The sequence below is a fragment of the Macaca nemestrina genome, chromosome 5 (assembly GCF_043159975.1).
Source record: "Macaca nemestrina isolate mMacNem1 chromosome 5, mMacNem.hap1, whole genome shotgun sequence".
Lineage (NCBI taxonomy): Eukaryota > Metazoa > Chordata > Mammalia > Primates > Cercopithecidae > Macaca > Macaca nemestrina.
Genome location: NC_092129.1, coordinates 153,253,379 through 153,525,330, shown reverse-complemented (window position 1 = coordinate 153,525,330; position 271,952 = coordinate 153,253,379). Strand labels below are relative to the sequence as shown.

General features: G+C 43.8%; 8 protein-coding genes, 1 long non-coding RNA gene and 2 pseudogenes across 29 annotated transcripts; 5 read left to right on the top strand and 6 right to left on the bottom strand.

Moving 5' to 3' along the window:
* Positions 1 to 3,976: 3,976 nt before the first annotated feature.
* Positions 3,977 to 14,045, bottom strand: LOC105498637 (tripartite motif containing 31; the record flags this gene model as incomplete). Its single annotated transcript, XM_071096126.1, is given in 11 exon segments — positions 3,977 to 4,806; positions 4,808 to 4,858; positions 4,860 to 4,902; positions 5,215 to 5,280; positions 6,281 to 6,355; positions 9,223 to 9,338; positions 10,172 to 10,194; positions 11,561 to 11,654; positions 11,656 to 11,787; positions 12,824 to 12,903; positions 13,542 to 14,045. Coding segments are annotated over 11 exon segments (1,401 nt in total), but the record flags the coding sequence as incomplete, so codon positions are not given.
* A 6,742-nt stretch (positions 14,046 to 20,787) lies between these two features.
* On the bottom strand, positions 20,788 to 24,652 carry LOC139363460 (uncharacterized). Its single transcript, XR_011623881.1, has 4 exons — positions 24,562 to 24,652; positions 21,911 to 22,030; positions 21,318 to 21,474; positions 20,788 to 20,917 (listed from the first exon to the last, which is right to left on the bottom strand). It is a non-coding gene; the product is annotated as an uncharacterized lncRNA (long non-coding RNA).
* Positions 24,653 to 32,851: 8,199 nt separating this feature from the next.
* Positions 32,852 to 33,009, bottom strand: LOC112422976 (small nucleolar RNA SNORA48; annotated as a pseudogene).
* A 2,107-nt stretch (positions 33,010 to 35,116) lies between these two features.
* LOC105498589 (tripartite motif containing 40) lies at positions 35,117 to 49,341 on the top strand. 3 transcript variants are annotated; one of them, XM_011770751.2, is made up of 6 exons: positions 35,117 to 36,308; positions 36,848 to 37,497; positions 46,032 to 46,127; positions 46,785 to 46,922; positions 47,232 to 47,254; positions 47,448 to 49,341. In XM_011770751.2, exons 2-6 carry the CDS (start codon positions 37,153 to 37,155, stop codon positions 47,701 to 47,703), a joined length of 858 nt encoding a protein of 285 aa, XP_011769053.2. In that variant the 5' UTR covers positions 35,117 to 36,308; positions 36,848 to 37,152; the 3' UTR covers positions 47,704 to 49,341. The 3 variants fall into 3 exon arrangements, with proteins under 3 accessions (XP_011769053.2, XP_011769054.2, XP_011769052.2); XM_011770752.2 differs by having other exon boundaries at positions 35,128 to 36,308; positions 46,698 to 46,922; positions 47,610 to 49,341; XM_011770750.2 differs by having other exon boundaries at positions 35,143 to 36,308; positions 46,698 to 46,922.
* A 3,992-nt stretch (positions 49,342 to 53,333) lies between these two features.
* On the bottom strand, positions 53,334 to 61,378 carry LOC105498591 (tripartite motif containing 10). 2 transcript variants are annotated; one of them, XM_011770756.3, is made up of 8 exons: positions 60,134 to 61,378; positions 58,856 to 58,951; positions 58,096 to 58,326; positions 57,084 to 57,106; positions 56,655 to 56,770; positions 55,445 to 55,477; positions 54,048 to 54,223; positions 53,334 to 53,508 (listed from the first exon to the last, which is right to left on the bottom strand). In XM_011770756.3, the coding sequence occupies exons 1-8, from the start codon at positions 60,560 to 60,562 to the stop codon at positions 53,425 to 53,427; spliced, it is 1,188 nt and encodes a 395-aa protein (XP_011769058.2). In that variant the 5' UTR covers positions 60,563 to 61,378; the 3' UTR covers positions 53,334 to 53,424. The 2 variants fall into 2 exon arrangements, with proteins under 2 accessions (XP_011769058.2, XP_011769057.2); XM_011770755.3 differs by having other exon boundaries at positions 53,334 to 54,223.
* Positions 61,379 to 62,567: 1,189 nt separating this feature from the next.
* On the top strand, positions 62,568 to 72,766 carry LOC105498590 (tripartite motif containing 15). The gene is made up of 8 exons (XM_011770754.3): positions 62,568 to 63,036; positions 63,177 to 63,662; positions 66,790 to 66,885; positions 67,901 to 68,131; positions 68,857 to 68,879; positions 70,112 to 70,227; positions 70,588 to 70,620; positions 71,406 to 72,766. The coding sequence occupies exons 2-8, from the start codon at positions 63,282 to 63,284 to the stop codon at positions 71,921 to 71,923; spliced, it is 1,398 nt and encodes a 465-aa protein (XP_011769056.2). The 5' UTR covers positions 62,568 to 63,036; positions 63,177 to 63,281; the 3' UTR covers positions 71,924 to 72,766.
* A 21,671-nt stretch (positions 72,767 to 94,437) lies between these two features.
* LOC105498593 (tripartite motif containing 26) lies at positions 94,438 to 245,614 on the bottom strand. 3 transcript variants are annotated; one of them, XM_071097388.1, is made up of 8 exons: positions 245,527 to 245,614; positions 108,229 to 108,716; positions 107,992 to 108,087; positions 106,076 to 106,306; positions 99,660 to 99,682; positions 99,066 to 99,181; positions 98,815 to 98,847; positions 94,438 to 96,541 (listed from the first exon to the last, which is right to left on the bottom strand). In XM_071097388.1, exons 2-8 carry the CDS (start codon positions 108,664 to 108,666, stop codon positions 95,859 to 95,861), a joined length of 1,620 nt encoding a protein of 539 aa, XP_070953489.1. In that variant the 5' UTR covers positions 108,667 to 108,716; positions 245,527 to 245,614; the 3' UTR covers positions 94,438 to 95,858. The 3 variants fall into 3 exon arrangements, with proteins under 3 accessions (XP_070953489.1, XP_011769059.2, XP_011769060.2); XM_011770757.2 differs by lacking the exon at positions 245,527 to 245,614 and adding an exon at positions 123,705 to 123,836; XM_011770758.2 differs by lacking the exons at positions 106,076 to 106,306; positions 245,527 to 245,614 and adding an exon at positions 123,705 to 123,836.
* Positions 96,550 to 97,647, bottom strand: LOC105498592 (polyadenylate-binding protein-interacting protein 1 pseudogene; annotated as a pseudogene).
* LOC105498600 (popy Class I histocompatibility antigen, A-1 alpha chain-like) lies at positions 163,188 to 210,599 on the top strand. Of its 5 annotated transcripts, none has more exons than XM_071097391.1 (5): positions 163,188 to 169,227; positions 170,435 to 170,638; positions 170,747 to 171,913; positions 206,149 to 206,215; positions 210,450 to 210,599. In XM_071097391.1, the coding sequence occupies exons 1-3, from the start codon at positions 168,765 to 168,767 to the stop codon at positions 170,872 to 170,874; spliced, it is 795 nt and encodes a 264-aa protein (XP_070953492.1). In that variant the 5' UTR covers positions 163,188 to 168,764; the 3' UTR covers positions 170,875 to 171,913; positions 206,149 to 206,215; positions 210,450 to 210,599. The 5 variants fall into 5 exon arrangements, 1 of the variants encoding a protein (XP_070953492.1); XR_011623880.1 differs by having other exon boundaries at positions 169,103 to 169,227; positions 170,363 to 170,877; positions 171,806 to 171,913; XR_011623879.1 differs by having other exon boundaries at positions 169,117 to 169,227; positions 169,816 to 170,877; positions 171,806 to 171,913.
* LOC105498596 (tripartite motif containing 39) lies at positions 245,371 to 263,211 on the top strand. Of its 11 annotated transcripts, none has more exons than XM_011770768.3 (8): positions 245,371 to 245,394; positions 248,075 to 248,228; positions 248,499 to 248,958; positions 250,000 to 250,095; positions 254,917 to 255,147; positions 259,399 to 259,421; positions 259,999 to 260,114; positions 261,192 to 263,211. In XM_011770768.3, exons 3-8 carry the CDS (start codon positions 248,506 to 248,508, stop codon positions 261,737 to 261,739), a joined length of 1,467 nt encoding a protein of 488 aa, XP_011769070.2. In that variant the 5' UTR covers positions 245,371 to 245,394; positions 248,075 to 248,228; positions 248,499 to 248,505; the 3' UTR covers positions 261,740 to 263,211. The 11 variants fall into 11 exon arrangements, with proteins under 11 accessions (XP_011769070.2, XP_011769071.2, XP_011769067.2 ...); XM_011770769.2 differs by lacking the exon at positions 245,371 to 245,394 and adding an exon at positions 245,562 to 246,062 and having other exon boundaries at positions 248,095 to 248,228; XM_011770765.3 differs by lacking the exon at positions 245,371 to 245,394 and adding an exon at positions 245,562 to 246,062.
* A 1,303-nt stretch (positions 263,212 to 264,514) lies between these two features.
* Positions 264,515 to 266,278, top strand: LOC105498602 (ribonuclease P/MRP subunit p21). Of its 2 annotated transcripts, none has more exons than XM_011770773.2 (5): positions 264,515 to 264,673; positions 264,744 to 264,844; positions 264,937 to 265,019; positions 265,853 to 265,978; positions 266,134 to 266,278. In XM_011770773.2, the coding sequence occupies exons 1-5, from the start codon at positions 264,617 to 264,619 to the stop codon at positions 266,229 to 266,231; spliced, it is 465 nt and encodes a 154-aa protein (XP_011769075.1). In that variant the 5' UTR covers positions 264,515 to 264,616; the 3' UTR covers positions 266,232 to 266,278. The 2 variants fall into 2 exon arrangements, with proteins under 2 accessions (XP_011769075.1, XP_070953493.1); XM_071097392.1 differs by having other exon boundaries at positions 265,853 to 265,983; positions 266,132 to 266,278.
* The last annotated feature ends 5,674 nt before the right edge of the window (positions 266,279 to 271,952 follow it).

Sequence of the window (271,952 nt, the reverse complement as noted above, 5' to 3'; positions counted from 1 at the left end):
AATAGCATTGTTTCTTTTTTATGTCCTCACTTTCCTGTGGGTGACAGATTATGGAGTTGTAGGTTGAATTGTGTCTGCCAAAGACATATTGAAGTCCTAGCCCCAGGTACCTATGTATGTGACTTGATTCAAAAATAGGGTCTTGGCCAGATGAGGTGGCTCACCCCTGTAATCCCAGCACTTTGGGAGACCAAGGTGGGCAGATCGCTTGCGCTCAAGAGTTTGAGACCAGCCTGACCAACATGGCAAAACCCCGTCTCTACAAAAAAATACAAAAATTAGCCAGGCTTGGTGCTGTGTGCCTGTAGTCCCAGTTACTTGGGAGGCTGACGCAGGAAGATCACTTGAGCCAGTGAGGCGGAGGTTGCAGTAAGCCGAGATCATGCCACTGCATTCCAGCCTGGGTGATAGAGCCAGACCTTGTCTCATATTGGATTATGGTGGGCCATTATAAGAAGAGGGAAATTTTGACACAGACACATGGGAGACGGCCATGTGAAAATGCGGTCAGAGATTGGAGTGAGGCATCTACAAGCCAAAGAATGCCACAGATTGCCAGCAAACACCAGGAACTAGAAGAGGCAATGAAGCATTCTTTCCTAGACTCTTTGGAGAGAGCATGGCTCTGCTGACACCTTGATTTCAGAATTCTTGCTTCCAGAACTGTAAGAGAATGTGTCCATTGTTTCAAGCCACACAGTCTATGGTGATGTGTTATGGAAGCCCTAGGAAACTAATATAGCAGATAACTGTGTGTGTGTGTGTGCATGCATGTATGTGTGTGTGTGTGTGTCCATCTGTCTTGCAGGGAAATACCATGGAAAGTTATTATTTGTTATAATCATTTTATCATCTATTTTATGAAATTTTATCTTTTCAAGACAACTTTGCATATGCTTTGGGTTAAAAGACGTGAGTTTGAACATTCATACCATATTTGAAATATGGGAATGTAATGATACCTAATTCAAGCAGTGGTGAGAAGCAAATGGAATAATGTATCTGAATCCATTTAGTTAACTGTTCAACATTGTAAACATGGTGTTAGTAGTATCATAACTGTGTGAAGAGGCAGAAAACACTTTGGACTGAGGAATGGAAATCTAGGCCCTTGGCCAGGGTTCAGTATTCACTTACTTCCCAGTCATAACATTGAATGAATGGCCAGAACACTCTTTCAGTAAATGAGCTTCTGAGAGGCTCCTAAAGAGGCGACCCCTATCCCTCATGGCTGAGAAGACTGTGGTCATAGTTCAAGGTTAAGATCCAGGTTGGAAGACCTCCCCAAATTTAAACCTTGCTACAAAGTATTCTTTCATTTATGTTGAACCCTTCCTTCATTTACATCCCTTTAGGAACCAGGCCCTGTACTGCTCAAGGAGGGTGGGGGAGTGGAATGAAAGTGAGTGAGATGCTACTTCTGTTCTCCAGGACCTCACGGTCAACTTGCAGGAAGTGCTGCAGGGAGATGGCTGTAGTGGCTTTGGGAATGTGCACATTTTTCCAACAGAAAGAACCAGGAACGCTGCATGTGGAAGGCTTCCTGGAGGAGGTGAGGTGGAGCTGGTTCACGAAAATTGAGTGGGATTTCCAAGACATCAGTCTTTTGCGGGAAAAGAGAAATTAGGGCATGGTTTTAATTTAGTAAATATTTATTAATCAAGTACCCCGTTCTAGGGTCTGTGCTAAGTGTCAGGGGTTGGTAGAGCTAGGAAGCATAAAATCAACTTAAGACACTTGGGAAAGATCTCCCTTTGTAGTAAGGAAGTTAAATCTGTACACAATGAAAAGAAACAAGGCAAAAGGCGCCAAGTCCATGACCATGACGAGGGCTGTGAGAATTGTAAATAGGGAATTTGGGCGGTCCTGGCTGATTCTGAATCAAAGTCCGGAGGGGCGTTGCTTTCGGGTCTCGACCTGCGTGTCCCCAGCCCTTGGTTGTCCCCTCCGCAGGGAGGTGAAGGCTGTTTATGTAATCGGCGGCGCCTCGCGGGCGACTGGGGGAACTGGCTGGGGGAGCCTGGCCAGGGCTGACTGCGCGCCCCTGGAATCCGCGCTCCGGGCGTTGGCTCGTTCCCGCCCCGACACCTGGGCCCGCCCTCCCGCTGCGCAGCCGCCCGCCGGGCAGCAGGGTGGTCGGGCGGGCGACTCCCCACGCCTCCTGCAACACCGCCTTCTCCCTACTGGAGCGAGGCGGCTGGAAAAGCCTAGAGACTCCTTGTCCCATCCGCCTCCCCAGTCCCCAGCCGGGCTAAAGGGAGGAAGAGGAAGGAATCCACAATCATCCCAAACAACGGCGCAAATCGTGGGTTTTACTGTCCAGAGGTAATTTCTTCTCTGTGTTTCCAACCTCCTCGCCCTTTTACTTTTTTGGGCTCACTCAGGAAACCGGAGCAGTCCTTCTCTGGGTTTAACTTCAGTCCCTCACATGGCGACACTAGGAATGATCAAGACTTTTGTTGCGGGTGGTGATGTGGGTTTGAGAGGAGGATACATCTGGCCCTGATTCATTTTGGTTTCTGAGTACTATGGAGAACCAGAAAAGTTTTGCGTATGTCGGTTTTCAGGATGAGGTTCAGATGGGTCAAAGCCCTGTGCAGGGCCACAGGGGCTGCAGGAGGTAAGATGGAGGAGGAGCCAGGGGGACAAGCCGGGGTCAGTGGTCCAGTCCCCTACGTCTGTCCTAACCAGGATGCAGCTGGATGCTTGCACGTGGCAGCATTTTTAACGTTTCCAGTCTTATCCTGTTACCAACTGTGCTGCAATGAACAGCCTAGTGTATAGCGTTTTAGTGTATTTGAGCCTTTCTTTTCGACCCAGGCATCTTGTAAGGAGAGAGGAACTGAAAAATGAAGTATTTAAAGCAGGGTCAGAGAAATCAGCACTGGATCAGGAGGAAGCCCGAAGGGTGTAACCTTCCCATAGGGCTGCTGGAAGCGTAGCTTCAACCCTTCCAGCTGCAGCACATCCCAAAGTGGGCTGGTGGCGGCGAGAAGCAAGTGAGGAGGAGATGCAGAGGAAGGCAAAGAACAACTCTAGGGACCCAGGGTGCCGGAAAACAAGCTGGAAAAAGGAGATCTGCCCCGGGAAGGAGGCATGGAAAGTGTAGATGTGGGGGCTAGAGGTGGCTAGAAGACTACCTCTCCACCCTCGTAATCCACGTGGACACCCACTTTGTTCGGACAGACCGGGAGATCCTCCCGGGAACCGCTCTCGGTGAGCGCCGGGCACTCGGAGCCGGTGACGTGCAGCGCCCGGAAGCCGGTCAAGGGCTCGACTTCCAGGAAGCCCCGCCTAGGAACCAGCTTCAAGGCCGCGTCCAGCACGCAGGCCCCGCCCCCGGGCCCTTGGAGCCCCGCCCCCCAGGCGCCGCGACCGTAGTAAAGGCCCAGCGAGCCCAGCACGCAGGGGAACCGGTAGAAGCGTCGGTGGTCTCCCGGCTTCTTCGAACTGCCCTGGGATGCGAGATCCAGAGTCACTATCTTTAGATCCTGGGAAAGGATGAGGTCCGGGTGGGCCGAGGCTGCGTCCAGTGTCACAGGGGCTGTGTGAAGATGAGGAGAAAGAGGTGGCCAACCCCGGGTCAAGATGTCTGAACCCTCTACCTTCCTCTGACACCCGCGCCCCGCTCCATGAAGTCAGAGACGCTTTCTCTTCCCAGTCACTGCCTTTGTGGTCCCCAGAGAAGTCTTAGGCCCGGCCCCGCTTCCTCCTCCTCAAAGTTAATCCCTGAATTTCACAGTGTGTTGTTCTGTGGGCGCAGAGAGAAGTTCCCCATTGGTGGTGGTGGTGAGATCGTTTCAACACCCAAAGATGAGACCATCTCTTCCTTCCCCATTTCCCGTGGCCCCTAATTCCCATGTCTAAGACAAGAATTGAGTCTAATATAAGAGATGTCGAGGCTCAGACTCTCTGAGCGCCAGTAATTTTCTAAAGTGGAGTTCCTCAAACACAGGGATATGTGAAGTGTTGGAATACAAAAGGAGGAATAGTCATCCCCCGCCACACACACACAGTTTTACCAGGATTCTACGTTCAGTCACAGTTTATTTAAAGCTAGAAGTGTCTCCATCCACCCATTACAGAGGCTTGCGTGGTGGTTCCAGTCTGCTAAATATTTCAGAATGGGGACTCTCTACTGATTTATCAAATCGCATTAATTAATTTCCCTTGCTGATATGAGGGGTTGGGAGAGAAGGGGGATGTGGGAATGTAAGGAAGAGCGAGAGTGGGCGGGCTCATGGGGTTTGACGGACTGTGACCCATTGGCGTTGCTCATCTCTGGACTTGACTGCTGGCTGAACTGGTGCCCTAGGTAAACAGCTGCTTAAAGAGTGCGGGGACTGCTGCAGGGACTTCCTTTTTCCACTAGGCGGCACCACAACCAAAGTGATAAGAAGTCAAGCGTGGGGCGGGATGGCTGGAGATTGTGTTTTCCCCTCCTTTTGCTCAAGAACTCGTCCATTCCTTCTCCAACTCTTCACCACCACCCCCGCCCCCATCTCCATTCTCAGTAGCCCGAGCCCTCCCCTTCTCCACTCCTTCGACCCAATTCCACTAAGTCAAGAACCCTGGTCGCTCTCAGTCACTCACTCGGCGCTACTCTTATGCTCCGAAGTCCGTGTAGCACCACCACTCCCCGTGTTCTCTGAGCTGGTTTGACTTGAAGGAAAACAAGCCCGGATCGCTGTCAGTCACTCACTCAGCGCCGCATGGAGCTCCTCGGACAGCGCAGCGCCAACTGTCTTTGTGTTCTGAGAGCTGGCTCCTTGACCAGAAATCTCAGCATAAGAGGCCAGGAGACACTGGGAGAGTGATTTTTCCAGCAGAGGAGGCCCGAAACAGGGAGTCGGATGGCTGAGGAGTGGCGATTTGGTGGCCCCGATGTAGTTGTTATGCCGCCTTTGCGGGAGAAGGAAAGGAGAAAAGAAGTCAGTGGGAGCATCTCAGCAGCAATCCTCCATTCCCAGACAGCACAGCTGAGCTCTACATACAGCAGGAGAGATGGAGGTGAAACTCAAGAAAGTACACCCGAACAAGTCGGGGCACCCACTATTTCCTGGCAGAGGTGTAATTTAGGGAGGAACTGAGGAAATGGAATAAATGAATTCATTCATTTATTTATTTATTCCATTTGGTGGAATTGGGTGGATACAGCATTTTGACCACCTGTAGACTTGGAGGTCCCTTAGTATTCAGAGACAGGACTCTTACCTGGAGAAGATGACCTGGGCTCTGAGGTTTTGTTCATTTTATGATTATTTTTCTGTAATAAGCCCCCTAGGAATTGGGGAGAGAAAACCAATTTGGTCTTGATAACCAGAAGCTGCAAATTAAAAACAAAAACAAGCACCCTGCCATCATCCATCCGAACAGTCAATGGTTCTCAGTGGGGCCTATTCCCCACCCAGGGGGAAGTGTGGAAACCTTTCAGGTTGTCTCAGTGACAACAAGAAGCGGGTTCTCTACTGGCTTATAGGGCTTTCTGGGGCCTGGGATGCTAAGCATTTAACAGAGCAAAAGTCATGGAGCATCACAAAGACGGCCTTTCTAAACACCGGTAGCTCCTTTCATGGAGAAATGCTGGTGAAATAGGATCCCTAAATCCTGCTCTCTGGCTTTGGCATACGTTGTGTAGTTTCTGGCTTTGGAGAAAGGAGTTCTAATTCTCTCTCTTTCACTTAATAATCATATGACCTGGATAACTTACCTCCCCTCCCGGAAGCTGCATGGACCTCACTGTAAGTTGCAGATAGTAACACCTACCTTGGAGGATAGTTGTGGGGTTTTGAAATATTAGATGTGCATATAGTGGTCCTTTAAGAAACAGTACTTCTACTGTTATTATCTTAGGTGGCAGAACCATCTCTAATGACTTTAGCACAGGCTGTTATTACAGTGGGTCTCCATCCCCTGAGCTGTCCTGACCTCACACCCAGAGGAGTTTGCCCAGAAACCTGGTGCCCTGTAAGGGCAGCGAATACTACAGAGGTGGAGCTGCCTCCTTCTTGTCCCACTTTTTCCTCCCTGTCTCTATGAGTGAAGAAATACATTTGTAATTTTCTATTACTTCTGAATACTTCAAAGTTTGGGATTAGTCACTGTTTTGTGAGTTACCTTAGTTTAAAATAACAAAACAACCATATGCCTGTTCTCTCAATTGGCTGAGGAATGGGCATTCACTTCTATCTGGCCTTCATCTAATCATAGAGACACAATTCTTCCCCTTTTCTCACTTTCCCCAAATGGCAGGAGCAACCAACCGTCGTTTCTCACTTACAGCCCTTCATGTCATTATTATTAACGCTTTTGAAGAATCTGCTTTCATCTTTTTTCCTATCAGCCTGGAGGTGGTCTGGGGAATAAAGAATGGGATGAAATGGTGAGAGTCCAGAGGGGTTGAGCAAAGAGCTCAGTATCACACAGCAAGGCACTGATTTGAAATGCCTGGGAGAAGTGGAAGCTGCATTTGTCTCTCATATTCTTATTGGACCAGGAAGGTATGAAACCCTTAAGAGATGCCCTTTCTGCTTTCCTATGGTGGTTGCCTAGCCCAGCACTGTCCAGTATGAATGTAATCTGAGTCACAAATGTGAGTCACTTATATATTTTTAAATTTTCTAGTAGTCACATTTAAAAAGTACAAAGAAACTAGTAAAATTAACTTTAATTATATATTTTATTTAACTCAATATTCTCAAAATAATGTTATTTCAACATGTATTATAAAAATTATTGCTGTCTTTTACAGTCTCTTTTTACAATCAATCTTGTGAAATTAATGATTCTTCACATATAGCATGTTTGAATTTGGACTACCTACATTTCAAGTGCCTGTCGGCACATGTGGCTAGCAGCTACCAAATTGGACAGTGCAGAGCTGGCCCCTTTCTCACTGCCTGACAAAGGTAGGTGCTCAGGACAAAGAGAGCCTTGAGGCTTCACCCTTCAGCTTCAGAAGGCCTACTGTGGGGCTAACCACCCAGGAGCCAGGTGGCGTAAGAGGGAGGCCCCACTATCCTAAAGCCTGGATGGCAGTCCTGCGCTCTTCCCTATGAACGAGGGCTTGAGAGGGGGAATGAAGACAGAGCTCCTGCAAAGAGAGGCCGAGTGCCTTCATCTCCCGGTTCACCCTTGCCGGAAATAGGAGCAGGGCATAAGAGACTCCTTTCGCAGGTAGAGGATGAGCCCAGAAGTTGGGGACAATGGCCCATTCCTGGCCTAGATTTCCTGTAGGGATGTTGGACTGAGTGAAGAGCTGTAGGGTAGAACCTCTAGATGGGGAGCTGCGTCTGGCCCAGCACCCTTCCCCCAGTGTCCTGCAGCCCCAAGACAGCACAAGACAGCCTGGGGCTAGGTAGTGGGACAAGCATGGGCAGCTTCCCTGAGAGCCACCAGCCTAGTCATGGGGACTGCTCAGGGGAGACTCTGGGGCCCTCTTAGGAGGGGTCTGCAAACCTAGAGCACAGGAAACACTGCCTGGGAGCACTTCACCTACAAAGGCCGTTAGCCGCTTCAGGGCCCAGCCACACCCTTCTCCATGTATGCGTTCCAGACCCAGTCACCCCGAGCAGGGAGAACCAACCCTCACAATAAGAACTGTGGAGATTGGACCTGTGTGTGGACCCCAGCACCTCCTGTATTTCCTGGGCTTTAATGGGGTCAAGTGGCCATTGTGCCTTCTTCTTTGGGGTAAAAATAAAGAGAAAAAAAAAAGAAGGAAATAGGGCCAGGTGGGAGTTGGAGGACTGTGTGTGTGAGAGTTTATGTATGTGAAAGAGGAAGAGAAAAAGGAAATACAGAGCAGACCACACCAGTCTTGCCAACTCCAAACCTGATGAAGTGGAAAGGGCTGGGCTCCTTTATTGAAATTCCAAACTAGAACCAAACTATTCTTGACCTGAAGAGCCTATAAAGGTGCTGGATCAGGCCGGGCATGGTGGCTCACGCCTGTAATCCCAGCACTTTGGGAGGCTGAGGTGGGTGGATCACAAGGTCAGCAGTTCGAGACCAGCCTGACCAACATGGTGAAACCCCATCTCTACTAAAAATACAAAAAAAAAAACTAGCTAGATGTGGTGGCAGGAGCCTGTAATCCTAGCAACTTGGAAGGCTGAGGCAGGAGAATCGCTTGAAACCAGAAGGCGGAGGTTGCAGTGTGCCGAGATTGCGCCACTGCACTCTAGCCTGGGCAATAAGAGCAAAACTCCATCTCTAAATAAATAAATAAGTAAATAAATAAATAAAGGTGCTGGATCGACTGAGATCATGCCCAGTGGGATGGGAGGAGATGGATAAAACAGAGCAGTTACTGGACAAAAGAAAAACTCAGACAACAAAACTAAGAGCAAAACAAAACATGCTTTCCTGTTTATGTCTTCTGAGTGGAGATTCCTGACTGAATGGGTGGGGATCTTGGGGCATTGCCCTGGTCCTCCTTTTCCATAGTCCCAAGGGGAAGTGTTTGTGTATGGGGGCTGGGGTGTGGAAGTGTTTGTGTATTGGGGGCTGGGGTGTATGGGGGGCTGGGGTGGGGGAAGAGGGTGGGGGAAGAGGGTGTGGAACTCCAGGTGATAATTTCAGAAGATTCCATCTAGCTGTCTTTATGCCCACCTTAGACCGAAACAGTCTTCACAGTAAAGGGAGTCCTTACAAATACCAACCCTTCTTCCTAGTTGCAAACACAGACAGGTCTATGAAAAATACCTGTCCGAACATTTAAAACCCAAGTCATCGACTACTGTTCTGCTGATTTGTTTCCCTGTAAGGCTGGAAGAGGGATCTCCCCAAAATGTCACTGATTTTGAATTAATTTTCTCTTCTTCTATAGTCATGAGGAGACATCAGCGTGTACCAGAGAAGGAGAAGCCAGAGATGACAGTCCCTGCCTGAGGCCATCTCTGGTCCACCAGAAAACTTAGCACCGACTTCCCAACAGCCACTGCTCCGGGCCAGGTGTCCACCTGGGGAATAGGTCCAGGCCCTTTTTATGGCTCTCGCAGGAGTCAGGGAAGCAGATAAGTAACATATCACAAAGACAGAATGTAAGAAATGCCTGGGAGGAGGTATACTGATGCATGGAAAGTGCTCAGCCAGGAGCCTGGCGCTAGAAGGGCCCAGGAATTGTTGGCATGTACGAGTCATAGTTCCATTTCAGTGGAATGAGCAGGGAGAGAATCTCCTAGAAGTAGGTGACTAGAGAAAATGCAGCCTTTTCCTTACCTTTGAATTTTTTCATTCTCCCTGTGATGGAGTCATGTCTTGATTTTGCTTCACTGAGTTTTCTCTCCAGCTCCAGAGGAACAGGGGTTGGGTTGAGAAACTGAAACTCTTCACTCCTAGGAAGATGTGGCTGAGCGGGGTGGTGAGATCAGGGGCTGAGGTGTGGGAGAAGGAGGATCTGAGACATGGGGTTGAGAAATGAGGGGATGAAAACTTGGGGGTAGGACCGAGAGCGGTGGCTCACGCCTGTAATCCCAGCACTTTGGGAGGCCAAGGGGGTGGATCACCTGAGGTCAGGAGTTTGAGACTAGCCTGACCAACATGGTGAAACCCGGTCTCTACTAAAAATATGAAAATTAGCCAGGCTTGGTGGCAAGCACCTGTAGTCTCAGCTACTTGGGAGGCTGAGGCAGGAGAATCACTTGAACCTGGGAGACGAAGGTTGTAGTGAGCTGAGATTGTGCCACTGCACTCCAGCCTGAGCAACAAGAGCAAAGCTCCATCTAAAAAACAAAACAAACAAACAAACAAAAACCTGAGGGTTAAGGGATAGTGAGCTGGGAGTCAGAAGGCCAGGGCCAGGGATATGGGGCAGGAATATGGAAATGAAGATGGGAGATGGAGACAGAGAGGAGAGAAAAAAACAGGGTCAGGGAGACAGAGTAGGGGACCCCGGAGCTATTCATTTGAGCAAGGGGGCATTCAGGAAATAATAGAATCTGTACTGAAGAAGCAGGAAGCCTGAGAAAACAGTTGATTTCTTTAACAACCAACCATGTGCTAATATGGTTGGCATAGGCCTTCCCCAGCTGCAGCCTAAATGTGTGAATGCAAAGTTAGAGGTGGGTGGGTATTTCTGAGAGAGGAATGTTGACTGCATTTGGATACGTGTTGAGAATTGTACGGGATGAATCAGTAGGCAAAATATATTTGGGGTGGCCCATCATACCTGCACAAGACGACTTTGATATCCTAGAAGAGAAAGAGAAACAGCACAGCCTCAGCACTTGGCCGATTCCCGGGAGCCAAGCAGGAGGTTCAGAGCCTGCCGGATGTGGGGCAGAGCAGGAAGAGTGAGAACCCCTCCAAGTCTCTCTTACCCCATCCTCCTCCCCTCTCCTCACCACGGAGGGCTTCTCCAAGAAGCACCTGCTCTGCCAGTAAGCAGAGTATTTCAACCTCAAGAAGAACTGAGTGAAGAAGAGAAGAGTGAGATTTAGAAGATGAATTTGGCTCTGAGACTGAACAGGGGAGCACTGCTAGCCAGGGCAGGAGAAAGGCTAGAATGGCTTTGCATGATCTTTCTTAAAATAAATAAATAGGTTTTTGAACCTGTGGGAGAATAGGAGATGACTTGAGGAGGGATCACCTCAGCTTGTTTTAAGCACCAGCTGGACCTGCACTGTCCAATACGGTAGCCACCAACCACACATGGCTGTGGAACATTGGGAATTCTGGCTAATTCAAATTTAAATTAAAAATAGAATCCGGGCACGGTGGTTCACGCCTGTAATCCCAGCACTTTGGGAGGCCGAGGTGGGCAAATCACCTGAGGTCAGGAGTTCGAGACCAGCCTGGCCAACATGGTGAAACCCCGTGTCTGGTAAGAATACAAAAATTAGCCAGGACCTGTAATCCCAGCTACTCGGGAGACTGAGGCAGGAGACCAGCTTGAGCCTAGGAGACAGAGGTTGCAGTGAGCCAAAATCATGACACTGTACTCCAGCCTGGGCAAGAGGACGAGATTCCATCTCAAAAAAGAAAAAATAAATAGAAGAAGTGTAAAATACTTTTTCCATTAAACACAACTTTATTGGTTTGGTAGGACTATATTTTACTTTAACAATCGACAATTTAGCATCCGAATTGAGATGTGCCAAAGTGAAAAACATACACACAATTTCAAAGACTCAGTGTAAAAAAAAAAAAAAAAAAAAACACCACCAAAAACCCGGAATGTGAATGTCTCATTAATACTTTTAAAATATTCATTACAGGCTGAAAGGATAATATTTCAGATATATTGAGTTAAAATATTTTATTAAAATTAATTTCACTTTTATCGTTTTAATGTGGCTAACTAGAAAAATTTGTAATTCCATATGTGGCTGAAATTACATTTCTAAATCACACATGTGGCCAGAATTATATTTATGAATTACATATGTGGCTCACATTTTCATTCTAATACATGCGGCTCACATATTGCTATTGGACAGCACTGGGCTGGAGGTAGGATGGTGGGGCAATCTCAGGTATTCTGCCAGTGGTCCATGCTCTGACCTGAGACTAGGGATGGGTTGCTACCTCTCTGCAATTCTGCCCCCAAGGGACTCACCTCCAGCAGCTGCCCGGGTGGCATGTTCTGCTTGGTCTTTAGGGAATCAATGAGCTTCTTGAGATAGTTCGACTGTGGCTCAGTGGAGGCTACAGTGTTTCCCCGCTTCGGCTCCCTCAGAACTCAGCCAGTAAATCCGTGACAGCAGGGAATTCTCCTCCTCTAGGACTTGATGCAGGCGTTCAAATTCTGTAAGGATCCTTTGCTTCTCATGTTCTACCTGGTCCTAAGAAACAGGGACAGGCAGAGGATGAAAGGATGGCCTCAAAGGTCCTTCTAGCCCACTTTATTCAGCCATTAATTTTATTAAGTTTATATGGAATTCCCAACCAGAGCAATGTGCCAGGGCAGACCTGGAAGAAAGGAAAGGAGAGGAGAAGAAACATTTAAAAGCACCTACTAAGTGCTCAGCTTTAAGCGAAATTATTAATTTATGGTTTATTACTTGCCTTCAACGAAGTGTCTAATACATTTCCAGAAGGCTTTTCAGTTTATAATCTTTCATATAGATTTTATTTCTCTCACACACACAGGAAAATAGGTAAGTGGGGTCACAATGTCTTCATTTTCCCTCTCTCTCTCTCTCTCTCTCTTTTTTTTTGAGAAAGGCTCTCACTCTGTCACTCAGGCTGGACTGCAGTGCACGATCACGGCTCACTGCAGCCTCAACCTACCAGGCTCAAACAATACTTTCATCTCCCAGTCTCTCTAGTAGCTGGGACGACAGGCCTGTGCTACCACGCCCTGCTAGTTTTTTTTGTTTGTTTGTTTGTTTTTAGACGGGAGTCTCGCTATGTTGCCCAGACTGGTCTCAAATTACTGGGCTTAAGCGATCTTCAGCCTCCCAGAGTGCTGTGATTACTGGCGTGAGCCACCGCGCCCGGCCAATGTCTTCGTTTTCTAATTGGGGAATCCGCTGAGGGCGCAACTGGGCCTTAAAAACCTGTACTTGGGATTCTAAGGGTTTTCCGTGTCCCACCTCTTCTGCAGATGGAGACTGAGCAGTCAGCCCGCTGTGATAATGAGGCCGAGGCGGGAGGTGATGCCGCCTGGCGGGTCATGTGCTGAGGCGCAGAGGAGAGGACAAGGCCCAACTCGCCGCCCAGGCCCTCTGTCCCAGTCTGTTCCTCTGGCGCTCTGTTCCGCTCTGCGCCACTCTTTATCACTGGATCTTTTTCTGAGGGGTCAGTGTAATCGGGGATTCCAGGAGCTTTGGCAGAGATGTTTCTGCTTCCAGAGATGGTGGGATGGAATTTTTCTTATGTGAAGACCCGGACGCTGTGTACACCTTGTGCCTTCACTTGTACTGTCTCCTCCTTTTGCTGCAAGACTTGGATCTGCCCCTGCGGAGAGAGGGCCGTTTGGGCAGGCTGTGCCTGGAGATTTCTGGGCCTCATTAAATCCTCCTGGTCTCTTAGGAGAGCGGGTAACACTCTCCAGGTGAGTCCTTGTGTAATTATTAAGGACTCGCCGTTCTCAAGCTGGTGGGGAAAGGGGTTGCTGGGAAGGGAGAAATCTGGAGCCTGAGTGACCTAAGTGACCAGAACATGGTTATTTATGACTAACTAGGACTATGGATGGTGCTTTGGAATTATCAAAGAACTCCTACAAACTTGCCTTCATCTGTCTTACCTACAACTTTAAGAGAGATGCTTTGTTTTTGCCATTTGAAAGGTGAGATACCTGAGGTTCAGAGAGGTAAAGTGATTCCTTGCAGGTTGTACAGTAAACTCACAAGACGGGACTTGAGCCCAAACCTTCTGAGTCAAATTTTCACATCCTTTCCATTCTCCATTGTGCCTTGATTTAGAGTCAGCAGTTCCCCAGACTCAGCTCTTTGAACCCACTGTGCCTGACTGCGAGCTGCCCACTCAAGCCCAAAGGGGGGGGGGGCAATGAGGTGCAAACCCTCAGTGGGAAGGTAGCGGTTTCCGGGGCCTCACTGAACTCCTGGGCTGATGGGGGAACCTCAAATGCCTACCTGATAATTCTGCGCAGCTTCTTCGATCAAGCTGACATTATGGGATTTGTGGTCCTTGGATTCACGACACACAAAACAGAGGAACTTCCCATCATCCTTGCAGAAATAATAGAACATCTCCTGGTGCTTTGGGCATGTAGGCTCTTTCCTTTTGGACTGCACCTCAGAGGCTTGTAGAGCTTGGATTTTCTCCACCAGATTCGCCAACAGCCGGTTGAGCCTGATTGTGTTCTTCCTTACGGAAGTTTTGCAGAGGGGACATTTGAAAAATCCATATGATGTTTCCCCACTCTGAGTGATGCATTTGAGGCAGAAATTGTGCCCACAGTCGATGGTGACAGGTTTCTGCAGAATGTCCAGGCAGATGGGGCAGATCACTTCCTCTTGCAGTTTGTTCACAAACTACCCACTGGCCGTGACAGAACAGCAGGGCTGTTTCAAGACTGTAGGAAGCTGTGCCAAGTCTGTAGGAGTCCCGGAGTCCAATGTGGATACTGTCTCTAGGAAGGGAGAAGGGAGTCAGAGAAGATGGAGGTCAGAGATTCTGCCAATTAGTTAGAAGAGCAGAGAGAGAGGAAAAGAAGAGGGAGAAAAAAAAAAAAAGAAATGATAGAATATGGTAACATTTAGGATCTAGAAAATATTATAAAAAGAGGAAAACAGATGGGCAGTCCTACCTTGCTACCTCTTAAGAACAAATGGATATTTTGAATGTATAATAGGCTGCTTATAAAGTGAGATAAGTTGTCCTGAACTTTGGACTAAAGGTATGTTTGTATGGTGGTTGACTAAGATCAGAATGACCGGGGCACCTAACACCACTCACAGGGGATTTCCCAATCAGCTCTGAGTAGGGAGTGGAGGGGTGGGTGGTGATGCCTACTGAAAGGTCACAGCCAGTTCACTGCAATGCTTTGAGTATCTTGTATGCAAAGTTCAAGCATTGGTGGAGCATCTGGAAAGTAAGGGAAGGGCAATTCTCTACCTCAGGTACTTTGGTTCCTCACAGAATTTTGTGAAAACATGGAGGTTATCATCACCTACCTTGGGGAATTTCCAGTCACAGCGCCAACCAACCACTCCCTAGTTCAGTAGGAGAGGCAAGGAACTTCCTTTCTGAAAAGTTGTTCTTTGTTTTTGTACTTTGCTCTTGCCCCGGTGATCTTCTGCCTCCCCACAGCATCTGCAGTAGTCTGTCCTCTGTTGATTTTTTCTCTGTACGTCTCCAGGATGCTGGTGTCTCCATGCCCATTCTTTGCTTTGCCAATTCTGTCTATATGTGCTTCTTCTTCCTTCTTGGTGCTTCTCTGATCCCTGACTTGCCTTCTCCTATGGCTTTTGTTCTGACTAGGAATATATCAACCAGTGTCACATACATTCCCTTCTGTATATTCATGCCCTAACCTTCCCTCCTTGCCTCTTGTCTTAAAAAAAAAAAGGGTACTTCCTCCCTACCCCTTCCCTTAGTATAGCTTCCACCCTCACCTCCCCACTCTCCATTATCAGCTGTCTGTCCCCAACAAGAAGTACACCATTAATTTTTATCTGATCTTAATCTTAGTCAAACAGGGCTTGTGGATGATTTTGTAATAATAACCAGAGTGATCATACACTCTGCTTTGCCTGGAACCATCCTGGGTTTCACTTTGTCCTGGTGTAATTATTAATAGCACCTCCTTTCACTTTCAGAAATGTCCAGTTCAGACTATAAATTACGTGGCTCCCCTTATAGCAACTGCCATAAACCAAAGACTTTCAGAAATGTTATATCTCCAGACCTTTCTGTTTGTTTGCTTTCGGGTTAAATTAAAACAGCCTAACATCTGTAAATTGTTTTACTTACACTCCTAAACTGCTGGCCCCTAGAAGCATAATTTAACTTTTGACAGGTTTCGTTTGACTGGCATGATGATTTAGAAAATAATAATAATGTAGATGCCTTTAGAGAGAGGGAGGCTATGTTCCCCACCACTCTTCTGCTATCTCACATCTCCTGGGCACTTGAAGGCATTTGACATTATGACCCTGATTTATAGATTTATTTTGCTTATATTACCTCATTTAAGTCTCACCTGTGAGAAATTATCTTTATCCTTTCTCAAACAAAGCAACTCGGTGTTCTTCAGAATCACTTGGAAAAGTTGTTAAAATTCAGAGTTGCTGAACTCCAGCAGAGACTTTCTGTTTCAACAGGTCCTTGGTGGAGCCTGATGATTGACATCTTAAGCAAATTCTCTGGAGATGCTGATGCTCCTGATGGGGGCTCACACATTGATAACCCCTGGTTTAGAGACACTACTAATTGTTCCAGCTCATCCAGCTAATAATTGACAGATCTCAGACTTAATTCCAGGTTTCCTATTCCATATTAAGTCTTCTTTATTCTTTCTTGTTTCAGCATTAATGAAAACAAATAGCAATCTTTAAAAATAATAAACAAATATTTTAATAGAACATTGGTATTTCAATGAAGCTGGGCAAGCCAGCAGAGAGAATGAAAATACTCATATGAACACCACTGGAGAGTTTCAAACAACTATCACCAAACAGGTACTGATGGCTTCATGAGGAAAGAAATTTAGACATAAAAAGGGAGAATCTATAGTGTTTCAAAGGTGCTTTACTGTCTCAGAATTATTATTGTTATCCCGGGTTATCCATCCACTGGACTGAATGGATATATATATATATATATAAAATATATATATATAATATATATATACATAAAATATATATATATAATATATATACACACACACACACACACACACACACATATATACATATATATACACACACATATATTTTTTTTCTTTCTTCTTTTTTTTTTTTTTGAGACAGAGTTTCACTCTTATTGCCCACACTGGAGTGCAATGGCATGATCTCGGTTCACTACAACCTCTGACATCCAGATTCAAGAGATTCTCCTGCCTCAGCCTCCCAAGTAGCTGGGATTATAGGCACCCACCACCACACCCAGCTAATTTTTTGTATTTTTAATAGAGACGGGGTTTCACCACGTTGGCCGGGCCAGTCTTGAACTCCTGACCTCAGATGACCCACCTGCCTCAGCCTCCCAAAGTGCTGAGATTACAGGCTTGAGCCACTGTGCCCAGCCCTTGAATGGAAATCTTAAACTCTTAGTAGGCTCAGTAGTCTGAAACCAAAGTCTCCAATTTGCAAGGGCTAGGGTCTTGAGAGAGTGGGTACTGTGTTAGTTCCAAAGGACTTCCAAGCCAATTCTGAGGCATAGAGTTTATAAAAATTAGCCATAGAAGAGGAAATGATGCAGAGCTCTAATGCACTTGAGACAGCTATCACACACAAGAAAGTAGACACAGAGCCATGCAGCAGCAGGTGCACAGATCTGGAGGGGACCAGCCAAAACTAATGGGATGAGACACCTTTTCAGAGGCCAGTGAAGGCCAGAGGCAGCTCAGTTGTCAGACTAAACAGCCCCACCATGTTACACAAGCCTCCCTGCCTCAGGATTCCAGCGACAGAAGCTTCCCCGGCCTCAGGGTTCACATTTCTGGCCCAATGTGAATTGGTAGCATGTCTATGGAGGAAAATAATGTGGTATGTTTCAAAACTACAAATGCTCGTTCCCTTTATCCCAGAAATTCCACCTCTGGGAAACTAGTCTACAGATATACTCACACATATAAATTTATTTTGGACTTTGTGGTAATGTTTGCATTAGCAAAATATTAGAAAACAACCTAAATGTACATCAGTATGGAAATGTTTAAATAAATTATAGCCCAGCTTTATAATTGAATAGAAATAAAAAAGAATCAGGGAGTTCTTCATTTACAAATGGAAAATACGACCAAGATACGTGGTTACGTGAAGAAAGAAAAAAACAAATAATGCAGAAAAATGCATGTACTATGCTACCATTTGGGTAGAAAAAATATACTTATTTTCTTGAATATCCATAAAAGTTCTTTCTGGAAGGATAAGAATCTAATAACTAACAATGATTGTCTGTAAGGAGAGGGACTGACTAGCCAGGGAACAGGGGTGGAAGAGAGGCTTTTCTTTGAACGATATATTACATTTTGTGAATTTTTAATTGTATAAATACATTGTTTTTTTCTTTTTTTAATGCTTTTTACATTATGTTTTTATTAAATAGTAAATCAAAAAAATGAACAGAGAATGAAATGGAAATTTGCAAAGCAATAAAACCAATTAACCAATAAGTATATGAAAACAGCAATCTTGAAAATGCACGCTGAGCTCATTGGCTCGTGCCTATAATCCCAGCACTTTGTGAGGCCAAGGCAGGCAGATTTCTTGAGGGCAGGAGTTCAAGAGCAACCTGGACAACATGGTGAAACCCTGTCTCTACAAAAAATACAAAAGTTAGCCAGGCATGGTGGCACGCACCCACAGTCCCAGCTACTTGGAAGGCTGATGCAGGAGGATTGGGTGAGCCATGATCATGCCGGGTCTGCAGTGAGCCGTGATCATGCCACTGCACTTTAGCCGCCCTACTGCACTCCAGCTTGGGTAACAGAGGAAGACCTTTTCTAAAAAAAAAAAAAAGAAAAGAAAAGAAAAGGCCAATTAAAGTAAAATAAGATACCATTTTATATCTTAAGTCTGGAATATCAAATATAGCCAAGGACATAGAGAAATAGGTACTCCTATACCCTACTGGTGATAGTATAAATTACAGTAATTTAAAAATATTTAGTAGAATTTAAACGGTGTACTTTCATTTCAAGGTTATGTAATGATAATGATGATGATGAAAATACGACTACCAGCAAATAAAAGTTAAAATTTCTTGAATGCTTACTATGTGCCAGGCACAGTCCCAAGCATTTTGCATATTAACTCATGTATATAAGGAAGTATTATTATTCCCATTTTGAGGACAAGTCAATGGAGGTCAAGAGAAATTAAGTAATTTGCCCCAAAGGTCATTCAGCAAGTAAATAGTGGAATGGGGACTTGAACCCAGGTAGCCTCTAGAGCCTTCTTACGCCCTGTGTGATTCGGCCCCTCTAGAGAAAACTTTGCACATGTGCACTCAGAGATGCATGTAACAGTGTTAAGTGTAGTATTGTTTATAAAAGCAAAATACTGAATAAATGCTATATCAGGGTTTTTCAATTACAGCACTTGTTGACATTTTAGGCTGGATAATTCTTTGGTGTGGGGTGCTCCTGTGCACTGTAGGATGTTTACCAGCATCCCTGGCCTCTACCACTAGATTCCAGTAGCACTCCCATCCCCCAGTTGGGGCAAACAAAAATGTCTCCAAGCATGACCAAATGTCCCTGGGGGACAAAACCTCTGGGGGAAAACCAGTGATCTGTATGTAGTTCTATGGCTAGGTCTCAAAACAGTAATGAGTATGCAATGATTTACATACACTTAGAAACACACAATACTTCATATAGTCTACAGTTTCCATATGTGTGATAGAAGTTTAAACACAAGGTCTGAAAGGATACATACTAAATTTATGGCAGTATTTACTTCTGGGAGGAAAGAGAGAGAGAGAGAGAGCAATGGAACTAAGAAGAAAACTAAATGGACAGAGGGAACCTCAAATTTATCTGTAAAATTTAATTTTCTAAAATCTGAGGCAAACATAGCAAAATGTTAATTCTAGGTTGTGGTTGTAAGGTGCTTGTTATATGATTTTCTATTATTTTCTATATTAAGTTTTTCCAAAATAAAATATTTTAGTTAAAACAGGAAAACTGTAGAAAATGAACAATGGATAGAAATAGAAATAGAAATTCAAAGGCATTTTAAAATAAATTCTAAAATTAAGAAAAAGTTCAACTCCTTCCCTACTACTCAGGAAAATACAAATAATGAGATACAAATACAAAAATGAGATAAACTTTGTACTCATCAGATTGGCAAAATTTTTCAAAAATGTCCCGAGCTGACGAGGATGTGGAAAAATGGGACACTTCATACGTTGCTGGTTGGAGTGTGAATGGGCACTATCTTTTTCGAAAGCCTCAAGGCAAATGACTTAAAGTGCATTCGAAGTGTGACTAGAAAGAATATTATAAGAAAATTAAAATGCACATGGGATTTCAAAAGGATTTTTAGGCTTCAAGATAAGTCAGGGACGGTGGGGTCGGAATGAAGTCAAGGGACAGCTTACACAGAGATAGATACCCTATAACCAGTCTCCCGACAAGAGAGCTAGATTTTATTTAGTTAAAAATAGAAATTCGAAACTGGAGGTAGGAAAAACAGGGCGTTTCTTTCTTTCTTTCTTTCTTTCTTTCTTTCTTTCTTTCTTTCTTTCTTTCTTTCTTTCCTTCTTTCTTTTTTTTTTTTTTTTTCGAGACAGAGTTTTGCTTTGGTTGCCCAGGCTGGAGTGCAATGATGCGATCTTGGCTCACTGCAAACTCCGCCTCCCAGGTTCAAGCGATTCTCCTGCCTCAGCCTCCCAAGTAGCTGGGATTACAGGGGTGTGCCACCATGCCTGGCTAATTTTTGTATTTTTTAGTAGAGACAGGGTTTCACCATATTGGCCAGCCTGGTCTTGAACTCCTGACCTTGTGATCCATCCACCTCAACCTCCCAAAGAGACCAAAGTTATTTTTCTTTTTCTTTCTTTTTTTTTTTTTTTTTGAGACGGAGTCTCACTCTTGTTGCCCATGTTGGAGAGCAATGGCCCGATCTCAGTTCACCACAACCTCTGCCTCCCGGGTTCAAGCGATTCTCCTGCCTCAGCCTCCCGTGTAGCTGGGATTACAGTCATGCACCACCTCGCCCGGGTAATTTTTTTGTATTTTTAGTAGAGATGGAATTTCTCCATGTTGGTCAAGCTGGTCTCCAACTCCTAGCCTCAAGTAATCCGTCTGCCTCGGCCTCCCAAAGTGCTGGAATTACAGACATGAGCCACTGCACCCAGCCGAGACCAAAGTTGTTTTATTACTTTTATTTATTTATTTATTTATTTATTTATTTATTTATTTATTTATTTTTGAGGCAGAGTCTTGCTTTGTTGCCCAGGCTGGAGTGCAGTGGCACAATCTCGGCTCACTGCACGCTCAGCCTCCCTGGTTCACACCATTCTCCTGCCTCAGCCTCCCGAGTAGCTGGGACTACAGGCGCCCGCCACAGAGCTCTGCTAACTTTTTTGTATTTTTAGTAGAGACGGGGTTTCACCGCGTTAGCCAAGATGGTCTCTATCTCCTGACCTCGTGATCCGCCCACCTTGGCCTCCCAAAGTGCTGGGATTACAGGCGTGAGCCACCGCGCCTGGCCCAAAGTTCTTAATGTGCAGAGGAAGCCTTCAGGTAGCAGGCTTCAGAGAGAATAGATTGTAAATGGTTTTTATTAGACTCAAAAAGGGTGCCAGACTCTTAGTTGATTATCTCCTGGACCTGAAAAAAGAGAAAAGGGGATTCTCTATAGAATGTAGATTTTTCGCCCACGAGAGACGACTTTGCAGGGCAATTTCAAGATATGGCAAGGAAACATATTTGGGGTTAAAATGTTTTGATTTCTTTCCTTATTTGTTATGTTATGCCAGAGCCAGTTTGGAAAGTAGGCCACATTATATAGGGTTAAATAAAACCCCTCTGATGAGACTCTACTGTTTGTAGGGCATCACTCCCCAGGCCACTTAGGTAGAAATTTGGGCAAGAGAAGGAAAAAAGTCGAAGTCCTTAGGGTTAAAATAAGCCCATCACAGTGGGCCTTTGTCTAATCTGACTGGTGTCTTCATAAGAAGAGATTTGGACACACAGAGAGGCGCCAGGGATGCTCCACGTGAGGACAGACCTTGTGAGGACGCAGTGAGTAGACGGCCGTCTGCAAGCCAAGGAGAGAGGCCTCACAAGCAACAACCTTGATCTTGGACTCTCAGCCTCCAGAACTTTGAGAAAATAAATTGCTGCTGCTAGAGCCACTGAGCCTGTGGTACTTTCTTATGGAGGTCCTGGCAAAAGAACACACAGATGAACTCCCATATCACTGCAGAGCCCACCTTCCATCCCCCCAACCCCAGATCAGAGTTTCCAGCTCTTCACGAGGGGTCTCCCGACCCTTCCACCTCCTACTGGATGGAGCATGCTCATCTCCTCTTCCCTCTATTCCAAACTTCAGTGCAGGCACTCCACAATCCTGCAGCTGCAATGTGAGCCAGTTTAGCCCCTCTGGACTGTATGTGGGCAATATATACCAAAATCATTTTTAAATGCACCTAAGACCTTTTGGCCCAGCAATTTCATGTCTAAAAATTTTCCCTAAGTGAAGCCATCCTCACAGGGTTAACAATCATTCTGGACAGAAATATAGTTATAATTAAGCCTTAATCAGGCTGCACTTTGACTCACTGCCTTGAAACCAAAAGTTATGTAACACTAGATACTGACCAGTCATATCCCCGTTGTTGCTATACGTAGGATTTCTGACATAAGAATCAGCCAAATCAGGAGAATTGCTTGAAGCCAGGAGTTCGCGACCAGCCTGGGCAACAAAGCAAGATCCCAACTCTACAAAACAAAATTATTAAATTAAAAACAATTTTTTTAAAGAATTGCTTAAGCAGATCCTGAATTTCAGCAGAACAGATGATGACAACTAGTTTAAGACCTCCACAAAGGAACTGTTTTCTCAGCATGGTAATACAGCTTCTTCATCTCCCTGTCCCATGACTTCACCCTGCACTCTTCAGCCAATCACTTTGGTCCACTCCAAAATCTTTAAAATCTCTAGCTCCAAATTCTTTGGGGAGATGGATTTGAAGTTCCCTTCCATGTCCTCATTTGGTGGCCCTACGATTAAACCTCTTTCTCTGCTGCAACCAGGTTTCAGCTGACTGACTTGCTGTGCCTGTTGGGCAACAAATCTATTATGGTTACATAAGGAAATAATCAAAAGCATATATAATCGAGAAAAGAAACCAGAAGGATAATTTATTTGTTCATTACAATGGATACTTATTACTATGTGTCAGACATAATTCTAGGCACTCGTATTACAGTGAATAAAGTAGACAGAAGCCCCACCCACTGAGAGCCAGGCAGTAAATCAGTTAACCAAATGAATCATACATTAGGAGGAAATATATTTTTTTTCACATGAAGGTTCTAAGGAGGAAATAAATATTATGGAGGAAAAAATAAAGCAGAAAGGGGACATGAAGAGCAGGCGATATGGTTCCAGTTTTCAATAGAGCTGTCAAAATGGGCCTGAGAATGTGAAAACTGGCATCAGTTTTCAGGCAGTTAACAGCAAGGTGTCGACAGTTGTTACTGCTGGTTGGTGAAATTAAGGGTAATTATATTCTTTTATACTTTTCTGTACTTTCCAAATATAGTACAATTAGCATACTTGCTTTTACAATTTAAAAAAATCCCACAATAAATGTTACTTAAAAAAAACACTGACACCTTCAATTGGTCCCCATTTGCTACAGAATACAGTCCAACTCCTCCTCCATGGGCCTCTTCCCTTTCATCTAAACTTATCCTTCATTCCTTGACTGTCTTTTCCAGTCGGCCTGATACCCTGTGACCCAGATTTGCCAAATAGGGTTGTCAGATTTAGCAAATAAAAGTACAGGACACCCAGTTAAATGTGAACTTCAGATAAACAATGAATAATGCAATAGTTGAGACATACTAAAAAATTATTTGTTGTACATCTGAAATTCAAGTTTAACTGAGCATTGTATGCTTTTCCTAGCAATCTGACAAGTGATCTTCCTTCCCCTGTGCTGGAATAATCTCTTTTCCATCTTTCCAAATTTTTCCAGCTGATCAGAGGGTGGGGAAGAGGGATGGATGTGGGTGGGAATGAAAGATAAGCCTGCCTATCAACTCCTGTATTTAATGTAAGATATTCCTGGGGGCCGGGCACGGTGGTTCATGCCTGTAATCCCAGCACTTTGGGAGGCCAAGGCGGGCAGATCACCTGAGGTCAGGGGTTCGAGACCAGCCTGGCCAGCATGGTGAAACCTTGTGTCTACTAAAAATACAAGAATTAGCTGGGCATGGTGGCGCATGCCTGTAGTTCCAGTTACTCGGGAAGCTGAGGCAGGAGAATCGCTTGAACATGGGAGGCAGAGGTTGCAGTGAGCCGAGATCATGCCACTGTACTGCAGCCTGGTAACAGAGTGAGACTCTTCTCAAAAAAAAAAAAAAAAAGAAGATATTCCTGGAGATTGGTTGGGTGGTAGAGGGTGGGGGCACAAGGGTGGGGTATTGTAAAAACGTTGTAAAAGGGCTCCTTTTTTGATCTTGAATTATGACTTTCCTATAGATAAAAATGTCACCTTTAATCAGAGAACAATGGCTCAGGTGTCAGGTATAGGCGAAAGTCCAAAGTTCTCTTCAGAAAAGAAACTCTATGTTAGTTATACAGAACATCCATTCAAATCTTCCCCTATTTAATTTATGTAAAATATCCTTAGTCAATGTTTTTAACCCAAGAGTGTTTTTAAAAATTGGTTTTTAAAAAAAAAAAATTTTTTTTTAAATATTGAACCATTTACGGGGTCTTTAAAAACAGACAGCTTTTGTTCCAAACGAGGATGCCTCTCCTTCCATTTGTCTGACTACCCTTTGCCCCCATGGTCCCCTGCTCCATTCGTTAGCTCCACAGAGACCTGACAGCACCTTAAAGTGGATTCCTGAGTCAGACTGGTCCTGCCTCAAGGTCAGCTCACATCTGAAGTCAAGCCTCTGCTGAGTCTGTGGAGTAGAGGCTGATACTCCCTTCTCTCCTGCAAGACAGCGGTGTGCTCTGGCCCAGCGTGGGCACAGAACTGCTGGGCCCAGCCTTCCAGAAACTCCTGGGCTGGCGTCCAGCTGCTCCAATGCACAAAGCCAGCTAACGCGGGCCAACCATGCCAGTGAGTCCACATTGCAGATGGACGGGAAGCAGTGGGATGCAGTACCCAGGGGCAGCAATCTAATCCCTCCCAAAGCCAAATTCTAGAAAATTTTTCCACTTAAGATTGTGAAAATAAAAGCTCTTACCCATGATCATGGTTTTTCATCTTGACATCCTCAGCACTTACCATGGTACCTGGCACAAAACAGCTAATTTTTCAGTTGCCATACTAAACTGAGCCATTTTATACAGGCGCTCTATATTCCAATGACAACAATCTTTAGGCAACATTGTTAAGTGACAGAACAGTGTTTAGAATGCAAAACCTTGCTTAATAAAAGCGAGAAATACCAATATATAGTTGTATTTAACTTCTACTTACATAAAGAAACATTGAAAGGATACACAGAAAGCTAACAAAAGTTTGTACCGGTGGGCCCGGGATGGGGGTAGTGGTAGATGGAATGAATGAAGGACAAGGTGGTCACAATCCTACTTAATGTGTACCTTTTAATATATTATTTTTTGAGCCAAGTGAATGTATAACCCTTTAAGTTACATAGTTAAAATCATCTATTTTTGGTTATATAATTTTGTAGTAGCAAAAAACTGAACTGAAAAATAGGAAGCTATTCTCTCCATTTCTCTCTGTGGTCACATAACCTCTCAAGTTTCTCTCTAGGCTCACAGATTGACCAACACAGCCACCATACTTGAGTTTCCATGACTTTATAACTCTAGTGCCCATCATTGTCTCAATCTAGATTTCCTTTTCCCCCAAAAAGTCTGCTATGTCACTTGCTATAATTTCTAGCTCTCTGCCAAATGTTTCATGCATGGCTTTTATCCTTTTGAAGATAGCATATACGTTGTTATACAGTCTATGCCCAATAACCCCAGAGGCTGGAAGCCCCGTGGGTCTGATTCTGTTGTTTGTTGTTGTTTTTTCTTTTCTTTTCTTTTCTTTTTGAGACAAGGTCTGGCTCTATAGCCCGGGCTGGCGTGATCTCAGCTCATTGCAACCTCTGCCTCCCAGGCGCAAGCTGTCCACCCACTTTAGCCACCCGAGTTACTGGGACTACAGGTGTGCACCACCATGCCCAGCTAACTTTTGCATTTTTTGTAGAGATGGAGTTTCATCATGTTGCCCAGGCTGGTCTCGAACTCATGAGCTCAAGTAATCCCCCAGCCTCAGCCTCCCAAAGTGCTGGGATGACAGGCATGAGCCACCGCGCCCCGCCTGTTTCTGCTTTTCTTATGGCAATCTCACCTCTCTGGGGCTTGGTTATTTTTGCTTGTTTGCTAGATGCATTTGAGGCCTAAGATGCTGTTATCTTCTTCCCAGAATGATTGTTTTTGACACTAGCAGTTTAGAGTCACTTTGAACAAGTTCAGTGGTTACTTGAGATTTTCTGGGCTTGGGACACAATTTCTACTCCCTTTAAGCCTTTCAAGGCTGCCAAAAATGCAGCTTGGATTCTTAAACTCTCTTCAACAAATGCTCTCAGAACAGAAGCAACCCCAGTTGCAGGCTCACCTCCACGTTCCTTTTCTTTCCCAAATTTTGGCCCAGCAATTCCTCACTACCCTTTGAATATTTTAAGCAAGATACTTAAAAATATTTTACCCAGCATTTTTAGTTGTCTGCATTTGGAGGCTTGGTCTGAATTACTCAGTCCATTAATGGAAGCAGAAGCCCTTCCGATGCAGGCCTTAGTTTTTCAGTAGTTTGCTCTTCTCTGGGCCTTAGCTTTCAGAAGGATTCTCTTTTCTGTAGTAGTAAAGTCTGTATAAAATTTGCATGGACTTTTCTTGCATACACACATTGCTGCATCACCTCCAGTCAGGGCTAGAAGAGAACCTTGCATTTTACACATCCAATATTTCAGAAGAACTGGAGTCAGAGCAGTCCTCTTCACTGGGCTCAGAAACAAGAAGCCTGTTTGTGCACATATTCAGGCTGGGACCTCTGAAATGCAGACACCTCAGTGCTCCAGCTTTGAGAATTCTAGCTTCAGTGTGACAACGGCATAAGGAGTTGCCCTATGGCGTAATGGCCCCTGAGAGGTCTCAGTTTGCAGACCAGGATGTGACAAAGAGATTGGAGCCGCAGTCAGCTCTAGAGGCCAAAAGAGGAGCCAAACAGAAAACAGAGGTGCCAAATGCTGCCTTAGAAATCTGTAAGCCAGCTAAGAGTTCTGCAGGCTCAACTAAACTTTTTTATTCCATTGGTTTGGGGTGTACTGTTCTTAGAGCTTTTGCCAACTGAATTGATCTGTGGTGACTTGAAGGATTGGGGGTCTGCACGGAAAAGGCTTGGAGGCCAGTTCTCTGAGGCTGCCTTTTTTGCAGGAAATAAAATGTAAATCTTTCCATAGCCACAGTACTAGCATTTGGAGACCACTCTCAGGGGTGGGGCTCTGGACCTCTGTTTCCCTATCCGTAGAATGGAGACGGCTACTCTGTGAGAAGCCCCAGGTGTGCAGGACCCAAGTGAGGAGCCGGCGACCTGACTTCCGCGGGCTGAGGAGGGATCCGAAGGAGGCGGTGTGGAGACTCGAGAGGACTGCCTTGGGGTGGGAAGAGGACAGGCCGGCACTGGCTGCAGGCCCAGGTGCTGTGATGGGCTTCGTACGCAGAGAGAGGCCTGACAGCCTCTGCATCAGCGACCGGGCGAAGAGTAGGGCAGCTCGGACCGCAGTTGGGGAAGGTTAGGTAGGTTGCGGCGCGGACCACGCGGTGAGCTCCCAGGAACGCCGGAAGCGCGCCCCCACGCCCAGGTGACTGGCGGCGTTTTAGAAAAGCTGTATTTGGGCCGGGCGCGGTGGCTCAAGCCTGTAATCCCAGCACTTTGGGAGGCCGAGACGGGCGGATCACGAGGTCAGGAGATCGAGACCAGCCTGGCTAACACGGTGAAACCCCGTCTCTACCAAAAAAAATACAAAAAACTAGCCGGGCGAGGTGGCGGGCGCCTGTAGTCCCAGCTACTCGGGAGGCTGAGGCAGGAGAATGGCGTAAACCCGGGAGGCGGAGCTTGCAGTGAGCTGAGATCCGGCCACTGCACTCCAGCCTGGGCGACACAGCGAGACTCCGACTCAAAAAAAAAAAAAAAAAAGAAAAGCTGTATTTGAAGAGCAACCGATTGGGATGAAGGTGGGGGGAGCGGGAATCCTCATTATACTGTCCCAATTTCAGTTGAGGTGGGCTTTTAAAAGAAATCCCAACTCACACATTCGATCAGGTTAGTTACAAGAAAGGCTGGGAGGAGGTGGGGCTGGAAACACCCGAGGGCCCAGATGCCGGTTGGCAACGGTTTTCTGCAAACGACAGAGCGCAAGCCTTGCCCCCTGTAATTCTGGAGCCGCCGCAAAGATAGGAACTCAAAACGGCCTGAGTCCCGGAGCCGCAGCCCCCTTGGGACGGTTACGAACTTTCAGCAGAGCTTCCAAGGGAATTGACCGCTGGGCACTGGGCAGGGGCTCTGCTGCTCACCTGTTCCTCCTCTATCCACTGAGCCCTGACACATAGGACCAGCGCTACTAAGAGACTTGTTTTCCAGTTCAGCTCTCCTTAGGGCTTCTGTTGGAAACCGGCCCTATCTGGGGAGCCTGTCTGGGCCACTCCCACTGCCGGGGAACTCTCCTGGGACGGGGAGATGGCCCAGGTTTGTGGGGCTTGAAAGCTTACACGGTGTTGGACCTTTTCAAGAAAAAGGATACAGCCGGGCGCGGTGGCTCACGCCTGTAATCCCAGTACTTTGGGTGGCCGAGATGGGTGGATCACGAGGTCAGGAGATCGAGACCGTCCTTGCCAACATGGTGAAACCCCGCCTCTACTAAAAATACAAAAAATTAGCTGGGCAGTGGCGCGTGGCTGTAATCCTAGCTACTAGGGCGGCTGAGCCGGGAGAATCCTTTGAACCAGGGAGGCGGAGGTTGCAGTGAGGCAGTGAGCCAAGATCGTGCCGCTGTACTCAGGCCTGGGACAGAGCAAGACTCCGTCTCAAAAAAAAAAAAAAAAAGAAAAGAAAACAAAAAGGATACAAAATTTGACAAAATTAAGAATAAATGCAAATATGACTTAGAATGAGGAAAAGCAGTGACAGCAAATGATGAATGTTTAAAAACTGACATATCACAAACATCAAAAAATCCAAAAAAAGTTCTGATAACTGCTTGAACCACCCCTATATTTTCCCCTTTATGTTTTTTGATTCCCTCTTCACTTGACAACACTTTTCTAATATATTTTCCTGGGTGAGAATGAATAAGTTGGTATTTCGTCCGGCATAGTTAAGCAAAAAAAGTTTTTATTGAAAGTTTAGAAAAGTTAATATCCGTTTCACAATCGTTATTGTTAATAATATGCAAATTTTTAGTGCTATTAATTTTGGAGAAGCCTCTGTGAAGAGTTTCCTATGTAAGCCTGAAATTTCAGGGCATTTCAAGTTTTCTTGGGCAGTGATTAATCTTAAATACTCTTTTAAGTTGCCAGAAGTCACTGGCCTGTTTTTTGTTAAGTCCTTGTTGTAAAGTTGTAGTATGAAATTGTTTGTCTATGCCAAAACAACAATTTTTAAAAGTTTTAATGTGTTTATGCGGTTCATTCTTCATCAAGTGATTGTCAAACAATCTAGGCATCTATTCTATTTAAAATGTATCCCTTCCCTTTGATAAGTTGCTGGTTTTGGCTGGAACCAAACTTTTTTTTCTTCTTCCAATTCCCTTTTTGATGTCAGAACAACTTCTATTAATTTCATGTGCAAATATATAAGAGATCATTTTATTTCATGACGTATGTATAATTGTATATGTATAATTGTTAAGTATATTCCTAAAGAAGAGAACTTCCATTTTGACTAGACTTTGATGAGACTGAGTACTACACTTATAATTTTTTACATCTAGGGGTTAAAAGGATTTATTGGCTTCACTGTCCACAGACTTCTGGTGCCTCATGTCACAGCATACATTCTTATTGTGACAGATCTCTGACCTTTCACTTTAGTCTCTGATGTCAGGTGAGTTATTTCAGTGGGTGGTGCTTCCTATAAGCCACTTCTACACTGAGACAGGTAGCAATAACTTGACTATATATGGAAATGCTTATGAACCACATGTCCTAGTAAGCTCAAACAATGTAATCCCAACATAATTTCCCCTTAGCTAAATCCCCCAAATGCTACCTGATACAAGAGAAACTGTGACAGAAGAAAGTTGGCATGGAAGGAGACAGTAATCCTAACCGTGATTAAAATATGTTACTTCCGCAAAAAAAAATTTTTTTTTTTTGAGGCAGAGTCTCGCTCTGTTGCTCAGGCAGGAGTGCAGTGGCGAGATCTCCACTCACTGCAAGCTCCGCCTCCCGGGTTCACGCCATTCTCCTGTCTCAGCCTCCCAAGTAGCTGGAACTACAGGAGCCCGCCACCACGCCTGGCTAATTTTTTTTGTATTTTTAGTAGAGACGGGCTTTCACCATGTTCACCAGGATGATCTCGATGTCCTGACCTGGTGATCTGCTTGCCTCGGCCTCCCAAAGTGTTGGGATTACGGGCGTGAGCCACTGCGCCCGGCCTACTTTTGCAAAGTTTACAAAACACTTAGCATGACCATATTGAACACACTGCTTGGAATTCCAGGGTCTGGAATTCTAGGGTCTTGGAAAGGGCCAGTGCAAGGGATGGACTTAATGGTAGAGCTTCCTCTGCACACTTCACGACTGCAACAGGATTGTCCCTGAAGTCTCTCCACTGGGGTCCCACTTCAGGCTGAGTCTTACTGTCTGTCTCACCAAACATCACTCTCTGCATTTGCTTACCCCTTTTTGATTCTTCCCTGTGCCTCAGTTTGGAGTTGGAAGCTCATAAATTCCCCTATTACAGGGAAGTGGCTGATTGTGTAACCCTATCCTTTTGTTGAAATAGGTGTGTCCAGTTAAGTGTTTACCATAAGCCAACCCCTCATACGCATTCCACTTTGGGATAGATTCATTGCTTTCTACAACCTCGCCATCTAAAATGTCCACACGGGTCCGTCTGGCTGTGCTTCTCAGAAGCAGCTGTTTTGTAGGACTTGAAATAAGGATTCCTTAACAACCAGACTTTGGTAACCACCATGGTATTAATGCTGTCTGCTTCTACGAGTTAACTTTTTTACACTCCAAGTATAAGTGAGGTCATGCTGTATTGGAGGTTGTTTCCTCCACGCCATTGGGTGGAATTCAGAGGTTTCCACCAATAACTTGTTGCTTTCACCAGCAGCTCCCAAGGGCTCTGCTGAGTCCCCCATGCCTCCTAAATCTCAGATCTTGAACCCCTGCTCCTCCCCAACCCTGTTTTTCTGAGAACTGCATCATCAAACATTAGAGCATAGCACCTTCCCTGTGATTTCTCTAAATTTCCTTTCACTCAAGTCACTGTGCGTGACAGATTGACTGCTTGTTTCCTGGAAGTCTAGGGATAAAAGGTATTGAGTGCTGGGTTACAGAACAGGTTTCATCAGAGGACACAATCTCAGAGCAGACAACTTAAGGTCCAATATTAGTCATTTCCTTTCTTAAACATTCCTTTGCTATTTCTGCCCAAGACATTTCTCACTGGTAAACTTTCCTCCTTGGTCGCCTGCCTTCTGCAGCCCCGCAGGCTCTGTCTCTCTCCTGGGCCACCCCTCTTCCTCTTACACAGTTTTATGTTCCCCTTCCCTTCTCTCTCCTTCCATCTCCAATCTACATATTTCATGACTAGCTTTTCACAGTCAGATGTTTGTTGCCCTGAGGAATTACGCTACCAGTTTTTAGTCCACCATTTAAAAAAAGAAATATCCCAGTGCCCTGGAGTCTTGGCAACAATGCTCCAACTTCCGGAGGTGAAGAGAAGCGGTGTCCTGTCTTGAAAGACAGCGCCACCTACTGCCCACCAAGAGACAGCTGCCGAAAACAACTGAATGACCCTGTCCATTGTCGGTTCTGGGGAGGGTGGCAGATAATCCAGGCAAGAATAATTAGAAGGTACATTGAACTTGAGGTAGTGATGGAACATTTAAGAATACACAGAAGTTTAAACTCAATAGGGATATCAATACTAGGATGGCATCGGGCCTCAGGGAGGTTACAGGATACGCATAGTGCTAACAACTGTGCATCGGTACAAGGGGAATCTGAATCCAGCCACTCTGCCTGTGAAGTCCACGTAGCTCCACCTCGCTGCACTAGATCTCCTTTTATGGATGATCAAATAAGTGAGAGGGAGCCCAGGAGCCAGTGGAAAGGAGAATTTTAAGGAGGGGACTGCCGATGATCTAACGTTTGAGTCATCAGTTTGGATGTGAACTGAGAAAATATCGCTGGGATTTGAGTTTAGGACTTAGTTGGAGACCCTTAGAGAGTGGTTTAAGGTGCCCAGCCGTGGGCTAGGTACAGGAGAGTATGGAAAGACAGAAAGACATAGTCCTATCCCTCATGGAGCTAAATATGAGCCAAAGCCAGGGAAGTTGGCAAAAATCAAATGGTAATAAATGAGACAGTGATTTAGGAAAGAGAGATCCATGTAGAACCTGCAGGCCCCTCTGACACCTTTGTGCAAATTAGGATGGATCCGTTCACTTCCTTGGGGCCATTGCTGCTCTGAGCCAGAGCCCACAGCTTGGCAAGCAACCTGTGGGTTAGGTCTCAGCCCCCATTAATCAGAATGAAGACTGACTTGTTACGAAAGTTTCATTCAGGAAACTGGGACTTGAGCTGGGCGTCCACTGATGTGAAGGGTTTGGAGCAGCTGTGAGGAAGAGGTAGGAGGGAGGTCTTTTCTGCTGGGAAATGTCAAAACAGAGGCAATTAAGAGTCATAAAGGAGAGGGAGAAGACAAAAATCACCTGACTCTTGGCTCCGGTATTTTTAAAGCAGGAGAAATTCGATAAGATCACTCCTTTAAAACAGTTACTGAGCACCTAATATATTCAAGGAGCTATGCTGAATAGGCTGACTCAGGGAAATAAGGACACTGACACTTGCACATTAGTTTGTAGTTTATGAAGCACATCCATTTCCGGCTATGACATTTCGTCCACTTTCCTGTAAAGGAGGCGGAAGTTGTGGCTGTCCCTGAACATGAAGCTACAAATCTCCACAATTAGGACCATAATCCAGATTCTTTGTCTAGTCCAGAATTCCTTTCATTCTCACCATCCTCTTCTTAAACATTTTTAAATGTAGGTAATTGTTTAGATAGATGGCACACTTACTGGCTCAAAATTTTTAAAACACAGGGAAAAGTCTCCCTCTTGCCCTGGGTTTCCAGACATCTAGTTTCTCTCTCCAGAAACAACCTTTACTAGCTTATTGATGTATTCTTCCAGAGATGTTCTTTGCATAAAAAGCATATAAGAATGTATTTATTCTTCCCCAATCTGTGCAAATAATGGCATATTGTACACACTGTTCTGTACCTTATTTTAAATTTATTTTTGTTTTTTAAAATCAGTAATCTATGTGTCCAAAGCATAAACCAGGCATGGGCATAGACCAGAAGCCAAGCTGGGATAAACAAGGGGTTGCTTTGTTCCTGGCTGACATGAGATGGGCACCATCAAGCTTTTTTTTTTTTTTTTTTTTTTTTTTTTTTTTTTTTAGACAGAGTCTGGCTCTGTCGCCCAGGCTGGAGTTCAGTGGCATGATCTCTGCTCACTGCAAGCTCCGCCTCCCGGGTTCATGCCATTCTCTTGCTTTAGCTTCCTGAGTAGCTGGGACTACAGGCGCCCGCCACCACACCCAGCTAATTTCTGTATTTTTCGTGCAGACGGGGTTTCACCGTGTTAGCCAGGATGGTCTCAATCTCCTGACCTCATGATCCACCCGCCTCAGCCTCCCAAAGTATTGGGATTACAGGCGTGAGCCACCATGCTTGGCCAAGCTTTTTTTTTTTTAATGTATCAATTTATGTTGGAGATTATTCCAATAGCAAAAGTTCCCTTCCGCACCCCATCCCCTACTAATGGCTGCACAGTGTTCTATTGTATGAATGTAGCCAGTTTATTTAACTTAACTTCCATTGATGAACATTTGGTTTCTAAAATTTGAAGCAAATGTTTCTAAAACATTGATGCAATGTGTATATGCATACATCATTTCACATATGCATGAGTATATATGTAAAATTTCTAACATCAGAATTGCTGGCTCAAAGAGAATGTACACTTGTAATCTTGGAGGAAATTCTCAAATCCCTACTCCTCTAAAGGAGGAGTACTAATTGGCATTCCCATCAGCAGTATATGGGAGTGCCTATTTCCTCACACACTTACCAACACTGTGTTACCAAACGTTTGGATTTCTGTCAATCTGATAGGGAAAAATAGTATGCCAGTGTTATTTTAATTTGTATTTTCTCCATGAGAGTGAGACTGAGTATCTTTTAATATACTTTAGAGACATTTGGTATTTTTTTTTCTATGAAATGTCTGCTGAGATACCTCTGCCCAATTTTCTTATTGGTGGTTGATAAATTCTTATTTGTAAGAGCTCTATGTAAAAGGTAATTAGCCCTCTGATTTTGATGGTAGTTATAAATATTTTTCTTCTTTCATTTGTATTTGGTCATTTGTCTCTTGACATTGCACTTAAGGTTTTTTTCCCCCGTGCAAGTCTTTTTTAATGTGGCTGAATTTATCTTTCTTTCCTTTTATGGTTTCTACATTTGAAACATTCTCAAGCTACTACTGCTAGTTAAACACAGTGGATTTCTGCGTTCAAGTTTCTCAATAAGCCAGTAGGAAAATCAAGAAAAGTACCTAAGTAACTAGTAGAAGTTACTATATGATCAATACTGTAAGTTGGTACAAAGTGCTATTTCTTCATCTGTCTATCCATATATCTAATTATCAATCTATCTGTCCATCTGTCCACTAACCTATCCATTTATCAAACTTTTACTGAATTCTTTCTAAGAACAAGAAAAGGTAGATATAGAGAGATGACATTTTATGGTAATGAAGCCCATGGGCTGGGATGAGAGACACCCAGATCTGAATCCTAGCTCTGTGTTTACACCACTGTGGCCTTGGGCAGGTTACTTAATCTGTCCATATTTTTGTTTCTTGTATTATTTCATGAGAAATGACAGGAACGTAGATTGTGGAGGGGTCAAGGATTGAAGGTTAAAAAACAGATGTTGCCGGAAATGGCTTAGGAAGATAACTATAAGTGAGTACAATGCCTAGATTTGTCATTTCAGGTGATGAAATCTGAATCCTGACAAGGTCAAGAGAGTGGCACTAGGGTGGGTGGCAAAAGCAAAGGTCACTGGATGTGAGTAGGACAACGAACTGAAAGGCCTTGGTGTTAAATGATCATGTACATAGTCTTTGAAATCACCAGGATCATGGTGATTTCACAGCCAGATGAAGGGCAAAGTCTGGGAGGATCCTGAGCACAGGAGCTTCTGTCCTGGGTGGAGTGTGGGATGTGCCACCCTCCCAGCGTGTGGATGCGCTCACCAACCTGGAATCTCTCCAAACCTCTTTGTTTAGGGTCTTACAGAGGTTCCATTATGTAGGTATGATTGATCAAATCACTGGCTGTTGGTGATTAACTCAGCCCCTGGGCTCCTCTCCCCTCCCCACAGGTCAGAGGTGAGACTGAAAGTTCCAACCAGCCAGGTGTGGTGGCTCACGCCTGTAATCCCAGCATTTTGGGAGGGCGAGGCAGGCAGATCACCTGAGGTCAGGAGTTCGAGACCAGCCTGGCCAACATGGTGAAACTCCGTCTCTACTAAAAATATAAAATATTAGTTGGGCATAGTGGTATGCACCTGTAATCCCAGCTACTCAGGAGGCTGAGGCAGGAGAATTGCTTGAACCTGGAAGGCAGAGGTTTCGGTGAGCTGAGATAGTGCCATTGCACTCTAGCTTGGGCAACAAGAGTGAAACTCTGTCTCAAAAAAAAAAAAGAAAGAAAGTTCCCACCCTCTAATCACATGGTTCTTCTGCCAGCCAGCTCCCATTCTTCCTCCAAGAGTCCTCACTAGCATAAACTCTGGTATGGTTGAAAAGGACTTATTATGAATAATAAAAGATACATTCATTGGAACATAACTGTGTGGTAAGTTGAGGTGCATCTAATTCTAATGGAATTAGGATAATTCAACTTAAAATTTTTGACTTTACAATGGGTTTACTGGGGTATTGAATACACTTTCACCTTGCAATATTTCTGACTTCAGTGAATTCATTGGGACGTAACCCCATCATAAGTTAAGGGTCACCTGTTCAATGGTTTTAGGAGCTCTGTGCCAAGACTAATTTTATATATATATACACACACACACATATATATACACACACACACACGCACACACATATATATATAATCACACAACCCACAGCAAACAGTGGCAAAGTGGGATTGAGGGAGGAGGCTCTGAAATGAGGTTTTCCACAAGCATCTTGAACCCTTAAAAGTTTCAAGTGACAGCCCTTGTTACTGGCACCCCTTGGGGACTCCCTCAAACTCAATGCCAAGACTAGCCTGACTGGAGGGAACTTAGACAATGGGGTGGGCAGTTGATGTTCCAGCATCTTGAGTGGGTGCCATTGTTCTGTGACACCTGGATCCTGGGGTTCCATAAGCTGGGGTTCTAGGATGTCCATTCTTAGTTGAGTCTCAGTTCCTGTCACATCGACGTCAAAGGCCCAAGACCTTCCTCCTCCCTGTAAGCAAACAAGCCACGCCCTGCACCAAAGTCCATCTCACCTTCCAGCTACCCTAGGTAATTTTCCTGGTAATTCAGTGTTTCTAGGAAAGCGTGTCTTTCCACCCCCCGCCCTGAGATTTACTGACATGTGAACACGTATGACTGGCACGATTTAAGAACCACTCACCTGCTGGCCATCTCTCCAGGTCTGCAGCCAGAGAAAATGATCTGAAATTGTAGCAGGAGAAATTGAGGTAGGATACTAAGAAAGCTTTTCAGGAGTGGGGCTAGGCAAGAGGTGCAGCATGAGGGAATGAGAGTGAATCCCCAGTATCTAAGGGAAGTGGCAAGTGGTGGGGGACTTCCTTCTTTGGGTCATCTTTGGTGGTGATTTGACAGGAAGGAACAAAGTGGCTTCAAACATATAAGTTTCTGGTCTGTTCTGTGTCCTGTTTTCTTTCTCATTCTTTCAGTGTGGAATCTATATGACCCTGGGAGGGATGCTGGTTGGGAGAATGACCAGCTGATGGAGATGCTGCTGTAATGATTGGTGTTAATAATGGGCAGCAGTGAGCCACCTGGTGTGACAGTGTAGGAGAAAACAGTCCAAACTCCCGCCGAACTCTCTCTACTGATGGCAAATCAGCGGAGACTCACATTGTAAATTTATCATGGTCTGGCTTTTGGCTATGATAGTGACACCTTGCCCTTTTAATTTGGGCCCGTAAAAATATTCATTGAAAGCTCTCAAGAGGAAAACAGAATTGGTTATTGAATCACTTGCTTCCTCTAGGTGTATGAAAAATAATTTCAAGTTTAATAAATACAAGGAAACCACAGGGTCCATGTCAAAGCTGATGAGCTATTTCTGAAACTCGTGCAGAATTGTGGTTTGTGTGGTCCATGTCACGGCACCCTTGATGGAGAGCGGGCAGTTGCCTGAACTTGGAGGCTGTGTCCTGTCCTCCAGGCTGCTACAGGGCTGCCTCCTTCCGGCTGGGCCTTCTTATCTGGGACTGTTGAGGGCGACAGGCCTTCCGAAGACCAGTGAAGAAGGAGGCCCTGTAGACAGGAGGCTGACAGGGTAGGAATAAGGCCATGATACCTTTGCATAAGGACAACCAGGAGGAGGGTGTCTGCCCCATCTGCCAGGAGAGCCTGAAGGAGGCCGTGAGCACCAACTGCGGACATCTCTTCTGTCGAGTGTGCCTGACACAGCACGTGGAGAAGGCCTCAGCCTCTGGGGTCTTCTGCTGCCCCCTCTGCCGGAAGCCCTGTTCTGAGGAGGTGCTGGGGACAGGCTACATCTGCCCCAACCACCAGAAGAGGGTGTGCAGATTCTGTGAGGAGAGCAGACTTCTTCTATGTGTGGAATGCCTGGTGTCCCCTGAACACGTGTCTCATCATGAACTGACCATAGAAAATGCCCTCAGCCACTACAAGGTAAGCCTGGGTCACTGCAGCCAGGCCCTGCCCCCACCTCCCTGAAGTACTGCATCCTACATGTTCATCATGCCTGGCACCTCAGAGTAGCTCAACAATGGACACCTCTCTTTGTTTCTTCTGCTTCATCCTGTTTTGGACCCTTGTCTTTGCTTCTGTGTATATTTTGAGGCTGATGTTTCAGTGCGTTAACGTGAGTCTGTCTAAAAGAGGATACTGTCACCGTGATGTCAGAGTCTCAGTCTGCTCATCTATAGAATGGAGTAATTGCACTAACTAATGCATAACCCTTTCAGGACTAAGACTGTGTGAATTCCTGGTTGATAGTACTAGAAACTTGGCTAGAAATGTAATCAGGTTTTATACAAACTAGTAATTATCCTGCAAATACATTAAAACTTGAAAGTTAGTACATAATTTGTTTCTCCCTTTCTCTTCCTTCTGCATTTGTCTTTCTTCCCTTTTCCTTTCTTTGCTATGGCAATTATTTTATCTTATTCTGTTAAATTTTCTATCATAAAAGTTACCTGCTGTAGGTAATACATTCAGAAAGCACTGAAAGGTATAAAGTCAAGACTAAAAACTTGTCTTCCTTTCTCCCTCCGTTCATAGTCCTCAGAGGTATATTGTTCGATTTTTGTACATCCTTCCAAAAAATGTGTTTGTGAATGCACTCTTACACACACGCGCGCGCGCGCGCTCTCTCTCTCTTTCAAAGGATTCTCTCTGTATTTTTTTTCTGTAACCCATTTTTATTATCTAAAAGTATGGCTTGAACATTTTCTCATCAGCATGTATAAATCTTCTGAATTATTTTCAACAACTGTGTGGTATTGAATTCTATGAATGTACCATAAATTGGTAGACATTGGATTATTTTCAAGCTATTGTTTTGTTTTAGGATTACACAGAATGTTCTAATGAATATCCTTCAACAGATATATAGGAGGACCTAGAATATCCAAGATATATTTTGGTGAAAGCATAAGGTAGAAATCTAACTTTAGTTTTTCCAAGTTATAATCAATTTGTCCGATCACCATTTATTGAATGATTCATATAGTTTCCCCATTGATTTGAATGCCAATGTCATAATATACATATATGCATATTTTCTTGCGTATTTCCTTGATTCTCTGTTCTGTTCTATTCTGTTTATGCTTGCCTATAAACCAAGGTATTTTAGAGATTTTATCTTTACCATATATTTCAATGTCAGGTATTTTGATAGAATCCTCACAATACTCTTATTTTTCAGAATTTGTGCAGATGTTTGTATATCTTTATTTTGTCAATTAGCTTTAGAATTATTTTTATCAACATTTCCCCTGACCCCAATCCAGTTAGTATTTGACTGGACAACTGACAATATTTTCACATGGCATCCTTCTATCCAATAGTGAAGGCTGAGTTTCCAAAGCTGAGGTAGCTTTGAAATACTTGACTTTCGGAGAACATATTATGATGCAGAATGAGAAAGTGGGGAGTCCAGATTTAAAGTAACTATGGAAAGGTAGAGAAATAATTCAAAAAGCCAGAGGCAAAGTTCTACTTGGTTGTAATATCATTCCCTGTAGGTGCAGTGTCCACAGGAGAGTGGGGAGGGATTTCTCACCTGCCGATGAAGCAGCATAAGATGGAGAAATTTATTTCCTCAATAAGTGATTTATTCAGTTCTGTACTTTGTGTTAGATGTCATGCTAGGCATTGTAGGAAGTAAAAAGATGATTCACAATTCTTGCTTCAAATCTGTCTTTAAATAATGACAAGAAACCTAAAACAAATAAATAACAATGGCACTTGTTCACTAAGTAAAAACTTAATAAGTTCCTGCTGTGTGTGAGAAACTGCAGTATATGTTAGAAATCAATGAAGACAGATGCCATTCCTTCTGCCAGGAGTTTGCAGTTTAGTAAGGGAGACACAAACAAGTAATCAAAGAACTGTAAACTTTTTTTTTTTTTTTTTTTTTTGAGACAGAATCTCACTCTGTCACCCAGGTTGGAGTGCAGTGGCGTGATCTTGGCTCACTGCAACCTCCACCTTCCGGGTTCAAGCAATTCTCCGCCTCAGCCTCCTGAGTAACTGGGATTACAGGCGCCCGCCACCATGCCCAACTAATTTTTGTATTTGTAGAAATGGGGTTTCCCCATCTTGGCCAGGGTGGTCTTGAACTACTGACCTTGTCATCCATCTGCCTCAGCTTCCCAAAAGAACTGTAACTTTTTATTAGTTAGGAAGAAAATAAACAAGGGTCTGGGATGAACAGTAATTGGTGGCCCATGTCCATTTGGTCAGTGAGGGCCTCATAGAGGAAGTGACCTTGAAGCTAAGGGCTGGCAGAAGAGAAATCAACCTGTGCAAAGACAGGGGGTAGGGAGTGCATGCAGATGCCCACACCTGATAAGTCTTGTTATACGTGAAGAATTTATCATTAGAGTTTGAATCAACAGGACTTACTGATAGATTAGAAGTGGTTCTTTGTAAGAAAAAAACAACCCCATCAAAAAGTGGGTGAAGGATATAAACAGATACTTCTCAAAAGAAGACATTTATGTGGCCAACAAAAATATGAAAGAAAGCTCATCACCACTGGTCATTACAGAAATGTACATCAAAACCACAATGAGATACAATTTCATGCCAGTTAGAATGGCGATCATTAAAAAGTCAGGAAACAAATTCTGGAGACGAAGTGGAGAAATAGGAACGCTTTTACACTGTTGGTGGGAGTGTAAATTAGTTCAACCATTGTGGAAGACAGCGTGGCAATTCTTCAAGGACCTAGAACCAGAAATACCATTTGACCCAGCAGCAATCCCATTACTGGGTATATACCCAAAGGATTATAAAATATTCTACTATAAAAACACATGCACATGTATGTTTATTGCGGCACAGTTCACAATAGCAAAGACTTGGAACCAACCCAAATACCCATCAACGATAGACTGGATAATGAAAATATGGCACATATACACCATGGAATACTATGCAGCCATAAAAACAGATGAGTTCATGTCCTTTCCAGGGACATGGATGAAGCTGGAAACCATCATTCTCAGTAAACTAACACAAGAACAGAAAACCAAACCCCACATGTTCTCACTCGTATGTGGGAGCTGAACAATGAGAACACATGGACACAGGGAGGGGAACATCACACACCAGGGCCTGTCAGGCTGTCAGGGCATGGGGGGTAGGGGAAGAATAGCATACACACACACACACACACACACACACACACACACACACACACATATGGGTTGAAGGAAAGAGAAGGTCAAAAATGACTTCATGAGTTTCTGGCTTGAGAAACTGAATGGATGATGTGAAAGATAAGAACTTGGTAGAACAGGTTTGAATGCAACACCAAGAGTTTCATTCAAGACAAGTTGAGTCAAAGTTGAGATACATCAAAATAGGATCTTACATATGCAGCTGGATCACAAATTTAGATCTCCAGAGTCATATTCCTAGAACCTAGAACAAAGATCCATCAGGACAAAGACAATATTTAAATCCAAGGAAAGTGCGCACGGTGGCTCACACCTGTAATCCCAGCACTTTGGGAAGCCAAAGTGGGAGGATTGCTTGAGCCCAGGAGTTCAAGACCAGCACGCTTAGGCAACACAGTGAGACACTATCTCTAGAACAACAACAACAAAGTGAAATTAACAGGATTTAAAAAGAAGAATGTGACAATTTGGGGCTGGGTGCAGTGGCTCACGCCTGTAGTCCCAGCTACTTGGAAGGTTGAAGTGGGAGGATTGTTTGAGCCGAAGAGAGTGAGGCTGCAGTGAGCTGTGATTGTACCACTGCACTGCAGCCAGGACGACAGAGCAAGACCCTGTCTCAAGCAAAGAAACAAACAACCAAGGAAATTGATGTAATAGCCTCAAAAGAGGCTAGACAGAAAAGAAGTTTTGGGGCAAGTTTCTGGGAAAGGCTGTCATTTAGATGTCGGCAGAGGAGGACCCAGCAAAGGAGACAGAATGAGTTGTCAGAAAGGCAGGAGAAAAACAAGGGGAATGGTGTCCCAGTTGCTAAGAGAGAAGGGTATTTTAAGAGATGACAATAGATTGCATTGAACGATGGTAACACTTCAGTAAGATGGTGGCAGAGGCATGAGAGCTGGGTTGTGAGGAGGCACACTTCTTCCATAGTAATAACAGCAAACAAGAGAAGGTGTCTGCAAGCATACGTAGTTTTGCAGTTTTGGAAATGCAGGTTTTGTTCTGGTTTTTATTTTCTCAATAATATGTGAGGAAGGAACATCAGCAGTATGGGTGGGATCAGGATGGATGCGAAAGGTTTGAAAAGAAAGAAGATGATATGATGCAGTGTGGGATAGTGCTTACAAGAGAAACTATGTAGGGTTGGCAGACAGTATGTGGCACCAATTTGAGGTCTGAAATGTTTAACATGTTTCAGGAGGCTGCTTGAGGACAGACAGCAAACAAGAAGGTGAGGGCACATTTTACCATGGATAAGGAGTTGTCTGAAAAGCAATACAGAGAGAGAGGGTAAGGGAGTTGAGTGTATTTCTGAAGAAGTGATTATAATGGTGGACCGTATGTGTACTCATTGATATTGATAGCATACTTTTAAAATTAAGGAGGATTTTTTTACTGATTTTTTTCACCATATCTCTATTTATTTGAATTAAACTTTGTAGATTAAGTACTGTAAATTATGTTCTTTTAAAAGAATCATATAATCCCTGACTGTCTCTAAAAAGACTGAAACATTTATGAAATCTACAAATTCTTATTTGTGTACCTATTTCCTCACTGACCAACCAATGCCAGTGTCAATCACTGTAATGTATGTTGCTGGTTTAGTGAGTGTGTGACAGTGATGTACGTTGTTTGACTTTGCTTGATTATGACTGCTAGTAGTGGTGAGGCTTTTATCCATGAAGACTCACAGTCTGCATTTTCCCCTAGAATCAGGGCATACATTCTACGTGACTGCATCAAAGTAGTTTATCTTTTGGATCATGAGCTCCATTAATTATGTTTAACCTACATTTTTTATTCTGTTATTTCTTCTTAATTATATTTTTGGGCAAAATTTTAGAATTTTGTATTTAAATTGGCTCTATTCTTTTTCATAATATAATCTCCATGTCTTAAATACACAGAAATTTGTTTGATAAGAGTGTGCTGCTCTGTTTTATTTTTAAAGATTTATTAATTCCTGGCTTACTTGGAATTTCATGTAGTATGTTGTATGAAGAATGACTTCAGGTTAATTTTTCTTTATTCTGGTATCCAGTCGTTCCCAAAATATTTATATGATAGTGAATCTTTTCCACATTTATGTGTTGTTTCTCGCTTGACATCAATTATGTTCTTCTGATGGGCTGCTTTTTTTACTCTAGTCCATTGATTATTCTTCCTGTTATTATTATGGTTTTGATACATGTTACTTTATGGTTTACTTTTAAATCTAACAGCATTTTTGCCATTTAATAATTTTTATTATCTGATATTTTTGCTAACTGTCATTTAAGATGAGTGCTTTTTTACAATGTTTCTAAATTTTATAGAGCATTCCATAAGATTTTAATGATTATTGCATTAAATTTGTTGATGACTTTAAGAATCATGACTTTTGGGGGTTTAGTTAGTCTTCTCAACTAGTACCCAGATGTATCACTAACAGTTTTCCACTATGTATCTGAATCAGATATTAAATTGTCTTTACTTAAACCTCATGTGCCCTGACTCTATTGAGGATAGCTATGTATTTTATAATGTTATTTTTTTTTTGACAATTTTTACTTGTAGATTCAAATGAGGTTCTTTGCTGAGCTCATGTATTTACTCATACTTTTTTTTTTAATTTTCTGACATTTTCTAGATCATAATCATGTGAGTGATGTTATTTTTAATCCATATTTTTGGACACAGTTCTGTAAGGAGCACGCATTTTGAAAGCTGTTAATTTTTCTTTTTTTTCTTTTTTTTTTTTTAAGCGTCTGGGATAGGTACTTCTTGTCTGTTAACCACTTTTCTTTTGTACCAACGTTGTGTTAGCAAGTTGTTTTAGAACAAATTTAATGCCCTTTTTTGTCAGATTTTAAAAATTTAATATGATTTAATCTGAAAGTCTGACATAATTTTAAAATACTCATTTAGACAAAACATGTCTTTGACTATTTTCTAGATTTCAACTTGTCTTTTTTTCTCTAAGGAATATTTTGGTAGGTGGAAGTGTACAGAATTTGGCGTTTCAATTCTAATGAGTGTCTCATTTATATGATATGCACCCATTAAATATTTTAATGCAAAAATTGGTGAAAAAGTATTTTTTAGAAACAGAGGACTTTACCTTACTCGTTTTGAATATTATAAACAATATGTCTGTATTATCTTCAGTTGTTCTATGCCTTTATCTTTATTGCTGTTATCTTTGCCATTTACACAGTGTCTGTAGTCGGATTTATTAAATTTTAAACTGCCAGATGATAGGACTGTGGCTTTTTGAACTGGACCTTGATAGGCCTGACTTTGGCAGGCAGAAAAAGAAAGCATTCCTGACAGAGGGAAGTAAAAGATAGGCCATGAGGAGGTGTGGCTGAACGGGTGTGTTCAGGAAGCAGAAAGCAATGTTGTGGGCTGGTGAAGAGAGTTGAGAGCAAGCAGAGAGAGAATCCCGGACAATGTCAACTGGGGCTGGGTCCTAGGGCACCTTGGATGCTGGGTAAAGGAGTTTGGGCTTATCTTTGTTGCTGAGAAGCCATTTTGAAGGAGGAGTAACATCAACAAAGGTGAAATATGACAGATTTCAAGCTGAATGGCAGGCAGAATGGCAGTCCCAGTGTCAGAAACACTAAGGTCAAGAGGAGTGGACTGCAGAAGAGGGTGGGGAACTGGGCAGCATGTTTGAGTCTACCATATTGATTCTGAGCTGCCAACAGGGCAGTAGGCAGTACTTAGCTCTCACTTGGAAGCCTGAGATGGACTGCTAGGAAGAAATATTTGGTTTTGGAATTCTAAGATCTGAAGCCTTCAGAAAGGAAAGCTAAGGACGTAGTTTGAGATAGAAAAGGGTTAAAAAGATAAAAAGAGCCAACTTCAAGGCTCCTTTTTACAGGAAAAATGAAGAGGCAAAGAAGCAGTGGCAAAAGGCACAGATCTAGGAAGGATGGGGTGGAGAGGAGGTGCAGAAAGGCACCTGCGGATTTCATGGCTGGAAATCGCAGGTGACCCTGGAGAGAGATGCTTCAAAGGAGTGATGAGAAACAAGGCGGCTGGCTGAGGAATGACGACAGTGAGGAGGTGAAGATAGCAACACCAAACAACTTGACTGTGAGGGCAGAAAGTGAGTAGATGCAAGGGGTGGAGGCTATTCGTGCTTTTCAGGACCTGAACTCTTGTGCTCACACAAACAATTCCACACCAACCCAGCCTGTCACCTTCTTCAGCGAGACTCATGAGCGACATCCATGGTGTCCATTTATTACCTCCCACTCCTATGACTTTTTTATTTCCTCTCTGCTGGGAAATGCCTTCAGGTAACACCCAGTGACATGACACATTTTTAGTATCTTCGTGGTGACATCACTGTCTTCTCTGCTTACTGCAGCTTTCTGTTTGCCAAATGCCCTTGCTGACCCCTCACACACACAGTCCTTTGACCTTGATTTCACCAGCAAAGTCTCAGGCCTGAAAGAAGTTTCAGTTGTCTTCACCATTCCCTGACTTCTACCTGTACATCTCCAAAGTGTCCTCAAAAAAGATTTTTGAAAAAAATCTGAAGTGGGAAATATTTAGTGAAACACACACTTTTCAGCTAATAGCGCATCCTGATCTTTAGTTCACAAATCTCTTCTCGTTTTGTTTTCCATTTTATCATCCACCCACCAACCGCCCCCCTGGACCATGGGCAGCCATTTAAAGCATTTGTTGTTATTTTTGCTTCTCTTTTAGGTCATCAAAAACCTGAAAGCAAAACTTTTTTAGAAACTCAAATCATTCATTATCTCCATAGCTTCAAGGACACAGTGACCCATCCAGATACTGATTTAAGATTGAGAGAGAAGGCACTGCCTGCCTGGGCTATGGGTTTGCACCTAGTAAGGGGCTCTATCTTGTCACTCATCCTAGTGAGGACCAGGGAGCAGTGGTAGCAGAGGCTTGCCATCTCCTTTTTAAGGCAATTCTCTCCAGACTGGCTTCACTTGTTACTGTAAAATAGTAGAGTGCTAGAAGACCATCATATAACTTTTATATGTTGAGAGAAAGCACCCTGAAGTCAAGTAGGAATTGTTCTGTTGCTATGTGTTATTTTTCTGTAGTTCTAAGACTGTAAAAAAATTACCCATTACTATTTCCCCCCATCATTACCCAATAAATAACTTCTCAAGTTCCCTACTCCAACCATGATGCTCTAAAAACATTTCTTTGTAGGCAGAATTTTACATTACTTTCATCCTGAGATCAGGACCCCTACTGTGTTCCACTGACTCCTCCCAGTGTCCCCCTTACTCCCAGTCTGACAAGCGGGTGTGTCTATCTCTTTAGGAACGACTCAACCGCCGCAGCAGGAAGCTCAGAAAGGACATTGCGGAACTTCAGCGACTCAAGGCTCAGGAGGGAAAGAAACTGCAGGCTCTGCAGGTGGGTCTTTCAGGTTCCCGGGAAGAACTCCCCAGAGTGTTCTCAGGGGCCCTTACTTAACTGTTCTGGACATCTGTCTGTCCCTGGAAAAGCCTGGTGTGGGCAGATAGTCGTGGAGGCTGAAAACCTGGGTTTTGGCCTTGGTGTCAAAGTTTGCTGGCTGAGTGACCTACGAAAGTCAAGCCCTCTGATCTTTATGCGACTTATATGTTAAATGAGAACCAGTCCTACTCTGCCTGGCTCACAGTAAGGATCAAAGGAGACCAGTGTCTCGTCAATTGAAAATTACTACACAAGCAATAGGCCTCCGTTTCTGTCTCTGACAGTCTACCTTTCTATTCCTCTTGGTCACGTGGCATCTGTAGATATTCAGAGAGTGAGGTGGAAAGGGGAGGTGTCCCTGCCTTTATGAGAATCACAGCTGCTTCTGCAATACCTGTGACACACAGAGGCAGCATCATGAGGGGAAGAGGACTGAGGAATCCCCTTTCCTGCTCAGACATTCAGAGACTGTGAATGGCCAGGAGGGAGCCACCTGACACTGAGTCTTAGGGAGCCCCTTTCCTGTAGTTTCAGGTAGACCATGGGAACCACAGGCTGGAGGCTGGGCTGGAGAGCCAGCACCAAACCAGGGAACAGCTGGATGCCCTCCCTCAGCAGTGGCTGGGCCAGCTGGAGCACATGCCAGCAGAAGTGGCCAGAATCCTTGACATCTCCAGGGCAGTAACACAGCTCAGCAGCCTGGTCATTGATCTGGAGAGGACGGCCAAGGAATTAGACACCAACACACTGAAGGTGCATACCCTGAGGCTTCCCCCAAGGGCTGGGTTTCTCCCCATAGTAGGCAGCCCATCTGCATCACCCTTCTGGGAGGTGTAAGAGGGAGGGGCCAGTGTGATATGTGGTGAGTTGTGGTAGACGTGGCTTGTTCCAGGCTACAGAGTGCTGCTGCAGCAGAATGGGCACAGAAGAAGGGTGTTGCTATGTTCCCCCAGTTCTCAAGGTGGCACCCCAGAGTGGCCTCCAAGAGTGAATTGGGAAAGGAATTTGGAGGTGATAGGAACCTGAGAACCGATTATGATTCTCGCTTTTTCTCTCTTCTAGAATGCTGGTGACTTACTGAACAGGTATGAGCTGTCCCTTCTTCTTTCCCACATGTGCATATAAACCCACACATCACAGACATGCACAGGGTCTTCGTCACGGTCAAGGAGACCCACTGCTCCATTAGCTTTTGTGTCTGCATGCTACATGGCCAATGGAAGAGTCAATGGAATACATGAATACATATTAATCTATGAAGGATTTCTTTGTTTCTAGGAGCGCTCCACAGAAATTAGAGATTATTTATCCCCAGTTGGAGAAAAGAGTCAGTGAATTGCTTCTTCAGCCATCCTCAGAAGCTCTGACCTGTTCATCCCTGGGACGCCTTACTTCAGGCTCACCTCAGCCTCCTCTCTCTCCTTCCTCCAACCTGTCCAGGCCCCCATTAGATCTACCCAGTGCATCTTCGGGCTTGCCAGCTCCTGAACATGTCCCCATTTCTTCATGCCCACCGTCATCACCTGATGCCTGACCCTCTGACTCTTGGACAATGGTCAGCCCCCTTCTAGGACAGGCTCATGCTTGGGGCTGCCACTGTGGAGGTCGGGGCCCATGGTATCCAGGACCATTTGTGAAATCTCCATTTTGCCTGTGAACTGACGGTAGTGCCCATCTCTCATAGTCTCATTAAAATAGGATCCTCCAGGCCTCTGAATGGCCCGAGCTCATCAGCAGTGACGCCACCTCACATATGGAGCCCAACTGAGCTCCTGCAATACTTGTTGTCTGCACCAATCACCTGGCACTTATTTATTATTGTTGTGGAAGACAGACTCAAAGACAGCCTTCCTTCGTGATCCTCACCTCTTAGAATTAATGCCCTTGTTCGGTCCCCTTCCCTTGAGTGTAAGTGGGATCTGTGACTTACTTCAAATCAATAGAATAAGGCAAAAGTGATAGGGTGTCACTCCGGCAACTGTGTTGCATTGTATAGAACTCCTCCTTGCTGGCCTACCCATTTAGAGCCCCTCCTAGGAGCCGAGAGCAGTCTCCAGCCTCCAGCCAACAACAAGCAGAGGCCCTCCGTCTTGTGGCTGCAAGAACCTGAATTCTGCCAACAACCTGAGTAAGCTTGGAAGCAGATTCTTCCCCAGCTGAGCCGGTTGAGAACCCAGTCCAGCCAACACCTTGATTATAGTCTTGTGAGTACCTAAGCTGAGGACCCAGTGAAGCTGTGCCAAAATTTGTCACCCACAGAAACGGTGAGACAAAATGTGTGTGTGTGTGTTTGTTTTTTTGTTTTTGTTTTTTGAGATGGAGTCTCACTCTGTTGCCCAGGCTGAAGTGCAGTGGCACGATGTTGGCTCACTGCAACCTCTGTCTCCCAGGTTCAAGCAATTCTTCTATCTCAGCCTCCCTAGCAGCTGGGATTGTAGGCGCCTGCCACCACACCCAGCTAATCTTTTGTGTTTTGGGTAGAGACGGGGTTTCACCATGTTGGCCAGGCTGGCCTTGAATTTCTGACCTCAGGTGATCCGCCCACCTTGGCCTCCCAAAATGCTGGGATTACAGGCGTGAGCCACTGCCCCTTGCCGTGTGTTGTTTTAAGGCAGTAAATTTGTGGTAATTTTTATGGAGTAATGGATAATGAATACAATTGTATATTAGTCATTTTTGTATAAGCCTCACTTCTTTGGGTGAGCAGGCGTCATACTCTGTCTGTGTCCTCATGTCTAGAACAGAGTCTGGCTCATAATTGGTGTCCAATAACATTTTAAATGTATGTATAAATGAATTAATAAGAAAGCATAAAGGCTCTTCTCAATCCTCTGATTAAAAGGAGCCATCAATTACCTTTTGCTCAGTATTTATTGAGCCCTTGCCAAAGTAGTCAATACCATACTGAGAGGTATAAGGAATAAAACATGGCCACAAGAATAAAACAAGCCACGTGGTGGTGCAAAGAGTGAAAGCTACAGAGTCAGACTTGAGTTTAGGTCTGGGTCCTGACATCTAATGCCTCTGTAACCTTGGGCAAATTACTTAGCCTCTCTGAACCTCTGTACTCCCCCCTCTAAAATAAGGGTAATGGTATCTGTGACCTGGGATTGCTGTCAGAATTAAATACAGGTTGGGTGTCTGCTAAAGTGTCTAAAACGTAAACATTCAGGTATGTTCATTTCATCTTTTTTTTTTTTTTTGGTGTATTCTGGCTTTCTTTTTATTTTTTTTAAATTATACTTTAAGTTCTAGGGTACACGTGCACAACATGCAGGTTTGTTACATATGTGTACATGTGTCATGTTGGTGTGCTGCACCCATTAACTCGTCATTTACATTAGGTATTTCTCCTAATGCTATCCCTCCCCCCTCCCCCCACCCCACGACAGGCCCCAGTGCGTGATGTTCCCCACCCTGTGTGTGTCCAAGTGTTCTCATTGTTCATTTCTCGTCAGTGAGTGAGAACATGCGGTGTTTGGTTTTCTGTCCTTGCGATAGCTGGCTGAGAATGATGGTTTCCAGCTTCATCGATGTCCCTACAAAGGACATGAACGCATCCTTTTTCATTTCATCTTTTTTTTAAAAAGCCACTTCCCCTTTTGAAATGAAATATGGAATGATTTAAAAAATTCAAATAAATTCCACTTCACCATCCAGAAGTTTATAATTTAGCTGTGGAACTACGACTAAACACATACAGAATAAGAAGAGAGTGTGTAACTGCACTGAATTAGGTATCACAGGGGCTAAGTGCTCTGGGAATTCAGAGGAAAGACACAGAGAGGCTGGGAAAGTCAGGGTAGGTTTTGTGGGGGAGGTGGGGATTGGACAAGTGGGAGAGGAAGGTGAGAACATTCTCGGTCATGGTAACCACATGAATGAAAGCATAGAGGTAGGAAAAAGTCACGGCACCTTTGTAGGAGTGTGAGGAAACTGACCTGGTTAGGCTGGAATGTTCAGGAATGGGGAAGACCAGAAGTCAACAGACTAAATGGATGACACCAAGATATAGTGAAGTTTCTGAGTCAGGAATGAAAGGAGAAGTGGTGTTTAAGGAAAGCCAATCTGGATCATTTGCACAAGAAGTACTGGGGCAGAGAGTTGGGGGTTGGAAGGAGAGAGGAGGAGAAAGAGCCTGCTGTAGATGTTCAGAAAAAAGATATAGTTATTTGGCACAAAGCTGCAGATCTCAGAGAAACATAAGATCCCAAATCTAAGAGCAAGACATTAGCCAAGGAAAGAACACCCCTGAAGGTGACAGCTAGCAATTCCTGCATCCCAGATGGAGTTAATGTCACCAAGAGAACTTGTACCAGGAGTGGGAGGAGACTGACAGTCCCCAGGGTCTCTCCACAGGAGAGAAGTCAGTTATACTGAAGATGCCTTCCAGGCCCCCCTTGGTCCCTTCTGACGTGACCGCAGATGATCGGGCTGGGGTGGGAGTCTGAACAGCAGATAATTGGCCAAACAAGTCTGTGAGGTCACCTGTCAAGGAAGACCTTATCAAAGAGGGACAATAGTAATTAACTGAAACCATTAGGTCCTCTTGGAGATTCAGAAGGGATCCTTGATGAATGTGTCATTAGTTGGCAAGAAGAGCAGACACAGAGAGAATCAGAGCTGCATGTGCAGCCACGATGTATTGGAACAGGTGTCCACAACCCATGCTACTGAGAGCCGCAGGAAGATCCAGTCTTCACGTTTCTTTGGACTTCGAGCCCACTTCTTACCGGTAGGTCCTGGGCATACAACATACCAACGGTCATAAGCAGAGACTCAGGAGCCGAACCACAAGAATTCAAATGCTGGCTCTGCTACTCACTATCGGCTGATTTGAGACCAGCTGCTCAGCCTCCACATGTCTCAGTTCTGTTATGTACAAGATGGGTATATTAATAACAGCACCTACCTCCTAGGGTTGTTGTGAGGATTAAATGAGTTGATATATACAAATATTTATTATGGTGTTTGGCCAAAATGAGTTTTATGTGTGTTATTGTTATCAACATTTTTGGAATCTCTAGTTCTTCCTACACGAACAAGTGGTGACCCCACCAACTCACTCACCCCTGACATAGCTTCTCACGAGGACTGGCTCATGGTGGAAAATCTCATTTTCCTTATTTCTGCCCTTATAATAAACTTACCTATTATTTGAACTAACTTGAGTGGGTCTCACTTCTTTGCAATAGAAAGGGTTGCTACCATGTAAGCTGTGAAAAATGAGATGTAAACTGTGGACGTTACAAGTGTGCAACAGTCCTTCAGAATCGGAAAGAGCAGCTGGGACTCTGGGGCCTCTAGACTTGAGCACTTCCTGGGGAGTGAACCCAGAGTCCCACTTCCGGCCAGCAGAGCGAGGAGGTTCATTAAGCTGCCTTATCTTGAAGTTACCAGGTTTTAGGATCTGTCAACTTCCCTTGTGCTGACTCCGTACTCTGAAAACAAGTAAACTTCAAGTAAAATTACCCTAGGGGAGAAGCAGGAACTGACAGACCAACATGAGTGTTTTCACTTATGAGCAGTTTTATTTCTCAGTGTAAGACATATAAATTGTTTTCACTGACATATGACTATTAAAAGAAATAAAATAATTTAAAAAGAAGAAATATAAATTGTATTTCTGAATCCAAGTCACTTGTGGGGGTGTAGCCAGCATTAAAATAATCACCAGGACCCATGCAGGCATCTCTCTCTGAATGAGGCAGCGCAGCACAGCAGTTAAGAGTTCCTGGGTCAGACACGGATGAACTGGTTGCGTAATCTTGGCTAGTTACCAAGATAAAGTGACACAAGGTGTGTAAAGCTCCCCAACAGCAAGCCAGGATCTTCATACACATACATTTTAGAGGATAATAGTCCTTTCAAAAGACATGGCTAAAGCCAATAAAAATAAACAGAAAAATAGGATCTACTTTTGAGTGGAATCACAGGTTTGGGTGTTTTGGATATGTTTTATCATTATATAGGCACTTGTGTGTGTCTATATTTTTTTGAATATACAACATTTTAATGAGATACTGCACACTTTCAGGGAAAGCAATTCAATCTCTAATCCCTGGCTTCTGATCTCCCCCTCTTTTCTACCTGCTGAGCTAAGGATGAACAACAGAACTTCTCAATTGAATTCTAAGCTTGGGCCTAAGCACGCTGTGCCTTCTGCCTTAGAGACTGCACCCTGGATGGCTCCCCTCCTCCCAGGAGACCCAGTAGGGAGATGACAGAGCATTGTAGTTTACATCTGAGCAGAGTAAACAGAGATGATGTTAAAGAGTCTGTCAGTGAAGGGCATGCTTATGCAAAATGAAATACAATATTGATAAGAACTAGAAAATAAAACATGGTCACTCTTCCATCCCATTTCTCAGATGTCACTACTGTAGTCACAACTACGGTAGTCTCAAGTCTTTAGGCTAAAGGTCATAGGTCATCCAACTTATGCCCTGGCCTTCTTCTGGAATTCTTTTACCTAGCAATTTCTGAGCCCACAGCTGAGCTATTTGTGACCCATTTGCTTCCACTATCTCATTTCTTGACCTCAGATGGTAATCAACTGATCAGGAAGACAATTTCCCCAGGGGCTGAGTGTGGTTCTTGGGTTACGATTTATGGCTATGCCTTATGCCCGCCTGCCCCCAGGCCCTGCACCTTCATCTCAGCCAGAAGTGGCACCACCAGGAGGAAGGAGGCAGTGAGTGGTGCCGGCTGGGGATGGCACACATCTGCCCATGAGGACAATGGAGATGACCCAGTGCTCCATGGGTCACAGGTCATCCAGCCAGTTCTCTGCTGTTTCCTCTTCTTAAGATACTTCTTCCCCTCTTTCCCTATTGACCACAGACATCCTTTAGACCACCCTTTTCAGAAAGCCATCCCCCACTCACCCTCTCCCTCCAGGTTGGGCTACACCCCTTCCCCTGAGCTCCCATAATGCTGTGGTTGGACCTCCCATAGCACCCACCATACTGTGCTGTAATTTCCTCTTTATGTTTCTCTGTCTTCCCAAGAGCTCTTTCAGATACATAACAGGTTTTAAAAATATATATATTTTCAAATCACCAGTAGCTACCACATTGCTTGGTTCATAGTTAACACAAAATAAATGGTTCTAGAGAATGTGATTACATGAACTCTAACATTATTGGAAGAAAACAAGATGAAAAGAGGTGAGATATCTTGTTTAAAGTCATACAACTGGTTATAAGGCTTCTTCAAGAACCCAGGTCTTCTGACTTCAAATCCAGTGCTCTGTCTATGCAGCTACTTCTGTGCCTAGCAAGGATGGTGGTGAGGAGAGCTGGAAGCAGCCTGAGTACCCAGGTACCCTGGCCATCCACTGGGCATTGAAGAAAGGGCTTGATCAGTAGATTGAGTGTCCTCTCCTCTATCCCTTACCAACCGGCCCCATCCCATCTTCTAAAGCAGTCATTTCTATTCCAAGTCGTCCAGGTAACTCAGCCAGGGATCAAGTCCACGTGGTTCTTGGGTTGATTTGAGTCCTGTACTTAGAGGAGGGTAGGTAACTGCTCCTTCTCAGGAGCTCAGGGAGAAACTGGACCCTCGGCCCCAGAGCCCAAAGAAGGGAATGACCTTCCTAGTGAAGGAGGCAGTGAAGGTGTAGATGGGCTCTCGGGTGGCAGCATTGGTGAAGGTCACCCAGCCCACCTCATAGTCAAGAGACACCCGCACCTGCTGGGGCTGCTCCTTCAGGGTCAGCCGTGTGGGAAAGGAGCCCAGAGCCGAGACGAAGCCCCAGGCCAGCCTCACAGCCCACACGCCCTCCTCTGGCCGCAGTCGAAGCTCTCCCTTCCGCTGCACATCCTCGCTCACCACGCCCACGGTGCAACTGCCCCCGTGTGCCAGGTCTATACTGACCACCCACGTGTGTCTCCCCCCTGTGATGCCAGTGTGGGCCAGAACACAGGTGGCCCGGTCAAAACGCTGGGGATTGTCTGGAGAGTTCTGCCATTTGTAGGAGAACTGAGCCCGCTGGCGGTCCTCGGACAAGAGGAGCTTGGGGTGGGAAGTCTGAGGGTCTAGAGAAATGTGAGCTGTGGGGATAACCAAAAGGGACAGATGTCAGCAGACATGCTATCACCTCCAAGGAAGGCCTAGAAACTCCCCCTGGGCTCCACCTGTTAGTGTTATTATTACCAAAAACAGGTCTAGTGCCTACATGGACCAACAGTGTGGCATCACCTGGGAACTTGTTTGATATACACTCTCAGAATCTGCATCCTAACAAGATGCCCAGGTGATTCGTGCACGTGTAAAGCCTGAAAAGCCTGCCTCAGAGGATGTGAAAGCTCTCGTTTAGTTCCATGTGGTCCTTGGGAAAGCTCTTCTGCTCATCGTAAATTGGTTAGTTTCCACAGCTGTGTGTGCCAGCTCGGCTCTCCTGGGGCCAATACACCACATTCTCCCCTCCTCCTGTCTCTATCCCGGAGTGCAGAGACATTTCTCCCTTCAGTCCAAACTTCATGATTCCTCCCTGCTTTCCTCCCAGGGCACTGGTGACTCATTTATAGTCTTCCCTCTTGGCAGGATCTCTGGCTCACGCCTGGGTTATTCACTCTGCCTCAGTAATTCTGAAACTGTCAGAGTCTGAGGACCACTTTCTAACACCAAAAGCTGCTGCAGAGCTTTGCATTTTGTTACTTTTAGTATTCATAAATTGAGAAGCTTCCATAAATTTAGGCCCATCCATGGGTTAGAGAACCCCCTCCAACAACTCTGTGACTCCCAGGTTCTTAGGCTGGTTGATTGAGAAACGACAGCCTTGAAGGGGTCCCTTCTGTTCATTTCTTTCCCACCCACAGGCCACCCTCCTTCTGTCATCTGTGAAATGACATCTGAGAGGAAGCAGGGGTTCTTCACAGTTCTAAAGATGTGATTATAAACCCAGATCAAAGCCCCCTTTATGCAGAAAGCATTCCCAAACGGACCTTATCCCATTCTGTGTTAATCTTTCTATCTACTCAGCATGTGCAGCTCAGGATGTGAGCTTTGTACCACGAATGTAGTATGTGTATGTGCTTGTCCTTTCTTCATGGTTCTCCTGAGAGCCTTACAAAGAATGTGACACACATCCACACATATATACACACACGTATTCTATACAAGCACATATGTGCATATATAATATATATGATGTGCATATGTATGCATGGGTGTATATTATGACTATTGTAGTGCCCAGATAGAATCCTGCAAAATTGTCTCTCCTTTTCAAGGACTTCTCATTCTCTCCCATCCTGACATAGGCTGCTTACCTGGCTCATAGTCCAACTCAAAGTGTAGTTTTTCTGTAAAGAAAATAAACCAGGATGAGATTTTATTAGTTTTACAAAACTATCAGACACTTAATGACGAGGAAACTGAGGCCCAGAAGAGGGAAGCGACAACAAGAAGAATGGAAGCTGGAATCCTCTAGGCCAGTGGTTCCAAGCTTGCATCAGAATCATCTGGAGCACTTCTGCTAAAACACGCCTGTTTCAGATTCAGGTGCTCTGGGGTGAAGCTGAACATCTGTATTTGTAACAAGTTCCTGGGCAATGCTGCTGCTGCTGGGAGCCCCACTGCCCTAGCACTGAGCAAACAGGGACCATGTCTGCCTTGCTCACCTCTGTACCGCAGAGCCCAGGACATAGTAAATGTTGAAGAAATATCAGCTTAATGAATAGAGAAATGGGTTCGTTTATTTATTATTCCACTTGGAAATAATTTTGGGGAGAGTCAAAGGTCAGTCTTTGATTAGAGTAAACTTTCTTTCACTGTCAGGCCACTGGAAGTATTTGCAGGAAATGGACTTATGGGAAAAGTCCTTCTAGGGTGACATCACTGTGGGTGAGTCATTTAAAAATTGGTGTCATCATTCATTCTGTCACGGTTAGTGAGGAGGTGGTTGGCAGAGAGCCATATCCCATTCCTGACTCTCGTTCCAAACCCTCTCCCGCCCCTTACCACCACTCCCTGCTCCGGAAAAGGAAATGGAGCACAGTCCCCGCAGGACCGTCCAACTCTGAGAGCCAGACTTACAGAAGGAAAGTGAGAAGGAGGGAGGGACGGGCCAGCTACCACAGGGTCAAGATAAATACTGTGGCTGGCTATTAATTAACAATGCTCATCATCAAAAACTTATCACGTATTACAAATGTTGCTGTGGGATTTTTTAATTTATTAAGAATGATATACTGTTAATCATTATCTTTCATATTGCTTAATGACCACTGATCAGATTTGTTGAATTATTTTAAGATCAGTTTAACTTTTTCACCAGAAATATTCACCTTTATTCTCTTTCTTCATCGTCACAGTATCCTAATAGGCAGATTTTATAAAAATCTGCAAATAAGAAAATCAAGGCACAGGAACGAATAAACCTTGCCAAAGTCACACCTTGCAGCAGTGGAGCATGGAGTCCACTCCTAAACCCGGGCTTCATGGCCACCTGTGCTCTGTGGAGGCCTGGGATTCTCTTACCCAGAAACATCTTCATCTCCCTCTGTAGCGGGAGGGCCTGCTGGGGAAAGTCCCGAATCCTCTGGCCCAGCTCTGGGGACACAGCCACTGGTTTCCGGCACTTTCTGGTTTCACATCTAGGGGCACAGAAATGATTGGGTCTGGGAATTATCATCCTTAATAATGTCTCCAGACTCAGCCGGTCATCTTCTAAAACGGCATGAAGGTGCTAGTTCCCGCAGGCAGACATACTTCCTATGGATGAATCCCACTGCCCATTTTTGGGCATCTATGGGTATACCTGAGAAGGCATTTGGGTATATAGAGGTTTATACATAAATTTACATTCTTAAGTGAGAATGTTATATACTTGTGTGGCAATAACTAGGCATGCGGTACATGCATGTATATTTATATGGAAAAAGAAAAGAGAGAAATTATATTGCTTACCTTATTAGAGTGCTTCTGATATCCTAGGAGAAAGAGAAACCAGGGATTCAGTTTCCAGCTTCTCCTTTCCATTTTTTCTTTTTTAAATTTTTATTTTATTTATTTATTTTTTGTTTGTTTGTTTGAGAAAGGGTCTCACTCCGGTGCCCAGGCTGGAATACAGTGGCGTGATCACAGCTCACTGCAGCCTCAACCTCCTGGGCTCAAGGGATCCTCCCACCTCAGCATCCTGAGTAGCTGGGACTACAAGGGTGTGCCACCATGCCTGGCTAATTTTTTTTTTTTTTTTTTTTTGTAGAGATGGGATTTTGTTATGTTGCCCAGGTACCTCCCAATTTTCTTATGACTGGAAAATACAAAATACATTTCTAGCCCTGAACAGGAAAAGGATACCAGATGTGTAGAGTCACAGAGCATTAGGACTCACCCACCTCTGGGGATCAGAGCCCAAAGCCTTTATTTTTTAGATAAAGATGATGAGGTGACCTTCCCCTGCTCATTAGAGGCAAAGTAAGTCTCATACCAAGGTCTCCTGTTTCTCAGTCCTGAGGGCATCCTTCTAAGTCATGCTGCCTTTCCAATACCTTGTGGGGACCCCAATATCTCTCCTCCAGTGTGAGGAAGTGAAATAGACCAGCACAAACTTCCTGACTGGTGGATGGTGACATGTAGGCTATAGAGAATGGTTTGCAATGTACTTAATACTTTTCAAAGTGCTACTTTCACTTCCATCTCACTGTTGGATCTTCACAAAAGCCCTGTGAAATATTTAAGGGAAGTATCCTCCTTTTTTTGGCAGATGGTGGGATGGAGAGGTGGAGACCAAAGAGCAAAAAGTGACCAGGGAACACTTGGAAAAGCATGAGCCAGAATTGAGACCTTCTGGTCCTCTGACCCACCTCCCATCTGGGATACAGAGATGCGTGAGTCAGGGAGACATGACTTAGGCAAGGCAAAGATACAAGAGTCACAGGACAGCACAGGTGGGGCAGGGTTCAGGTTCAGGCCTCACCGTCAGGAGCTCCCTTGCTGGCCTCTCATTCTTCTCCTCCAGTTCTTCAATAAGAGTACTAAACCGGCAGATCTCTCCAGCAACCAGGAAATCAAATTCATCCTGTTGCTTCAAGATGTCTCCATCCAGGCTCTCCAGTTGTGCTAAGAGGATGCTCTGCTGTTCCTCTAGAAACTTCCTCAGGTGTGCGAACTCAGAAATCACCTGTTGTCTCTTGGTGGACACCTGAGTCTGAGGGGGCAGGAGGAAAGCCCAAGAGAAAGTTTGCTTCCTCCTTCTCCCTCTGCTCCTCTTCCTCCTACCCTGTCCCCAGGTAGATCTGGAACTGCATCATGGTTTCCTCTTCACCTGTCATCCCATTTCAGGGAGCAAGACTCACAGTGCTGTCTCAGCACCATCTGCTGCAGCTTCTAAAAGAGGGTAGGGCTTAGAGGAGGTGTAGGAGGAGGTGGTAGGGACACCCTACCTCCTGTCTTGTATGAAAAGCACATTATGTGCACAGCCCTGAGCTACTTTACAATCACAGTCTCATTTAATACTTACAGTAATTCAATGAGATCATGATGATTTTTACTCTCCATTTTACAGATAAGTAAACTGAAGTTAGAGAGTTGCTTGAGGTCATAGAGTTAGTGTCAGAGTCAGGATTTAAACTCATTATGAAATAACTTCAAAGCCCTATAATCTATGTTGCCTCAGTTTCAGGAAGACATTGGACCATGAGGAAGGGGAGGAACGTGGGGAAGGGGTGATGACTTACCAGGAGGACTTGCATCCTTTTATTTTCTCTTGACTGGATTTCTTGAATCTCCTCTCTCTCTTTTCTTAGACATTTAAGACACTTATGTATTTGTTCCTGGGGAGAAGGAACATAAAATACTCAAGATGGATATTTATTTGTTCAGGGTTGTCTTGTCATCTGACCCTCTGCCTCCAGGAATGAAGTGGCCCCAGGAGAGGAGTCTCTTCCTTAGCTGACAATCCCCGAGCCTCCACCACCCTGACAGCTTAGTCCCTTTAGGTCTGTTCCTCTTGATTTGTCTCCAAGACTTTGGGTCAGGACTTTCCCCTTTCTCCTGTGCCACTAGAAGCTGTGACTTGGTTTTCCCACTTGAGTCTTTCTTCAGGTTAAACATTCTATTGTGTTTTGCTTCGGTAAGTGGTATCTGGGGTCTGTCCTGAGTTTGATATGCCCTGCACTGAAATCATTCCAGTTTCCAACACATCCCAAAGGAACATGTGTAAATAATAACCCTCCCTTGTTACTGGAATCAATTATCTGTGTATGACTACAAAGGGGAGAAGAAACTTGGGTAATGTAAAAATAATTGATAAATTGTTTTCAAAATTATTTGCTCCAGAATAGAGTTAGGAACAGGTACACATACATTATAAATATGTGCGTTCAAAGATATATTAGAAATCTCACTATCAGTTGCTAATAAACTAATTAAGACATCCACACACAGACTTGTACTAAAACACAATTCATAAACACAATGCATAAATAACTAAAACTAGCACACACTCATTTAATGACAGATAAAATGGCATGCCACATATATTTACCCAACCTGAATATATGTAAACATGAATTTTTCACAAACAGGAGCTCTCAGTTACACTCACACACTCAAATACATACATACTCAGACTCCCACACAAACACACCAGACACACTTCTAAACATGCAAACGTTAACACATATACACACTGTTTGTACAATCATTCCCTCAGATATAAACTTCAGATACACCTGATCCATGGCACAGACATACACACTCATGTTTTGGTCACTCATTCATTCAACAAGTATTTGTTGAACTCCCATTATCTGTTGGCCACAAGTGAATACAGAACACACTCAAAAAAACATAAAACATAAACATAATTTTCCATGCCTGGGTCTATTGCCTGGGTGATCATGTAAGTAAGGAGAAAGAATTTGGCCTCTGGGCGGCCTAAATAATCCACAACTCTGCTGTTTCTGTTAGTGCTGTCCAGTCCACCCTGGGATCCCCCAGTTCCCCTTTCCTACCCTATAGGGAGCCGCCGCATCCTCTAGGAAGCGCATGGTGTGGGCAGCGTGCTCTCCAGCCTCCCGGCACACCACGCACAACTGCATCTCATCATCCTCACAGAAGAAGTAGATCTTCTCTCCGTGCTCCTGGCAGGCATCCTCCTCTCCCAAACCCAGTGTGGACACCAGTTGGAGGCGCTCGATGTTCTCCACCACGTTAGCCAGCTGCCAGTTGGGCCGGAAGCTCCCAGGACGGAAGGGTTCTTTGCAGAGTGGGCAAGTAGGGGACTCCTCCAGGTCTGGGCCTGGGATCTCACAGTAGCGAGTAAGGCAGCCCCGGCAGAAGTTGTGGCCGCAGTCGATGGTGACCGGCTCCCTCAGGGTACCCTGGCAGATGGGGCAGTTGACTTCATCTGCCAGGCTGGTCACAGAGGCAGCAGAGGCCATGCTGCTATGGCTTCCTCAAGGCCACCCTCTCTGCTTGGCCACGGGGGAAGGGCTGGGCCACACACTCACACACCCACATGTGCACATGGCTGGACACAGGTACATATTAAATATGCACCAGCACCCATATCGTCACACACTTGCATATCTGGCAGCCAGGATTCTATTCTCCTGCCAACAGCAGAGATGGGAAATAACAGAGGAGAGGAAGGAAGAGGGGCTCACAGCATTTCAGAGGTGATCTTAGATGACCATAACCAGGGGCTGGCCATTCCTTTCTGTCCATCTAGATACACTCACAGTAGAAGGAAAGTGGTGATATGTCAGCTGTCCACTGTCAAAAGAAATATTCTTTTGGGGGCAGGTGGGAGACTGGGTCACAGAGTGGAGATGCCACTCCAGCCTTCCTGCAATATGGCCAGCTGTCTCCAAAGAGATTAGAGGTATCAGCCAGTCCAGGGCTTGCCCATCAGCAAGCAGGAGAGTGTGAGGCTCAGATAAGGTCCTTGTGCCAGGGTGTACACTGCACCAGCAACTGAAATGGAGATGCCTCAACTGGCCTGCCGCAAGCCTCAAAAGAGGCTGGAATATTCCCTATGCTGGGGAGGAGAAAGAAAACTAGCAATGGCCAGAATTTATTTACGATGACGGTACATCCTACATTGATATAAGCAATTTAAAAGTATGATCTTATTTTTGTGTCTGCTCTGCAACATCAGTGCTATTAGGATCTCCATTTCATAAATGAGAAAGCTGAGGCCCAGCCAGGTTATTCAGCTTGCCCAAGGCACACAAGTAAGAAGGTGAGTGACCATAAATAATGTGCTGTCAGATCTATGTCTTCCAAGCAATGCCATTCAACATAAATACAATGTGAGCCACATATGCAATTTAAAATTTCCTAGGAGCCATATAAAAATAGTCTAAACAGGAGAAAGTAATTTTAATGATTTTTTTATTTGGTCCTATATTTCCAAAATATTATCATTTCAGTATGTGATCCTTATAAAAAGTTATTAATAAGATATTTTACTTTTTTTAATTTGTGCAAAGCCTTTGAAATCCAGTGTGTTGGCCAGGCGCGGTGACTCATGCCTGTAATCCCAGCACTTTGGGAGGCCAAGGTGGGTGGATCACAAGGTCAGGAGATCGAGGCCATCCTGGCTAACATGGTGAAACCCCGTCTCTATTAAAAATACCAAAAACAATTAGCCGGGTGTGGCGGCGGGCACCTGTAGTCCCAGCTACTCGGGAAGCTGAGGCAGGAGAATGGTGTGAACCCGGGAGGCAGAGCTTACAGTGAGTCGAGATCGCACCAATGCACTCCAGCCTAGACAACAGAGCGAGACTACATCTCAAAAAAAAGAAAAAGAAAAAAAAAAAGAAATCCGGTGTGTATTTTATATATACAGCACGCTGCCATTCAGACCGGCCACATTTCAGTGCTCAGTAGACACATGTGACTGGTGGCTTCGGTATTGGACAAATTGGCTCCTGGGCTGCACTGGTGGCAGGAAGAGCAGAGATCGGGTGGGAAGGGGAGGAGATGAAGTGATTAGAGTAAAAAGGGAGCAACCACAAGGGGCTAGGCTGATCACCCAGTGGGAGAATGGGGGAAGGCCTGGTTTTATCCACAGATGTGAGCGCGTGGATGAAAGACCGTGGCAGCTGATCTTGGTCCTGGCGTGGGGTGTGGGAGGAGCATAGGGCTTTACTCCAGGAGACTGGGATCTTCCCTGACATGATACTTTCTAGCCCGGTGACCTCTGGAAAGTCACTTTACATTTGGAAAGTCAGTTTACATTTCTTTCTCTGTAAAAATGAAGGTAATAATGTTTGTCTAGAGGGTTATTAAAATTGAATGTAGTAATATAAAAATACTAAACCCTAGATAAATGTGGCTGAAACTGTTTATCTTTTTGACTAATCATTTTCTAACGTGTATCAACATAAATCATTTGCATTACGGTTTCTTGCCTTCTCCCTGCTACAGTGAAAAATAAATAAATAAATAAATAAATAAGATCGTCCAGTGTTACCCGAACCCCTGCGGGGACTGTTGTGCCAGGTGGTGGGGGATTTGGGACCGTAGGAGGGGCCACCATGGGCAGATGTGGCGAGGGAGGAAAGGGGAGAAGAGGGGTCCCGATGAGCAATCCTTACACCCGACCCGCAGTGTCAAAACAGCGTCCCGCCCACACACTTCCCACAGAATCTCCCGACGTCCACACCTCTCACTCCAGCTTGGACTTTGATGCTGTGGGCACGCCTCAAAGCTAGAAGTTTATGGCACCCACCTGCTCAATCTGACAGGAAGCGTCTGCTCCCCACTTCTCCCCAGCCACTGTGGTCTAGAGATTCCAGGAAACCCCGGTTCCCTGTGACCTCATGGTGTGCTCTGTTCTCCACCCTAGGGACCAGAAGGAGCCAGGAGTAAAGAACTGGTTTACTTGGCCGCCACTGGGAAATTCTGGGTAATTCAAGACGCCCTGGAATTTGGACCCACTCCGCTGATAGGTGGTGGCCAGGATTCTAGGGAGCACAGGAGGCGGAGCCGGGTGGCTTCCCTGTGCTGGCATTCCTGTCTCTCTCTCTCTCTCTCTCTGCCTTGCAGCCCTTTCACTCTGCGATTCGTGTAAGTGTGACTCGATTTCAGGGAAAGGGAATTCGCGTGGTCTGAGAAGGAGGCCGGAGTGGACGGGCTGGGGAAGGCACCGTGATGCCCTCAACCCCGTCCCTGAAGGTGGTCCACGAGCTGCCCGCCTGTACCCTCTGTGTGGGGCCGCTGGAGGATGCGGTGACCGCTCCCTGTGGGCACACCTTCTGCCGGCTCTGCCTCCCCACGCTCTCCCAGATGGGGGCCCAGTCCTCGGGCAAGATCCTGCTCTGCCCGCTCTGCCAAGAGGAGGAGCAGGCAGAGACTCCCATGGCCCCTGTGCCCCTGGGCCCGCTGGGAGAGACTTACTGCGAGGAGCACGGGGAGAAGATCTACTTCTTCTGCGAGAACGACGCCGAGTTCCTCTGTGTGTTCTGCAGAGAAGGTCCCACCCACCAGGCGCACACCGTGGGATTCCTGGACGAAGCCATTCAGCCCTACCGGGTAAGAAGTGTGACTTTACCTAGGGCCTGTTTGGGGCAGGTTGATGTCCTGTTATGATGGGAGGAAATCGGGTGGGGATCTGGATGAAAGACCTGGCTTCCACATCAGGGAACTCTAAGGTTATAGGGACTTTCGAGGCATTCCCAGACTGAAGGCAGATAGGCTCCACCTTGGATGTGTGCTAGTTCCTGGTCTGGGGGGAAATTCAGCTCCAGCTCTCAGAGGACCCCTCAGAGATGGAGTGCAAAGAACTGTAGCCTTGGCTTCACTCACTATGGAAAGAAAGCTGCAGTGCAAGTGGAATCTTCTGCAGATTATGGGCAGGGTGAATTTGTTCTCCCAGGATCCAGACTGGAAATGGGATTTCTAGGGCCCTGACTGCCAGGGCGCAGAGGGGAGGGAGGAGCTGGGGAACCTGCTAGCACTACTCTCCTTCTTGAGAAAGGGAGGGCGGCAGTCGTCCAGAATTGTGAGAATTTTCCATCTGATCTTGGGGCACTTTTCCGTCAGCCTCTCAGATCTCTCTCTTGTCAACCAGTCACCAGGTCTGGAAGTGGTTTCCTTAGAAACATCTCCCAAATCTTTAATTCTGCCTTATCCTGTCAGCCAGGTTCTCCCTATCTCTTGCCCAGACTTTGCAGTCTCAACTGCATTCCCTGTCTCCATTCCCACCCTTTCCAGTCACCTTTCAATCTGCTGGGAGACAGATCCTCCTAAAACATAAAGTCACTCCTCTGCTCAAAATCCTCCCATGTATCCCTAGTGCCCAAAGAAAGTCCAATGTCTTTAGCAAGACATTCAAGGCCCTTTGTAGTCGGGATCCTTCCTCCCCATCCAGCCTCATCGCTCAGCCACCCTCCTCAAGGCACCATATGTCTAGCCAGACTGAGCTGCGTTTACTGTTATTTTCCCGAACTGTCTTATTCATTCCTGCTTCCAGTACTTTTTGAACATAGTCTCTTCCTCCTAGAATACTCTTCTCACCTTCTTCCACCTCTCTCTTTTTAAGTATACAATTCAGGGGCACTGAGTCTTCTTCTTTTATTAAAAAAAAAAAATTTTATTATGTTTTAAGTTCTGGGATACATGTACAGAACATGCAGGTTTGTTACACAGGTATACACGGGCCATGGTGGTTTGCCGTACCCATCAACCCATCATCTACATTAGATATTTCTCCTAATGCTATCCTTCCCCTAGCCCCACATGACCTGACAGGCCCTGATGTGTGATGTTCCCCTCCCTGTGTCCATGTGCTCTCATTGTTCAACTCCCACTTACAAGTGAGAACATGTGATGTTTGGTTTTCTATTCTTGTGTTAGTTTGTTGAGAATGATGGTTTCCAGCTTCATTCATGTCCCTGCAAAGGACATGAACTCATCCTTTTTTATGGCTGCATAGTATTCCATGGTGTATATGTGCCACGTTTTCTTTATCCAGTCTATCATTGATGGGCATTTGGGTTGGTTCCAAGTCTTTGCTATTGTGAACAGTGCTGCAATAAACATACATATGCATGTGTCTTTATAGCAGCATGATTTATAATCCTTTGGGTATATACCCAGTAATGGGATTGCTGGGTCAAATGGCATTTCTGGTTCTAGATCCTTGAGGAGTCGCTACACTGTCTTCCACAACGGTTGAACTAATTTACACTCCCACCAACAGTGTAAAAGCATTCCTATTTCTCCACTTCGTCTCCAGAATTTGTTGTTTCCTGACTTTTTAATGATCGCCATTCTAACTGACATGAGATGGTATTTGATTGTTGTTTTGATTTACATTTCTCTAATGACCAGTGATGATGAGCTTTTTTTGTGTGTTTGTTGGCCGCATAAATGTCTTCTTTTGAGAAGTATCTGTTCATATCCTTCACCCACTTTTTGATGGGGTTGTTTGTTTTTTTCTTGCAAATTTGTTTAAGTTCTTTGTAGATTCTAGATATTAGCCATTTGTCAGATGGATAGATTGCAATTTTTTTTTCTCCCATTCTGTAGGCTGCCTGTTCACTCTGATGATAGTTTTTTTGCTGTGCAGAAGCTCTTTAGTTTAGATCCCATTTGTCAATTTTGGCTTTTGTTGCCATTGCTTTTGGTGTTTTAGTCATGAATTCTTTGCCCATGCCTATGTCCTGAATGGTATTGCCTAGGTTTTCTTCTAGGGTTTTTATGGTTTTAGGTCTTACATTTAAGTCTTTAATCCATCTTGAGTTAATTTTTATATCAGGTGTAAGGAAGGAGTCCAGTTTCAGTTTTCTGCATATAGCTAGCCAGTTTTCACAACACAATTTATTAAACAGGGAATCCTTTCCCCATTGCTTGTTTTTGTCAGGTTTGTCAAAGATTAGATGGTTGTAGATGTGTGGAGTTATTTCTGAGGCCCCTATTCTGTTCCATTGGTCTATATGTCTATTTTGGTACCAGTACCATGCTGTTTTGGTTATTGTAGCCTTGTAGTATAGTTTGAAGTCAGGTAGCATGATGCCTCCAGCTTTGTTCTTTTTGCTTAGGATTGTCTTGGCTATGTGGGCTCTTTTTTCGATCCATATGAAATATAAAGTAGTTTTTTCTAATTCTGTGAAGAAAGTCAATGGTAGCTTAATGGGGATAGCATTGAATCTATAAATTACTTTGGGCAGTATGGCCATTTTCACAATATTGATTCTTCCTATCCATGAACATGGAATGTTTTTTCCATTTGTTTGTGTCCTCTCTGATTTCCTTGAGCAGTGGTTTGTAGTTCTCCTTGAAGAGGTCCTTCACATCTGTGGGCACTAAGTCCTTTTCTCTCCCTGTCTATTCAACTGGAAATTTATCTTATCTTTCAAGGTGCACTGTAAATGTTTTCTGCTTTCCAAACCTTCCCTTAGGACTACAGGCAGAGCTGTCCTCTGTGTTCCCATCTTACTGTGTGTACCTCTGGACTACTGCATTTGTCTGTCTGTATTTTAGCCACTCGACACTGACTTCTTCCTGAGATGGTGATCTCTCTTTAGGTACAAGGACTGGGCCTTCTCCACCTTTGAATCCCTCAGCACTTAACAGTGTGCCCAGGATGTGATAGTTAATAATTGTGAGTTGAATTATTAATTCAGTCACCTCTATCCACCCATTCTTCTCTCCATAGGATCGTCTCAGGAGTCGACTGGAAGCTCTGAGCATGGAGAGAGATGAGATTGAGGATGTAAAGTGTCGAGAAGACCAGAAGCTTCAAGTGCTGCTGGTACAGGCCACTTCACTGGCTACCTTTTCCTTTGAAGGTTTTCTTAAGAGACTCTGGGGAAACCTGTTGGCTGGTATCTGTTTCCTGGCAAACTGTTCTCATTCACCTTCCTGTGGCTGCACAAAGGCATTTGGGATCTCAGACCATGGGCACTAGAAGTGGTTCTGATGTCTTGCAATCCAAGATCCATCTTATATATCACATTTTACAGAGCAGAAAACTGAGGTCCAGAAAAGCAATGTTCCCAAGGCCACATAGCAAAGTGCAATTTCATAATGAACCTGGATTTCTTGACCCTTAATTCATTGTTCTTTCCATCTTTGTCTGTCTGCCTGAACACACCACCTTCAGATGGGAAGCTTGGGGTCAGAAGGTGTATATTAGTGTCTGGATTCTAGTCCTGACTACAGGCTGACCTTGAGGACAGTAGGCTGATGGTGTGGCTACATCTGGGTCCCTCATGCCTCTTTTTTCATGCTATAAAGTTATGGAGGAATCACAGTGTGGGGATTTCTAGTACCTTGACCAAGGAGAGAGTGTGGGGACAAAACAACTTCTCCACTATCCCTCAGCTCTCATCAAAGTATGCCCTGTAGTTGGTGATTTCCATGGCTAAAACCAAAATTACACACTCTCCCACTAAGTTGTGTTGACTCGTATCACAACTTCCTTTTGCCTCTAAGAAATGACTACAGTCTTCCCCCCTAACTTTAAGAAGGTATAGTAGGGTTAAGATGGTATTGTAGTTGTGGAAATATTTTTGAAAATTTCAACATAATTCTGAGAGCATAATGTAGTATTATTATTAGAATCTCTAGCTAAGACAGTAGCACAGTCCTCATCACTTGTAAGTTCATCCTGAGACCTATCTACTTCTAGGTGTATTAGTAAATAGAATAAGTTTTGGAACTAGTTACTCTCTATCCCTGTTAATCAAGAACAAATATATAGATGATCATCCTAGAAGCTATCTCTGAGCCCCTTCCTAACCATGTCTACTTTTTATCCCTTGCAGACTCAGATTGAAAACAAGAAGCATCAGGTGGAAGCAGCTTTTGAGAGGCTGCAGCAGGAGCTGGAGCAACAGCGGTGTCTCCTGCTGGCCAGGCTGCGGGAACTGGAACAGCAGATTTGGAAGGAGAGGGATGAATATATCACAAAGGTCTCTGAGGAAGTCACCCGGCTTGGAGCCCAGGTCAAGGAGCTGGAGGAGAAGTGTCAGCAGCCAGCAAGTGAGCTTCTACAAGTGAGAGACACCTTATTACTTCATGTGATAGGAGAGGGACTCCATGGGGAAGGGGGTGGGCACCATGCTGTGGGCTGGAGAGAGGCAGGAAAGGGAAGTAGAGAGAGGTTAAGGGAGTGCAGACCCAGAGGGGCTGGAGAATTGCCCAAGTCATACACTGTGGTCATGTTAAGGGCTTTAGGGTCAGACAGTCTTGGATTTGAATGTTGGCTCTTCCAATCGTGTGACTTGACTGAGTCTCTTAACCTCTCTAAGCATGGGGACAACAATAGCACCTCCCTCATAAAGTTGTTGCAGAATTATAAGAAACAATCCATATAAAATGTTTGGCATGGTTACTGGTACACAGAAAGAACTCAATAACTGGTGTCTGCTGTGGTTATGAATATGTGATCTGCTGTGGTTATGAATATGTGAATATCAGGTCCAGCTAATAACTGAAGACAGGCCCCTGCTCTCCACCACCTCCTAATCATTGCAGACACAACCCACCCCCACAATAAGGCTGAAACAGGGAAACCAGCACAAATGAACTGACTACAGAGACCCAAATTTGTAAGAAAACATGGTATTAAAGAACAATCTAATGAGTAGGTAATTAAACAGGACAACTCTCTGCAGAAGGAGAGTTTTGAGCTCATATTTTAAGGAAAAAAGGATGTACAGAATCCCTGACAGGAAGGACTTATGGAAACTAAAGGTATGTTCTTGTCTTTCTTTTGTAGGACGTCAGAGTCAACCAGAGCAGGTAGGGCCCACTCCCCAGTCCTGTCTCCTTTTACTCAACATCAAGATTGAAGGCGAAGGGGCAGGGTCACTTACTGCCACCCACTTACTTCCCCTCTTCCAGGAAAGAAAAAGCACTCTGGCAGACACACTGTCTCATTCAACTATCCACAAACAGTCCAAACTCACTAAAGATTTGCGTTCTAAAGGTTCATTTTTAAATTGGTTGGTATTGGGGACACATTTTTCCCCTAGAAGTGAAGTTATAAATAATAATCATGTTTTTAGGTTGATCCAGAAATATTTATTTAACCTATGAAATTATTAGTACTTAAGTCAGTATCTAACACCATTTAAAATGTAATTCAAAGGAGGAATACTTTCTGTAGACTGTGAGAAGCATGGAAACCGGGAATACCAGCCTGTTCTTTCATTCATTCATTTTTTACACACATCTCTGGTTTCCTTCAGGATTTTCTAACGCTACTGTAAAAGGACAACCACCAGGAGCCAGAGGCATTGTAAACGCATGGCCTTTTCCTTCCCTGTCTGCTGTAAGCATTAGCAGTCTGCACTGAGATGAGGAGAGGTGTAGTGACTAGGGAACACTTGTCACGTGCTTTGTGCCTATTTACATGCAGGGAAGATAAACCCAGGGTCCATGAATCAGGAAGTGTCTCCAAACATGCTTTTCAAAGAGCATTAGAGGTTTAGATCTAGAAGGGCTTGGGGATCTTCCAGGCTGATGAAGAAACTCAGACCCCGGGGGGTGAAGAGGTAACACAGCAAGTGTCTAATGAGGACTGAGCTGGGACCAGAATCAGGAGTTTTTTTCATTGCAATATGTATTTTCGTTTATCCTTTTTTTTCTTCCCTTCTAGCCTCTTTTCCTTTACAAATAGCAGCATACACAAGGGTAGTTTAAGGCTGTTTCCAAATGGTACCCTGTTGCCCTCTAGAGGTCAAAAGGGGTAATGATCTCTGTCCCTCGGCCCCGACAGACCCAAACATTCTCCTAAAGGGGCCTACCTCCAATTCTTGAGAAGTAATTATCATTGGTTCCTCAGGTTTAACTGAAATGCCTACTACTTTAGTAACTACACATTTCCAGCAAAAGTAAAGAAACGATACTCAATCTGATTATTCACCACAGACGCCAAGATCATTCTTTAGTCTGATTTTAGCCTCACTTGGTCTCACCCAAACATTTGTTTTTGGAATGTGGACCTAACTGGTTACCAAACCTGTCTGCAGGTGTGAGATGAAGACTTTTGTGAGTCCTGAGGCCATCTCTCCTGACCTTGTCAAGAAGATCCGCGATTTCCACAGGAAAATACTCACCCTCCCAGAGATGATGAGGATGTTCTCAGGTAAAGGGGAAGGGGCCGCAGTTTTCCCCAGTCCCTTTAGCTGCCCTCCTGCCTTCCACCCATCTCCATCCTTCTCTGCCCTCGAAACCCGGCTCAAGACATCTTCCCTCCCCAGAGCCTTCCCTTAGTGATCTCAGTTAATTCAGGGGCACCATTCCCAGAGCATCTCCTCCACTCCCTAAGGACAGGTGCGGGACTGAGATTCCAGGAGGGTGAGGACCACTTCTCCTCCACTAGACCACAGCAGAAGCCAAGGCTTCTGTCCTCATCTTCACATTGTACTCAAGACACCTTGCCCCTGGGGGTGCCTATAAGAAGTAATAAGTCACAGATCTCTTTTTCTATTTCTGCTTCCCACAGAAAACTTGGCGCATCACCTGGAAATAGATTCAGGTAAACAGCTTGGGACTTGGGGAGTCATTCTTCCATTCACCCATTCAATCCATGGCAGCAAACAGAGCAATAAAATGCATTAATTCTGGAGCCTCATTGCTTGAGTTCTCTGAGACACTGGGCAAGTTATTAAGCCTCTGTCCCGCAATATTTTCTTCATCAGTAAAATGAAAAAAAAAAAAGGTACTATACCTGTCCCATAAGTAGCTGTGAGGACTAAATGAATTCATACATGCAGAGAGCTTAGTGTATTACCTAAGTGCTCAATTAATGTCATCTACTTGTATAGATGTTACTCGTTGAAAAATACTTATCAAGTCTTAGTTTTTTGAGCAGCATTGTGCTGGACTTATTGATTTGAACAAATGTGCAATTTTAAAAAAAATCACATTTATTTTTAAATTGGTGCTTAATTTCGAAATTGTTTCCATAAGCATCACCTCACTCACTCTGGTATAGATCAGTGCTTTTCAAACTTAACATGCAGAAAGTTCTCCTAGGGATCCTGTTAAAATACAGATTCTGATTTAGTAGGGTGGGATCGGGCCCAATATTCTGCATTTCTAACAAGCTCCCAGGCGATGGGGATGCTGCTGGTCCCTCCCTGTGCACTTTGAGAAGCAAATCCTTACAGCACCACTGGCTGATTAGGTAGAAGGGCGGTTCAGAGCCCAATGGCAGGCTGCCCAAGTCCAGTATTCCTTCTGCCTCCCACGCGCCTGGCCTGCTCTAGGAACATCTGTGGTTGCTGCCCGCTGTTGATGTCTGCGCTCTCCTCCCTCTAGGGGTCATCACTCTGGACCCTCAGACCGCCAGCCGGAGCCTGGTTCTCTCAGAAGACAGGAAGTCAGTGAGGTACACCCGGCAGAAGAAGAACCTGCCAGACAGCCCCCTGCGCTTCGACGGCCTCCCGGCGGTGCTGGGCTTCCCGGGTTTCTCCTCGGGGCGCCACCGCTGGCAGGTTGACCTGCAGCTCGGCGACGGCGGCGGCTGCACGGTGGGGGTGGCCGGGGAGGGGGTGAGGAGGAAGGGGGAGATGGGCCTTAGCGCCGAGGACGGCGTCTGGGCCGTGATCATCTCGCACCAGCAGTGCTGGGCCAGCACCTCCCCGGGCACCGACCTGCCGCTGAGCGAGATCCCGCGCTATGTGGGCGTCGCCCTGGACTACGAGGCCGGACAGGTGACCCTCCTCAACGCCCAGACCCAGGAGCCCATCTTCACCTTCGCTGCCTCTTTCTCCGGCAAAGTCTTTCCTTTCTTTGCCGTCTGGAAAAAGGGTTCCTGCCTTACCCTGAAAGGCTGAAGTGGGGCGCGCGAAGGGCGGCGAAGCGGAGACAGCGGCTCCCTGGGATCCAGCTCCGCCCCTGGCCAGCGCGCGGCCCGCGTGAGGCGAAAGGACAGGGGACTTGAGTCTCGAACAGCGGTTGTTTATACTTTATTTATCTTAGGCCCTCAGCTCCCTGACGTCCTGAGCCTCTCTGTGACGCTCCGGCCTTCTCTGCACCTCCGAGTGCAGAACCACAGGCGGGCTCAGCTGTGCCTAGGGCAACAGCCAACCTAGGAGCCAGCGGGCTTTCGGGGAAAAAACAGAAAAAGAGATCTAAAATAAAATGTTTAAACTGTTTCAAAATAATCATCGTGGAAAATCCAGGGTGTTGCTGGACTTGCACTAATTTATACAGTTCACTTCGTACTTTGACACACATCTGAAGATGCCTCCACCTTTGTAGGGCTTAGGGCCTCTTCATCAGCTCTGGGTGGACCCCAGGGCCCCTTCCTTTCCTTCCCCTTCTGGTCATTTCTCTGGACTGGTAGAGTGCCCTAAGAAAGTGTGACTCACAGACCTCTGGATTCCATGTGTCCAATAAATGCTGATGGGACTGAAGGAAAGGCTTAAATCCAATGGAAGCTGCCTGTGTTGGCAATTTAGGGCGGAGACGGCTGGAGGGAGTAGAAGCAGAGAGGAAGGGTGATGATCCCTCTGTGACCAAGACACAATCCTGTCCCTTCTTTTAGTCAGGACACCCCTGATGACAGACTGTGGGACAATCACCAGGCCCCACTGTTTAATAAAATGAGGCTTTTGCTCAGTAGGTCTAACCTCTCAAATATTTGTTATTATTGCAGTTATTATGTGGACACAGAAACAGACCACAGGTGAAAATAACTTTGCAAAGCGAAGTATGAATCCCTATACAAGTGACGGTTTCCCCAACCCCTACCCTTTCTCCTCTCAAGTTGAACACTCACATTCTCATCCTTCCACCCCAACCTCTGAAAAAAATCTGCCTTCGACTCCAATCCAGGTTCCCTGTACTGTAAGACAATACTCTGTGTACAAGAACACTTTAGTGTCAGCACGGTGGCTAACGCCAGTAATCCCAGCACTTTGGGAGGCTGAGGCGGGTGGATCACTTAAGGTCAGGAGTTCGATACCAGCCTGGACAACATGGTGAAACCCTGTCTCTACTAAAAATATAAAAATTGGCTGGGCATGATGGCAGGTGCCTGTAATCCCAGCTACTCAGGAGGCTGAGGCAGGAGAATCACTTAAACCAGGGAGACAGAGGTTGCAGTGAGCTAATATCAAGCCACTGCATTCCAGCCCAAGTGACAGAGTGAGACTCCATCTCAAAAACAAACAAACAAACAAACAAACAAACAAACAGGTTGGGTGTTGTGGCTCATGCCAGTATGCTGAGACAGGTGGATCACCTGAGATCAGGAGTTTGAGACCAGCCTGGCCAACATGGTGAAGCCCCATCTCTACTAAATATACAAAAATTAGCTGGGTGTGGTGGCGGACACCTGTGATCCCAGCTACTTGGAAGGCTGAGGCAGGGGAATCACTTGAACCCGGAGGCAGAGGTTGCAGTGAGCTGAGATTGCGCCACTGCACCCCAGCCTGGGTGACAGAGTGAGACTCCATCTCCAAGAAACAAACAAACAAACAAACAAAACAAAGAACATCTTCATTATTGCCTGAGCCCTGCTCCTAAAGCATGGGTCAGATGTTTCAAAGGCACTCAAAGAGTTTGGACCATATGTGAATTTTATTTAAAAATTGTAACATGGCCGGGCACAGTGGTTCACTCCTGTAATCCCAGCACTTTGGGAGGCCAAGGTGGGTGGATCACGGGGTCAGGAGATCAAGACCATCCTGGCTAACACAGTGAAACCCCGTCTATACTAAAAAATACAAAAAAATTAGCCAGGTACGGTGGCAGGCGCCTGCAGGAGAAAGGTGGGAACCCGGGAGGCGGAGCTTGCAGTGAGCAGAGATCGCACCACTGCACTCCAGCCTGGGAGACAGAGCGTGACTCCATCTCAAAAATAAATAAATAAATAATAAAAGTAAAATAAAAATAAAAATAAAAATTGTAACATGAATCATCGTGATGTGAATAATTAACCCTAACTTGACTGTTGGACAAATAGAGGTTCTTGATATGAAAGAAACCAGACAATGTGGGGTTTCTTCTGCCCCCTCAGTGTGGTGAGCAGAGCCATCCTTGTCTGACCTAAGTGGCTTGGTAGTCCAACCTAGTAGTAGTAGTAGTAGTAGTAGTAGTAGTAGTAGTAGTAGTATTGCCCAGTGCTTATTATAAAAGTTGTATATGCTCATGGGTAAGAAAATTCAAACATTTTCAAAGTGTACAGATAAAAACCTCTTTCCCCACCCACTCAACACTTCCCCTTGCCACTCCCCATAGTTAATCATTGATATCAATTTTTTGTATATCCTGCAAGCTTTGAATACACATATACATTGTTTTCTTTTTTTTCTTTTTTACATAAATTAGATTATGCCATAAATACTCTTTGCAACCCCTCCAAAAAAAAACTATGTGCGACACATGCTAATTGTAACATTGGTCAAACATTACACAAGGCTATAAAGTTAAAACAAATTTGTTTTAATTATATCTTCATTTGAACCTTACAACAAGCCTGTGAAATACATAAGACCTATTTTGTTTTTCTCATTTGGTGGTTGAGAAAACTGGCACACAGTAAATGAACTTGTCTAACAAGTTTCACAGCTGGTCCTTGTGACCTGCTGAAATAGAATCTACCCGTCCTGGAGCTCAGTGCAGTCACCTTTCCACCACACTCAGACATCTAAAACAGACACATCCCAAAGGGGCTTTGTTTCATTTGCTACCCACTGCATTCATGTTTTAGACAGACAGGGCATTTTTGGTTCCGTATGAAACAGAAAAAAAAAAAAAGAAGAAGAACCGATGAACCATAAGCACACTGTATTTCCAAGTCTCTGGTACTTCTAATTTTAGAGTGGTCCAGATAATTTAAAAGTGTGGATATGCACATTTGGAGGCTCTGTGCCTATATTAATAAATTGTTCTGCATAAGAAAGGAAAGAGAAATTCAGAAGCCAAAAGAAATTTAGGAGTGGCTAAGACCTCAGGGTGAGGACTGGGAGCTGCCTGAAGGAAAAGCAGAGGAAATGGATTCATTTGGTGGTCCAGCTGGAGCCGCAGGAGGGCTGTGTTCCTGTGTTTGTGATGTAAAACTGTCCTCTATCTCCCCTACAGGATCCTCCGCACAACCTATCTTGCCCCTAATGCTTTTTGTAAGTGTTCCTGTTCCAGGTGCTGAGTTCAGTCCACTACTGGGCAGGAGGAAAAGAGACCCCACGAAAGAACTGCTGGGCTGCTGGACTATGTGAGGAGCAGCCACACTGAGGTGCCTCAGAGAACCAGAGGGGTTATTGTAAGGACCAAGGTGGGACCTATAAGGGAATCTCTCTGGAGCCCAGGGACCGTGATGACAGTGAGCTGGTTGTAATGGGAACTAGAGCCAACACAGATGCATTGTCTCTCTGGTCAGCTTACTTCACTCTGGATGTGGGGTCCGTTCTCCTGTCTATAAGGAAGCTTCCTGACTCTACTCATGGCCTTTATTTTCTCTTTCATTTTCAGTTCTTTCCTTCTTTCAGACTTCCAGTGTAGAGCATTGACTCAATCATACCTCTCGGTTCTTGGAACATGATCATCATCAGTTCATGCAAGGTCTTATTGTTTTATTTGTATTTTCTCCTCTCTCTCCAATTTTTATTCCCATTCTCCTCACTCCCGTAGGCAGTTACTCGCTAATGTTTTTCTTTTTTAAAAAAAATTTTCGGCCGGGCACGGTGGCTCAAGCCTGTAATCCCAGCACTTTGGGAGGCCGAGACGGGCGGATCACGAGGTCACGAGATCGAGACCATCCTGGCTAACACTGTGAAACCCCGTCTCTACTAAAAAATACAAAAAAAACTAGCGGGGCGTGGTGCCGGGCGCCTGTAGTCCCAGCTACTCCGGAGGCTGAGGCAGGAGAATGGCGTAAACCCGGGAGGCGGAGCTTGCAGTGAGCCGAGATCTGGCCACTGCACTCCAGCCTGGGCGACAGAGCGAGACTCCGTCTCAAAAAAAAAAAAAAATTTTTTTCAACTTTTAAGTTTGGGGATACATGTGCAAGATGTGCAGGTTTGTTACACAGGTAAATGTGTGCCATTGTAGTCAGCTACACAGATCATCCTATCACCCTGGAATTAAGCCCAGCACCCATTAGCTATTCTTCCTGATCCTCTCCCTCCTCCCACCCCTGCCTTCCAACAGGGCCCAGTGTGTGTTGCTCCCCACCACCTCCCGTCATGTGTTCATGTGTTCTCATTATTTAGATCCTACTTATAAGTGAAAACATGCTGTACTTGGTTTTCTGTTCCTACTTTAGTTTGCTAAGGATAATGGCCTTCAGTTCCATTCATGTCCCTGCAAAGGACATGATCTCATTCCTTTTTATGGCTGTATAGTATTCCATGGTATATGTATACCACATTTCTTTATCCAGTCTATCATTGACGGGCATTTAGTTTGACTTCATGTCTTTGCTATTGTGAATACTACCGCAATGAACATACACATGCATGTGTCTTTATAGAGAACGATTTCTATTCCTTTGGGTATATACCCAGTAATGAGATTGCTGGGCTGAATGGTATATCTGCCTCTAGGTCTTTGAGGAATCGCCACACAGTCTTCCACAATGGTTGAACTAATTTACACTCACACCAACAGTGTCAAAGCATTCCTTTTTCTTCACAACCTTGCCAGCATCTGTTGCTTTTTGACTTTTTAATAATAGCCATTTTGACTGGTGCGAGATAGTATCTCATTGTGGTTTTGATTTGATTTTCACCTATAACCATCTGATACTTGACAAACCTGACGAAAACAAGCAATGGAGAAAGAATTCCCCAAGCACTAAATAAAACCTAGTTGGGAGCAGAACAATTCTCTCTTACCTATTCTTTTTCTTATGTGTGATCAAGAAGTCTGTGGTCAAAGTCTGAAATTTGGCACAAGTATAGCCCAGCAGTCTGAGACAAAGACAACCAAGGTAGCAGAGCTCATACTCAGAATAACAGACGAAGGAAGGAGTGGGGCCAAGGATGGACTCTTGGTCAAGGCCAACTTTCCCTGCATCTCTAGGGCTAGGTGTCCCTAGAATGCAAAGAGAAGTGCAGCTTCATTGTCTGGGTACCAGAGTAGGGAATTAAAAAAAAGAAAGGTGTATTCAAATTCACAGAGAAACAAAAAACACTAATGAAAATTGCAGGGCAGATTGCCTTTAATTAAGGATTGTGGGGCTATCACCAGTGAATATTATTTGTAAATGTCCTGCTCCCCACTACACTCTTGTGTCTAGAAGACAGGAGCTAATTATTCTTATATGACAATAAAGCCATTGCCACCAGAATCATCTCCTCACAGAGGCCTCTTTGTGGAGGAGTTCTGAGACTGGGGGAGTGCCCCTAAGAACCATTAACAGTAAATGCAAACAAGTTAAGATGCCCAGCTGTGTGAATGTGAAGGCCTCTTGTAGTCTTGACTCTGCCAATGACTTTGACCTTGAGAAAATTATCTCACTTCCTCAGGGCCTAAACAGCACTGAGGATCCCTTCTAACTCTGAGATTTGTGACTTAAACCCTAACCTCAAGGAGCTATTCATCTAAGGGAGGGAGGGTGCTGCTTATACCCTCTAGGTATCACCTTGTTACTCATATGACTGGGGGTCAATTTTATATACTTTCTTACAGTTCTCATGGGAAAGAAACGACCTCCCACCTCTGTGCCCAGCAGTGAAAGCATGGGCTCTAGAAACAGGAAGTCCCTGGTTCAAATCCCAACATGTTTTAGTTGTGTGACCTTAGGGAGGTTTACTTAACTCTCTGAGCTTCCAGACTCTTGGTCTGAAAAGTGGGAACAAGTGCCTACCTGAGGACTGTTATAAGGACTAAAAGAGATAATGTATGTAAAAGCGCTTGGTGCATTGCCTGGCACAGCATAAGCAGTTAGTGAAGAGGATGTGCTGGAAAGAACCTCAAAGTTGATAAGATCCAGACTTTTGCCTTTAGGCAAATATCTAATGGTGTCCATTTTACAGAGAGAGCAATTAAAACATAGAAAGTTTAAATAATGAGGAAAATGAATTATTTCCTCCAATAAATGAGAGCTAGGAGAAAAGGCAATCTCTCTCTTTTTTTTAAGATTATTGCAAAACTAGCAATTAAGAGTTCCCAGGTGCTAGGTGTTCCTCCAAGGCCTCCTTCTCTCATACTAGGGCATGTCTCAGGATCACGTGATCTTCCTTGTTATGAAATCCTCTGGGGCAGGTTCACAGAGCCACTGCAGAGTTGCTGCAGGGGTTTTGAGGGTTTGTATATTGTATATTGAATTAAATTTACAGTTGAGCATAACTCATCACAAGCTTCACCACATTGTAAGCTCACCACCATGTTAACACCTTGTTTCTGCCAGTGGTACTATGAGTTAAGTGGTAGGTTAAAATTTGTTTGCAGTTTTGCAAAAAAATATAGGTAAGTACTGGTGACATGCTCAAGGAATTTTTTAATTTTTTAAAGAAAAAAAAGAACCTTTTTTTTTTTTTTTAAACTATACAAAAATTCTGAGTGGCTGTGAGAGTTAAGGCTGCAGTGAGCAAGTGTGATTTTCTCTTACTCCAGACTCCATGCCTCAGGAATTAGGCTGACCGTCCTTGAACGGTCAGTGCATGAAGCCTTGGACCAATAATAGGCATGGAGTTACAACTGAGGTTGGCATAAATTCAGGACCTTGTGAGGACTGCATAGTCAGAGAAAGGGTAGGTTAGGGGAGATCACACAGTCACAGGGAGACAGGAAGGAAGCTTTCCCTGAGAATCCTTCTGAGAAACAGGATCCCTCGCCTAGGGCATGCACAGAATTTTGGTATGTGGTGTAGAAACTCCCCATCCCCTGCCCAAGCCAAACAATAAACATAAAATTGTATTGAACTGGTAGTATTGCACCTGGGTTTGCTGGCAGGAACACTGCATGGAATGTCCTCAGAAAGCCCTGCTGAAGGTGAGCTCAAAATAAATTATTAAAAACACATGAAGAAATGACCCCCTCTCCATCAGAAGACATAAATTTGGAGGAGTACAAACCCTAAAACCCCAACTATAGAATACTGTAAAAGAGACTAACATTTTTGAATGATTAAATAACTGAGATGTTAAAAAAAATAATAATAATAACATGAAAATCTAGTGTAAAGAATCAACAAGAACTTCTACACATAAAAATATGGCGAATGAAACAAAATCTTAATGACTTGGCTAAAGAGCAAAGTAAAGCAGCTGCAGAGAGAGTTTTTGAACTCTGAAGAAATGAACCAAAATGCAGCACAGAGAAACAGGGAGAAGGAAAATAGAAGAAAAGTTAGGAGATTTGGACAAATGGAATGTGAAGCTCCAAAATATGACTTATATGAGTTATGGGAGAAAAAAAGAAAGGAAATTGGGTGGAATAATAATTTAAGTGATTCTGCTATGGTCTGAATGTTTGTGTCCCCCAAAAATTTATATGTTGAACTAATCCTCAATGTGATGGTATTGTCAGAGGCATTTGTACCAAAGCGACTCCATCTTGAGTACGGGCTAGGAAAATGAGGCTGGGACTTGCTGGACTGCATTTCCAGAAAGTTAGGTGTTCCTACCTCTAGATGTTTATGGTTAAGGGAACAGATTGATAATGTTTACTAAACAGACCCAGACTTGGGAGTGTCCTAATATCCCAATATCTTGAAAAGAAAGGCCTTCCTAATTTTGCTTTAGAGATAATATTGATTATTGTAAAACTAGCAATTAAGAAAATTAATCCTTTATCATAAACCCTTGTAGCAGAGCACATCTCCCCATTCTCTTTTTTATCCTGTATATACAAGCACTGTACCTAGGGTGGATGCTTTCTCATTTTACTTTCGGGAACACCCTACTCTGTCTGTGGAGTAGCTATTCTTTCTCCACTTTATTTTCTAAATCAGCTTGCTTATACTTTGCACTATGGACTCACCCTGAATTCTTTCTTGTGCAAGATCCAAGCACCCTCTCTTGGGATCTGGATTGAGACCCCTTTCCTGTAACAATATTAGGAGATGAGGCCTTTGGGAGGTGACAAGGTCCTGAGAGCAGAGCCTTCATGAATAGCATTGCTGCCCTTATAAAACAGACTGGAGGGAGCTTGTTTGCCCTTTCCACCATGTGAGGACACAGCAAGAAGGTATCATCTATGAAGAACTGGCCCTTATCAGATATGGAATATGCTGGTGTCTGGATCTTGGACTTCCCAGACTCCAGAACTGTGAGAAATAAAGTTCTGTTGTTTATAAGCTATCCAGCTTGTATTGTGCTGTAGTAGCCTGAATGAACTAAGACAGTGATACTGACTGAATTTTCCAGAACTGATAAGAGATACCATCTATAGATTCAAGAAACACAAGTCCTGAATAGGATAAATAATGACAAATCTACATGCCTCCCTGACATCCCCTCACACACACAGAACTGAAGAAAACAAAGACTAAGATAAAAATCTGAAAAGCAGTCTGAGGGAGGAAATGGATTACTCCCAAGGAGCAATTAAACTTTCTTAGGCAGACTTTTGGACAGCAACAAAAGAGGTCAGGAAATAGTCTCTTCAAACTTATAAAAAACAGTAATAATAATAACCATTTAACTAAACATCCATTCTTGGCAAAACTATAGCTCCAGACAGAATGGGAATGAAATGAAATTACAGAGACAAAAAGGTAGCTGACTACAAACACTTGCTGAGAGACGTGCTAACATTTACCACTCAAGAAGAGGGAAGTAAAATCCAGAAGGACAGGAGGGGATGCAAGAAGCAGTAATAAGCAAATAAATTGGTAAATGCGTGAGTAAAAATAAAGAAGCTTTTTTTTTTTACAGTAAAAAACGTAGTGACAATTAGAGGTATATTAAAACAAGGTTAGGCCTTAAGGACCTTTTCTCCCCACCCTCCCCAACGTGTATGTATAACAATTCAGTCTCCTAGGTCCAACAGCTTCGTCCCAGCAGCATCCCATTTCCTCCTTTCTTCCTCCTTCCCCCATCACCCACAACCAATAGTTGGCTTGCTGTCACTGCCACTGCCCAAAAGGAGAGCTTAATGGACGGACTGGCTACAAAGATGTGTGTAGGATGAAGGCAAACCAACAAGAAATGGTGAAGCATTCTTGGGCTAACAAGAGCAACTACCACCCCAGCCCTGAAAGGGGAAGTGAGGAATCAATATTGAACCCAGAGAGAGCTGTAGCTTCCACAGAAGCTGCAGTGTAAGGCAGGAGAGAGTGGCATCAGCCAACCCACGGCCCCGGAGGGAAGGGGAACAACCAGTCTCTCTCTACTCCAGCCCTATTATCTTCTGCAGATGCCATCTTTTGGCTAAACGGAATCAGAAGCCAGAGGGCAAGAGAGCCTCTACATTCCGTAGAGCTCATCTTTATAGGCACAGAGGGGGAGAGAATCTTGTGTGGCAAACAATATCCAACACATCCCACAGCCCTCCCCATGACCTGCCACCTATTATCCCAATTAATTAGCACTCCTTTTCATCTAAACTCTTTGAATGAGTTGTAATTGCTCTCTCTCCACTTCACCTTTCATCCTTTCCATATTGCCAGATCCATCAGTCACTTCTGCTCTTATGCCCATGATCTCTCCGCAGTATTTGGCACAGTCGACCCGACCACTTCCTCCTTTAAACATCTCCTCTGGGGATCATCCCCTACTTTACTGGGCTTCTTCTATCTAACTGGTTGCTGCTTTTTGTCTTTTTTGGCTCCTCCTCTGCCTGGCCTGTAGATGGAGTGTCCAGGGATCAGTACGGGCCCCAGTCTGATCTTCACACTCACCCCATGGCCCTAAGTGGTACCTATACATTTTGTTACACCTACTTATTTTTTACTTCCGCCCTCTTACAGCCAATTATCTGCCTAACTTCTCCACTTAGATGTCCAGTAGATATGTCAAGTTTAACGTGAGCAAAATGAAACTTTACTTTTACCACCTCTACTTTCAAACCTATTCTTCAGTCATTCTAAATTTTCATATTTTTCTCCCTGATCAAACCCCAAATCTAGTAGGTATCCATTTTTTTCTTCTGACCATCTCCAATCTATTCATTCTAACTAGCAAGCTCTGTTGATTCTACCCTCAAAACCTATTCCAAATATGTTCACCTCTCTCCATCTCTCCTCCTATCACTGTAGTCAAAACCAGCATCATCTCACTTGGTTGACCACAAAAGCCTTGCCACTAAACACCTCCGAGTCCTCTCTCCCTCTGCAATAATTTCTCCAAATACATCTTTTTAAGATTTGGATTATACACTTTTATGGGGTATATGTGAAATTTTGTTACATGTATATAATACATAGTGATCAATTTAGGGTATGTACACATTCCACATGCATTTTTGTTTTATAGTAACTCTAATCTGCAATCGCTGAATTTATGCCTCCTATCTAACTGTGTGCTCGCATCCTTTAACCCGTTTCTCTTCATCCACCCGCTCCCTCTGCCCTGCTCACCCTTCTCAGTTTCTGATTCTCTATCTTTTCACTCTGCCTCCATGTGATCAAATTTTTAAATTCCCACATATAAGTGAGAACATGCGATGTTTGCCTTTTTGTGCCTGGCTTGTTTAATTTAAGATAATGACCTTCAGTTCCATCCATGTTGCTGCAAATGACATTCTTTTCATTTTCATTTTCATTTTCAATTTTTCAAAAAAAAGAAAAATTTCATTCTTTTTATTTTGAGACAGAGTCTCACTCTGTCACCCAGGCTGGAGTACAATGGTGCGATCTTGGCTCACTGTAACCTCCGCCTCCCGGGTTCAAGTGATTCTCATGCCTCAGCCTCCCGAGTAGCTGGGATTACAGGCACATGCACCACACCCAGCTAATTTTTGTATTTTTAGTAGAAATAGGGTTTCACCATGTTGGCTAGGATGGTCTCCATCTCCTGACCTCGTGATCCACCCGCCTTGCCCTCCCAAAGCGCTGGGATTACAGGCGTGAGCCACTGTACCTGGCCAATTTTATTCTTTTCAATGGCCAAATATTATTCTACTGTGTATATATAGCATATTTTCTTTATCCATTCATCCACTGATGAACACTTAGGTTAATTCCTTATCTTTGCTATTGTGAGTAGTACTGCAATAAACATGTGAGTGTAGGTATTTCTTTGATATTTTGATTTCATTTCCTTTGCATAGATACCCAGTAGTGGGGTTGCTGGATTGAACGGTAGTTCTATTTTCAGTTTTTTGAGAAATCCCTATACTATTTTTCATAGAGGCTTTACTAGTTTACATTACCACCAACAGTGTATATGAGTTCTCTTTTCTCTGTCTCCTTGCCAACATCTGCGATTTTTTGTCTTTTTTAAATAATAGCCATTCTGACTGGAGTAAGCTATTATCTTGTTGTGGCTTTGATTTGTATTTATCTGGTGACTAGTCATGGTGAACATTTCTTCATATACTTCTTGGCTGTTTGTATGTCCTCTTTTGAGAAATGTCTATTCATGTCTTTTGCACACTTTTTAATGGGATTATGTGTTGTTCACCTGTTGAATTGTTTGATTATCTTGTATATTCTAGATATTAGTCCTCTGTCACATGAATAGTTTGCAAATGCTTTCTCCAGTTTTGCAGGTTGTCTGTTCACTCTGTTGATAGTTTCTTTTGCTGTGCAGAAGGTTTTAGTTTAATTAAGTACCATGTGTCTATTTTTGTTGCCTGTGCTTTTTAGGTCTTAGTCATAAATTCTTTGCCTACCCCAACGTCCAGGAGAGTTTTCTCTAGGTTTTCTTCTAGGATTTTTGTAGTTTCAGATCTTACAGTTAAGTCTTTAATCCATTTTAAGTTAATTTTGTACAAAATGTTTCTCATCATTTTGTATCTTGAGAGATAAGGGTTCATATTCATTCTTCTGCATGTGGCTATCCAAATTTCCTAGCACCATTTATTAAAGAGGCCATCGTTTCCCCAATTTAAGTCCTTGTCAACTTTGTCAGAGATCAGTTGGCTGTAAATATGTGGCTTTATTGCTGGGATCTGTATTCTGTTCCATTGGGCTATGTGTTTATTTTTACACCAATATCATGATGTTTGGGTTACTATAGCCTTGTATTTTTTTTTTTTTTTTTTTTTTTTTGAGACAGGGTCTTGTTCTGTCACCCAGGCTGGAGTGCAGTGGCATGATCGCAGCTCACTGCAGCCTCCACCTCCTAGCCTCAGACTGATCTGATCCTCTGCCCTCAGCCTCCCAAGTAGCTGGGACCACAGGTGTATGCCACCATGCCTGGCTAATTTTTTGATTTGTTGTAGAAATGAAGTCTTACTATGTAGCCCAGGCTGGTCTCAACTCCTGGGCTCCAGTGATCCTCCCACCTCAACCTACCAAAATACTTACAGGCATGAGCCATGGCACCGGCTGTAATATATTTTGAAGTCATTTAACGTAACGCTTTGTTCTTGGTGCTCAGGATTTCTTTGGCTATTTGGGCTTTTTTGGGGAACGGGGGTTGGTCCATATGAATTTTAGGATTATTTTTTTCAAATTCTGTGAAGAATGATGTTGGTATTTTGTTAGGGATTGCATTGAATCTGCAGATTGCTTTGAACAATATGGTCATTTTAGTGACGTTGATATTCCTTACAATCCATGAGCATAGGGTGTTTTTCCATTTGTGTCGTTTTGAATTTCTCTCAACAGTATTTTGTAATTTTCTTTGTAAAGATCTTTCACCTCCTTGGTTAAATTCAATCCTAAATTGTTTTTGGTAACAAAAATCTCTAAATGAGATTGCCTTCTTGATTTATTTGTTGACTAGATCATTATTGATGTAAAGAAATGCTACTGATTTTTGCATATTAATTTTGTAGCCTGAAACTGTACTGAATTCATTTACAAGATCTAAGAGTTTTTTGGTGAAATCATACCTTGTGTTTCTTTCTTTTGCCTGGTTCTTATAGCTAGGATTTTTAGTACTACGTTGAATAAGAGTGTTGAGAGTAGACATCCTTGCCTTGTTCCGGTGCTGAGAGGAAAAGCTTTCCGCTTTTCCTCATTCAGCATGTTAGCTATGGGTTTGTCGTATATGGCTCATATGATTTTTTGAAGTATGTTCCATCTATGCCTAGTGTGTTGTATGTTTTTATCTTAAAAGGATGTTAAATTTTATCAAATGCTTTTTCTGCATCTATTAAGATGATCATATGGTTTCTGCTCTACATTCTATTGATAATATATATCATGCTTATTTATTTATATTGAACCATCTTTGCATCTCTACTATAAATCCCACTTGATTGTGATGTAGTATTTTTCTATGTGCTGTTGGATTTGGTTTGCTAGTATTTTGTTGAGGATTTTTGTATCTATGTTCATTAGGGATATTGACCTATAATTTTCTTTGTGTTGGTGTTGTGGTGTATCTGTCTGGCTTTGGTATCAGGGTGATGCCGACCTCATATAATTAGTTAGGGAAAATTCCTTCCTCTTTGACTTGTTTGAACAGTTTCAGGAGGATCGGTATTAGGTCTTCTTTGTATGTTTAGTAGAATTCAGCTGTTAATCCCTCCAGTCCTGGGTTTTTCTTCTTTGAGAGACTTTTAATTACTGATTCAATCTTGCTATTAATTTTTGGTCTGCTCAGGTTTTCTATTTCTTTCTGATTCAGTCTTGGTAGGTTGTATGCTTCCAGGAATTTATCCACTTCCTCTAGGTTTTCCAATTTTATCTAGTTGTTTATAACAGTCTCTGATGATCTTTAATATTTCTGTGATGTCAGTTGTAATGTCTCCTTTTTCAATTCTGATTTTGTTCATATGGATCTTCTGTCTTCTTGGTTAGTCTAGCTAGTAGCTTATCGATTCTGTATATCTTTTCAAAGAACCAATTTTTCATCTCATTGATCCTTTGTATTTCTTTAAGTCCCTTATTTTCTGCTCTGATCTTTATTATTTCTTTTCTTCTGCTAATTTGGGGTTTGGTTTGTTCTTGCTTTTCTAGCTCCTTCAGGTCCATTGTTGGATTGTTAATTTGTAAACTTTCTACTTTTTTAAAATAGGCATTTATTGCTGTAAACTTTCCTCTTAGCACTGCCTTTGCTGAATCCCACAGGTTTTTTTTGTGTTTCCATTTTCATTTGTTTTTAGATTTTTTTTAATTTCCATCTTAATTTTTTTTTCTTTTTTTTAAATGGAGTTTTGCTTTTGTTGCCCAGGCTGGAGTGCAATGGTGTAAACTCAGCTCACTGCAACCTCCGCCTCCTGGGTTCAAGCGGTTCTCCTGCCTCAGCCTCCCACGTAGCTGGGATTACAGGCTCTCGCCAGCACGCCCAGCTAATTTTTTTGTGTTTGTTTTGTTTTGACGGAGTCTGGCTCTGTCGCCCAGGCTGGAGTGCAGGGGCTTGATCTCGGCTCACTGCAAGCTCCGCCTCTTGGGTTCACGCCATTCTCCTGCCTCAGACTCCCGAGTAGCTGGGACTACGGGCGCCCGCCAACACGCCCGGCTAATTTTTTTTTTTTTTTTTTTTTTTGTATTTTTAGTAGAGACAGGTTTTCACAATATTAGCCAGGATGGTCTCTATCTCCTGACCTCGTGATCCGCCCGCCTCGGCCAGTCAAAGTGCTGGAATTACAGGCGTGAGCCACTGTGCCCGGCCTATTTTTTTGTATTTTTCATAGAGACGGGGTTTCACCATGCTGTCCAGGCTGTTCTCAAATTTCTGAACTCAGGTGATCCACCCTCCTCGGCCACCCAAAGTGCTGGGATTACAGGTGTGAGCTACGATGCCTGGCCTTCCATCTTAATTTCTTCATTGACGCAGTGGTCATTCAGGACCATGTGATTTAACGTCTGTGTATTTGTATAGTTTGCAAAGTTTTTCTTGGTATTGACTTCTCATTTTATTCTATTGCGGTCTGAGAAAATACTTGATATGATTTCAATTTTTAAAAATTTGTTGAGACTTGTTTTGTCATCTAATATATGGTCTATGTTGGAGAAGGTTCCATGTTCTGATGAAAAGAATGTATATTCTGCAATCATTGAATAGAATGTTCCGTAAACATTAGGTTCATTTGGTCTAAAGTCCAGTTAAAATCCAATGTTTCTCTGTTGATTTTCTGTCTAGATAATCTGTCTAACGCTGAGAATGAGGTGTTAAAGTCCCCCACTATTATTGTATTCCAATCTGTCTCTCTCTTTAGAGCTAGTAATATTTGCTTTATGAATCTTGGTGCTCTGGTGTTTGGTGTATATATATTTAGAACTGTTGTATCTTCTTGCTGGATTGATCTCTTTATCATTATATAATGACATTTTTGGCCCTTTTTTTTTTTTCACAATTCTTGACTTAAAGTCTGTTGTATCTAATATAAGTATAGCTACTCCTTCCTTCTCACTTTTTGTCTCCATTTGTATGGCATATCTTTTTCCAACCCTTTACTTTGTCTGTATTTGTCTTTACTGGTAAGAAACTTTACTGAGTTTCTTGAAGCAGCTTACAGGTGGATTATCTCTTTAAATAAATCCAGCCATTCTACATCTTTCAAGTGAAGAATTTAGTCCATTTACATTGAAGATTATTATTGATATATGATATTTTGTTCCTGTCATATTGTTGTTTTCTGATTGTTTTATATATTCTTTGTTCCTTTCTTCTTGATGTTATTGTGGTTTGGTGGATTTCTGTAGAGGCACTATTTCAGTCCTTTCTCTTCTTCCCTTGTGCAATTGCTTTACTAGAGAGTTTTATACTTTTGTGTGTTTTTATGATGGTAAATGTCATCCTATCACTTCCAGGTTTAGGACTCCCTTGAGCATTTCTTGTAGGACTGATCTAGTGATAACAAATTCCCTCAGTATTTGCCTGTCTGGGAAATACTTTATTTCTCTTTCCTTTATAGTTTAATTTGACTGGATCTAATATTCTTGGCTGGCAGTTATTTTCTTTCATCATTTTGAATATACCAACCCATTATCTTTTGTCCTGTAGGGTTTCTGCAGAGAAATTCACTGTTAATCTGATGAGTTTTCCTTTTAGGTGACTAGGCACTATTCTGTTGCTGTTTTTAGAATTTGCTCTTTGTTTTTGACTTTAGACAGTCTAATTATAATGTGCTATGGAGAAGACCCTTTGCATTGCATCTGCCTGGGAAACATTGAGCCTCCTATACCTGCATGTCCAAATCCCTTGCTAGGCTTCGAAAGTTTTCATCTATTATTTCATTAAACAGATTTTCTAATCCTTTCATTTCTTCTTCATCCTCAGGGATACTAACAATTCATATATTCAGTTGCTTTATGCTGTCCCAAATATTGTGAAGTCTTTGCTAATTTTTTTTATCTAGGCAAAGTAAATGGAATTTTTTTAAAATTATTTTTTATTTTTGTCTGACTAGGTTATTTCAAAAGAGCTGCCTTCAAGCTCTGAGATTCTTTCTTTTCCCCAATCTAGTTCTATTGTTGAAGCTTTCAAACGTATTTTGTATTTCCTTTAATAAATTCTTCATATCCAGAATTTTTATTTGGTTCTTTTAAAAAACAATCTATTGCTTCAGTAAATTCCTCATTCATATCCTACATTATTATTTTTGTTTCTATTGTTTTTCAGAATTCTCTTAAATATCACTGAGTTTCTTTAAAATCAGTATTTTGAATTCTTTATCTAGAATTTCATGAATTTCTTTCTGATTGATAACTGTAGCTAGAGAGATATTGTGTTCCTTTGTTGGTGTCATATTTCTTTGTTCTTTTGTTTCCTGTGTCCTTACGTTGATATCTGCACTTCTTAGTGCAACAGTCACTTCTTCCATTTTTGAAATTGCTTTCATAGGGGAGGATATTTTTCCTGAAGATTTTACATGTTATTTGTTGAGTAGGATGCTTTGGCTTTGATTCCGAGTGCCTATAGTAGTGTGATCTCTGTATGATTTATTTGGCAGTATACAACATCAGTGGTATCTGTGACTTCCTCATTGACTTAAGGTGCACTTACTAGTGAAGGCTGTGGTGAAGTTTGGCTGGGAACTAAGATGCTAGGTGGGCCAGTCTTCAGGCCCTAGTGATGGCAGCAGTGGGTTGAATGAGCCTGTGCTTGGGCCACAGAGTGGCTTAAACTGACACCAGTGTTAGTGGGTCTTGGACAGCCAATTCTTGGGCCTTCAGGTGACTTGCTTAGATGTTAGCAGTGGCAGCAGTGGGCGAGGCTTGTCGGCAACTTCTCAGGCTCCTGGGCAGCTGGTGTGAAATGGGTAATGGCAGTAGCAGTGGTGGAACAACCCACTAGGACCTAAGCAGTCTGTGCTGGTGGCTGTGACAAGTTGGGCAGGCTAGTACCCTGACCCACTGGTAGCATGTGTGGGTGGGTGTCAGCTGTGGTGGTATTGGTAGGTTGAGTTGGGCTGACCTCAGACCCTGGCAGGAATGATTCAGATGCCAGTGGTAGATTGGGCTGGGCAATTTCCAGGCCCCTGGCTGATGTGCTCGTGTACTGGAGGGATGGGATCAGGTCAGCAGACCTGTCCTCAGGCCCCCCTGCAATGAATTCAGGTGCTAGCTGTGATAGGCAGAGATGGGGAGGTCCTCAGACCACTGGCAGAATGCTCACGTGTGGGCTGGCTGTAGTGGTTGCACTGTAGTCCTGCAACCAGGGAAGGCCACTCTCAGCGGGAGCATCATGAGCAAGTAGCTGTGGGGAGTGTAGTCTGCTCACACCTTTGTCCACAGCAGCCCATAGCAGCAGTGGTGGGATTTGTCCTAGGAATGTGTGGAAGTCCCGGTCTCTACTCTCCCTCCTCAACTTCGACTTGGCTTGGCGACAGTAGCCCCAGCCAGGCCCAAGGGCAGAATGCAGACCCAGGTGGTTGAGCTCTCAGAATAATGACTATGGGTTTGCCACCAGGAGGGCAGGACCCCTCTCAGGTGGAACAGCATGGATAAGTAGCCACAGGGAGTGCTGTCTTCTCATGCCCTGGTCTCACTGCAGCCTGTAGCAGTGGCGATGGGATTTTTCCAGGGGATGTGTGGGAGTGCTCAGTCTCCCCTCTCTTTTTTGCCTGGTGGCAGCAGTAGCAGCAGAAACAGCAGTGCCACATCAGTCTGGCCTCAGGGCAAGACATAGACCCCAGGCAGCGAGGTTCTCAGAATGGCACCAAACTGAAGCTGCTGTGGGCTCAGATGCCTGTGGGACTCTGCGTGACTTCCTTCTCTGGAGCAATGTTTCTGTTGATTTCTAGGGAGCTCCCTGTGTTAGGCTCGAAGCCCACAAGGATTGAGAAATTCTCTCATTGCTAAGACTGTAAAAGCCTGTGGTGGGAGTATGGATCCTGGAGGTTTCTCTGTTACCCTTTCTCCATATCCAGGAGCTTCCCCCAGCTCCCCGGCAATCCTGGCTGAGCAAACTGCCTTGACTTGCTCTCCTTGCTTTCAGTGTTTCCTGTAAGTTCTCTATTGAATCCTAGTGTTCTCTTAGATGATTGATGCTGTGCAAATATCTACTTGTTATTTTGGTTCCTCTCCATGGAAGAGGCACATACTAGTGTCATCTATTCAGCCATCTTGACTACTTCCTCCAAATAGATTTTTTTTAAGTAATTATATTTTTTGTCTGTTGCACTTATTTTCTAACACTTATTACTTATTTTATTAAGTGTTATTTATTGTTATTGTTATTTCTAACACTTCTGTACTTATTTTTGTCTATCTCTCCCTTCTAGAATGTAAACTCCTTGAAGAAAGGAACTTTTTAAAAACTGATGCATGCCAAGTACCCAGAACAGTGCCTAGCACATGTGTTCAATATTTGCTTACTAAATTGAATCATTACTCCTCTGTTTATAACACTTCAGTAGCTTCCCATTGCACTTAGAAAAAAAAATCCAAACTCTTTAGCATGGTCCACAAGGCCCCCACATGATTCATCCCTGCTTACTTCTCCACTTTAATATCTATGGCTGGCCAGACGCGGTGGCTCATGCCTGTAATCCCAGCACTTTGGGAGGCCAAGGCAGGTGGATCACCTGAGGTCAGGAGTTCGAGAACAGCCTGGTCAACATAGCAAAACCCCGTCTCTTCTAAAAATATTTTAAAAATTAGCCAGATGTGGTGGCGTGCGCCTGTAGTCCCAGCTACTCAGGAGGCTGAGGCAAGAGAATCACTTGAACCCAGGTGGTGGAGGTTACCAGTAAGCCAAGATTGCGCCACTGCACTCCAGCCTGGGCAACAGAGCAAGACTCCGTCTCTACTTAAAAAAAAAACAAAAACAACAACAACAAAAAAAACCTATGGCTCTTTCTGTTCTCCCATACCCATACTCTAAATGCAGTCTTTTTGTACCGTTTGTCCCTGCTGTAGGACTTTGCTGTTCCCTCTAGCTGATGTGATCTTAGACCTTCCCTCTCACTATTCAGATTTCAGCTCTCATGCCGTCTTCTCAGGGAACTCCTCTCTGATCACACATTATAAAATAGATAATAGGTCACCATCTATCACAGACTTCTTTCAGTTTCCTGCATAGTACTAATTACTTTTTTTTTCTTTCAATTTTAACGTATTGCCTGTCACCATCTGCTGGAATATAAACTCCATGAGTGCAGAAACATTGTTAAACTTAGCACTGTTGTAACCTAGAAACATCCTGGCACATCACGGGCACTTAATAAATGAATTCAGGAGACATACGAAGCCTGGAGATAACAGATTTGAAAGAACAGAGAAAACGGGGGAAAAGTCAACAAGAAATAATTCAGGCTGGGTGCAGTGGCTCACGCCTGTAATCCCAGCACTTTGGGAGGCCGAGGTGGGAGGATCACTTGAGCCCGGGAGTTCAAGGCCACAGTAAGCTACGAGTGCACCACAACTAGAGCCTAGGTGACAGAGCAAGACCGTATCTCTAAAATAATAAAAATTCAGCCAGTTGTGGTGGCTCACACCTGTAATCCCAGCTAGTCAGGAGGCTGAGGCAGGAGGATCACTTGAGCCCAGGAGTTTCTAGGCGGCAGTGAGCTCTGACCCCAACACTGCACTCCAGCCTGGACAAAAGAGCAAGACTACATCTCTAAAAATAACAATGATAATTCAATAAAATTTCCCAGAAATTTTATTCTGAAAAGCTAAACGTTTCTAGAATGAAACTGAAAAGCTATACGTTTCCAGAATGAAAGAGCCCACTGATTTAACCAGCACAGTGGAGGGAAAAGCTCATATAAAGTAACATCAAGAAATCTAAGAGTAAGGGCATGGAGTCGCATGCGTCCAATCCCAATGCACTGGGAGGCTGAGCATCACTTGAGACCAGCCTGGACAATATAGGAAGACCCGTCTCTACAAAAAATAAACAAATGAGCCGGGTGTGGTGGCATGCTCCTGTAGCTACTCAGGAGGTTCAAGTGGGAGGAATACTGGAGCCCAGGACTTTGAGGCCACAGTGAGCTATGACTGCACCACTGTCCTCAAGCCTGGATGACAGAGTGAAACCCTGTCTCTAAAAGACGAAAGGAGGGGGACCACAGAGAGAGGAGAAGGGAGGAAAGGGAGGAGGCGGAGAAGAGTAAGAACACAGACAAGGCCCGAAGATTCCGGTAAAAAACAAAAACAAAAGAACAGACCATACACAAAGGATCAGAACTCAGGGTGTCACAAGAATTCTCAACAACAAAGGATGCCAGAGGGCAGTGGAGCAATGCTTTTGAAATTCTGAAGGAAAATTATTTTCAACCATGAATCCTAAACTTAAGGAACCTAATTAAGTATAAAAGTGGGATAAAGATATTTCCAGATATTCAAGATTTTAAAAATTCAACTTCCATGCACCATTTCTCAGAAAGCTCCTAGAAAATGTTCCTCCAAAATGAAGTAAATTAAGAGAGAAAACATAGGATAAAGAAACAGAAGCAATCTAGGACCCCCAGTATGATGGTGAAGGAATATCCAGGAAGCCAGGTACAGGTGAGGAAGCAGCTATTCCAGATTCAAGGCCAGGAGGCTTAAGAGATGCATCAAAACAAAACTGGTAAGAGCACCTGGTGAATGAGGACCTGGAGATTTTGACAACCGTGAAGGAGTTTGGAGTACAATAAGTAATAAAGACATAGGAAATGATGCAAAAAGGGAAAAGGAACTCCAGGAAGACAAAAGATTCTGCAGGAAGGAAAAATGATCGTGGCCACATGCACAGCCCAGGTGTGAATAGCTTTTACACAGATGTAATAACAAGCACACCGAATACTTGTTTAACCACATTGAAGGGATGGTGATGGATGGAAGAGAATGTCTGTGTGTGTGATAAATGATAGAGAGAGCAGAGGGCTACATCTTCCTGCTCCACAGTGGGAAATGAGAGGATAAGGCCCCAAACACGAGTTATTTAGAAAAAATCAAGGCAAACACAAAACAGTTTGCTAAAAGGTATGAACTGGGTCTTTGGAGGGAGGAATGGGGCAGGGAAATGTGCCTATTTGTAAGAAGCACTGTAGAAATAGTTTACCATATATGCAAGTATAGTTATAAAAAACTAAAAACTATGAATATAAAAAATAAAAAGGGGAAACTTATGAGTCCACAAATGAGAGAAGAAATATGCTCTTTGCCACTAGTGTAATTTTACAGGTAGTTTTGTATAATCCTCCCTTTTCCATCTTTAAGATGGCAATTTAAAAAATCAGAAAGGACTGTCGGGCACGGTGGCTCACGCCTGTAATTCCAGCACTTTGGGAGGCTGAGGTGGGGGGATCACGAGGTCAGGAGATCGAGACCATCCTGGCTAACAGGGTGAAACCCTGTCTCTACTAAAAATACAAAAAAAATTAGCTGGGCATGATGGCAGGCGCCTGTAGTTTCAGCTACTCGGGAGGCTGAGGCAGAATTCCATGAACCCAGGAGGCGGAGCTTGCAGTGAGCCGAGATCGCGCCACTGTACTCCAGCCTGAGTGAGCGAGACTCCGTCTCAAAAAAAAAAAAAAATCAGAAAGGACAAGAAAAACAGTTGACTGTGTTAGGAGGCAAGGCTGCACATTCTATTTCCTCTGGGGCAGTGCTTATTTTCCAAGGAAGAATTTTGGGGGTGCTATACTGGATGTCTCCCTTCTCAGGGAGAGTCATCACTTGCTCCAAAATGCTGGACCTCAGCTCAAGGGCACCACCGCAGGAGGAATAACAAGGTGGAGACACACAACAAATGGTCTGTGTCCCGCAGTAGGCTCTTTTTGAGGGACTTCCAGAAATGACAGCACGTGTGCAAACAGAGAACAGAAAGCAAAGTTACACAGTTACAGGAGGTACAAGAGGAAAACCTTCGGCTACTGCTATCAATGGAATTTCTCTGTAGCCAGACTGAGGTCTGGTGGCATTTGAGATACAATATAGATCCTACAGATATACATTTCCAGACCGTTCATTCAACAAGTCTTTATTGAGCACCTACTCTGTGCCCAGCACTGCACTAGGTGCCATCAGAATACAAGAGTAGTATAAGATGTTATCCGCCCTCCAGGAGCTTACAAAACTAGAGGCAGAAATAAGATGTACATGTGACTCAGGCAGCATGTGGCACACACAAAGTGGGCAGCTCTGAGACAATGGTGGTCAAGAGACCACTGAGACCCGGAACAGTCTCTTACAACAGGGTGGAGGACTTAAAACTTGGATGAACAGGGACTGGCAGAGCACTTGGAATGGGTAAGGTCAAGACTGGGAGATCAATTTGGCTGGAGCAGGGGAGCTTGTGTTAAACTGTGGCCATGAGGGGCGCCTTGGACAAAGGCTGGGTCCGTGGGCAATGAGGAGACACGTTACTCCCTCTCTTGACATGAAGACCCGGTGGACTTGTGGCCTCCTGCTGCCTTCCTTTCCCTGTCTTCCCATCTCCACTCTCTCCTAGGAAAGTGGAACCTGGAGGCTGAGTAGGGCCAGGGACAGTGGATTAACACTCTGCTGGGGAACGTGGTCAGAACTCCCCAGGCAGGGGAGGTTCTGTTCCACTGGATATTTGTCTTGGTGTTTTTGGATGTGCTAATCAAAAGCAAGATGTTCTGGATTCTTAAAACTCCCCCCACAAGGACCAATCCAGAGATAATTTATTGATCAGTGATCACAGCTGGTACCCCAAAGCCGTGTATGTCTGGATCCTTCTCTAAGACCACAGATAGCTCCAGGGAGTCCCACATCCTTGGCTATGGAAATATGCTCAGCCCTGGTTTCAGAGAAGCCTGGACTCCACTCTGGACCCCATGAGATGATACGCGCTGGTACTCCAGGCCTTAAATGGCTTGGGAAGCCTCAGTGGATTTTCATTGTTTATTTTCAGCATTGCCGTCTATGCTTAACTCTGAGATGGGGTGGGGTCGGTCTGTTTAAAACGCCAGGGAAGGCGGGCAGCAGAGTGGATTTGTGCAAGAAGGAACCTGTAGGGTTTAAGGACAGCAAAATGATCTTAGGCATAATCAACTGGTTTTTCCAAGGTCTTGCCACGGTGGGCAAGAAAATGCTGTGTCAGGCCCTTACTCCACAGAGAGTGCAGAGCCGGGGCCAAGGTAGTGGTCAAAAAGGAAAGGAGCCCTCATGGACTCCAGGGCCAGAAGTTCCCTTGGGAAACTAGCAGGAGGTGGGAGAAGAGCCCCATTAGGGCAGTAGATGGAGCAACAGCACTGAGTGAGACCTCAGGGGGCCAGAGTGACGGGGAGGTGGCTGCCAGTGGATATGGGGTCCCCTGCTCCAGGTGCTCAGGCCAGGCATCCCTTCCCCCCATTGAGAGTCCTGGAATTCCAAAGAAGTGAAGCATCTGACGGTGTGGGGCCAGGGGCAGATGTCAGGGTTCAGGGTCTCAGCAGGAGGCGCGTTCCTGGCCACTTGAGCCACAGGAAGGGGACCAGGCGCCGGGTGAAGGTGGCAGTGAAGGTGTAGATGAGTTCCTGTGACTCTGCGTTGGTGAAAGTCACAGTGCCCCCTTCATAATCCAGGGCGATGCCCACTCTCCGGGGCCGCAGTGCTGGGAAAAGCTCGGCCTCGGGGCTGGTGTTGGCCCAGATGCCGGAAGAGGAGAGGCGCAGTGCCCACACGCCATCCTCTGGCCGCAGGGAGAGGTCTCCCTTCCTCTTCATAGAGTCTCTGGCCACCCCCACCATGCAGCTTTCCAGAACTTCCTCCTCTTCCTCCTCCTCTTCTTCCTCTTCATCGCCCAACGATTCCTCATCTTCGTCTGTTTCCCAGTCATCGTATCCATCCCCATAGCCGGCCTCCTCTTCCTCTTCCTCCTCTTCTCCTTCTTCCTCCTCATCCCCATCTTCTTCATCCTCAGACCAGCCCTCCCTCTCCACTTCCACTTCCCAGTAGACCTTGCCCCAGGTGAAGCCCTTGCTGCCCAGCACCCCAGGCTCACAGTCAAACTGCTGGGGGTGCAGGTAGGCACTCTTGTACAAGCTAGTGTAGGTCACGCACTTCCAGTCCTCTGACAGCTGCAGGTACCCACTGGCCGACTGTGGGTCCAGGGTGACACTCACTGTGGGGACAAGGGGGAAAAAAAACAAACAACATCACTGTTTTGTTTTTTTAAGTTAGAGGGAATAAAATTTATTTTGGCAGACAGTGTTAAACAAAATTAAAGTTGCATATATTAGGAACGTAACATCCTTAATTTGGTATAAGTGTGACACATTTTCTGGCTTTGTATTCTGCTAAATCACCATAACTAAACTGCTTTATAAACATGATATACTGAAATTTAACTTTACTGTTTTCGCTTACGCTCTGATTCCAAACAAAACTTCATAAGCTTCCTCTATCTCTGGATCTCTGGGTCCAACTCATCATCAATATCATCCAAGTGTGGATCACCAGCCCCTGATAAATCTGTTTCACTTTCTTCATAATCTAGAAAAAAAGTCCTCTTTTTCAAGTAACTCCTGATATGCCTCTTGGGAATCTGGACTGGCTGCAGTGAAACGAACACTATGAGATGTATAAAATGCTGGTTCATTCACATAGCAGTTGGGATCTTTTTCGGGTGTTGCATTTCTGCATGATGAAGTTGCATGGACTCTACCCCAGTTACTGCACTGGAGCTCTACAAGCTTCAAGAGCATCTGCTTCATGTCTCTGCCACAGTTTGCATCTATAACAACATTTTCAATTTCATAAATAATTTCTTCCATATCAGTCCCTCCTTTTTCCTTCCAAGCATCTTCCAAAACTGACCCTGTCAACTTCAGCAATTTTATTGCACAAATTAAGCTGTCATCCATGGGATTAGAAAAGAGGGCATTCAGGCATTCGGCAACTCCCAAAGACCAACCTGAAGAATATCTGCCCTTGTAACCTGTCCATTTGTTCCTCTGATCTCCAGGTTACGATAAAGCTCTCCCAGAAAGGGTACAAATGCATGAAATTGTTTTGGAGTAACTTCATCCCCTTTTGCAGCTTGATCTTTAATGTCATATTCAGTCCAACATCTTTGAAGTAGAAATTTGCGGAAGGTGCTACTCTGTGTGCTGTCAGATGATGGGCCAGGTAATTACACAGGCAAGCTCCCATGTAAGAGAAATTTGGGGCCAGGCACAGTGGCTCACGCTTGTAATCCCAGCACTTTGGGAGGCCGAGGCGGGTGGATCACAAGGTCAGGAGATCGAGACCATCCTGGCTAACACGGCGAAACCCAATCTCTACTAAAAATACAAAAATTAGCCAAGCATGGTGGCGGGCGCCTGTAGTCCCAGCTACTTGGGAGGCTGAGGCAGGAGAATGGTGTGAACCTGGGAGGCAGAGCTTGCAGCGAGTCGAGATCGCATCACTGCACTCTAGCCTGGGTGACAGAGCAAGATTCCATCTCAAAAGAAAAAAGAAAAAAAAGAAATTTGGGACAGATGTGTCCTCTGAGTTCCACAAGTTCTTGCAAAGCATCATCTATTGTAATACAGGCATTCAGGGTCTCTGCAAACTGTTCAGTTTCAGTTTCAAAACCACCAGGCTGCTCTGTAAGATGGTTCAAGAAACCCTGAACATGTACTGAGAGTGGGATAATCCTCACCGTCATCCTCATAGGATTCTCTATAATTCTATAATTAGAATCACCTGATGGGTAGAATTTGATGGTATTCACAGACAGCTCAGACATTAATAAAGAAGCTACAACCACCTAAGGTTTAACCACTGCTAACTCAGTTCTGCTGTGGGATTTTATCCTGTGAACTAGATGGAGCTCTCAGGGCCTCGTTTGCTCCCAGACAGTTCGACCTCCTCAGTGGTTCTCAGGAAAGCAAGTGTGAAAGTGGGCCAGGAGGAGACCACCAGTCCTCACAATCCAAGGGGCACCACTCCCATCTTGGTCTATGTGGATGGTGCTCTTTGGTGGTTGGTATGCAGTGTACAACCTAACTGCAGGGCTGAGAGGAAGCACAGTAGTGGGGCCTCTGGTGGATATGGCCTCTGGCCTTAGGTTGCCCCTGCTGTTTGCTCTGAATATAGGAGCCATGCAGACAGGAAGATGAGAGAAAGCTCAACCACAGGAAAAGGACTGGTGGTAGGACCTGTGAGAATAGGAAAAGGAAAAGCAAACACAGGGTAGAGAAGGGTCAGACTAGCAAGCAGAGGCCTCAGTAGACTAAAGAGTAGGCCGATTAGAAAGTGCAAGGAGGGAGGGGGGCTTCTACTGTGCAGCTGGGAAATTCTTCCTGTTGCAAAAGGGGCTACCTGGGGAAAAAGTGGGCAGTCAGAATCTCTGCAGGCAGAGTTTTCTATATTTGATGTACATCTGGGAACCACCCGCTCGACACTCACCTGTCTTATATTCCAAGTCTCTCAGCAGCTTCCCTGGGGAGAAAAAAGGACAGCAATGACTCAAGTCCCGCAAATGCACGAGCCCATTTCTTCCTTGGGCGGTATCAATTTCCTGACAGGGATCCATTTCTAAGGCAGGAGGCCCTCAGAAGAGTGAGACTCGACAAGGTGATGGAAAGGAGCCAGCTGCCCTCTTTCTACGAGGCAGCCCTGCTCTGACTCCCACCCTTTGTGCGCTCCCCAACCCTTACCCTGGAATTCCCTCAGGCCTCGCTGCAGAGACAGGAGTTTGTCTGAGAATTCTCCGGTCTTCTTTTTAACCACTCGAGCGATGGGTTTCCCAACCCAGAACTTCTTCCGTGGATACCTGAGAAGATGACAGACGTAACAACCTGTTACTCAGCTCTTGTTACTTTCCTTCATACTTATCTCTCAATCCTCATGGCAATTATGAAGGGGAGAGGAAAGGTATGATTGTCCCTGGATGAGTGACAGAAAAACAGTGGCCCAAAGACACCAGCTGAGCCAGGGCTTCAGACCATCAGTAGACTCCACATCCAGGGCGCTCTGTCTCCTAAGCCATGTTTCTAAACTCTCTGCTCTGTCCCACCTCAAATAAGGCCAGTGGGCCAAGGAGCTGGGGTTACACAGAGAACTCACAAAGAAGAGAGCAAGTCTCCAGTTCTCAAGGATGTGTCCTGCTCCTCAGAAGAGTATCAGGATGAACCATGGGATGTGAGTACCTCTGGCACCACACCACTCCCCATGATTCCAATGGACCTGGTCAGAAGGGGAGGGAACATAAACAAGGGGGATGAGGTGCGCCGTGGAGAGAAGACTCTTACCTGTTTAGGAAGTCTCTCGTGTCCTAGAAGGGAAAAAAAAAAGCACAAGTATCAATATGAATCAAATAAGACTTCAATGCATTTGCACCCAACAGTGTGGCAGAGGTGGGACATATCAGTGAACAAAACAAATGTGGTCCGTTTTTTATGGAGATGACATTCTAGTGGGGGTCACTGGATAAAACAACAAGAAAACAAACAAAATCAGCACAATGACAGAAGCCACCATGGCTGGGGGATGACAGGGGCAACCTCTCTGGGAGATACCTGCGCAGAGAACTCAGGGATGAGAAGTACTGGCCAGATGAAGAGAGATAAGGTAAAACAGGAAAGGGCTTGGTGAAAGCGGCAGAGGCCAGATCGCACAGGGCTGGATATGCATGGTAAGGAGTTTGAATTTTTCTCCACATACAGTGGAAAGCCACCAAGGGTATCAAGTAGGGGCATGTTATGTGTGATCCGCTCTACATGTGGCTGAGACTGCTGTGTAACCTCCAGAGTCCACTCTCCCCTTCCTCCTTTTAATAATAGAACCCCTAGAGTTATTGTTGGTCAGATGGTCACCTGGGAAGACTACATTTTCCAGATCCCCTATGACAAGGTCTGGTCACGAGACTAAGTTTCAGCCAATGGCATGTGATAGAAAGCAATGACCATAATTCCGGGCATTGTCCTTTAAAAAAGAAAATTGCTTTCTACTTCCTCTTTCCCCCAACTGAATTTTGGACATGGTGGTGGTGAGCCCAACTTTGACCACACAGCAGAGGACGACATCCCTAGAAGCTGGTAGAAGAACCACATGGAAGTAACCCAGTCCCCTGGATGAACTTATGTACAGCTACTGTGATAGCTCTAGACCCTGCACCTCTGACCTGTTACTGAGACAGAAATAAACTTCTATTCTGTTTGCGTCACTGTACAGCAGCGAGCCAAAACCCTAAGTGATCACTCACTTGGCTGTCCCACAGAGAAGGGACTAAGAAGGCAACAGGAACATGGGCAGGTTGGTCCGGACGTTTTTGCTGTGGACCAGGGGAGAGCTAAAGATGGCCTGAACTAAAGTGGTGGCAGTAGGGAGAAAAAGAGAGAAGCAATATATTCCAGGTATTTTAGACAGATTCAACTGGACATACTGGTAAAGGATAATCAACAACAGAGCATGGTTTGTACAGGAGGGAGAACGGTGGTGCTATCTCTGTGACAGACAGGTGGTAGGACAGGGTGAGTGGGAAGAGGGTTATTCTGAGATACTCAGATTCCCTTTTGTGAGTCAAAAGCCTCCATAATACTCTGTATTGATTTTTGCCTTCCTTTCACTCATTCCACAAATATTTATTAAGTGCTTCCTAGGTACCAGGCACTGATCTAGAAGCCTCAGAACAGTTTAAAAAAAAAAAAAAAAAGAGAGAGAGAGAGAGAGACAAATCCCCACTTCTGTAGAGCTGACATTCTAGCAGGGGGAAGTAGACAATAATCAATGTAGCAAATACATCACACTACGTGAGTGATACGAACCATGGGAAAAGAGAGCAGAGTGAAGGGGGATGGGAGCAGGGGCCGGTGGGGTGCAGGCTGGCTTCCTGGAGAGGGTGAGATTCAGGAAACAAATGGAATTAACAAATTGTGGCTGCTGATGACTGCTTCAGAAAGTTTGGGAAGAGCTGTGTTTTACTCCAGAGGAGCAAGACAAGAAGTCAGAGGCACATCCCGACCCCGCACTATGAAGCAACTAAATGCCCAGAGACTGGTAGCAAATTTCTGGCCAAGTCCTCTAACACGCCCCTCAACACATGTAAGTCCAAGGCAGCTTCAGAGGACAGGCAACAAAACAGACAGCGTGTCCTGACAGCTCTGCTGACAAAGGTGGCATAAAAGAGGAAATGAATGGAGCAGTAGGTAGAGTGGGGGCCAGGGGCACAACTGGGCATATTTCCTGACATGAAAGTTCCTACAGCAGTAGAAAGGGAGAGAATCACACAGGAGAAAGAAGAGTCCTCTAAAGGTTAAAGGTTGTGAGCAGTCCAGAGAGGGTGGGGTCCTAAGAGCCAGGGCAGGGCTGGCCCTGTCGAGGAGAGGCTGAAAGACTGAGAGGCCCCCATCCACAGCCACATATGGGGCCTCTGGAGGGAAGTGATCAGCCCACGTCTCCTGGAGGACTCTTCTCACCCAAGACATCTGAGGCTGTCATGAAACAGGCAGAGTCGAGCAGTGGGGCCACAGCAATGAGTCATGGCAAGCTCCCGGAGGGGATGTGCCTGGTTACTAACAGAGAGTATCAAGAAAGTTCTTCACGAGGGTGTACAGCAGGAGAAGCAGGGTGCAAGCATGCCACCTGATCCTGCAGGGCCCGCCCGGGTTAACCAGGGCGGGATGCAGTGTCTCTCTGGGCCTCTCCTATCACCCTAATCCCTTTAATGTCTTCTTGATGCTCCCAGCCCATAGGTTTGTCTTTCCTTTTCTATCACTTCTATCAAAAGGTCTCTTCTATTTTACACATTTTGTCCTGCTGCTTCTCCCTCTTACCTGTATTTCTATTCCTTTTTAAATTTTTTTGAGACAGGATCTCACTATATTGCCCAGGCTGGTCTCAAACTCCTGGGTTCAAGCAATCTGTCTGCCTCAGCCTCCCAAAGTGCTGGAATTCTAGGTGTGAGCCACCACACCAGCCTCACCTGTATTTCTCTATCAGACTTCTGGACCCTATTTTAGGTCTTTTTCTTACTATACTTTGACAGCCAAATAATCTCTGGGAAAATATTAATGCTAATTAGGGAGTTAGCTGTCCAGTTCCCACGCATTACAATCAACTCAAATAAGCACACAGACAAATTCTACCAATACCATTTTTCTGCATATGGTTGGTTACCCAGTTTTCCCAGCACCATTTATTAAAGAGACTGTCCCTTCCCCTACTGTATGTTCTTGGTGCTTTTGTTGAAAATCGTGGGCTGTAAATATGTGAATTTATTTCTGAGTTCTCTATTCTGTTCCATTGGTCTATGTGTCTGCTTTTATAACAATACATGCTGTTTTGGTTACTACAGCTTTGTAGTGTAGTACACACTACACACACACACACACACACACACACACACACATATATATATATATATTTTTTTAAATGGAGTCTCTATTGCCCAGGCTGGAGTGCAGTGGCACAATCTCGGCTCACTGCAACCTCTGCCTCCCAGATTCAAGCAATTCTCCTGCCTCAGCCTCCCGAGTAGCTGGGATTACAGGTGCGCACCACCACGCCTGGCTAATTTTTGTATTTTTAGTAGGGATGGGGGTTTCACCATGTTGGTCAGGCTGGTCTCTAACTCCTGACCTTGTGATCCGCCTGCCTCGGCCTCACAAAGTGCTGGGATTACAGGTGTGAGCCACCACACCTGGCTGTAGTATATTTTGAAGTAAGATAGTGTGAGGCCTCCAGTTTTGTTCTTTTTGCTTAGGACTGCTTTGGCCATTTGGGGTCTTTTGTGACTCCATATGAATTTTAGGTTTTTTTCTATTTTTGTGAAGAATGTCATTGGTATTTTGATAACAGGGATTGTATTAAATCTGTAGATTGCTTTGGATAGGATACTCATTTTAACAATATTAATTCTAATCCACAAGCATGGAATACTTTTCCATTTGTTTGTGTCCTCTTCAATTTCTTTCATCAGTGTTTTGCAGTTTTCATTATAGCGGTCTCTCACCTCCTTGGTTAACTTCACTCCCAGGTATTTTATTTTACTTTTGTAGCTATTGTAAATGGGGTTGCTTTATTGATGCCTTTTTTAGCTAGTTTGTTATTGGTGTATTAAAAATGCAGTAGAGTTTTTATGTTGATTTTGTATCCTGCAACTTTACTGAATTTGTTTATTAGTTCTAAGAGTTTCTTGGTGGGGCCTTTAGGTTTTTCTACATATAAGTATAGCCGTTATGGAAAACAGTATAAGAGTTTCTCAAAAAACTAAAAATAGAACTACCATATGATCCAGCAATCTCATTACTAGGTATTTATCCAAAGAAAAGAAAATCAGTATATCAAAGTGATACCTGCACACTCATGTTTATCGTGGCACTGTTCACAATAGCTGAGATGTGGACTCAATCTAAGCATCCATCAGCATATAAATAAAGAAAATGTAGTATATATATACAATGGAGTACTATTCATCCATAATAAATTTGAGTTCATGGAAGTAGAGAGTAGAATAATAAGGATTAGAGGCTGGGAAGGGGGCTGGGGAGAGAAGGGTAGGGAGAAATTGGTTAACGGATACAAAGTTATAGCTACACGGGAAGAATAAATTCTAGTGTTGTGCAGCATTGTAGGGAGAATACCATTAACAATAATTTACTACATATTTTCAAAAAGCTAGAAGAGAGGATTTTGAATGTTCCAACACAAAGAAATGATAAGTGTTTGAGGTGATAGATATACTAATTACTCTGAGTTGATTATTATGTATTACATACATATATCAAAATAACACTCTAGGCCAGGCACAGTGGCTCATGCCTGTAATCCCAGCACTTTGGGAGGCAGAGGTCAGGAGTTCAAGACCAGCCTGGCCAACATGATGAAACCCTGACTCTACCAAAAATACAAAAATTAGCCAGGTGTGGTGACGCGCACCTGTAATCCGAGTTACTTGGGAGGCTGAGGCAGGAGAATCGCTTGAACCCAGGAGGCACAGGTTGCAGAGGCAGGAGAACTGCTTCAACCCAGGAGGCGGAAGTTGCAGTGAGCTAAGATTACACCATTGCACTCCAGCCTGGGAGACAGAGCGAGACTCTGTCTCAAAAACAAACAAAAAACAAAAACCTCTATATCCCAAAAATATATACATTACATAGCACTAAAAATAAAAGAGAAAACACAAAACAAAAAAAGAAACCAGTACCAATAACATTTCCTATACTAGTTTCAAGCAGACACCATTTTCTCTCTCTTCCCTTAACCTTACCCCACCCCAGCGAGAGCTGCAATCGGAGTGCTCTGAGTCACTGAGGGCCAGGCCTCTGCTCAGAGGGCCACTTCTCTGGGTGCATTAGGAAAAGGCACCCCTTTGGGCAGACGCAATGGATTTCAGCCCCACCACATCCTCAGCTGTGTGCCTCTGTTCCACACACAGTAGGCATCCACACATAGCAGGGGTGTGGGGAGAGGAAAAACAGGGGCAAAAGGAGACGCAGAAAATGACCCGGTCAGAGTATGACGAGAGAAATCTGAGGGGACAGAATGACATCTGGAGGAAAAGAGGGGGCCAGAGAGACATTCTGGACAAAATAAGAACAAGAGCTCAGAGCCCAGGAGTCAGGTCATCTGGGCTCGAGCTGTGACCTGCCACCTGCCACATGGCCTGGGACAAACTCCTTCCACTCTCTGGACCTCAGTGACTTCATCAGTAGGGGCTGGACTGGAAGGTCTAACCTCCCTGCCAGTCCTCATTCTGTGCATCTGAATTCACAACAATGAGGAGCAGGTGGCCGCTTCCTTCTGCAGTCTGTCCTGGTGCACACACTGGGGAGTCTGCCTTGCCGCCTCTCCCTCCTGGCTATTGGTTTGCCCTGCCATTGGCCTGGGACCACCTTCCTAGAAATCCTGGGTGGCTCTGCTGCTGACAGACAGACCCAGCCACCCTAAACAGTGCAAGTGGGTGAATACCATCAGAGAGCCCCTCTCCTCCCAGCCTGTGAGGACAGGAAGGTTGAGCCCTCTACCCCTCCAAAGGCTGCTGGGCCCTCTTCAGGGTAGTGTGATCCCCAGAGGCTCCCAGGGGAGGAGATGTGGTGCCATTTCAGCTTCACAGCCAGTTCTTCAGCCCCAAAGCCTCCCTTTCTCACTATCAAAGGCCCCTCCTCTAGGAGGCGCCCCGAGGCCCCCTTGCCTGCTTTCCATCTTGTTCTCTGTGTGGTAATCCCATGGGCCCAGAGAAAACCTGGCCATCTCTGTTTCCCTTCCCCAGTTTCCCTATCTCTTCCAGATCCTCCGGGCCTTTGAGAGGAGCTGCTGGTCAGCCCTCCCTCAGCCACCCCCAACCACAACACCATAAAAAGTTTCCACCAGCTAAGTGTCTGCCAGTGACTTGTTAGAAGGGCTCGTGATGGCAGTGGTGAGGACGGAGGAAGGTAAATGATAATAATTAATGATATTAATAACCTTCCCTTCCATTTTATACTGTATCATTTAGTTTTTTGAACAGTTTTGTATAGAAAGTTTATTTTTTGAAGTGACACCATGCCAGTTATTTCATTTTATGCTCATGCAATCTACAGAATAATTGGCAGGGGGAAGGATTATCATCCCCATGTTTCAGATGACAAAACTGAGCCCCCAAGTCTCCTAAGGTCCTGCAAGTGAATGGCAGGGCTGGGACTCACCGTCCTGGTCCCTGGCTCCCTGTCCAGGGATGGCCTCTCACCTGCATGAGCTCTGCAGCTGGCTGCTGTGCCTTGCCCTCCAGTTCGGAGATGACCAGGGCCAGCCGGGCGAGCTCCCCGACGCCCCGGCTCTTGAACTTCTCCCTGCCCTCTGTGAGCTCCTGCTCCAGCTTCGCCAGCTGTTCCAGCAGGTGTTCCTCCCGCTCCCTCAGGAACTGATGACCCTGCTCAAACTCAGCCACAATGTACTGCCTCTGGTCCTGGAGCTTCTTCTGCAACGGGCAGGAAGGGGAGAAGGGCTGACACCTCCGCTCAGGGTGGAGGGCCCAGCACTGGAGGTGTGCAAGGCTGGTTCGTTCACCTCGGTACCCCCGTTCAGGAATTCTACAGGATCTGGAGTGGGAGGAGCTATAGAGGGCTCCTGGTCCACACTCCTCTTCTCAAAGAAGACACCAGGAATGAATTAGTTCAGTTCACCCCACCGCTATATGATCAAAACCCTGTCTCTACCTGACTGGTCAGCCACAGTCTGTTCTAGCTAAGCCAGTACAATCTGGGGCCCCTGCAGAAACTCTGTGGGGCTCACTCATGAACTGGCACACTTTTCCCTCCTGGACAAAATCTCTGTCACCTCTTCCAGTAAGTTTTGCTTGATTAATGTCATCTAAGCCTGACCAGTCCTCTCTTCAGCACCCCACTGTTCAGTCTAAAATACCTATGTGTCCCCCACCCCGCCACATAAGACTGTATCCTGTTTCCTCAGCAAAACTGTGTGACATCTGCGCTTAGGGACCATGTCCTCTCCTGCCTCCAAATCTCCTCCCCAGTTGGGGTGAGGGGAGTCCTCAGTGGCCCTGTTGACTGGTGCTGGGCTGGGGGCAGCCATGCACACTGAGGGCCCGGAGGGGTCCCTTGGACTTAGCCATCTCTAGCTTACTGTCTCCCTCTCCCCAGGCCTAATGACGCACCACTGGCCCTGACCCCACTACTCCTCTACTGCCCACTTCCTCAACATACACAGTTCCCCAGAAAATTAGAACCATTTGATCAGTTCCCCGCCAACCCCATCTCTAATCAAGAACATAACGTGCTGCCTGTTTCCCAACTACAGTTGTCCCTCGGTATCAGTGCGTTATGGATTCCAGAATCCCCTCCCCAAGGATACCAAAATCCAAGGATGCTCAAGTTTCTTACGTAAAATGGAATAATATTTACATATAATCTACTATATACTTTAAATTATCTCTAGATTACTTACAATGCCTAATATAATGTAAATGCTATATAAATAGCTGTTACACTGCATTGTTTAGAGAATAATGACAAGAAAAAAAATCTGTGTATGTTCAGTAGAGATGCTTTTCCTTTTTTCTGAGTATTTCTGATCCATGGTTGGGTAAATCCACCGGTGTGGAGCCCACAGATATGGAGGGGGTCCCACTATACTGGCAACCATTATCCTGGGCCTGGGCCTCACTACATACAGCGCCATCAGAACTGGCAGGCCTGCCTTAGCTGTTCTCTAGCCCTTCCCTCCCAGTTCTTACCCTGGAGCCAGCTCCCTCCTTCTAGACCCTCTCCACTCTCAGGCAACCTTGTCTCTCTCTCTCTCTTTGAAAGGAAGAATGAAGTCACACCTTCAGTCCCCTGGCAGAAGAGAACCAGCAGCTGGACATGGGTCCTGCCATCAAGGTGAGAGCCACAGAAAATAGAAGGGACTCTAGCTGACATCCAGACGACCCACCTGTCTCTCAGACAAGAAAGAAACAGGCCCAAGACCACATAGCTCAGAAAGACAGCACCTGGGCTAAAACCCAGGTCTGCCACTGCCAGGCTGACGCCCGTCCTCCCTACAAACAGTGCTAGAGACACCTCCCAGCTGCCGCCTGCTTGCCCAGGCTCACCCTGCCCTACACGGGTGCACTGCCTCAGGGCTTCCTGAAACAGCATCACTTACCAGCGCCGCCAGGATATCAGCTTCTCCCTTTGCCTGGAAGCCCTGAATTTTGTCTCTGTCTCTCCTTAGGGTACTCAGGTGGTTCAGGATTTTTTCCTGTGGAAAAACAAGCAGTGGGAACAGGTGGATGCTCTGGGCTGGGGCAGGAGGGGAGAATCAGGCTGAGTCCTCTGAGGACTGCAGGGTGGAGCGTCCAGAGAAGGTGGCAAGCCACCCTCGGGGATGAGGAGGGCTTACCCTGTGGGGCTGGGCAGCCTTCTCCATGAGGACGGCCGTGTGGGGCCTGTGCTCCCGGGACTCCCGGCACATCACGCACAGCAGCTTCCCGTCGTCCTCGCAGTAGTAGTGCAGCTTCTCTCGGTGTCGCTCACACAACTTCGCGTCCTGCTGCTCCCGGGTCACCTCTCCCGGCTGCCTGCCCTTGTCCACCTTCAGCCGCTCAATGTTCTCCACCAGGCTGGCCAGCTGCCACACAGGTCGGATGTTCTCCTTCTTAAAAGGCTTCTTGCAGAGTGGGCAGACAGGGCGGCTCCCTGAGATGGGGCGGACGTCTGTGGTGCAGCTGCGGCAGAAGACGTGGCCACAGTCAATGGTCACAGGGTCCCGCAGGTAATCGAGACAGATGGAGCAGGTCACCTCCTCTTCCAGGCTCCGTAGTGGGGCTGACGTGGCCATGGTATCCTCAGTTCAGAGAGGTCTCCGTTCACTGGTGAGGACTTCTTCTCCTTGGAGACGAGACATAGAGTCAGGCGCGAACACAGTAAAGGGGCAGAGGTGGCAGCCTTGCACAGGGCTGCCAGCTCCAGCACTCAGTCAATCTACAGACACCACCAGCTCCTACAAGGCTCACACAATGTCAAAGGGAAGGGGACCTTACAGATCTAGTCCAACTCCCGCATTGTACAGATAAGGATATGGAAACCCAGAAAGATTAGCTTGGTAGAGTGAAGAGCAGGACTGCCAATAGCCTATACCTTCCTGTTGGGAGAGCCTCAACACCCTTCCTTCTATCTGTTGGAAAATCGCTGTAATGCACCACTGTAGCAGAAAAATCACTCACTACCTACTGGGAAACTCATAATGACACACATATAAATCTACAATGTCTACTGTGGATACAGTGCTCCTTCACTCAGCTGTGCAAAGCACAAGACACACAACTGGTCATGGGGGTCCTGATACAGTCAAGAGACCCCCAATTTTTTTTTTTTTTTTTGAGATGGAGTCTTGCTCTCTCACTCAGGCTGGAGTGCAGTGGCAGGATCTTGGCTCACTGCAACCTCCGCCTCCCAGGTTCACGCCATTCTCCTGCCTCAGCCTCCCAAGTAGCTGGAACTACAGGCACCTGCCACCACGCCCGGCTAATTTTTTGTGTTTTTAGTAGAGACGGGGTTTCACCGTGTTAGCCAGGATGGTCTTGATCGCCTGATCTCGTGATCCGCCCACCTCGGCCTCCCAAAGTGCTGAGGCCAAGAGACCCCTTTTGTTTGCTCCTCAAGGTTTCAGGTTTCAAGAACTAAGAGAGGGCAGCGTGACATGGCTCACCCTGTAAACCTAACACTTTGGGTGGCTGAGGCAGGACGATCACTTGAACCCAGGAGTCTGAAACCAGCCTCAGCAACATAGTGAGATCCTGTCTCTACTAAAAAAATTTAAAAATTTTTAAATATACCTCAGTGTAGTAGCATACATCTGTAGTTTCAGCTACTGAGGAGGCTGTGGCAGGAGGATTACTTGAATCTGGGAGGTGGAGGCTACAGTGAGACATGATTGTGCCACTACACTCCAGATTGAGCAACAGAATAAGAGACTGTCTCAAAACAAACAAAAAACCAGAAAACATTAAAAAAAAAAAAAAAAAAAAACTAAGGTTCTTTACCAAAACTCGAGAAGCATCAGGAAGCTTCAGGAGTCTGACTGTCAGCATTTCCCTTTATAAGTGTTTCCCTGGGCTATTCTATAGCTTGGGCTTAATTTGCTTCCCCTAGAAGGCTGGACCTTAGACTCAGCCCTCCAGAGGGGCACAGCTTAGCCTCAATGGACTTGTTCTTGGCTGTAACTGCCTCGTCTAGCTGGGAGGAATCCTCAGGTGGCTGTGGCTGCTATGTGCTGTGAGGCCTTGGCTTGTACCGGGAGCGGGGACACACAGAAAGGACTCTGCTTCTGTTTACCTTTGTAGTCCTGGCCCAGTTCCAGTCTGAGGTTATGAGCCTCAGTACATCTAACCCAAAAGCAGCCTCCTGCCCCTGACTCTGTGTGACAATACAGAAGTCACTTAAGTACTGAGCCTCAGTGTATCCATCTGTAAAATGGGAAGAGTGATACTTACCTTCAAGGGTTTCTAAGCAGGTCATGTGAAAGAATTATGGTAAAAGTACTAAGTACAAGCCTGGTACACAGACGGAAATCTAGGAGAGAACCCAGAACCCCTGGTTTCCAAATCTAGTGAGTGTCCAAACCACAAAGAGTTAAATTCAAAAGTGGCAGCAAGAGAGGAAGTGAGCAGAACCAGCCACAGTGACACATGTGCTACAGAGTTCAACAACATCATCACAGGGCAGTACCTGGAGGACTTGCTCTCCTATAGATCCATGGAAGGCAACTAGGGCAGTGCTGGGAAGACAACCAGCAGGGCACAGAGGTGACTGCGAGGCTGGAATGAAGCAACCTGAATTACAGGCAAATCAATACTATTAATGATTATGTATGGTGAAAGTCCATCGCAACAGTTCAGTGGCCTTGGTCAGTAGTGACATTAATGGGACAGAAATAAAACCCCCAGTCTATAAGACCCAAGAGTAAACAAAACAGGGATATAATGTTTACTCATTGAGGGTCTAGTACAATAACACATAAAAAGCGTTTTATAACTTAAAAGGACTACATAAACATAAGAAACTATTATAGTGCTGATAATAATTGCAACTGGAAGCACTAATGGATCTAGGTATGTGTGACTTTAAGAGACATAATGAGGGGAAAATCAAGCACCTTCAAAGCTCAAATGAATGCATCAAGGAAATTTAACTGTCAAGTGAAAGTAATATCAAGTTCCTAGATGTTAGTAATGCTGGTAGAAATACTAGGAATTGGCCAGGCACGGTGGCTCACGCCTGTAATCCCAACACTTTGGGAGGGTGAGGCGGGTGAATTACAACATCAGGAGATCGAGACCATCCTAGCTAACATGGTGGAATCCCACCTCTACTAAAAATACAAAAATTATCCAGGCGTAGTAGCATGCACCTGTAGTCCCAGCTACTCAGGAGGCTGAGGCAGGAGAATCAATCACCTCAACCCAGGAGGCAGAGGTTGCAGTGAGCCTAGATTGTGCCACTGCGCTCCAGCCTGGGTGACAGAGTGAGACTCCATCTCAAAAAAGAAAAAAAAAAAAATGCTAGGAATTGCCTGGTCCAAATCCTTGGCTTTACTGTTGAGGAAATCAGCCTAGGTCAGCACTTTTTCAGTTGTAACATACTGCAAGTGTTTGGAAAGAGGAAAAAGGAATGGTACTGGGTGTGTCTGTGGGCTTTCAAGCCCTTTATCATGCATGCCTCTTTGCCGAATGGCCTAGAAGTTTAAAAGCTGAGGTGGTTCTTTTGTCGAAGGATAGCCTGTGTTATCTTTGGGTTGGGAACTTATTTTGCAATTTACTTGCAAAACAAGAAGAATCAAAGGACTATCAAGAGCTCAGCTACAGCTCTTCTTCCGTGCAGAATAAGACACCTCATCACCCAGGCTCCATGCTGGGCTTCGATGGTCTCTAAACTGAAACTGTCTAAAAATTATTGTACATGTACTAGATACTTAAAATTGTCTGGGAATTACAGAAGAATAATATTCTGTAAGACTAATCAGCGAATAAGTAGAAGAGAGATAACAGAATTAGAAAATCATTTTGCGACTGCCATTATAATAGCACAAGGATCATCAATAGATGCTAAAACTATTAGGTGAAAGGTTCTGGGGGATGAGATAGTCCCCATAGTGCCAAAGCACCAACGAATGGATTACTTTCTGACATACCTTCATAAGGAAGAGATCCAGTGGTTACCTTAACTAAGTGACCAAATCCAGCGTCATCAGCAGATGGGGCAAAGTGGCATGTGCTTCCCGGCATGGCACTATATGAATCACACAACATTACCTATGAAGTTTTTGTGCCAAAAATGTTTGCCTTGAATGAATCTAGTCAAGTCTTTAGCTCTAACTTCCAGTTTATAAAAAATATAAAGGAAAGGAGTACTCTGAAGTATGTTACAACTGAAAAAGTACCGATGGAGGAGTTAAACCACACCATGAGGAAAGAATCAGATGAATCCAGAATGCTGGACAGCTCACATGGCAACTGGTCTAGTCTTTTAAAAAGTCAATGTCATAAAAAAACTTCAAAGGAACTGCTCTTGATTTTTACAGACTAAAGAGAAATAGTAAACAAATGTAATACATGAACCTTGATTGGATCCTGCAAAAAAAAAAAAAAAAGTTATAAAAATAGTCTTGGAACTATTGTGGGAAATTTGAAAATAGATTGGCTGTTGGATCATGTTAAACAATTATTTCCTTTCTTTTATTTATTTATTTATTTTTTTTTTTTTTGAGACAGGGTCTTACTCTGTCCCCCAGAGTGCAGCAGAACTATCTTGGCTCACTGCAACCTCTCTGCCTCCCTGGCTCAAGCAATCCTCATATCTTAGCCTCCCGAGCTGCTGCAACAACAGGTGCACGCTACCACACTTGGCTAATTTTTAAAGGTTTTTGTAGAGAAAAGTTCCCACTACATTGCCCAGGCTGGTCTCGAACTCCTAGGCTCAAGCCATCCTCCCACCTCAACCTCCCAAAGTGCTGGGATTATAGGCATGCGTGACTGCACCCTGTCTAAAATTATTTTCTTAATGGCATTTATTGAGGTTATGTATGAGAATGCCTATACTTATTTATTTATTTACATATTTATTTATTTTTGAGATGGAGTTTTTCTCTTGTTGCCCAGGCTGGAGTGCAATGGCGCAATCTGGCTCACTACAACCTTTTCTTCCCAGGTTCAAGCGATTCTCCTGCCTCAACCTCCCTAGTAGCTGGGATTACAGGCGCCCACCATCATGTCCGGCTAATTTTTGTATTTTTAGTAGAGATGGGGTTTCATCAGGTTGGCCAGGCTGGTCTCAAACTCCTGACCTCAGGTGATCCACCTGCCTTGGCCTCCCAAAGTGCTGGGATTACAGGTGTAAGCCACTGCGCCCGGCTGAGAATACTTGTATTTCAAGGCAGTGGATGCTGTAGTATTTAGAGCCTCACGTCTCCCACCCAATTTGAAATGGTTCGGCAAAGCAAAATAAAAAGCTAGAAAAGTTTTCTGTGGAGAGGGAGCTATAGTTTTCTATCACATTCTTAAAGGGGTCTGTAGTAACCATCAAAAATGGTTAAATCACTGATACAGCGATCATGGTGCTTGACACCTTGTAGAAGCTCAATACACATTTACTGAACAAATGAATGGATTCAGGGGAACTGCAGACAACGTTAATTGTATACAACCATTTGTTTTTGAGAGTCTGCCGTAACTAGATAAACGAAACACAGTACCACTTCTATGACCAATCCCTTCCCTTGCTTATACAGACTCCTTCTGAGGAAACTGAGGCTCAGCAGGGTTAAGCAACTTGCCCAAGAGCACATGGCTAGGAAGCAGTGTCTGGTGCCAAAGCCTCCGCTCAATCCACTACACTCTCTTCCCTACCCAAGCACACTGTAAAATGGGGTCTAATACCAGCTCCTTTGTTAGGAAGCTCAGATGAGGTCATCTACATGGAAGGGCTTTGTAAGCTGAGTAATGCTGACAAAATAAAAGGGGCATATATTCTGCTGATACTGACCAAAGCACCCTAGCCTTAGCTATGACTAACTTTCACATATGGGGTGAGCAATAAAGGGTCCCTGTTGGACAGTAGTTTTCTTTCTTAGTGATGGAGGATCTCAAGATTTCCGAATTAGGAGAAATGAGGTTGAGTATGAGAGATGTGAGCAGACCCGAATAACCGCTCCCCTTCCCCATACACAATTCTGTCAGGTCCGATGCAAAATTCACCCTCTCCAAAAACTCTTCCCCAACTTGCCACATGCTGCTATGGTTCTGCCCTATTTTTCATGCCTTCAGTATATTCTCTGTGATTATCTCAACAGGTTTCCACAATAAGAAATAAAACCATTACCCTTCTCTCCATTCCTGGCTCCTGGACAGACAGAAACCAAAATTAGAGCCAAAAAAAAAAACCTCAGAGATGACCCACTCCACCCCCACTCCCTTTACCCAGATGAGAATTCTGAACCTGAGGAAGTCTCTTCATGAACTGCCTTGCACCAGAGGTCACACATCCCTGCTAGGGGTGAGGGGGCATTCTTCTGTCTCTTCAATAAAACAGAAGCGGTCAGGCACAGTGGCTTCCGCCTGTAATCCCAGCACTCTGAGAGGCAGAGGCAGGTGGATCACCTGAGATGGGAAGTTTGAGACCAGCCTGACCAACATGGAGAAACCCCTTGTCTACTATAAAATACCAAATTAGCTGGGTATGGTGGCACATACCTGTAATCCCAGCTACTCGGCAGGCTGAGGCAGGAGAATCACTTGAACCCAGGAGGCGGAGGTTGCAGTGACCTGAGATCGTGCCAACTGCACTGCAAAAGTTGGCACGATCTCAAGAGCAAAACTCCATCTCAAAAAATCTCAAAAAATAAAAAATAAACCAGAAGCTAGCTGCAATTCTTTTTTTTTTTTTTTTTTTTTTTTTTTGAGACGGGGTCTCGCTCTGTCACCCAGGCTGGAGTGCAGTGGCTGGATCTCAGCTCACTGCAAGCTCCTCCTCCCGGGTTTACGCCATTCTCCTGCCTCAGCCTCCCGAGTAGCTGGGACTACAGGCGCCCGCCACCTCACCCGGCTAGTTTTTTTGTATTTTTTAGTAGAGACGGGGTTTCATCGGGTTCGCCAGGATGGTCTCGATCTCCTGACCTTGTGATCCGCCCGTCTCAGCCTCCCAAAGTGCTGGGATTACAGGCGTGAGCCACCGCGCCCGGCCGCTAGCTGCAATTCTATAGAACTAGGAAGATGATGGCAGGGCGCGGTGGCTCACGCCTGTAATCCCAGCACTTTGGGAGGCCGAGGTGGGTGGATCACGAGGTCAGGAGATCAAGACCTTCCTGGCTAACATGGTGAAACCCCGTCTCTACTAAAAATACAAAAAAAAATTAGCCGGGGGTCGTGGCGGGAGCCTGTAGTCCCAGCTACTTGGGAGGCTGAGGCAGGAGAATGGCCTAACCCGGGAGGCGGAGCTTGCAGTGAGCCGAGATCTCGCCACTGCACTCCAGCCTGGATGACAGAGCGAGACTCCGTCTCAAAAAAAAAAAAAAAAAAAAGAACCAGGAAGATGCAACAAACAAGCCCTGCAATGTCCTGGTACCCTCCCCATAGGCAGAACTAGAGACACTCCGTACCTTTCTCTAAGAGGTTCCCCTTTCCCTGAAATCCACCCCTCCCCGATAAGTCTCTGGATCTCATAAATACCTAATCTGCATATGTCAACAGACTGGCCAAGGTGACGCCACATAATTTCAAGATGCGGATGCATGCACGATTATTGGCTCCAAGAATAATCATTATGAGCCGCAAAAACTAGCTGAGAGCCGAGCACGGGGACTTGCGCCTGTAATTCCAGCACTGTGGGAGGCTAAGGCGGGAGGATTGCCTCAGCCCAGGAGTTTGAGACCAGCCTGGGTAACACAGTGCGATGCTGTCTCTAAAAAAAGAAATTAGCTGAATTAACTGGGCATGATGGCACATGACTATAGTTCCAGCTACTTAGGAAATTGAGGCAGGAGGATCTCCTGAGCCTGGGAAGTTGAGGCTGCAGACAGCCATGATTGCGCCACTGTACTCCAGCCGGGGTGAAACTCCGGCCTGCCTCTGGCTCCTAGATGCCACCCAGAGAGGTGCCCTGGTAGACACTGAATCCCAGATGTGGACTCTGGGGTCCAAGAAAGTGAATAGAGAGGCCTGGGTTTGTACCCTGGCCTCCAGGGTACCAGTTCAGGACTCTCTTGAGTATCCCAAGCCACTTCTCAAGCATATGTCCGGACCTCCAAACAAGAGCAAAGCACCTGTAATCCCACAGCACTTAGCCTACAGCTCCACTCCTTGTGGGTACTCCATTTAAGGGCTCTTGGGGTCCCAGATTCATGCCCGTATTTTAATCTGAGATAAGCAAACTCTCCATGAGGTAAACTTCCGTGAGACACCTCTAACAAACCCGGAGAAGCCAGAATTCAGGGCAAAAAGCAACTGATCTGGATGTGCATACTAGGAGTGACTGCACCCCTACTGGCCATGTCAAAGGCCTGGATCCCAGGCTGTCCCAGGAGATCCCAGTGACTGGATGACACGTTCCTGTGGTCACACTTGGCTGACTTTCCCCACGGAGCTGAGCATCAGTGGTGCTCTGAAGCACAGTGCAGGCCACAAAAACCACCAGGGCTCTGAACGCTAGAAATCCCCACAGGGCTCAAAGAGGGGCAGGAGGTAGCAGCCAGCTGGGAGGTGGATGAGACAAGGCTTTAAAGTGCCCTGGTCTTGCAGCTGACCCACAGGGGAAAACTGGGAGTTCCTCATATTTGTGCCTGAATATTTGTCTAACGTTGAATCAAGAACTAAGCTCTCTCTTGTCTAAAATATTCCTAAGTGTCACTTGGTGCTTTGCACCAAATATAGGAAGGAATCCTTTATCATCTTGTGGGATGGTTCAAACCCTAACTACACATCAGATTTGTAGTCTTCAAACTGGTGAGTCTTCAAAACATACCCAGACCAACTGAATTAGAATCTCCAGAGGTGGCCCAGGTTCTGGTGTTAAAAAACAAACTTCCCAGGAGATTCTAAAGTCTATCAGGACTGTGAATCACTAGAACCCCCTTATTTACAGAGGAGGAAAGTGAGTGCCAGAGCCTCGGACCAATTTGTCCAGCAGCAGAGCTGGCTGGCAGCAAGGACAGCGCTAACACGAGGTGCAGTGAGGTGCACCTCCCAGCTCTGGGCTCCTTCCACTCCACCATACACTGCACTTTGGTGCCTGGAAAATGAACTCTCCCCTGCCCATATGGAGTGCTGTGGAGGGTAGCCTCACAGGCAGAGGAAATCAACTGCCAGAGAAAGGGTAGTGGTGAGTTTGAGGAGTTGACAATTGGCCACAGGTGGAGTGCAGTGAGGAGAGCAGAGGGAGGGTGGAGAAACAGGAGGGAACAGATTATGCAAGACTCTGTGACCCAGGTTAAGAATTTTGGACTTTATCCTAACAGCCCTGGGAAGCCTTTGAGGGTTTAAGCAGCAGGATGTTAAAATTTATTCAACAGCTAGCAGATGTTTGTTTATTAGGTGCCTACTATGTGTCAGGCACTGAGGTTACAGCAGAGAACAAAAATGGCAAACTCCCTGTCCTACCAGAACCTACATCCAGTGACCTAACTGAGGAATCCTTTAGAAGCTGAAATCAATCAGATCCAACTGTGGGATCATCAAATCCTCAAGGGTTTCCAGATTTACATAAACCTCTTCTCTCCTTTGCTGCCCCAGTGCTGCAGCCACTCTGGCCTTTTGTTCCGCAAACACACTCGGTCACATGTTAAACTGCCAATCTGCCCGGATGACCAACCTGGTTAAACCCCTCAATGGCTTTCTGGTGCTCCAGGAATAAAGTCAAAACTCCTGCCCTTCCTTTCTTCTGTGAGGAGGCTGTCTCAGGAGATCCTAGCTGGATCCCAGATAATCATGGCCCAGGCTCATTTCCTGCCACTTCCCACCTCACAGCCAAACCAAACCGCTCTCCATGCCTCAAAGTGCCATGCTCTTTCCTGGCTAAGCCCTTTGACAATGTAATTCCTTCTGCCTAGAACACCATCCCTTTCCCACTTAGCAAATGCCTTTTCTAGCTTGAAGTCTCAGCTGAAAGCCACCTCCTCTGGCAATTTTTTCCTGACCTGTCAGATTGGGTCCACATGTAGTCCAGTTAGATAGCCCCAAAACACCCCATGCTGCACCCTGTACTTCTCTGCAATTTTAAGTCCTGACTTATTAGTGTAATTACTCGCTTAACACCAGCTTTTCCCACCAAACAAGGAGAGAGATTGTGTCTGTCTCATCCCCAGAATCTACATAGTACTCGGCACAAAGTAGACAACAAAAACTGAGAAAACAAAGCACAAGCACAGAGTACCTGACACAAAGAAGATGCTTCCTACATGTCTGCTGAAGGAATGCGAACAATCTTAGTCACCTGCCTGTTCGCTCCAGCAAGATGGTAGTAAATTGGTAGAGAGAGAAGCAATTTCTTTGTATTCCCTGTAGCAGCAAGAACAGTGGGCTGCACGTCACCATCAAATCATCGTATTCAAGGTTTCGCTCCAGGAACTTACAAAAACCAGGAGAAGAAAAAACTGTGTCTGAGAAAATGGTTGTGGTGGAGTAAGTTGTAACAGTGAGAATCACTCCTTCCCTTTTCTTTAGTTTCAGACCTAGGTATATACCCCATAAACGACAGAGTTTATTTTCTCAGGTTTTGAGCCTCTAGTGAATGGAATTTTTCCTTTTTTTTTTGCATGTATTTTTTGGGGGGGGGGGGCTGTCAACATGTTTGTGAGGCTCATTCATGTGATCATGAGCTGATTTTATTTAATTGCTGCTCTGTAGCTATATAATTTTTAATGCAGTCTGATAGCCATATGAGTTGTTTCCAGTTTGGGACAATGACAAACACTGCTTCTGTGAATATTTCTGCATACATGTCCTAGCACACACAGGTAAGATGTATCCTCAGTTTGACTAATCAGGTCAAACTGTTTCCAAAGTTGACTGTAGTGCTGTGTAGTCTGCCCAGCAGGCTACGAGCACTCATGCTGCCCCACAGCCTCACCAACACCTGATATTATCAGCTTTAATTTTTGCCACTCTGGAGGATGGGATATAGAATATGGGTGGGTGTGTGTGTGTGTGTGTGTGTGTGTGTGTATTTAACTCCCCAAAAGGAAACAGCATGAGAGAGGCCCAGTAACAGGCCAAGGAACCCTATAGCAGTAGACCAGATATTATGCTCCTCGACCCAACCAGTAAATGTTGTAAATGTTTATCTTTGGGGAGAGAAGGGGAAGGGCCCACCCAGCTTCTGTTCTTCTTTCCCTTGGTAACTTACCATCTATAAGTCAGTGAGATGGAGATATTCTAACCATTAATCCAGGGAAAGGGAGGAATCCAAGCCATCAGCTAGGGAGTTACTGCTTTTCATCAAATTTGAGACACCTGTGACATCACATTTTAGCATCTCTGAAATGTGATCAATGGCATGTCATAATTTAACTGGCAAAATTTTTTTTATGTGGAGCATAAAATAAGGGCACACAAAAGATTTGGTGGTGCTGTGGTTTGAACATGTCCCCCAAAAGTTCACGTGTTGGAAACTTAATTGCCAGTGTAACAGTATTAAGAGGTGGGGTTTTTAAAACCTGACTGGGTCATGAGGGTTGAACTCTCATGAATGGATTAATGCAATTCTTGCTAGAGACTATTGGCCTCCAGAACCGTGAGCTGAATAAACACGTTATTTTTTTTTTTTTTTTTTTTTTTTGAGGCGGAGTCTCGCTCTGTCCCCCAGGCTGGAGTGCAGTGGCTGGATCTCAGCTCACTGCAAGCTCCGCCTCCCGGGTTCACGCCATTCTCCTGCCTCAGCCTCCCGAGTAGCTGAGACTACAGGCGCCCGCCACCTCGCCCGGCTAACTTTTTGTATTTTTTAGTAGAGACGGGGTTTCACCCTGTTAGCCAGGATGGTCTCGATCTCCTGACCTCTTGATCCGCCCATCTCGGCCTCCCAAAGTGCTGGGATTACAGGCTTGAGCCACCGCGCCCGGCCATAAACACGTTATTTACAATTTATCCAGTCTATGGTATTCTGTTATAGCAAGAGAAAATGGATTAAGACAAGTAACATCTTAGATTTGGTGAGATGTGGCATATTTCCTAAAAAGTGCTGCCAGGATCATCCTTCTAGCACACAGGATCTCATCCTGTTATTCTCCTGTTTCAAATCTCCTAGCTGAGGCTGGGTTTGGTGCCTTATGCCTGTAATCCTAGCACTTTGGGAGGCTGAGGCAGAAGGATCCCTTAACCCAGGCGTTCAAGACCAGCCTGGGCAACATAAGGAGACCCTGTCTCTAAAAAAAAATAAGTAAATAAAAATAAAAATAAATTAAAAACAAAACAAAAAAACTCCTACTAGCTGAGGTCAAAACTGCACAGGTGGCCCAGGAGTGGTGGCTCATGCCTGTAATCCCAGCACTTTGGGAGGCTGAGGCAGGCGGATCATGAGGTCAAGAGATCGAGATCATCCTGGCCAACATGGTGAAACCCAGCCTCTACTAAAAATACAAAAATTAGCTGGGCGTGGTAGCATTCACCTGCAGTCTCAGGTACTCGGGAGGCTGAGGCAGGAGAATTGCTTGAACCTGGGAGGCGGAGGTTGCAGTGAGCAGAGATCGTGCCACTGCACTCCAGCCTGGTGACAGAGCGAGACTCTGTCTCAAAACAAAAACAAAACTGCACAGGCATCCTCCCCTGCCCTGCATCCGGCTGGCCCCAACTTACCCATCCAGCCCCAAATCCCTCCTCGTCCTACCTAATTCTCTGGCCATTAGATACACTGAACCAGGAAGACAGCCCCTTCTTCACTCCCCACTCTCCGCCCATTCCCTTGTACGTGCTCTTCTCTCCAGTCCAGCTCGTCCTTGAAAGCTTGAATACAATTTGTCCCCTTATCTGTGAGGAGTTTCCTGCGCCCATCCCATCTCTGAGTTGAATGTATCCCTCCTCTGGAGAGCTCCTGCAGCTTTGCATATACTGAATTTCTACAATAGCACTATCACCCTGCTTCATACAGTAGTACCCCCCGTTCGCTAAAGACCCATTCGTACAGGAGTCCCCTCAATCCTCAGGAGATGCATTCCAAAAACCCCAGTGGATGTCTGAAACCTATGTTTCTCCTACACATACACACTTGTAATAAAGTTTATAAAGCAGGCACAGAAATAGATTAACAATAATAACACAACAAAATAACTATAACTATATACTGTAATAAAAGTTATATGCATGTGGTCTCTCTCTCTCAAAATACCTTGTACTGTACTCATCCTTCTTGTGATGAAGGAACAGTGGGAGGGCAAGAGATTTCATCACGCTACTCAGAACAATGCACATGTAAAACTTACGAATTGTTTACTTCTGGAATTTTCTGTTCACTGTCTTTGGGCTGAGGTTGACCACGTGTAACGGAAACCACGGAAAACTAAGCCATGGATAAGTGGCTGTAATTGATAATTTTATCTCTCTCCCACCAGAATGTGAACCCAAAGGTCATGCCTCACTGGCCTTTTTATCTCCAATATCTGGCACAAAGTAGGGGGTCTGCAAATGTTTGTGAAATTAATGACCTCCTCTAATTCCAGAGCCCTGCCATCTCCATTCTTTCCCCTTTCACCACGCACCCTCCCTTTCCCACATTAAAATTCTGCTTCAGCAGCAGGCTTCCAGGGCTCTCCTTAGATTAGACATTCTTGGCCACACACATTACCTAGATCTCTGCTGGCCTCCCTCCACACACACACAATTTTGGGGGGAAGAACAAAATTCCATTTCTATCAAGCTGGCAAAATCTAATTCATCCTGATGCCAGCCAAATTATGTTTTTGTTTTCTAAAACCAACTTCCCATTCTCCGTGTCTTTTCTATTCTGATCCTGGGGGGTCCAAGTCTGAAGTCCTCCCGAGAAGCCTCAATTCAGACCATGGACTCTCTTCGGGGGTTTGCAGTGTCTTCTGTGGTGGTTACACACAATCTGAGTCCAACCTGTTACTCCCCTGCAGGAAGTGATATCTAAGAAGTCACCCACTGCCTTGGGCCTTCAGTCTCCTTACCTCTTAACAAGGGGAAAATATTTTGCCAAGTTTACCAGGCTATTTGAGGTTCAGGCAAGGTCACATAAGTACAAGCGTCTCATTAGCAAAAAGCTCTATAAAAATACTATGAAGGAGCACAGGAGCCAAAGTGAAAAGAGCTCCCAACAGCCAAAGCCGCAGTAATTTGAGCAACAAAATAAAGTAGTATTGGATTATAAACCAAAGTATAAAATAAATGTCCAAGTCTACAATGAAATTAATCACTGAATAAATTAATAAATGGTGGAGAAGAGAGAAACAAATATTCCATGCAGAATAACTGCAAATAATAATATGTAGGTCCTTGCCCTCAAGAAGGGGGAATATAACTCTCGGCTCCCTAGGTATGGGCTGCACTTAGTGACTTCCTTCTAAAGAGGGCAATACATGCAAACAGTAGAAAAGAGAGTAACTACAGTGGAGAAACCTGAAAAACACTCTCTCAGCCAAATCAACATTAAGTTATAAATCATGTTAGTACAAGCCCTTGACACGATGGGATTAAAATCGCAATCCACCTCTGTGGTCTTCCTCCCAGTTACGCATAAGCCCAGTCTCAGGAGAAAAACGTCAAATTCCAACACAGGGGCATCCTACAACATATACCATCAGTATTCTTCAGTATTGCCAAGGTCATCAAAACAAGTCTGAGAAACTCCCACAGCGAAGAGGAGCATCAGGAGACATGACAACTAAATGTAATGTGGTAACCTGCATGGGATCATGAAATAGAAAAAGTACTGAAGTAAAAACTAAGGAAATCTGAATACACTATGGACTTTGGTCAATAATAATGTATTGATATTGGTTCATTAATTGCAACAAACGTACCACACTGAGGTAAGATGTTAATAACAGGGGACCCAGCTTGGAGCATGTGGGAACTTTGTACTATCTTCTCAATTTTTCTGTAAATCTAAGTGTTGTAAAAAATAAAGTCCACTTAAACAATAAAATTGCAATTTTTGAAACATAAAAAGCCTATTTTTTAAGGTAATTTTTCTGAACTTGGGGAAAAACATGTTAGGGATTGTGATTTCAGCCAACAGTTAAAAACAGGAGGGTAAGGCATGCATAAATGAATGTCATTCTCCCCTCTTTTGAAGTACACACAAATCGTGGTGTCAAAATTTGAAATCTACTGGAGATTTGGAAGTGTGTCCTACCATGTACTCCACAAAGTTAAATTTACACTTTTTTTCTAAGGCCAAATAGGGAGAAAATCAGTAAGAAAAATGCTAATGGGCTGGAAGGAGTGAAAGCACAGCTCCAAGTATTTGTGGCTAAACCGGTTTACTCCGAACCAAAAAAAAAGAAAAAGAAAAAGAAAGCAAGCATGACACTTTGGTCAGGGAGCTGGATTAGTCGCCCATCTACCAGGCTCCAAGCAACCGGACGGTCATCCAGGCCCTGCTTACTTCTGGTTCCGCAGACTAGAATGGATGGGAGTCTGAGCAGGATACCAGAAAGCGAGAAAGACCCAAAAGGAGTGGGAGAATGGAAGGACAAGCAAACAGGAGGGATCCGGCTGGCAGAGAGGACGCAGCGAACTTGACCCCCTCCTGAGCCCGGCCGGGGGCCTGGCCCCGTTTTGAACCCGGGCCCGGCGGCCGCGCTGGGGTCGCCCCAAACCCGGGGCGCGTGCGAGACTGTTGCTTCGCTGTATCTCTCATTTGACACCCCCTACTCACCGGTCCCGAGCTCCGGGCCCCGAATCCCGGCCCGGGCCCCTCCTCTCTCGCGGCGGTCTGTTCCGGGTCCCGGTCCTCCACGAACAACCAGCGCGACAGCTCGTCCCCGCCCCGTAATCTCCCGGCTATTCGGGGCCCTTCGCCGAGATTTCTCCCGGACCAGCCCCAGGATTGGCTCCTGCCGAACTCCGCCTTCCAATAGGAACCTTAGTTTCTTTTACGTCACTGATCACCGGGCAAATCCCCAGCCAGCCGCGGGCGGTGGGGCACCAAGGGCAGCGAAATGGAAACTGAAATCAGGCGGGACAGAGGCTGCGCCAAGAGCCGCAGCCTGAGTTTGGCGCGTAATCGGGGTGGCCTGTTACACGGTATAAGGGATCAAATCCTAAGGCTTAGGAGGCCCGTACGTAGGACTCTTGAGAGTGCAATAATCCCCTTTGCACCTCTCGAGACCCCTCACTGCCCAACTCTGGCCTTGTGCTGGATCAGGGTCCGAGGGCAATTTGAGGCGAAGGTGGCGCTTGCCAGGTGCTCAACATTAAATACGAAGTCCCTTCCCCTAACGTGGCCTAAATTTGCATCCAGGACAAAGCAGGATTTTAGCAAGCTAATACTCTGAGACTTATTTACTAAAATTATCACTTCCTAGGTAAAATAACGTTCAATCAGACAGCCATTGTCACCATTCGACGGAAGGAAAAACTGAGGTTCCAGGAGCTTAAGGGTCTGGGCCCAGTTCAGGGGGGTTGTTTCCGCTCCTTGACGCTGAATTTAGAAACCAGAGGCTGCAAAGCGGGCCGAGACACGGGTTCCCAGGGTCCTTGGTGGGGAGGTTTCCACGAGGCTCGGGCGCGCCCCCGCCCACGGCCCCGGAAGCTGACGCCGCCAAAGCGTACGCCGCTGCCCAGCCTGCGCTCGCTTCCTGCTCTGCCTGCAGCCGCCGCGTCCAGTCCAGCTGCAGGGCCATGCCCTGTGCTGCTGTTGCCGTATCCCAGGCACCGCTGCGTCAAGATCCCCGTCTTCCCCGGCCAGCCAGGCGGCAGCGGCGTTCAACTCGTGCATTGGGCTGGCAGCAGGCTGGGAAGAGGCGGCGCAGGTTCTCCGGGTCAGCCAGTGCCCTGCTCCTAAGGGTGGAGATCTAGCTGAGGACACTGTTCGCCCGCCTAGGCAGTGGTGAGAGGGTGGGCTACAGTTGTTTGGGTATTCATGAATGGAGGAGCTCAGGGTCCTAGACCCTAAAACCTGCCGAATCTTCACCCCTCTTCCGCTGGGGGTAGGGAAATTTGCACTGTATTTAAGCAAAGTGTGGTGGAGTGGGCGGGACATTCAGAAGAAACCACGCCCACATTTAACATCCCTTGTCCTTCCCTTCTCCCTCAGCCCTGCATTTTGTCTTTTTCCCCTTGGTCCAGCAGTATAACTCACGCTGCCTCTCCAGGTTGGGAGTAGTGTAGACTTCACCTGCTGAGTACAACTCTGGCGGGCCTGTGCTCTGGAGGTGGTCTCAGCACATCCTACCTAGACCCTCTTGATACCTGCTTTTTTAGTTGATGCTGTGGGAAGAAAGTGTGTTTAAGATGCTCCTTAAATAATGCTGTGCCGCCGGGCGCGGTGGCTCACGCCTGTAATCCCAGCACTTTGGGAGGCCGCGGTCGGCGGATCACGAGGTCAGGAGATCGAGACCATCCTGGCCAACATGGTGAAACCCCGTCTCTACTAAAAATACAAAAATTAGCCGGTTGTGGTGGCACGCGCCTGTAATCCCAGCTACTCAGGAGAGGCTGAGGCAGGAGAATCGCTTGAACCCGGGAGGTAGAGGTTGCAGTGAGCCGAGATCTCCCCACTGCACTCTAGCCTGGGGACGGAGCAAGATTCCGTCTCAAAAAAAAGTAATAATAAACTTTAAAAAATTGCTGTGCCACTAAGCATTGTCTCCCTGTTCCGAGGTCTTTGGCCCATTCACAGGCCATTCTGGGCAGATTCCAGCCACAAATCCACCACCCCCCTTAAAATTCTCTATCCTCTCAGCACACTTAGAGGGGCATGGAAGACCCTTGGAGGGGCTGGAGCTCCTGACATAACAGCCCCGCTTAACTCTCTCTGACCTCCCTCAGGCCACTTCTCCCTTGGTACCTGTGCTTTCATCTTTCACCTGGTCTTGAAACTCCCTGCCCCAGCCCCTTTCATGGCTGCCTGCTTCTTGTCAGTCATGTCTCTGTTTAATTGGCATCTCAGAAAGGTCTTCCTCCCTCACCCAGTTGAAACCAGTTCCCCATCATGCATTATTCTGTTTCCCTTTCTTCATGCATTTGTTACCACTTGAAAGCACCTTGTTCATTTCTTTGTAAATGTGTTTATTTTCCATCTTCCTCCCCCTCAAGGTAACCCCCAAGAGAGTTGAGACATCACCTGTCTTCCACTCACATGGCTTCCATGTAAATAAATGTATGTTAAATGAAATGTGGGCATTTCTAAAGCTGCCTGGCCCAGCTTGGCTGGGTATCAGTCATGCACTGAGTCCCTCTCCCACCACACTACATCATGATTGGTGCAGCTTCTCAAGTCCAAGTAAGGGTAACAGCAGTGGACGCTGGGAACACAATTTCTGCTTTGTGGTGGAGGAGACAGCTTTGTAGCAGCTTCGTAGCTTTGTGCCCCTCTACAGCTTCCTGCTTCATTTAAGGTTCTGAAGCAGAGTTGAAATTCCTTCCTCTAGCTCTCCAGTTCTGTGGTCATGCCAGATGGAGGCCAGGGCAGCATATGGGGCTGGGTAAGAGCGAGCTAAACTACATGGGGTTGAATTCTCCAGTCTGCCACGTTCTGTGAGGCTTGGGGGCAGTTGCTCAACCTCTGTGTGCCACAAGTTCTTCTTCTGTAACATGGAAGTAACTAGATCTGCTTCGTACGGTTGTTATGAGGCTTAAATGTAAAGCTTTGAAATAGTGAATCAGTGCTGACTAGGCCAAAGGGTATGGTATAATTATTTGCATTTGAAATAAATATCTTAAATGGAGCAAGATGATTTAGTAGTTACATTCCTTGAGCAGCTCTGGTTTAATCTAAGGAGGAACTAAAGGCTGCTGTCTGAAAATGGGTTTGTATATGACAGGGTACAGGAAGTGCTACCCCAAAATATGGCACCTTGGAAACTGAGAAAACAGCAGAAACAGGAAGGTTTCTCTGACCTTCTCTTGCTCGTTTCTCCCCTGAAGCAGGCCATAGAAACTAGAGTTCCCCTTGCCCCTTCTTCCCTGAAGCAGGCCACAAAATCTAGGAAGGTCACTGTCTGACCTGCTCCCTCCTTCTTCCTCCTTAATCTGAAGGCCCTCATGTGACAGGCATCCTCTCCTATGCCCTGAGGGAGGGACTGTCACACAGGTATGCCAAGAAGAAACTGAATAGACAGGCCTTGCTAACTTTTCAGTTTATCACCGTTAGCTCATACACTTTTGTCCATGCAATCATACATCTGCCTGACTGTCCATACCACTACACAAATGTCCCCATTTCTTTGGGTTTTCGTTTCTGAAAGTTCCCATGTCATGTAAAACTTGAATAAAATAAATGCGCATGCTTCTCTCTTGTTAGTCTCTTCTTTTTTATTGGAGTCTCCACATAGACCTTGTGATGGGTAAGGAAAACATATTAGTTTTTTCCCCTACGTTTAGCATAAATATATTGAGCTAAAATATAGCATTCAGAATCTCAGGATTTTAAGAATACTAGAGTGCTTGGAAAGAGGCCTCCAAACAAAAAACAAGCAAACAAACAAAAAATTTGAAAACATGAAACTTCCATTGGTAAAGATGCAAAGAATCTGTTTGAATCTTTTGTGTGAAGGATGCCTTGGTATTAGGGCCAGAATGAATAAATGAATATCTGTAAAGGAAAAAGTAAAAGTTACATCAATGAAACAATTTTAAGCCAACATTTCTGTTTTCTGGTAGAGGCATAAGCTAATAAATAACTTTTGTGCTGCTAAAATCTGCCTGCTTTGTGCTAAGAATTGGCTGCAGGGTAAAAAATAACAGGTTTAACTGTCCTTTTTAAAAGGAAAAAAAAGGCATTTTGAATGCTAATAGCATTAACTACTGGGTTTTGAACAGAAAGCGTAGGCTGAACCAATCTCTTATATGACTTGGAATGTCATTTAAAATACTTTGTATTCCAAATTTGGTGACTTTTAAATGTCTATTAGCTCAAAAGTTAGTGAAAATATATTGTATAATATATAATGACAAATTCAACTTTTAAAAAAAAATTTTTTTTGTTTTTGAAACAGGGTCTCACTCTGTCACGCAGGTTAGAGTGCAGTGGTGCAATCATGGCTCACTGCAGCCTCTACCTCCTGAGCTAATGTAATTCTCCCACCTCAGCCTCCTGAGTATTTGGGACAGGTGTGTGCCACCATGCCTGGCTAATTTTTGTATTTTTTGTAGAGACAAGTTCTGGCCATGTTGCCCAGGCTGGTCTCAAACTCCTGGACCCAAGCAATCCTCCTGCCTTGGCCTCCCAAAGTGCTGGGATTACAGGCTTGATCCACCGCACCCAAACCACACTGTAGCATTTTCTAATAGGCCTATGTAAAAATTATCTAATTCTCTAGGGTAGTTTAACTTTGATTTAGTATTTTAGGGTATTTAGAGTACTCTTTAGGGGTAGACATGAACTTGTAGAAAAGTGATATCAATGCAAATGATTCTTGATCAATAGCAATGTCAATGAATTTTGTTCAGTGGAGGTATAGAAGATGTATGTCCAGTGTATGTATATTCAATCTTCTAAATTCTCTTTGAACTAGTTCTTTTTTACTAGTCTCTTGTTAGTACATCTTTGATACATGCTCACTTTTTCTTTGTATAGGATACTGTCATTGACTCTTAAAGATTATACTTTGGCAATATATTGCATTCTATTATTATGTCTCTTAATCTTATTATAACAATCTACCCTTCCCTTATTTTCATTCCATTAATTTGCTGGAGAAGCCAGTTAATTTATCCTGTAGAATGTTCCCCATACTAGATTTAGTTGATTGCTTCCTCATGGTATCAATTAACTTGTTCCTCTATTTCCTGTGTATCTTAGATTAAGTTTCATAAGATAATAAAGGATGCTATGTAGTCATCTCTCATTCTAAGCAATCAAACATTTTCAATATCTTTCACTGTGTGTCCCTAACCCAGATACTACTAGTCTCTCTCTCTGCTGTAGAGGTAAGCGTCAATCTGCATTTTTGTGATAATCATTCGTTAGCTTTTATTTTTTATTTACTTAAGAGGCTTTATCAGATTTGAGCTTTTGTGTGTGTATGTTTTTTTTTAGATGGAGTCTCGCTCTGTCACCCAGGCTGGAGTCCAGTGGCGCGATCTTGGCTCACTGCAATCTCCATCTCCTGGGTTCAAGTCATTCTCCCATTTTAGCCTCCTGAGTAGCTAAGATTACAGGCGCCCGCCACTACGCCAGGCTAATTTTTGTATTTTTAATAGAAACGGGGTTTCACAATGTTGGACCAGGCTGGTCTCAAACTCCTGACCTCAGGTGACTTGCCCGTTTCAGCACCCCAAAGTGCTGGGATTACAGGTGTAAGCCACCGCTCCTGGCTGGGTTCAATTTTTTAAGGAGAATACTTCAAAAGCAGTGCTGTGTACATATTGTATCACATTTAGAGGTATATGATCTCATCCCACTTTTAGTTATGGTAGATTTGATGGAAGATTCAGATATTGTCAGCCTGATCCTTCCATTCCCCAGTTTGTCAGTTATAGATTTACTGCCTCTCAGCTCCAAAAATGATCCTGAATATTTTAAATATGTTTTCTTTGCAAACTGGCCCTGAAGCTTTGTCAGTAGAGGGCACTGAAGAGTCATTGCAGGGAAAAACGATTTTGCTTCCTGGTTCTGGTGTGCTGTTTGCCAGGTTCCTGCAGTGAGTACATGGTTTCCCAGCACCTGCTCCTGCAGCACCCAAAACTTACCTAGTGTCCAGTTACTTCAGTCACAGTCAGCAACACCCAGCAGCGAGCAGCTTCGTTAGGCACCCCTCCTGAAGGGGTTTTATACTGGAGTGTGTCTGGTATGAACAGCTTTTGCCTGTACCCTAGAGAGTGGGTTTCCAGCAAGTTCTGCCATAGTAGAACCACCTTGATGTCTCTACTCTCGCTGACGAGGTTAGACCCCATCCTCTCTTGTTTTCTCAAAAAACTAACCATCTATAAATATCTACTCTCCTGCTTCAGCAATTTTATTTTTTACCGTTTCACTGAATTATTCTCATGAGCATACAAACATATTACAATATATCGCATTAAAAAACAAAACGAAACAAACTCCTTGATATCATACTTCTTTTTTTTTTAATGGAGTTTTGCTCTTGTTACCCAGGCTGGAAAGCAACGGCACAATCTCAGCTCATTGCAACCTCCGCCTCTGGATTTCAAGTGATTCTCCTGCCTCAGCCTTCCCAGTAGCTGGGATTGCAGGCGCCGCACCCGCCCCTGCGTCCACCACTCCCGGCTAATTTTGTATTTTTGGTAGAGACGGAGTTTCACCATGTTGGCCAGGCTGGTCTTGAACTCCTGACCGCAGGTGATCCGCCCCCCCCCCCCCGCCCCATCCCCCCCCACCCGGCCTCCCAAAGTGTTCGGATTACAGGCGTGAGCCACTGCGCCTGGCCAGTAACATCAGTTTTTAAAAGGATTTTGCTTCAGGTACTCTCCTAATTTCCTGCTCTACATTTACAGCAAAATTAGAAAATACTGTCTGTACTTGTTCTCTGTTTCCTTTTCTGCCCTTCTCTACTCAAAAACTGTGAAATATGTGTTCAAAAGTGTACATATAATCCATATACACATTTTAAAATATTGAGATAATAAAGTATATTATGTAATCATCTCTCACTCTAAGCAATCAAATATTTTCCAATATCTTTTATTATGTGCCCCTAACCAATAGATCACTCTCCCTCTCTCTTTGCTAGAGCTGCATTTTTTCGTAATAATCATTCCCTAGCTTTTATTTTTATTTTTATTTTTTGAGAAAGAGTCTCACTCTGTCACCCAGGCTGGAGTGCAGTGGCGCGATCTTGGCTCACGGCAACCTCCGCCTCCTGGGTTCAAGCAATTCTCTTGCCTCAGCCTCCTGAGTAGCTGGGACTACAGGCAAGTGCCACCACACCCAGCTAATTTTTTGTATTTTTAGTAGAGACGGGGTTTCACCGTGATAGCCAGGATGGTCTCAATCTCCTGACTTCGTGATCTGCCCCATCAGCCTCCCAAAGTGCTGGGATTACAGGCATGAGCCACTGCGCCAAGCTTTTATTTTTATTTTTAAGAGATTGGGTCTCACTTAGTCATCCAGGCTGGAGTGCAGTGTCACAATTATAGCTCACTGCAGCATGTGAACTCCAGAGCCCAAGGGATCTTCCCACCTCAGCCTCCAGAGTAGCTGGGACTACAGGCTCATACCACCATGCCTAGTGAGCTTTTCTTTTCCTTTCATTTCCTTTCTTCTTTTCTTTCTTTTTTTTTTTTTTTTTTTTTTTTGAGACAGAATTTCGCTTGTCACCCAGGCTGGAGTGCAATGGCGCAATCTCTGTTCACTGTAACCTCCACCTCCCAGGTTCAAGCAATTCTCCTGCCTCAGCCTACCAAAGTAGCTGGGATTACAGGTGCTCACCACCACGCCCAGCTATTTTTTTTGTATTTTTAGTTGAGACGGAGTTTCACCATGTTGGCTAGGCTGGTCTCAAACTCCTGACCACAGGTGATCCACCTGCCTCAGCTTCCCAAAGTGCTGGGATTACAGGCGTGAGCCACCACACCTGGCCCCAGTGAGCTTTTCTTATTGTTGTTATTATTGTAGAGATGATGTCTAGCTATGTCACCCAGGCTTGTCTCAAACTCCTGGCCTCAAGCAATCCTACTGCCTCACCCTCCCATAGTGCTAGTATTAAAGACATGAGCCACCATACTGGCCATCCTAGCTTTTCTTTATACTTCCTTGATACATGTATGTATCCCTAAACAGGATATTGCCTAGTTTTGCCTATTTTTAAACTTTGTATACATGGAATTGTAATGTACGTGTTCTTCTGTGACTTGTCTTTATTTTTGAGATTCACCATCTTGATGTATATAGCTTTGGCTTGTCATTTTCACTGCTGTGTAGTATTCCAAATTTGAAAGTCCCATGTTTTTTTCTTCTCCATTTTACTACTCTTAGAACTTGGTTTGTCTTCATAGTTTTGCTGTTATAATCAATGATGCTACGAACATTCTCCTATGTGTACCCTGGCACATACCTGCAAGACTTTTTAGAATATGTAACTAGTAGTGAAATTTCTGAATCTTAGAATGTGGTTGCAATATATATAGTGTTATTTTGTGAGGGGAGACTATTTCCCAGTGGTTGTATAATCTACATTTCCTTTACTGGCAGATGAAATTCCCATTAAACCACATCTGCAACTTCACTTGAAATTGTCAGACTTTTGACTTTTGCCATTTTGATGTGTGTGAAATGTTATTGCATTTAGTTTTAATGTGCATTTTCCTAATTACTAATGAAGCTGAGCATTTTTCTTTTCTTTTTTCCCTTTTTTTTTTTTTTTTTTTTTTTGGCCAGTTGTATTTCTCTTTCTGTATAATGTCTTTTATGTTTTTTATACTTTCTTCTATTGGCTATTTTTAGTTTTCTTTTGGATTTGTTACCAAAATGCCAAGGATTTGGTCTAGGTTGCTCACTGCACAGTAAGCCAATCACTGAGACAACAAGTATTGCGAGGGAAGAAGGCTTTATTTGGGTGTTGCAACTGAGAAGCTCAGAGATCGCTCTTAACTCTGTCTCCTCTTATCAACTGATTAAAATTAAGGGTTTATATAGCCGGGAAGAAATGTAACTACATATGGGAAAACAGAAATTAGGGAGGGATAAAGAAGGGGAGTTGGTCAACAGGCAGCCTGGGGTCAGTTAGGTAATTATGAAGGGTGAGGGGTCTGGTGTCTTACCAGATGCAGTGATCTGGTAAGTTTCAGTTTCCTGATACTACCAGGGAGCCCTGATGGTCAATTTCCTGAGAAAGGAACTCAGATAAGACAAATGTGAGTTTCTCAAGTTTTAAGACTTGTAGGGTAAATTTCTATGTTTATTTGAAAAAAAAATCAGTCATATGGAACAAATGAGTTAGTTTCAGATTTATGGGAAGTATTTGTTTTTTGTATATTTTGGACACTAATTCCTTGTTGGTTTTATGTGTAACAAACATCTTCTTGGAGTTTCTGGCTTGTCTTTTCTTTCTCTTTATGTCATCTTTTGAGAAGAGAGAAGCATTTTTTTTTTCACTCTGAAGTAACTAAATGTATCAATCTTTATGTTTTGGACTCTTAGTCTAGTTTAATAAATCCTACCTTATCTTGAGATTACAAAGATAATCTATATTATTGACTAAACATTTTTCAGTTTAGCTGCTATAGACTGAATGCTTGTATCCCTCCCAAAATTCATATGTTAAAACCTAATCCTCAGTGTGATGGTATTTGGAGGTGGGGCCTTTTGGAGGTGATTAGATCATGAGATCAGAGCACTACTGAATGGGATTTGTGCCCTTATGAAAGAGACCCCAGAAAGCTCCCTTGTCTCTTCTACCATGTGAAGACACAATGAGAAGTTAGCAGTCTGCGACCCAGAAGAGAACCTTCATCTGAAACTGACTGTGCTGGCACCCTGAGCTCAGACTTCCCCTACCTCTAGCACTATAAGAACTAAGCGGTTGTTATTTAAGCCACCCAGTCTATGGTATTTTTGTTATAGAGGCCTGAACAACTAAGACATTTGCCTTTCATATGTAAATCTTTATAGATCTGGAATTAATTTTTGTGTTTAGAGCAAAATATATATTTGGTTCCCCCCTTTTCCACATGGTTAACTTATTATCTCAGTGTCATCTAATGCACAGTCTCTAATTTTCTCCACTGTTTTGCACTGCCAGCTCTGTCATATGTTATGTATTCATCCATGCCCTCACCAATACTCATTGAGCATCTACTTTATGCTAAGTGCTCTTCTGGGTGCTGGGAATAAAGCAGTGACAAAACAGACACAATCCCAGTGGAGCTTGTGTTCTGTTGGAGGAAGGCAAACCATGAACAAAGTAATAAAAAATTTGTAATATGCCAGACACAGTGACTCATGCCTGTAATCCCAGCACTTTGGGAGGCCGAGGCGGGTGGATCATGAGGTCAGGAGATCAAGACCATCCTGGCTAACATGGTGAAACCCTGTCTCTACTTAAAAAACAAAAAATTGGCAGGGCATGGTGGCACACACCTATAATCCCAGCTACTTGGGAGGCTGAGGCAGGAGAATTGCTTGAACCTGGGAGGCAGAAGTTGCAGTGAGCCAGGATTCTGCCACTGCACTCCAGCCTAAGCAACAGAGCAAGACTCGGTCTCAAAAAGAAAAAAAAAATTGTAATATTAGATGGTGACAGGTACTATGAATTAACACAAACCAAGAAGGGGAATAAGGAGTGGGGAGAAAATGTCACAATTTTATTTTATTTTATTTATTTATTTATTTATTTATTTTTTTTTTTTTTGAGACGGAGTCTCGCTCTGTCGCCCAGGCTGGAGTGCAGTGGCGCGATCTCGGCTCACTGCAAGCTCCGCCTCCCGGGTTCACGCCATTCTCCTGCCTCAGCCTCCCGAGTAGCTGGGACTACAGGCGCCCACAACCGCGCCCGGCTAATTTTTTGTATTTTTAGTAGAGACGGGGTTTCACCGTGGTCTCGATCTCCTGACCTTGTGATCCGCCCGCCTCGGCCTCCCAAAGTGCTGGGATTACAGGCGTGAGCCACTGCGCCCGGCCAAATATCACAATTTTAAATAGAAAGGTTAGAGAAGTCCTTACAGAGAAAGTTATATTTCAGCAAACACCTGAAAGAGGTAAGAGAGCCAGCTTTGAGAATATCTGAGAGAAATGTGTTCTAGGCAATGGGAAGAGTCTGCACAAAGGCCTTGAGGCAGAAGCATGCCTAGCAAGTATAAGGAGCAGTAGGGATGCCAGTGTCTCCACCAGAGTGAAGGAGGGGTGAAGTGCAGGACATGAGGTCATCAGCTTAACAGAAGTGAGTGGGTCCAGACTAGATAGGACCATGTGGACCATTCTAAGGACTTTGATTCTACTTTGAGTGAGATGGATGGCACTAAAACGACAAAGGACTGATAGGCTGTGACTATAGGCTTTAACTCATGTTTTAATTCTCTGGCTCCTCTGTTGAAAATGGAACCAAAGAAACAAGAATGGAGGCAGCAACACCTCTCAGAAGGCCACTGAAATAAACTAGGCAAGTGACGATGGGGGTTGTGGGAAATAGTCAAGTTCAGAATACATTTGAAGATAGAATCAACACGATTAGGTATGGTGTGACAGGAACAATAAAGACAAGGATGATGCCCAGGTGTTTGGCTTGAGCAACTGGAAGGATGCTGAGATGGGAAAGACTTGACAGAGGGTAGGGGCATGGGCAGGGACAGACCAGGGGAGAGGATTTGGATCTGATTTTGGATATGCTAATTTTGAGATGTCTATTAGACATGCAAAACGTAGACGAGACTCTCAACTCATTTAAGCTATTATTAGTGTCTACCCTTTTATCTTACCTTCCAGATTTCTGGGCAACACTCCACTGTTCCTGATGCACACTCTAGCGTTGCAACCTGGGACTCTACATTTCAAGCAAGATATTCTTACACATAACAAAACTTGAAAAACATTGCTTTAGGCTTTCCTTTTTCTCTCCAAGTACCTCCAAATGTGCATTTAATGCTTTTATAATCAGAAAAGAGTTACAAAATCAAATACCCAATACAAATTCCCTATTTTCACAGCATACTATACAAGTACTTTATACAGAGTTTCCAACATTTTGCAATAAAATCATTGTTCACAATTTTTTTGGGACAGTTTTTGACAAATGAAGCATGGTATAGGATGCCTGGGACTGCGGAGTTTCCCAGGACACGGGACTTTCCATGCAAAACCCAGGAAGGTTCCAGACAAACCAAGAAGAGTTCTTCACCCCAGATGTGTGAAACCAGTGGCAAAGTGCCTGGTTTAGGCACTTTAGGGAGGGCAGAATGGGACAGTGAATCAGAGTGGACACTGATCCTGGGTCCATTTGTGGAAGGTGGTCCTGTTACAGGAAAGAGGTCCCAATCCAGACTCCGAGAGCGGGTTCCTGGATCTCGTGCAAGAAATAATTCAGGGCAAGTCCGCTGGAGTGCACAGCAAAAGCAAGTTCATTAAGAAAGTAACGTGGTGAAAGAATAGCTACTCCATAGATAGAGTAGGGCATTCCAGAAAGTAAGAGGAGGAACGTGTTCACCCTAGGTACAACACTTAAATATATATATAGGATAAAAGAAGATCATGGGAAGATGTGCTTTGCTACAAGAGTTTGCGATAAAGGATTGATTTCCTTAATTACTATATTTTGCAAGAATCAATATTATTATCTTTAAAGCAAAATTAGGAATGCCTTTGTTCTCCAGATACCAGGATTATCTGGACATTGCTAAGTCTTGGTCAGTGTAGTAAACTTTTTTTTTTTTTGAGACAGAGGCGCCCTCTATTGCCCAGACCAGAGTGCAATAATGGCACGATCTCAGCTCACTGCAACCTCTGCCTCCTGGGTTCAGGTGATTCTTCTGCCTCAGTTTCCCCAGTAGCTGGGACAGGCATGTGCCACCACACCCAGCTAATTTTTGTATTTTTAGTAGAGACGGGTTTCACGATATTGGCCAGGCTGGTCTCGAACTCCTGACCTTGTGATCCATCCACCTCAGCCTCCTGAAGTTCTGGGATTACAGGTGTGAGCCACTTTGCCTGGCCTAGTAAACATTATTAATCTATTCCCTTAACAATAAACGTTTAGAGGCTAGGAATACCTATGTTTCTGGAAATGCAGCCCAGCAAGTTGTAGCCTCATTTTCCTAGCCCTCACTCAAGATGGAGTCGCTCTGGTTCCAATGCCACTGACAGTCTTTATATGAATGATAAAAGAGTGTAGTCAATCATAAAGCTCTGACTCCCTCCCAGTTTGCCCTTTCCTTCCTAGAGAATGTCTTTCAGGCCCCTCCTCCCCTCAGAAGCTTTCAACATCCACCCCATTCCCCTAAACTGGGGACCCAGTACATTGCAGCTTCTTTGGTGCTTCTAGGGACCGGAACAGGGCTTCTTTTAGTTGTGGATTAGGTTTTTATTGCTGCTGTAACAAATTACCACAAATTTAGCTGTTTAAACAACACGAATTTATTCTCTTACACTTCGGCAGTGTTGTGGGTGGGCCAGATTCAAATTCTGGGCCACACAAAAGAATTTGAGACTGAGTGCAAAATAAGACTAGGCAAAGGAGTTTATTGCAAAGTGAAAATACACTCTGAGAGGCAGAATGGGCTGCTCAAAGCTAGATCAAAGCTAGAGGCAGCAGTTAGGGCCTTAAGGGGAATTTCCTTTGTGGAAACTGTACATACATATTAATAAAGTACTGGTGAGGTCAAAGTAAGCAAAGGCAGACCTGTGGTTGGCACATGAGCTACATGCTCCAACACGCATCCCATGTATCATTAGCGTATAAAATCTCCACCTGGTGGTGTGTTTTTTCCTATTACAATGAGGAAAAGGTCACCATAAGCTAAACCTTGAGCCTAGCTGTGTATGCAAGACCCTGGAGAAGTACCCAGTCACACCTCCACCCCCACAACCAAGGCAGGAATTTGTAGCTAATAGCTTCTTGGGCTTTTGGTGCTGATTGGCTGGAGATGGGGTAGCTACCTCACGAATAAAGGGCTTTTGTTCTCTTTCCCAGGCTGTATAGGGTATCAACAACTTGTAACCACCTGCCAGAATCCTGTAGGGCTGCCTATCTTGTAAAACACTTAAGTGCTGATGCGGGAGGGTGCAAGTGAAAATAATTCACTGTAAAAGGAGCCCTGGGGCTTCACACGTGGGACAAGTTAGTACGGCCTCCTAACATTACTTATCTTGCCTCAGTAGGTCAGAAGTCTGAAACAAGTCTCAATGGGCTCTAAACAAGTTGTTAGTGTGGTTGCATCTTTTTTTTTTTTGAGACGGAGTGTCGCTCTGTCGCCCAGGCTGGAATGCAGTGGCGCGATCTCGGCTCACTGCAAGCTCCGCCTCCCGGGTTCACGCCATTCTCCTGCCTCAGCCTGAGTAGCTGGGACTACAGGCGCCCGCCACCACGCCCGGCTAATTTTTTTTTTTTTTTTTTTTTTTTTTGAGACGGAGTCTCGCTCTGTCGCCCAGGCTGGAGTGCAGTGGCGCGATCTCGGCTCACTGCAAGCTCCGCCTCCCGGGTTCACGCCATTCTCCTGCCTCAGCCTCCTGAGTAGCTGGGACTACAGGCACCCGCCACCGCGCCCGGCTAATTTTTTGTATTTTTAGTAGAGACGGGGTTTCACCATGTTCTCGATCTCCTGACCTCGTGATCCGCCCACCTCGGTGTCCCAAAGTGCTAGGATTACAAGCGAAAGCCTCCGCGCCCGGCCGGTTGCATCTCTTTTTGAAGGCTTTAGGGGAAAATCTGTTTTCTGTTCATTCTGGTTGTTTGCAGAACTCAATTCCTTGTAGTTGGAGGACTGAGGTTCATGGCTTTTTATTGACTTTAAACAGCTCTGTTAACAACTCAAAGGGCTGTAGAATTCCTTGGCTCATAGCCTCTTTTCTCTGTATTCAAATCCAGCAACAGCTTGTTATGTCCATTTCATGTCCTATCTCTCTGACCTACTTTCTGCTGCTTCTTCCTTCCATGTTTATTAAAGACTGGTGTGATTAGGTTGGACCTCATAGGGCCTAATGATCTCCCTTTTTAAAAAGTCAACTGATTAGCAACCTTAATTCTCTTTTGCCATATGACATAACATAGTCAGGTTCTAGGGATTAGGACATGGACTTCTTGGGGAGAGGGACATTCTTCTGCCTTCTACAAGTTATATGGGATATATTGAACCTCTAATATGTGCCAGGTGCTATCACAGGTTCTGGGGATACCTGCTATCACAGGTTCTTGGTTCTGAGGCCCCAAACTTCATGAGCTTATGTCTCAGTGAAATTCCATATGCAAAACTATGAGTATATCTCTTTATTTTTTAGTACACCTTTAAAAATAGCTTTATTGAGTCCAACTGATATTCAATAAACTGTACATATTTATGTTTTTCATGCTGTCTCAAGATGGGGAACAAAAAAATAAGCACACATATTTTTGTACCTGCCTGGCAAAAATTCCCAAAGCTTTGCTTAATTCTGTTCAGGTTGTTGAACAAAATTTACATTAGCAACAAATACCAGGGAATGAAAATAATGCACTTTTGTTGATAAAGTAACAGATTTTGCCTGGTTGTCTTTGGAGCCGTCACTCTTTGTGTGTGTTTCTGCTTCCAGAATTCTTTTTTTTTTTCTGTCCAACTTTTATTGTAGGTTCAGGGGGTACATATGCAGGTTTGTTACATGAGTACGTTGTGTGTCACAGGGGTTTGTTGTACAGATTATTTCGATCACCCAGGTAATAAGCACAGTACCTGATGGGTAGTTTTTTGATCCTCATCCTCCTTCCACCCTCCATCCCCAAATAGACCTCAATGTCTATTGTTCCCTTCACTGAGTCCTTGTGTACTCAATGTTTAGCTGCCACTAGTAAGTGAGAACATGTGATGTTTGGTTTTCTGTTCCTACATTAATTTACTCAGGATAATGACCCTCCAGGTCCATATTGCTGCAAAGGACATGATCTTATTCTTTTTTATGGCTGCATAGTATTCCATGGTGTGTATGTACCACATTTTCTTTATTCAGTCTACAGTTGATGGGCAGTTAGGTTGGTTCCATGTCTTTGCTATTGTGACTACTAAACTGCATGTTTTTAAAGTATATAATTTGATGAGTTTTGACATAGGAATCCACCTGTGAAACCATCACCACAATTAAAATAATGAATATATCTGTCACCCCCCATAACTTTTCCTTGCTCCTTTGAATTCAACCCATCCTGCAACCTATCCCCAGGCAAACAGTGGTCTGCTTTCTGTTACTAGAGGTTGGCTTCCTTTTTTAGAATTTTACATAAATGAACTCATAGTATGTACTCTATTTTTGTCTAGATTCTTTCATCCAGCATAATTATTATTTTTTTTTTTTTAACCATCACAAATAGCACTTTTTATTTGACACTAATTGAAGTCTGAACTTTAAACAGATTCTTGGACTGGTGGTTCATATCCATCAGCTCGTTCAACTTTAGCACCTGTCTCGTCCCCAGTGGCTTTTCCAGAACTACTGCCTTCACCATGAAGCTCCATGAGCTTTCCCAATTCAAACTTGGGCTTCTTCAGCATTTTTACTTTTCTAACGAAGACATCATGGAGAGGATAAATAGATTGGCAAGCCTTTTCTATGTCTTTTCCAATGCTGTCTGGAATCCTCATTTAACCTGCATAAATCCTCCTGTAAGCTAAGCTATTATTTTCCTTTCACATGTAAAGGATAGATGATCTATCTGAATTACACTTAGTAGAGTCTTCTGAGTCCAAGTCTTACATCCAGCATAATTATTTTGTGATTAATCCATGTTGTTGAGTGTATAAATAGTCCATTCCTTTTTATTGCCATATAGTAGTAGTTTATTGTATGGATGTATGACAACCTGTCTGTTCATTCAAATGTTGATGGAAATTTAGATTGTTTCCAGTGTTGCCTGCTTCTTGTTGCATTTAGCAAAATATTATAAGAAAGTGCAAACTCAGGCAAGAAATGACCAGATTGTAAGCAGAGATTGAAGGAAATAAAGTCCAGAGATATGAGTCCTTACAAGATTGATAAATGCTTTTATATGTCAGATAACAGGAAATATGGCTTTAGTTGCTTGTGGTAGGCCAAATTATGACTGTCCCCCCACCAAAATGTCCACATTCTAGTCCCCAGAATCTGTGAATATATCACCGTACATGGCAAAAGGGACTTTGCAAACGCGATTAAGGACCTTGAGATGAGGAGATCATCCTGCATTATTCCAGTGGGCCCAATTTAATCACATGAGACCTTAAAAGCAGAAGATCTTTCCCAGCTGCAGTAAGAGAGAGACATATGATGATGGGACAAAGGGTCAGAGGAATGTGTGATATTGCCGATTTTGAAGGTGGAAGAACAGGACCATAAGCCAAAGAATGCTGACAGCCTCTAGAAGCTGAAAAAGGCAAGAATACAGATTATCCCTGTGAGCCTCTAGAAGTAATGCAGTCCTACTGATACCTTGATTTTAGCTTAGTGAGACTAGTGTTGGATTTCTCACTTACAGAACTGTAAGATCATAAATTTATATTGTTTTAAGCAACTAAGTTTGTGGTAATTTGTTAAGTCAGTGATAAAAAACTAATACCTTCCTCTAAGCTTTTCCCAAAGGCCTTGTATTAAGGCAAACAGCAGGATGGAGGCCTAAGGAAACAATTAGATTAAAGGAGTTTTCTTCCCACTCAAAGTTGTTACCATTAAATTAAGAGTGGCATGAATCATTCAAGAGAGCTTAGAACAAAAGATTTAAGAATCAGTCCTAGAAAAGAACTTTGGTTGTGGTCATTCATGCATGAAACAAATAAACAAGAAGCCCTTTTAGTTTTTGAAGAAATTGTATTCCCAAGGAAGCCATAAAGCCTAAAATAAAAAAGTCTGTGGTTAAGCTTAAAATAACTCATAGGCCCCCAAATTGCAACCAGAGAAGTCAGGCTGCAAAATCTGTACAGGGCAATCCTAAGAAATGGATACTCCTCATTTCTTCTTATATTGGCTATGGTAGATAATGGAGAATAAAGAATCTTCCAGAAAGCAAAGCCAGTGGTCAGACAGGATGATAAACAAAGGAGTTCCTCCCACAGAGAGGACCAGTGATAGCCAGATGGACTAACCTTGGAACTTACTCCATTGAGAGGGCAAGGATTATTTAGCATTCCCACTCAGTAACATTTAATCATTGCTATGGGCCAATGATTGTGTGTTTCTGTTTTTTAAATAAGAGTTTCTGTTATCCTGTTCTCACTTCACCATTGTATATTATCTGTGTTTACATGGTAGGGGGTAATAATTTGGATTTTATTACTTTACAGGTCTCTGGGCCATGAGGACTCACGTGTGTATCCAATAGAGAACTGCATGTCACCTAAAGATCCCGCATTTTGAGCTGGATGTCATAACTGGAAGAGATATTTCCCTAGCGGGTGAGATGAGTTTTTTTTAAATGTGCAAATTAGAGTATATGTGGATTGTTGGTGACCATTGGTGGTCTGTGTAATGACTTCTAACTGACCACAAAATCCATTTTCCTTCTTTCAAACAAATGGAGTATAGCTGAGACCTGGCTGGACGACATTTCCTAGCCCTCTTTGCAGTTAGATGTAGCTATGTGACTAGGGTCTTAACAAAAGAATATAAGTTGTGGTAAATGAAACAGTCATCTCACAAATTAAAGAGACCTTGAACTTCAGCCCTTCTTGATACCCTTCATCATTGATTGAAAGCAATTTATCTTGTAATCACATGTTGAAGATGGAAGAACTTCTAATAGCATGCGTCCCTAAGTGACTTCATAGAGTATAACCACTCACCATCTTGATAAACCTACCCCAGACTGTGAAGATGGAAATAAACTATTTTGTTTGAGTCATCTCATTTTTACTTTTCTCCATTATTATAGTTTTGTTTTCTACCTAACATACAGGATAAAATATCTATAAGAAGAAGTAAATAGTTTTCATGTATCTAAATCAACATATAGGTAGAAGATATAACAGAAGAAAAGATACTATTTACAATATCAACAAAAAGATAAAATACTCAGGAATGAACTTACTTTGAAATGTGTGATATCTATATGTAACAAACATTTAAATAGTTTAAAAACCTAAAATAGTTATTGAATACATAAATTGATCATCATAAAGTTATCTATCATCCCTCCAGGCTAATCTTAATTTAACTTGTAAAAAATAAGATACCAGAGGTGTTTTTTTTTTTTTTTTTTTTGAGACAGAGTTTCACTCTTGTTGCCCAGGCTGGAGTGCAATGGCACAATTTCAGCTCACTGCAACCTCTGTCTCCTGGGCTCAAGTGATTCTCCTGCCTTAGCCTCCTGAGTAGCTGGGATTATAGGCACGCACCACCACCACAGCTGTTTGTTTGTATTTTTAGTAGAGACGGGGTTTCACCGTGTTGACCAAGCTGGTCTTGAACTCATGACCTCAGGTGATCCTCCCGCCTCAGCCTCCCAAAGTGCTGGGATTACAGGCATGAGCCACCGCGCCCGGTCAGATGTTCTTTTTAACTAGATAAACTGATTCAAAGATTCATGTGAAAAATAAAGAAAGAATACCAACTAAACCTCAGGCAAGAGGAGCTTGAGAAAAACTGGCTTTGCCAGATATGAAAACATTCTAAAGCCTCAATAATGAAAAGAATGTGATGTTGGTACATAAACAGACAGATCAATGAAAAAGAAAAGAAAGTCTAGAAGTAGACCCAAGCATACAGTAATTTGGTGGACGATAAAATGGGATCTCAGATCAGTGGAAAAGATAGATGACGATTCAATAAATGCTTTTGGGATAACTGGATAACTACATGGGAAATAATATTTAAAGTTGGGCACAACTCCAACTGTATAGAATGATAAACTCCAAATGAGTCAAAGTTTTCAATGAAAAAAAAAAAGGAAATATTCCTTTATAACTTTGGAGGAAGGCTATCTAACTGTAACTCCAAATCCTAAAAGCTATAGGACAGAAAATTAATAAATTGAACTACATAAAATAAAAAGCAGTTCTGAGTAGCAGAAAATATCATAAAAAAATCAAGACAAATGAAAAGCTTATACAGATATTTTCATGCATATCACATCCAAAGACATGATCTCTATAGCAATTAAAATGCACCTTAAAACTGAGGAGAAAGAGACTAGCAATCTGAAAGAAAAAGTAAAAAGAATTTCAACAGACAATTGTTGAAATTCTGTCTGCTGAAATCTTTTTTTGTTTGTCTAGGGAACTGTGAAGAAACTCAGAAAAGGAAACAAAAATAGTTATTAAACACATGAAAAAACACTTAACCTTCCTCTTACTAAAAGAAGAAGAAAAACTACAGGAGATACCATGTCTTTCCTGTCAGACTGGCAAAAAGCTAAAACTTTGGCAACACTCTCTGTTGACAAGGCTTTGGAGAAACAAGCACTTTGATTTATTGGTTATAGGAGTCCAGTTGGGGACAAACCTTTTGGAGAACAATTAGGCAATCAAAACCTTTCAAAATTGTTTGTGAATACAGCCTTAAACCCTTCAATTTCATTTTTTGAAATTCATCCTACAGGTATAATTATACACATGCAAAAATATTATGTATAAGTTTATTCAATACAGCTTGCCTTAACAAAAGATTGGAAAAATTCATGCACCTATCAATTTGGCACTAACTAAACACACACACACACACACATGAACAATAGAATATTTTGCAATGAAAAGCTAATCACAACGCAGGAGGTCTCTGTGTGCTTTTGGTAAGATCTCCAAGATATATTGTGAAGTGAGAGAATAAGGTGAAGAACATTGTATAACAGGCTACCACTGTGTAAAAAAAGAGGAGGGAATGAAGAGTCATTATTCATATTATCATGAAAAAACTGGAAGATACCCAACCAATTCATAAAAGGGATTACCTCTTTGGGGATAAGGTGTAAACTGGACAGATGGTGGACAGGACCGGGAGTGAGATCCTTCACTGTTTCGTCTCCCTTGCATCAATAAGTGTCTCTTAAAGTAAATGGACAAGTGGAGGAATGGTGTCAGCATAATGTGGAAGCTGCATTGTGTAATATACAATTTCCCCCGTATGTTAATGTTCTGCACTGAGTAATAGCAGCTGTACGAAAATAGCAGCGAAGTCCCAAACATGATTTAAGGGAGTAAGCTATGAATACAATGCTGTGCACAATGCCATTGACTCCTTCTCCACTTTACTCATTTTGGCTACACTCTCTATCTTGAAGTGCTTACTAAGTAGTTCCCCCAATTTTCATGCACTTTTTCTGAACTATTTTGAGCATGGGAATATTAAGATGCTGCCACAGTTCCATAACAACTTGTTGCTGAGATACCCCTTGAGAGTGGGGAAGAAAAATTCCATTAGGCTTTAGAATAATTCCACAAGAGCTTTCTTTTTCTACTTTAGGTGTGATTGACATGCATTTGTAGATGCGTTAGTGCAGATTGCACTTCATGGCACAAGGTCCTATTTGGAGCCATAACAGCAGCTTCTTAATGAAAGAAGGAAGGTGGCAATACAGAAAAAAAAAAAAAAAAAAAATCAGGTGTTTTTTTAAGCAGATGCAAAACAAACAAGCAGAAAATAACCATCCAGAGCTACACATCTTTGTCATCTACATTTTGTGCAAAGCTTTAACTGCTTATCCTCCTACAGCTTCTCATGGTGATGTCCCTCCACCTTTTCTCCATAAAGCAGCAGCTTCCATCTTTCCTTATCCCCTTGTATCTTTAGTTCCCCCTTTATTTATTTTATTTTATTTTTTCATTTTTTTCATTTTTTTTTTTTTTTGAGATGGAGATTCGCTCTGTCGCCCAGGTTGGAGTGCAGTGTGGTGCAATCTCGGCTCACTGCAACCTCCACCTCCTGGGTTCAAGCCATCCTCCTGCCTCAGCCTCCTGGGTAGCTGGGACTACAGGCATGTGCCACCATGCCTGGCTAATTTTTTGTATTTTTAGTAGAGACGGGGTTTTACCATGTTAGCCAGGATGGTCTTGATCTCCGGACCTTGTGATCCACCCACCTCAGCCTCCCAGTGTGCTGGGACTATAGGCACGTGCCACCATGCCCAGCTAATTTTTGTATTTTTAGTAGAGATGGGGGTTTCACCATCTTGGCCAGTATGGTCACTATCTCTGGACCTCGTGATCTGTCCACCTCGGCCTCCCAAAGTGTTGGGATTACAGGTGTGAGCCACCACCCAGCCTAGTTCCCCCTTTAAAAAGTCTTTCATCTATTTAGAGTTTAACAAGTCTTTCTTTTTTCTTTTTAAAAACTATGCTAGTATTTTTATTCGGATTGTTACTGTTTTGTTAGTGTTAGGGGTATGAAGATGAATAGATTTTGAGTAGCCTATCAAAACCCTGTTTTTCCTACAAACACTGTTGTTTTTTGTGAACATTTCCTTATGAATCCAAGGACCTGCTTTTCCATATCTATTTAAAAGGTTGTTGAAATTTTTTTAGAGATTGAGTCTGTAGATCACTTTGGATATTATTGACAACAGTTTTAAGTTTTTCTACCCATCAACACAAGAAGTCTTTCCATTTATTTAGATCTTCAATTTCAGCAATGTTTTTTAGTTTTCAGCGTACATTCTCACTTCAGTGTAGATCCTCGCTTCTCCCTCTCCTTCTCAGTCTCTGGTAACCACTATTCTCCTCTTTCCTTCTATGAGATCAGCTTTTACAGTTCCACATATGAGTGAAATAATGTGCCATTTGTCTTTCAGTGCTTGGCTTATTTAATATAATGTCCTCTAGGTTCATCCATGTTGTTACAAATGACAGGATTTCATTCTTTTTATGGCTGAAAAGTATTCCATTGTGTATATAAGCCACATTTTAAAAAATCTATTCATCCTTTGATGGCCACTTAGGTTAATTTCATACCTTGGCTGTTGTGAATAGCGCTGCAGTGAGCATGGGAGTGCGTGTATCTCTTTGATGTACCAATTTCATTTCCTTTGGATATATAACCATTAGTGAGATTGATGGATCATATAGTAGTTCTACTTTTAATTTTTCTTTTTTTTTTTTTTTTTTTGAGACGGAGTCTCGCTCTGTCGCCCAGGCTGGAGTGCAGTGGCGCGATCTCGGCTCACTGCAAGCTCCGCCTCCCGGGTTCATGCCATTCTCCTGCCTCAGCCTCCCGAGTAGCTGGGACTACAGGCGCCCACAACCGCGCCCCGCTAATTTTTTGTATTTTTAGTAGAGACGGGGTTTCACCGTGGTCTCGATCTCCTGACCTTGTGATCCGCCCGCCTCGGCCTCCCAAAGTGCTGGGATTACAGGCGTGAGCCACCGCGCCCGGCTCTACTTTTAATTTTTCGAGAAACCTCCTTACTGTTGTCTATAATGGCTTGGATAATGGGGTGGCTGTTGGTACCTGTTCTTAAGGAATAGGAAGAATGAGAGGGACAGTGGATTTGGATGTGTGAGTTTAAGATGCAAGTAGTACATTCAAGTGATGGTTCATTAGGCCTTGGTAGTTCCCCAGAGTTTGCATCTGTAGGTAGAGGTCAGTGTCAGTGATAAAGTTGTGGTTTGATTTGTTTTTCAAAGTGTAGGTGATACTATCATGAAACCAATTTTGCAGGTTATAACCTGCATTTTTAAAACAGACTGCAATTTAAAAATCAGAACATATTACAAATAATAAAGAAAAAATGGTACCCAACAAAATTTGTATGTGTGTGTGCGTGCGTGTGTGTGTCTGTGTGTGCATATGCATGTATATTATACCGGGACATGAGTGCCTTTTTTACTGTGATGTTTCAAAACATGTTTGAAAAAATTAGTTTATGGCCGGGCGCGGTGGCTCAAGCCTGTAATCCCAGCACTTTGGGAGGCTGAGACGGGCGGATCACGAGGTCAGGAGATCGAGACCATCCTGGCTAACACGGTGAAACCCCGTCTCTATTAAAAAAATACAAAAAAACTAGCCGGGCGAGGTGGCGGCGCCTGTAGTCCCAGCTACTCGGGAGGCTGAGGCAGGAGAATGGCGGGAACCCGGGAGGCGGAGCTCGCAGTGAGCTGAGATCCGGCCACTGCACTCCAGCACGGGCGGCAGAGCGAGACTCCGTCTCAAAAAAAAAAAAAAAAAGAAAAAATTAGTTTAAACCATGATGATGAGATTTCTCAGGCAGAGTATGAATAACAGACCTGTAGATGAACCTAGTGGTTTCTAATATTTAGGTCTCAGGTTTTCAGATGAGTTTTAAGATATAGACCCAAAATTTGTTAATTCTTATTCTTTACTTTTGAATTATTTACAGCAAATATATTTTACTGAGTTGATCTACTGAGAGGTGGGCACAAATCCTTTAGACTTTATTGAGAAATTACTTGTCCAAAATCTTCTAGGATACTCTGACTTAATTACATATATGAGGTCAGGCGCTGCGGCTCACCAAGGAGGGTGGATCATGAGGTCAGATCGAAACCATCCTGGCTAACACAGTGAAACCCCATCTCTACTAAAAACACAAAAAGTTAGCCGGACATGGTGGCGGGTGCCTGTAGTCCCAGCTACTCGGTAGGCTGAGGCAGAAGAATGGCATGAACCCAGGAGGCAGAGCTTGCAGTGAGCTGAGATCGCACCACTGCACTCCAGCCTGGGTGACAGAACGAGACAGAGTATGTCTTTTATTACATTTATGTAATAAAAAATTACATATATGATCACGCTTTGAAATGCTTACAGCAGAGCTGGCTGCCTAAAATGAACATTCATCTAACACTGCAAGCCAGAACCTGCTCTGAGTAGTGCTCTGGAAGGGACTTCGGATTTTGAGAAAAAAGGTTGGGAGCAGTTTGAACTTAGAAACTATTTTATCATGGGTTCCATTTTGATGTTTATTAAACTCACAACTTCTTTGTTTTCTTCATGTCTTCTTAGAAAGTGATTTCTCACTTTGAGAGTGAACTCTTTGCAGGACTTGAGCATAGTGATCACAACTGCTGCCTCCCCTCTGAGAAATCTGGAGGATGAGATAATGTGCTCCATCTGTCTTGACAACTTGAGAGACCCAGTGACCATTGACTGTGGTCATGTCTTTTGCTACCACTGCATCATTAAGGTCTGTGAATCTACTAGGCAGCCATTATATTGTTCTCTGTGCAAGACAGCTTTTAAGAAAAAATATGTGCCATGTGTGGCAGATGGCCAGCCTGGTTGAGAACATTTGGAGGATGAAGGTAGATGAGGAGAGACAACCCAGAGAGGAAAGACCACCTGAGCAAAAAGCAGAGAAGCTGTGTAGGCGACATCTGGAGAAGCTCCATTACTACTTCAAAGGATGACCAAGGGAGATGTTGTGTGTGATGTGTTGGGAGTCCTGAGAACACAAGCACCATTCTGCTGTTCTCCTATAAAAGGCTGCACAGCCTTGTCAGGTAAGAATCATGTTGGACCCCAGCTCTGTTCTTTTAGCCAGAAAGTTCCATGGTACCTTCAGGATAAGGTGCAGTTTTTTTGCATTACTTTATTGAGGTGTAATTGACATGTAAAAGCTATAAATATTTAATGTATACCAATTAATGAGTTTGTAGATAAGTATACACCTCTGAAACCATTATCACAGCAGAAACACATATCTATCACTTTCCAAACTTTCCACACACCCTCTTTATTGTTATTATCATTATTTATTTGTGTGTGTGGTAAGAACACTTAGCCAAAGATCTACTCTTTTAGTAAATATGAAGTATATAATACAGTGTTTTTAGCTATAGGCATTATGCTATATAGTAGGTCTCTAGAACTTCTTTATCTTGTATAACTGAAACTTTGTAACTTTGACCATCAACCCTCCATTCCCTGCCCCCACCAGCCCTTGGCAACCACCATTCTACTTTCTGTTTATATAAGTTTGACTGTTTTAGATTCCACATATAAGTGAGGTCGCACAGTATGTGTCTGGCATATTCACTTAGCATAATGTTTTCAAGGTCCATCCATGTTGTCACAAATGGCAGAATTTCCTTCTTTTTAAGGCTGAATAATTTTCCATTGTATGTATATACCACATTTTCTTTATTCATCCATCAGTGAACATTTCGGTTTTTATATCTTGGTTATTGTGAAGAGTGCTGCAAAGAACATGGGGAATATATGGACTATAAATACCTAGAAGTGAGATTGCTGGATCATATGGTAGTTCTGTTTTTAATTCTTTGAGGAACTTCTTACTGTTTTTATAATGGCTGTACCAGTTTACATTTACACCAACAGTCATCAGGGTTCCCCTTTCTCCATATCCCCACCAACACTTTCTATCTTTTAAAAAATATAATAGCATTTCTAAGAGGTGTCAGTGACACTTCAAGTTATTTAGCATGGAAGATTCTTGGTAAAGTACTACCCTTTGCATTTGGATAATAAATCTGGTTTGGTTTTGTATTTTTTATGGAAGAAGGTCTATCACATTGCCTTAATGGTTTCATCTCTGAGGTTCAGATCAAGTCTTATCAGCGATACAGAACACCAGCGCTCCTGATAGCTCTCGTAGTATATAGATTCAAGTAGTATGTACATAGTTGTTATAAAAATATTTTTGAGAATATTTCACCCTGTATAAAATCTATATAATTTTTCTTTCAGAATTTAGTAACAAGGAAAATATTATTTCCTCTGGGGTCCTATTATGTTTCTTCTTATCTGCTAAAGAAACATCAGGCTGGGCGTGGTGGTTCATACCTGTAATCCTAGCACTTTGGGAGGCTAAGGCAGGTGAATCACTTGAGGTCAGGGACTCAAGACCAGCCTGGTCAACATTAAACCTCATCTCAACTAAAAATTCAAAAATTAGTCAGGCATGGTGGCATGCACCTATAATCCTAGCTACTTGGGAGGCTGAGGCGGGAGAATCTCTTGAACCCAGGAGGCAGAGGTTGCAGTGAGACAAGATTGTGCCATTGCACTCCAGCCTGGGCAACAGTGTGAGACTCTGTCTCAAAAAAAAAAAAAAAAAAAAGGAGGAAAAGAAAAGAAAAGAAACAAGAAACATCAGGCAGTTCATTGTTTCCCTTTTCTCTTTGCCTGCCAACTTAGTCATCCTCTTAATAATTTGGAGTTGCTGCCAGGTGTGGTGGCTCATGCCTGTAATCCCAACACTTTGGGAAGCCAAGGCGGGAGGATAGCTTGAGAACAGAACAGCCTGGGCTATAGCAAGACCCCATCTCTACAATAATAATAATAATAGTTATTATTATTATTATTTGGAGTTGGCATATATGCTTTCCTTGACTTTTTGTGTAAATTTTTTGTTTCTTTTTTTTTCTTTTTATGAGACAGGGTCTCACTATATTACCAAAGTATGCCCTCAAAGTCTTGGGCTCGAGAGATACTTCACCCTCAGTTTCCCAAATAGCTGGGACTATAGGCACATACTACTGCACCCATCTTCTATTTCTGTTTTATTAATTAATTTCAATTTTAATTGTCTGATTTTTGGTAGAAAAGGACAGTGTAAATATAAATTAGAAACTATACCATAAGTCTTGTTAGTTGTAATCATAATACAATATTATTTTATCTTACTTCTAAGAAATTGCTCTAGGCCAATGTATCACTCAATGTATCTTCCTTATTTACTAGAACGGAAATTGTTCCACACAACCATTATTAAACTACATAGGGTCAAATGCAGTCTGATTTCACTCTGGAATCACTTTGCCTCTCCCTTTTTTCATTGAGGCCATTTTTATCTTGATCTTGAGACTATTCGTGTTTATTTTCTTTTTCTTTTTCTTTTTTTTTTCTTGAGACAGAGTTTTGCTCTTGTCGCCCAGGCAGGAGTGCAGTGGCGCGATCTTGACTCACTGCAACCTCTGCCTCCTGGGTTCAAGTGATTCTCCTGCCTCAGCCTCCCAAATAGCTGGAATTACAGGCGCTCACCACCACGCCCGGCTAATTTTTGTATTTTTTAGTAGAGACAGGGTTTCACCACGCTGGCCAGGCTAGTCTTTAACTCCTGACCTCAGGTGATCCACCTGCCTCGACCTCCCAATGTACTGGGATTATAGGCATGAACGACCATGCCCAGCCTGAGACTATGTTTATTTTCATAGGGCAAAATTCTAAACCATCTGAAGATTCTGAAGAGAAACAAGGATAGGATTCAGAATTCTCAATCTGTGGGAGAAGATGAGATTCAGGCCTTGCTGGTAAGAGAGGTCTCTAGTAAATGTTCTGTATAAATGTGTGTGTATAGGGGCAGGGGTGTATGTGTAGGCAGTAGTGGGGCATAGGTTAGGGAGAGTGTGGGGGGAGTGTTGAGGAATGGGGAGGGGGAGAGTGATCAAAGAGATTTCTGTTCTGAACTCATCCTCAGAAGATCTCACACGTGTTCTGGTGTTTCCTAGCCTCTCAAAGAAGTCACTTTTCTCTTTCTGCATTTACTGTAGACATTTCAGAACCACAGGCAAGATATTGTATCAGTGTTTGAACAGGGCCATCAGTTTTTGAGAGAAAGGGAACAGTAGCTGTTGGAGCAGCTGGTAGTGCTAGAGCAGGAACTCACCAAAAGGAGGAATAGCCATGTCATCAAGGGTTCTGAGGAGGTGGTCCAGCTTGGGACCCTGATCTCTGAGTTGGAGAAGAAGTCTTGGCAGCCAGCACTTGAACTTTTGAAGGTAAGGGACCAACCAAACTGTACCTGAGTCCTCTTGCTCCAGACTATGGTGTGGCCTATTTGCAAGAGATTTGGACCAGGAGTCAAGAGAGACAAGGTGTTATTCTCATTTACTGAGTTCTTTAATAAGTGAATTAGCCAACCAATAGGTTTTAAGACCCAAAGTGCAGTGGGCAGGGGTCTATAATATGCACAGACCATATAATGGAATATTAAGATCTGTACATTTATAATTACAATAAATAATCTGATGTTAAATCTTTTGGTCAGATTGGAGGCCACAAGAATTCTGGAAACAGCTAGTGTTTAGTCAGAGAAGGCTTCAAAGAAGAGGCTTTTGATGTTGGCCTTGAAGGAAATGTAAAGATTTATTTTTATTTATTTATTTATTTATTTGAGATGGAGTCTCCCTCTGTCACCCAGGCTGGAGTGCAGTGGTGCGATCTCAGCTCACTGCAACCTTCACCTCCTGGGTTCAAGTGATTCTCCTGCCTCAGTCTCCTGAGTAGCTGGGACTACAGGCACCCACCACCACACCCGGCTAATTAAGATTTAGATTGTCAGAAAGGAGCTAAGCATTCCACTTGGTAGGGGATGGGGACACTCTAGTTACAATTAGATAAGTAAATATGATAATAAACTTGGTATATGTGTGGGCAGGTGGGCGTAAGCGCTGGGGAAGATAGCAATAGGAAGATAGATAAGATGATAGGAAGGGGACATAGAATGAAGGTAGCTGCCTTTCTCGAAGAGTCAGATTAAGTGAGGGAGAAATAAAAAGTATGATGGGGCCAACTGAGTTGAGGCCTTCCAAAGCCTCACAGAAGAGCTGGTTGTTCAAAAGAGCATGGCATTTCTCTTGCTCTTGCTCTCACTGTGTTAACAGGCCGGCTCCCCCTTTGCCTTCTGCTATAAGTTTAAGCTTCCTGAGATCTCACCAGAAACTGAGCAGACGCTGATGTTATTCTTCTTGTACAGCCTGCAGAAATATAAGTCAGATAGACCTCTTTTCTTTACAAATGACCCAGCCTCGGGTATTCCTTTATAGTAATGGAAACAGACTAATATACTAGCTTATCCCAGGTCACAAGCCCCACACTCAGCAAGTCTTGCAGGGTCCCCTGGCACTCTGGATTTGGCAACCAGCCCCATGTTGAAGAGACAAAATCTGACCACCAGCTGCCACCATGGCCTCTTAGACCCTAGAAGGGGAGTCCTGGCCAGGTCACAGGATGCCGAGATGGTAAAAAATCTTCCTCATCCCAGTTTTAGCTCCAGAATTTGATGATGCTCCCCATTTCTCCCTGGCTCAGCTTGTGGAGTCCCTGGGGCCTCTCCTGGCCCACAACCCCCAAACTCTGTAGCCAGGTGGCAGGGCCCAAAATTAGATTTGAGTTCAGGACCACAGGACCATGAATCTCAGGGATTTGAGGTGGCAGAGGGGCAAGGTCTGAGGAATCTGAACAACAGGCCTTTATCTGGTTAGGTCCCCAGAAGGGAAGAAAAGAGCAAGACACTAGGGTCCTGGAATCTCAGAGTAGGAGGGGCGCCTTCCAGGCTCTCTGAGGGTGGGTGATCTGACGCCCTGGAGAAGGGGTCATCCTTGGTGTCCAGGGTGATGGTGGTTGGACACCTGGGTCCTTGAGGTCTGGGGAGGTGGAGAGAAACCTCCCTTGGGATATTGAGAAGATGCCTGGGCTTGAACTCATCATTGATCTCACTGTAAACTGATACAGTCTTCAACTCCTATGGCACACCCACCCTTGACCCTACAGGAACTGTGTCTCCATCACTGCCAGCAGCCCTGTGGTCACTGCAGCAGTTCCTACTGTCTCAAAAGATGTGCGTAGTCAACAGTTGTGACTGCAGGTTGCTGGGGCTGGACTTGGAAAGGATCATTAGGTTGTGGCATGGAGAAGTGCCTGGAAACACTGGAATCAGGAACCAAGGCTGGCCACTTTGTGGTGGCACAGGCCTCACTCTCCTCTCCTCTCCTGATTATCCGTGACACACAGCATTTGGGGGTTCTGGCTCTGGAAAAGGGGGAATGCCTTTCATCACCTCCTCTCTCTCATCTTCTCCTCTTTTCCCATTTCTTCCATGTGTGTTTCTGACTTACAGTATTCCTGTCAGTACAGAAAACTTCCTAAAACTTAAGTGTAGCCTACCGATGAGTTATAGAGCTAACACCCATGCAATTACCATCCAGCTGAAAAAACAGAGACCTCTGCCAAATCCCCCAGCCGGAAGCCCGTGTGCCTCCCTGGAAACAGAACCCATCCCTCTTGCACAGGTGTCCACTAAACTGACCCCTTCCCATCTGACTCCTCTCCCTCCACTACACTGGCCTCTGTTCCCTTCATGTCATGATTTCCTCACTATTTTGGCTTCTCCAGGAGCCTCCCTCATCTTCCTCGGCCAAAGCTCCAGGACCTCTCCTCCTCTCCTCTCCCCCATCCTAGGATTAGAGAATCCAGAGTTAATTCCTGGGATAAGGCCATTTCATCCTGAGAGCAGTAGGATCCCATCTAGGATACATTACATTTAATCCCATTATGTCTCTTAAGGTTCCTCTGGCTGTGAGGATTTCTCAGATTTTCCTTGTTTTTGATGACCTTGACATTTTTTGAGGAGTATTGGTCAGGCATATTGTGGAATGTCCTTTGACTTGAATGTGGTTGGGGTTATGGGTGTTGAGGAGGAACAGCACAGAGGTGAAATGCCACTCTCAGCACATCAGGGGTACACACCACCCACTTGATTTATCACTGATGATGTCAACCTTCATCACCTGCCTAAGGTAGTGTTTCCCAGTTTCTCCCCTGTCAAGTTCCTTTTCTAACTTTCCTTTTTCCATAATGGAGTCTTTGGAAGGAAGTCGTTATGTGCAGCCCACGGATAAGGGGTGTTCTTCTACAAACATTCACATGCAGGTTTTTATGCAAAGTAAGTTTTCAAATTCATTGTCAGGAGTGTGATCATGGTGTTGTATGGCAAGTCTTATGTTTAGCGTTATAAGAAACTGCTCATATTGGCCAGGTGTGGTGGCTCACGCCTGTAATCCCAGCACTTTGGGAGGCCGAGGTGGGTGGATCATGAGGTCAGGAGATCGAGACCATCCTGGCTAACACGGTGAAACCCCATCTCTACTAAAAATACAAAAAAATTAGCCGAGAATGGTGGTGGGCGCCTGTAGTCCCAGCTACTCGGGAGGCTGAGGCAGGAGAATGGCATGAAACCGAGAGGCAGAACTTGCAGTAAGCCGAGATCCTGCCACTGCATTCCAGTCTGGGCGACAGAGCCAGACTCTGTCTCAAAAAAAAAAAAAAAAGAAAATGCTCATACCTTCTAGAGTGGCTGTGTCATTTCCATTTCTGCCAGCAGTGGATGAGGGTTCCTGTCATTTGGCATCCTCGTAGCACTTGGTACTACTAGATTTTTGGGTTTTAGTTATTCTAGTAGATGTCAAATGCTATATCATTGTTGTTTTCATTTGCATTTCCCTAATGACAAATGACATTGAGCATCTCCTCACTTGCCATCTGTAGATCTTTGGAGAGGCATCTGTTTGGACGTTTGCCCATTTTTAAATTGGGTAAATGTTTTCTTATTGTTCAGTTTTGAGGGTTCTTTCTATATTCCAAATACAAGTCTTTTATCAGATATGTGGTTTGAAAATATTTTCTCCTAGTCTGTGTCCTTTATTGACATAGTAACACACATTAATGCATAGGTATATTTTTCTAGGAGAAGAAATGAGAAGTTTCTAACTGCGAAGGTTTCTGGGTAGATAACCTGAGGGACAAGCAAAGGTGGTGGGGGTGCAATGGGAATAACTTATCTTTGTATATTTTTGAATATCTTTTGAATTTTCTTGTGTGTGCATTAATGTTTTCAAAAATAAATTACGTAAAAATCCCTTACACTTGTCCCACCTTTGACAGATCATGTCCCGAGCATGTGTTAAGACTCAGATATTGATCTTCTATTCTAGGACCAAAATGGTTCTCACTGAACTATTTTGCCTTAAAATTTCCATTTCTGGAAAAGGTGGTTAGAGTATATGAATAAATCCTTTCACCAAAAAAGCTAAAAATGTCATGTATAACAAAATTCAAAAAGCATCTTCTTAAAAGCATCAAATTGCTGACAAGATGGTAATAAATGACCACACCCCACAAGGAAAGGAAAGATACTGCTTGGCCTCATAGACAGCAGTGGCCTGAGGAATGGAGAAAAAGCTCAAGTTCATTGCCCAGAGCCGAGACATAGGGGCCCCGCACTTCCAGCTCTTTTCTCTGAACACCTCACTTTGTACCCATGTGCCTTCCCTTTAAAAACTTTATAGTTTTTTTCTGATATAGTATAATGTAAGTGTATAATATATGACATAACGTATATTCACTGTAGAAGCATTATAAAATTCTGGGAAGAACAAATGACAAACTAAAAATAACCCCTAACCCTTACACCTATATTTGGTTGCATTTCCTCCGAGTCTGTTTATATTCTCCGACTGCTGCATGAGTGCTAGATCTCTCTCCCCACCACTCTCTGTTCCCCTGTCCCTCTGCCCCTCCCCCCCAGTTGATGAGCACAGACCTCAGTGTCCACCCCCCAAAGCCCTGCACTCTCCAGATGCCATTTCCTGGATCACTTTACTCTGACATCTCCTGAGAAGGGTATTTCCTACTTTCTCCTCCACTCTTTCTGCACTCCCACCTTGAGGTGATGAATTTATTTCTCTTTGACTTAGGAAAAAAGAACTCAGGTGAGAACTGCATTATCATCCCACTACTATCCTCACATTGCACCTGTCTCCTCAGCCTTCCCACCAGCACCAGTGATGATGGATGGCCAGGCCCTCCCTCTTCTGTATCAATTTCTACTTTATTGATTCATTCATTCCTGCATACAAACATGCTGTAATATTTCCCATTAAAACAACAAAACTAAAACAAAACAAAATCTTACCATAAAAATCCACTGCCTGATCCCCTATCTCCCTCTAACTACTACCCCATCTTCCTGACACTCTTTATAGAAAAATTAGTGAGTCAGTCCTCTCCTGTCTTTGTAAACATCAGATGGATATACAGTATTTAAAATTTTAAATATCTACAAGTCTTGTTATGAAGAAACACATCTCCAGTGTTCATGCATGCCATTTCCTGAACCCCAAAGGCAACCTGCTTGACTTTTTTTTTGCCTAATTCTTTTATTGTGACTTCTGTTCCTCTAAATAGTGTGCTTCTAGTGCGCCTTTGTTTTTGTTTTGGTGTTTTGTTTTGTTTTTTGAGACGGAGTCTGGCTCTGTCACCCAGGCTGGAGTGCAGTGGCTGGATCTCAGCTCACTGCAAGCTCCGCCTCCCGGGTTTACGCCATTCTCCTGCCTCAGCCTCCCGAGTAGCTGGGACTACAGGCGCCCGCCACCTCGCCCCGCTAGTTTTTTTTTTTTTTTTTTTTGTATTTTTTTTTTAGTAGAGACGGGGTTTCACCATGTTAGCCAGGATGGTTTCGATCTCCTGACCTCGTGATCCGCCCGTCTCAGCCTCCCAAAGTGCTGGGATTACAGGCTTGAGGCACCGTGCCCGGTGGCGCCTTTTTTTTTTGTTTTCAATTTTTTTTGAGACAGAGTCTCACTTGTTGCTAGGCTGGAGTGCAGTGGCGTGATGTTGGCTCACTACAACCTCCACCTCCCGGTATCAAGAAATTCTCCTGCCTAAGGCTCTCTAGTAGCTGGGACTATGGGCGTGCACCACCACACCCAGCAAATTTTTGTATTTTCTTTAGTACAGATGGGGTTTCACCATGTTGGCCAGGATGGTCTCGATCTCTTGACCTCATGATCCACCCACCTCGGCCTCCCAAAGTGCTGGGATTACGAGTGTGAGCCACAATGCCCGGCCTGTTGTTTATTTCTGCGATGGAGTCTTGCTCTGTTGCCCAGGCTGGAGTGCAGTGGTGCAACCTCGGCTTACTGCAAGCTCCGCCTCCCAGGTTCACGCCATTTTCTTGTCTCAGCCTCCTGAGTAGCTGGGACTACAGGCACCCACCGCCATGCCCAGCTAATTATTTTTGTATTTTTAGTAGAGACGCGTTTTCACCTTGTTAGCCAGGCTGGTCTCGATCTCCTGACCTCGTGATCTGCTGGCCTTGGCCTCCCAAAGTGCTGGGATTACAGACATGAGCCACCACAGCCAGCCCGTTGTTTATTTTTATCTATCATCCATAGTGGATAGCTCCGTTCCACATACCCTTGTCCTCCCAATGTAGTTTTCTTATTTTGGTTAGCTCTGTGTTCAGTGTTTACATTATTATGACCATGTAAATGGTATTCACAACTAGGCTAGCAACTGATTACTCTCCCTCTGTCAAATTTACTTCTTAGGTTTGCCTGAGGTTAATAAATGTCTTGTTCCTTCATGTGCTTAGTTTCTGCCTTACTCATTACAAGATCTCTCCCAAACTTTCCCCAGCAGCCTCTGCTATGGTTTGAATGTGTCCTGCAAAAGCTCATGTGTTGTAAATTGGATCCCTGTATCAGTCCATTCCCGTATTGCTGTAAGGAAGTCACTGAGACTGGGTAATTTATAAAGAACAGTGGTTTACTTGGTTCATGATTTTGCAGGCTGTACAAGCATGGTACTGGTAGCTGCTTGGCTTCTGGGGAGGCCTCAGGAAGCTTTCACTTATTATGGAAGGAGAAGCAGAAGCAGGCATGTCACTTGGTGAAAGCAGGAGGAAGTGGGGAGGGAGGTGCCACATATTTTTAAACAACCAGCTCTCAGGAGAATGCACTATGACAAGGACATCACCAATCTATGAGGGATCCTGCTCCATGACCCAAACACCACCTACCATGACCCACCTTCAACATTGGGGATTAAAATTCAACATGAGATTTAGAGAGGGGGCAACACCCAAACTATATCAGTCTCCAATGCAGTGGTGTTGGGAGGTGGGATCCAATGGAAGGTGTTTGTGTCACCAGGGTTTTGCCCTCATGAATTAATACCATTACTGTGGGAGCAGGTTCACCCCTTTTGGCTTCTCTTGTCCTCTCTCTTGCCCTTCCATCTTCTGCCATGTGAAGACACAGCAAGAGTGCTTCAACAGACGCTGGTGCCTTGATCCTGGACTTCCCAGTCTCCAGAACTGTGAGAAAACAAATTTATGTTCTTAATTGACTCAGTCTGTGGCATTTTGTTATAGCAGCATAAACAGACCATATAGTTCGTTCTTGCATTGCTACAAAGAAATACCTGAGTCTGGGTAATTTTTAAAGAAAAGTTTATTTGGCTCACGGTTGTTCAGATTCTATGGGAAGCATGATTCTGGCACTTGCTAGGCTTACTGGAGAGGCCTCAAGGCCTCAGGAAACTTAGTCATGAGAAGGCAAGGCAAAGCAAAGAGCAAGGGGGCAGGGGAGGTGCTACACACTCTAAAACAACCAAATCTTGTGAGAAAATCCGAGAACAGCACCAATGGAATGGTGCTAAACCATGAGAAACGGCCCCCAAATCACCTCCCATCAGGCCCCACCTCCAACAATGATACAAGTTGACATGAGGTTTGGGCAGGGACACAGATCCAAACCATAACACAGACTTAAACAGTCTCCCTGACTATATTCAAGCACATCTGGGATTCCATCAACCTCACTGTTGTGAAGACATCTGGCCCACAGGCCTCAGTCCTGCTACCTGTGGACTGGTGCCCACACACCTGGGGCAGTTCTGGCTTCCTGGATCTTTCACCTTATCTTGGTCATTCCTTTGCCGATGTTATAAAAATAAAAAATAAATAAAAAATAAAAAAAACCCTACAACAACTTTGGGTAAGGCTGGATTTTTTTCATAAACTTCTATCAAAGTAACAGATTACATGCAGAAACAGCTATGAAAATCCACTAGTCTAACGAGAGACCGGAAGAAAACTTCTAAGCATGTAAAATGTAAAAAAAATACTCTTCTCGCTGTATTATTTTAGTAAATAGTTATTTCTCATGAAAATATTTCTAACATGTAATGGGTTATTAACACTCTAGATCAATTAACTAAAGTTTTAAATTCTAATATGGTAAATATTAACAGATGAAAACAATTACTTTTGGCATCTTCACTAATTCCTAAGAGCATATAGGGATCATAAAACCAAAGCTTTTGAGAACTAACGACATAGCTCCTGGGCCAGGACTACAGGGAGACAGTGTGACAAAGACCGCTCGGCGCAGAAAGATCAGGGCGAAATCCCAGGTCCTCCGGCAGGACCACCAATCTCAGGGTCTCAGGTCCTGCCTGAGAGCCGTGTCTAGATCAAGGAAGCCCAGCCTTGCAGATTCCCCATGCCCGGAAGTTTCTTCCCCCTGTCGCAACCTACGGGACTGAGACTTTCTGCAGATACCGAGAAGCGGCTTGTGAAGCCCCGCACCCTCCTCCTGCTGCTGCTCCCAGGGACTCTGGCCCTGAGACCAAGACCTACCTGGGTAAGTACAGGGTCAGGAAAGAAACCGCCTTTGTAGCTAGAAGCGAGACCCGCCCAACCCGCGGAGCCGCGCCAGGGGGTTGGGCAGGCCTCAGTCCCCCATTCGTAGGCTCCCACTTCGTTTGGAATTGGTGTTCTGTGGTCTCACTGATGTCACGAATGAATCCGTACACGCTCGCGGTGTTAACAATCCCTAAAGATTGGTGTATCTGGTCAGACGGATCTGAAACTTTTTCCATTCTGATTGGTTCGTGCTCTATGCTGTCAAGAGTGAAGCTGCACATTTTAGCTAACACAGTGAAAACCCCTTCTCTACTAAAAATACAAAAAAATCAGCGGGTCCTGGCGGTGGGCGCCTGTGGTCCCACTTACTCAAAAATAAAGCAGAGGTTGCATCGAGCCGGCATCTACGCCACTGCACTCCAGCGTGAGAGACAAAATAAGACTCCATCTCAAAAGGAATGAAGCTGCAAACCTTCCACCGTGAGTGCTACAACTCTGTAAAAGCAACCCATCTGGAATATGTTCATTCGTCTCGCTACGTTCGTGGTCTAAATTCCTTTCAGTAGTAAGGCTGCAGACCTCCACATTGTTACAGCTCATGAAGAAAACAGACATACCACAGCAAACCACCCACTGATACTACACCATGCACGCAAACCCAAAGAAACTACAGTTAGCCAGCGCCGGCAGCCTGCTTTTATTCCCTTATCTGACCCCACCCACATCCTGTTGATTGGTCTATTTTACAGAGAGCTGATTGGTCCTTTTTACAGAGAGCTGATTGGTCCTTTTTACAGAGAGCTGATTGGTCCATTTTGACAGAGTGCTGATTGGTGCATTTACAATCCTTGAGCTAGAGTCACGCAGTGTTAGTCAGCTAGATACAGAGTTAGCTAGATACAGAGTACCAATTGGTGTATTTACAAACCCTGAGCTAGACACAGAGTGCTGATTGGTGCATTTACAATTCTTGCGATAGACACAGAGTCGCAGAGTGCTAGTCCTCCAAGTCTCCACTAGGTTAGCTAGATACAGAGTACCAATTGGTGTATTCACAAACCCTGAGCTAGACACAGAATGCTGATTGGTGTATTTACAAACCCTGAGCTAGGAACAGAGTGCTGATTGGTGCACATACAATCCTCCGGCTAGATATAAAAGTTCTCCAAGTCCCCTTGCGGCTCAGGAGCCCGACTGGGTTCACCAAGTGGATCCTGCACCGCGGCTGCAGGCCTAGTTGCCAGCCAGTCCGGAGCCGCGCCTGCACTTCTCAGCTCTGGGGCTGTCGATGGGACTGGCCGCCACTGAGCAGGGGGCAGCGCCCGTCGGGGAGGCTCAGACCGCGCGGGAGCCCACCGCTGTGGGGAGCTCACACACGGGGGTTGCAGGTCCCGAGCTCTGCCCCGCGGGGAGGCAGCTAAACCTGGCGAGAATTTGAGTGCAGCGCCGGCGGGCCAGCACTGCTGGGAGACCCGGCGGAACCTCCACAGCTGCTGGCCCGGGTGCTAAGCCCCTCACTACCCTGGGCGGGCGGCGCCGGCCGCTCAGTGTGCGGGGGCCCGCCGAGCCCGCGCCTGCGCCTCCCGGAACTTACAGTGGCCCGCGAGCGCTGCTCGCAGCCCCGGCTCCCGCCCGCGCCTCTCCCTGCCCACCTCCCGGCAAGCAGAGGGAGGCGGCTCTGGCCTCAGGCAGATGAGAGGGGCTCCCACGGTGCCGTGGCGGGCTGAAGGGCTCCTCAAGCGCCACTAAAGTGGACGCTGAGGCCAAGGAGGCGCTGGGAGTGAGGACTGCTAGCACGTTGTCACCTCTCAGTATTTTAGCACCACCGTGTCCCGGCCCGGCCGCGGGGAGCCCTGCTTCATCGCCGTGGGCTACATAGAGGACACGCAGTTCGTGCGGTTCGACAGTGACGCCGCGAGCGCCGTGGGTGGAGCAGGAGGGGCCACAGTATTGGGACCGGGAGATACGAAGCGCCAAGATCCACGCAGAGACTTTCCAAGGGAACTTGCAGACCCTGCTTCGCTACTGCGAGAGCGAAGCCGGTGAGTGACCCCAGCCCAGGACGCAGGTCACGACTCCTCTCCGTCCCCTACGGACGGCCCGGGTCGCCCCGGGTCCAGGTCTGAGATCCACCCCGAGGCTGCGGGACCTGTCTGGAGCCTCGACTTGGGAGAGCCCCAGGCGCGTTTACCGGGTTTCATTTTCAGTGTAAGCGAAAATCGCCGCGAGTGCGTCGGGGCGGGGCGGGGCGGGGCTGAGGGTGGGGGAGGGGCCAGGTGAGTTTGAGACCAGCCTGACCAAGATGGTGAAACCGTGTCTCTACTAAAAATACAAAAGAATTAGCTGGACTTGGTGGAGGGCACCTGTAATCCCAGCTACTCATAAGGCTGAGGAAGAAGAATCACTTGAACCCGGGAGGTGGATGTTGCAGTGAGCTGAGACCACGCCATTGTACTCCAGCCTGGGGGAAAGAGCAAAACAAACCATCAGATCTTGTGAACCTTATTCAATACCACAAGAACAGTATAGGGGAAACAGCCCCCATGATTCAAATTATCTCCCACTGGGTCCCTCCTACAACAAGTAAGAATTATGGGAGTACAATTCAAGATGAGATTTGGGTGGGGACACAGAACCCAATCATATCATTCTGCCCCTGGCCCCTCCAAATCTCATATCCTTACATTTCAAAACTAATCATGTCTTCCCAACAATCCCCCAAAGTGTTTCCTCATTTTAGCATTAACCCAAAAGTCCACCATCCAAAGTCTCATCTGAGACAAGGCAAGTCTCTTCTGCTTATGAGCCTGTAAAATCAAAAGCAAGCCAGTTACTTCCTAGATACAGTGGGGGTATAGGTATTGGGTAAATACAGGTATGCCAAATGAAGGAAGTGGCCAAAACAAAGGAGTTACAGGGCCGATACAAGTCCTAAATCCAGTGGGGCAGTCAAATTCTAAAGCTCCAAGATGATCTCCTTTGACTCCATGTCTCACATCCAGGTCATGCTGATACAAAAGGTAGGTCCCCATATCTTGAGCAGCTCTGCCCCTGTGGCTTTGCAGGGTACATACTCCCTCCCAGCTGCTTTTACAGTCTGGCGTTGAGTGTGACTTTTCCAGGTGCACAGTGCAAGCTGTTGGTGGATCTACCATTTTGGGGTTTGGAGCATCGTGGCCCTCTTCTCACAGCTCCACTAGGCAGTAAAACTCTGTGTGGGGGCTCCAGCCCCACATTTCCCCTCCACACTGCCCTAGCAGAGGTTCTCCATGAAGGCCCTGCCCTGCAGCAAAGTTTTGCCTAGGCATCCTAGCATTTCCATACATCTTCTGAAATCTAGGTGGAAGTTCCCAAACCTCCATTCTTGACTGCTGTGGACCTGCAGGCTCAAAACCAAGTGGAAGCTGTCAAGGCTTAAAGCTTGCACCCTCTGGAGCCATAGGCCAAGCTGTACCTTGGCCGCTTTTAGCAACAGTGGGAGCATCTGGGACGCAGGGCACCGAGTCCCTAAGCAGCACACAGCATGAGGACCCTGGGCCTGGACCATGAAACCATTTTTTCCTCCTATGCTTCTGAATCTGTGATGGGAGGGGCTACCATGAAGACCTATGGCATGCCCTGGAGACATTTTCCCCATTATCTTGGGGAATCAACGTTTGGCTTGTTGTTACTTAACGCAAATTTCTGCAGCCAGCTTGAGTTTCTTCTCAAAAAATGAGTTTTTCTTTCTACTGCATCGTCAGGCTGCAAATTTTCTGAACTTTTATGCTGTTTCCCTTTTAAAATGGAATGCTTTTAACAGCACCCAAGTCACCTTTTAAATGCTTTGCTGCTTAGAAATTTTATCCACCAGATACCCTAAATCATCTTTCTCAAGCTCAAAGTTCCACAAATCTCTAGGGCAAGGGCAAAATGCCGCCAGTCTCTTTGCTAAAACGTAACAAGAGTCACCTTTGCTCCAGCTCCCAACAAGTTCCTGATCTCCATCTGAGACCACCTCAGCCTGGACCTTATTGTTCATATCACTGTCAGCATTTTTGTCAAAGCCATTCAACAAGTCTCTAGGAGGTTTCAAACTTTCCCACATTTTCCTGTCTTGTTCTGAGCCCTCCAAACTGTTCCAACCTCTGCCTAATACCCAGTTCCAAACTCGATTCCACATTTTTGGGTATCTTTTCAGTAGCGCCCCACTCTACTGGTACTACTTTACTCTATTAGTCCGTTTTCACGCTGCTGATAAAGAAATACCCAAGACTGAGAAGAAAAAGAGGTTTAATTGTACTTAGAATTCCACATGGTTGGGGAGGCCTCCCGAATCATGGCGGGAGGTGAAAGGCACTTCTTACATGGTGGTAACAAGAGAAAATTAGGAAGATGCAAAAGCAGAAACCCCTGATAAAACCATCAGATCTCATGAGATTTATTCACCACGAGAACAGTATGGGGGAAACCGACCCCATGATTCAGATTATCTCCCACTGGGTCCCTCCCACAACACATGGGAATTATGGGAGTACAACTCAAGATAAGATTTGTGTGGGGACATAGAGCCAAACCATATTACCAGCATTATCCATATAAAAATCCCAGACAAGAACATCACGAGAAAAAGAATCAAGAACAAATATTCCTCTTGAATACAGACTCACAATTCTATACAAAATGTTATCCAATTAAGATATACATAAAATGAATAATATGCCATGCCACATTGGTTTTTTTCATGGGAAAGTAAGGTTAGTTTAACATCTGAAAATTAAACAATACAATTCACCTAATAGAACAAATGTTGCATAATTATAGTTGATGCAGAAAAAGCACTTACAAAATCAAGACTTTCATGACAAAATATCTCAGCAAACTAAAAATCGAAAGCAATATCTTCAGTGTGGTTAAGAACATCCATGAAAAGTTTACAGCTACCCTCATATTCAATTATGAAAGGCCAGATGCTTCCTAAGATCAGCAACAAAGCAAAGATGTGGCTCTCCTCGTTTTTGTTTAAAACACCTTATGAGCATCCTAACCAGTGCAATATGGCAAGAAAATGAAATAAAAGACCAATAAAAGGGCCAGGTGTGGTGCCTCATGCCTGGAATCCCAGCACTTTGGGAGGCCAAGGTGGGAGGATCATTTTAGTTCAGGAGTTAGAGACTAGCTTGAGCAACATAGTGGACCCCTGTCTTTACTAACTACAAAGAATTTTTAAAAGAAAAAAAATAGGAAAGGAAGGAATCTTTCTCAGCTTAATTACATATGTAGAAAACAAGGAATTCTGAAAAACTCTCTGGAATTAATAATTAAATTTGCAAAATTGTTCACAAAAGCTACGTAATAAATCTCTTAGACAAACATGACAAGTTAGCAAAGATACTAATCATCAAAGAAGTGCAAGTTAAAACCACTGTGAGAAACCATCACACATCACCTAGAATAAGTAAAGTTAAAAAGACATAATTCTAAATACTGGTAAGAATATGGAAAAAAAAAAAATCTCTTATATTGTTGGTAGGAATGCAAAAATAAAGTTGCAGTCAATTTGTAAAATAATATGGCAATTTCTTAAAACAGCTACCCATCCATTTATTGTATCACCCAACAATTCCACAAATATTTATTTATCCAAAGGAAATGAAAGTGTAAGGCCATGCAAAGACTTGTAGTCAGTTATTGATAGTGGCTTCATTAATAACAGACCCTAACCGGAAATAACCCACATGTTTATCAGCTGGAGAATAGACAAACCAATGAATAAACTGGAATTCCAACAATACTCAGCAGCTACTCAGCAACAAAAATGAATGAAATATTATTACTCTTAACTACATGGAAAGATCTCAAATACTGTTATGCCAAGGGAGAGACTAAACAAAGGACTACATAACATATGATTGCACGTCCATGAAATTGTAGAAATTTCATTATTACAGTAACAGAAAGCAGAGCAGTGGTTGACTGAAGGGAAGCGGGTGAGGGTAGGAGGCAAGGATTAACTAGAAAGGGGCATGAGCAAAGTTTTTAGGGAAAAGAAACTGTTCTCTATCTGGGCAACGTGGTAGTTACATGACTATAAATAATTACCAATATTCATAAAACATTGCAGCTAAAACTGGTGAGTTTTATTACACATAAATGCCCCAATAAGGGGGAAAAAAAAGTGGGGAAGAAGGCAAAAATGAAGACACTTTTACATCATCAAAAATCAAAAAATTCATTTCCTAGGGGTCTTGTACTACATATAATTTTGAAGGAAGTTCTTCAGGCTGAAGGGAAATGATACTAGATGGTGACCTAGGTATATAGAAAGGAACAATTAACAGAAATTATGCACATACACAGATCACATACACACTCATTTTCTTAATGACTTAATGTGAATGCTTAAAGTATTACTGTATTATTGAGTTTATAAAGTATATTGGTAATATATACAACAATAGTAACATAATGGTAGGTTAAATGAAACTACACTGTTACAAGTGTCCTTTATTTTGCTGGATGCAGCTGCTTAATATTACGTGAACTTCACTGTGAAACGTCAAGGAATTGGGTTTCAATTCTTACAACAATAAAAAGTTAGTGTAAAGAAATATAGCTAAAAGCCACTAGGAGAATTAAAACCATAAACTAACAAACGTTTACTTAACACATAAGAAAGTAGGAAAGGAGGAATAGAAACCAAAAAAAATGAGACAAATTGAAAACATATAGCAAAGTGGTAGACCAAAACGCAGCCATTTTAAGTGAAGAAATGACATGACCTGAGTCACATTAGCAGGACCGCTGAGCACTGTGGGGAGAACAGACATGGGCAGGAAGTGAGGGACAGTGTTAGTGCCACAATTCAGGAGTGACAGGGTGGCAGGGACTAAGGGGAGAGGAGGGTGTGAGGGATGAGAGGGGCAGAGAGAAGGGTTGGAGAAGCAGGAGGTGAGGAAAAGAAGCAAAGGGAAAGAATTCTAAAGCAGTGGAAGATCCTAGCAGGGGGTTCTTTGCATTCGGTATTTAATACATTTTTTGGGACTGCCAAAAACTAATGACCTCCTCATGATTAAAAACAGAGTAAAAATATACCAAGTATGCAAATAAAATATGCACACTGCTTAGATGTGCATAATTCATAAAAACAAGCAGTGCTTAAGCATTGATGACAGGCATTTTGACTTCAGTGCAATTTTGAGGCTCCTTGTTATAATATGCAGTAACAAATCCTGCTTCTTTGTATTGAGATGTCCTGGACTCACACAGAGAAACTCGGGCTATGGAATGAAGATAATTTTAAATGCAACAACCCAGAGTCATGGATCCACAGTCTGGGAAAGTAAACTTAGAAGCTTTGTGACTCGAATTGCAGTGCTGTTTGGATACACTTACATATGAAGCAAGCAAAATTAGGTCTTTTACAGATTAGAATCCTGATCATTCAGGGGTTAGATTGTGCTAACCACTGTATTAATAAACAAACAAACCTGGTCACTATGAGAATCTCTATCTTGTGCCTTCAGCCACAACTTCACCAGGTTTAAAGAGAAAACCCTTTTCTCTACACCGCCATTCCCAGGGCGAGCGCACTCTCTGGCATCAAAGTTCCCTGGGGTGAGTTTTCTTCTAGGGTAACCCAACGGAAGAGGTAAGGAGTGGGAAGTCCAGTTCAGGGATGAGGATTTCAGGATGAGTGAATGGGAACGGGCTGGGCCCAGCCTGGAGGTTCTCTTCCCAGTTTCCACAGACAGATCCTTGACCAGGACTCAGGCAGACAGTATGACAAAGAGGCTGGTGTAGGAAAAGAGGGATCAGGACAAAGTCCCAGGTCTCAGGCGTGGCTCTCTGGGTCTCAGACCCCGAGGGCGATGACTGCACTGGGGAGGCACAGGGTTGGGGATTGTCCACTCCCCTGAGTTTCTGTTCTCCCAACCTTTTTCCTGGATACTTGTGATGTGATCCCACTTCTCCCATTGGGTTCCGGGTTTTTAGAGAAGCCAATCAGTGTCGCCGCGATCCCGGCACTAGTGTACCCGCGCACCCACCGGGACTCAGATACTCCCCAGGCGCGGAGGATGCGGGTCATGGCGCCCCGAACCACTCTCCTGCTGCTCTCGGGGGCCCTGGCCTTGACCGAGACTTGGGCCGGTGAGTGCGGGGGCTGGAGGGAAAGGGCCTCTGCAGGGAGGAGCAAGGGGCCCTCCCGGCGGGGGCTCAGGACCGGGAAGCCGCGCCGAGAGAAGGGTTGGGTGGGTCTCAGCCCCTCCTCGCGCCCAGGCTCCCACTTCATGAGGTATTTCAGCACCGCCGTGTCCCGGCCCGGCCGTGGGGAGCCCCGCTTCATCTCCGTGGGCTACGTGGAAGACACGCAGTTCGTGCGGTTCGACAGCGACGCGGTGAGTCCGAGGATGGAGCCGTGGGTGGAGCAGGAGGGGCTGGAGTATTGGGACCGGGAGACACGGAACGCCAAGGGCCACGCACAGATTTCCCGAGAGAACCTGCGGACCCTGCTCGGCTACTACTACCAGAGCGAGGCCGGTGAGTGGCCCCAGCCCGGGGCGCAGGTCACGATCCCTCCCCATCCCCCACGGACGGCCCAGATCCCCCAGAGTCTCTGGGTCTGAGATCCACCCAGAGATGGGTGGATCTGGACCTGGCCAGACCCTCGACCAGGGAAGAAACTCGGGCGCCTTTACTCGGTTTAATTTCCAGTTTAGGCCAAAATCCTTGCGGGTTGGTCGGGGCGGGAGCGGGGCTCGGTGTTCAGGGCTGACCGCGGGGGCGGGGCCATGGTTCTCACACCATTCAGAGGATGCATGGCTGCTACGTGGGGCCCGACGGGCGCCTCCTCCGCGGGTATGAACAGTTCGCTTGCGATGGCAAGGATTACATCGCCCTGAACGAGGACCTGCGCTCCTGGACCGCCGCGAACACAGCACAGCGGCTCACATCTCCCCATGCAAGTGGGAGGCGGACAAATACTCAGAGCAGGCTGGGGCCTACCCGAGGGCGAGGGCGAGTGCATAGAGTGGCTCCGCAGACACCTGGAGAGCAGGAAGGAGACGCTGCAGCACGCGGGTACCAGGGGCCACGGGGCGCCTCCCTCATCTCCTGTATATCTCCCAGGCTGGCGTGCCATCAGGAGGGTCGGAAAATGGGACCAACGCTAGAAAATCGCCCTCCCTCTGGTCCTGAATGGGAAGAATCATGGGTTTCCAGATCCTGTACCAGAGAGTGACTCTGAGAGCCCACCCTGCTCTCCGGGACAATTAAGTGATGAAGTTCCTGAGGAAATGGAGGGGAAGACAGTCCCTGGAATACGGATCCGTGGTCGCCTTTGACCCCTACAGCAACCTTGGGCACCAGGACTTTTCCTCTCAGGCCTTGTTCTCTCTCACACACTCAGTGTGTCTGTGGCTCCGATTCCAGCTCTTCTGAGTCCCTTGGCCTCTACTCAGGTCAGGACCAGAAGTCCCTACTTCCCCGTCAGAGACTCGAACTTTCCAAGGAATAGGAGATTATCCCAGATTCCTGTGTTCAGGCTGGTATCTGGGTTCTGTGCTCCCTTCCCCACCCCAGGTGTCCTGTCCATTCTCAGGATGGTCACATGTGTGCTGCTGGAGTGTCCCATGAGGAATGCAAAGTGCCTGAATTTTCTGACTCTTCCCCTCAGATCCCCCAAAGGCACACGTGACCCAGCACCCCGTCTCTGACCACAAGGCCACCCTGAGGTGTTGATCCCTAGGCTTCTACCTTGCGGAGATCACACTGACCTGGCAGCAGGATGGGGAGGACCAGACCCAGGACATGGAGTTTGTGGAGACCAGGCCTGCAGGATATGGAACCTTCCAGAAGTGGGTGGCTGTAGTGGTGCCTTCTGGAAAGGAGCAGAGATACACGTGCTATGTGCAACATGAGGGGCTGCCAGAGCCCCTCACTCTGAGGTATGGTAAGGAGGGGTATAAGTTATCTCTTCTCAGGGAAAGCAGGAGACCTTCAGCAGGGTCAGGGCTGAGGCCTGGGGGTCAGAACCCCTCACCTTCCTCTCCTTTCCCAGAGCTGTCTTCCCAGCCCACCATCCCCATCGTGGGCATCGTTGCTGGCCTGGTTCTCCTTGGAGCTGTGGTCACCGGAGCTGTGGTCGCTGCTGTAATGCGGAGGAAGAAAAGCTCAGGGAAGGAGTGAGGGGTGGGGTCTCAGTTTTCTTGTTCCACTGTGGGTTTCAAGCCACAGGTAGAATTATGACTTGCTTCATCACTTGGAAACACCATCCACACACAGGCCAACCCAGCCTGGAGCCCTGCCTGCCAACACTTGCTCTTTTGTGAAGCACATGTGAAAATGAAGGACAAATTTATCACCTTGATGATTGTGGTGATGGGGACCTCCCAGCAGTCACAGGTCACAGGGGACGATCCCTACTGAGGACAGACCTCAGGAGGACAGTTGGTCTAGTCCCCACACCTGCTTTCCTCATGTTTTCTGATCCTGCCCTGGGTCTGCAGTCACAGTTCTGGAAATTTTCCTGGGGTCCAAGATTTGCTGTTTCCTTAAGGACCTTGTGCCCTGTGTCCTCCCTGACCTCTCACAGGTTGTGTTTTTCTCACAGATGCAACAAGAGGGAGCTATGCTCAGGCTGCCTGTTAGTATAGGAGATTAGAGGGCTGCTCCCTGAGATCACTGGGACAGTGTAGACAAGATTCCTTCTTTAGCCACATCTCCTGTGGGCTCTGACCAGTTCCTATTTTTGTTCTACTCCAGGCAGCAACTGTGCCCAGGACTCTGATGCGTCTCATGAGACTTGTAAAGATGAGACGCTGGGGGGCCTGAAGTGGGTCGGGGTGAGGCAGAGGGGACATGACTCTGTTGAGGGGTTCTCTGAATTTGGACATCTCAAGCATGTGGTAGGCTGTTCAGAGTGTCACCAGGTACAGTGACTGCCCTGGATTTGTTTATGATTATTTTCTTCTGTAGCTTGAGACAACTGCCTTCAGTGGGACTGAGATACAAAATTTCTTCAAGTCCTTCCTTTGACACACACCATTGTAATTTCAAGAGCTCCTGACTTCTATATCTGCACCTGACATGTGAATATATCTACGTTTCTGTGTTCCAGTTATCATCATGTGAGGAAATGGGCGACTGGTCCACCACTGCCACCAGAACCACCACCCCACACTGACCTGTGCTCTCTTCCTCAGTCAAGTTTCTTGTTTCAGCAGAGGTGAGGCTGGGACATTTCTATTCAAGTCTTAACTTTAAGTTTCATTGAGCTGCAACTTATTTCTCTATTCAAAATAAGAACCTAGATATGAATTTTTCAAATTCTTGCCATGAGGTTGGGTTGATGGTTTAATGAAAGGAGAACAAGGCTCTTAAAACCTGACAGCCTTCCAGAATCCATTTTTGCTATGATGGGCCTGTTGTAGATGGAGACAGGAGAGAGGGTTGTGAGGAGCTGAGTGTGGACAGCCTATGCTCAGTTGGTGCTCAGTACATCATGGAATTTGATGTGGTCATTCGTTGGGTTGGTCATCTTTACTGCTCCTTTGTTTGTGTGACTCCAGTAGAACCTTATTTCACCAGAACCTGTGATCACAGGGACACAGATGTTGCCTGGGCCTTGTCCTGTCTCCAGGACTGTGGGCAGCGAGGGCTTCGTGTGGCTGGGTCAGGCTATGGTATGGCCCTAATATTTTGTATCATTATTTTTGGTTTCTTTGTTTCCGTAGAGGACTATGCCTATTCCTGTTCTGGTGTCTGAGTTCTGATCTCTTTCTCCCCTGGGTGTCCCTCATCTCTGACAGCAGCAGGAGTCATTTTTCCTGTCATTGTCCCCACAAGGTGGAAGGCAGCCACTGCATACAGAAGTCTGTGGTATTAAGAGATGAATTTTCAAGCCCATGCAGCTTTTACCCTATTTCCAGGGCTCTTTCTTGGATTGTATTTTCTATCTTTTCCCCCAACCTTTTTAAAAGAACTAGATTCTGAAATTAGCAGACGGGAGTAATGCCACAAGTGCTCATCTTCGGTAACTTTCTAGAGGAACTCCTCTTCTGCTCAGCTCTCCTACCCACTCTCCCTTTCCTGAGTGTAGTAATCCTAGCACTGGCACTAATGCAAACTCGTGGATTTATAAAGCAGCCTAACTTAGATTTATATTTCTTTGGAAATTGGGATTCATAGTCTTAAGATTGTTCTTTCCTAAGAGGGAAATATAATTGCATGCTGCAGTGTGCAGAGGGGTTGGTGTGGGAGGAGGGATGCAGGGAGGGAGGGAGGACACACAAGCAGCACCTCTGAGAAAAGCATAGGCGACCTCGATGTCAGCGTGAGAGGGCCTTGTGCTGTAGCTGCCGTGAAACAGCATTTGGCCTGAGGCTATTTAATAAAGATATTGCCTTTAGAATAGCGAGGTGCTCTACAGCAGTCATTCATTCAGCCAGCCTTTGTTGTCTGCCAGACATGTGACAGAATGTTTTTGCATCTGGCGAAAGTCATTGAAGTAAAATCGGAAAAATCTCTAGCCTTGTGGAGCATGTGTTGCAGTGGGAAGAGGCAGACAGTACATACACTCTAATACATGCAGAGTAAATGAGGAAAGTAGAAGGTGGTAAGTGATGTGGAACAGGTGATCAAAGTGTGGGTTGTGGGACAGAGAAGGTAGCTATTGTGCCGGGGTGGTCAGCGTGGGCCTCGTTGGGAAGGTGACCTTTGATGAAATATTTGAAGGACATAAAGGAATTCGTCATGAGGGTATCTGGAGGAAGTTTTTTCTAGGGAGTAGGAACCTTCGGTGCCAGTGTACCAGGGCAGGATCATGTCTGTGTGTTCTGGGAAGAACAAGGGACTGGGTATGGCTGAGATAAGGTCACTGAGATAAGGTCAGGGGTTTGGTCAGATCATGTGGGTTTAGGGCTGGAGTATGTGGGAAGGATTTTGACTTTGAATGAGATAGTTTTAAGCAGAATAAAGACATGCCACAACTTCTTTTTTAAAAGGATCCCTCTAGCTGCTGTGCTGAGAACAGAATCCAAAGGCCAGAGATGAGCAAGGCAGGTGGGGAGACTGGAGGAAATGAGTGCAGTATTTCAGGCTGGAGATTTGGTTACTTAACTGGGTGTGAGCAGTGGAAATATTGGGAAGTGATTGGATTCTCACTATTTCCAATCACTTTATACAGCATTTTCTAATGGACTAAACCTGGGGTATGAGAAAGAAGAGCAAAGGATACCAAAAATGTCAGCCTGTGTGACTAAAAAGAGTTGCCATCAGCCGAGAATGAGAAGACTAGCAGGAGCATATGAGAGGAGGGGACATCGCAGGCAGTCACTGTGGGAGATGTGGGATCTGAGATGCCTCTGAGAAATACCAGTGAGGTAGTCGAGTTGGCAGTTGGAAAGATGAATCTAGAGACATTTAGGAGAAACAGACTTGGGAGATGATGTCATACAAAAGTTATTTAAAGCCTTGAGTCTGGATGACATCTCCAAAGGAGTGATTGGCTATAGAAGAGAACAGGAACAAGGACTGAACACTAAGCCTCCGTTGCTAAAGGATCTGATCAGACAACACACCTAGATCAGACTGCACAGTCCTGACCCCACGTCTAGAAGGTACATAGACCAGGGAGTTCCAGACTTTCCTGTACAGAGGAATCACCTGGACATCACCTTAAGTCTCAGCTGATCTGGAATCGAGTATGAGATTTCCTACTTATAAAATGTTGCTGTTGGCGCTGATGCTGCTGGTCTTCAGATCCCACTTTTGGTGGCAAGAACACAGACCAGGATTCCTAGGCTGTGCATCAGCCTCACCTGTGGGGCTTGTTAAAAAGCAATTCCTGGACTCCATGCCCAACATTCTGACACAGGGGATCTGTGGAGAGGCCTGAGTGTTCTGTAACAAGCCCACAGCAAACCTGGTGCTCAGCCACATTTGATATCACTGAGATCAGTAGTTGGAGAATGCCCAGGATGGGGAGGGGTCTCAGATCCACATTTAAGTATTGCTTTCTTCTGTTTTTTATTTTTTATTTTTTATTTTTAAGGAGGATGTGTTTCTTTAATTATAAGACAGGATGCTGAGAAATAAATGTCATTTTCCCTACCATGGGGTATGGCCAGATAGAAGATTTAGGAAGTGGCTCACAGCTCAGCATGATAAAAAAAATAGCTGAATGCTGCTCTCTGAAACTACTCCCCAGAATGGTTTCACATTCATTCCTTAGAGCAAACAATTGCTTGCAAATTTCTCTAATTTAAACATAAAGGAGTGTACACATTGGTATTAGTATTCATTTTATTTGGGGGAAGGGCACTGAATTAGTCCGTTTTCACACTGCTGATAAAGACATACCCGAGATTGGGAAAAAAAAAGAGGTTTAATTGGACTTATAGTTACATATGGCTGAGGAGGCCTCAAAATCATGGCAGTAGGTGAAAGGCACTTCCTTTTTTTCTTTTTTCTTTTTTTTTTTTTTTTTACATGGAGTCTCACTCTGTTGGCCCAGGCTGGAGTGCAGTGGCATGATCTCGGCTCACTGCGAGCTCCACCTCTCAGGTTCACGCCATTCCCCTGCCTCAGCCTCCTAGTAGCTGGGACTACAGGCACCTGCCACTACGCCCGGCTAATTTTTTGTATTTTTAGTAGAGACGGGGTTTCACCGTGTTAGCCAGGATGGTCTCGATCTCCTGACCTCGTGATCCGCCCACCTCGGCCTCCCAAAGCGCTGGGATTAAAGGCATGAGCCACTGTGCCCAGCCAAAAGGCACTTCTTACATGGTAGTGGCAAGAGAAAATGAGGAAGAAGCAAAAGTGGAAGCCCCTGATGAACCCATTGGATCTCATGAGACTTACTCACTATCATGAGAATAGCATGGGAAAGACCGCCCCCAATGATTCAATTACCTCCCACAACACATGGGAATTCTGGGAGATACAATTCAAATTGAGATTTGGGTGGGGACACAGCCAAACCACATTAGGCACAAAACCAGGTTTGAGGCTACACAGCCAGGAACATAATCCACAGCCACCCTAATTCAGATCTCTCGTAGAAACCACTGCCCCTGCTCCTGGGCACAGATGCTACTACTTATACCTCTGATACCCTGATGGTGGACACCGGGCCCTGTGGCGAGGACTGCTCTCACCGCTGCTCCTGAGAACTGCTTTACCATCTTTACCAAAATTAGTCTTCACTGTCCCAGCCTCCCTGTGCCATCTCGTCCCGGTTAGAAGCCCACGTGTGGTCATCTAAATTATGCAGCCATAGCCTCTTGCAGTGTTTAGGTGCAATAATGTTGGAGAAAGTGAATTTTTCTCTTTTGTAGAAGGAGGTAGTCCCTGCTTTCTAATAAGACTCTTCAACTTAGAGAGTTCGGGTGCTAGAGGTAGAGGGGTGAGGGATGGAAAAACAATGACAAATTTCAATTCCTAGAATCATGATCTGAGCCTAGAACTTTATCTAGTACATTGCAGGAACCTGGGTTTGGTTAAGTGTGTAATAAATGACATAGTTCAACTTATTCCCTTGATAGTATTTTGTTCTATTGTTCTATCTGCACATGCTCCTAGGAAGAGTATCTATACATTTACCAGTTTTAATGTGCCTGTCCCACAAAACCCTAAAAAACTATCCTAATTTAGATGCCGTGCTACTGAAACTTGTATGAACAGCTGATAACCATACTGTTTGTAGCAGACCCAGTGACATGGTATAAATGCTCATCTTTTGCTTGACTGTTACTAGTCTGGGATGAGATAAAATAGAGGTTTACTTGCATAGTTCACTCACAATTTTTATATGTATATTACTGTGGGTTGCTAACTAACAGTCCACAGACCAGTGCTAGCCCACAGACTATACTTTGAGAGTAGCATTGGTATAGATGTACTTGTATTCCAGCATCTACCTTTGTATCAAATTAATAGCAGGAATTAATCAGTAGTGAATGGGGATTCCATTTCCAGTAATAGAGTGAACTAGGTGTTAAGGCTGCCTCTTCCACCAAAAACAACTAAAAAAGAGATGAAATGTGAAAATCACCCAAGAGTATAGAAATATAAAAAAGGGAATAATCTTTTTGGTCAAAATATAAATGTGGGCAGGATTTAGAAAAAGAGAAGTTGCTTTTATCTTGAGGGCACTTACCAAATCTTGAAAAATCTTAGCTTTGGTTTTCTCAGCTTCATATGGTATAATGCAAAGGAAATAATTCTCAGAACTTGTTTGTGTAGGGAGTATACGAGGAGACACTTTCATGTACCCCATAAAATCTGGGAAACAAAAGATGTGTTTCCTCCGAGTAAGAAACGAAAATCTGTTTCATCCCCCAACACAAGAGTTTTCTAAAGAAATTTGTCTTTGAGCCGGCAAAAACTGTTTTTGAGAATTTATAACCACCAGCCAGCACTCCTGCAGATTTTTTGCCCAAACTAGCTTTACCATTTTGGGCCAAAATAACCTCAAAGCATGATTTTGATTAATAATTGTCCTGGATTAGCAGTGATTCATAAATTGGAAGAAGGAAACAAAAATCTCTATAGGAATGCATATTTAACCCATATGTCAAAGAATTTGCCCAAATAATTCTGCAAGGAAAAAGCCGCTCAGAGCATGAACTGTATAAAGTACAATTGGAGAAAAGTCAGTCTGATTGAGAACTAGTGGAAACAATAGATAAGAGGTTCATAAAGCTTCGATATTTGAATTATGAAACAACGTAACCAGTATTACATTTAAAATAATTATGAGTTGGGCATGGTGGCTCACATCTGTAATCCCAGCACTTTGGGAGGCCGAGGCAGGTGGATCACCTGAGGTCGGGAGTTCGAGACCACCCTGACCAACATGGGGAAACCCCGTCTCTACTAAAAATACAAAATTAGCCGGGTGTGGTGGCTCACGTCCGTAATCCCAGCTACTTGGGAGGCTGAGGCAGGAGAATCACTTGGGAAGCAGAGGTTGCGGTGAGCTGAGATTGTACCACTGCACTTCAGCCTGGGCAACAAGAGCTAAACTCTGTCTCAAAATAATAATAATTATTATTATTATTATGACAAGTTTGAAAATGCCTACAGAATGTATTAACCTAAAAATGACCTGTTTTTCAAAAGAACTGAATTTAGTTTTTAGGAAGTAAAATTAACCTTGATTTTAAAATTTTAATTTAGTTGAATTGAAAATTTTAAAAATCATAGTCTATTGACTTTTGCTTTGGACCATGATGGAATAACAAGGACCAGATTTACTCTAATGCCTTAAGCACAACAAACTCAAAATAATATATGAGTGGCTATTTAGCTATGTACTCAGATACAAGACAGCAGGTATCCCAGAGACTGTGATCTCTGGGAGAAGGGGAATGGAAGAGGTAAGGTTTACAGTTGTCCACCTACCTTCCTGGACAGAGTTTCCGAGGCACAGTGCACAGAGGCAGAGCCCTAACCAGGAGGTTCACTGAGGTGAGGAGACAGAGTTGTGAATCTGGAGACTCTAGGACATCCGGAATATGCAAGATGAAGGCACATGGAAAAGACAGCTGATGACAAAAAGCACTATAAGTCTGCAGGAGGTACCCCTCAAGTCTTCAGTTAATCAGCACATTATATAAGGGAACTACCCAAGGACAGGGAATTATCCAAAATGACTTAAGAGAATAGTACCCAGTGATATACAGGGTTGGAAATAATGCCCTTTCCCACTAACCAGACTGAAAAACCTCATAATTAGTTGAGCATTGGATAGAGTATTCTGAAGGGTCTAATGTCAGCAGTGGTAAATAATTAGCCCTGGACTAAACACTTCTTGTTTTTTTGCTAACAAATATTAAAAGTAAGACCTAAAATGGGCCGGGCGCGGTGGCTCAAGCCTGTAATCCCAGCACTTTGGGAGGCCGAGACGGGTGGATCACTAGGTCAGGAGATCGAGACCATCCTGGCTAACACGGTGAAACCCCGTCTCTACTAAAAAAATACAAAAAACTAGCCGGGCGAGGTGGCGGGCGCCTGTAGTCCCAGCTACTCAGGAGGCTGAGACAGGAGAATGGCGTGAACCCGGGAGGCGGAGCTTGCAGTGAGCTGAGATCCGGCCACTACACTCCAGCCTGGGCGACAGAGCGAGACTCCGTCTCAAAAAAAAAAAAAAAAAAAGACCTAAAATGATCAAACAGCTCCTGAATAACTTAATTTGTCCCAGTAAAAATAAAAAGCTTGGCTGGGTGCGGTGGTTCATGCCTGTAATCCCAGCACTTTGGGAGGCCAAGGTGGGCAGATCACCTGAGGTCGGGAGTTCAAGACCAGCCTGACCAACATGGAGAAACCCCATCTCTACTAAAAATACAAAATTAACTGGGTATGATGGCGCATGCCTATAATCCCAGCTACTCGGGAGGCTGAGGCAGGATAATTGCTTGAACCCAGGAGGCAGAGGTTGCAGTGAGCTGAGATCATGCCATTGTGCTCCAGTGTTGGCAACAAGAGCAAAACTCCATCTCAAAAAAAATAGATAAATAAAAGTAAAAATAAAAATAAAATAAAAAGTTCAAGAATACTTATAGAATGCAAAAATATCTGGCACCTAACCTGGTAAAGTCATAATGTCTGGCATTAAATAAAAACAATCACCAGGCATATAATAAAAACAAGAAAATACAACTCATAAGGCAGAGAAAACAATCAATCTAAAGTTACCTAGAACTGACATAGATGTTAGAATTAGCAGGCAATAACATAAAACAGTTATTGTAAATGTATTCTGTATGTTCAAAACATTACACAGAGACATGAAAGATATATAAAAGGTCAAAATCAAACTTCCAAAGATGAAAATGTCAGACATAAAATACACTGGATGTGAGATGAGATTAATGGTAAACTTTATGTTGTAGATTAAACAATGACTTTGAAGACATATAAATAGAAACTTCCTAGGCTGGGCGCGGTGGCTAAAGCCTGAAGTCCTAGCACTTTGGGAGGCTGAGGTGGGTGGATCACTTGAGGTTAGGAGTTCAAGACCAGCCTGGCCAACATGGTGAAACCCCATCTCTACTAAAAAAAAATACAAAAATTAGCCGGGCGTGGTGGTGGGTGCTTATAATCCCAGCTACTTGGGAGGCTGAGGCAGGAGAATTACTTGAACCCGGGGGGCGGACGTTGCAGTGAGCTGAGATCATACCACTTCATTCCAGCCTGGACAAAAGAGTGAAACTCCATCAAAAAAAAAAAAAAAAAAAAAAAGAAAGAAAAAGAAAAGAAAAGAAATAGAAACTTCCCAAAATTACAAAAAAAGCAAGACAGTGGAGGAAATAGAAGTATAAAGTAAAACATTTCTGTATCTTTCTGAAATTAAATTAGTAGAAATCTTAGTTTCTGATAAGACAAAATGTATATGGTAAGTCCTACAGCAACTACTAAAAAACTGATAATGAAAAATCAATAAAGAAATTAATGTATTACAGTAGGAAGTATCCACTTAACACATGCATAATCAGTAAAGATGTAAAAGAGGAACAAATAAGCATGAGATGCATAGAAAAGAAAAAGTAAAATTGCAGACAAAATCAACCATATCAATGTTAAACCATATCAATCAACATTAAATGGAAATGGAATGTACAATCCAATCAAAAGGCAAAGATTGTTACACCAGTTAAAAAGAATGAGGTTAAACTATATGCTGTCTACAGCAGACGTACTTGAGATTCAAGTTACAAATAGGTTAAAATTTTAAAGGTGAAAAAAAGATATGTCAACAGAAACCATGAAAAAGCTAAAGAGCCACAGTAATATCAGAAAAGATAGTCTTTATAAAATGCAAGTAGAGATACACAGGGACTTGTAATGATAAATGTGTCAATCCATCAGAAAAAAATAACAATTATAAATGCACCTAATAACAGAGCACCAAAATAGATGAGCCCCCAACTGACAAATGAAGAGAAAAATACACAATACAACAATAGTTGGGGACTTCAATACTACATTTTTTTTTTTGTTTGTTTGTTTAATGAGAGAGGGTCTCACTCTGTCACCCAGGCTGGAGTGCAGTGGTATGGTCATAGTTCATTGCAGCCTCGATCTCCTGGGCTCAAGTAATCCTACCTCAGTCTCCTGAGTAGCTGGGGCTACAGGCATGTGGCACCATGCCTGGAAAATTTTTTAAATGTTTAGTAGGGACAAGGTCTGGCTGTGTTGTCCAGGTTGGATTACTACACTTTAAATAAGGGATACAACAACTAAATTGTAAGAGGGCTCAAGTTTCAAATTAAGAACCTGCTGCAACAAAGTAGAACAACAACAACAACAAAAAGAATAACCAAACCACATTGGTGGGGATAACTGGGGGGGTCAACATACCTGGGACATCCGGATATGGCTAGGAACAAAGAAGAAGGGTGGGTACTACCAGTATCAGCCATTTGGTGCATGCCACCATGGTCGTCAGTGGAGCAGCTTTCGATATTGATGCACCCAATAGCCATCACTGCTTTGGACCTTCCGGAGATGAAGACGCTGTTGTGCTACCTTGGGATTAGGGACACTACCTATCCCAACTATGTGAACATCCCACACCTGGGAGCCACAGCTGCTCCATGCATGCTTACACCTCAGACACTCTAAACATAGCAAGCTAAGCTGCATCTAGAACCTCAGTGTCACTGTCCCTCTACACATGCCTGTCCTCCAGACCACAGCTCCTGGGCCACTGCAGGCACCCAATCATTAAACACCAGAACTACTGTTGCTATGGGCTAGCATGTGTCCTGAGATTGGCTGCTCTGTGAGAGCCTACACTGTGGACACCAGAGCCACCACTGAAGCAGGCAGGTCTATGCCCTCTTCCTCGAATAGTGGCAGCTTTGCAGAGCCTGAGCTCTGTACCCTGCCTGTGTGTACTCCACAAGCACCCAGACCAATGACACTTGGAGCCACTGCCTCAATGGGAGTATTTGCACCCTGGACCCTGGCTCCCTGGCTGCTCTACAAATACATGTGCCTTGCACACAGTTACTAATACAGCAGTGGAGGCACCAGAACTCCAGACACCAGTGCTGTCACCACCCCCAAAACTGGAGACATAGTCATTGTATGCATGATAGCACTCTAGACTGTGGCTCCATGGCTGCTCCACAGGTGCTGTACATCAGACACTGATGGCACCCCCACTGCAAGTATGCTCATGAGCCAGACCCAGTCAGTGCCAAGAGGGATTCCCTTGGTCATGACTTGCATTAAGAAGAAAAAGAGTTCAGGAGAATCATAGTAGCCTCAGCCACAGAAGACCCCAACAGCCCTCACTACAGATGTGGGCACCCGTAGCTTGGCCACTGAAAAACCCTGCAATTCTTGTCAACACAGACCTCAGCTGACAAAGCTGCATGGATGCTATGTTGCTTTGCCCTCACTGGAGCCATGGCTGCTGCACCCTGCCCAACCCATGCCCTCACAACTCACCTGTAGGTAAAGGTCTTTCCCCACTGAAACTAGCCCATAAATTCTGGAAGGGGTGGCTACCCCCCTAAATGTGCGTACATCAATGCAAGGTAACAAGGAACATGAAAAATCAAGGAAACATGACATTTCCAAAGGAACACAATAATGTTCCAGTAACTGACTGCCTAGAAATGGAGATCTAAAAATTACCTGAAAAATAATTCAAAATATTTACATTAAGAAACTTAGTAAGTTATCAGGGAACACAAATAGACAGCTTGATGATGTATCCATGAACAAAACAAGAAGATCAAAAGTTAGCTATGAATCACTTAAAAACAAACTGAAATTCTAGGGCTTGAGAATACAATGAATGAAATGAAAGACTGCAATAGATACCTTCAGTAGCAGACTGGATGAAGAAGAAGAAAGAATCTGTAAACTCAAAGACAGGTCATTTGAAAATACTTAGAGGACACAAAAGAAAAAATAATTAAAATAAGTGAAGAAAGCTTATGATACTTAGTTCTGTCACCATTGAGAGAGCTAACTTTTGCATTACAAGATTTTCAGGAGGAAAGGGGAGAGAGAAAGGGACAGAGAACTTATTTTAAAAGGCTGAAAACTCTCCAAGTTGGGAGAAAGATATGAACATCTAGGTACATGTAACTGAAGTCTTCAATCAGGCTTAACCCAAAGACTTCCTCAAGACATAATATGATCAATGTATAACAATTAAAGTTCAAAAGAGGAGTTTAAAAGTAGCAAGAGGAAAGAGATTTCTCAACAGCCCATAAGGCCATCACTAGACTTTTCAGGAGAAGCCATCTTCCAGGAGAGATTGAGGTAATACATTTGAAGTACTGAAAGAGAGAGAGAGAGAGAAAGCCACCTGTTAACCAAAAATACTTTAACTAGCAAAGCTGCTTTTCAGAAATGTGAGAGAGATAAACAGTTTCTCAGAAAAAAGCTGAGAGAGTTTATAATCACTAGACCAGCCTTACAAGAAATGCTACGTGGAGTTTTTTAAGCTGTAATGGAAGGATACTGATAAGCAACATGAAAACATATAAAAGTATAAAACTCACTGGTAAAAGTATGTATACAGTCAAATTCAGAAAACTGTAATAGTGTGTAAGTCACTTACATCTTTAGTATAAAGGTTAAAAGACAATATTGTTAAAAATAAGTATAGCTAAAATAATTTTTAATGGATACAGAATATTAAAAGATATAAATTGTGGCATAAAAACCATAAATTGTGGTGAGGGAGAATAAAAGTGTAGGTTTTTATGCAGTCAAAGTGAAGTTGTTACCAGCTAAAAATAGACTGTTAAAACTATAAGATGCTAGTTTAAGTTTTATTGTAACCACAAAGGAAAAACTCTATATTAGATGCACAAAAAAGAAAGGAATGAAAGCACATCACTGGAAACAATTACTTAATCAAAAAGAAAAAATAATAGTAGAAGAAAAGAAAATGTTCTACAAAACAGCTAAAAAACAAATCCACAAAATGACAATAGGAAGATCTTACTATAAATAATTACTTTGAATGTAAATGGTTAAATTTCACAATTAAAAGACATGAACTGACTGAATAAATTTTTTTAGAAAGAAGCCCCAAACACTCTACCAAAATACTATTAAAACTGAAAAAACAATCAGTGAAGTTGCAGGATACAAAATCAGCATACAAAAATTAATGGTTACTTTTATATGCTTACCAAAAACTGTCTGAAAAAGAAATCAAGAAAACAATCTCAGTTATAACAGTGTCAAAAAGAATAAATTACTTAGGAATAAATTTGATCAAGGAGCTGAAAAATCTGTACACTGAAAACCATAACATAATTGGAAAAAAAGAACCATAATTTGGGGAAAAAAAAAGTCGTCAAATTGCCTCTGTTTGCAAATCACAATATCTTACATGTAGAAACCCAAACACTGCACCAAAATACTGTCGGAACTGTTTAAAAAAAAAAAAAATCAGTGAAGTTGCAGGATACAAATTTGGCTTACAAAAATTAGTAGTACTTTTATATGCTTATAAAAAACTATCTGAAAAAGAAATCAAGAAGACAATCTCAGTTATAACAGTAACAAAAAGAATAAATTATTTAGGAATAAATTTAATCAAGGAGTGAAAAATCTGCACACTGAAAGCCATAACGGTGATGACAAAAATTGAAGATGCCACAAATAAATGGAAAGATATCCTTGTTCTTAGATCAGAAGAATCAATATTTCAAAAATGTCCATACTACCCAAAGCAATCAACAGATTTAATGTAACCCCTATCAAAATTCCAATGGGATTTTTAACTGAATTAGACAATCTCAAAATTTGTATGGAACCACAAAAGAACTGCAATAGCTAAAGCAATCTTCAACAAGAACAAAGCTGGAAGCATCACACTTCCTGATTTAACATGATATTACACAGCTATAGTAATGAAAAGAGTATGGTACTGGCATAAAAACAGTGCGTAGAATAATGGAATAGAACAGAAATCTCAGAAAGAAATCCATGTATATACAATTAACTAGTCTTTGAAAAGTTGTCAAGAATATATAATAGGGAAAGGATACTCTCTTACATATGTAGTGATGGAAAAACTGGATATCCACATGGAAAAAAATAAAACTGCATTCTGATCTTAATTAGACAAATCAACTGATCTTAATCAGCAAAATCAACTCCAAATAGATTAAAGATTTAAATGTAAGACCTAAAACGACAAAACTTGTGGAAGAAAGCAGGTGAAAAGCTCCGAGACATTGGCCTTGGCAATGATTTTTGGGGGGGTATAACCCCAAAGACATATGCCAAAAAAGCAAAATTAAACAAGTGAGACTACATTAAACTATAAAGTTTTTGCACAGCAACACAACAATCAACAAAATGAAAAGGCAAACCACAGAATGAGAGAAAATATTTGCAAACCTTATATTCAATAATGGGTTAATGCGTAAAGTCTATAGAACTCATAGAATTTAATAGCAAAAAACAGATAACCCAGTTCAAAAATGGGCAAAAGACCTGAATACACATTTTTTCAAAAAAGACATACAAATGGCCAAGAAGTATATGAAAAGGTGCTCAACATCATTAATCATCAGAGAACTGCACATCAAAACTGCATTGACATATCACCTCACATCAGTAAGAATAACCATTATCAAAAAGACAAGAGATAATCAGTGTTGGTAAACTGTGGAGAAAGGGAACCCTTATACATGGTTGGTGGGAATGTGATTTGGTAAAGACATAATGGAATACAATATAGATGTTCTTCAAAAAAATTAAAACATAACTACCATATGATCCAGTAATCCTACTTCTGGGCATATATAAAAAAATGAAATCAGTTAATAAATTTCTGTACCCCCATAATAATTGCAGCACTATTCACAATGGCCAAGATACAGAAACAAAGTAAGTGTTTATTGATTGATGGATGGATAAAGACATTGTGATACACACACACACACACACGCGCGCGCGCGCGCGCGAATATTATTCAGACATAAAAAGGAAGGAAAGACTGCCATTTGTAATAACATAGATAAACCTGAAGGACATTATGCTAAGTGAAATAAGTCAAACACAGAAAGAAACATACTGTACGATCTCATTTGTATGTGTAATCTATGAAGTGGAATTCAGAGAAACAGAGGTAGAAACAGTCAATTGAATTAACTTTGACCTGAGGCTGCCTGTGTACCTAAGTTAGTAGATAAACAAATCAAAACCTAAGTTAGGAGTATAACTGTTAGCTGGGGTTCACCCAATCACAAGCAGCCAACTCATCACACCATGCCCAAAAAGGCAAATGCCTAGCTGTAGCCAATCAGATGATTTTTCTTCTTCTGTGTCTGGCATATAAAAGCTTACTGCGCACACTCCTGGGTGGAGCTTTCTGACCCTTTCCTGGTTCTGAGTGCTGCCAAATTTGTAAATCATTTTTTGCTCAAATAAAGTCTTCTAAATTTAGTTTGTTTAAAGTTAGTTTTTGTTTTTTGTTTGTTTGTTTTTTAGTGATTACTAGGAGTCATGGGTAGGGGAAATGGGGAGATGTTGGTAAAAGGTTACTAACTTGCAATTATAAGGTGAATAAGTTCTGGAAACCTAATGTACAGTGTGAAAGAAAAATAAATCTCAGGTCCCCAAAATCACTAAGCCACAGTGATTTGGGCTTACAACAGGATGGCGACTGTTGGTATACTTGAAATTTACTAAGAGAATAGATCTTAAGTATTCTCACCACATACAAAAACATTAACTATGTGTCATAGATATGTTAATTAGTTTGATTGTGGTAATCATTTCACTATATGTATTTTAAAAATCATGTTGTACAACTTGAATATATATAATTCCTGTTTGTCAATTATACTTCAATAAAGCTAGGGAAAAATAAAATACTTAAAAATAAATGTAATAGAAGTACAAAATTTATACTACAAGAAAACCGTCAATATATTTACAGAAATCAAAGAACTAAATAAATGAAAAGATGTTCTATTTTTATGGATCAGAAGACAATATTATTAAGATGGCAATATATCAAAATTGGTCTACAGATTCAATGCAGTTCTATCAAAATCCCAGCTGACTGCTTTGCAGGAACTGACAAGATGATATTAAAATTATATGGAAATTCAGGGAACTACAAAAGTTACAACACTTTTGACAAAGAACAGAGTTTGAGGAACTACATTTCCTCAAAGCAAAACGTACTACAAAGCTGCAATAATCAATACAGAGTGATACTGACATAAAGATAGACATACAGATCAGTAGAATAGAGAGGCTAGAAATAAAAGTTTATAATTATGGTCAATTAAATTTCAAAAATACTGCCAAGGCAATTCAATGAGGGAAAGAAAAATCTTTTCAAGAAATTGTACACAACTCAACAGCAATAAAACAAACAACCTAATTCAAAACTGGACAAAGGACCTGAATAGACATCTTTCCAAAGAAGACATACAAATGACCAACATGTATATGAGATGGTGCTAAATGTAATCAGAAAAATGCAAATCAAAATCGCAATGACATGTTGCGTAGCACCTGTCAGAATGGTTATTATCAAAAAGGTAAGAGGTAGTAAGTGTTAATGAGGGTGTGAGGAAAGGGAATCCTTATACATGGTTGGTGGGAGTGTAAATTGGTACCAGCGTTATAGAAAAAAGTATGGTCTTTCCTCAAAAAATTAAAATGGCCTTTCCTTAAAAAATTAAAAACAGAACTGCCAGTATATGATCCAGCAGTTTTACTTCTGGGCATGTATCCAAAGAAAATGAAATCAATATCTCAAAGAAATATTTGCACCCCTATGTTTATCACAGTATTATTTCCTGAAAGTAATTAAAGGGTCTGTCAATTGATGAATGGGTAAAAAAAAAGTGTTTTACTCTGTTTTATGGTGCTGTAACACAATATCACAGACTGGGTAATTTATAATGAACAGAAATGTATTTTCTCTGAGTTCAGGAGGCTATGGATCCAAGATCAAGGCATTGGCTACTGGTGAGAACCTTCTTGCTGCATCATCACATGACTGAAGGTAGAAGGGCAAGTACAGAGAACACACTCCTGGAAGCCCTTTTATAAAGGCATTAAACCCACCCCCAAGGGTGGAACCCTCATGATCTAATCACCTCTTAAAGGTCTCACCTCCTAATAATATTACAATGGCAATTAAATTTCAACATGCAGCTGGGTGTGGTGCCTTACTCCTGTAATCCCAGCATTTTGGGAGGCTGAGGTGGGAGGATTGCTTGAGTCTAGGAGTTCAAGACCAGCCTGGGCGACATAGTGAGACCCCATCTCTGAAGTATATATATATATATATACTTCAACCCATGTTGAAATATAAATGGTTTGAAACAACATGGGTTTTGCAGGGGACAAAAATTCAAACCATAGCAATGTGGTATGTATGTATACACACACACACACACAAACACACACACAAAATGGAATAATAGTCACAGAAAAAGGAAATACTGACATTTGCAACAACATGGGTGAAGCTGGGGGATATTATACTAAGTGAAATAAGCCAGACAGAGAAAGACAAATATTATATAATCTCATATTTGCAATCTAAAACAAGTGAAACTCATAGAAGCAGAGGCAGAATGGCAGTTAGCAGGGGTTTGAGTAGGAAAAATGGGGAGATGTTGGTCAAAGGGTGCAAACTCTCAGTTATATGATAAGCAAGTTCTAGAAATCTAATGTTCACTATGGGCAGTAATGGATTTGTTAAATTGATTGCAATCATAATCACACAACGTATATGTGTATTAAATCATCACAATGTATGCCAAGAATAACTTTGTTAATTAAAAGTTTTTAAAAATGAAATGGCCAATGCTTTTTTAAAAAAGAAATTGTGTTGATGTAACTGTATATCCACAGGCAAAAGAATGAAGTTTGACCCTACCTCATATGATATACATAAATTATTTAACATAGACCAAAGACCTAAATATAAATGCTAAAACTATACAACTTACAAACAAAAATGTATGCAAAAACCTTCATGACCTCGGATTAAGCAATGTGTTTTTAAATATGACACCAAAACACAAGTAACAATAAATCAAACAGACAAATTGGATATCAACAAAGTTTAAAACTCTGTGTTCCAAAGAACACAATCAAAAAAGTAAAAATACTACCCTTAGGCTAGGAGAAAGTATATATAAATCTTATATGTGAGAAAGAATTAGTATATAGTACACATAAAAATCTCAAGTCAAAAATTAAAAGACAAATAATACAAGTAAAACATGAACAAAGGGCTGAATAGATACTTCTCCACAAGAGATATAAAGATGGCTAATAAGAATATGAAAAGATGATTGGCACTATTAATACAGAGAAATGCAAATTAAACCACAATGATATACCACTGCACAGTCACTGGAATAGCTAGAATAAATAAGACAGATATCAATAAGCAGTGGTGAGGATGTGGAGAAATTGGAACTCTTGGACACTGCTGGTAAGAATTTAAAATGCTGCAGCCTCTTAAAGTTCTGGAAGTTCCTCAAAGTTTGAATATAGAGTTACTATTTGACCTAGCAATTCCATTCCTAGATGTATACCCAAAAGAAATGAAAACAGATGTCCATGCAAAAATTTGTACATAATGTTCAAGCAGCGTTATTCTCAGTGGCTGAAAAGTGGAAACAATACAAATGCCCATGAACAAATGAATGAATAAAATGTGGTCAATCTATGGAATGGAATATTTGACCATAAAAAGACATGCAGTACTAATCAATGCGGCAACATTATGCCATGTGAAAGATGCCAATCACAAAAGACTATCCGTTATATTATTCCATTTATATGAAATGTGTATAAGAAATAAATTTGTAGCCGGGCACGGTGGCTCACGTCTGTAATCCCAGCACTTTGGGAGGCCGAGGTGAGCAGATCACGAGGTCAGGAGATCGAGACCATCCTGGCTAACACGGTGAAACCCTGTCTCTACTAAAAACACACAGAAAAATTAGCCGGACATGGTGGTGGGCACCTGTAGTCCCAGCTACTCGGGAGACTGAGGCAGGATAATGGTGTGAACCCGGGAGGCAGAGCTTGCAGTGAGGCGAGATCACACCACTGCACTCTAGCCTGGGTGACAGAGCGAGACTCTGTTGCAAAAAAAAAATTAAAAATAAATAAAAATAGACAAATAAATGAATAAATTTGTAAGGACAGAAAGTAGATTAGTGGTTGCCTAGGACTGAGGAAATGTTGGAGGGAAATGGGGATGACTGGGAATAAATGTACATGGGTGATGAAAATGTTCTAAAAATAATTTTGGAGTGATGAACATGTTCTACAATTGATCGTGGTGATAGCTGCACTATGAATATGCTAAAAACCATTGAGTGTAACTGGTTGAATAATATATGAATTCTATCTTAATGAAACTGTTCTAATGAAAAGTGATGGCTCACTTGAAATAAAGTCAACATGCCAGAGCTGCCATGGCAGATTGTGGAGAAAGAGACCAAAAGGCTCAGAGCAGTGAGCATGCTGGCATAGATAGACACACTCTATAAAACTGGATCATGCACTGTGTGACTGTTTATTTGGAAGGGCCCAAAGGAAACGCTGTTTATCAGGCAACAAGTAATGAGCAGGTGAATGGGGTATTAACCTAATTTTGTCCTTTATGGGCTGGAGCTGACTCTATGAGATGATATTGGAGAACTTGGTGCCCTAGCAACAATGGACAGTAGGATCCCAGAAAGCCAGAGGCCAGCTGGCAGCAAGGCAGAATCAAAATGGACAAAATTTCCTAAATAGTGAGTAATGTTAGAATGAAAGCCAGGAAATGCTGACTGCAAGGGATTTAGGGAAATTACTAAGACTATGGTGTTTCTAGTTGGGCAGCTTATAAGACTGTTGTTTAATATTAGAATCAATAGATGAAAAATAGATAAGCTGAAGTCTGAGATTAATTGCTTCAATAGAAGTTTCAAATCCCTTGCCCAGTTTCCAGACATGAACCAGTTCTTAGATCCAGAATCCATTCATTGAAGGAGAGTCACGTCCCTGATGAAGTATCTGCAACACCATGACAAGTGTGTACAGTAGACATTCCCTACACCCTTCCCTAAAGGGATCAATGGCCACTTACTCAGGTATCAATACACTGATAAAGGGAAATGCCCAGATATTTTTAGGTCTATTGGATACAGGGTCCAATTTGACACTGATACTTGGGGAACCAAAGCACCTTCATGAACTTCCATTAGAGGAGAGGCACATGGGGAATGGAAAATAATTTCCCGTCTCAGGTCCACCCCTATCTCAGTAGATTCTCTGTGTCCACACATCCGCTTGGTGGTTATTTTTCTGGTTTCCAAATATGTAATTGATGGATTTATTTTGTACATTAGTTATTTCACTCACACATTCGTCATTTCACCTGTGGGGTAAAGGATTTGTTGTAAGAAAGGCCAAGTGGATGCACCTGAGAGAACTTCTAATATCAACCAAAATAGAAATTTTAAAATAATGTAGTATTAGAGGGGCAATGAAATAAACTAACGTCACTCAAAGACATAAAAGATGCAGGGGTTGTGGTTTCATCATCAACTATTGAATTCACCACTCCAGTTCTAGCAAAACTTGGATGGATGATAACAGATGACAGTGGATTAATGAAAATGTAACCTATAATTAGCCCCAACTTCAGTAGCTGTGCTGAATGTGGTATGTTTAAAAAAAAAAAAAAAGCAGATTTGTAGTTTTGGTATATTATATAAGGCTATTGATCTGCCTAAATGCATTCTTTTAAATACCTATAAAAAGGAGGGCCAGAAGTGAGTTATATTCACAGAGGACAAATAATAATACATTTAAAAATATATTTTATTTTTTATTTTCAGTTTTTGTGGGTACATAATAGCTGCATATATTTATGGAGTACATGAGATGTTTTGATACAGGCATGCAATGTGAAATCAGCACATCATGGAGAATGGGGTATCAAGCATTTATCCTTTGAGTTACAGACAATTCAATTACACTATTTTAAAACGTGCAATTATATTGACTATATTCCCCCTGTTGTGCTATCAAATAGTAGGTCTTATTCTTCTAATTTTTTTTTCCATCCATTAACCATCCCCTCCTTCCCTTCAGCCCCCCACTACCATTCCCAGCCCCTCTGGTAACTATTCTTCTACTCTTTATGTCCATTAGTTCAATTTTTTTTTGTTTGTTTGAGACAGAGTTTCGCTCTTGTTGCCAAGGCTGGAGTGCAGTGGCGCAATCTCACAATAACTCACCACTGTCATGAGAACAGCACCCAGGGGGATGGTGTTAAATCAAGAGAAGCCATCCCCATGATCCAATCATCTTCCACCAGGCCCCACCTCCAACATTTAGGATTACAATTGAACATGGGATTTTGGTGGAGATGCAGATCCAAACCATATTATTCCACCTCTGGCGTCTCCCAAATCTCATGTCTTTCTCATACTGCAAAATACAGTCATGCCTTCCCAACAGTCCCTCAAAGTCTTAACTCATTTCAGCATTAATTCAAAAGTCCAAAGTCTCACCTGAGACAAGGCAAGTCTCTCCCACCTGTGAGCTTATAAAATAAAAATGTAGTTAGTTACTTCCAACATACATTGGGGGTACAGGAGTTGGGTAAATACTCCCCTTCCAAAAGTGAGAAATTGGCCAAAAGAAAGGGGCTACAGGACCCATGCAAGTCTGAAACCCAGAAGGGTAGTCATTAGATCTTAAAGCTTCAGAATAGTCTCCTTTGACTCCATATCTCACATCCAGGGCACATTGGTGCAAGGGGTGGACTCCCAAGGCCTTGGGCAGCTCGGCCTCTGGGACTTTGCAGGGTAGAGCCACTGTTGCTGTTTTCACGGACTGGCATTGAGTGCCAGTGGCTTTTCCAGGTGTATAGCGCAAGCTGTCATTGGCAGATCTACCATCCTGGGATCCGGAGGACAATGGTCCTCTTCTCACAGCTCCACTAGGCAGTACACTAGAGGGGATTTCTATGTGAGAACTTCAACCCCAAATTTCCCCTCCACACTGCCCTAGTAGAAGTTCTCCAAGAGGGCTCTGCCCCTGCAGCTGGCTTCTGCCTGGACATCCAGGCTTTCCCACACATACTCTGAAATCTAGGTGGAAGCTCCCAAGCCTCAATTCTTTGCATCCTGCGCACCTACAGGCTTAATTTAACACCACATAGAGCCACCAAGGCTTACAGCTTGCACCCTTTGGAGCAGCAGCCTGAGCTGTATGTGGGGCCCTTTGAGCTGAAGCTGGAGCTGAGCAGCTGGGATTTGGAGAGCAGTTTCCTGAGGCTGTGCAGGGCAGCAGGACCCTGAGCCTAGCCCAGGAAACCATTCTTCCCTCCTAGGCCTTTGGGTCTGTGATGGGAGAGGCTGCCCCCGAGGTATTTGAAATTCCTTCAGGTTGTTTTTCCCTTTTTCTTGGCTATCAATATTTTGCTCCTTGTTACTTGCAGTTTTCTGCAGCTAGCTTGAATTCCTCTCTAGAAAATGGGTTTTTCTTTCTATAACATGGCCAGGCTGCAAATTCTCCAAACTTACATTCTGCTTCCCTTTTAAATATAACTTCCAGTTTCTGGTCATATCTTTACTCACAAATATTAGCATAGGCTACCAGAAGCAGCCAGGCCACTTCTTGAATGCTTTGCTGCTTAGAAATTTCTTCTGCCAGATACCCTAAATCGTCACTCTCAAGTTCAGAGTTCCACAGATTCCTAGGGCAGGGGCACAATGTATCCAACCTCTTTGCTAACACATAACAAAAGTGACCTTCACTCCAGGTCCCAATAAGTCCCTCATCTCCATCTGAGACCTCCTTAGCCTGGACTTCATTGTCCATATCACTATCAGTATTTTGGTTACAACAATTTAACAAATCTCTAAGAAATTCCAAACTTTCCCTCATCTTCCTGTCTTCTGACACCTCTGCACTCTTCCAACCTCTGTCTGTTACCCAGTTCCACTGCTGCTTCAATATTTTCAGGTATCTTTCTAGCAATGCCTCACTCCTTTGTACCAATTTTCTGTATTATTCTGTTCTTCCACTGCTATAAAGAAATACCCAAGACTGGTTAATTTATGAAGAAAAGAGGTTGAATTGGCTCATAGTCCCACAGGCTGTACAGGAAGCATAGCGGCATCTGATTCTGGGAAGGCCTGAGGGAACTTTTACTCATGGAAGAATGCAAAGTAGAAGCAAGCATCTACATAGCAGGAGTAGTACCAAGGCAAGTGGGTGGTGTGGGGAGGTGCTACACACTTTTAAGCAACCAGATTTCAGAAGAACTCACTATCATGAGAACAGAACTAAGAGGATGGTGCTGAATTATTCATGAAGGATCCATCCTCATGATCCAGTCATCTCCCAGCAGGCCCCGCCTCCAACACTGAGGATTACAGTGGAACATGAACTTTGGGTGGGAACACAGAAATGGAAACCATATTAACCCCTTTATCATTGTATAGTGACTTTGTCTCTTCTTATGTTTTTGTATCAAAATCATTACTCCTTCTCTTTTTTTCTGGTTTCCATTGGCATGGAATATCTTTTTCCAACCCTTTACTTTCAGTCTATATGTGTCTTTATAGGTGAAGTGTGTTTCTTGTAGGCAACAGATTGATGGGTCTTGTTTTTTTGATTCATTCAGTCAGTCTACATCTTTTGATTGGAGAGTTTAGTCCATTTCCATTCAATGTGTTATTGATAAGTAAAGACTTACTCCTGCCTTGTTATTTATTTATTTTCTGGTTATTGTGTGGTCTTCTTCTTTTCTTCCTGTCTTTCTTTAGGGAAGGTAATTTTCTCTGGTGATATGATTTGGGTTTTCCTTTTTATTTTTTAAGTATCCAGTGTATGTTTTTTCGGTTTGAAGTTACCATGAAGATTACAAACGCTACTCTATAACCCATTATTTTAACATGATAACATTGTTTGCATTAACAAACAAAAAGAAAACTAATAAAAACTCTACATCTTAACTTCATCCCCCCACTTTTTAACTTTTTGTTGTTTCTAATTTTATCTGATTTTACTATGTCTTGAAAAGTTGTTGTAGTTATTATTTTTGATTGGTTTATTATTTATTCTTTCTACTTACACACCACAGTTACAATGTTATCATACTTTGGGTTTTTCTGTGTACTTTTACTCTTAACAGTGAGTTTTGTACCTTTAGATGATTTCTTGTTGCTCATTAATATCCTTTTCTTTCTGACCAAAGTACTATCTTAAGCATTTCTTATGGGACCAGTCCAGTGTTGATGAAATTCCTCAGCTTTAGTTTGTCCGGGAAAGTCTTTATTTATTCTTCATGTTTGAAGGATATTTTTCCTGGATATACTACTCTAGGGTAAAAGGTTTTTTCCCTTCAGCACTTTAACACATGTCATGTCACTCTCTCCTAGTTTGTAAGGTTTCGACTGAAAAATATGCTGCCAGATGTACTGGAGCTCCATTGTATGTTATCTGTTTCTTTTCTCTTGCTGCTTTTAGGATCCTTTCTTTACCCTTGACCTTTGGGAGTTTGATTATTAAATGTCTTGAGGTAATCTTTGGGTTAAATTGACCTGGTGTTCTATAACTTTCTTGTACTTGGATATAGATATCTTTCTCTAGATTTAGGAAGTTCTGTGTTATTATCCCTTTCAATAAACTTTCTATTCCTATCTCTTTCTCTATCTCCTCTTTAAGGCCAATAACTCCTAGATTTGCCCTTAAGAAGCTGTTTTCTAGATCCTATAGGTATGCATCATTGTTTTTTTATTTTTTGTCTGCTGAATGTGTATTTTTCCCTTTTCTTTATTTGACTGTGTATTTTCTTTTCTTTTCTTTTCTTTTCTTTTTTTTTTTTGAGATGGAGTCTCACTCCTTTGCCAGGCTGGAGTGCAATGGCATGATCTTGGCTCACCACAACCTCCACCTCCCAGGTTCAAGCACTTCTCCTGCCTCGGTCTCCCAGGTAGCTGGGATTACAGGCATGCACCACCATGCCTGGCTAATTTTGTATTTTTAGTAGAGAAAGGGTTTCTTCATGTTGGTCAGGCTGGTCTCAAACTGCTGACCTCAGGTGATCCGCTTGCCTCAGCCTCTGAAAATGCTGGAGTTACAGGTGTGAGGTGAGCCACTGCGCCTGGCTTTGTTATTGTTAATAGTGCTGCAATGAACATACACTTGCATGTGTCTTTATGGTAGAGTGATTTATATTCCTTTAGGTAAATACCCAGTAATGGAATTGGTAGGTCAAATGGTAGTTCTATTTTTAGTTCTTTGAGGAGTCGCCACACTGCTTTCCACAGTGCTTGAACTAATTTACACTCCTAACAACAGTGTATGTGTTCCTTTTCTCCATAACCTCACCAGCATCTATTATTTTTTTACTTTTTCATAGCCATCCTTACTGGCATGAGATGATGTCTCATTATGGTTTTGATTTTGCATTTCTCTTATGATCAGTGATAATTGAGTTTTTTTATATGCTAATTGGCTGCATGTATGTCTTCTTTGAAAAGCGTCTGTTCATGTCCTTTGCCCATTTTTTAATGGAGTGGGGTTTTTTTTCCTGTAACTGTGTTTAAATTCTTTATAGATGCTAGATATTAGTCCCTTGTCAGATGCAGTTTGCAAAACTATTCTCTCATTCTGTAGATTGTCTGCCCTGTTGATTGTTTCTTTTGCTGTGGAGAAGCTCTTAAATCTGATTTGTCAATATTTGCTTTTGTTACGATTGCTTTTGTTGTCTTCATCATGAAATCTTTGCCAGATCCTATGTCCAGAATGGCATTGCCTAAGTTATCTACAGAATTTTTATAATTTTGGGTTTCAACTCTTTAAACCATCTTAAGTTAATTTTTGTACATGGTAAAAGAAAGGGGTGGGGTCCAGTTACGATCTTCTGCATATGGCCAACCAGTTATCCCAGCACCATTTATTGAATAGGGAGCCCTTTCCCCATTGCTTGTTTTTGTCAACTTTGTTGAAGATCAGATGGCTGTAGGTTTGCTGCCTTATTTCTGGGCTTTCTATTCTGTCCCATTGGTCTGTGTGTCTGCTTTTGTATCAGTACCATGCTGTTTTGGTCACAGTAGCCTTGTAGTTTGAAGTTAGGTAATGTGATGCCTCCACCTTTGTTCTTTTTGCCTAGGATTGCCTTGACTATTCAGGCTCTTTGGTTCTATATGAATTTTAAAAGTTTTCTCTAGTTCTGTGAAAAATGTAATTGATAGTTTGATAGGAATAGCATTGAATCTATAAACTGCTTTCGGTAGTATGACCACTTTAATGATGTTGATTCTTCCTAGCCATGAGCATGGGAAGTTTTTCCATTTGTTTGCATCATCTCTGATTTCTTTGAGCAGTGTTTGTGATTCTCATTGTAGAGATCCTTTACTTCCTTAGTTAGCTGTAGTCCTAGGTATTTTATTCTTTTTGTGGCAATTATGAATGGGATTGTGCTCCTGATTTGGCTCTTGGCTTGGCTATTGTATATAGGAATGTTAGTGATTTTTGTACATTGATTTTGTCTCCTGAAACTTTGCTGAAATTGTTTATCAGCTGAAGGACCTTTTGGGCTGAGGCTATGGGGTTTTCTAGATATAGAATCATGTTGTCTGCAAACAAGGATAGTTTGACTTCCTTTCTTCCTATTTGGATGCCTTTTATTATTTTTGTTGCCTGACTGCTGTGATCAGGACTTTCAACACTATATTGAATAGGAGTGGTGAGAAAGGGCTTCCTTATCTTGTGCTTTTCAAGGGGAATGCTTGTAGCTTTTGCCCATTCAGTTTTGCCCATTCAGTATGATGTTGGCTGTGAGTTTGTTATAGTTGGCACTTATTATTCTGAGTTATGTTCCTTCAACACCTAGTTTATGGGGAATTTTTAACATGAAGTGATGTTGAATTTTATTGAAAGGCTTTTTTGCATCTATTGACGTAATCATATAGTTTTTGCTTTTAGTTCTGTTTATGAATCACATTTATTGATTTGGGTCTACTGAACCAATCTCGCATTGTGATAATGCCTACTTAATTGTGGTGGATTAGCTTTTTGATATGTTGCTGGATTCAGTTTCCAAGTATTTTGTTGAAGATTTTTCCATCAATGTTCATCAAGGATATTGATCTGAAGTTGTCTTTTTTTGTTGTTGTTGTTATGTCTCTGCTAGATTTTGGTATCAGGATAATGCTGGCTCATGGAATTAATTAGGGAGGAGTCCCTCCTCCTCAATTTTTGGGAATAGTTCCAGTAGGAATGGTACCAGCTCTTCTTTGTACATCTGGTAGAATTGGGCTGTGAATCTATCTGGTGCTGGGAATTTTTTTTTTTCTTTTTTTTTGGTTGGTAAGCTATTTGTTACTGATTCTATTTTGGAGCTCATTATTGGTCTGTTCAGGAAATCAGTTTCTTCCTAGTTCAGTCTTGGGAAGGTGTATATGTCCAGGAATGTATCCATCTCTTCTAAATTTTCTAGTTTGTGTACAGATACGTGTTCATAGTAGTCTCTAATGGTTATTTGTATTTCTGTAGGGTCAGTGGTAATATCTTCTTAGTCATTTCTAATTGTGTTATTTGGATATTTTCTTATTAGTGTAGCTAGTGGCCTACCTTGTTAATTTTTAAAAATACAACTCCTGGATTTGTGGATCTTTTTAATGTTTTTTCATGTCTCGGTCTCCAGTTTAGTTCTGATTTTGATTATTTATTATCTTCTGCTAGCTTTGGGTTGGTGTACTCTTGCTTCTCTAGTTCTTTTAGTTGTGATGTTAGGTTGATAATTTGAGATCTTTCTAACTTTGTGGTGTGGGCGTTTAGTGCTATAAATTTTCTTATTAATGCTGCCTGAGAGTCCTTTTTCTTACGTTAGTCTGTTGTTAAAGCTCTTGACTGTATTTTTTATCTCATTCACTGAACTTCTTTAACTGTAAGATCTGAATTTTTTTCTTTAATATTTTATCTTTTTTCTATGTTGCCCAGGCTGGTCTTAACCTCCTGGCTCTAGTTATCCTCCCACCTTGGTCTCCCAAAGTGTTGGGAGTACAGGCATGATTACCCAGGCTTCTTTGGTTCTTTTATGATATCCACCCTTTGTTGGATTTCTTATTCAGATCATGAATTGTTTTTCTGGTTTTGTTGAAGTTGTCTATCTGTATTCTCCTGTATCTAGTTGAGTTTCCTTAAAATTATTATTTTGAATTTATTTTCAGAGAATTCATAAATTTTCACTTATTTTGGATTGGCTACTAAAAAATTATTGTTTTAGTGTTATCATATTTCCTCGTTTTTCATGTTTTTGCATTGTTATCTGTGCATCTTCTGGAACAGTCTCTCCTTCCAGTTGTGTAGAGTAGCTTTCATGCAGAAAACGTTTCACCTGGAGATGGGTTTGAAGTGTCAGTTGGGTAGGATGTGTTGGCCTTGTTCTGGGTGGATGTAGTAATGTAAACTCTGTGTAGTTTATTTAGCTGCATTCAACATGGGAGAGGTCTCTGAGTGCCTCAGTGGCTTGGGCTGCAGAGGTCTGTGGGGCCGTGCAAACTTAAGTGCTCCTCCCCTGAGAGTGGGGCAGCTGGATGATCTATGCTGTGGGAGAAGGACAAGTTTGTTCAGCCTGTGTGTGATTATAATTAAACCACGTAACCATTAAACAAAAAGAGGTTGGCAGATTCTCTGGTCCATGAGAAAAATCACAGAGAACATTAACTATTAGTACAGCTGGCCTTCTTTTCATTTCCTCACCTTTATTACCAATATTACCAGAAATTGTGGACTACCTTTCTAGGATCATAATTTTGATTTGTATTACTAGGGTTCAGCACCAAATCCTCGACTTCAGGTCTGTATCTCCTTATAATCTCTGCATCCCTTCCTACAGCACTGTGGGAATCTATGCAGTAGGTTGTTCTCAAGGTCACTTTTGTGGTAGGCAGACACAAAGATGGCCCCCAAAGGGCCTCATCTCCTGGTATTTGTGGCCTTATGTAATCCTTAGCCTTGGAGTATAAGCTGGACCTAATGCAATGGTTATAATAAATAGAATATGGTAAGTATTCTAATTATGATGGAATATGTATTTTGGAGACATCAGGGGTCAAATGTGTCAGGTTACTGTCCAAGCCACGCTGGGAAAGCATAGACACCCCACGAAACTGATGGCAAATGGCCCTGTATTCCTTTTTTTGACCTGAGGGGTTGTTCCTCTCAGCCTCAGCCTCCACAGTCCTTGCTGTGATGCAGATTCAGAAGTAACCAATCCCAAGAAAGGACTCACACTGTATAGAGGATAGGGAAAACTATCATTTTATTAACCACCAAAATTAGGAGTCAGAATGCTTCCACCCACTGCACCCTGGGTTGCAGTTTTACCAATTGCCAAGTACCGTGAGAGAACAAACACCCAACCAGCTATATGAAGCAGGTTTATTACACACAGATAGGCAGCAAGGGACAACAGAAGCCTAGAAGCACTATGAGCCAGTCCCGTCAGGTTCAAGAAAGTTGCCAATGATGGATGGAGTCTCAACTGCATGTGCCCTAATTGCACAACAGCTGAAGGTCCCCAAAAGGTAGCCTGACCAGGGTTATGTGCCTCAGGGGCATTGTGAATCACTGAAAAAAGCTTTGAAGGACTTCCTGCTTCCACAGGAGAGAGGAACAAAAGCCCAGGCTGTCCCAGGCAGTTCCTCCCTGACTCAAAATGTTGCATTCCCTAGGAGGGACAGGAACAAAGTCTGGGCTGTTTCAGGTAGTTCCTGTGCATCTCAGGATATTTACTGCATTTCCAGCACATTCTAAAGTTATTCTTGAGAACTGCAAGCAAGAATGAAGGAGAACTGTGTCAGTCCATGACCTCCTAAAGAAGTGCCCTGCATCTGTCATCAGATAGCAGCAGCAGCAGGAGGAAGATAAGGAGAGGCAGTGAGTCTGATTCGGCTGGGATGAATGAGGGATCTGGTGGTAAAGAGGAAAGGAAGTGAAGAAACAGAGACACAAATCTAACACCTGGTATGTACAAATACTCCCCCAGGGAATCCTCCATGGCCAGAAAAATGGGGAAAATAACAGTCTCCAATCTCGCTGTGCTGTCCCCTGTGCCCCAGCTTTCCCTTACTTCAACTCAGAATAAATATCCCAGGGAGCCCCGAGTGGCAAACACTGTCAATATGTCTTTGCTCATCTCCAGAACAGATTATCACAGCTCCTTACTCCCCGCAAGTCCTAATCTCTCTATTCTTATTAGATAGGATATTAATTCAGTTGTGTGCAGCAGCAACCCAGATGGTCAAATAGGAAAGTAGTGTGTATGTCTCCCATGACAGTGAGGCAGACAGTCCAGGGCCACTAGGGCATCTGCATTATGAAGTTGTCTAGGCATAAGGGCTCCTTTGGCCTTCCTTCTCTGCTATTATAATAATTAGAAGGGTATTGCCCTTATTAGCATGACTTGGAGCACCCAAGACCATGTCTATGGTCCTTGAGGAAGGCAGGGAAAGCTGGGAAGGAGAAAAAGGCCCGGACCTTTAAGGGTAAAACCTACAATTTCACATCTGCTTCATCTTATTGGCCAAAACTTAGCACTAGCCTCAAGAAAGGCTGTAGAATACAGCTTTTAATCAGGGCGGCTGTGTGCCCAGATAACTCCATTGATGATATAGTTTATATATTTGTCCCTTCCAAATCTCATGTTGATGTGTGATCCCCAGGGTTGGAGGTGGGGCCTAGTGGGAAATGTCTGGGTCATGAGGGTGTATCCTCATGAATGGCTGGGTGCCCTCCTCATGAATATGAGTGAGTTCTCACTCTATTAGTTACTGCGAGATTTGACTGTTAAAAAGAGCCTGGCTCCACCTCCTCTCTTTTGCTCACTCTATTGCCATGTAACACATCTGCTCCCTGTTTGCCTTCCACTCTGATTGAGAGCTTTGTGAGGCCCTCAACAGAAACAGATGCTGGTGCCATGCGTTGTGTCAGCCTGCAGAACTGTGAGCCAAATAAACATCTTTTAAAAATAAATTACCCAGTCTCAGGTATTTCTGCATAGCAATGCAAAACACCAGTGGTGTGCTACCAGTGGTGTGGAATAAGGATAATTTTTGCTATAATTTGCAAATTTTAAAAAATCAGGGGCAATAGAATTATCAATATCTTGTCATTATCACTATCTTTTTATCTATCATTATCAGTATCTTAAACAGAACCAGATTTGGATGTTAAAAATTGAATAATCTCAAAACATATCATTAAGTGAACATAAAGGTGCAGATTCAGTGTGGTAAAATATCTGGGAAAAAAGGGAAACCACCATCTATAATACTGTAGAAACTGGTAACCGTGGTTGTGTCCAGGCAGGGAATTTGGAAAAGCTGTTGGTGGGATAGAGGATGGAATTTACTTTTCACTGTATACATATTTTTATTACACTAAGTTTTTAAACTTTGTGCATCTAATAGATATTCAAAAATAACTTTGAGGATGGGCACTGTGGCTCCTGCCTGTAATCCCAGCACTTTAGGAGGCCAAGGGATGCTGATCGCTTGAACCCAGAGTTTGAGACCAGCCAGGGCAACATGATGAAACCCTGTCTCTACAAAAAACTATGAAAATTAGCCGGGCATGGTGGTGTGCACCTGTAGTCCCACCTATTTGGGAGGCTGAGGGCAGGAGGGTCGCCTGAGCCCAGGGAGGTTGTGGCTGCAGTGAGCTCTGATTGTGCCACTGCACTACAGCCTGGGCAACAGAGTGAGACCTTGTCTCAAAATAATAATTTTGAATTACAAAGTTGATTTAGTGATGGTGGTTCTTTAGAGATGCAGGAGGTCTGAAAAGTAACAGGGAGAAATATTAAAAGAGCGTGCCCTCCCAGGTTCACAGAGAACTCAAGAGGAGCCTTTCCAGTAACATGTTTGATTTTTGTATCCAGGGATTTGCTTTCATAAACGAAGCACACATCTGCAGGTCATCTGGTCCAACTCAGGACCTGGGTTAAAATGACCTCAGTGTTGGTCCAACCTGTGCAAGACACTGTCCAGGGAAGAGGCCTGGCTACCCGCTTTTCTTGGGGTCTCTGACCCCACTTCTGTCTTGCTAGATGACTGTCTTCTTCCCTCTTTGCTTGCAAGTTTTGATGGAGCAGAAAGGCTCATATGGCAGGGAACGGAGGTCAGCCTCTGGCCACCAGGCCATTAAGACTGAGGATGTCAGTCTAACAGTCGTCAAGGAACTTAATCCTTCCAATAATCACCTAAGCCTGGAAGTGGATCCTTCCCCAGTTCAGCCTTCAGATAGAAACCAGCCATAGCAGATATTCTGATTAAAGCCTTGTAAGAAACTCTATGCAGAGGAAGCAGCACAGCTATGCCTGGGTTTCTAACCTACAGAAAATGTGAGATAATACACATTACTATAAGCTGCTACATTGGTAATTTCTTACATAGCAATAAGTAACTGAAAAAACATTTCACAGCTTTCACTGAGTTAAGTGACCCTTAGGGCCAGTTAGAACTTCTCTCATCCCTTCCCTATGGCAGCCCTTATCTTTCTCCTAGGTTGACAACCCGCTTTCTCTTTACCAGTGTAAATGTCAAGTTCTCTTACTATCTCAGTTGCTCTCCTCTCACATCATCCAGGAGACCCCACTAGGAAGTGGCAGGAAGAATGGAGGAACTGGCAGCAGGAGCTTGGCTAGACTCCCCATCACGGTTCATTCTGTAATGCCAGTACTACCAGGGGTTCAGTTGGAAGAAGAGAAGGGGCCAGCAGGGATTGGAAGGAGATGAGTGAACACCCAAAGGCTCTCAGGCCCACATGGGCTGTGTTCTCAGACTATGAAATAAAAGGTGATGAATAGACTCTGCATGGCCACTGCTGGTCTTTACCCTTCAGCATTCTGGATAGTGCACCTCATATACCGTGATGCAAACACATTGACTCCAGGGCAGATATAACCCATCCTTTCCCCACCTGCAGCAAGAACACCCCATCAGCCTATGGGTCACCTTTTTTTTTTTTTTTTTTTTTTTTGAGATGGAGTCTCGCTCTGTTGCCCAGGCTGGAGTGCAGTGGCACAATCTCAGCTCACTGCAATCTCTGCCTCCCAGGTTCAAGCGATTCTTCTGCCCCAGCCTCCTGAGTAGCTGGAACTACAGGTGCATGCCACCACACCCAGCTAACTTTTGTATTTTTAGTAGGGACGGGGTTTCACCATATTTGGCCAGGCTGGTCTTGGAACTCCTGACCTCATGATCTGCCCACCTCAGCCTCCCAAATTCCTGGGATTACAGGCATGACCCACCACACCTGGCTGACTATGGGTCACTTTGACACAGGATTTTTCTCAGCCACTTGCCAGTCCAAGACCTCTGAGGCTGGTGATTCCCCACCCCCCACCCCAGGCCTCACTAGGGTGGGGGTCACCACAGGAGACGCCCCATTTACACAGCCCATTGGGCCACGCCTGGCTTGCACTCCAGCGTGGATCCTGTGGCCACCACAACTGTGTGCTCAGCCCCTGATGGGAGGGAGTGTCTGAGCAAGCAAGTGCACAACCCAGCCAGCCATTCCAAGCTCCGGCACAGGAGTGGGCTCTGTGTGGGGCTTGCAGCTGGATCCCCCTGACGTCCAGGTGAGGGGGTACATACAGGGTGGTGCCCAGGCAGTGGTGCCTGCAACTCTGAAGCCCCCAAGGAGGTGTTACGGCATGCTAATTAGCTCTTTTAGTCCCACTCATTAACAGCTCTGTCAGCTCTGTTGCCACTTCCCATCATAAGGGGTGGCTGCCCTCAGCGGGCAGAGGGCCACAGTGGGTTCCCAGTTCTTGTCCCCTGTCCAAGAAGAATGAGGTTACACTGACAGTTGTAGGGTGAAGAGGGTAAAGAATAGCTTTATTGAGTGATGAAACAGCCATCAGCAGAGAGGGGATGCGAGGGTGGTTTCTTACCCCAACCTGAAGGCCGGGGAGTCCCTCTGTGTATCTGAATCTTGGGCTTTTATAGGCACAGGTAGCACTGCATAGGGCATCATTCAATTGGCTTAAAAGCATTATTCAGAAAGAATCAATTGGGAAAAGGTGGGCAAACAGGAACAGAAATTCTCACTTTGAGTTGTGGGTTTCATACAGAACAAGCAGCCCAGTGTTCAGGCTTCAGACTGTTTTTGGCTTGAAGGTGCGATTTCACTGGGCACCTGCCCCTATCTGCCTAGGGATTTGCCTCCTGCCACTATCAACTTCAAGCCCCTCAGCTCCCTGTAGTTGCCCTCATGAGGACTGTGGCAAATGCAGTAGACTCCAGTTCAGTCTCTGTGCCTGGAGAAGAAAGGGAAGCTGCTCAGAGCCCACCGGAGGTGACTCATAGGTGGCCAGTGGACAAATATGGGGGTCAGCAGGACAGCATGGTTACTTGGGCTCAGCAGTCAGACTGTTTCCTTAGAATCATGAATCAGCCCACTGAGAGTCAACGAATCTCCTACTGACCTCAGTTTCCTTGTCTGAAAAATGGGGTTGAAAGTTGTCCCTATGTCATGGGGCTCTTGTGAAGTTTAAATGATTTAATTCCTGTAAATCCCTTAGGAAAGTGACTGACACTTTTATTAATGCAGAATTCTGTAAAAGGGAGGGACCCATCCATTTAGCTCCTGTTTCCTTATTCCAAGTGTGAAGAGGACCAGCTCTCCCCAACACTTCTCCTGACCCCCCTTCCATGCCTGCAGGTGGAGCACTGTTCTGCTCCTTACAACCCACAGGGTGGGGGCAACCAAGAAAAGGCCAGGGTGGTGCCAGTATGAGGAAGTCACAGAGCAATACACACAAACACACCCACACATGCTATGCTTATATACATCAATGTGCACATACATATACAAAAACCCATACATGCTTATAAACACACACATATATACAAATCTACATACATACAGATGCGTATACCTTATACATCTACATGTACACACAGAGACACATGCACATTACACACTCCCTTCAGATTTGCCATTTCAAGCACTGGCTTATTCCCACTTAATCTCTTATAAGCAACTTAGGAATCTGAAAGAGAAGGACCTGAGAATTTTTGTCCCATGAGAAACAGACCCATTTCCCCAGGACTCTGGGAGTTCCTGAGCCTCATGTAGCCCTGTGCCTGAAAGCTCAGGGAGGAGCAGAAAAAATGCTCACTCAGATCCAGGTCCTAGTGTCAGGGGCAGCCACAGGAACTGACTTTCCCTGGGTATTGAGGATCTGGGAGTCCAGGTCTCCTTCTTCCAACCAAACCTGTGGCTGCTCAACCTCCCCTCCATAGCCAGGGGCCCCTTCCAGGCTTTGCTGCATAGCAGGAGTCTCCACAGGGGCTCCAGAAGGAAAAGGGGCAGAAGTTTAACCCCTTCGGGTGAGGCACCCGTAGGTGAGAATAAGAAAACCCAGAGTAACATTCTGCATCTGAACTCTTGTTCCTCCAGAACACAGCTCCTGTAACCACAGCCCCAGTGATCACAGCTCCAGCAACCACAACGCCAGTGACTACAGGTCAGTGGTTACTTGTGGCTGGGAAATATTCCCCTGATAGGGATGGTGGGCTCAGAAGTTGGCTCTCAGAAAGGAAGGATAGGTGAGGGGTGCTGACCCCCCAGCCTCAGCCCTAACTCTGCTGAAAATCTCCAGAAGGGCCCCTCCTCTCCTTTCCCTGAGAAGTGGCTCTCTGCCTACATCCATCTCCTTACCCCATCTCAGGGTGAGGAGCCCCTCGTGCTGTACATGGCATGTTTATCTTTGCTATTCTCCAGAAGGCACCACCACAGCCACTCCCTTCTAGAAGGTTCCATCTCCTGCAGGCCTGGTGTCCACAAGCTCTATGGTCCCTCTTCATTATGTTACCAGGTCAGTGTGATTTCCACAGGGCCCAGAACCCTAGAGTTCATCTGTGCACCGGGAGGCTCTGTGGAAGAGAAAGCAGAAAGGGCCCAGGCACAGGCCTGTTGAATGGTATCTACTCCAATGACAAAGGCAAAGGCACCATAACTCTTGATGCTTTGGCTGCTGCCAGGGCAAGGCAGGCAGCATGCCTGAAGGAACGCAGCCGAAGCCTAGCAGGGATGCAAGGAAAGGGCCTTGGAGCTCAGTGCACACATTCTCCTTCAGAGTTAAGAACCTCTTCAAAATTTCTCTTATCAAGCCACCAGTCAGTGTTTCTAGATAAATGTTAGTTACTGAGATTTATAGCTGCCGGATCTCCAGTGGGAAAGGTCAGAAGTGTGAGAAACCTTTAAGAGTCCATAAAAAAAGCCCAGTGGTCTCCTGGAAGCAGTTCCATCTCATCAAACACTTTAAAAAATGGGGCAGGTAGCACTGCCCAAGGGACGCAAGATGGGAAGCTCCCCAAATCCACATCTCTTGCTTGTGGGGGAGCCATCCTCAGCACATCGGCCCTACCCAACCAACAGTAGATACCAACATCCCTATGATGGATGAGCTATGGGGAAGTCCCCCCAATCTGGAGAATTGGCCCCCAGTGGGGACTTGGGGAGGGCTGAGTTGGGGAGCTGTGGGAGGTCATCACCAGTGGGGCTCAAGCTTTCCCCTCCAAACTCCAAGGATCTCCGCAGCCACAGGATGCATTCCTTCTCCACTTAGATCTTGTCTCTCTGTGAAGTACCCATTCGCCTTCCATTTCTACTTGGTGTAGAATGTAGGGGGCAATGAATGAGACTGCGTATTGCAGAGGGTCCACGTCCAAGCACAGGCAGTTGTAACTGTAGTAGCCACACCACCAGTACCTGTGGTTCCTGCCAGCCCCTCCATTGCCCAGGCCAGGCAGTGTCAGTCTGGCAGACGCACCCCCAAGGACTCTCCCTCATGGTGTCTGCTCCTCTACCCCACCCTTCTGCTCTCACAGCTGCTCCTTAGGTGACATTCACACTTAGACAAAGTTGTCTGGTCCCCTGATTATGATCTCCTTTACTTGCTGTCAGCTGTGCCTGGGAAGTGGTCTATGCTTAGTTCCAGGATACAATGAAAAAGCACTGGATGGGCAGGTACAGTCTTGGGCTTTACCATGAACTGTGTTGTTCGGGCAAGTTGTCTAACCTCCACAGCTCTGTTCATCTTGTATATATGGGTCGGGGGGTGAAGACTATGAGCCCACAGGTCTGCTTCTTTGCTCACTGTAACAGATTCTAAGTGCAAATCCCTGAAACAGGATCACAGTACACAACATTAACATAAGAGGGTACATTATGCACAGTACAGCTTTCCTTGAGGTTCTACAGAATGCAAACCTTAAGTACCAACCCTCTGCTGAAAAATCCTCTAATGAATTTCAAGGTTAAATATAAACTGTGGAATTGTTCTGCCTAGAGTAGTCACACCCTCCTCTGGGGTCCCACAGTTCACAGGCTCAAAACTCCTGATCCAACAGTTACACGCTGCACCAACTTTCAGACTCTCTCTCCTAGTAGGCAGTGAGCCCCTAGAAGGCAGGGACTATGTAACAATGGCCTGGCAATTTTGTTGAATAGCTGCTCCTGTCAGGATCAGCTCATAAAAAGCCAAGCACTGCTCAGCTTTTATTATGCCTCTCACTGATTTATACCTTCATTTGGCATTCAAGAACTTGTTCCAATAGTGCCAAACAGTTGGGAGATATTTACTAAAAATTATTGAACTGCAGTCTATCCTCTGAATCCACTGTGCTCAATCCCACCACACACCCTGCTGCTTCCTAACTTCTAGCTGCTTGGAATGTCTTTCTTTCATTTTCTTCATCCACTCAAATGGTACACATCCCTCAGGTTCCATGCAAAGTTCCATCTCATTCATGAAACTCCCTGACCACTGGGATATCTGGCCTATGAACTTCAGCAAACTATTTCTCTGCATTTCATTTGGCATTTGAGGAGGGACTGGTCTCTGACGTCTCTTGGTATGCCTCACAGAGTCAGTAAAGTGTTCCCAGACCTATGGGTACCACCCCATATTGTTAGCTCTTTGAGGATACACACTAGATTATACTTTTCTGGTTCTCCACCCTGAGCACCCAAAAGGCAGATGATAGGTACATCTCGGCTCCAAAAAGACTGCTGAACATGGAATGAATTAATGTCACACAGAAACTGACCTGGTGACCAGTCTGGGCCAGTTCACTCACATGACTGTAGGGGCTGGCAAGTACATAATTTTCAGGTTAGACTGGCAGGCTGGAGATCCAGGGAAGAGCTGACGCTGCAGCCTGAGGTCACAGGTAGCAGTGTTGCTGGGTTGCTGTACATTCTTTACTGTGAGATTTAGAAAAACTGTCAATTTATCATTATCCTAATATTGTCGAAGATTTAGATAGCCTATTTGCTTTTCTTTTGTTCTTATTGTTGGTGTGTTGTTATTCCTGTGAAAATCATAATTGTGCAGTGTTTTGATATCTATGAATTCAAAAACTTAAACAGAATATTAGGAACAGTAATAATAAAGTGACAAGCTTTGGATACCTTTTTGTTTCTGAATATTGTAAACATGAATCTTCTGGATCTCAGAGGGAACAAGGAAGCAATGACATTAATAATGAATCATAATCTGGAACACCTGATATTGTACAAAAAGCATAACAACTGGAAATGCCTTTGCAACTGCATAAGTTAGTTCAAGGAAACAATTAATTTGCATTTCTAAAATTTAAAAAATCCCCAATAACTTCTGACAAAACTCACAGATGGCTTATTATTGCTAGCAATGTCAATACTGGATGCAAATCATGCTCAAAAGCTGTGTGAATAGCCAAAAGTGCTAAGCACATTCTGTCAGTGCTCATAATTCAAGGAAAACATTAGCAAAATTCAAAGAGAAAACTTGAAAAATATTAAGAACAGCTTTCTACAATAAAGTATTTGAAAAAAGCAACACACTGGAAAAATGCCATCAGATGTTAGTATACAGTTTAGCCAAATGTGTAATTAAATACAGCATGTTACATCATTAAGTAGAAGCTTTTAAACAATTATACATAGTGCATTTTATCACAGTATAGATTAATGGTTCTGCTGGTTGCAAACCATATTCTACATAATAAGACAACTTTTGGAAAATTTATTAATCCAAGCAATAAATCATTATCAGTGAAGTGTCAACCATTTCACACAATGTATTTAAGTTTTAGTTCCTTAAATACTAAACATAAGACTTACAGGAAAATGGGTTTTTGTTGATCTGAGGAACTCAAACATACCAACCTTACTCATCAGTGCTGAAGAAAAATAGCTTTAATGTGAGATAGCTGTATGATGGTACAGATAGGGCCAGTATATGCAATGAAGAAAGTTCAGGGTTTCACCAAAATTTTAGCAAAATTTCAGGGTTTAAAAATCTAGAATATTATCGCAGAAGTCACATGACTGTCTCACATTTACTCTTCCTCGTGTCCTGATCCTGCTGACTTGTCCACATGGGCAACTAGGAAGCTGGCACAACTGTACTTCTTTGTTCACTTTGGTCACCACCATTAGCTCTGCTGTTGGGCTGCCCATGTGTAGGCAGATTTCATGAAAATATCAGGTTCCCTAAGCAACATGAACTGGGAGGCTCAGAGAGGGGAGATTTCCTTAGTCACTGACTTACTGAGGGATTGACTCAAGATTCCCAGGCACTAGACAAAAGTAGTCGGGAAAGGAATCATTTCCTGATTGCCTGTTGGGGAAAAAAGAAACTATTCTTTGGATAGAACCGTCTGGATGGACTCTAACACAGTAAAGTGAAGGCAGTGCATTCTTCTTCTCAGAAGGACGGCAGATGGAGCACCATGCATCCCCACAGAGGGGCTGTCCTGCGGTCCTTACAGGAGTTGCCAAGCTCCCAGAATCTCCTCCTGCTGCTGTCCCCACCCTGCCTGAAAGAGGTGAGGAGGATGATGGGGAGGGAGGCAAACAGACTCGGGATAAGAGGAGTGAGTGCCCTGGTAAAACCAATTACTTAGTTAAACCTTTGGCCAAAACTCTAGGAAGGGAGGCACAAAATGGAACAGTGTTTGTTTGTTTGTTTTGCTTCTCTAGGTAAAGGTTTAACTTCAGCATGGGTAAAACTATTCTTTCCTTCTTTTTTCTCTCCCAGAGTTCTCACCACCTCCTCCCAGGCTAAACCCTTCATGTTGCAGGAGACAGAGAATCCCAGGTAAGACCTGGACTTTTTCTCCCCGCTCCCTTCCTTCCTTTTTTCACCGTGTGTGTTCAGGATAAATTATCTTGGTTTTGTTTCTGGAGGGAAAAGGGCAGAGGCCCTGACTTGAATCTCAATCACATTTCTACACACAGTACCTGAAGAGACAGAATAGCAGAGGGGTGGGAACAATTAACATTGCTCTATAGGCTTTAGAATGGAGAAAACATAATGCCCACTCTTTTTTCTTTTACCCAAATCCAACTTCAGTTTTCTCTCCAACTCTCTAAAACCACCACCAATACTATTATCATATCATGTGTAGTACTTGGGGGGTGGTGAAAGGCTGAGTGTGAATCATGTTCAGATAGCAGGGTGTTAAACGAAATAGTTCCTCACATCAATGCCCGAAGTCATCCTTGGTCACAATAAAAGAGAATAGAGAGAAAAAAGTATGATTATTGTATTAGATAGTGGGGTTGCAGGGTTTTTTTATTTTTATTTTAAAAATTATTTTGTTATGATGATATCAATTTTTTAAGAAATAAAAGAATGGAAAAAGTTGACGGGATTTCATAATGCAAAGAAAAAAGCAAAACAAAAAACAACAAAAAGCAAACAAAATAAAAATTTATATGTAATACCAAATTTAATCCCTTCGTAACTCTGTGAAGTGGGTCAGTACTGATGGGTCAGCTTAACTAACAGATACTAGGAATAGATCCAAAAATAACCAGCCATGATCGTATAGCTTGTGGAACCCAAGTTCTGTGACACTCAGCCCAGTGTTCCACGTACAATGGCAACCGAAGCGAGGAGGGGGCCTCAGAGATGAGGTGGCCAACCCTTGCAATGTCGATATTCTCCAGCTTTCTCAGAGCAAGTGGCTGAATCTCTTTCGTGACAGACAACTCACCACCTACCAAAGCAGCCCATTTTATTAAGTCTAATTTTTAAAAAAGATCCTTATGATGAGCACAATTCTCTCTCATACTCTATGGAAACGACCAATTTCTAACCTCTATGTCACCAAGAATAAGTATAAATCTTCACATAATAGCCCTCCAAATATGTGAAATCTCTATAGTCATAGCCAGGTATATTGCATCAAAATAAATGGCTATTTTCTGCAGGAGGGTTGGTCCAAATGTCCTAGCCCACCATTACTAGAAACAAGAAGTCCTCCCTATTTTTTGAATAACTATATTTATTTGCTCAAATCATACTTATTAGGGGCCTGCTATCTGCCATGCAGTGGGGATGCAGCAATACACACGTCAAATAGACATGCATTTGGAGTGTGGAAGTGGGTGCCCACCCTAGTCGGGGAGCATCTCAGGATGTCCTCCTTGAGGAGATGACATGTCAACTGAGCCCAGAGGACAACAGGAGTTGACAGGGAAGAGCATTTCCTAGAGGGAGAAGCTGGAGGCAGCTGTAGTGAGGTGCTGATGGGTTCTGGCCACCACCTGGACCACCTAGATTTGATGTTTCTCCACCCCCACTTAGTTGTGTGACCCTGGACAAGTTCCTCACCCACCGCGTGCTTTAGAACCCTCACTGTGAAACAGGAGATGTGACAGGAATGTTGTGAGGATTGTTTGAGTGAATACATATGAAGGACTTAGGACAAGCCTGGCACATTGTTAATGCTCAATCAATGTTTGCTCTCGCGACTGGAGGGAAACAAGGTAGCAGGCAGGAGCGGGGAGTGTGCAGACAGTTCCTGCTAAGCCTTGTAAGTCATTCATGGCCCAGCACTGTAACCAGGGAAGTGAGGATGAGACTTCCACTTTGAGAAAGGACTCTCTGGCCGCAGCATGTAGAGGAATGGGAGGGGATTAGAATGTGTGTGCATGGACTAGGTGGGAGGTAACTGCAGGGCCAGCATCTGTGGCACAGATTATCTCTCTTCATCCTGAACCCCTCCCTCTTCCTGTCTTGAATCCTTTTCCCATTCCTGACCACATCCTCCACCTGTCAGAAAGTCACAGGTGTTAAGGAAGAGATTTCTGAGCACACTTTGGACAGAAGTCATGATGATGGGGCCCATGACTAGGAACCTGCTGGGAGAGGTGGCCTGCAGTGTGTCTGGAGTACACGGGGGACCCTGGGAGCATCTTCTGTGGCCGTGGCCCAGGCAGGCCTGCATCACTTGGTGCTGAACCACTATCAGATCCACCACGGGAGCCATGTGCTGTCCATTCCACAAGGAGCTCTTTCAACAGGGAGACGTCAGGCCCAACTGGATTCTAGCCACCTTGGTCTCCAGTCTCCTACTCTCAAGCCCATGAGTGACAATCCAGCACAGGAAATTTGGTTCTGTGAGCAGCCTCTATTGGCAGGATGACCAGCAATTCTTGTGTGTGGTTTGCAAAGATCTTACGGAGCACAAATGTTACGTAGTGCTGCAGAAGAACAAGGCTAGGTTCCACAGGTAGTCTGTCCTTTTGTTGTCTTGTCTACACCACAGAACCTTTGGTCGACTTGCCTTATTATTGGTTTCAGTCCTATTACAAAACAACAACAACAACAAATTATTGTATTCTAAACACAGTTCTAAATGCAACAATAGTTTATCTTTTAATCCTGTATTATACAGTTTACAATTACTTGCAAATGCATAGTACCTCACTCCAAAAAACCTCAGGCATCCAGGCATCACAATTTCTCTCTCTGCATGACATAGAAACTTCCATGTCACTAGAGGATTTCACAATCCATATACAAATCCCCTGAAGACTTCTAGGTGTAAAGGAAGCATCACTGGACACAACACTGAAAATGGCAATAGGCCAGGCATGGTGGCTCATGCCTGTAATCCCAGAACTTTGGGAGGCTGAGGCGGGAGGATCACCTGAGGTCAGGAGTTTGAGACTAGCCTGGCCAACATGGTGAAACCCCGTTTCTACTAAAAATACAAAAATTAGGGGTGGTGGTGCATGCCTGTAGTCCCAGCTACCAGGGATGATGAGGCAGGAGAACTGCTTGAACCCTGGAGGCAGAGGTTGCAGTGAGCCAAGATCGCACCACTGCATTCCAGCCTGGGCAACAGAGTGAGACTCTGTCTCAAAAAAAAAACAGGCAACAAAAGCCCTGGATAGATAGGGTTTTTTTTTTTTAGGTGAGCTATAACATCTGGGCAAATAAAAACACTATGTTATTCCTAGAAAAATGATAGAAATCTAACTTAACCTTGTCAACATGGGGATTCATTATGTTATTCAGCAAACTAAAGGAACAGTAAGAATGTAACTGCATCTCAGGTACAACTAGAACCAGGGATTTGAATGCAACTAAGACTCCCCACCTTTTATTTTCTCTTCTCTAGATCAGCCCAATTTTTTACACATTTCCTGTATGAACTATAACTATAGCCATTTCTAGATTAATATCTCTTATCAGCAAAGCAAGACAGAGTTATTCTCTGGTCATGAAGAAGAGAATTCCAGAAAAGAGCTCTGAGTCAAAGGCCAAAATCTTGGCATATCTGGTGCTGTGCAGAGCTGAGAGACTGGCTGAAGAGTGTGTCAGCAGTAAGCTATCCTAGGCATAGGGCCTGACCTAGAAATCAAAAACCCTAATGTAGCAGTATTGCATCATCTATAGCCTAGATTATGCTGCAATGATATACAACTCCCATATCTCACTGGTATAAACCAACAAGGTTTCTTTTTCATGCTACCTGTTCATCAGGAGTTGCTGAGGGGGTCACTTGGAGTCACTTGGAGATCCAGGCTTGCCAAGCAGCCACTGTTTTCAGCACCAGCTATTGCCCTGCTAGTGGGCAAAGAGGGAGCTCTGGAAGAACATAAACCAGCAGTTAAATTCCCAGTCCAGAAGAAATACACATCACCCCTGCTAATACCTCATTACAGGGCACAGATGATGACAATAATGACCTCTCAGGCTTAAGGACCCTTCAACTCTGAGAGAGGATATCTAGTGGTCACTCAATTACTATCCTGTCTTTCCCTCAGGTGGAAGTGGGTGTGGTTTCCAACACCCCTAGCTATGTCCCCTGTCCATGACAAAATCTTTGTAATCAAAAGTTTGAAGTATTTTGGAGTTCACAAGGGTATTTGTTTGCTGTTAAGACTCTTGCTCTCACTTCTACCTGACAAGAGAGAATTTGTATAGACTATTAGACATGTGACTATTTTTTTAAAGCACTAGGTATTTGGGGCAGGTCAACATGTTTCCCTATCAGAAATCACTCATAGATATGTTCTTTGAGGTCATGAATTCTATGAAATAAAAATAAAGAAAGTTATTGAGCCTCTCTTGGGTGCCAGCACCATGCTCAGTACTTTCCTTTTTTTCAATATACTCACATTACTGATTATCCTTCATTTTAGTTATGATCAAAGCAAGAGTTGAAGGAATGTCCTTGGTTTAAGGCTACACCCTAGGAGGCAGAGTCAGAATTTAAATCCAGCTTTCTTTCATTTGAAAGACTGTGCTCTGTGCTGGACCACACTGTACAGTTTTTAAAGTGATCTAACGACGACAGCATCCATCAGTGAACTTTGAGTTTACCAAAGAGGAAATTGCTTTTAATGGGTTCATCTAATGGCAGGGCTAGCTCAAGGCGAAATTTTTTGCCTCCTCTCCCTCTTTTTCATTCGATACGATTCTGCTCTATCATCCAGGCTGGACTGCAGTGGCATGGTCACAGCTCACTGCAGCCTCAAACCCCTGGCTCAAGTGATCCTCCCTCCTCATCTTCCCGAGTACCTGGGACTATGGGCACATGCCAACACACCTGCTGTTTAAAATTTTTTGTAAGGATGGGGTCTATGTTCCCTAAGGTGGTCTCAAACTCCTGGCCTCAAGCAGTCCTCCTGCCTCAATCTTCTGAAGTGCTGGGATTATAGGTATGAGCCACCATGCCCAGTCCCCTTCTCCCTCATTAAAAATATATTTTTAAATTTTTTTTCACTATTCAACTTCTATTTTAGGTTCAAGGAGTAGATGTGTAGGTTTGTTATATAGGTAAACTACAATGCCATAGGGGTTTTGTATACAGATAATTTTGTCGCCCAGGTCATCAGCGTAATACCCAAAAGATAGTTTTTCAGTCTTTACCCTCCTTTCGCCCTCCACCCTCAGGTAGGTCCTGGTGTCTATTGCTCCCTTATGTCCATGTGTACTCAATGTTTAGCTCCCATTTAAAAGTGACAACGTATAGTATTTGGTTTTCTGTTCCTGCATTAATTGTCTTAAGATAATGGCCTCCAGCTCCATCCATGTTGCTGCAAAGGACATTATCTCATTCTTTATAGTTGTGTAGTATTCTATTCCATGGTGTATACACACATTTTCTTTCTTTTTTTTTTTTTTTTTTTTTTTTGAGACGGAGTCTCACCCTGTCGCCCAGGCTAGAATGCAATGGCATGATTTTGGCTAACTGCAACCTCTGCTTCCTAGGTTCAAACGATTATCTTGCCTTGAGTAGCTGGGATCATAGGCGCCCGCCACCATGCCCAGCTAATTTTTGTATTTTTAGTAGAGACAAGGTTTCACCACGTTGGCCAGGCTGGTCTCAAACTCCTGACCTCGCCGAACTCCACCCACCTCGGTCTCCCAAAGTGCTAGGATTACAGGCGTGAGCCACCACGCTTGGGCTTGTAGGTTGATTCCATATCTTTGCCATTGTGAATAGTGCCACAGTAAACGTATATGTGCATGTCTTTATGTAGAACTATTTATATTCCTTTGGGTATAGTAAAGGGATTGCTGGGTTAAACGGTAGTTTTAAGTTATCTGAGAAATTTCCAGACTGCTTTCCACAATGGCTGAACTAATTTACATTCCTATTTGCAGTGTATAAGCATTCTCTTTTCTCCACAACCTCACCAGCATCAGTTAGTTTTTGACTTTTTTAATAATAGCCTTTCTGACTGGTGTGAGATGGTATCTCATTGTGGTTTTGGTTTGCATTCCCCTAATTAGTGATATTAAGCATTTTTTTTCTTATGTTTCTTTTGAAAAGTGTTCATGTCCTTTGCCCATTTTTTAATGGAGTTCCTTTTTGCTTACTAAGTTCCTTATAGATTCTGGTTATTAAATCTTTGTCAGATGCACAGTTTGCAGATATTTTCTCTCATTCTGTAGGCTGTTTACTCTGTTGACAATTTCATTTTCTGTGCAGAAGCTCTTTAGTTTAATTAAGGCTTACTTGGCAATTTTTGGTTTTGTTGCAGTTGCTTTTGAAGTCTTCATCATGAAGTCTTTGCCAGGGCTGATGTTCAAAATGGTACTTGCTAGGTTTTCTTCTAGTATTTTCATAGTTTTAGGTTTTACATTTAAGCCTTTAATCCACTTTGAGTTGATTTTTATATATGGTGAAAGATAGGGGTTCAGTTTCATTCTTCTGCCTATGGCTATCCAGTTATCCCAGCACCATTTATTGAATAGGGAGTTCTTTCCCCATTGCTTGTTATTGTCAATTTTGTTGAACATCAGATGGTTTTAGGTATGTGGCTTTACTTCTGAGTTCTCTAACCTGTTCCATTAGTCTATGTGTCCGTTTCTGTACCAGTGCCATGCTGTCTTGCTTACTGTAACCTTATAATTTGAAGACAGGTAGTGTGATGCCTCCAGCTTTGTTCTTTTTGCTTAGGATTGCTTTGGCTATTTGAGCTCCTTCTTGGTTCCATATGAATTTTTGAATGTTTTTTTCCTAAGTCTGTGAAAAATGTCATTAGCAGTTTGAAAAGAGCAACACTGAATGTGTAAATTGCTTTGACCAGTATGGCAGTTTTAACGATATTAATTCTTCCTATCCAGGAGCATGGAATATTTTTTCCATTTGTTTGTGTAATCTGATTTCTTTGTGCAGTGTCTTGTAAAATTCTCATTGTAGAGATCGTTCACCTCTTTGGTTAGCTGTATTCCTAGGTATTTTATTCTTCTTGAGGCTACTGTGAATGAAACTGCATTCTTCACATGGTTCTCTGTTTAGATGTTACTGGTGTATAGAAATGCTACAGATTTTTGTAAATTGATTTTGTATCCTGAAACTCTGCTGACGTTCTTTTTCAGATCTAGAAGCCCTCGGGAAGAGACCATGGAGTTTTCTAGGTATAGAATCATTATCTGTGAAGAGAGATAATTTGACTTCCTCCCCTCCTATCTGGATGCCTTTTCTTTCTTTCTCTCACCTGACTGCTCCGAATAGAACTTCCAGTACTATGTTGAATAGGAGTAGTGAGACTGGGCATCCTTGTCTTGTTCCAGTTCCTAAATAGAATGCTTCTAGCTTTTGCCAATTCAATATTATATTGGCTTTGGGTTTGTCAGAGATGGCTCTTATTATTTTGAGGACTGTAACTTCAAACCTAGTTTGTTGAGGGTTTTTAACATGAATGAATGTTGAATTTTACCAAAAGCCTTTTCTGCATCTACATGTGGTTTTTGTTTTTAGTTCTCTTTATGTGATGAATCACATTTATTGATTTGGGTAGGTTGAGCAACTCTGCATTCCAGGGATAAAGCCTACTTGATCATGATGGATTAGCTTTTTGGTGTGCTGCTGGATCTCATTTGGTAGTATTTTGTTGAGGATTTTTGCACATATGTTCATCAGGGTTATTGGTCTGAAGTTCTTTTCTTCTGTTGTGTCTCTGCCAGGTTCTGGTATCGGAATGATGCTGGCCTCATAGACTGAGTTAGGGAGGCGTCCCTCTTTCTCAATTTTTTTGGAATAGTTTCAGTAGGAATGATACCAGCTCCTCTTTACATGTCTGGTAGAATTTGGCTCTGAATCCATCTGGTCCAGGACTTTTTCTGGTTAGTAGGCTTTTTATTACTGACTCAATTTTTGGAACTTGTTATTGGTCTGTTCGGGGTTTCAATTTCTGGTTCAATCTTGGGAGGTTGTATGTTCCCAGGAATTTATCCATTCTTCTGGGTTTTCTAGTTTGTGTGCATAGAGGTGTTCATAATAGTCTCCAAGCATTTTTTGTATTTTTGTGTGGTCAGTGACAACGTCCCCTTTGTCATTCCTGATTGTGTTTATTTAGATTTTCTCCCCCTCTGTTTATTAGTCTAGTTAGTGGCCTATCAACTTTATTTATTCTTTCAAAGAACGAACTTTTGCTTTCTTTGATCTTTTGTATGGTTTTTCTCATCTCCATTTTGTTCTGTTCAGCTCTGATTTTGGGTATTCTCTTCTGCTGGCTTTGGGTTGGTTTGCTCTTGTTTACTTAGTTCCTCTACATGTGATGTTAGGTTGAGATCTATCTTTTTGATGTGGGCATTTAGCACTATTGTTTTCCCTTAACACTGCTTTAGCTGTGTCCCAAAGATTCTGGTATGTTTTTATCTTTGTTTTCATTAGTTGTTAACAATTACTTGATTTCTGCCTTAATTTCTCTTTGTTTACCCAAAAGTCATTCAGGAGTAGATTAATTTCCACTTAATTATATGGTTTTGAGAGATCTTCTTGGTGTTTATTTTTATGGCACTGTGACCCAGGAGTGTGGTTGGTATTTCAGGTTTTGTTTTTGTTTTTTGAGATGAGTCTCACTCTGTCAACCAGGCTGGAGTGCAATGGCATGATCTCAGCTCATTGCAACCTCCTCCTCCCAGGTTTAAGTAATTCTCGTGACTCAGCCTCCCGAGTAGCTGGGATTACAGGCACATGCCACCATGCTTGGCTAAGTTTTATATTTTTCAGTAGAGATGGGTTTTCACCATGTTGGCCAGGCTGGTCTCGAACTCTTGACCTCAAGTGATTTGCCCACCTCAGCCTTCCAAAGTGTTGGGATTACACATGTGAGCCACCACACCTGGCTGGTATTTCAGGTTTCTTGAATTTGTTGAGAATTGCCTTCTGGCCAAGAAAGCAATTGTGGTCAGTTTTAAGAGTATGTACCACCATGAGCAGCTGAGAAGAATGTATATTCTGTTTTTGTTGGATACAGAGTGCTGTTTCTGGTTTTCCATTTGCTTGATAGATCTTTCTCCATCCCCTTACTTTGAGGCTATTGGTGTCTCTGCACATGAGATGGGTCTCTTGAAGACACACAGTTGGGTCTTGCTGCTTTGTCCGACTTGCCACTCTCTGCCTATTAATTGAGGCATTTAGCTCATTTACATTCAAGGTTAATATTGATAGGTACAGATGTGATCCTATCATCATGTTGTTAGTTGGCTGCTACGTAGACTTCATTGTTCATTTGCCTTATAGTGTCAGTGGTCTATGTACTCAAGTGTATTTTTATGATGGCCAGTATTGGTCTGTACATCTCAGGGTGGCTTAAAGCACTAGGAGAAAACATGCAGAACAGCCCAAGGTGAAGCTCATTTGGCAGCTGAGAGTGAGTTCACACCTTGTACTCTAAAATGAGGAGGTGCTCTTTTCTTCCCACTCTAATTAAAGAAGACTGAGAAACCCTTCAGCACTTCACCGCCCCCTCCCCCCCACCCCCACCCCCGCTACCACCACCAACTTTGTGGTAGGTTCCTGGCACTTGAACTCTCCACAGGCCCAGGAGAAAACAGCTTTCTTGAGGTCCTAAGGATACCTGATAATCATTCTCAGAGTTAATGGAATCTTCTGTATTTTCTGTGGATTTTGATTATCAACTTTTTTTTCTAACTTCTATGAGATTAGAGAATTGAAAGGCTGTCATATCACTGGAACTCAGTCAAAATGTGGTGTCTTCTCCAATACTGTCCAACTAGAAGATGTGGGAATCCCACCTGATATAAGAACTAAGAAATATGACTACAAACAAACTAAAGGGAAAATAAGAGAAGAACTTAAAGGAGAATATTTGGGAGTTTTAGGGAAGTCGTAACTGTATTGAGCTAATGCCATCCATATGTCCAAGGGAAAGTGAACCTAAATTTACAGGGCAACTTCTGTGGGCCAGGTTCCTTCACACATAATTTCAAGTCATGCTAAAATGAATGCATCCAAGGAAAATTTTATCATACACAACTTATGATAAGGAAACTTATGCTTAGGAAGATTAATTAGGAGGTTAAGGTCACCAAGCCTCTAGACTGTTTAGCCAGGACCCAACCCAGGTCTGGCTTCTGTTTGGTTTTGGAGTATGTGTTATCCCCACTCCATCATGCTGCCTCTCCAACCTGCAGCCCAGTGCCCAGGGAACAGGGGTCAGGCCAAGATCAGAACAGGCACTAGCACCAATAGGCCTGGCAAGGTGGGAAGTACAGGGAAGGGGTGACTCCAGCTTACTCTTCTCTCCCTCCCAGAGGGACCATCAGGGCCATTGGCATTGTGGGTGATAGAAGTTGTAAATAGGAGGTAAGGGACAGGGATGAGATCATCTCCATGTGAGTATGTGATATGAGTGGCAGGCCAGAAGTTAACAGCCGCATCCAGGAAGCCAAGGATACAGTTCCCAGTAATGGAGCTTGTGTTCTGCTCTCAAGGCTGATACAAGAAGATGGAAGTTGTACTCTCTGTTTCTCTACTTCAATAGAAAGTAAGCTAAAAAGAGAAACTGGGAGACAGAGGTTTACAGAAGGAAATTTATAATGGGGTCATATCAAGATAATTCAAGAGGGAAAATAAGACAAGGTGACTCCTTCCCCAAATTGGTGACACAACACTAATCACTGTCCCCACAGAGTGGCTGGGCCTGCCCCCAACTACAGGAGCTCAGCTGTCTCTACCCTCTGGGCTTAGACAGGAGGCAGTGGTCATGCTGCTGCAGCCTAATGATTTGAGATTAGAATTGCCCACTGCCACGCTGCAGGGTGTGTGCTCAGCACACTTTGACAGCTTCATTCTCTCTTCAGTCTTGGGAAAAAAATAACACTAAATAAGGAAGGTAAAGCTACAGAAAGTCCTGACTGTCAGAAAATGTTAAGATATCAGGGCGAGGAAAGACTTTAGAAATCATTCCAAATTTCATAATAGGGGTAAATCAATTGTAAGGGCCATTAAGGTTGTCAAGTGGCAGAACATGGATGCAAACCTAGGGCCCTTCACTCCTCCTCCAGTGCACTTTCCACCATGCCAGGAGGAAGGGTAAAGAGTAAAGGTGCCAGGGGAAGGGCTGAGGCTTGTCTCCTTCCACTTCTTTTCCTCACTGAAAATGTAGGATACAAATGGAGCCAAAAATTTAGGTCACTGAAAGCTACGGGTCTGCTTCAGATGGATCTATTCTTTTTCCTGGGTTCGGTGAAGTTATTTGGCCATAAAGCCCTAAGCCATGTATAATCATAACATTTTAAGAAATAGGAGCCAGGTATTAGAAGGTTCCGTTTTCTCTAAAAATAGTTCAAAGTATCTCAATGAAGTTTAGGTATCAAAAAAATAAAAATACCCCAACTTTTAAGAGCATTATGAGTAGTAAAATAAATACTTATAGCAATGGGGGTTTCAAGTAGATATGCTCAAGAAGGCTATCCCAAGGACAGGGCTGCATGCACAAAGATAAGAGACCAAGTTACGTTCCAGTCAAAACAGACAGCCCTATTTCCTTCCTAGTAGCATCTGTACAGCATAAATAGTGAATGAAGTCATGAAAAGATCCTCAAAGGTCTGTGTTAGAGCAACTGTGGTTAAAATAGGAGAGTAGGAAAAGTGAGATTCTCCCGTTAAGTTACTAATAATTCAGACTTAAAGACTTTTTAGAAAGATGATCATCTTTTATTTCTTTCAGGAGCCATGGCTGTAGACCTGGAGAGAGGCCAAAAAACACCTAGGCTTTTTTCAAAGGTTGGGGTATCCACATCAGTCAGCAGTGGCTTCTGCAGCAGCAGCCACAGAAAGTGAGTAATGGAAATTAAAGGATAGAGATGTACAGGAAGTCCTCTTTCCTCACCCAGAGAAGGAAGAAAACAGCAAAAAAATAAGGTCAACCCCACAATCAAGGTAGAGCTGCTCTAAAATCTGAGGTAGCCAATGACCAACACAAACCACCTCGCCCTTCTGAGACTTAGCTCTCCTGTAAAGGAGAAACCACACTGACCCTGGATCAAAATCCCCAGACAGTAGAAGTGACCTTGGATTTCAAGAAGGAGCAAATTACCTCTGCTAATGCAGATAAAGAGGCCACCATTTTTGGTTTTCAGAATTTCACAGCAAAAATAGTCCCATTCTTTGGCCTCTATTAGCCAGAGGCCCAGATGACCCTGTGTCCCTGAGACTGGACATGGCTTTCCCATGGCCACTTATGAGAACCTGCCCAGAAATAAGTGTTTTGTTGTTGTTGTTGTTGTTTGTTTGTTTTTTAGACAGAGTTTCACTCTTGCTGCCCAGGCTGGAGTGCAATGATGCAATCTCGGCTCACTGCAACTTCCACCTCCTGGGTTCAAGTGATTCTGTCTTAGCCTCCTGAGTAGCTGGAATTATAGGTGCCCACCACCACGCCCGGCTAATTTTGTATTTTTAGTAGAGACGGGGGTTTCACCATGTTGGCCAGCCTGGTCTTGAACTCCTGACCTTAGGTGATCTGTCCACTTTGGCCTCCCAAAGTGCTGGGATTTCAGGCATGGGCCACTGTGCCTGGCTGCAGTAAGTTTTTAATTACCAGAGTCAGTGGTTCCTATCATTGATTGAGCTTACTGATTGGACAATAAGAGGGTCATATGTGGCTGTCTCCGGCCATCACATTAAGGTGACACTTGAGCATGACATGAGGTCTGCATTCTCTACAATCAACTGGATTTGTCCCACTGCTTCCCAGCAAGAGCAGAAGCATGCTTGTGCCAGTTCCTAAACACCATCATTTCATTTTCAGCCCACATCCCTCCCCTGCTCAGATTTCCCACCATCTAAAGCAGCAATCCTCAAATGCTAGTGTACACAAGGATCTAAGGCACTTGCTGAAAATGTAGATTCCTGCACCAACCCCAGAGAACCAGAAGCAACCCCTCTAGGGTAGAGCTTGAGAATTTGCTTTGAAAAAAGATCTTACATGTTTTTGGATAACACTTAAAAATGGTCCTAGAACAGTGCTTCTGGAAATTTTAATATGTAAGCAAATTAAGAGCAGCTTGTTAAAATGCAGACCTTTAAAAACTTTGTGCGGGCTTGAAATTCTGCACTCATATGTTCTCCCAGAGAAGCTGAAGCTGCTGGTTCTTTTGGCCACACTTTGAGTCACCAAAACCCAAAGCCCAAAGGATTTCCAGCCTGTATCTGGGTCTAAGAGAGCAAAAATGTCACAAACACACATAGTTTTAACCTTCCCTGATTATCTGTGGACTAGAATCTCCTCCCTTACCTCCAGTCAGACAGGTCCCCATGGATGAGGGGGTACTGCTCTGCCTTGTGTGTCCTCAGTTTCCCTCCATGGAACTCTGTTCTGATCTCAAGGTCCCACTAGACCTGCTATTAGAAGTGCTGAACACTGATTTTCTGTGAGTATAAAGTAGTTAAGAGAAAAAAGAAACGTATGTGAGGCTGTAGAGTTTCCATCTGTAGACATCAAGAAATGAGTATGAACTGTTAGGCATTCCCCAAGATTGTTGTTCAAAGATCCTCCCAAGTTTGAGACCTCAGATTCTTTCAGGTGATATTCATATCATTTACTCTTTTTTTGTTTTTTGTTTTCTTTTAACTTAGAAAGTGAATTGCAGCAAGCTTTCTCCTGAAAGAACTGCAAAGATGAACCGTGACCTCTTTCTATATTCATAATTTTTGTCTTAGGGTTAAAAAGACTCCTCCAAGGACAGAAAATTGTACCTAATGATACAGCCTACGGCGCATGCTGTTCCTTTTGTCTACAGTACCTTCTACCTCTGGCTCACATGCATTCTGGTCACTGATGCACCTCCCGTTCTCACAGCTTAGTAAATTATGGTGTAGTGATCACGTCTATGTCCCTACTTCCCCAATCAAATTCTTTGAGCTATGCCAGAGTGAGGATCTGGCCCTTTTCATCTTGTAATTCCCAAAAGTCTGTGGTGGAGGGCAGAGATGACCACTAAATGAAGGAATCACTTGTATTGGTTGAAACAATATTAATAAATACCTTAGGCTCTGTGGTGAACACAGATCAGTAAATAAATGTTGGGCAATCTTCCAGACTCTCAGTGACCCACAGGATATTTGTTCCCCCATAGGGAGCACAGCTAGAGGTCCTTTACCTACCCTGCAGAGACACTGATTTGCATGGGGAGGCCTGGTGCTAGGCCTCTGCTGGGTATGAGCAGCAGTACACGCCTTTGAAGAAGCAGTACACGCCTTTGTGTGCTGTTCAGAACTTGGAGCTGGTTGGGGGCCTCCAATGCCCTGTGCTAACAAGCTGGCCTGGGGCTTCTCCTCGCTAGGGTCTTCTCTCAGTGTCTCAAGGTGTGCACATCTCTTTCTGGGCACACAGACAATGGGCTAGACAAGCATCTCTCTCCTCTAAGGCTTGTCACCAAGCATTCCTTCCAGGGGGTGGGGTTTGGGAATTCCCACTTAATATAGCCCACCTTCTGTCATTTGATATTTTCTAACACTGGAGTGGTGGTTCCCAATCTCTTCACCATCAATGAGGCTTAATTTCTACCCTCTCTATTTTAATACGATTTTAACTACCAAACAGAATCCTCTAAGTGATCATTTGTTTTCTTATACTGTTCATCAGACAGATGTAAAGAAATAAGTGAGATATTGAGATCCTAGTCTGGGCTAGCTGAGTTACGGGGGCTGCTAAAACTCTAGTAATAGGAACAGCTGTCTGCCTTCCATTCTCCTGCTATGACAGACACTTATTTCCTTTAGAATCAGACCCCCGAGATACACGATTCATAACCTTATGGCTAGAAATAAGAGGACATGATCATTCTACAGGTCCCTTGCTCCCTTGAATTACCTCTCCTGGGCCCATTAAGAACAGGCACCTGAAGAAAGAAATCCAGGGTTGACCCACAATCGCACAAAAATCTGTCCACAGATAACACCTCAAGGAGGTAGGGCCTGCCCACCTGAGTCACTGTTGTCAACATAATGCAACCTAACCATCCTGTTTTGCATTTAGCTATTCAAGACTTTTGTAACCAGTCCCTGTGGTATGGGTTCTGTTTTCCCAATTGTACCCTGACTGAATCACTGGGTATCATGTCAGAGGAGTGGGACCTACTTAACCTCTTTTCCCTGGTGTCCTGGAGCCCAGGGGCTCCTGTGTGGTGATGGGTGCCAGATACCTTTCCTCAACTAGGAAATAGGGGTCCAAATTTCCATAATATGTATAGATTGATTTCTTTAAAACTTATTTGTTGTCAAAATACAAATACCCTGGGCTTAGGAAGAAATTAATACTTACCAAGACTATGTCAAATAAAAACAACTACCACTAACTGAAACTGCTTAGTTATCAGATATATTACACATATTACTCTATGTAATCCTCCCAACAAAATGATATCAGCTAAGAGATGAGAAACTGGTGCCCACACCAGTGAAGCCCCATGGCATAAGTCACACAGGCAGGAAATGGTAAAGCAAAAATCCACACCTAGGTCTTCCTGGGCTTTGCCACAATGCACACTGGCTTCTTCACTGTGGATATTGCCTGACAGAATGAGTCTCAAGTAATTACAAGGATTCATCAGAAGGGAAAAGCTGACATGACCAGAACTAGAACACAGCCCAGGGAATGCAAATCTGGGTAGATCATGGTACTCGAAGCCCAAGGATCATTTGAAAGAGGTCAAAAAAAAAAAAAGGAGCAAAACGCACAAGTGAAATGGAGGTAAAACTTAACTATAGCTTAATTTTTACTTCAAAGACTGCTCAGCTCATTTTGGGAATGTGAGGGGAATTAAGATTCTGGATAGGTTTGTAGAAGAGGCAAGGTGTGTGTAGTATATGTGGGGACAAGGGGAGCAATTATATCCTAGACCGTATCCAATAATTTTCTGGGACGAAAGACAGCAAATGTTGACGTGAGGTAGTAGCTTGAGTGGTGTCAGGTGCCATAAAGGAGACCAAGGGAAAAACCTCTGATGACCATGGGGATAGTGTAAATTGAGTAGCAAAAGAAAGGAGGACTACAGAAGTTCAAGAATGATGAGAATTGAGGAAATGAAGACAAATACAGACAACTTCACTGCAGCAAAAGAGAAGATGGTGTTACACAGGTAAACAGGATCAAGAAATGGCTTTTTTTTTTTTAATTCGGAGTCTCGCTCTGTCGCCAGGCTGGAGTGCAGTAGCGTGATCTCAGTTCATTGCAACCCCTGACTCCCTGGTTCAAGTCTCCTGCCTCAGCCTCCGGAGTAGCTGGGATTACAGGCATGCGCCACCATGCCTGGCTAATTTTTGTATTTTTAGTAGTGATAGGGTTTTGTCATGTTGGTTAGCATGGTCTTGATCTCCTGACCTCATGATCTGCCCGCCTCAGCCTCCCAAAGTGCTGGGATTACAGGCGTAAGCTACCACACCTGGCCTGGCTTTTTTTTTTTTTTTTTTTTTAATGGAGTCTAGCTCTATTGCTCGGGCTGGAGTGCAGCAGTGCAATCTCAGCTCACAGCAATCTCTGCCTCTCAGGTTCAAGCAAGTCTCCTGCCTCAGCCTCCTGAGTAGCTGGGACTACCGGCATACACCACCGCACCAGCTAATTTTTTTATTTTTAGTAGAGATGGGGGTTTTGCCAATTGGCCAGGCTGGTATCAAACTCCTGACCTCAGGTGATCCACCCGCCTTGGCTTCCCAAAGTGCTGGGATTACAGACATCAGCCATCGTGCCTGGCCAAGAAATGACTTTTAAAAATGCTGATTTGAAAGCAAAAGAGAAGGAAATGGAGAGAGATTTATGATTTTAAGAAAAAAGAGGAATATGAAAATATCCAACTTTAAAAGAGTTATGATCAAAACTATAGTTGGTGTGGAATAGGCTGTTTTCCTAGAGAAATATTTTGGAATCATTTGTCTGTCTTCCCAGATATGGGCTCAGCTTCCTATAACAAGAGATCATGTTGGTCTTGATTACTCTATATCCATGGGAACTAGCACAGTGTCTAACACAGAACCTTAATAAAACTTGTTTCTTAGGAACTCTTTCAATATTTGGAAAGTGAACTCTTAATGGGTATCTTCAATGCTCCACGCCCTTCCTCTATTGCAGAGATATAGGGTAATTTCCATGAGGAGTTTGTAAAGATCTGGGTTTCTGAAGAAAGTGCTGTCTCAGGTCAACAAAACAGAAGGATCAACTTTGCTCTTCTCACCAGCCAAAGGGCAGATTCTAGAAAGATGGTTTTAAACCTTCTCTTTCTGCATTTGTAAGTGCGCAAAGATCCCATGCCTTTATTTCTCTAGAACTGGTTTTTCTTCCTCACAAGTCTCTAATCTATAACCTTAGTCCAGTCCAATGGACAAGACCATGAGGAACCTCAAACGCCTTTCCAAAGAGATTTAGATTTTACTCAAGAGGTGAAGGGGAATCATTAAAGATGAGTAGGGGAATACTACAGTCAGAGTTTTTTGTTAGAATATCACTGAGGAGGCCAAAGACTGGCAGTGTGACAAGGGAGTGAGACCAAATGCTCAGATAAAGGTAGGGAGGCAATTGTTATAGTCCAGAACTGAAACAGGACAGTGGAAGTGGAAATGGAGGGAGGGGACAACAAAGACATGTTTAGAGATATCAGAAATTGACAATTAAAATAGGCATACAGGAAGGGAAAACATATCTCATTAATTAACAAAGCACTGGCATACTGGATACCAACAGCAAATAGCAAAGAAATTGCTGTGTGTGTGTGTTTTTCTTAAGGGAAAAAAATGAGAATAAAGGGAAAAGAAAGTGATGTTACTAGCCCTCCATGTAATCTCCAAATATCTCTTCCCAGTAGTTCCATAACTGAAGGGTCAGGATCTCCATTCACGGATCTTTCTGTGGTGCTCTAAAGGGGCAGACTGAGGACTTTAAGGGCTATCACTTTCAGGTGGCTTTCTAAGCACGAGAATTCGTGGGATGAGGAGGACATGGTTATTCTTTACAGATTTACTGAAGTGAATCTGGGGGCTGATTGATGACAACACCGTGTTGATCACAGAGATAACAAAGGGGCTGAGTGTAAGATAACGGAGTTCCTGAAACCCCTATGATGAATATGTCCACCCTTCCTTTTCATCAACTGCTGGTCCCTATCTTATCCTTCTCCTATCCCAACACCATTATTCCTAAATCTGAGCTCAGGCTTGCCAGCACCTCTAGGAGTAAATCACAAGACTGAGACCAGAGCAAAAAGCAAAGCAGAGATAAATGACTCAATAAGACAGCCACAGGAGGCAGGGCAAGGTGGCTCACGCTTGTAATCCCAGCACTTTGGGAGGCCGAGGCAGGCAGATCACGTGGTCAAGAGATTGAAACCATCCTGGCCAACATGGTGAAACCCTAGCTCTACTAAAAATACAAAAATTAGCTGGGCATGGTGGCATGTGCCTGTAGTCCCAGTTACTGGGAGGCAGAGGCAGGAGAATCACTTGAACCTAGGACGTGGAGGATGCAGTGAGCCGAGATCATGCCACTGCACTACAGCCTGGTGACAGAGTAAGACTCCATCTGAAAAAAAAAAAAAAAAAAAAAAAAAAAAGCCAAAGGAAAGGGACTAGAAGAGAGAGAAATACAAAAGAATAGAAAATCTGGGCCAGGTGTGGTGGCTTATGCCTGTAATCCTAGCACTTTGGGAAGCTGAGGCAGACAGATTGCCTGAACTCAGGAGTTCGAGACCAACCCAGGCAACATGGCAAAACCCCATACAAATACAAATACAAAACATTAGCTGGGCATGGTGGTGCATACCTATAGTCCTAGCTACTTGGGAGGCTGAGGCATGAGAATCACTTGAACGTGGGAGGTGGCGGAGGTTGCAGTGAGCTGAGAATTCGCCACTGCACCACTGCATTCCAGTCTGGGCAACAGAACAAGGCTCTGTCTAAAAATCAAATCAAATCAAATCAAACTCTATCACCATCACCTGGGTAGTTCCTTCCATTCTCCTATGACTTCCAATAAATCATTAGCAGGTCACCTATCATCTCTTTAATTTCTTCAAAAACAAAATCTCAAACTTGCATTTGGGAAACTGAGAAACTTTCAGGAAACACAGAAACACGTCTTCAGGACCTTGGACAGCAGGGGAAAAAAAAAAAAAGCGCCCCCGCCCCAGCCCAAAGCAGGACACTCACACCAGCAAGACTGCTGAGGAAATGTGACATCTCAACATGCTGATGAGGGAAAGAACGAATAAAGGGCCATACAGTCATCAATGGAGAGTGTTCGGGGAGGTATGAAGACTCAGGCTACAACAGTCAAGAGGACCCCTGGGCCCTACAGAATGCCTAGTCCGACTTCCTAATACTCTAAGCCAGAGAAGGACATTCTCTACACCTACATTACAGCCAACTTCCCTCTTCAGACATTGATTTTTAAAAGAATATATAGAATAGAATATTGAGACTTTTTCAAATTCCTTAGGGAAAAATGCATAAAAACAGAACTTGCAGTTCATGGATCTAGAAATAGCCTTACAAATGATAAAGAAAATTTCACAAAGGTAAAATATCTCACCAAGGTAGAGTAACACAAGAGCTGTTGACCCAGGATTAGTCCTTGGACAGTTTTTTTTAATTTATAATTGGTGAGTGGCTAAAGATCTGGATGATTCTTCTAGCTCGGCCACACACCAGATGTGTGACCTTTGGCAAATTACTCAATCATGCTGGGTTCCTTCTTTGAACTGAGCCCCCACCCCCACCCCATGTGTTAGGCACTGTTAGGGAATGAAAAACAAAATCAATCTCCATGCTAAAGTAGCTCTCCAGTGTAGCACAGTTCAGATATGAAAATATCAATAATCCAACAATACTAGTTAAACATATAAAAGTAGTATAGAGAAGAACATTAACAACCTGATGTTTAGAGCAAGATTAGGAGGGTTTCACAATATAAGCAAAGGGAAATCCAGGAAGAGGAAAGTAAAAGCATCAAGCGATGCAACAGGGCATTAGATTTAGGAAACCATCAATAATTTAGTTTTGATGGATGGCAATGGTGGGGAGAGATACAGGGTAATGAAACCTATCATATACTGATGTTGTGGAAGTCAAATGAGACAAGTCACTATAGATAATCATTAGCTACTATTATGCCAACAGCTATCCCTATGAGAAAAAAATTGCTTAATTTAATATTTATAGAAAACCTATTTGCTCACTATACTAGGGGCAGCTCCTTTCGGTCCCTTCCTAAAGAAATAGAGCCAGTTTGAAAAACAGGGAAATCAAGTTCCATACTTTCCTAGTCTATGAAACACCAGTCAAGAGGTAAAAGTGCTTCCTCTATCCATATCCTGATTCTTCCACTGAAATGTCACTTAGAGGAGCACATCTTTTACTTGTGTGATTTGAAAACAAGGCTTTGCCTATAGACCAGGGTATGCAAGGGATCACCTCTGGGACGATCTCATGGCACTGAGCACTCAAGCAAGGTGGTAACGTAAGAGTCAGACTTGATAAAGTCCATTTCCCAGGACCACTTGACAATAACGGCACAGAAAAGTGGTCTGAGGAATAATCTTCACGCTATTACCATTTTCAGCCTCTTGTACTTAATACTAATTTTCTTAGTTTCCTATAATTAGGTATGTACACATGAGCTAGTAGCAGCCACAGTCCTACAATCTGACTAGTTCATGCCCAACTCCATGCCTGCATCAGGGACATCTGGCTATTGTAGTGTCACAGAAAGTCTCTTCTCTGGTGAAGAGTATCTAGAGACACCCATGAATTTTAATATCTATACCCTGTACTGGTTTGAACAGTGTCCCCCAAACTCAGGTCCACCCAGAACCTCAGAATGTAATCTTATTTGGAAATAGGGTCTTTGAAGATACAATCAAGTTAAGATGAGGTCATACTGAATTAAAGGTGAACCCTTAATTCAACAACTAGTTTCCCTGTAAGAGGGAAACTTGGATGCAGAGAGACACACCCACAGAGATGGAGGGAGAGATTGGAGTGATGAGTCTACAAGCCAAAGAATGCCAAAGATTGCCGGCAAATGCCAAAAGCTGGGAGAGAGGCAGGAAAGAGATGCTCCCTCAGACCCTCCAGGAGGAACCAACCTGGCTGACACTTGGATTTCAGACTTCTGGCTTCCAGAATTTTGAGAGAATACATTTCTGTTGTTTTAAACCACCCAGTTTTTGGTAGCTTGTTAAAGCAGCCCTAGGAAATGAATGTATACCACCACCACTCCACAGTACATCTATTTTCCTTCTATGTGCCCAACTTTTTTATCTTCTCAGAGGATGGTTATAAACCCTAGTTATTGTATCAACACACAGGAAGGGACACTGAGCAGAACAGCAGGAGAATGAACAATTAGTATCAGATTAGCAACTTCACAGGTAAGGTAAAGGGCATGAGAATTTACTTCTGAAGGCTCTATAATATGACACTCTTTAAAAACCTTGTGGTTTTTGTATATACATCTACGCGTTCTTTGATATGCTTCCTTTGAAAAGGCAGAGCCTAATTCCCCTCCCTTTGAGTGTGGTCAGTGCTCGATGACTTGCTTCTAACAAACAGAAGTGATAGATGTGAATTAGGTCATTAAAAACACTGTAGCTTTCTCCCTGCTCTCGCTCTTAAATAACTTGCTCTGGAGGATGCTAGCAGCCATGCCATGAAGATACTCTAAAAGGAGATTTATGTGACAGGAAACACACCTTCTGCCTCAGGCACACCCAGCACACTGCCAGGCACATGAGTGAACCACCTTGGAAGAGGATCCTCCAGCCCTGCTCACACTTTCAGAACTGCATTCCCAGCTGATATCGACTGGAACCACATTAGACTCTGAGCCAGAGCCACTCAGCTATGCCATTTCCAGATTCCTAACCACGCAAACTGTGAGACAAGTTTATTGTTTTCAACCATTAATCTTTGGAGAAAAACAGGGCAATAGATAACTAACACAAGAACCTTTAACATAGTCTTCAAGTCCTTGTAAGTACTCTTCCTGCCTACAAGATACCCACTATGTGATTTCTTCCTGCCTCTAACATACCTCTGGAACAAGTGCAATTCCAAATCCCTTAATCCGAGCTAGAGCATAGAATTCACAGGACCTCTGCCTTTGTCCTCCTCCAGCTCAGACACTGACGTCCATATCATGAATGCGCTAAGAAAGGGAGAATCATGAGTGGAATCCAGTATCAGTAGCTGGGAGCAAAGGACACTTGAGGTAAGGGTCCTCGGGTTTTTCACTGTGCCTGTGAAAAAAATTAAAGTAGGAAAGAAAATTTAATCATTTAAAACAAACATTCATTGAGTATATTCAGTGGCAAGCATAGTACCAGACAGCAGGCATAAAAATGGTCCCTGCTTAGAAATTCACAGGAATGACAAATAGGTTTTGTAACAGAAGCTACTGCTTAAATAGGTTTTGTAACAGAAGCTACCATTTATATTCCCTTAGACCAAGATCTGGCTACAGAATTTGTGAATCCCTGTGCAAAAGAAAAACGTGGGGTCCCTTGTTCAAGAATTTCAAGAGGATAGCAGTAGACCAGTAAACCAACTCCACAGGTATATGCCCATGGAGCTAGCCCTGCCTCAGGCATTCACCTCTGTGTGAAAGCTACTAACTGCTCTTTCAGTAAACTTTTTTCTGGCTGACTGGGATGCTTAATTTGCACCAAAGGAAAGCTTAATATCCCTGAAAGCAGCACTCAACCAACGGCAAAATGGCAGTTGGCAAATAAATGCTCCAGCTTCTTCCCCCCTTGGATGGTATAACTGAGAACTATTCCAGTGTTGAGTTTTTCAGTGGGATTGAGATACAAATGTCCACAGTGTAACTGGGAGATTTCTTAAAATCACCTCTAAAATAAACTACTTATACTCACATTCTTATCTCACAGTCTGCTTCTTGGTAAACCCAAACCATGACATCTTTCATCTTTTGAGCCAACTCTAACTTGGAATACAGTACAGTGAAAAAAATCTAAAGCTGCATCTCATTCAACAGGAATGAATGTAATATAGTAACACTGGTCCTCACCATGGCAAGGAAAGTGGTGGCTCTTCAAATCTGAATGATGAAAGACCTGTGTTTGGACTTTGAGACAAAAAGCTGTTAATGAAGGCTGTTAACCAGCAGTTACAGTGTCTTATTTGTTTTAGAGTTACTTCTTTCCATAATGTACAAGTGGATCAAAGGGTGGCAAGACTGAAGGTAGGAAAACCAATTAGGAAGTGAGAAACTCGCAACTGGTAAATAGGACAGGATATCTACCTGGATGACCACCCACATCAATGACCAAAATGGAGAAAGCACACTAAGTTATCAAGAATAAATCAATCTGTGTTGCATAAGTGGCCACAAGTACTGGGATCACCTACCCATTGAGCCCCTAAATTTAACTAGCAAAGAGTGGGAAATAAAGAAGGCCAAGGGACCAATGATGAGCACCGGGAACTGATGGCTCTTTTTGATACTAAGACCAAATTAGGAACGCGAAGCACTGACAATGCTGCCCCATCCACCACTGATTTTTACCAAGGAGTACTTAGCAAAATCAAAAGAAGAACTTGTATCCTCAAGATGGTATCACAATGGGCCTACTGAAAACTAAATCTTATGACTTTTTAGGAATTTAGAGATGATCACTCCACGAGACACTGAAATAGTGTCTAGCTTGGCAAGGTAGAAGTCTGTTTCTCTGACATGTGATAGTCTTGTTGTAAGTAGTCCTGGACTAAAATGCTGTCAGCAACATAGACTTCCTCAGTGTTCCTGCTCTGGAACTCCCACGGCAGTGGTTCCCAAACTCTGCTGCACACTGAAATCACTTGATTTTTTAAAACAATGATATCTGGCTTCCACCCTGCGACATTCTCATTTGATTGGTACACATGGTGTGACCTGGGAACTGGGATTTTTAAAGTTCCCCAGGTAATTCTAACATGCAGCAAAGTCTGGAGATGACTACCCTAAGGAACTGGGCCCACCACATGGTCTGAGAGGGCTTACCGCCATACCTGCACTGCACTCCAAACAGTGGGACAAAGCAAGGGGCATGAACCAGAAGCTGCACACACCATCTCTGCTCACCCTCACTGGCCAGTCACATGGCCATACCTGGTTGCATGAGATTCTGAAAAATGTAACTTGTATTCATCCAGCCATGTGCCCAGCTAAAAATTTTTATTCAGCAAGAAGAGGAAGGCAGGTATTGGAAGATAACCAGCAATCTCTCCCACCCCGACACTTGTCTTTTTCAAACAGAAGCAGCCCAATGTGGCAAAAGCACTGATCCTTAGATTTGGAGACAAAACTCAACAACGGGCTTCTCTGACTTTTTCAGACATCTTACACATCACATGTAGATATAGTCAGAGACTGTAACGAATCATTGCCAGTGGGAGGAAGATACAAGCTTGGAGATATGCATCAGAATGACTACCCATGCAAATTCCTGAATTTGAGTGAGGTGTTGGAGGAATAAATTGTTCTATGGGACAAAATCAGGTGCAATATCAAAATTCCATGTACCCACTCAGTTGACTGAATACAGTGAAACATTTCCAGTACAACAATATAGGAAAACTTCAAATAATGGGGTATTCTCGAAATTCCACTAAACACATCATCTCTGGCCTGACACTATCTTGTTAAACTATTTGTTGAGACTCTTCACTCTAGATTTGCTTGGTGCTGCCTTTGCATTCAAGTCCTGTTTTCCAGAAGAAATACAGACATAATCCAATTGTAATTTCATCACCATGCATCTTGGATGCTGCAGTTAGCCTAAATAAAATACACTAATCATATGAGTGACAGTGATTTTTTTAATCATAAAAAGTATTATCAAGCTCTTTATAAATAACTTTCATATTACAAATATGGCATTAACTAAACCATTGCTTTACAGAAAATCACTTTTATGACACTAGTATTATACACTGTTTAAAAGTTTAAAAAGGTAATTTGTTTGAAGTCACATAACTAGTAAATTACTAGTTATAACTTAAGAATAAATTGAATTAAGTTATAACTAGTAAAGGACTAAACTTCTAGACTTGAACTTCTGATGGTCTGACTTCAAAATCTCTTATTTTTAAAATTATAGCATGGAGCACCGTGTATATCATGATATAGCTATATTACTTTTCAGGGTTTTCATATCTAAGTAATTTTCTCCTCCTGTTCCACTTCCACCCTCCCATTCACTCTCTTCTCTCCTAGTAGACAAACTCCTTACCTGTCTGCCAGTCCCCAACCCCATGCATGCATTACCTCATGGAAGGACGGAAGGCGGGCAGGGAAGAGAGGACCTCCTAGCCCGCCACCTTCCAACACACCTCTGCAAAGCCCAGGCCCTTTCAGGCACCCCAGTCACAGCCACACCAAGCTTCTAGCTACTGCTCAGCACACACTTACACCTGGTTTCCCTGTACTTCTCATTTGTAGTTTTGGTTTTTAGTCTAGTTCAAACATTCCTTCAATTCACATTAAGTATCCATTTCCTCTCTGATAGTCTTGTCTCTGGTCCCTTTTTTTGTCTTATCCATTTGGACTTCTATTCCTAAGCAAAATATTCTAAATTCTATTTTCATACTCTTACTCCTTAGCCCAGATCACCAGAAGTTCCCTACTATCAATACAAATTGGAAAATCTCGGTGTGATTATGAGGAGATCATTCAGTATTTTCTTTGACACTATTAAACAACATTGAGTTTGCCTAACGTCAGTACTAAAGGCCAGGTTGTAAAATAGTAAAACCTGCAGCAGTCTCTAAGGCAAGAAGCTGTTTATTATAGTAGTTATGCGTTGGGGAAAGGAAGATTTAAAAAATCTTCTAAGGAATATTTTTATAGATCTGTTTACTTAAGTAAAGCATATACAGGAAGATGCAGGAATCATAATAAATGCTTATGAAGCAAAACTAAATGCACTGTACTACTACATCCAGATTCACATACAAAGGACAAAGAGCTTATATCCAGACTGTATGTGTCTGTTTTCGCACTGCTATAAGAAATACCTGAGACTGGGTAGTTCAGTTTATAAAGAAAAGAGGTTTAATTGGCTCACGGTTCTGCGACCTATACAGGAAGCACAGTAGCTTCTGCTTCTGAGGAGGCCTCAGGAAATTTACAATCATGGCCAAAGGTGAACAGAAAGCAGGCACATCTTAAATGACAGAAGTAGGACAAAGAGAGAGAGAGCGGGGAGGTGCTATACATTTAAGCAACCAGATCTCACAAGAACTCACTATCACAAGAACAGCACCAAGGGGAAAATCCACCCCCAAGATTCAATCACCTCCCACCAGGCCCCACTTCCAACATTGGGGATTTTAATTCGACAGGAGATTTGGGAAGGGACACAAATCCGTATTACAGACTGTATAAAGAATCCCTCCAGTCCAGACGTAGTGGCTCATGCCTGTAATCCCAGGGCTCTGGGACGCCAAGGTAGGAAGAGTGCTTGAGGCCAGGAGTTTGACACCAGCCTGGGCAACATAGTAAGACTCTGTCTCTACAAAAGGAAAAAAAAAGGAACGCCTCCAGGTACAGGGGATGCTGGATACAGAGTCAAGGGTGATTATTCCCCAGTTTTAAGATTTAATGTCTGCCCTCTTAGGCTTTGGACTTGCTTGGGGCTTGTTAACCCTTTCTTTTGGCTTACTTTTCCCTTTTCAAATGGGAATGTGTATCCTATGCCCATCCTGCCATTGTACCTTAGAAGTAGATAACTTGTTTTGATTTCACAGATGGAACTTTGGACTTCTGAGGTGATGCTGAAACAAGTTAGGACCTTGTGGACATGGGGATTAAATAAATGTAGTTGTATGTAAGAAGAACATGGGTTTGGGGGACCACAGGCAGAATGCAATGGTTTGAATGTCTGTCCCTTCCAAAACTCATGTTGAAACTTAACCTTCAATGTGGCAGTATTGACAGGTGGGGTCTTTAAGAGATGTTCACGGATTAATGGGTTATCATGGGAGTTAGACCAGTGGCTTTATAAGAGGAAAAGAGACTTCAGCCAGCATGCTCTGCTCCTTTGCCATGTGATGCCCCATACCACCTCAGGATTCTGCAGAGTTCCCATGGGTAAAGAGGCTCTGACTAGATGCATCCCCTTGACCTTGGACTTCCCAGCCTCTGGAACTGTCAGAAATGAATGTTATTTTTTTTTTCTAAAAAATAAACAAAAAACTCCTTCATAAGAAAAAGGTTGATGACTCAATGGAAAAATGTGAGCAAAATAGATGTTTCAGAATACCAAATAGAGAATACCAAATGGCCTATAAACATAGGACAATATATACTATCTTATTTGTAATCATGGAAAATACTCAGTAAAAATGGCCAAAATTCAAGTCCGAAAACACCAAGAACTGAGAGAATGTGAAGCAATGGGGACTCTGCGCTGCTTGGAGGAGCTGCTGTGAGCCGACACTAGGGAGAATGAATGGATCTGGGAACAGAGATTAACATGTAAATAGTTCTCTTTGACAGTGAAAGGGTCTGTTCAGGTGTGGGTAGTTCTGAGTCTTACAAAGGAGGGCAAGAAAAAACAACAGTTCCCCTTGGTGGGTGTAGATCTCAGGCAGATAAAGAAACTTCAACTTATTTGAGAGAGGAGGTAGGGGATGGGGAGGTCCCAGAGAACTTTGGGTTTCTTCACTTCACTATGCCACAGCACCATATTTTTGAGTATGAGTTCTGAGCCCCACAAATAGCACTTAACCATAGATATAGTGATGTAAGTATAAAATATACACTAGGTTTCAAAGACTTAGTATACAAAAGAACATAAAATATCTTATTTGTAATTGTTTAAAATTGATTACATGTTAAAATGATAATATTTTAAATATAATGGGTTAGGTTGGTAAAATAAAATATATTATTAAAGTTAATTTTAACTGTTTTTCTTTACCTTTTTTAACGCAGCTATAATTAGAAAACCTAAAATCACATAAGCAGCTTGCATTATATTTCCTTTTCTGAGACAGTCTCGCTGTCACCCAGGTTGGAGTACAGTCGCGCGATCTGGGCTTACTGCAACCTCTGCCCCCTGGGTTCAAGTGATTCTCCTGCCTCAGCCTCCCAAGTAGCTGGAATGAATTACAGGCTTAAGCCACCAGGCCTGGCTAATTTTTTTGCATTTTTAGTAGAGATGGGGTTTTGCCATGTTGGCCAGGCTGGTCTCAAACCCCGGACCTCAAGTGATCAACCTACCTTGGCCTCCCAAAGTGCTGGCATCACAGATGTGAGCCACTGCACCTGGCTCGCTTCCATTGTATTTCTATTGGACAGCACTGCTCTGGAGAAAAATTAAGATTCTCCTTTTATATGATATTTTTAAAAACAAATATTTAAATGTAAGGAATAAAAAATATTGTAAGAAAACCCAAGAAAGCAAATTAGAATCTGGAGGTCAGGATGGATTTCTTAATGAGGACAGGTAGGGGTGTGTGTGGGGGTGTGTTTGCATGCATGGACACACGGATAGGGCAAGCACACATGCATGTGTGCAAATGTATGCAGACTGATAAAACCAACAATCCAACAGGAAAAATGGTCAAAGGATAGAATTGAAAATGCACAGAAAAACCAATCTGAATGGCAAACAGTAACATAATCAAAATTACTAAAGGAAGAGAAAACATAATTAAAAGTAACTAAGACTTCTCTTTACTGGCTGGAAAAAATAACATAAATAATATGTATCTTTGCTGGGCAAGTGGGAAGGGGGCAGGATCATACATTGTTGTAAGGAAGTGTAAAGGTTAACAGCCTACTGAGAAAGCAATATGGCAACATCCATCAAATTAGAAATATGCCATATCCTTTAACCCAGAAACCTTTTTCACAAAAATCTACCAGCACATGACATGTCTTCAGAAAGTTATTATTGTAATACTGTGTAGCAGAAAAAAGAGGCAACTAAGTATCAATAGGAAATGAAGTAAATGCCTATCTACTGACAAAAGGTTAAAAAAATTACCTGCGAAACAAGATCTGCTATGGAATTATTAAGGATTATAAATAAAAATATTAGCAAATTTTTAAAAATATGAAAATATCAGCAATAGCACCACTGTAGGAAAACAGACTACAGTAGTTTCCTCTTATTCTTGGGAGATATGTTCCAAGATCCCTGGATGTCTGAAACCACTGATAGTACTGAACCCGACTGCTGTCAATAGGAACTTTTTTTGGTGATGTTTCCACCTACAATTTTAATGACTTTTCTATCTTAACTAAGTGCTTAACATGCACTGTGGCTGCAACTTTTTCATTTTGAAGTGTGACAGCAAAACTAGCAAAAATTTCTTTTTCCTTTATAATTTCGGGGATAGAAGATTTGTTCTGACCATGGATCTTAGCAAACTCAGCATTTAAAAAATTTCCTTATTAAGTCAAGAACTTTTACCTTTTCACTTAAAAGAAGCACTTTATGGCTTCGCTTTTGTATATCCAAGTTGCCACCATTAGTACTCTTGCACTTTGGGGCCACTATCATGTAAAATAAGGGTTCCATGAATATAAGCACTGTGATACTTAGGCAGTAAAACTGATAACCAAGAAGGCTATTAAGTGACTAATAGGCAGGTTGTATATACAGTGTGGATACTGGGCAAAGGGATGATGCAAATCCTGGGGAGGGATAGAGTGGTATGGCATGAGATTTAATCATGTTCATCAGAATGGTGCAGTGTGCAATTTAAAACAGGAATTGTTTAGGTGCCCATTTAAAACTCAGGAATTATTTCTGATATTTTCCACTTAAAATGTTCAGATTGTGGTTGCCAAGAGTAATGAAACCTTAAGAAATGAAACCGAGGATAAGGGGAGGACTACTGTATTTCATGATATGCTGGTGTGGATCAAAATAGGTGCAACCTTACTGAGGCAAGGAAAATCACCTGTTGACCACTGAATAGGCCCCACAGACAAAAGCTCCTTATCTGAGGAATTTCGAGGGGAACAAAGACTACCTAGTGACCACCAAATGGGCCAGACCGAGGTGAAACTCCTTCTCTGGGAATTCAGAAGTAATTAAACTTTCCTAGTATCTAAAATCTGGTTCCAGACCTCTTTCAACTTTTACAAGTAACTAAAATTTCCATACATCTCTGAAATGCCGTGCCAAAACTCATTTTACTATCCTAAGCTCCTGCCTTAAGGTTCATAAATACCTCTAAAGAAAAATCCAACGCCAGGCGCGGTGGCTCATGCCTGTAATCCCAGCACTTTGGGAGGTGGAGGCGGGCGGATCACGAGGTCAGGAGATCGAGACCATCTTGGCGAACACGGTGAAACCCTGTCTCTACTAAAAATGCAAAAAAAAAATTAGCCGAGTGTGGTGGCGGGCACCTGTAGTCCCAACTACTCGGGAGGCTAAGGCAGGAGAATGGCGTGAACCTGGGAGGCGGAGCCTGCAGTGAGCCGAGATCGTGCCACTGCCTACTGCCTGGGTGACAGAGCGAGACTCCGTCTCAAAAAAAAACAAAAAAGAAAAAAAGAAAAATCCACGGCAGCATACTCAATCCTCTTGCTGAGACGCGCCACTACACTCTTCTGCAGTGTTCTGTTACCGCCTAAGGGGTTCACCTTGCCCCTGCCTAGACAGAGTCAATTCTTTGAGACAGGGGAATTGTGATAGAGAAAGAGTAATTCACGCAGAACCAGCAGTGTGGGAGATCAGACTCCCTGAGCATGGGGGAGCAGAGTTTTAAAAGATAACTTGGTGGATGGGGGAAAGTCAGTGAGCCAGGAGTGCTGATTGGTCAGGGATGAAATCACAGAGAGTCAAAACCATCTTCCTGCACTGAGTCAGTTCCTGGGTGGGGGCCACAAGATCAGATGAGCCACTTTGGGCAGCCAAGCTGAGTGGATCACCGGAAGTCGGGAATTGGAGACCAGCCTGGCCAACATTGTGAAACCCTGTCTCTACTAAAAATACAAAAATAAAAATAAAAAAATAAAATTAGCCAGGCGTGGTGGCAGGTGCCTGTAATCCCAGCTACTCAAAATTTTGGCTGAGACAGGAGAATCACTTGAACCTGGGAGGCAGAGGTTGCAGTGAGCTGAGATCGTGCCATTCACACTCCAGCCTGGGCGACAAGAGCAAGACTCCGTCTCAAAAAGAAAAAAAAAAAAAAAAGATGAGCCAGTTTATTGATCTGGGTAGTGCCAGCTGACCCATCAAGTACAGGGTCTGCAAAATACCTCAAGCACTGATCACAGGAGCAATTTAGGGAGGGTCAGAATCTTGTAGCCTCCAGCTGCATGATTCCTAAACCAAAAATTCTAATCTTGTGGCTAATGTTAGTCTAGTCCTCAGGTAAGAAGGAAGTCTGCTTTGGGAAAGGACTGTTACTCTCTTTGTTTAAACTATAAACTAAGTTTCTCCCAAAGTTAGTTCAGCCTACGCCCAGGAATGAACAAAAACACCTTGGAGGTTAGAAGCAAGATGGAGTTGGTTAAGTTAGAGCTCTTTCACTGTCTCAGTCATCATTTTGCAAAGGCGGTTTCAGTTCTTCCTCTCTAATAAACTTTCCTTTTTTCAAACCTATACTGTTTGTATGTATGGTAAATTCATTTTACCAACCTGTGAGTTGACCACTTCCCAGTGCCAGGGCTCTGACACCTTGCCAGGCACTTACGGAAAGATAATTGGAAGAATCTAATAGAATTTTAAATTTCCATGCCTTCCAACCCAGCAGTCAAACTTCCAGGAATTTATCCTACTAATATAATGGCACGACGATCTAAAGATATATTTGCAAGGATGTTCTCCACAGCCTTTATTTAATAAGATGTGGAAAGAACCTTAAATGTCTACTCAAAATTGTTGAATAAATCACGTCTACAAAATGAATAATGCAGACTTGAAAAAGAGTGAGGTAGCTCTATGTCACCAAACTGGAACAATGAAAGATAGCCACTATAAAGTATAAAAAGCAAGCTGAAGACTGTCTCTACGTTTGAAATTTTTCATAATAAAAAAATGAAAAAAAAAATGGAGGACGATTAGATATATTGTCTTTTCATGAGTAAGAATCTCACAAGTCTTGGACAATTAAACCCCACCTTCATCCCTCCCATCTCATCATATCTGACCTCAACCAGTTTCCTACCTACACTGCTTATATGCCCATTTGCTCTATATGACTCAGTCATTTCAAGATTGCTTCTGTTTTCCCTTCTTGATATAAAAACAATATTAAAAATGTATATTTAAAATTTGTTTAATTACATCCCATTATTACAGTTCATTTTTGCATATTCCTATGTTGAAAATCCTTTGGTATAAATCAACATCAAAACTCAGTGTTATTCCACTTTTCTTGAACTGTAATCCTTTTTAAACAAGGAATATAGCCTTTCTTGTTTAGAGAATGTAAGCACATTCATAAATCTTGGCAACTTTGAAAGGCCATAACAAATTTGTGGTAAGAACTCAGATCCCCTTTATTACTGTAGTAAATAGACAGATGAAATTAAGAGATTATAGTTTGTTTTCACTTTCCCAATTACTATCACTTGAAAAATACTGGATATTTCATTATTATCCTGTTGGGAGTCGGCAAACTACGGTCTACTACCTGTGTTGGTATGAGTCAAAACCTAAGAACGGTTTTTACATTTTTAAATGATCGGGGAGGGAGGGCCAGAATCCAAGGGGAGTATTTCATGACATTTGAAAACGTTATTAAATTCAAATTTTAGCATCCATAATAAAGTTTTATTGGAACACAGCCATGCTCATTTGGCTTTTGTTTTTGGAGACAGAGTATGGCTGTTGCCAAGGCTGGAGGGCGGTGGCAAGATCTCGGCTCACTGCAATCTCTGCCTCCTGCGTTCAAGCAATTCTCACGCCTCAGCCTCCCAAGCAGCTGGGATTACAGGTGCGCGCCACACGCCCGGATAATTTTTGTATTTTTAGTAGAGACAGCGTTTCGCTATGTTGGCCAGGCTGGTCTCAAACTCCTGACCTCAGGTGATCCACCCGCCTCGGCCTCCCAAAGTGCTAGGATTACAGGCGTGAGCCACCGCGCCCAGCCTTCATTTAGTATTGTCTAATGATGTTTTCATACTCCAAGAAGAAAGTTCAGTATGGACCACAAAGCCAAAAAGATGTCCTCTCTGGCTCTACAGCAAAGATTTGCCAAGCCCCGTTATATGTCATACTATTTGCGCTTCATAATTTTATAGTTTTACCTAGGCAGTCTCCATTTTTTCCTTCCATATTCAGCGTAAAATCCCCGTTTTTTTTTTTTTTTTTTTTTTGGAGACGGAGTCTCGCTCTGTCGCCCAGGCTGGAGTGCAGTGGCCGGATCTCAGCTCACTGCAAGCTCCTCCTCCCGGGTTTACGCCATTCTCCTGCCTCAGCCTCCCGAGTAGCTGGGACTACAGGCGCCCGCCACCTCGCCCGGCTAGTTTTTTTGTATTTTTTAGTAGAGACGGGGTTTCACTGTGTTAGCCAGGATGGTCTCGATCTCCTGACCTCGTGATCCGCCCGTCTCGGCCTCCCAAAGTGCTGGGATTACAGGCTTGAGCCACCGCGCCCGGCCCGTAAAATCCCCTTAATATCAGTCTCTAGGCAAGCTCATTCTTCATAATCCTTAGAATTGGACCTCCTCTTGTTAATTTCCTTAGTCTAATCACAATCCTCCTGGTTATTTACAAACCGAACGCCAGAAAGGAGGGTTATCAACATCTTATGCGCCACAAATTAACAAATCAAAACCAAATCTCACTCTCCCTCCGAAGCCAAGACTAAGGAGGCTCACCGCCCAGTTAGTGGCTTTCAAACTACCCTTACAAGTGAGGCATCTTGTGAATTAGAACAACTGCTGCTGCTAAAATCCCTAATGGCTATATAGCAATGTGAAAAAAGGCATCAAATGTAATTTTCTCAAATTTAATCCTCTTCAATTGTTGGCACAAAAAAAGGAATAATAAAGGTAGACAACTGTAATTAGCATGTGTGATCCCAAATCTTTATACCTTAGATACTGGATATTTTCTACAAGTAAATAGTTTCTGGCTCCCAAGATGAGAGGTTAAATAATGCAGGGTGTTTGTAAACAGCAGCACAACTTACACCGGAAATTAGGGCACTTTCTCACCAAGGAGAGTACATCAAAATTTGCTCATCTCTTTCAATCAATGTTCTCCAGGACTAGTGCTGGGGGCGGGGAGGCGGAGCAAGCTATCTTTTCTACCAGCCGTGTCACACCCCTCCTAGCACTAACCCCTCCTCCTCAGCCTCTTCACACCTCTACCCACTACTAACCCCTCCCCAGCCCCATCACCGCTTCCCGGGCCCCTGACACCTCTCCCAGCATACTCTTCCTGGCCTCATCACCTCACCCACTTCCTCCAAAATCACAGGACCTGCTAAGCTTCCAGTAGCAAGCGAGCAAAGCAGGGAGGCTGTAATGCAAAAGTCCGCAGTCCCTACACAAACACTATCTGCTCCTACGGAGAAACTCAAGTCACAGCCCCAGAAGAAAGAACAGGCCTGGGCTCTCACCCAGTTAACCAGCGTTTATCCAGCGCACGTGTTGCGGTCGGACCCCATGCGAAGGAGCTAAGGACACAAAGGTGAGCAGCAGAGTCGCGGTTCCAGCTCTCTCCCGGCTCCCACTCCAGCGGGGTAGGTAGATAATTTCGGTAAACTTCGCCAAGCAGGGGCAGGACAAAGAGTATTTGAAGTCTACCCGGGGGAGAACTTACCTAATCCTTGAATGTTAAAAGGCTAAAACTCCACCAGTCGGAAGTGACGTGCCAGCTGAGCCCCGCAGGTCCGCCACGTAATTGGCCGCCGCCACAGCTAGCCACCCTCTCCCCGGACTGGCCCGAAGAGAGGAAAAGTGTGGAAGTCCACAAGCCGCCCTCGCCCCGCCCTCTTCGTCGACTTTCAGCTGCACTGGGGAGCGGCGGCGCCTGGCCAGAGCCGGGGCCTGGAGCCTGGACGGGACAGCCTCGCCGGCCGGGGCGCCCGTCCAGCGCCCTGCGGGCCATGGGCTTCAGCGCTCGAGCACGCGCATGCGCGGGCCTCTATCTCCAGAGGATTCCTCGGGTCACCTGGACGCCAGCATCTCAGCCACCTGCCCCTCTGGGTCCCTTCTTGTCCTTGATTCCTCCTGCTGGTTCTCATCGCCAGCCCTCCTCCACCTCCTCCTTCCGCAGCCACCGCTAGACCCGGCCGCTGCCGCCTGCCGACACCCCAGCTTCCACTGACACGAGCCTCGGCGCGGCTTCCGCTTCCGGCGAGTATTGTGTGTCGCGCCGCGGGGCGGGGGCGAGGGGAGGAGGAAGGAGGGAGGCAGCGCTCCGGCGGCTCCGCGCCCCGCACTCCCGGACCCGAAGCCGGGAAGGTAGGTGCTGTCCCGCCGCCGCGCCCGAGCCTGGGGCCTGCCCCCGCCGGCCGGCTCCGCAAGTCGCGTCCCAGCGCCCCGCGACTGCGTCACCGGCCCCCCGCACGTAACCACAGCTGCCTCCGCCCGCCTCGGGCCCGGGCGGACGTTTTGCCGCCCCGGCGACGTCAGCGCGTCCGGCGTTGCTTGGCTACCCCGCCGTTCCCCCGTCCCGCTGCTGCTCACCTCCCCGGGTGAAACTCTGACGCAGTCACCGCGGGTCTCGGCTGCGTCATAGCGGCGGGCATCCCACCTTCACGTCACACCTCTTCCTCACCTGGACACGCATCCCTCCCTACCCTGCCAGCAACGACGTTTCCTCTTTCCCCTCTCCAATCCCCCTGCCCCAGATCTGGCGGAAGAAGATGGAGACGGGGGTGGGACAGAGTTGTGGACAACCTCTCAGGACAGGGTCGCAAGGTGGGACCCTGAACAGTGGTTGAAACAAAATGAGATCGTCCCTGAAGTTTGCCCTTCAGCTGAGACACAAGGAGTAGAGGGAGACGAAGGACTAACCCAGAGGCACTCAAGGTCTCACTATGACTGTAGTTTAGAGTCCTCTCCATTCTTCCCTAACCCTTTCCCCATTTCTTTCACCACTTCTTTGCCAGTCTAGATCTGTCCTGGTGCCTTACTGTGCATACAGTTCTACTCATCTCAGGTGAGGAGGCCACCTAATTTGTAAAAGACTGAGGAAGGGGTAGGGTCACCACAAGTCAAAGTTGGATTTCCACAGGTAGAGAGAAATCATCTGATTGAACTTCTCTCCTATTGCTGACAGAAAAAATTCAAGTCCAAAGAAGTTATCAGCTCCTACTCCAAACACATTTGTGTGTGCCAACAATATATACAGGAACAATTGTTGTTAACCTACCTCATTACATGGCCACTTATCTCTCAGCACATAGATTCACCAAATTTCCTTCCTTCCAGTAGGTCCCTAGAGAAGGATGGGGGTCAGGAGGAGAAAGGGTTATGGGGATAGATACATCAACTTACCCATGGCTAAAAGTATCGACGTTTTAAGATGGAGTGGGGGACCAGCGTTGTGTTTTATAAATCTCTCTTATGCATTTCCAATTCTTCTGAGGCTGCACTTGAGGGAGATCTCATTGCCTCTTTTCTGTCTCTTGATTCCCAACCACTCCAGAACCTATTAGTTGGAGACACAGTATGCCCAGGATGTTAGTTATCAATAGTTATATTGAAGGATTCCAGTCACTATAAATAGACTTGTTTCTTTACAAGAAGTTGTTGGCCTGAGCTCAGTAATGTACTATTTAATATAGTTGCCATAATTTATCAGTTTTCAGCAGTTCTGAGTGTCCAAATGAACACAATAGAAATGGAATGTTGCATGAAATATGTCATTCCAAGAAGAGAGCAGACTTCCTTTAGGCTAGTCTGATGGATAAAAGGAAGAATAATTTCAGATTTTCCTGGAAAGAGAAGGTTGCCTTTGCTTCATTCATTCCATTTGTTAGCCTTTAGAACACTGGTATCTAACCTTTTGAATGGGAGGACTCTTTTTACTTATCTGTGGTGGCTGATAAAACAAAAATTATGCATGGACCTTTTGTGGTGGCTGATAGAACAAAAGTTATGCATGGACTTCTTTTTTTTTTTAGCTTATCAGCTGTCATTAGTGTCAATGTATTTTATGTCTGGCCCAAGATACTTTTTTTTCCAATGGGCCCAGGGAAGCCAAAAGATTGTATACTGTGGTTTAGAAGAATGAGAGAACAGTGTCAGAGAATCAAGCTTAGACTCCAGTGGATTCATCATAAAGCCCTTATAACATTAAACTTTAAAATATGCTTAATTTAAGAAATGTTAATATTTTTATGACATTTTTTACTTCTCAGATTCCTTTCTTATCTATTAGAAACGTATGTCAAACGAGGATACAGTGGTCTGGAACTATTGGTTCTAAGATACAAGTGGAATGAACCTGGATCAGGAGAAGTATGCTGAGCTAGAGTTGAAGGAAGCTTCTCTTTCTAACAAGAGAAAGCAGAGGTAAGAGACAAGATAGATAAATTGGGGGTTGTGTGTCAGTTTACTAACAAGAAAAAAAGGTTAATGGCTGGGAGTCACAAGTTTTGGAAATGGAGAAACAAAGAGATTGAATTGATTGAAAGAGAAGATGGAGAATAACAAGATTGGGCAAATCTGGAGTTAGGACTTAACAGGGATAAATGTTGGGCCAGGGATGCAAAAAAAAAAAAAAAAAAAAAAAAACCTCCAATTAATATTTTTATTTTTTCTGTCCTCTTCCCCACTCCCAAGTTAAATTATGGCAGAGACAAGTCTGTTAGAGGCTGGGGCCTCTGCAGCCTCTACAGCTGCGGCTTTGGAGAACTTACAGGTGGAGGCAAGCTGCTCTGTGTGCCTGGAGTATCTGAAGGAACCTGTCATCATTGAGTGTGGGCACAACTTCTGCAAAGCTTGCATCACCCGCTGGTGGGAAGACCTAGAGAGGGACTTCCCTTGTCCTGTCTGTCGAAAGACATCCCGCTACCGCAGTCTCCGACCTAATCGGCAACTAGGCAGTATGGTGGAAATTGCCAAGCAGCTCCAGGCCGTCAAGCGGAAGATCCGGGATGAGAGCCTCTGCCCCCAACACCATGAGGCCCTCAGCCTTTTCTGTTATGAGGACCAGGAGGCTGTATGCTTAATCTGTGCAATTTCCCACACCCACCGGGCCCACACCGTTGTGCCACTGGATGACGCTACACAGGAGTACAAGGTGGGGAAGCAGACACATGATGTCAGTGTGGGTAAAAAAGGAGCAGTGGCAGAGGATGAAATACTCCCTAGGTAGAGATCTTAAGCTTCTACTACTCACTTTGTATTCTCAGAGCTGCATATGCAGGGGCACACAGTATGTGTGATCAGTTGTCCTCTAGCCTGAAAAAGAACAATGGTGAGAAGTGTCCTAAAATTTCTATCTGACTTTTGCAATACATATGAGTCTTTTGGGTGAATATTATGAGTCTTATGGGTGAATATTGGTATGTGTGGTCTTGGAAGGTATCATATTTTTCATAAATGAATGAAACCACATGGAAAAGATTAAACTTAGGAGGAACTGAAAAGTCTCATTTCTTCATTCTGCCTGCCTGCTCAGAATGCTCCTTGTTTTCACATTGGTTATTGGGCATAGGTAATATCACTTGAGACTGATACCTGCCAGACTAAGCTGAACCATTCTGTTGTTTGTAGCTTCTCCAGGTAATGGTTAACATGGCATATCATTTAACTTACTGCTGAGACACAGGAAAATGTTTGAATAAAGGGAACAGAGATTAATGTGTTAGCATTTTATCATATACTTTGCTTAATTATGTTACTCTTGAAAACAAGATTTCAGGTAACTTACAGTATAATAACCATGTTTTACAGTATAATGACCATGTTTTTATTTTAGGTGGATAGAGGTGGATGGGAGGACAGGTTTAAAGAAAAATATCAGGTTACAGAAGGTTGCTTTGATGGTAGTAGGCAGTTGTCTCAGTAAGAAAGTGGAAAGAGTTGAGAAAGGACACAGAGTTGGTGACAGCTATCTCAAATTCAGTAAGAGGACAGTTGGGTGAGCAGAGAAGGTGATGTGGACAGACTGTAGGAAATTGACATCCCAAATGACAGGCAAGGAAGGAAATCAGATCAAGAGGCAGTAAGATGGCTAGGAAGCAAATAAATGGTTTAAAACAAATGGTTTAATCTCTGAATGAGAAATGTACCAGTCAACCCCAAATGTCACCTCTCTCACTTCTTCCCTACCCCTCAGGAAAAACTGCAGAAGTGTCTGGAGCCCCTGGAACAGAAGCTGCAGGAGATCACTCGCTGCAAGTCCTCTGAGGAGAAGAAGCCTGGTGAGCTCAAGGTAAAGGCAGGCAATCCCATGTAGGCTGCTCTGAAGGGTATTTGTCTGTGAGGGTATTAACTATACACTATTTAATCCACCAGTTCCAATTCATTAGTAAAATGCAGTTCTTGGCCGGGCATGCTGGCTCACACCTGTAATCCCAGCAATTCTGGAGGCCAAGGTGGGCAGATTGCTTGAGCTCAGGAGTTTGAAACCACCCTGGGCAACATGATGAAACCCTGTCTTTACTAAAAACAAAAAATTAGCCGGGCCTGGTGGCACGTACCTGTGTACAGGTCCCAGCTACTTGGGCGGCTGAGGCAGGAAAATTGCTTGAACCTGGGAGGTGGAGGTTGCAGTGAGCCGAGATCGTACCATTGCACTCCAGCCTGGGCAACAGAGCAAGATTCTGTCTCAAAAAAGAAAGAAAGAAAGAACAATGTAGTTCTCTCAAAAATTATGGTATTTTATTAGGCTTGATTGTCATTAAACATTGTACTTAAATTACTTGTCATGAATTAAGTATTAAGAGGGATTTAAGAGATGAAGAACAGACAGAATATCTTACATCTGGTGAGCTGAGAGAGTTCGTGCCTCTTGGTCTCCTTTTTTTGTTAAAGCAGCAAAGGAGGCTTTCTGCTGAGAAGGCAGGGATGGGAGTTTCTTAGAGGACTTGAAGAGAGGAGAATGTGGAAGATTCACTGGGGAGAAAGGGAAAAGGAGCTGACCAAGAGTCTCAGAAGAACTATCCAATGACATTAGGACCACATTCTTAAAACTCAAGTAAGCTTAAGTATGCTAAATGATGTTGGTCCTAGAATGTTCTTCCCCTCCCCATCCTCCACCATAGGATCCTATTCATCTCTCAGACGGGATGAAAGCCACTTCCTATGCAGCCTTTCCTGACCCTTCAGAAATTAACGTTCTTAATTTTCATACAATTTTGCACCTCTTTTATAGCATTGCCTTATTTTTAGCATGGTATTTTGGTGTCTTGTCTTTCTTCTGTTGAACAGTGAACAATTATCATTTGTAGCAAAAATAACTAGAATTGAGTCCTATGCATTAATTCATTAGATATCCATGACATAGGGTTGTTAGGGTCTTGAAGTTCAGGCCAAATTGGGATAAGTGAGACATAGAAAAGCTACGAGAAAGAGACAGAAGGAACTCCTGAGGCCATCTTTAGTAAGATGTAGGAGTAAACTTAGATATTCTTTAAGGTAGGTATTATTACCTTCAGCTTACACAGAAGGAAATGGACCTTGAGTAAGTGACTAGTCCAAGATCATGAAGCCAGTAAGTGGCAAAACCAGGAATGCTAGTTCTTCGTGAATCAGTAAATATTTGTTAAGCTCCTGGTTTAGGCCAAACCCTGTATTTGACACTGGGGAACAATGATGAGCCAAAACACAGTTCCTGCCCTCCTTGAGCTTAAAGTTAAGTGGAGAAAATTAGTAATGGCACAAAATGCACAGGTGCAAGTTCATAAGAAGACAACATCGAAATTTGGCCTCCTTAAAGGTTTCCCAAAGAATGATGAGTTTTTAAGAGTTGACGTAGGGGGCCGGGCGCGGTGGCTCAAGCCTGTAATCCCAGCACTTTGGGAGGCCGAGACGGGCGGATCACGAGGTCAGGAGATCGAGACCATCCTGGCTAACACGGTGAAACCCTGTCTCTACTAAAAAATACAAAAAAAAAAAAACTAGCCGGGCGAGGTGGCGGGTGCCTGTAGTCCCGGCTACTCGGGAGGCTGAGGCAGGAGAATGGCGGGAACCCGGGAGGCGGAGCTTGCAGTGAGCTGAGATCCGGCCACAGCACTCCAGCCTGGGTGACAGAGCGAGACTCCGTCTCAAAAAAAAAAAAAAAAGAGTTGACGTAGGGATCACCAGAAGCTAAATACAAGTTTTGATTCATAGAAACATGAATTTTTAAATGAATGACAACATTTCATCAGAAAGCAAGTATTATTACCTTAGTGCCTTACCCATTTTAGTAAAGTAAGCATTTGAAATTTTTAAAATTTGAACCAATTTTGGTTACAAATGTGAACTTTTAGTTTTTTGTTCTTTTAGAGGCCTTCTGAGAAATCTAAAAATATGAAAATGGTGCTTATTGCTAGTCATTAGCTTTCTTCTTCATGTTGGTCATCTTCTTGAAGGTAAAGAATAGAGATGGAAATATACTTTTTTAAAACCTTCTAAATGCTTAAACAGAAATGTCATGTTTTTTTTAAAATTGTAAATTGTCATGTCAGTGATCTCCAAAACTACCACCAACATTCCTCTTGTGACCATTTGAATTCTCCCTCCTTCTCCCTCATCAGACTCAATGCCCCTTTTAAAAATAATTTGTAATTATGCTGAACTGAAAATTGCAGGTAAAATAACCTATGTGCATAATTTTAAATTTTAAAGAGTCTATCATGTCCAAATGTAATGAAACATAATTGATGATAAAATGTGGTATGTAATATTTGGGCATGACTACCCTGAAAGACTTTACAGTATAGCTGGTTATATGCTTGCACCTATATGTGTCATTATCAGCAACATATAAATACAAATTCAGACTGAGATGGATGTGTGCCAATGTGATTGAAACACTAAGTAGCTTAGCTCTTGGTGATATGATTTTTCATAATAATAACTTTTGGTAAAGTTCTAAGTATAACAGAATATAATCTTGTGTTTTATTTAGCTATTGCTGAAAAATTTATGTATGGTAAAACCATGTAAGAATTACTCTGTGTTTATACTACATAAAATGATATTCAAGCCCAGGCCTATGTTTTTGAATACCCAGCAGAACATTAGAAAATGTTGCAGGTCAGTTCACTATGCCGGATTTTCATTGGAGGAGTGCTAGCGTCATTGTCAGGAACTTCCCCAACTATGGAAAACAAGAAGATGTGCCCATTTCCAGAATATCCTCAGAGGGTGATAACACCTTCATTAAGAACCACTGCCCTAAAATATAGAGTGAAAAAAAGAGAAGAGATTACTGGTTTATAAGAGGAAGAGCCTTTTTGCTTCCTATTTATCACAGTCATGAATGTTAAACTTGCACCCCTACCTAAACAAACACACATGCATACACACACACACACACACACACACACACACACACACACAGGCTGTGTTTTATTGAGGGCAAATGTGAGAATATGTTTTGTTCAGATGTACACTGAGAAGGCAGTGGTGGAAAGTGAAGTAGCAAGTGGCCCTAAACTAGAAGAGCTGGTCAGCTTCTGCCAGGAACTAGCTTGAATCCACAAATGCCACGCTTGTCAGGCCCATCCTGGCTTTGCGTCCCCACCCTCTCTTCACCCTCAGGCCTGCCTTTCGTTCCCTATCCACTTCCTTCTAGAGTCCCAGTCTCTGCTTCTCACTTTGCTTCACCATCAGTCACATGATGCTTGGGGAATTCTTTCTTTAGGGAGATCACTATTTGTTGTAGTGTAGATGCAGAAGAGAGAATGTACTGATAATTCTCAGAAAGTGTTATGGCTGGTGTTTGAATCCTGTATTACCAAATTTCAGAAATGTTAGAGGCTCAATGTTAGAGTCTATGTGCTGGCTTAGAGAAAGCATGTTTCAAATTTCAAGAAACTAAATTACTAACAAACTTCTGTAACCTGTTCCTGGGGTAGGAATTGCCAATTCTCTGAAGTGACTTGAAACAATTTAACAAGTTCAGCCCTGAAATCTACATATGTATATTTTATAATAACCCATAGAATTCTTACTGATTCTTGTATTTTCACAGTTCTCTGGTTTTTATCTGGTGGATGTGTTGCAATATGCAAAAGATGACAATCTTATTTTTAACTTTTTAGTATTTGTACTTTCCTTTTCGTTTCATTGTTTTTCATGTTTGTTTTGAGACAGAATCTCACCCAGGCTGGAGTGCAGTAGTAATCACAGCACACTAACTCAAACTCCAGGGTTCCAGCCATCCATCCTCTTGTCTCAGCTTTTTGAGTGGCTAGGACTGCAGATGTGCATTGCCACGCCCGACTAATTTTTTTTTTCTTTTTAGTTGAAACAAGGTCTCACTGTTTTCTAGGTTGGTCTTGGACTCTTGGCCTCAAGTGATCCCCTCACCTGGGCCTCCTAAGCACTAAGCTTACAGGCATGAGCCACCATGCTCAGCCTGTACTTTCCTTTTCTCGACCGATTGAATTAACTAGAACTTTACAGTTGATAATAACACAGATATCTCTGATATCTGTAATAGTGCATGTCATCATATTATTGAGTTTTTTATCTTAAGTTAAAAAAAAAAAAAAAATATATATATATATATATATGTCCCCAGTGGTCTTCACTACCAAGTCATCAGTAGGGGAGTGATAGTGATGGAGCCATTCTTTACAGAAGGAAATTCCAGTGGAATAAAACATGAGTGTTCTGTTAAACCATTTTCTCTCATTTTCTTTCTTCCTTTCTGTCTGTCCGTCTTTCTGTCTTGTCATTCTTGTCTTTCTTGTCTTTGTCTTTCTTGTCTTCCCTGTCTTGTTAAACCATTTTCTCTCATTTTCTTTCTTTCTTTCTTTTTTCTTTCTTTCTTTCTGTCTTTCTGTCTGTCTTTCTGTCTTGTCTATTTTTTGTAGAGTTGGGGTTTCACCATGTTGCCTAGGCTGGTCTCGAACTCCTGATCCCAAGCAATCCACCTCCCTTAGCCTGGAATTACAGGCATGCGTCACCACACCCAGCCTTTGTTAAACCATTTTCGGTGAAACTGGAAGTCTGTGTTAATTCATACATATGGTGGGTGAGAGAAAGGCTTCCTTATACCACACTGACCCTGCTGATATAACATCTTCCCTCTTCTCAGAGACTAGTGGAAAGTCGCCGACAGCAGATCTTAAGGGAGTTTGAAGAGCTTCACAGGCGGCTGGATGAAGAGCAGCAGGTGTTGCTTTCACGACTAGAAGAAGAGGAACAGGACATTCTGCAGCGACTCCGAGAAAATGCTGCCCACCTTGGGGACAAGCGCCGGGACCTGGCCCACTTGGCTGCAGAGGTGGAGGGCAAGTGCTTACAGTCGGGCTTCGAGATGCTTAAGGTTCGACCTTTGCCCCTGCATAGCCCCTCAGGCCGAGTGCAGTGTAGCTTTGCATAGGCTGTTTTGTCAGCCTGGGATACTCATTCTTCTGCTCTGCTTCCCTAAATCCCGTTCTTTCTGCCAGGTGTACTTAAAGGGTCTTTGGTACAGAAAAGCTGATCTGATTTCTCCCATCCCCTTCTAATCATTTTTGTGTTCTTATCTCTTGTCAGCAATTATGTGCTTAATCTGTTCCAAAGAAAAGATTCATTCTTTTGAAAAGAGGGAAGTCTAGCCTGAGTTAGTGAAAAACTATGCATTAAAAATTTTGTAAATGCAGTTACCATTACTTTTAAGTCCTGAAATTTGATTTATGTACTGCTGAAAAAGAAACATAGTTTAAAGGATACAGGCATGCCTCAGAGATATTGTGGGTTCAGTTCCAGACCACTTCAATAAAGCGAGTATCTTGATAAAGCAAGTCACATTAATTTGTTGGGTTTCCTAGTGGAATAATAATCTTTTTGCTGGTGGAAGGTCTTGTATCAATATTGACTGATCAAGGTGGTGGTTGCTGAAGATTGGGGCGACTGTGACAATTTCTTAAGACAACAACGAAGTTTACTTTCGACTCTTCCTTTTATGAAAGATATCTCTGAGCATGTGATGCTGTTTAATAGCGTTTTACTCACAGTAGAACTTCTTTGAAAATCTTTGAAAACCCACATTTGTAGTTACTTACACCACTGAAGTTTTGAACCCCTAAAAGTCATCCATAAGGGTTGGAATAGACTTCTTCTAAATGCCTGTTAATATTGATATTTTGGCTTCTTTTCACAAATCACGAATGTTCTTAATGGCAACTAGAATGGTGAATCCTTACCAGAAAGCCTTCATTTTACTTTGCCCAGTTCTATCAGAAAAATCACTATTTATAGAAGCTTTATGAAATATATTTATTAAGTAAGACTTGAAAGTCAAAATTACTTCTTGATCCATGGACTGCCAATTGGATGTTGTATTAGCAGACATGAAAACAACTTGAGTGTCATTTTACATCTCTATCAGAACTTTTGGGTGATCAAGTGCCTTGTCAATGAGCAGTAATATTTTGAAAGGAATCTTTTTTCTGAGCATTAGGTCTCAACTTAAAATTTTCAGTGAAGGGTTGAACACAGTGGCTTATCCCTGTAATCCTAGCACTTTGGTAGACCAAGGCAGGTGGATTGCCTGAGGTCAGGAGTTTGAGACCAGCCTGGCCAACATGGTGAAACCCCATCTCTACTAAAAATACAAAAATTAGTTGGGCATGGTGGCGGGCGCCTGTAATCCCAGCTACTTGGGAGACTGAGGCAGGAGAATCACTTGAACCCGAGAGGCGGAGGTTGCAGTGAGCTAAGATCATGCCATTGCACTCCCGCCTGGGTGACAAGAGTGAAACTCCATCCCCCAAAAAAAAATTTCAGTAAAGGCTAGGCACAGTGGCTCACATCTGTAGTCCTAGCACTCTGGGAGGTCGAGCCAGGAGGATTGCTTAAGGCCAGGAATTCGAGACCAGTCTGGGCAATATAGCAGGACCCCATCTGTACAAAAAGTAATTTTTTTAAATTTAAAACATTCAGTATACCATGCTGTAAACAGGCTTTGTTGTTCCATTTCTAGAGCACAGGGAAAGTAGATTTAGCATAATTCTTTTTTTTTTTTTTTTTTGAGACGGAGTGTTGCTCTGTTGCCCAGGCTGGAGTACAGTGGCCAGATCTCAGCTCACTGCAAGCTCCGCCTCCCGGGTTCACGCCATTCTCCTGCCTCAGCCTCCCAAGTAGCTGGGACTACAGGCGCCTGCCACCGCATCTGGTTAATTTTTTGTATTTTTAGTGAAGACTGGGTTTCACCATGTTAGCCAGGATGGTCTCGATCTCCTGACCTCGTGATCCACCCGTCTCGGCCTCCCAAAGTGCTGGGATTACAGGCTTGAGCCATCGCACCCGGCCAGCATAATTCTTAAGAGTCTTAGGATTTTTGAAATGGTAAGTGAGCACTGGTTTCAACTTAAACTCACCAGCTGCCCTTGCTTCTAATAAGAGAGTCATCCTGTCCTTTAAAGCTTTGAAGCCAGACATTGACTTCTCTCTAACTGTGAAAGCCCTGGATAGCACCTCCTTCAATAGAAGGCTGTTTTGTTTACATTGAAAATGTGTTGTTTAGTGTAGCCACCTTCATCAATAATCTTGGCAAGATCTTCTGGATAACTTGCTGCAGCTTCTGCATCAGCACTTGCTGCTTCTCCTTGCACATTTTTGTTACAGAGATGGCTTCTTTTCTTGAACCTTTTGCCTTCAAACTAATACCTAACTTTAAACTTTTCTTCTGCAGCTTCCTTACCTCTCTCAGCTTTCATAGAACTGAAGAGAGTTAGAGCCTTGCTGTGGATTGGGCTTTGGCTTAAGAGAATCATGTGATCTTATATCCAGATCACTAAAATTTTCTCCATCTCAGCAATAAAGCTGTTTCACTTTATCATCATTCATGTGTTCACTGGAGTAGCACTTTTAAGTTTCTTCAGTAACTTTTCCTTAGCATTCACAGCCTGGCTTGCTGTTTGGCACAATAGGCCTAGCTTTTAGCCCATCTTGGCTTTCAATGTGCCTTTCTCACTAAGCTTAAACATTTCTAGGTTTTGATTTAAAGTGAGAGACATGTGACTCTTCTTTCACTTGAACACTTAGAGGCCATTGCAGGATTATTAATTGATATAATTTTAATATTGTTGTGTGTGTCTCAGGGAATAGGGAGGCCAGGGGAGATGGAGAAAGATGAGGGAATGGCTGGTAGTGGATCAGTTAGAACACATAAAATATCATATTTATCAATTAAGTTGTTTGTCTTATATGGATGCAGTTCACAGTGCCCCAAAACGATTACAATAGTAACATCAAAGATCACTGATCAAGATCATACTAGATATAATAATGAAAAAGTGTGAAATATTGTGGGAATTACCAAAATGTGACACAGAGACACGAAGTGAGCACATGCTGTTGGAAAACATGGTGCCAGTAGACTTGCTCAACACAGGTTGCCACAAACCATCTAGCTGAAAAACACTCATTGTCAACAAAACACAATAAAATGAAGTGCAATAAAATGAGGTATGCCTGAAATTATGTTTAAATAATATATTGCTTTTGTTATGTATATATCAATAATACCTCTAAAATATTTGAAATACTTTGTTCTCTTCAGTAAATGAATGGTGTTAGCAAAACTGTAGGGAACATATTTTTTATCTTAGAGATTAGATTACCAGCATTTGACAGTGAGGCTTCATTGTACACTTATTTTTGTGTTACGTATTGCTTGGTGTTTGTTCCTGTGTCCTTTCATGTATGTGTGTTCTGCCTTCCACATTAAACTGGGAAATCCTTGTGGGACAGAGATTTGTCTTCTTTGTCTTCTGGATCCCAAATATTCACAAATCAGTATTAGCACACAGTTATTAATGTGTTTATTCTTCCTTTTTTTTTCTTTTTTTTGAGATGGAGTCTTGCTCTGTTGCTCAGGCTGGAGTGCAGTGGTGCGATCTTGGCTCACTGCAACCTTTGCCTCCCGGGTTCAAGCAATTCTTCTGCCTCAGCCTCCCGAGTAACTGGGATTACAGGCACACACCCCCACACCCAGCCAATTTTGTATTTTTAGTAGAGACAGGGTTTCACCATGTTCGCCAGGCTGGTCTTAAACTCCTGATCTCAAGTGATCCACCCGCCTTGGCCTCCCAAAGTGCTCGGATTGCAGGCGTGAGCTACTGTGCCTGGCTAGTTATTAATGTTTATTAACCAATGCAAGACAGGGAATACCAAACCGTAACAGGGATGTGTGATTTGTTCCAATGCCACCAGTCTGGAACTCTATACTGATCCTCAAGGAGACTGAGATATGTGGTTGGTACTTGGGGGACCAGAGTAAAGAACTGACACAATCCCTGTCCCTGGTAGGGAGCTCCCAGCATCCTTGAGGAGCAAAGACAAGCATAAAAGAAATCATTTGGAAGTGATATAAATGACCAGGCTTCATGATGACCGAAAGTTGAAAGTAGGGATTAGGTTGGGAGAAGTGCCCTCAGGTCCCCCTGGAGCTCTTCTTGCATTGCGTGACCCTCAGTTTATCCTATGCCTGTTTCATAGCTGTGGAACTTTTGGGAGGAGGGGGAACCTTTTGCCTTCAGGACCACTGAATACCAGGACCAATACTGCTTTCTTTTCTCCTTCCTTCTAGGATGTCAAAAGTACCCTGGAAAAGTAAGTGATTGTTGTATCTCTTTGAGTGAGTTAGGTCTTGGCTTAGAGAGGAGGGGTACAGTCAGGAGTTTGGGTTGGGGGTAAGGTTGGGAAAGTCATGTAGTGTCTGAGCAGAGTATGGGAGAATGTTCATTGTGCCCATGATGCCAGGTAGAGAACAAATTATTGGGAAGAATAATCCCTTTTCCCCTTTGAACATCAGGACTTCTTGAGAAGGAGAATGATAAGGCAGAACCAGATTCTACTTGTGCCAGTGGATGGAATTATGTCCGAACAAGATGGAAGGAGGAAGGGGTTGGGAGAACAGGGAGGGCAATCATCCATTTGCATGAAATATAGGAATATTCCTAGAAAGTTCAGAGGCTCACTCTCAAAATGAGGATCTGTCCACGGGATCATAAGGCTCTCCTTGGATTAGTAAAAGAAAGCAACAGGTGAGCTCTTCAGGGAGGAGGAAGAAAGTGGAAAGATGGAGAATTTTCATTTCTCCCTAAAGATGTTAACATCTGAATAGTCACTTGGCTGGAGCTTCTCCCTAACTCTGCCCTTTCTTCCCCTATCTCCCTATCCCTCCTAGATGTGAGAAGGTGAAGACCATGGAGGTGACTTCAGTATCCATAGAGCTGGAAAAGAACTTCAGCAATTTCCCCCGACAGTACTTTGCCCTAAGGAAAATCCTTAAACAGCTAATTGGTGAGTTGTTCCCAAAAGGAAACTAGAAGGAACCACTAGAGAGAAGAAAGCTTTTAGGTCCTGCCTTATATGGGTTTCAGTTATCCCATCTCTCACTTTTCTTACTCCCACCCACACCTACCCCTTTTATCTGGCTTTTAGTCTCACCCTGAGTCACAGAACTTGGAGTGAGAGGAAGCCTTAAGTGTTACCTACTCTTAGGTGCATACTTTTTCAAGGCCCAGAAAGGTTAAATAATTTGCCAAAGATTGGGTAGAGTGATTATATAATTTACCATGTAAACTTGCATAACCTTGAATGGCCGGGCGCGGTGGCTCACATCTGTAATCCCAGCACTTTGGGAGGCCAAGACTGGTGGATCACTTGAGGTCAGGAGTTTGAGATCAGCCTGGCCAACATGGTGAAACCCCATCTCTACTAAAAATATAAAAATTAGCCAGATGTGGTAGTGGGCGCCTGTAATCCCAACTCCTCTGGAGGCTAAGGCAGGAGAACTGCTTGAACCTCGGAAGCAGAGGTTGCAGTGAGCTGAGATCGCACCACTGCACTCCAGACTAGAGGATAGAGTGAGACTCCATCTCAAAAAAAAAAAAGGAAAGAAAGAAACTGAAAGGGAGTGTCATTATATTAATGTGAATATGCAGGGATAAATAGTCATAAACCAGGCCAGTGACACATGGTCACCCTATCCCTAGACCATATGCTGTCTTGCTCTGCATCCTTCTTAACACTTTCCGTTTTTTCTGCCTCTCAGACTACACCTTGTACTTCTCTATGTAGTTAGATAAATGATAATGTCAGAGGGAGATGAAGAGAGGACCAGGCGGGAACCTACATTACCAGCCACTGCAGACTCAAGAGATTATTATCTGTTTACTTTAGGGTCAGTGTGAGAAGTGAGCCATTGCTTTCTCCCCTCCCTTAGGTGACACCATGGATTGAGAAAGTTAACCAAACCGTGTTGTTCTGGGGACCTTTAAGGGACCAGGCTCTGTAAAGGCAGGCTGGAAGAGTGAGGCAGGGGCATTTAGCTATTCCCATCCTCATCTAGCTCCCCACTCTGGCTTCTCCCGCCAGCGGATGTGACCCTGGACCCTGAGACAGCTCATCCTAACCTAGTCCTGTCGGAGGATCGTAAGAGCGTCAAGTTCGTGGAGACAAGACTCCGGGATCTCCCTGACACACCAAGGCGTTTCACCTTCTACCCTTGCGTCCTGGCTACTGAGGGTTTCACCTCAGGTCGACACTACTGGGAGGTGGAGGTGGGCGACAAGACCCACTGGGCAGTGGGTGTATGCCGGGACTCCGTGAGCCGAAAGGGCGAGTTGACTCCACTCCCTGAGACTGGCTACTGGCGGGTGCGGCTATGGAATGGGGACAAATATGCGGCCACCACCACACCTTTTACCCCTTTGCACATCAAAGTGAAACCCAAGCGGGTAGGCATATTCCTAGACTATGAGGCCGGCACACTGTCTTTCTACAATGTCACAGACCGCTCTCATATCTACACCTTCACTGATACTTTTACTGAGAAACTTTGGCCCCTCTTCTACCCAGGCATCCGGGCTGGACGGAAGAATGCTGCACCACTTACCATCAGGCCCCCAACAGATTGGGAGTGACAGGTTGGGATGTGGGAATAATTGGGGTGAGGCAGGGTCAAGTGCTACGGGCCTCCTTCCTGTGTCCTGCTGGAACGTCTTCGTGTTCACCTGGTTCCAGTCCTGAATCATCGTGGAGAAACACCTCGGTTTCTAGGATGGTTTTGTGTGGAGGGGGAGGTAGGACTGGGCTGGATGAGACAGCACAGCTGTGACTCCCTCCTAACTGTCAGGGTGGGGAGCTGGTTCCCAGAGGATTGTCTACCCTGAAGTCCATCAGGTTTTCTGTTGCACAAGGACGGGTTGGAAAGGAAGGAGAGGCTTTTCCAGAAACAAAATCTGTGAGGGTCTGACTTGCTCAAACCAGAGGAGGAAACAGAAACCCCTGCACATCTTTTTAGGGAGTTCTTTGACCCAGGATAGTCTTGCTTCTTGAGGTAGATCACAGGGGTCTGTGTACCTCTAAATTCAAGAAAGATGAATGACAGATGCTCTCATGGGTCTAGATGTTGAGGAGTTTTTCTGAGGGCAGAGATTGGACATCAACAAGGCTAGAAGGAAGATCAGGGAAGTGGGCTAAAGGAACAGATTCCTAGAGATTAATGAAGGGGAGGGAGGTTTCTTTGGTCTTCTATTTTAAAGGTAAGATTGCCATTATGGGTAGGATTGACCAGAGGTAGGAATGTGGGGAGAAGGAAAGGTTGAAAGGAAAGCAGAGAACCCAGGTCCCTGCCTCAGCCTTCAGCAGAGTTGGCTTATTGCTTGCCTCTTTATACCAATAAGTCAGTCACTTTGCTCCTCTCCAGGGGCAAGGTGGAAGAGATCCTGCAAGACACATCTATCCTCTCACGGTGTTCCCAAGGGAACTTGGAAAGGAGAGTCAGGTATTAGAGGAAAGAGAAGGGTATTTGTATCCAAAGCCCTGGCCTTAAAGAATGTTACTAAGTAGCTACCCCCAAATTGTCAGCCTTGTTACCTGGCCAAGGTGTCCAAGCCAGAAAGGAAGAAAGGTAGTGGAGTCCTTCTCACTCTAAGACAGTGGGAGAGGGTGGTATATAGGGAAGGGCCCGATAGGCAACTTCCTTTGGCCTGTGTGCATCTGGCCTGGAACTGGTGTTAACAAAAGCCAGGTTTTTGCTTGTTTGTTGCCATCCCTCACCCTTTGCCATTTCCCTTTTCAGAGAATGTAAATGATTTTCATGTTAGGCCAAAATAAACAACTTATAGGGTACATATGTTGTCATAAAAGGTAAAAGTGATGCATGCCAAACCAAACTAAACCAATTTGGATTATCTGCTGTTCGGGTAATCTTCACAGAAATGACTGAGAGAAGAATCTGCAGTTTATTGAGGGCATTTCAGTTCCTCCTACCACCTCAACAGGACTTTGTCCAGACTCTCCTCCTCTTACCTTTGTGCCTTGACTGTGGTTCTTTGTGGCAAGATACTTTGGTTGGTTAAAATAATATGGAACAAAGGATCCACTGAAGTGATCTCTGTGTTGTGTGGTCATTTGGTGACAACTTTGTATTGATGTGTAAGAATCACTGGGTGTTCACATGCATGTTCCTGGGTCTCACCCTTAGTGGTTAGTCAAGGTCTGGGTGGGCCTGGGCATCTACATTTTATTTATGAGACAGAGTCTCACTCTGCCACCCAGGCTGGAGTACAGTGGTGTGATCTCAGCTTACTGCAACCTCCGCCTCCCAGGTTCAAGCGATTCTCCTGTCTCAGCCTCCAGAGTAGCTGGGACTATAGGCATGCAGTACCACACCCGGCTAATTTTAGTAGAGACAGGGTTTTGCTATGTTGGCCAGACTGGTCTCGAACCCCTGAACTCAAGTAATCTGCCTGCCTCCACCACCCAAAGTGCTGGGATTACAGGTGTGAGCCACTGCACCCAGCCTACATCTACATTTTAAACACACCTCTCTCATTTGAGTCTGAGGACCCTTGTGAAACTAGTTCCAGAGGAGGTTTCAGCCTGTCCTTCCTCCCAGCTGGAGCCCTGCTTGTCTGCCCCCGCCTGGCACCAGGTCTGAGAGTGGAGAGAAGTCTTACCCTCTCCTGACTTACGCTGCCCTCCCCATCTCAGGGTTCATTCATCTTCTCCAATTCACGTCCCTCTGCTTCTCACTTCAGTAACTGATAGTCACTGTGAGTCACAGGACACCAGACAGAAGAAATGGAAGATAGAAGAGGTCAGAGGGAGGGGTGTGAGGTGAAGTTTCAGCGACAGGGGATGCTGTTGACAGATTTCTGTGCTGTACCTAAGCCTAGGAGTTAGAAACCATTCACTCAGAAAGTGAAGATCACCTACTGTGTGTCCAGCACTGCATAACAGGAAGTGTTTCTTTGGTAGGTGGAATAGTAGGAGTAAACTGCTTTCTGAGGATCAGGAGTCCTTTTCCCTCCCTCCAGCACCCTTATGATCCTTCCCACTTTCACCCCCACTGGCACCAGTGCTTTTTTTTAAATGTATTACCTCTGTGCTGTCCCTCTGTAGATCTTACAGGCATCTGCCTCTGACTTCAGGAGAGTAGAGCAGAAGCTCTAGCTGGGTATAAATTGCACATAACCATCTCCCTTACCTAGCTACATAAAGAGACCAGCCTTCTGTCCTGAAAATGTCTAGCCGATATAAGATCCTCACCTGCTGCACTAGGTCTCTACGTGATATAATTGGTCATGAGCTTGAGGAAGACAAAAGCACTGAAAACTCATAAAGGGACCCTGGGCATGGATTGCTGGGGATGGATTTCGGAACAGATAAGTCTGTGAGGCCTAGGGGAGGCGCCCGAGGGCGCGGGGACTACGCTTCCCAGGAGGCCTCGCGCGGACGCCCGGGCGGGGCTGTGCAAGGGGCGAGTCTGCGGGCGGCCCTGGAGCGCGGCGCTGATGGCGGGGCCGGTGAAGGACCGCGAGGCCTTCCAGAGGCTCAACTTCCTGTACCAGGTGAGTCTGCGACAAGCGCCCCAAAGGGGACGATGCTTGGCGCCCCAGAGTGACCGCTTCCCTCCCGCAGGCCGCCCATTGTGTCCTTGCCCAGGACCCCGAGAACCAGGCGCTAGCGAGGTTTTACTGCCACACTGAGAGGACCATCGCGAAGCGGCTCGTTCTCCGGCGGTGAGACATTCACGGGGTCGGCGGCGGGCGGGACGCGGGAGGAACGCGAGAGGGAGCGCGGACGCCGGACCACTGTCCTCCTCCGCCCCCAGGGACCCCTCGGTGAAGAGGACTCTCTGTCGAGGCTGCTCTTCCCTCCTCGTCCCGGGCCTCACCTGCACCCAGCGCCAGAGACGTGAGTGCTCCAGCCGAGGTGGACGATTGCGGAGCATTGGGGGCGGGGCGGGGGGAGAGGGCCCACTGGAGGTCAACAGCGCCTTTCTCGCTCTTGATGGATGTTGGGTGTGGGATTCGCAGGAGTCTTCCTTCTTCGGGTTTGAATTAAGTTGCTAACTCCACTTGCACAAAGTAGGATTTGGGCTTGGCTTTTTTTCTTTCCAATGTGGGCAGTAGAGAATAGCTGTTACTTTAAGAGGCCTCCCCACCCATGCACAATAATAGATGTTATTTGGCTTTGTGGAGGACATGATTCCCATCACCATTCATTTATTAAGCAAATACTTACTTTCTAAAATGTGTCAGGTACTGTGCTAGATTCATTATTCTCATTGAAATTATGGATTGATGGGACAGATTAAGAAACAAAATGGTGTAGAAAAAAATTAACTGGGGGAGTAGATTGCTCACTTACTCATGCCAGTGGTGAAGTTCATGATAAGCAAAGGGAGTGAGAGATGGAAATTCTAGGCATGTGTGAAGACTCTGAGACAAGAGAGCTTGTGGTGCTGTCAAGGAAATGAGAGTTCAGGAGGCTGGAGGGCAAGACATGAGACTGGAGAGGGGAACAGGCCAGTTCTTGAAGTCTAGTTAAGGAGTTTGAACTTTATCTTAAAGAGTTCCAGGAAATCGATGGAGCTTATGCCAGGGCCTGACACCATCAAATGTGCATCCAAATTAGGGGTGTGGTGGGGCAGCGGGGATACCTACTGAAAAACACTGGAGGCAAAACTGGCAGCAAGAGACCGTTACTTCTGAACCTGGACACGCTTTTTCCCATGTTCACCCTAGGCTGCAGGGGACAGCGCTGGACAGTACAGACCTGCCTAACATGCCAGCGCAGCCAACGCTTCCTCAATGATCCCGGGCATTTACTCTGGGGAGACCGGCCTGAGGCCCAGCTCGGGAACCAAGCAGGTGAGAGATAAGGGAAAAAATGGAAGACACCTCAGAGGATCGGGACAATGGAGAACATAGAGTGAAGAGGACCCATGGACAGGTTCTGGGTTGGTGTGAGAGGTACCACAGTCAGAAAACTAATTCCGCTCCTCTGATTCTGCTCATTTACCCAGATTCCAAACCACTACAGCCCTTGCCAAACACAGCACACTCCATTTCAGACCACCTTCCTGAGGAGAAAATGCAGATTCAGGGTTCCAGTGACCAGTGATGGATTCACCTAGTCTCCCAAATAAAGTTAACTTGTTTTACATTCCATGATTCTCTTCTGTGGGTACTTCAACTCTTAATTCCCTTTTCTTCTGTTTCTGTCTGTGTTTCTTGGTCACCTTTGTAATCCCACCATGCGGGGAGATCATGATTTCCATAGACCACTTGGCCTCACTCAGCAGCTCGCATTTCCAAGGCCATGCCCCCAGTTCCCTATCCATGTCCTGAGCCACCTTAGGGCAGTCCATGTTTGGGCAGCCATAACTGCTGACTGAAGAGCTGGAGAGAATGATGCCACTGCTGCTGTTTTTAAACAAGGGGAAAAATATGGGGCAGCAGAGAATGTTCATATCCTCTAGGCCCATTCAGAGTCAGAAAAGACTCAGGTATTTTCCCAATCTCAAAGTTATCTTTAATAAAATTCTAATAAAGGAAATGGCGCACACCTGAACTAACAAAGTCAAAGATGCTAACAAAGGACACCAACAGACATTTCGCAATTGTGTCCCATAGGTAAACTCTCAGAGTTTTCTTAAGAATAAGCAACTAAAATGTTTTCTTCCATATCCCTAGAAAGCCTACTGAAGTACAGAATTCCTAGACTGACCTTTTTGCTAATTGCCAGCTAATCAAGTTATGCCAAAAGCGTACAAACCAAATTTACTATTCCCAGAATGCAGTTTTATTTCTCTTATAAACCCTGTGTTTGCTTATCAATTGCTATATAAAAAAATCACTTCATGTTGGAGCTTAAAACATAATGATTTATTTCCTCTGGTTCTGTGAACTAGGAATTCTGAAAGACTTTGACTGGGTGGTTCTTCTGTTCCATATGAAATCAGCTTACATACCTGCATTTAGCTGGCGTCTGGTAGGTGGTCTGGAAGACCCAAGAAATTTCACTCGCATGTTTAGCACCTCATTGCTTCTCCAGGTATCCTTGCTCCCTAGCTAGCTTTGATGTTCTCACAACATGGTTGTCTCGGAGTAGTTGTATTTCTTACATCCCCTCTGGCTTCTACAAAAGCATCCCAATATGTAAGTGTTTGGGCGCAGTGGCTCATGCCTGTGATCCCAGCACTTTGTGAGGCCACGGCAGGTGGATCACTTGAGTTCAGGAGTTTGAGACCAGCCTGGCCAACATGGTGGAACCCTGTCTCTACTAAAAATACCAAAAAATTAGCAGGTGCATGTAATTCCAGCTACTCGGGAGGCTGAGGCAGGAGAATCACTTGAACCCAGGAGGCAGAGTTGCTGTGAGCCAAGATTGCGCCGCTGACCCTTATCAGTTACATGATTTGCAAACATTTTCTTTCATTCCATGGATTGTCTTTTTACTCTCTTGATAGTATATTTTGATGCATAAAAGTTTTTAATTTTCATGATCTTGCAGCTACTTCCTGAAGAACCGAACTGTCTCTCTCAGACCTTATCTTTTGCCTCCATCCTGATTCTTTTTGGAGCTCGTTCTAATGCTGGCCCTGCTCAGTGTGACCTTGACACTACTTAATTAGGACCCCCTCACCTCCTTTCAGACCTGGTGCCCACAACTATATCCTGCCTCACTCTGCTTTGAAAAAGGAAAATGTTCCCCCTGGACTCTTATAGTAGATGTTGGTGTCTGGGTTTCTCTTCCTAAAATCCTTTCCTTCTTAGGGCAATCAGTGAGCCCTGTTGAATGGCCTATGGAAGGAAAATGAATGTTCTAAATTTTCTCTGACCCTTTTCTTCAGATCCCCAAAGGTTCTCCCCGTCAGCACCCACTATGACCCCATCTCTGACTGTAATATCACCCTGAGGTGCTGGGCCCTGGGCTTCCACCCTGCAGAGATCACACTGATCTGGCAGCAGAATAGGAAGGACATGGAGCTTGCGGAGACCATTTTATCTTTTTGACAACATTTTTTAAGCTCTGTGTACTACATATAAATCTAATTCAGTGTTTTGGACTGTCATAGATTATGCTTTTAAAACATTTTGTTTATCTCTTATGGATAGTCAACTAGTTTGCTTCCAATATGTGTTACCATATATATCTCTGTAGTAGAATTCTAGACCGTGGACCTATGAGAGTGGGCCTCTGGAGTACTTATACACAATTACAAATTGGATTCTGGGTTTTTGTATATGGAAATTACCTGAGGAAAGACAAACTTTCCTTCAGCTTCCACAGTCTACACTCCCCAGCAATATACCAAGTTCATCTTTCTTTACATGCTCAGTTGATTTTCCTCATCTTTGTCACAATCTAATCAGTATCCAGTGTTTCCCTTTCTTGTTGTAACCTGAGTTTCTCTTATTGCCAGTGATACTGCATAGCTTCAAATAAGTCTTCAAATAAGTCATTTTCCTCTTTCTTTGAACTGCCTATTCAAATGTTTTCCCCTATTTTTCTACTGGATTTCATGGTGTTCTTTTCTTTTTGATTCGAAGGGTGTTATGGGCTAAACATTTGTGTTCCCCCAAAATTCATATGTTGAAGCCCTAACCCCCAGTGTGGTGGTATTTGGAGGGGGTACCCTGGGGAAGTAATTAAGTTTAGATGAGGTCAGGAGGGTGGGGCCTCCGTGATGGGATTAGTGCTCTTTTAAGAAGAGTGAGATTGGAGCTCTCTTTCCCTACCTTGTGAGGACACTGAAAGAAGGCAGTCATCTGTACGCCAGGAGGAGGGTCCTCACTGGAACTGTATCTGCTGTCACCTCCAAAACTGTGAGAGATAAATGTCTGGTATAAGCCACCCAGTCTGTGGTATTTGTTATAGCAGCCAAAGCTGAGTAAGACCTAAGGTTTTTGTTTTTTGTTTTTTCTTATAATGGAAAAGAATTCTTTTAGAGTTTTACCTGGCACATTTGTGCCTTTAATACATTTTGAGTTGATTTCTACAGATTGTGTGAAGTAATTTGCTAGTTCACTAAGGCTTGAGTGAATGCCTTCTCTCCCAAGCTGTACTTGAGTCCTGCCAACTGCCTGGGCCTGGAGCTTCTTATGAAGCCTCATCTCCAAGCAGTGGTCAGTGGCAATTTCTTTCAGGAGAGAGCCTGCCTTCAGTCAGTCCTGACAAACAGCATGCTGGAAGTGTCACCCCTTCCCACTGCCTTTGCTTTCTGTTGATGACCCATTCTTCATGGAGAGTGGTGTTTCTCTTGTCCTTAACTAAACTATAACTTTTCTCTTTTTATGTTTTTCTTATTGCCATGTAACTTGGGGCAGAGAGTCTTTGCCCAAGCGTGAACGTATTGTGCCATTCTCACCAAAGCCTGTCATTTAGGGATCCTGTCCTGCTTTGTGGTGGGTCATTCTGAAATTACCCCTGTTTCGGCCCAGTGGAATTTCACCAAAACTGTGGGATTGAAACTGTCTCTTGAAGAGGAACTGTGGGGAAAATGAACAAACCAACATTCAGTCTCAGTTGGAGTATGCTTTTAGGCTTTCCCAGATTATGGAGTATAAAGCTAATTGTTGATTCATTCCTTCTTGGCTTTACAGTTGTAGAAAGAGATCTGGCCTAAAATCTCTATAACTGGGACGGGCTGAGTCCAGGCTCTGACATTTGCTAGCTGTGCAACTGGGCAATATTTTGTTTCACTCTCTAGCCTCATTTTCAATAGGTAATACATGCAAGTAGTAGGAAATTCAGAAAGTATGCAAATAGATAGGGGAATTAATTTTCCAGCTACCCATTTTATCTCCCAGAGGAGAATACTGTAAAAACATTCTGGATATTTTTGTAAATATATATAAACAAGTTGGTCTTGATTTAAATTTTTCTTTCATACAAATGGTAGAATACTATTATATGGGTCATATACTGCTTTTTATTTAGCAAAAAAGCTTAGTGCTCTTACCATTTTAGTATCTAACATCAGCTTCATTATTTTTCATCACTGCATAATATTCTATTATGTGGATATACCATAATTTATTTAGTCTGCTCCCTGTTGAGTATTTACATTCTTTCAAGTGTTCTGCCCATAAACAATATGTAAAGAGCTTAGGTATGGCTATACATCCAGCATGGATGAGTCTTCAAAACATACTATTCAGTGACTGGGTGCGGTGGCTCACGCCTGTAATCCCAGCACTTTGGGAAGCTGAGGCTGGTGGATCACCTGAGGTCAGGAGTTCAAGACCCACCTGACCAACATGGAGACACTCCATCTCTACTAAAAATGCAGAATTAGCCGGGTGTGATGGCACATGCCCAAAATCCCAGCTACTCAGGAGGCTGAGGCAGGAGAATTGCTTGAACCTGGGAGGCAGAGGTTGCGGTGAGCCGTGATCACGCCATTGCTCTCCAGCCTGGGCAACAAGAGTGAAACTCTGTCTCAAAAAAAAAAAAAAAAGAAAAAAAACAAACCAAAAAGAAATACTATTTAGCAAAACTCCACATACAAAAGAACACATATTGTATGATTCCATTTATGTACTGTTCAAAAACAATAAAATATTAATATACATACAGACATATAATTTACTGTTTAGGAATCTCTACTTAGGTGGGAAAACTTTGAAAATAAAGCAAGAAAACATCGCCTGAAAATTCAGGGTAGTAGCCAATTGGGAGGGTATGTGATTGCTGGAGTAGAGGCACCTGGGCTGCCAGCAGCATTTAATTTCTCAAGTAAGATAGTAGGTACATTGCATGTATGCTTCATTTAGCTGTACTTTTTTGCATTTATGTTATTGTTCACGATAAAAACAACTTTAAAGTGAAGTGAAAAGAGTACTATGCTTAATATTTTTGCTCACATTTTATTTTACACCTGGGTCTGTATCCACATGATAAATTCCTAAAGGTTAAATTGCCAGATCAAATACTTTGCAGTTGCATTTTGATTGAAAATACCAGTTGCCTTTCACAGAAATTACATCAATTTACTCCCCATACAAAACAACACACAAAATATTGTCTGATTTCGTTACCTTCACCAACACAATAAGGCATCACCAAATCTCTGGGTTTTGACCACCTGATAAATAACAGTTTCTATGTGTGTGTGTGTGTGTGTTTCTGTTATAGGGCCCTAATCATGATTTGTGTAAATGTGTACAGAAGTAACTCTTTCAAGTGGTCAGGCTCAAATGGGTGGGAAACACCTTTATAAAAAAATCAAGAAATTTGGTAGTCTTATTCCAGCCTAATGTAAAAAAAAAAAAAAAAAAAATCAAGAACTACACAAATGTGATTTATGGGTATTGTATCCCAAACTGTCCCATCTCTACTTAACAAATGGATTGACCCATCCTGATTTGTCTATTTTTTTATTTCCTAAAATAAATGAGGCTTAACTTCTCTGACCCAAATTGTCCTTGCTGTGCTTCAAGGGGACCCTAGGCAAGGATGTGGGTCAGGGATAGATGGACTGAAAATGTGTGCAGTGAGTGAGCAAATCATGTTTTAGGAAGATTAAAGTTCCTGAGACAGAGGACTCCTAGGCAGAGATGGCCGTGAGCTTCCCAGCTCAGGCTCTTAGCACCGCCAACTCTGGTAAAAGCAGCTGCACGCATCTCTTCCCTTCACTCTCACCTCCTATGTTCTTGGGCATCAAACGTAATTTTGCTTCATAGCTCAAGGGCAGTGCAGCCTAAGGAAAACTTGTAAGAATTCCTCAGTCTTGAAGTCCTTTGCCTGAGACCCAAGGAGAAGTCAAGGCCTAGGGAGAAGAAGGGGAACATTCTCTTTGGAATGCTGGGTATTTCTAAGCAGGAGTAGGGGGCCCTG

Excerpts from the sequence above, each read along its gene's own strand:
- LOC105498589 (XM_011770750.2), top strand. The coding sequence starts at position 37,153 with ATGATACCTTTGCATAAGGACAACCAGGAGGAGGGTGTCTGCCCCATC. Across the intron at positions 37,498-46,031 it reads ATGCCCTCAGCCACTACAAG|GAACGACTCAACCGCCGCAG; the intron begins GTAAGCCTGGGT and ends CTATCTCTTTAG. Across the intron at positions 46,128-46,697 it reads AGAAACTGCAGGCTCTGCAG|TTTCAGGTAGACCATGGGAA; the intron begins GTGGGTCTTTCA and ends CCTTTCCTGTAG.
- LOC105498591 (XM_011770755.3), bottom strand. The coding sequence starts at position 60,562 with ATGGCCTCTGCTGCCTCTGTGACCAGCCTGGCAGATGAAGTCAACTGC. Across the intron at positions 58,327-58,855 it reads AAAGGATGCAAGTCCTCCTG|ACTCAGGTGTCCACCAAGAG; the intron begins GTAAGTCATCAC and ends CTGCCCCCTCAG. Across the intron at positions 54,224-55,444 it reads TGAGTTGGACTATGAGCCAG|CTCACATTTCTCTAGACCCT; the intron begins GTAAGCAGCCTA and ends TTATCCCCACAG.
- LOC105498590 (XM_011770754.3), top strand. The coding sequence starts at position 63,282 with ATGCCCTCAACCCCGTCCCTGAAGGTGGTCCACGAGCTGCCCGCCTGT. Across the intron at positions 68,880-70,111 it reads GTCAGAGTCAACCAGAGCAG|GTGTGAGATGAAGACTTTTG; the intron begins GTAGGGCCCACT and ends ACCTGTCTGCAG. Across the intron at positions 70,228-70,587 it reads GATGATGAGGATGTTCTCAG|AAAACTTGGCGCATCACCTG; the intron begins GTAAAGGGGAAG and ends TGCTTCCCACAG.
- LOC105498593 (XM_071097388.1), bottom strand. The coding sequence starts at position 108,666 with ATGGCCACGTCAGCCCCACTACGGAGCCTGGAAGAGGAGGTGACCTGC. Across the intron at positions 108,088-108,228 it reads AGGCTGCCCAGCCCCACAGG|GAAAAAATCCTGAACCACCT; the intron begins GTAAGCCCTCCT and ends GTTTTTCCACAG. Across the intron at positions 99,683-106,075 it reads CAGCTGCAGAGCTCATGCAG|GACACGAGAGACTTCCTAAA; the intron begins GTGAGAGGCCAT and ends TTTCCCTTCTAG.
- LOC105498596 (XM_011770768.3), top strand. The coding sequence starts at position 248,506 with ATGGCAGAGACAAGTCTGTTAGAGGCTGGGGCCTCTGCAGCCTCTACA. Across the intron at positions 248,959-249,999 it reads ACGCTACACAGGAGTACAAG|GAAAAACTGCAGAAGTGTCT; the intron begins GTGGGGAAGCAG and ends CCTACCCCTCAG. Across the intron at positions 255,148-259,398 it reads CGGGCTTCGAGATGCTTAAG|GATGTCAAAAGTACCCTGGA; the intron begins GTTCGACCTTTG and ends CCTTCCTTCTAG.
- LOC105498602 (XM_011770773.2), top strand. The coding sequence starts at position 264,617 with ATGGCGGGGCCGGTGAAGGACCGCGAGGCCTTCCAGAGGCTCAACTTC. Across the intron at positions 264,674-264,743 it reads GGCTCAACTTCCTGTACCAG|GCCGCCCATTGTGTCCTTGC; the intron begins GTGAGTCTGCGA and ends TCCCTCCCGCAG. Across the intron at positions 264,845-264,936 it reads AAGCGGCTCGTTCTCCGGCG|GGACCCCTCGGTGAAGAGGA; the intron begins GTGAGACATTCA and ends CTCCGCCCCCAG.
- LOC105498600 (XM_071097391.1), top strand. The coding sequence starts at position 168,765 with ATGCGGGTCATGGCGCCCCGAACCACTCTCCTGCTGCTCTCGGGGGCC. Across the intron at positions 169,228-170,434 it reads CTACTACCAGAGCGAGGCCG|GCTTCTACCTTGCGGAGATC; the intron begins GTGAGTGGCCCC and ends GTTGATCCCTAG. Across the intron at positions 170,639-170,746 it reads GCCCCTCACTCTGAGGTATG|AGCTGTCTTCCCAGCCCACC; the intron begins GTAAGGAGGGGT and ends CTCCTTTCCCAG.